This window comes from Apus apus, chromosome 1 (assembly GCF_020740795.1).
Source record: "Apus apus isolate bApuApu2 chromosome 1, bApuApu2.pri.cur, whole genome shotgun sequence".
Taxonomy (NCBI): Eukaryota; Metazoa; Chordata; class Aves; order Apodiformes; family Apodidae; genus Apus; species Apus apus.
The window spans coordinates 170,724,078-171,004,907 of record NC_067282.1 but is presented as its reverse complement, the minus strand read 5'-3'; the positions used below and the strand labels follow the sequence as shown (position 1 = coordinate 171,004,907).

At 41.6% G+C, this 280,830-nt stretch overlaps 3 protein-coding genes across 7 annotated transcripts; 2 read left to right on the top strand and 1 right to left on the bottom strand.

Annotated features, from left to right (window-relative positions):
- Positions 1–43,496: 43,496 nt before the first annotated feature.
- Positions 43,497–85,708, bottom strand: WIF1 (WNT inhibitory factor 1). The gene is made up of 10 exons (XM_051624111.1): positions 85,525–85,708; positions 85,277–85,416; positions 61,418–61,526; positions 57,222–57,362; positions 53,220–53,315; positions 51,484–51,579; positions 50,442–50,537; positions 47,278–47,373; positions 46,592–46,687; positions 43,497–44,330 (listed from the first exon to the last, which is right to left on the bottom strand). The coding sequence occupies exons 1-10, from the start codon at positions 85,655–85,657 to the stop codon at positions 44,209–44,211; spliced, it is 1,125 nt and encodes a 374-aa protein (XP_051480071.1). The 5' UTR covers positions 85,658–85,708; the 3' UTR covers positions 43,497–44,208.
- Positions 85,709–104,935: 19,227 nt separating this feature from the next.
- LEMD3 (LEM domain containing 3) lies at positions 104,936–157,015 on the top strand. 2 transcript variants are annotated; one of them, XM_051617114.1, is made up of 13 exons: positions 104,936–106,520; positions 125,323–125,357; positions 128,236–128,302; positions 135,942–136,009; positions 137,909–137,988; positions 138,069–138,217; positions 139,539–139,640; positions 140,608–140,710; positions 140,935–141,113; positions 148,918–148,999; positions 154,661–154,766; positions 154,855–154,933; positions 155,185–157,015. In XM_051617114.1, the coding sequence occupies exons 1-13, from the start codon at positions 104,978–104,980 to the stop codon at positions 155,346–155,348; spliced, it is 2,757 nt and encodes a 918-aa protein (XP_051473074.1). In that variant the 5' UTR covers positions 104,936–104,977; the 3' UTR covers positions 155,349–157,015. The 2 variants fall into 2 exon arrangements, 1 of the variants encoding a protein (XP_051473074.1); XR_007889268.1 differs by lacking the exons at positions 154,661–154,766; positions 154,855–154,933; positions 155,185–157,015 and adding an exon at positions 146,243–146,366 and having other exon boundaries at positions 148,918–148,984.
- Positions 157,016–157,729: 714 nt separating this feature from the next.
- Positions 157,730–237,959, top strand: MSRB3 (methionine sulfoxide reductase B3). Of its 4 annotated transcripts, none has more exons than XM_051639595.1 (7): positions 157,730–157,770; positions 176,403–176,529; positions 190,746–190,854; positions 192,645–192,722; positions 203,265–203,293; positions 230,038–230,135; positions 235,194–237,959. In XM_051639595.1, the coding sequence occupies exons 2-7, from the start codon at positions 176,454–176,456 to the stop codon at positions 235,356–235,358; spliced, it is 555 nt and encodes a 184-aa protein (XP_051495555.1). In that variant the 5' UTR covers positions 157,730–157,770; positions 176,403–176,453; the 3' UTR covers positions 235,359–237,959. The 4 variants fall into 4 exon arrangements, with proteins under 4 accessions (XP_051495555.1, XP_051495535.1, XP_051495566.1 ...); XM_051639575.1 differs by lacking the exon at positions 157,730–157,770 and adding an exon at positions 157,855–158,040; XM_051639606.1 differs by lacking the exon at positions 157,730–157,770 and adding an exon at positions 160,042–160,062 and having other exon boundaries at positions 176,403–176,436.
- The last annotated feature ends 42,871 nt before the right edge of the window (positions 237,960–280,830 follow it).

Below are 280,830 nucleotides of genomic sequence, written 5' to 3'. Positions count from 1 at the left end.
CATGTTCATCTGGGCAGCTGTACACACAGCTGGGACCACAAACAGTGGGTCAGTAGCAAAATTTCCTCCTTCACACAAAGAGAAGAATAATACTGGAGACGTGGCCAGGGATTAAAAGAATAATAAACACCAGAAAGCACATGAGCCTGAAACAGCAGCTGTTGCTGTGGTTCCTGCTGTGTGCCCGTTTGCCTCTATGGGTTCCACTTGCCGTCTGAGCCGTGGGGCTGTTCCTCCCCTCCAGGCTCATGGGCTTCACTTACCTTGCTGGGGAGATGCCACACAGCTGGCCTGGAGGGAGCCTGCATGGGGCAGGAGGTGGGAGTGGGCAGGAAAGCCTCACAGGGCCTAGGAGAGCCAGATGTGGCTGAGAACCTGGCTTCCAGGGCAGCCCTTCACACAGCCCATGCAGTGATGAAGGATATGCAGAGCGGTTTTTCAGCCCTATTTGGACACACTCAGTGGTGTTTCTCTACCCCTGCTTCTTGCTGCCCATAAAGGCTCCTCTGCTGTGTGCATACACCTTGCTGTCCCTTCCTCACAGCTCCAGTGCCTTCTCCAAATGACACAAGGATATGAACACCAGCCCAGAGTCTGGGGAAGAAACAGTTGGTGCAGATACACTGCAAGGACACCCATGTGAGGAAAGGGTTTGGCTCTCAAGAAGTAAGAAAGTTTCTTCTTAGGAACAGTAAGTGAGGTCTCCAGTGGCTATCCAGCATAGGTCACAGTCAAATTTTGAAAGGCCAGTGATCTACAGCTCACCTGCTACCAGGCATGTGGGCTCAGGGAGAGGGGAGCTGAGCAAAGCCATACAAGATGTGAACTTGTTCCAGGCACCAAAGGCAGTGTCAGAAATCTTGTACTTGTTTCACAGCTGGGATTTCTAACTGCAGTTTTCCTTACTCTCCTAACGACATACAGTGGCATTAGGCATCATACACTTTTGAACTCCAGATTACTGCGTATGATAATTTTTTATACTGTGTCCCCCGCTCTAATAAACTTTTCATCCAGTTGCAACAATACTGCTTGCTGCCTGCCCCCAGCACTCTTGGAGAAGATGCTTTTCTCCAGAGGGAACAGAAGGGCTATTGTCCACTTGGCAGAGCAACAGATGACTCAGTGTGGCTGGACACGTTCTCCATCCAGCACTGACTCACTGGTTTCCATCCCCACTGCAAAGTGTTTGTTCCACTCGTGCCGAAGAGCTGCTTCTGCTGTTGTCATGTGAGAAGCAGTGTGTCCCACGCTGCTGCTGAACCTCCAAATTGGTGTGATGGTCAGAAGGCTGGCAGGGGATTTTGCTGTTGCAGTTTGCAAGCCTCGATAACATCATCTCGAGAAGTGCTAGAATATCTGACCGTGAAGATGCTGTGTTGCTAGCTGCCAGAGGTTAGACCAGGCTTGCAGCCATAACCAGACCACCCTGTAGCCCCTGGCCTCGGTCTGCACCGTGTCTTTCTGTATTCATGTAAACTCGAGGTGATCTTCTAGGTGCGGACACTAGATGCCACTGGTGCTCCACACAAACACCAGTTTGCTGCAACCCAACCGCAGTTCTTTGGAAAGGAAGTAGCTCAGAGTTTCCAGGTTTTTTTCCCCATCTTTGATCAGGCGTGGAGCAGTTTCCAGGCGATCCACCTTTGGTTTCTTATTGCAGCTTCTCTCCTGTATTTGACTCCTCTTAGTAAGCTTGCTAACTTGGAGCAGTGATCCCAAAGTACAGAGACAGCCTAACAGTGTGTCTTTGGAAACAGTGCCTATAGTGATACAGTAAAACACTCTAAAAGCTCTTTCTTAGTAGTGTAATAAATTTCCTCTCTGGACGATGAGCTGGCAAACACACCCCAGGTGGCAGGCAGGTGAAGGAAGCTTCCTAGATTCACCAGGTGGCTTGTAGAGACTGATTTTTTTCTTACAAGTGGCTCAGCAGTGACAACCAGATACTGCCAGGCATTAATCAGGTGTGGTCCCACCTCTGAGATATCTATTAAAAATATTGGAGTCGAGCTGTTCCAACCTGAAAGTTAAAAGAAAAAAGGATCTATTTTTTAAACTTCTGTAAAGACAAACATACCTGACTAACGACTACCACTTCTCAGGTACTTGCTGGCTTGCTTGCTCTGCCCTGGAGACCTCACTATTGAGCCCAACAGTGTTTCTGAAGCTTCTGGACTTTGAAGAAAAAAAGGGTTCAGGTCTTTGCCACATGGATCCTGTGTCTTGAAGAATTACCTGCCTCTGGCTGAGAGCTGGCATTTGCAGTTTACCTGCCAGTCCTCAGCAATCAGTACTGACCTCTCAGGTTCATGTGTGCCCCAGGCACAGCCAGTGCCAGCATCCCAGCAAAATGAGAAGAGCCTTAGATTTACAGATCAATTTTTCAGGAGTGTGTTCTTCAAATCTTCATAACCAGACACGTGCAGGGACACGCGGGTTTGACATGGCCTGACTGGATGTGCACCAGCTGGCTCACTGCCAGGAGGAAAGCACCAGCTAAGTGCAGGTCCCTTGAAAAAAACAACACCCTAGATCCATTTAAGGACTTAGGCTCTTAAAACAGAACCAAGATGTCATTAAGATACTTAAAAAGAAACACTATCCTTGCCCAGTAAATGCACAGCAGCAAAGGCCCTCATGCTCTGTAACTTTTCCTGGTTTGGCTTCAGCATTCCCAGAGCATCTAAAGCTCTGCCTTTGCTTATGGCATCTCTGTGTCCCTTGGCAAACCCATGTCAGCAAAAATGTAGACAAATCAAGCTGAAAAACTAACTCTGGGATTTGGCTGGCACACCTAGAACTGCTACTGGCCATTTGATAATGAATTTAAACCAAGAGCAATATTGATGTGCTTGGGCAGAGCCAGAAATGGACTGATTTTGATCTTTAAATCAGGATGTGCCTGAAGCAAGTGTGGTCATTTGTAGTTCTAAACAAGTGTGATTAGTCCAACAATGTCTGGGAAAATCAGCAATTGGTTGCTTTTAATCTCCCTTTTGAAATGCTTCAAGGAAAGGCTTAATGTCTAACATTACTTTTATCCTCAGAATCTGTTTTTATCTTGTGCAGCCGGTGGTTTCCATGACCGGCACCTTCAAACCCAAGCAGTTCCAACCAACAGTTCTCCTCCTGATGAACAAGTTTCTTAACTTGTTGTCTGTTTTAGGGTACATGGGGGCAATTTCTGTGCCTCCTGTTGAGGTGGTGACAACGCAGATGCAAAGTCAAATTCTGGGATAGAGGAACATGGCTCTGTGCCACCTACACAGGATGGGTGGGTTTCATCCTGTGGGCTGTGGCTTCATGAGGATGAAAGCGAGGAAGGTGTTGACATCTTCTAAAGTTACAGGCTATAGTCTTGTTTAAAGAATAGCTATAAGTGGATCTGTTCAACCACTGGAAAGGCTGCAAATCATGAAGAGTGAAAAAGCTCTGTCCTAGAGATCTGGCCACTCATAGGGATGAGGGAGACCTGGACCCCAGCACCTGCATGTGGTTTGATTTTACATTATGTAGTAATTATATAAACTGAGGATGAAGCCCTGTGCAGGGAATAATCTCAACCTAGAGCTTATTTTTTTAGATCAAAGAAAAAAAGTTGAAAGGTACTAATGACATAATTTAAATACACATTCTATATTAAGGATAACCTATAATAAATCTCCCGTGTAATTTCCCAGCTTCCTTCTCTATTTGCCAAGGAGCACAGAAATGAGACCTGGGCACCTTTAGCTAAAGGACAGAGTAACTGTAGGAGGCTATTTTTATCTATATTTTGAATATACATACTTTTGAATAACTTTTTCCTTCAGGAAACACAGTGCATCGGGCTCTTAACTATTATATTTATTACCTTACAGGTATTACTATTCCCTATGGTTAGCCTTGACTACTACTTGAATTTAACTAATAAGAAGCCTGCTCTCACCCTTCCCCTCACAGTGTATGAAGTGATGATGCCTCCAGCAGCAGCCCACAGAGGTGGTCTCTGAAGCCATGTGCAGCCCTCAATCACATGTTACAGGGCTCAGAGCACTACAAACACATGCAAGGCTGGTATTTGCTGAAGTTCAGCATCAGGAAAAAAGTGAATTGTAAACATCCTTACTATAACGAAGTTGTATGTACATAGTTAACATGAGCAGGTGGTTTGTTGTTTTTTTAACCATGCTCACCTGCTAGCGGCTTACCATGCAGTGTGGCTGGTGCTAATAGTGATTTTTGATTCTATAAGCTGCTTTGGTCTCCAGGAAAGGAGTTACCTCATAAACAAATGTTCTGGGTTTGATTTGTGCCCTCATACTGTGTCTTCATGGCAAACAGGTTGCTGCCACCTCTGTTAAAGCTGGCAGGCTGAAAATTTTCTATTCCTTCTGTTTGTCTTTCCTTCCTCTTCTCTTGTATACTTTCCTTTTTCTCTCCTTTTTTCATCCCCAAATAGATCAAGAGCTGGTAAAAAACCTGTACAGTGGTACCTGACCTGGGTGAGATGTTTAATTTACCCAGCTTTCCGTTTAATTTTTGTTTCTTTTCACTCTTGCACAAGACCTGTGGTGTGTCTCTAGGCTTCCAGGGGGATTTATGGAAAGAGCTGAAAAATTTATCTGTGTTCCAGTACAGTGGAGGGATCTGAGGGCACCATCTGGTGATCAACAAGGCCATGTTAGACAGACACCTTTACTCCTGTTATGAACCAGCCACAACTTTTCTTTTTTTTCTTCATGTCTGTTTTTCTCCTAATCAAAATTTTTGGGGTCAATGGGGAATTTCTTTGATCTGGTTTTTGGAGGCTTAGTGGCTAATATCAGGCTGTAAAAAAACAACCAAACAACAAACAAAACCAAAACCTGAACCCTTCTCTCAGTTTTCTTTACCCAACTAAAAGGAGAACACTGTGTTTTTAGCTCTTTTCCATTTGAGAAGGTTTTTGCCAAAAGTTTGGACATCAGAAAGGAAAAGGTTCTTCTCAAGGAAAAGGTTCTTCCCTGTTTTGAATGTGATGCCTTTGAATGCTTGATGAGTGATTTCTTAGCATTTTGACATGAAAAACAGTGCTGTCCTTGGAAACAGAGAAACTCATGCTTATTCAAATTCAGAGGAGCAAATAAAGGACCTGCCTCATGAAGACAACTTTTCTCAGAGTATGATGGCCCAGAAACTGCAGAAGGAATATGGGATCAAGGCTCCAGCTGGGGGAGGCCTGGGTGGATGTGGCTTTTCCCTTCCTGTACAACACCCTGTGCCCTGCCCCTCTATCCTAGAAACCAGGGAAAATCCATCTCTGAAACTACGTTATGGCACTCACTGGAATCACTGTGGTAAAATAAAGTAATATGTGGGAATTGCTACAGCCTGGCTGCAGAACTAGTTTCAGGTTAAACTTGCTCACACTCAGTGTATTTCACAGCTGCTCAGAGAAGATGGGGGCATGGGACTTTGCTGCAGTCAGAACTGACTGTGTGAATAGTGAGTGAGCGAAATACAGTTACTTTTCTTTCCGAGGTGTGTTCTGCTCTGATGTCCTGTTGGAGGGTGTGGAAACCTTTGATGAAGGTACTTTGAAGATGATTAAAAGAGCCATCCCATATGTGCAGTAATAAAAAGGAACTTCTTTTATCTTCTCATTTACTTGCACAATGGACAGACTAATTGGAAATAGGATTGCTAAACTGCATCTTGATTATTCACCAACTTTAAAACTCCATCCAGGATCACAGAACAGAGAGAAAATTCTGCTTGCTTTTCTGTCAGGCGGAACATGTGCCCACATGATTTCCAAGCTCTGCCATTCACATATGCAGATGGTTACAGATGAAATGTATTTTCCGTGTTGTTTTGCTCACTACTCCCATGCAGAGATGGAGTGGGGTGGAGAATGCCTCATATACTGTAACCCTGAAGTTATTACTCTCAGAATAAGTGTTGCAATATGAGTATGTTGTCTGGGATGTATTGCCAGGCTCTCTTTCCGGCTTTTGAAATTGTGTTCGACGTTGCTGAAATGCAGAATTTTTGTTTGCTTGCACCACAGGGTCTTGTTTGAGGTTAAGGCCACTTCAGGATGGGAAGAAGATGTCAGCTTAGGTTCTTAGCTGCCTTCAAATAGTGGTCTCAGATGAGGAAGGGTGGACTCCTTCCCCTTGTGCTTGGAAGATCCTTGGGCCCGGTGAAGGGAGCTGAGCAAGATGCCCCTTGCCTGTCCTTGCTGGGCCAGCGTACATCTAAATCAGGCCAAGTTTCCAGCTTGTGCTGCAGGTTCTGCCCAGCTCTTCAGCTGTGACAGCTGGTCTGTGGGTGCCTCCATCTCCACCATTGCTGCTTTCTTTGGAGAAGACTGGGAGCTGCTCTTGAGGCTGGGAATGATGCACCTCTTTTCTTGCATTTTCTCTGTGTTCTCACCAGAGGTTATGATCTTAAGGCTGAAGTACAAGAAATCTGCCCCCTTGGCTTTATCCTCACAACATCCTTTAGTGGCTTAGTCCTGTGATCCAGACAGTAACATGGCTGAACTGGGAGGCTGAACTGGACAAGAGGGGGAAGGAGGAGGATTTGTGGGAAAGGGACATCCCATTGACATCCAGCCAGCCAGAAACTCCCACCATCAATAACAGCATGTGGGGAGTGGGTGTCCCAAAACCGGCCGCCAGTGGCAGCTGCTGTCGGGCCACCCTGATTTACCAAACCAGGTTTCAGTCCGTGACCAGAGTGCTAAAAAGCAGAAAGTTTAGCAGAAGTTGAACTATTGTTTGCTGCTGTTGAGAGCTAAATGGAAAAATATTACCAAACTGATGAGCAAAATCCCTCTATCTGGCAGACTCAGAGCTCTGTGCAGGAAAGCTGAAGAGCTGCACAGGGGATGGTCTCTGCAGGGCTTCACAGAGCTCTAATACTTGTAAAAAATAAAGAGGGAGCTGGCAGTATGATTTTGAGCAGCACCTACTGATACATTAATCACTAACAGATTACAAGTGTATGATACATCTATAGCCCCGAATGAAACAAGGCCTATTTGGTCCCAAGGAGCAGGTATAGAGCTGACAGGAAAAGTGGACTAATATTTTATAAGGAAGGGGGTTGAAAGTGAAATAAAGGGGAAAAAAACATAGCAGTGTTGACAACACCTCACACTCATGTTTTTAATGAAACATTGTGATTTTCAGTTTCTATTTTTACAGTATTTACATTATGTGATCTAACGCAAATCATATGTCCTCAGTTCACTTGGAACACCCCAATCTTCTGGCATTTTACTTTTGAAAGAAGCGTGGGGTGTTTTGCTCCCCCAGCTCGACTTGCTAGAGAAGAGGAGGAGTTTGCCTTCCCTCCATTTGGCACACATTATATGAGGGCCTTTCTGTCAGGAGCAGCTTCATCTGAAGCACTAAGCTTCCCACAGGGTGGGTTCCTGGCTTTTACTAACTGGAGGCTGAGGGCTCAATGCAGCAAAAACTTGAGCAGCCCACAGAATAGCTACTTGGGTTCACCTGAAACCTAAGGCAAATCTTGGGCCTTCTTAGAAAATACTCTTCCTTTTCTGGTATTTTTTGCTTCTAACAAAGACAGAATTGAATGGGTCTTCCAAGTTAGGATGCTCAGAAATGTGAAAGATGAGATGCAACAGGCAAGACTACAGTACACAGATTAAGTAAATAAGGAAGTTAAGGGACAGAGAATCCCCGAAGGAAATCAGTGGCTTTTAGTTTGAGGAAGAATAAGTATATAAGCTCTCATTTTGCATTAAATTTTACCCTTCCTTTCTGCAATAAGCCATTAGTAAGTCAACTGTTTGCTGTGGCTTCACCATAAAACAATCTCTCCCTTTTTGTGTTTGTTTTTTTTTGTTGTTGTTGCTCACAGGCATCTTGGGTTCAACAGAAAGCTTTCTGACTTGGATCCAACTCTTTGCTCAGCTTAGCAGAAGTTTTTGATGTTATTCAGTATTTCACAAGGGCAGTGACAGGAAATTTATCAGCACAGGGATTCTACTTAATTAACAAGCTGCCAGGAACACCCCTGAAGCAGGAGTGGAGAAAGGCCATTGCAAGGCACAGCTGGGATTTGAGTGGGGCAGATGAGGAAAGACTATGCAAGGGGAGGAAGTGTCCAGAAACATGGTAGTAGAAGAAATAGAAAGAAAATAAATCTGAAGAATAATAGAAAAAAAGCAAAAACAAATCAAAATGATTCAGTTTTTCTATGTATTCCTGTTTTCCTTGCCTGTTGAGCCCTGTCAGGCACCTTGACTCAGAGCTGGCTAAACCAGACTGTCTTTATTGTCTAAATGTGTCTTCCTGGGTTCTTTTTGCTTGAGGTTCTCTGGAGGGGACATATATCTGTGGATGCTCAGAAGACAAGTATCTCCTGTGACAATTTTCGGGGCAGCTGTAACTCTCTGTGGCATGGAGGCTTGGGATGTCTACAAAGATTCTCTCTCTCCCCTCTCTAGGAATGGGTGCCTTGCTCTTAAGCAGCCCAAAACAACAAATGATGAAACTTACTCCAGAAAGCAGACTTAGATCCCCATTTGTTTCAGATAATATGTTCTGGGAAATGAACTGCAAAGAGCCTCTGGAAGGAGCTAGACCAGAAGTTCCCACCCTGTGGTCCAAGAAAAGCTGGCAGATACCACAGTGAGCAGCAAGGCTTATCTTGTGCTGCTTTGAGCTGCGTCCAAAAGAGCCTTTGCATTGCATCACATCACATATATCTTCAAGTGTCAAGCCACAGCTGGAAGAGAAATGAGCACAGCTCTCCTTTCCATTCTTCTCTTTCCGAGCACTAGTCCACAGAAATTTGAAATTCCTTGGATTTTCTTTAAGTAACTTCTGCCGTGTAGCTGCAATAACCTGGTCACACAGGACAAAAAGGGATGGGATTTTTGGAGGGATTTATAGATGGTGTCCTATTTCCTAGAAAGGCATTATGCTTTTTGAAGTTCACTTGCAACTGTGCCAAAACTGCGAGCAGAAAGACAGTAGGACAAAGCATTAAGGCAGTGGGTTTTATTAGCTACATTTCCTTAGGACTTTTATTATCACTGTGGGATTTGCACTGGACTCTTTTGAGTATCAGGAAGGATTTCTACATCTCTAAGGAGAGAAGGATCAACACTCTAACCAATTAGCATAATATTAATATGTTTGCTCTTAGATTAATCTCCTAAGACACCAAAGACTCCCTTAACTTTACCTCCAAGGGGCTCATGTTTCATACAGTGAAGAAAACGATACAGAGCAGTGGATTTAGCAGTCGATTTTTCGAGGTCGTCAGGAAAGAGGTTCCTCATGTGTTCTGCCTGCTGCACCTGGGAGCCATGCAGGGTGGATAGATGCAACAAGCTTGTAAGCTCAGGAAGAATCCTCTGGGTATCAGCTTTAAAGAAATTTGATCTAGTTACAAGAGCGGGAAAATACTGTTCTGGCCAGAAAATGTCCTGCTCAATTCAGCGTTGCACGTTCTCATAGCACCTTCTGATTTCAGGTGGTCTCTTTGCTATCACTTGTTCAGAGTGCCTACCTCGATAATGTTTGATCCTGAAAGACACCTCTACTGCTCTCTCCCTCAGAGAGAGTGTCTTGGAGTTACTAAAGCACCTACATGAACGCAGAGAGGTGGAGAAGCATTTTGTTTCCTGTGTGGTTCTGTAAAGAAGTGGTTGTGCTGGGCACTGTGGAAGTGCCCCACCGACCCCACGTTTATAGAGTAGTCTTGGTGTTTACCATACTCCAAAGTCACACTGGCACCAACCAGGATAAGAGAAGTGGAAAATAAGAAACAGAAGCACCAAATACAAACAATGCAGAGAGAAAACCATGCATGTTTGATTACTGATTGGATTAGATACAGACGTGTTTTCCACTCTGCATGATGTACCTAACTGATAGGTATTCACACCTCTTGTAGAGACAGATAGTCCTAGAGGGTTATCTGCTCAAAAGGTTGTTTCAGGTCTTTTTAATCACCAGCAGGCATCCCTGAGTGAGTTACTCATGGTTATTAGTGCTATCTCAGTGACACTACAGGTCAGAAAAAGCTGCACAGCTGAAGCACGTGTGGATCTCTAAATACCAAGATCACTACCCTAATTTGTTATTGCTCCAGCTATAATATACTATGGCATCAAGAAGGATGAATACAATTAGCATTTCATTATGGCAAGCCTGATACTGATAGCAAATGACAACGAAAGAATTTGCAGTTCAGACTGAAAATTGCAGAGCTGGAAGTTACTGATGTTCTATCATCTGAGAGACATGGGCACACTGAAGTTTGTTGACTTGCTCAGCACAGCACAGTAAACCAAAGCCAGCAAGAAGCTGAACTCAATCACCATCATCTCCAGGCTCACATGCAACCATAAGAGTTGGTTTTTGCTTCAAAAACAACCAATTCAAAACAAAAAAGATTCCTCTTGGGTACAAGCTGGTAACCTCCAGTGTCTGAAAGTGGCACCGACTTCTACAATTTTGTAATAACTGTGGGATTTTGTTCCTTCCAGTGCTTGATTAATTATACATTTTGTTGATTGGGTACTAAAGCTGGAGCTATCAATTTTGTATATGTTTATTTACTTTTGAAAAGCACATAATTTAGTTTATGGTAAAATGTGGCCTGTCTCTGAGATTTCTACATTCAGTCATGCTTCTGGCATGTTAGTTATAATCTTCTGCCATTTCACAGTATTTGGATGGTCCTGTATCTTATGTGAATACACTTACTTCTCCTGACCATATCTCAGCACAAATCTGTTGTTCTAATCTCTGCCTTTTGACATGTGAGTTATGTGCAATTTTCTAAAAATGGAATGTTTCTTGTTTATTTCTTTTCTAGCTTTAACTCATTTCCCTCAGTGCAGACAGTTTCTCATCCCTGCAATGCTGTATTGTAAGACATTTCAATTTTTTCTTTAAAATTCAGTTAGAGCTTCTTTATTGGAACAAAAGAAGATCTTTTATTGTCATAAACCTGTTGGAGGCATAGGAAGACTGGGGATACCTGAGGACTTAAGGGCAAAATAGTCTCTACTGAATTATCCATCAGAGGATACAGATTTTTGCTTGAGATTTCACGTATGCCTTTTACAAGGCAGATATTCCCTGTTGATTTCAAGAAAAGGAGAGCACTTGAATAGTGATCATCATATTAAATTAACAAGAGAATTTTGCTTCCTGCTTTTAATGTCCTTCAGACTACAGAAATGATCCCAAAGGCATAAAATAACTATTCTTCACTCTCTGCTAAACCTTATTGAGCACTGTGGCTGTTACGTAGTCATGACATTTTCACATTAGTAAGTCCATCTGCAACTGAAAGGGGAGAAGTCAGACTTAGTTATGTGGCTTATTGACTGACTTCTGTTTCATTCCATCCCTAAGGTTTTAAAAAACAGCCAAATTTTGCATTCTTGAGGAGAGAGAACTTCTGCTGCAGGAAGGGGTTATGAAGGGGCCAGAAGTGTAGGATGCCATTAAAAATTCCCCACACACACACCAAAAAAAAGCCAGTGACTGTCAGCCCAAGAAGCCCCTTTTCAGAGAAAGGTCTTTGTTGGGTCTCTGCAATGTGTCAGCAGAGTTTCTGTGTCCTTGTATTTCTGGGGTGGTGTTTACCATTTTCTGAGATTTTGCTATTCTGTTCATAGCACGGCTGATTTGGGTTTTGTCTGTGGACTGTGGTTTTGTGAGTTTAAAGCAGATTGTTTTCTGTATTTGATGCAGACTAACTGCTTTGAACCCCCTTTGCTGTTGTCAAAGTATAAACCATTTGCTTGTCTTGATAGTTCCCCTTTCTTCCTTCCCTTCCAGAAAGCAGAAATGCTTCCTTTATATTTTTTTTTTTAATTTGCATATCCACCTAAGAGAACTGAAAAGGAGACAGACAACAATGTTGTTTACCTTTCTTGGCACCCTGAGCCTTCTGCTAGGTCATCTATTGAAAATGTTCAATATTCCTGGCAAAGCTCTACTCAGTTTTCTGTTCAGTTTTGTCCAAGTTCAAGGATACTTTTTCTTTTACCTGCTCTTTTCAAAATGAAAAGCTTTAAGAAACAAACAAACAAACAAAAAGATGAAGGACATTTTTCTTGGAAGAGCAAATAGGGAGGCCAGAGAGAGACTGGAAGGGAGATGGGCTGAGGAAGGTGAGAATATTTCTGAGTGTGAACTGTTTAGGAGCCTGTGAATGTACAAATCTACAAAATGTTAGAAAAAAAATATGTAAAGAGTTACTTCAGTGAGAGGTAACATAAGGTGCATTATTGGTTATTCTGCACAGTATATGATAAGACAAGAACAGCCCATGGTGACAATATTGTCTGATTCCTCACCTAAAATAGTCATAAGGCCTCTCCCTTTGAGCTCCAGCAGACCACAGAGGGAAATCCAGCCATCCCTGTTTTTCTGCAGAGCCTTATTTCCAGGGATGGACAATCCCTTCAGGCAATAGCAGTTGTGCTAATAGGATGGTGGTCCTTATTTTCTGAATTTATTTAAACGGAAATTCTTTAACATCATCTCCGAGGAGAAGAACCTTTCAGTAGGTGACATACCTATGCAGGTGTGTTCCTATGATTTCAACTTTTCCTGCCTTAATTCAGCTGCAGACAGTTTTACAGTCTTCAGTTATTCTCACAGTTTATCTCTGAATCTCCCTACTCTCAGTCCGGGCCAAGCAAATGCATAATTGATTTAAGTATATAGAAAGTGTTTCAACAGGAGAGGCTGAGAGAAACCCACTCCAGAGCTGCCAATGCCCCAGCTGCAGGGCATAATATTACAAGGTGCCAGGAACTGGGTCTGAACTGTGCTCACTGCTGAGAGAGCATGAGAAGGTCTGCAGCTGGGCTCCCTGTGAGCTCCAGCTGTGTCCTGGGGAGGTCTTGTCCCATCAGCTGGACAGGCTTATTTTTTTTCCTCATCTGCCCTGTGAATTGTGCTCTGCCATGGAAATATGGATCTTGGGGTATAGAATATTTGCAAACCTGCATTCCTACAGGACCTTATGGGCAGGAACAGTACCCACAACACCAGATGGCAGAGGAGATGGGATAGTGACTGTCCTAGGGACACAGGTAATGCCTCTTGGTGTCTCTCTGTCTTCCACTTTCTTTCTTTCAGGCATTGCCAGAAAAAAAGGGAACTGGAGCAGGGTTTGAGTACAGGACCTTGTAGTGCTGGGGAGTCATTTGAGAATGATTCTTCCACCCTCATTGACACTTAGTTTGTTCAGTTTCTCATTCACTTATACACTGCCATATTCCTTTGGCACTGTTACACCACCTTAACCAGTCATTAGAAATATAAAGCAACATAGTGGCCTTGCAGCCTTGAGGTCTATTACATCAGTGTTTCTTTTCTCATCCAAACTATTAATCTCATTTAAAACTGCAGCAGGAGCTGTTTTTGACTAGCCTGTGTGGACCAGTATTAATTACAGTACCTTCTTCAAAAGGGGATATACATCCCCAACAGTCAGGGGAAGGAAAAGCCGATCTGAGGAGCTCAAGTGGCTCTCCTGGCATTGCTTGAAGCTGGGCAAGAAATGGTGTCATCAAAACACTTGCCAGGGCTTTGCTTTCTTTCAAAAGAGTGCTGTCTGAGTTCAGCCAAGTCTTCAAGTGCAGGAAAGTTATAGGAAGTCTGCATGAGGAAGGAAAGGAGTTAGCCTTGTGTTTTGCTTTCTTGCAGGCGACCCATGACGTGAGACTGAGGTAGAAAGTGGAAAAGAACTGAGCACGACTGTTTAAGTGTAGAAAAGGGAAAGCAGAGACAAGAAAATGTGCAGGAAGATTAAAGTTTAGTTATGGGAGGATTTAAGTCTTCAAGGTCAAATGTGTTTGTAAAGGGGTTGGGAAACAGTTGCTCTTCATGGGCTCTCTTCTCAAATGCAGAATAAATCTCTATCCTCTACAGCAGCAATGCTACCACTTCTCTTCAGTAATAACCTAGCACCTTGGTTAGGCTGCTTCTCTGCTTTGGTCAATTAAGGAAAGTCCCTTTTTATTGTCAGACATGCCAGCCATCAAATTCTACCTGTTTTTCTCCTATTGGCTTCTTACAGTTCATAGTTACTCATCTGTATTTAGTGTTATAAATTCATCCTTCCATTAATTTATTCTTTTTTTAAAAAATGCTTTTAGGTTATTTTGCTTTCCTTCTAAGTCAAGTTATTTGGTAACCAGCCCAGCCTTCTTTCCCAATTGTGGTATTGTGGCTTTCTTAGCATTCAGTGAAATATTCTTAAATATCTCCTAATTAACATTTTTCTTTTTAGAGTCATCTCCCAGCTGACTTCAGTCAATTGTTTTCAGCTTGGTAGAAAGTTGGCCTTTGTCAAGCCCCAAGGATGTATATAGTTTACTGGTTTGGACTCTGTTCTAGTTACACAGAACAAAGGTAATCAAATCATGATCACTGGCTCCTAAGCTACCACTACCTCCTACTTCTGTGAATGGCCTTTCTGTCAACAGGAGAGCTAAATATAAATCCTTCCCATGTTGGGTATAATATTTGAACACAGATGTTGTCTATGATTCTCAAAAATGAAGTAAATCTCATATTTGCAGCTTGAGATCCTTGAAACACTTACTATGTCCTTCCTGAATATTGCAGATCGGTCCTGTAGGAGTCAATCATCACTCAAACCTCTGACCTCATCAAAACCTGAGCCATTTTTCCATGGAAATATTAGCAATTAGACAGAATATAAAATATTTTCCAATCATCTCCACCTCATGAAAATGAGACATGAAGTTTTTCAGCAGCCAGGAAAGCCTGATATACAAAGGAAGGGAAGAGGGAAGGGACTCAGCAATGTATATAATTACCTGAAGGGAAGGCGCAAAGAGAATGGAGCCAGGCTCTTTCCAGTGGTGCCAGTGACAGGACAAGAGGCAACGAGCACAAACTGAAACATAGGAAGCTTCATCTGAACATCAGGAAACACTTTTTTTGCTGTGAGGTTGACTGAACCCTGGCACAGGTTGCTTGGGGAAGTTGTGGAATATTTGTCCTTGGAGATATTCAAAAGTTATCTGGACATGATCCTTGGCAGCCAGCTGAAGGTGACCCTCCTAGAGGATGGGGGTTGGACCAGATGACCTCCAGAGGTCTCTTCCAGCCTTAAGCATTCAGTGATTCTGTGAGCCTGTCTCATTCTTTTCTTGTCTGTTTACCCCTCTTTAACACCCACCATGGAACCTGACAGACACATCTGTGAATTTTAACAGCTTGTTAACCCATCAAACACACTAGTTTTTGCTGCTTTAGTAAGTGAACTAAGATCACAGATCACTGCAAGGAGCACCGAACCCCGTGAGAATTAGGACATGCAGCATCTGCCTGAGGACAGCTGAAGAGGGGGGAGGGGGAAACAGGGAAGAGCTGCTTCTTCTTCTGAAACTGAGCTGTTTGGCTGCGGGCCCATGGGGTGAGGAGAGCCAGTCTGAGGGATCCTTGGCAGAGTGTCTGGGTTAATCTTCTCTCTTGGGTTTTCAGAAACCAAGTTTTCTATATAACCACTTCAGAAAAGTATTGGGAATTGGTTGCTCATCCAGGGTGAAACCTGCTGTGCCCAAGGTTGCAGTGTCAAAACAATCACAAAATAACCTGCTGTCTCCCTTGAGCTGCCATCCTACTTTGCTGGCTTTTCTGTAGGGTGTTTCCCATAGAGTCCATGCCCCCTAAAGATCCTAAGAGCACTTTTCAGTCAGGTGGGATCTTAAGAATACCTAGTGCTTCTAAGGCTTGTCTCCTCTTATTTCCCTGACCTCATTGTTTCATTCCCTTCCTGCCCACCTCACACAGGATGAAGGCCGAGTCTCTTACGTAGCGGTGTAGTCTGAGCTGCAACCAAAGGACCTTGTCCTCTCAGGGCAAGAAGCAGAGTACAAAAATGATAACCTTCATAACATCAAATGTTATGAAATTACGAAATGTTCATAAAGTCCTAGGAAAGAAAGGAATGTGATGTCTCAGTGAGCAAGAGAGCACTGAAGAGTTGATACATCACTGACACCAGTGTTGGGGTGCAACTGCAGCATCTAGCCTTGGCCTTGCTTAAATGTATTTTACCTGTTATGGTTTCCACCCAGCTATAGCTAAGCGCTCCTCCTGCAGGCACTCCACTGCTTCGTGGGCTCCTTGTTTATTAACCCATATATTGTTTGTTTCCCCCTTTAATTCTGAATTTTAACTTTTTTATCTTTTATGGAACATCAGAGAATTGGCTTTCTAGCTAGTTCTTTGTATTCAGCAAGACAGTTTCTGAGCTGGCAGCTGAATTCCACTAGTACATATAGCTTTTCTATTTTAACCAGAAAAGAATCCTGCAGAATAGGAGGCATTTTAAAGCAGCAAGGTTTTTAAAATTCAGGCTGCTGCTCAAGGATATGTTTGTGTACTCCAGTGAAAGTCTATCTGCATTTATAACAGGTATTCTGAAGAGGAAGGTATCTGTTTTCTAGGAATGTGTGGGGTTGATACACTCTTCCTGAGTTTCTAAAACTGAAATTATTACTTCCTAGGCTATGAAACACTGCTTGGCACACACAGGTTATTGTGGACTTCAGTTATGATAGAAATGTGTGTACTTCAGTCTCTACTGGATACATGAAAGGGTTTTTTTACTTTGATTTTCTTTATGGGCTCTTCCAAAATGTGGTCTCCACATCAGAGACACGGGCATAATTAAATATTTTCTAATATCCCACATAAATATCAGCCTTTATATACTGAGGCCAAAATAAATACAGACTAAAGACTACATTTACACTCTCCTCAAGAGCAGGCTGGATGCCTGTATCTTGGGACCCTGTTCTGCGTGCCCACCCTGTTGTGATGCCTCTGTTCTGTGTTGCCTTTTGGAGCAGAGTTGGGTTCAGTCTTAGCCACCTACCACCATCACCAAGCACTGTGGTAGGTCTGGTAGGCACTGGCTGAACAGATGTAGACCCATCTATGCCTCTCCTATCCATAGTGCAGGGATATACCAGCTTGGGTTACACATTTCTCTCCTGGAGGGTGGAGGGGGAGTGTCTCAGTTCCAGGCAGCATGAAAGGGGGTTTAATTTTAGGGTAAACACAGGCCTACTCAAATACAGTTCAAATTCAGCATAGGTGTACCTAAGAAGTTTTATCTTTAGATCTTGGGTGTCTCAGCAGCTGGATAAAAAGACAAATGCACCTGACAACCCACTCGCCATCCTTCAGCACTCCACCACAAAGAACCAGCTCTTTCTTCTACCCAAGACTTCTGCAGACTGTCCTCCTCCTTCCCCAATACCAGAAATGCCCCTGTGGAATGCATCCCCAGTAGCTTCTGTAATGAGTGTCCCTGTTTTCCAGGAGCATGTCTTGCTGAATGCAGTGTTTGAGATAAGGAGTTGACCAAAGGATAGAGCTGAACCCATTTTTTAATGTCTTAAATGTACTCCACCAAGCATCTCTTTGCCAACCTTGTTTTGAAAGAGAGAAGAGGACCACAGTGTTCCTTCCCGATATGTAAATGTTGTTGGATTTTTGTTTGAAGTACTTGGTTCCCTGTAATTGCAGTTCAGACTGTAGAACTAAAGATGCATATTTGTTTACTTTAGATTTCAAATCCTGTTCACTCTGTCATGGAATTGTACACATTATTCCAATTATAGCATGGCAGTCCATGGCTTCTTTACTTACCATGTAGACAGAACAGTTTCTCTGAAATCAAAGGCTTGGGGCTTATTTTGCCTCCTTACTTGGTTTATTTTCCTTCTTTTAAATAAAGATACTTTCCAAACAAAAAGCCAAACAAATTTTCCTGTGGCCTCCCTAGATTTTTTCTGCTTTAGTTACAGAAAGATGTAGGACAAGTATGTTGAAGAACAACGGAAAAAAGGAGTAATTCAGTGTGTTGTTTTTGTTTGTTTGGTTGGTTGGTTTTGTTTGTTTGGGTTTTTTTCTCCTGTGTTGAAGAGCTCCCTAAACAAAAGCAGCAACCTTTCAGGGTCTAAATCTGGGCATCTTTGGAATCTTTGCTGACCTCATCTCCAAGCAACAAACCTCCTCACAAAGAAAGTGCCAACTGTCAGCCCAGTGTTCATTTGAACTTCCTCCAGCTCCAGAAGAAAGGGAAGCAAGCAATTCCACTTTAGATGCCAGTGGGTCCCCTTCATGTGACTGGCAGCTTTGAGGGATTCCAGATGGCTTAAGCCCTTCTTTTGAACGTGTCTTTTGATCCCATTTAAATTTCCTTCTGATTTCACCTGCTCTGTGTTTACTGACTGGAGAACATGCAGGTGGACGTATTAACTTCACCATGGGGTACAAATGGATTAAAGGGAATTTATGTGCAGAAGGAAGTTTGTGTGGTACAGCTAATACAGCTCCAGCTCCACTCCATGATTTATGATTCAGAAACCACAGTATAATTTTGACAGAACAAACAAATGGAAAACCTTCTCCATCCCCAGCGTGTGTTTTTTAAATGTTACAACATGTACTCTTCAATCTGGTGGTCACCTAGAAAGTCAAGCAAGAGCAAGAAACTTTTTTAGAACAAACTTCTGTGATCACATATTTTATCCCACTCTTTGTTTACATATTTACAGTTCTCTGTATTCACAAACAAATAATTCTTCAAACTTTCAAGCTTTGTTTAGCTATCAGACTTTTTCCATAACAAGTAGCAACAAATAGCTTGTGCTAATGACAGTAGTCTTATTGCATTAGCATCATAGCTGAACCCTGCATGTTGTGGAAGGAGGAAGAGCAGTCAGGACCATGCAGCAGTACAGCACTGATGGAAGAAGACATCAGAATGCAGCAGAAAAATTAGACTGATGAGCTGGGTCCTCATGAAGAAGGATGTGAAATGCGTCAATCAGCAGAGACAAGGACTGGTTGGGTTGTTGGTTGGCTTAGTGAGTACCTTCATCTGAGAAGGGATTTTCTTGCTCCATTTAAATGGATGAATGCAGATTTTAGTTTAGTGTGACTCTACAGTGTTAATGGGGTTCCAGGTAGTTGCCTCTGAAGTTTTAGGGGATAAATATACCCAGATTTTTAAAAAAGTTGATTGTCTTCATCTGCTATAAACTGCAGAGAGGATTGTGAGGGCTTCATCAACCTCTATAACTGAGCTGCTGTTTTGTGGCTGTCTACAAATAGCAAGGATCAAGTGTTTTTAACCTGCTGGAAACCTGCTGTGTTTTTATTCTGGAGGATGTCTGGCTGAAAAGTTATGCTTGAAAGAACAGAGGATTCTCTGCAGAATGAGATGAAAACTCCTTCTGGAGTTTTCCTAAGTTCCACCTTTGGATGACAGATTCCAGTGCCATGACTCCTTTGAAAAAAAAAAAAATAAAAACATCTCCTTAACTTGGCATTTAACTTCTTGACTTCGATATTGTCACAGCTCTGGGCAAACAAGTTAGTGTCAGATTATTCCATCTAGCAGATTGGCAAGATATTGCCCTAAAAAAGGGATGTAATTCCTGTGGGGCCAGATTTTTGAAGATGCTATGAGGCTCAGTATGCAGGTAGGCAGTGGAAAATAAATGCTTAGGTAGATTTGCAAGATGTTCCTTCCTGCATCCTGAAAATTCACACCTTCGAAAGACCAGAGCTTTTGTTATCTGACCAGGTGAAAGCATAACAGGACACCTGCAGGATGCAGCCCTTGTGTAATCCTTGTCCCAAATGTGAGAGGAGAAACCCTCCCAGCTATGGGGCTTCCAGGAATGGTGGCACCACAGCTTCCATGGGCAGCTGGTTCCAATGATTGACCACTCCTTCAGTAAAGATTTTTTTCTCCTAATGTTTCCTAATATCCAAGCTAAACCTAGCGCAACTTGAGCCCCTTCCCTCTTGCCCTATCACTAGTTATTTGGGAGAAGAGACCGATCTCCACCTTTTAGGTAGTTGTAGAGAACAATAAGGTCTCCCCTCAGTCTCTTCTGCAAAATAACAATCCACGTTGCTGCAGCCACTCTTCTTAAAACTGCTCCAGGGCCCATCCAAGAGTACCCTGCCTCCTCAGCTAGCATGCACACCAGCAGCTCCTAGGCCTGTCCTTCCATCAATCCCTTTGCCTTAATTTACACCTCCTACACTACTTGTACCATTCAGTGTGTCCATTAGAAAATAGGACTGACAGTGTTAATGACATGGTACACACCACTGATGATGCAGACCAGAGAATAAGTATTGCTTAATGACACTTTGGTTATTTGTTTTTCAGCAAAACCCAAAACATGTTGTTTCCCAGAAGTATTTGAGTCCTCCACAGCCACATGATTCATACCTGCTGGAAAGATATGGTTAGGTTCCTGGCCAAGTCACCCAAAAGCTCTGAGCATGCCCTTCCTGACTGCTTGAGAAGGATCTCATCTGCCCAGTGTATGTTTGTAGCTGAGTCTTCTAGATGCCATCTCTAATTAAAGGAGAGACATAGACACTTCCACAGCGTGATTCTCCCCATCCTAACAAAACAAACAGAGCAGTTGTTCCAGCAATGGGCTCCACTGACGAGACAGGGAACATGTGGCAGTCAGTATAAATTTAACTCACTGCTTAACATCAAGCAAGATGAGACCTACCACCTTGTGATGGCAGTCACACTTGTTCCTTGTCCTCCCCCTCAGGGACAAGTGAGTAGGGGTGCCACTATTTTCTTATTTTCAGTGTGGAGACCAAATAGACTTGGCATGGGGCACCAAGCGGCAGAGAGCCCTGCCTGCAGCCATTCCTGTGGTTGGTGGCTGGAAGGGCCTCCCTTGGCCACAGCATCTACTCATTCATTCACATCACTGTTGAGTAACACGAGGCACCTCTTCCTTCTCCTTCTCCCTTGAGAACTAAACATGTTGCTTTTCCTGCGCTCCCAGCTCCCACAGCTGCTGAAGAGCTGCTGCTCTTCTCTTCTGAACAGCACAGTATCTTAATTCTAATGCAGCCTGAATACATCCCACTGAAATCAGGAATGGTTGGTAAAGGGGTTGAGTAATATTCCCAGAGGGTGATTTCCCCGCAGTTTGTTTGTGTTTTGTATGTTTGTTTGTTTGTTTTTAATTTAAAGCTGTGCTGACGCAACAATTTCAACTGCCAGAGAGCTCCAGGTTCTCTCAATTTAATTACAGGAACAAAAATCCCTGTCTGGGCTTTACTCCATTTTCCAGGTTTCAGTGGGGCTTGTCAGATTAGAAGGTGACAAGAGCATTTGCTAATATGGATGTTTAAAACTTTGGTCTTCAGATATGCAACCCAGTGACAAGGTCCTTCCTGCACACATTTTGGCTGGAGACATCTGCCTGCAGCCAATGTGTGCTGTTGATTTTCAGCCTTCGAGAGTCAGGTCTGGAAGCAAATGTTTCTCATCTTTTTTCCATCATAGACAATATTCCAAAGGTTACAGACAACTTGGCGTGGTTTAAAGAATTGCCTTTTGAAGAATAGACATGAAAATGCAGCTCTGTTTACCTACGCTGTGTGGCAGATGTATCTCTCAGCTCTGGGGTACATTGTTGGTAGTAAAACCACATGAACTTTCATGCAATGTCCCTGGAAAAGACTCACACTTCGACTTCATGTGCATGGAGATTGAACATGGCACGGAGATGCTTTTGTTACACAGTATTCAAAACTTTTTGTTAGAAGAAAAATGGGAAAATAAATGTCTGAGGGGAATAAGCAGATGTTTGCTGTTAAAGATCAGCATGTTATACAATCAAGTTTACAATAACTGCTTTTAAATATAAACTAACATCCACCAGTGTTTTCCAATGTACTGTGAAATCTGCATGTCCTTCCTTTTGTCATTTACAAGTAAACACCCACTGGAATGTTTTGTAGGTTGTAAAATATGAAAAGGGCTTTGTTCATGAGAGACTCCTTTGATTTACTGTAAGATGAAAACCTATGTGCCAGAAGCTATATTATTCTCTTAATCAGAACTGAGCAAACTTCTCTTCAGCTTGACCACTCTGATCTCATTGCCTAAACACACTAGCAAATAGCTAACAATTGTGGTAGCTTTTTTTGCTTCCTTTAACATAGCTTTCCTTTCCTCTGGAGAGGGCAGATGTTGGAGACTGCCCTCAGCAGCCCGGAAAGGCCTCTTTATCTCCTGACAGGCCTGCAGTACTTGAACCCACAAAAAAAACCAGCAATGAGGAAGCTTTCAAAATAAACAGACCAAGTGGGTGCATCTTCTTGTTCCCAGCAACTTCGTGCCAGACACTTATGCTTGGCTGCTGTGCCAAGTCAGCAGCTGTGGCTGTAAAAAGTAACATTAGGTTTGCAAAGGTGGAAAAAACCCAACAAACATACCCCTCAAAATCGTTGACAAAAAGGTAGAGCTGCCACACCTTCAAAATGTGTTCATTATTTGTACAAGAAGTGCTGCTCCTACTATTAGATGTTTCAACCTCATTATAACCCCTGGCAAGGAACATGTTGTCTCTCTGATGCATGCTAGGAACCAGACCCTTTGCCACAGGTCAAGAAAGTCCCTTCTCCTTTTCTTCTCCTTCTCCCTTCTCTTTCTCCTTTTCCCTTCTTCTCTCTCTCAATTTTTTTTTTCGTTTTTTTTTTCTTTTTTCTTTTTTTTTTTTTAGAAAAAAATAATTAAAAGTATCAGGGATGATTTGAACATGAACCAAGGGCCTGCAATGGCTGGTTTCTCAAAATATTTCCTGCCTAGTCCTGAAGCTGGTTTGAATCCCCCACAAACAGCCACTTCCCTGACTCCCACTGCATGGCCATTCACGTAGCGTTGCTTTGCTACCCTTGCAAACACTCTCCTTCTTAGCTGTGTTAGCCCTCTTTCTCTGATGTCTTAACCACAAAGTCAAAGAAGGGGTTGTTGCATTTGCTTTGAAGTTTGAAAGATTTTTACAGAATTGTTTCCTCTCACAAAGAAAAAAAATATTTTAAAACTCTAGTATCTATTGTTATGTTCTCCACTGAGAATGGAAGTAGTTTGGTTGTAGCTCATTATTAGAAGAAAAAAATATCTTGCCTACTGTATGTGACCTAATGTCGTGGTACTACAGGAATGTCCTCTTCCTCTCCTCCCAGGCATGGCCACCTGGAGACCTTTAATTTCTTCTGCTGCTTGCCAGTTCAGAGACATTCCCTACCTCAGCTGATGCCACTGACTCAAAATGGTCACAGGGAGCCAACATTAAGTCTTTTATCCCAAACCCATGCAGGCAGTGGAGGGCAGAATCTGCTTTACAACTTTTGAGCCTAAGGGATTACTCATGGATTTTTGAATGGCCTCAGTCTAAAACACTCTTGTTGTAGAAGAGGAGGCAACAGCCAGCCCCGGGTGCTGCTGGGTGTCTTGCAGAGCACAACAGTCATGAATGAGTCTCATCAAGCTGCTGTAACTCTTTAGGTTGGTTATTAGTTGCTAGATTGGCCACAGCTGGACCAGGTGGCCCTTTGCAAGGCAGTTGTCGGAAAACAGCTGACAGGACCTGGATCAAGGGGAAAGCAAGAGCAACCGAGTAAAAGTCTTGGTATTTTCTGGGACTGAATAATTGGTATAGATTGGAAGGGTATCTCAAAATAATTTTCTCTGTATCCCGTAACATTCTAAAAATACAGTGTTTGAAGTTACTGGCATTGAGAGATAAAATGGCAAATTGCAAGTGCCATAGGAAGGATCTTACAGCACTGTAATAATTTTAATATAAGAAGATAATTCCCTGCTGCTTCTGCATGTTTCAGCTTACTCCATAAGTTTCCCAGGGTGTAGGGATTCTGGATTTGTTGTGACTGTAATTTATGGTGAAGAATAAGATTTAAACTTCAGCTTTTCTATAGGAAGACAGAATTATTCCCTTTGGTAATAAATCCTTGGCACAGTACTTTGCATGGTTGCATCTAGATAGATCAGGTTATTTTACAGACTGATTTGAAATTTCAGATTCCAGTTAAAACCATGTGAAAATTACATGCACTAAGAACATGCAACCTGGTCTAGTGAACGGTGTCCCTGCTCATGGCAGGGAGGCTGGAACTAGATGATCTGAAAGGTCCCTTTCAACCCCAGCCATGTTATGCTATAATTCTATAAGGGTGAGGAAGAAGATGGAAGAAAACAGCTACGTGCAAAGCTTTCTTCGCTGGAGAGAAAAACTCTTTCCACCAACTATATATATATATATATGTTTTTTGGTTTGGTTTGGTTTTTTGGGTTTGTTGTTGTTTTTTTGCAAAGCTATGCTTCTCTCAATGTCCCACTGGAATTGAGTTTTAAAGGAGAGGTAAAAATAAACTTTATGTTCTGTGTAAAGATCACTGAAAAAGTGATTGAAGACGAAAGAAAGCTAAGCCCTTTTCCCTAGCCATCCATATGTTTATCATATGCACATATGAGCAGAAAGGGACTTCTAACCCTAGAAGAAGAACTAAATTACAGAAGTTCCCAGGGCCTTGAGAAAATTCTGATCTTCTGTTCTTTCTTTTCTAGAAGCATAATTCCCAGGAGTCCCCAAATAGACACAAAAAAGGGTGGCAAAAGATGAATTATGTGTTGGAACAATAGCTGGGTTTTAAAAGTAGTTGATGCAAGGCTCAGTGGGGCTTTGCATCAGATCATTCCCTGAGAACCTGCTGGGACTTTCAGCCCAGAACCAGGCAGTTTTGGGTGTATGACTACATCCATGAACAAAGCTAAGCTTTGATCTAAACATCTAAAATGTCCAGGACCCTCAAAAGAAGAGCTACAGAAGCTAGCCTGCTGGCCAGGAAGCTAAATGCAGCATAAACTTCCTCATCACTTAAGAGAGGTAGTTTTGAGAGGTAGTTTCATTCATATAGGTGAGAAGACATTACTTTCAGTTGAGGTGCCAGAACTACTTAAAACCATGGTTTAAAAAAAATAATAAAAATACTTGCTTCTGTCCCTCCTCATTGTTACAAAATGTGGTGGTTAAAGTGCTCACCTGAAAGGTTAGAGATGTATGCATGAAGCCAGATCATGACACAACAGGGAATGATGATGTAGGAAATGTGTGTGTGGACTGGTGACCTGGGCCTTTACTGGGAGGAGACAGCTGCAGGGTTTGCTTACCTTTCCTGACCCGGGTCTTGTATTTTATGTGGAACATTGACTGAGCAGGAGTCCTTCGAAAAGGCACTGGTGTCTGTGTTAGCCACAGAGCTGGAGACCAGCTCCTCCCCAGAAGCCATGAACTGCTGCAGCCTGCTGAACTTTGCAGCCTGGGTGGCTGCAAGACTCAGAACTGGATGCTTGCAGGCAAAACCCATAAAAACAATCCCAGTCCTTTTTCAAGCACTTAGGATTTACCTGGGGCTCAGTAAAGCATCTCCCCTTATCTTCCTGACGTCCTGAGCTACTCTGAGCTTTAAGCTCAGGAGGGATTTGTAGAGCTCCATAGATCCTGCTCAGTTAGTAAGCGGCTTGACTCTTGGGTGCCAAGAGTTATATTCAGTTCATAGATCCCATCCTAAATCTGTTATGCATCAAGCCTTTAACACTAAATTTGGGTGCTCAGTTAACTCCTTCCTCAGGAGCTGAAACTAAGTGTTTTGTCATGTAATCTCTTGCTCCATGGCTGTTTGTGTGGCACTGAGCACCCACCAGCACCCGTTCCATGTGGTCTGGCACCCTGCACAGCCTGAGTACCCACCACTGCTCCCCTGATCCTTCTAGACTTTCTGGCTGGATCTGGGATCTCTGTGCAGCTGTGGAGCTGCATCTGATGACAATACCTTGGCTGCTTTGCCAGTGCTAACAAGAGGGAATCTAAATTCAGGAGATTTACAGCTGTAGGAATAAAGTGGCTCACCAACCTGAAGCTGACAATGGTTCTTACAGGACTCTGTTTATGCAGTCCCTTGAAAAATCTACCCAAATGATTTGAGAGCTAAAAATGAATGTTTCTGAGCACTTTCATAGCCGCAGAACAATTTTAGTATTTTTTAATTGCATATTTTGCAGGAACATTTGCTTTTGGCTCAGGAAAAACCACAGAATGCAGTGTTTGTTATTGACGCTGTAGTCCTGTTGTCCTGGGTGCCTTGCTTCAGAGGGAGATGCTTCTCAAAACAGTTTTCTGCCCAATTCTGACCTTCCAGCTAGCTGGTGTCTTCAAGACTGCCCACACATAGCATTTCATAGGCTTTGAAGATCTGTTCATTCAAGGCCTGAATGGACAAACCGGTGTGAGAGTCAATTATTATCCTCATTTTACAGATGGACATTTACTAAGGTCCTTGCCCAAGCTTACTACCCAAGTTTTGCATGAGAGCAGAGAGCCGAACCCAAAGCTCTTCATTTCAGAGTCACCATCACAGTTATTTAGATTTTATTAAAAATTCAATGTGTGGTAAAGTCAGCACACACAGCACGACGTTGCTTGATTTTGCTATGCTGGTCTCAGCATTTAGTACATTACATCCTACGGTGGTTCTTCCCTCATTCTGGAGAAAAAATGAGCTAAAAGCCTGCGCTGATATTTTAGCAAGGTTTTTTAGAACAGCAAGAGAAGGGGGGATTTTATTATTTTATTTTAAAAAAATAAATCATATAGGTGAGACCCATCTGGCAAAGTCTGACATACACACTTGTTTTCTGCTTGTGAGGAAGGCCTTAATACAAGTACATCCTTGCTGAGCCTGGACCCACAGTTGTAAAGGGCGACTTCTAAGATTATAGCTTGAAGGTATAAGGTTTCTTTGATCTTGTAAATTCTACTTTAGGTTATGGAAGGAAACCTTTGACTTCAGGAATTCTGTTATTAAGGTATTCAAACTATTTCCTGTTTGTAATTTAGGTGGGTTTTGTATGTTTGGGTTTGTTTTCTGTTGGGTTTTTTTGGTTGTGGTTTTTTTTGTTTTGTTTTGTTGGTTTGTTTGGGTTTTATGTTCTGAGTGGGGATTTAAATAGATAGAAACCCTACTTACTGCTCCAAAGCACTGAGAGAGGTCAGGTTATTGTGCAGTCAGACCTAATCTGTGAGCTTGGCTTCACTGATTTAACTTGAAAACAATAATGCATGCAAATAAGAACCCGAACTCCTTCCCCTAGGGTTTCCTGTCCTCATCTTTTGCTTGAAGAGACAATTCACATTTTTCATCTCTCTTAAAACAAATTAGGCCCACATGCCAGAATGACTTAGTGATTATGTAGTAATTACCTTGAATATTTATGCAGGATTTCAGTAGACAAGCTTAGGGTGAGTCATCAGAAAGATTTTATGCTCATCCAAAGTTTAGTCCTTAACTCCTGCTTGAAAACGTCATTTGATTGCTACTGAAATGGATTCTGCTCAGCTTGAATTTCACCAAGACTTTTGTGCTACCTGAATTATTTTTCTTACTGCAAATGACAATTTAATGTGCCTTTAAATCAATGTTTGAGTAATTCTTCTACTTGCATGGGTTAGTGCTGTGTTTTGTTTGAGAGACACAGACTTTATCTTGGTGTTTACATGTGCCTGTTGAATCATAGAAATAAGACTTTAATTAAAAGAAAGAGTAAACCAAATTAAAAAAAGATGCTGGCTTTCTTTCTGACAGAATTGCTCTTGGTTTTTTGTGTTTTGTTTTGTTTTGTTTTCTTAAAAAGATGCAAGACCACATTTGTTGTTTTTGTGTTTTTTGGTGTTTGTTTTTTTTTTTTTTGGGGGGGAGGGGTTGTTGGTTTTTATTTTCCTCAGTGTATAACTGCTACATACCTGTTAATCAAATGCGTCTGCCTGTTGTGCAGCTCTCTAGTGCTGCCACAGCATTCTGATAAAATACCAACCCTGCATTTCTTTTTTCCTGAACAAAGTCCTTTTCCAGTCAGGTTTTTTGTGGCAGTGCTTGCACAGAAAGTATCTAGGACTATGTGCCACGTGGCAAGTGGTTTCTCTTCTGGCTGAGCTGAGGAGAGCTCTGCTCTTGAGCTCATGCCTGTAGCTGTTTAATATGAGAAATGGGGATTTCACGTGCTTGGTTACAGCAGCAGAAGCCTGAACTGGCTCCTTCCAAAAGCTGAAAGGACATGGTCCAGCTCTTGCCTTAGTGAGCTAGACTGTGGCAAGTGTTCAAGGGAACTATCTTTGGCTAGTACTTATGTTTTATTTTTTGACCTGTCTACTCTGTTTTCTTGCTCAGTTTCCTTCATTTTCTCACATCTGTTTTTCTCTTTTCCATGCTTGCTTTCTGTGTCCTTATATTCCTTTAACCTGTCTTATCTTCTTTTTTCCTTGTCCCTTTCAACTGTATCCGCTCTCCTTTTTTCTCCTCTCTCTTTCCTTCCTGTTGTTCCTTGCCATTCCCCAAACCTATCTTATTCTGTTGTTGTTTTTTTTTTTAACCCCACACCTACTCCCTCCATCCTACTCTGCTGCTGTAGTTGGCAGTTGACTCTGTCAAGGAGCCCAGCCAAAATTGCAGCTAAAGACGGACTTTGTTGAATTTTATTTTTTTTTAAAACCAGCTGGACTAGTAATAATAGTAGTTTGTCACACATTTGGGAAACGTTTTGTGAGTAAATCTCAGTCAATCATAACCTGGCATTGGAATAAGCACCTTGTTTAGTCTAGGAGTACTAAATAAATTGGCCTTACATCTTTGCTTTCAAGTTGTATTTGAGCCCTGTTCTGTAATTGCCATTTGCATGCCAGAGGGATTGCATAGGGGTGCTACTCGGATCAAAGTTGCATTCGTCCAGGCTTGGGTGTATTAGTTGTAATTAGAAACGTAATCTTAGGAGACAATGCCACATTTGTAGGATGAACTGAAACTACAGCAGCACTTTAGCAGAAAAGCAATGTTGATGCAGCCTGTTCCTCTCCAAGTAGCAGGGACTAATTGCAGTGGGAAGTATTTATATTATACACACAAAAACCCCTGATGTATTTCCAAACTAGCATGAAATACTAACTCAAACTTAGGTATTTTGGCATTGTGGCTCTCACCAGGTGGAAAGAAAGCACTGCAAGGAGAGGTTATTTTCTTAGTGTGCTGTGTGGGGAAATGAGGACTAAGGGGTCACCAGTCAGAGGAAAAGGCAGGAGGGTCTGGGGTGCTGTATGAGGTCCTGTCTGTCTGCTCACTAATTTGTTGCTTCTCTTCCCCTTCCAAGGACTGACATGCTCGGACATTTCTTTTGATGCTGAGTGGAACAATATGCCAGGCCAGCAACGCTTGTTTTCACTACTTGTCCTTTTTTAAAACAAATTTTAACTGTCACTCGTTTTGGTAGGCAATTCTTTTTTCTCTACTATGTTATCTTAGTGTTGTCTCTATCCGCTTCCATTCTTCTACTTCTGCTCAGTATCCAGCAGGGAAGCTGGCAACAGACTCTGAGGAAACTGCAGTTGCAAGGATTGCAGCTTTTGCCAGGTATGGCCATGTCTGAAGCAGCTCATTAATGACAGGTCAGATGATGACTATCGCAGAGTATGGCGAATTATGGTCAAATTGTGCCCTAAACTTACAGTGCTGTTTATAAATGCAAAGGTATCCAATAAAGGATGTCTGTCAGACGTGCACATCTGAGGTGCTAAATTGCTTTAAAATTCTAAATATTTCAAGGTAGGTATATGAAAAAAACAAAGGGTTGGTTTGAGCACTGTAGGTCATGCTTGTGCATCACGAGAACTAAACTGACCTGTGATGTATCTCTAAAAAAACAAAGCAGATCTGAGGGAATCTCTCCTGTCAGACTTGTCTGACACGGGTAGTTTTATCTCTTGTCTCAAACCTATCTCCACATGATGTCTGGAACCAGCACATAGGCAGTAGGTACAGTGCATACCTGTCTGTGATCTTATTACAGATCCCAGACATACCTGTCTGTGTCCCTTCATTAAGGGTCATTATAGAATCATAGGGTAATTCAGGTTGGGAGGCACCTCAGGAGATCACCTGGTCCAAACCCCTGGTCAGAGCAGGGCTGGTGGGAGCTGCATCAGGCTGCACAGGGCTGTGTCTGGGCACGTATCAACACTCCTAAGTATGGAGATTCCATACCTTCCCTGAACATCTCGTCCATCACCAGGATAAATCCTTTTTTTCTCCTTTTACTGATCTGGAATATCCTTTACTGCAGCTTACATCTGCTGCTTCCTTTTGGGTCACTGTGCACCTCCTGGAAGAGTCTGGCTTCACCTTCTTTACACCTTCCCTTTAGGTGCACCCATTGGAATGGCAGTAATGAAGGAAGAACAAAAGCAACAAAGGGAACAATGCTGTGTTTCTTAAACCTGGTCACAGTGCTAAAGCAGGGGCAGTACTGTGACAGTACAATGATTGTGAAAAGCCCTACAGAAGGGTCTAGATCACCATGGATGGCTCCTGTTCTTGTAAAAAACCAGCATGGCAAGGCAGTGGAAATGTTCAGTTTGAAGAGATGTAACTGGGATTATATAGGAAGAGTGAAGGGAAAGTTGCCCTGGTTTAATGCACAAACTGGTTTTTAAAATGGGTATATTTAGTTAGTGCAAATGTGCTTGTGGATTGGGCTTTTGCTCTCTCTTGAATGCATTAAACATAACATAAAGATGAAAATATATTGGACTGATGTTCTTCCCTAAGCCTGGAATAAAGTATGGAAAAAAGAAAAGGAACTTTGTTACTAAAAATCAGCTTTTTAAAGTATAAATGTTTCAGTTTATTGCCTTTTGTACATAGATGCATTTCTGTACCAATGTGAAATGAATTTAATTACAGTGCTGTTTTAATAGACCTATTGTTTTGGAATTTTTATTTCCATTTGTAGGTTTTCAATTCAAAAGCCAGACACTTGGCTTTTAAAAAATGTATTGTATCTCATGATTGGCACTTACTAAGGTTTACTACTCAATTATAAACATTTCCCTTCTGCAAAGGCTCACTGGTGGCAGAGGTATTTATGTAAGCCAGGCAATTTGGAACTTGCTCAGGGTCTGCAGTAAAATGCTCAGCCAAATTGTTTTGACAGTAAAAGGAACCTTTTTTTACAAAAATAAAAAATAAAAAAAATAAAAGAGCCCCTAAAAATTAAATGGGTAGATCACAATGGTGGCTGAGAAGTCTTTGTTGTTCCCTTCTCTCCCATCAGCCACACTCATATCCAGGCTGAATAAATCCTTCGACGGCATTCTTTGCTCGTGGCTGTTTGATGTGGTTCCAGCAGCTTCAAACACAAGAGACATCCAAACTGCTGGGAGCTGAAAAGGCTGAAACTCCACTGTCACGGGAGCCCAAACGGCAGCGGGGCAGCCGAGCAGTGCCTTGCAGGACCAGAGATACACACACAAAGTCCTTCTGCTCTCCTGCTCTGCAACGTGGTGGCATCTTTCCTAGGGTTTAGGACTGCTGGGACCCTGGCAGGGTGGCGGCAGGGTGCTGCGGGCAGGGTGCTGGAGCTGTCACCTGGTGAGCACTGGGAGTTACTGGCTGTCCATTGGGTGGTGCCTGCTGGGAGGAATGACAGCAATATGCATGCCCTGGCTCGGGTGAGAAGATGGGTAATGTCCAATCCGAGGCCTCTGCTTACCACACCGCACTGATGGGTTCAGCTGCAAGAAGCAGGTGGAGAAGGTTAAGCTGATGGTGGAGACTCAGAGCCCCCAGAGCAGGGGCATGTTGGCTTGTGAGACTCTCACCACAGATGGTGTCTTGGGGATGTACGGTTTTCTGGGTTTTGTTGTAGTTTGGAACTTGACTCCTCATGTTACTAAACCCAGAGGTTCAGTAACCTGGTGACTGTGAACGGGCTCAGTCCACTTGGAAGCCATGGCCAAGAAATGGATGGGTGGCTGGAGAAGGCAAGGCCAGCAAAGCAGGTAGGCAGCTTGGTGGCCATTAACATCTTTCCTGGACAGGAGGTGACATTTCCATGCAGTGCTGGCCGTTTGCAAGTGAAGTATCTCCTCCTGAGTCAGGAGATCCTGGAGAGTCCACCTTGGTGGGTGAGCAGGGAACAGGATGCTCAAGCATCAATGGTGCTGCCTCTTTCCAAGCTCTAGGCAGGCCACAGCACACCAATGTCCCAACAAACTAGGGTTTTCTTTCTGATGGCTGGGCAAGCAAAAAGCTGGGCTGAACTGGGATACAAAGATATTAGTGACCATAACAAATAATTGGAAGTTCAGTGCCAGGTTTAATCAGTAAGTGCCTGTGGTCACCCTGCCAGCAGCAACATCTGCTTGCAGCTCCTAGGATGGACCCAGAAGGTCTTTAACAGCTGTCTTCTTCCTGCCCAGGGCTTGCTTGCCTTCAGCCTTTGTCTTTGTCTTGGTCCTCTTTGACTTCAGAATATAGCTTGTATATTTAGGTTTATACTAAGCTGAAGTGACTGGATGCTGGATGGGTGTATCTTCTGAATAGAGTGGCTTAGGAATTTTGCATGAAATGGCTCTTATAGAAGATGCTCATTTGTCAAAATCAGATTTTTTTTTTCCCCCATAAGGATCTATTTTTATTTTTTAATAACAGTGTCAAAATGAAGCATTTCTTGAAACCCAGAATAAAAAAAAGCTGACCCTTCCAAGATGTAGAGAAATCAAAACTGAATGTGAAAAGTGTAAACACTTTTTGATGTTGATCTCAGATTATCTTTCTTCATCATTCGTTCCTGCACGGTAGGAGTGGGGGAAGTGTGTGAGGTTTGCTACTGCCCCTGCTGAACAGTGGTGCGGGCAGACTTCATCCTCCTTAGCTGGCATCGTGTCACCTTCCAAGAGAATAAAATTCATTTTAACAACAAAAGTCCCAAGTAAGAAACCTCAAATAATTAGAGGAAACCACCACAGAGGTATACAATATCCAGTTGAAGACCTTGCTGAAAACTGAACAGATTATGCTTGTTATATGTGGTTAAACTGGACCATTAATGTTAAAACTGTTTAAAACACAAAATAAATTCTGATTTGCTTCTGTCAGAGTTTGTGGTTCGGTGTTCACACATTCTAGGCTCCAGTTAAATATTTTACTGTACAATTTAATGCCTTTCAGCTGTCACTTGCACAAGAACATCCCTTGAACAATCTGCCAGCCAATGAAGGCAACACTTGTCCAGGGTGGAGTTTGGCCAGGACTGGAAAACCCAAGGTGCCAAGACATGCAGGAGGAATCACGTAACCCACTGTGACCCACACTTGGTCCCCAGGAAAGTGACAGCCACACAGCTGTGACTGTATCTTCAAAACACTTTGTTTAAAATATACTGAGACATTCATTCTGCTGTGGGGTTTTTGCAAGTAATGGCCTCTACAAGGGCTCTTACCACAGGCATGCTGCTACTCTGTCTTTCTTTTGAAATTTCTCTAATTCCAATCTGTAAATAGTGTGAATTTCTTCAAAATAGATTTTTAAAATCCCAATTCTCACATACCAACAGTGAAGAGAAATGTTTGCTGTGGGACAGTGAAAAAATGTACTTCAGTAGCAAGGAAGGAAATAAAGAAGCCACAGCTCTTTAGTAATTTAACATTTTAGGATCTGACACGGCCTGAAGGTCTTCTCTTTGTCACTAGCTGAAATTGTGATGTGCCTCTTATGGACCAAATATTGGTGTGTGACCAGCACTCAGCTCTGAGTTCAGTCACTAATAAGTTTTATCCATCTCTGAAGAGAAACTCTGGAGAGACATTCAGTATGTAAAGAACCAGAACCTCATCTGGTAATTTCTACATCAAGCCTGTAACTTCATTTTTAATTAATAGTGTATCTCTTAGAAGATCCTGCTTTTAAGACTCAGGTGATGATCAATCTGCCACAGTCTCAGGTGAAGCCTAACAATTACTTAATTCACTGTTAAAAACCTGTACCCTGGATCCAATCTGAAATTTAGATTCAATCTTTCAGCCCCAGCAGGTATTTTTGTAAAGGAGAATTGGTCCCACGAGTAGCTGAGTAGGTTGAGAAACCTTTTGAAGATCTCCTCCCTTCTGATGATCTGATGGAGAGCTAGTTGAGCTCACTTACCCAGCAGAAAACTGCTTTTATTTCTGGTGAGGATGGTGCCTGGGGTGAAGGAAAGACCCCATTTCAAGCAGCAGAGAGCAATTTGGGCAGCTCAGCCAGTTCTCTTGAATCGTGTTCAAAGTCTCTCGCTCTTCAACACACGTTTCCACAATTCTGAATAGCTTTTGCTGTTTTCTTCTCCATTCTCATAAATTTTTCAAGATCTCTTTTGAAATATGGATACTGGAAGTGGACTCTTTATTTTATTTTATTTCATTTTTTTCTGGAACTAGTACTACACCTCTTTAATAACAACATCTGATTAAGATCTTTAATTCTGTCTGTCATACAGAATTACATCAATATCACTGCAAGGTCCTCTCTTGCCCTTTCATGTGAGCAACGATTCAATACTGTCTGAAAGAGAAAGGAGCCACTGTCAGCTCCTCATTGCTGCTCCCCTCTGTACTTTGATGGGTAACTCAGCTAGGAGAGCTCTGTTCAACTGGGAAAAGCGGGCAGGATCAAACAGCTAAAGATGCCCCTGAGTCTGGGACAACAGCCAGGGCTTGGCTAATGCAGCTGACCCAGAATAGCCGGAAAGTCAAGCAAACCTTCATACATTCAGCAGAAGTTACTTCTAGGCTCCAAGTATGTCCCATAAACGAGCCAAGTTAAGCTTGTGCCACGCAGCTCGTTTTCGGATCCAAAGCAGTGGGGCAGCAGCTTTGTATTTGCATTCCAGTTTTGCAGCAGAAGTGTTTGCCTCTAATAACAACTTCAGAGATAAGAAACAACACTGCTGCATCACTGTCTGTTCTTAAGAGGAGGAATCTTGAGTGGAGTGTTACACAATGGAGAAGAAAGTGGCATTAACAGGTGGATTAGGTTGTAATTACTGTAAATCACTTGCAAGGTTTTGAAAGTTTCTCTGCACCCCCTTCTATTTCAAAGGCACATTCATTGGCTTGTCTTTTAGGGACCTCACTTGTTGTGCTGCATATGATAGACAAAGCATACCTCCCAATTAGCCACTTTTTTCCTTGTAATTAGTCCCTCTCTATTTTCTGGGATGCTGAAGGGGACACATACAAAGGGAATAGTTTTTGCTAGGAGAGGAAGCAGAGTTAAAAAAAATGTGGGATTTTGCATTCCTCATCCCATCAAGATGTTATGTCCAGCAGATCTTTTTCTTTTATCTTAAACTCCTCCAGAACAACCTTTGCAATGGATATGAGAGGACTGCAGTGTAGTTAGAGCAGTTGCATGAGGACATGTCAAATCCACTTAAAAAATGAGCAGGAATCTAAATATTTAGCTACCCTCATGGCTCTTTTCAGGTACTTTCTGTACTTAATAGCTCATCCGTTTTACTTTGGTATTTGTGTTACTCATTTGCTTCAGAGAAGACTGTTCTCTCTCAAGCAGAACAGACTCATCTGAGTGATCAAAACCTATTTCAGTCAAAACACTAACCAACAAACTATTTTCTCATTGTCCTCTAAATCCCCAAGGAAACATCACATCCAAGGCATTTTGCTGGCCACATGGTTGCTGCTCCTCTTGCTTGTGGGTGGTCCACAAGGTGTTTAAAAACATTGAAGTACTATTGCACAGCCAGGGACAATGTAGAGATAAACATGTTGTTACTGCAGCATTGAATGGCTACTCCAAATAGTCCAGAAGTCAGGAATTCTGAACAAATGCAGTTCTTCTGGATTTTCAATTTATTTGGGGTCTATTTGACTTGGGTATTTTGTTTATTTTAAATGTTTGAGTTTTCACTCAACCCAAAAAAGGGAAAAATCTAAATCAAATGCTTGACTAAAGGCTGAGAGCGCTGGGATTGCTCAGCCTGGAGGAGAGAAGGCTCCAAGGAGACCTTATTGTGGCCTTTCAAAGTATAAAGGGGCCTTATAAGAAAGACAAAGAGAACTTTTTACTAGGATGTGTAGTGACAGGACAAGGGGCAACGGCTTTAAACTGAAAGAGTGTAGGTTTAGATTGGACACAAAAAAAGGAATTTGTTACAATGAGGGTGGTGGGACACTGGAATGGGTTGCACAGACAAGTGGTGGGTGCCCACTCCTTGGGAGTGTTCAAGGCCAGGTTGGATGGGACTTTGAGCAACCTGGTCTAGTGGATCCAGTGATCTCAAAGGTACATAGAAATGAATAAAAATCCTGAGTGCACCTCTCTCTAGCAGATCATCATACCTGATTGTTAAGTGGATCAGTGTAACTTGTGGCATCTGGAATACTCAGGAGCTCTGGTGATTTTTGGGGTTGGGAGAAAATGTCAAACTAGGGCATAATTTCAGCTGCACGTCAAACACATTTGATTCTTTTTAAGAATAAGCCCTGGAGGTAGAACTCTTGCTACTGAGTCTCTGTCATACATGATAAATAAAGTGAAGCAGTAGAGTCAATACCAACTTTCTGGTTCAGAAAATACCCTCTTTACTGTGGCTGTACCTGTAAAAGAGAAGAAATCTTTACTCTTTTACATAACAGAGTGTTTTAAAAAAATTACTTGAATTGGGCTGAGCATTCACTTAGCTTTTTTAATACTGGCACAATCTGGAAGATCACTCTCCAAATTGTCCAGGGGACAGGTGGTACCCACAAGGATCACCCTCTTGTTGAAAGGTGGAATACTGCATGCTGAAAATAGGCAGGACTTCCACTTAATACTGACTTTCAGCTGATTAGCCTAATTTGAAGCAAGCCAGAATCCAGCAAAGGAGGAGTTCACAAGGTAGCCAGGTTTCTCCAACAAAGCCTGGAAATCAGTAGTATGAGGACTGGGGAAAATGCCAGGCCAGGGTCATGGCAGATTCTGTTTGGGCAAGGGTCTGGTGTGATGGGTAACACAGAAGATGCTGAAATGTGATGCACAAGATTCAAACAGTGTGGGGTGGCCTTTCCAGATAGTACCTGCTGAAGAATTAAAGCAGTCCTCCTGGTCCTCACTTTTGTGTGAAGCTCAGTGGTGTTGCTGGGCAGGCAGGAAGCAGCACAATGGGAACACACTGATCAAGGAATGTGTGTCAGGCCCTCAGATAGCAGGGACACCACTGGGGTATATACCTGTCCTCTGGGGGGAGCTGCACAGGGTTCACAGAGCCAGCTGGCTCTGGCTGCTCTGAGTGTCTGACTTTAAAAGGCAAACTACGTTCTTTCAGTCCAAGGTTTTAAGCATTATAGAAATGAGGATATGCATAAACGTGTACACAGTTGTAACCAGGGCATAGGATAGGCAGGATGATTAAACACAGGTAGAAGTACCTTTCCTGCAAATCAAAGTTGACACTCCAAAACTGGGAGTTCTTCACATGTAGAATGGACATGGCTAGAAGGAGCCTGGGGAGGAGTGGTGCCTGCAGACAGGGAGTCTAGATCTGTGTCTTTAATCCTGCAGATGTGATGAGTGGGGCTGTGTTAGGGAACAGTCACTCAGGGACTGTGCTGCAGATGCTGCAGGGTTTGCTTCTGGAAGCACAGGCTGGTGTGAAATGACCCTGGGCAGAGCAGGAGCAAGTAAGGACTGGGGTGTGACAGATCAAAGGCATTATTTGTAAAACCCAGTGGTACAAGAAACACGGAACTGCAGTTTGGTTTTGCAACCATTTAGCTCTCCAGCACAAGTGGTCAGTGTGCTATTCCCCCATCAGACCCACTACATGCAGGATCTGCATAAGCAGGCACCCAGGAGGGAGGTAACTGAAACTCCATCACTGTGCTAAGTGGGTTTACGAGCTGGTGCTCTCACTGGAGCTGCTGCTTGGATGACATACTCCTTTCATGTTCTGCTTCTCAGGCACAGTGGAGCATGTTGAGCCAACAGGCAGTGTGAATGGTGTCACCACAAGTTAAAGCTGACACCTCGTTCACCCAATAAAATCTGCTTGGACTTCAAGTATCCAAAACATGGTTTGGAAGCACTGCTGGTCTTGAGCGCAGAAATTTTTCCATCTCCTGGAACATTTGGACTTCTGATTTAGACACTCTGACAAATATTTAAATGGTTCTGAAGAAAAGCAAGCTTTCAAAGAGGTGCTTCTCTTTGGTTTCTCTTTTTGGGCACTGCAGGGCCCCATCTGCTGCTGGCTGCAGGCTGCCTCACCTCCTCTGCTGCCCAGGCTGTCTTCAGGTAACACCATCAAGACCAGATACTAAAGCTAGCACCAAATTTCACATCTTCTCTGTCATTCTGGGGCACGTGCCCAGAAGCAGCTGGTCACTAAATGTGCCTTGCACTTGAGCTTATCCCTCTAAACCAGGTGGGAGCAGAGAGGTCTCTTCTGCAAAGTTGTCCTTAAAGAACATGCTGGCCTCTCCTTTCCCCCCCATCCATAGGTCCTGCAAGCATACACCAGGAAATAAAGTGTTAGAAAGGACTTGTGCTGATGTCTCTCATAAGCATCTGAACAGCTTAAGAGCTACAGCTTGGTCAGACAGGGTACGTGTACTAAATCCTCTGAAATATTCACATTTCCATGGAAAGATTTGTGCAACAAGGCAGTTCTGTCCTCTGATGGGTTATGTGGAAAGAGATTAAAATGCAATTTCTGTAACTAGTATAAATAACAGAATATGATGTTCTAAGCCAAAAATATGGAGTGCATTTTTTCCTAACTTCAAATTGAGATGGTTCATTTAAAATAAGATTTTTTGAATGTTGTGAACTTTAGAAAGACACAGAGGTAAGCAAGAAATCCATTCTGCTCTACATGTATGTATTTTCCAAACCCTGCCATCCTCCAGACCCATTAGTTTTGTGCCCAGTTCTGCTTTGCATTGTTTTGGAACACCAGTGAACTTGCATGGCTGGGCTGGGCAGCTGCCTCCAGCCAGGTCCCCAGAAGTGTGCCCTGAGCTGTGCTGCAGCGGGAGCTGGCTGCTGGAGCCATGCACAAATGACTGGCCTGGAGCTCAGTACCCACCTGGCCAGAGAGCTGCAAGAAGATACAAACAACAACAACTGGGTCTCATTTCAACTCAGAATTTTTAACTAAACTCTTTATTTAAAAAAAAAAAAAAATAAAATCATAATCTGAGCAAATCTTGCTGGCACTGTTTAGAACTGGAGAGGGTGTCACTGGTCTAGCTATTATCTCAACATCTGGGTACTGCCTGGCTAATCATAGTACCTCATCACCTCACAGACCATGAACTCATATTCACACTGCAAAACCTGTGGGATTGAGCAGGATTTAATCCCTGTTATGGATGGGAGCACTTTTGGCTGATGCAGTTTCTCAAGGCTTGAGCTGAAATGACTGCAAGACCCAGAGCTGCAGTGAAACTGTAGGTCCAAGCGATGCCCCAGCACCCCCTGATGCAGTACAATGGGCAGGAACCAGAGAAATCCTGGTGACATTTCAGACAGCTCCCACTCTGCTGCTGCCAGATCTCCCCTTAGTATCTGCAAACAGGAATTTTTTCTGTAGTGGGTAAACTCAATAGACCAGGTGATGCAGAGAAGGGAGAGGGAGGGGAAGGTAACAAATCTCTCCAGCAGAAACAAAGCTGCATTGTTTGAACTAATAGCACTAAGTCTGGCCAAAGCTTTGAGCCTGGCTTTTGCAGTCTGAATCTTACAGGCAGCAACTCATCTGGAACAGCTTTACATTTTTTCTTTATCATTTTTTACCTTAATAATCCTTGAAAAGCAGCTGAAGCTGGAAGGAGAACTGGACCATGCATTCACACCACGTGGGGAAGTGTGCTGGGTCCCAGCAACCAGCACTGCCAGAGAAACCCCCTGAGCATCACCTGGGGTGCATGGTAGTGCTGGCCCCCTGGTACCCCAGCAGCAGGGCTGCACAGCTTGCTTTGCTGCCAGTAGTGGAGCTATGCTGCTAATTGATGCATGGCACAGACAAGAAAAGGCTCAAATTCTCTCCGGTAACCAAAGAGTCATCATAGAATCACAGAATTACAGAATCACCGAATGGTAGGGGTTGGGAGGGACCTGAAAGAGTATCAAGTCCAACCCTCCTGCCATGGCAGGGACACCTCTCACTAGACCAGGTTGCTCCAAGCCCCATCCTGCCTGGCCTTGAACACTTCCAGGGATGGGGCATCCACAGCTTTCCTGAGCAACCTGTTCCAGTGTCTCACCACCCTCACAGTGAAGAATTTCTTTCAAATACGCAGTCTAAACCTTTTCTCTTTCATTTTGAAACTGTTACCCCTCATCCTATTGAGTCCAGCAAAGAGGCATTAAACGTGATACATGTAAATCACGCAGCATAGCTGGAGTTAAGGGACTACCAACCTAAGGCATAGATTACTCCCCCAAAAGAGCATGTACATCAGTCCACTAATGGCCATGGTCCAAAGAAGGCAGTTTGTCCTCAGGGCTTCTGCCTCTGCTTCTTTCTGTGCCTTATGTATTTGTCCTTTGAACTGTTGTGCACACCTCAACTTATCAGGATGCTAATATTAGATATCCAAATCATTGAGCACTATTGAAAGACCTTTATAAAGTTAAAATTTTGTCAATTGTTTAAATTGGGATTTCTGGGAATAGAGCTAAAGTGATTACACATTTGATATTCTCTTACCAGTTTAGATCACTGCATAGCTGCTGCTCACAAGTACAATTTTTAGCATCTCTGTCTAACAGCAAACTTAAAATGTTGTTAAAGAGGCAGTTTCTGTCTCACCTATTGTAACAGATTGGTATTTTGACTTTTCTTGTTATTTTTCTTTAACTGCTTTTCATCTATGGCACGTGCATATGCTTTTCCCATACATATACCTTGTCTAGTGAGAGGATGTGTGATAAATCCTGTAGTTTATTTTTTAATGGCAAAATTGCTTCCAACTTTCTACTGCACTTTGTCTGAGGGATTGATGTATTTTTTTAGCATTGTCAGATATCACAGACTTTGATTTAAAACTTCTCTGACGTGTATGACTGTGCCTACACAGGAAACTTAGTGCTCATGCTGGCACTAAAGACAAAGGGATGGAAAAGTTGGTTGTAGAAAGTTGATGTTACTTAAGAAAAGGAGTTGTGTTACAGTGTGCACTTAGAGGAACACTTTTTCCTTTTGTAAACTTTCTGACTATATACTGCTCATGATTAATGATTTTTCCCAAAGTCAGTGGGGAAACTCAGAAAACAAAACAGCAGCATTTAGTGTCTTTGGAAAAAGTAGTAAAATAAATTACTCCATATAAAAGAACACACTTGCTATTTTTAGGAAGCACTTTCTAAGAAAATGACAGGAGCAGAAAAAGTTCAGCCAAAATATCTGTGGAATTTTAAGAAATTTCTGTGATTTTTACTGTGGCATGTGACCAATGGCTTCAACCACTCTTTGCTTCAGAAAGAGCAAAAAGCTAGCAAATGTCACATCCATGTTTATAAGCAGCTCCTAGGGCATTCCTGGAGATACACATTTAACCTCAGCCTAATATTCATCTCCTGCTTTCATCGCTTTTAAGGAAAACCTCAAAATATGTTTCAGTCCTCAACACCTCCCCAGGATTTTAATCATCCAAGTGTCTTTGCCTGTGCCTCAGGCTCCTAGTTTTCCATCCTCTTTTGGCTTGAAGAGGGCAGAGGCTGAGCTTCTGTCATAGAATCATCGAATGATTTGGGTTGGAAGGGACCTTAAATAACATCTGGTTCCACTCCCTCCTCTCCCCTTTATGGGCAGGGACACCTCCCACTAGATCACGTTGCTCAAAGCCCCATCCAACCTGGCCTTGAACACTTCCAGGAAGGGAGCAACCACAGCTTCCCTGGGCAGCCTGTGCCAGTGTCTCACCACCCTCACAGTGATAAATTTCTTCTTAATGTCTAATGTAAATCTACCCTCTTCCAGTTTAAAGCCATTACCCCATATCCTATCACTACACACCCCTGTAAAAAGTCCCTCCCCAGCTTTCCTGTAGCCCCTTCAGGTACTGGAAGGCTGCAATGAGGTCTATCTGGAGCCTTCTCTTCTCCAGGCTGAGCAACCACAACTCTGTCAGCCTGTCTTAGTAAGAGAGTTGCTCCAGCCCTCTGACCATTTCATGCCCTCCTCTGGACTTGATCCAACAGCTCTGTGTCCTTCTTATGTTTGGGGCTCCAGAACTGGACACAGTACTCCAGGTAGGGTCTCTGTCCTGCCCCATTGGCTCTGTTGCTGGCCTCAGTGAGGGGAAAAGCCCAGCTCACACCAGCAGCTGGTGTTTAGCCTTCTTGCCTGCAGATACAGCAGATTATCCTTTTTAAAGGAAAGGTGGTTTCACCACAACCAACAGCAGCCTTAGTTGGGAGGGAGATGCACAGGTTGCCAGGACATAGCTACGAGTGTGGGGGCTGCTCTAGGGACTGAGGTTTCCTCTTCAGCACAGCAGTGCAGCCGCAGAGGGACAAGCTGCCTGTGGGCCACATCCCACCCTGTGCTGCCACATGAAGGCCCGTGCCCCAAGTCTCCCCCCAGATGCCCAGGAGGTCAGGAGGTGTGAGGGGCCCCACGGGAGGTGCGAGTCTCAGGTCTGGGGGACCACCACTTTGGAGCCCACCATCCAGAGCGGTGGGCTCCACACATCCACGCTAAGAAAGCTCTTTCTGCAGCAAACCTGAGATGTTTTAGTGCCATCCCAGGTAAGGGTATCAGGCAAGCAGCCAAACCACCTTGTTCAGGCTGTTTCTTCTTATCGTCCCAGGTGTAATGGGGGGCTGGCCTGGCCCTGCCCCTCCTTCCCCAATCATGCTTCTCCCTGCACCAGATCTGGAGGGCTGCAGCCACGCGTGGCCATGGGGGTTGGTGTCCTGTTGATCAGGCTTGCTGGGTAGCATCTAGACTCCCACTGCATGAAGTACAACATAAAAACAGATCCTGAGAGAGCTGTCCTCCCTCTCCATAGGTCCATGGACTAAATATGACCAGCAAGCTCAGGCTAATAAACTCAACTTTTTCCTTTGTTACTCAAAACCTGTCAATCCTTAAGGTTGATTTTATGCCCCAAATTATGTGGTTTGTTTTGGTGTTTGTTTTTTTTTTTCATTTATCTCCAGATAACAAGGTACCCAGAACTGAAGTATAGCAAGGATCAGCAATAATTTGTTGAACTCAATATTGCTCTTCAGTGCAGACAGAAACCATTTTCCTTGCTTCCCAACCACAGCACATTACAAACTGTGTGGCCTTTGACTGTTGGAGGAGGCAGCACCCGAACCTTCTACCATCTGAACACATGACATGAGAGCATCACCCTTGAACAGGGAACATTGCCAGGGCTGGACTATTACGTGCTTGGACAAAAGCTCTGAGGAGAATGTCCCAGGTACTGGAGGTGTCACGAACAGGGTGCACCAGCTTCTCATGGCAAGCTGGCAGTGCAGGGGGGAAGGGAGTCTGTGGTGGTGGGCAAATACAGGGGGAGAAACTGGCCCTTTGGGGCTATCCCTTCCTTTGCAAAGGCACAAGAAGTTGCTCTTCTCAAATACTTTTAAGAGCTGTGGGGCTAGAAGCAGAGACAGGGAAACCATTACAGCTCTGCCACTGTTTTAGGTGCTCTAGCGGGTGCTCTAGAGAAGCCATTGTCCTAACCCAGAGCTGGTGAGTCTGGAGCAGGCCACACAGAGCAGTACTCAAAAAACTAAAGCAACATCTTTATTTTATACATAACCTCAGTATAAAAAGTTTATTACATAAGAGCTGTTTTGTTTACAATATATTATATTGCTTCAAGCTGATGCGGAAAGATCATACATTACAGTTCTACGTTTGTTTACAATATATTACGTTGCTTAAATGGCACCACCGTAGTGTATTTTTAATACACAGTAGTTTTCAAAATTGTAAGGCCAAAAGTAACATTTAGTTGGGTTATTTATTTCTTAAATTAGGTAAATTATTTATTTTATTTATTTTTCATAAGGGAAAGTCTAACTACACAATAGCAAAAATGTAAAAGACACCTTTCTTTTGTCTTAGGCAAGTTAAATCTGTAGTCATTGAAATTATTCAGGTTAGCATCTACAAGGTTTTCTGTTGAATATTGTTACTTAATTTTTGGAAAATATCTGCAGCTATATAAACAAAAAAGGAAATTTAAACATAACTGAAGTAGAGTACAAAACACCATCCAAAGCACTGAAAGAAGCTTATATAACCATGCTATAGGAGTATTTATAAAACTTAAAAGGAACAGTAAATATCAGCTCAGTGGTTTATAATGAAGCTAATAAAATTCCAGCTGGTGATCTCAACTGTAACGAACAGCGTTTTAACATTCAATCCATGAGAGGTTAATGAAGGCTATGAACTCTGTGTAACACGAACCGTTTCAGATGTTGGAGCTCACCAGATATAATTCGATTCGGGTGGAACAGGCCTCTCCTCGGCCTTCTTCGGCGAAGGCGTGTGCTGCCTCTGCTTGCTGCCTGCTGGCCTCAGGGCACTCAGACCACTGGCTCCGTACCCTGGAAAAGTATCCAGTTCAAGAGAAAAGAAACCACAGAAGTGGGCTTGTCATCCTTTGCTAATATTTCAACTGGAAACAGTCCCCCCTCATTGGAACAGAGGGTTTTGCTACACCTCATGCAAACGCTCGCCCCTCTCTGTGCCCCCTGGGATGGATGAGGTGCTGCCAGATGGGCTTAATCACAGAAAGATGCTCTCTCCTCGCCTGGGACCATCAGCACACCCAGGCCGTGAGTCAGCCCCAGGCTCACATGTGCACAGCCCATGTTGGTGGGTGAGAATCATGCTGATCTGCAGCAACGGGCTCTAAAGAGCGGGGTGAGCATCCCCCCAGGGAGAAGCTGCACAAGCTACCTGAGCTTGGCTTCTGTTTATGGCTGAATGCAAAGAGAAAGAACAGCAGGGACAATAAACACCTTGGGGGGGGGGAAGCAGCAGCTAAAACAGGTTTAGCAGAGCTGCTTTGTTGTGGAGAATGAAAATGAACAATAAAAATGGAATTCAAAGTATTATGTTGTAATTATTTATAGTTTCATTTACCCATCTCATTACCTGAAGCTCATGGAAATTACTTTGAAAACCTGAGCCCCATGTTCATCTTTTTAACCACTTCTTTTTAAGAAAAGAGCTTTACTGAAGAACCATTAATTTGATGGAGTATGCAGCAAGTCTCTCAAATCAACTATAAATCTCTCAAGTCAGGAGATGTTTGGTCGTAGTTTAAATGAGTAAATTGCAACGCGTACCGACCTGCACGTGCAATTTATGCCCTATGTAGGCACTTAAAATGGGGGAGAATTTTACCCAGATGGCCTATTCTCAGTTTCTGTGCTAAACACAAAGAGACTTTTGCAGTGTTAAACACAGCAGGACTGTACTCAGACTTGAAGTGATTAAGAATGGAAAACCTCAGAGCCGACAATAAAGCATGGCTGTTGACTCCTCCTAACATGATAGTTATGAGTTTTGGTTTTGCCATACAAGTAACTAATTCTTCAGGGATGTTCATCCATGGTACATATGCTTTTTCACTCGCTATCTCAGTTCTTTTCTATAAAAGTATTACAAGAAGAAAGAGCCTATATTGAGCTTATGAATTGAAGTTCATATTGTTTTCAATTTTTTCTAACCGTAAGTTATATTAATGGTATTTCTCCTTCAGAGAATTACAGAAATACTTGAATACAGGTTCAGTAGCTAACAGCAGAAAAGTGGATTCCCCAAACCTAATTTTGACAGCATAATCCATTTTAGTTAGAAAATGCTAATTTTATAATGAAACAACTATATTAATTCTAATGAATTTTAATACGATAGAAATCACAGGCATCAACAGCATTTAATAAAAATGATAATTCAGTTGATCCTGGAATGTAAGATTCATATTTCTTGCAGCTAATCAGTGGGCTTTACAGCTGCAAATGTTTTTCAACTTTTAAAAAACATTATTGACACTTAAAACATTGAATGTGAATCAATAGCTAACAGTTTTGAAGATGAACATTAATACCTCATGGGAGAATGTACAGAATGTCTCCTGAAGACCTGCTATTGTACATGAAGTATAAAATTAGATCCAAAGTTCTTAGTGGATATTGCCTTTCAAATAATCTTATAGTGCTATTTTAAATCCAATGAAATTATCAGTTGCCTCACTGAGTGCCAAATGGGTCTACAAGCACAACAGAAGTTCATTTTAAGGACTTAAACTTTGCTTTGGGACAGTATCTTTTATGGTCTGTGGAGAATGGATGGGGAAGAGGAGGATAAAACTCTGAATTTGGTAAGCATAGATGGTACATAACTCTTCAAGTTTTCCCCAAAGTTTCTAAAGGACGTTTCACTTTTTCTAGGTTTTAATCAGCATTAAAACCTGACAGTTTTATTTCTAAAAATGCCGACCCAACAGTTCAAAACCAGCTGGTATTACTGGGGAGTACTGAAGGACTTTAGATCCCTTTCATAACATGGATAGAAGACACATGAGGTCATCTAGAAATATGGTTGATAATAGATTCTGGAAATTCTATCACAAGGGTGATCTTGGTAAAACACTTTTAAACAATTCTGAAGGTTTTTTAAGTAGTTAAAGTTACGGAGTATTGAAAATCTTAATTTTATTGTTTAGATTAAAGATGAGGAAAAATGGAGTGCAGTATCACTAATGGTGCTGGAAAGGCTCCTGACACAGTCATTTCAGTATGGGATTGGACATGTAAGACTCCCAGTACAGACCCTCAGGGCTTTTTTTTTCACTTACTTTTGTTGCAGTGTCTCCCATGCCAGCCTTCTTTGCACTGGCATTTGTTGGGCTCAGCACAGGTGCCATAGAGGCCACAGCCAGGTTCACAGACAGCTGTAAGAAAGTGAGCGCATACACCTGACCTCTTGGCACCTCAACCAGAGGCAGAGTTGCATATTTGCTGTCCCTGCTTTTCCTCAAGACGGGTTGGTCCTGGCCTGGAGCTCTCATAGCTAATCTGTGACTTTGCACCGAGTGTGCACAGAGCTCCAAAACATTTCAGCCCCCCATTTCCCTGCAAGACCTGGCCCAGTCTCTCACAGAGAGAAGCAGATGGAACAACAGAGCTGAGTGTGCACCAGAACCAGTGGGAGAAGGGCAGCCCCCAGCATCCCTCTCACTAAGTGCTTCTGTTTGATTTTAACATGGCAATGTATTGTTGTTTTATTAAGCATTTCTTTACTGAGCTGACACGTTGTTTTATACAAACTCAGAGTACAGAAGACACTGTGTGGAGGTTTTTGTAGAAAAATATTTCTGTTTTCATAATTCCCTGAAGTCTGGTGCATGCTTTATGTCCAGGAAGCAAATTGAGCTGAAATACTTTTACAACAAGCAAATAGTGCTGACATTGTGTAAAAGATACTGTGCAGCCAGCTTGATGCTCCCACAACAAGGACTGACAGAGTGGCTTTGGTACTTACGCTTTGAACACAGGTCTCCCTGGTAGCCTTTGGAGCACTTGCATTTATTCTTACCAGTACATTTGCCTCCATTTCGACAGGGCTGATGGCATTTACCTAGAGGTTGAAAATATTTTTTAAATGGTCTTAGTTCCCAGCACCTACTGGAGTCAAGCATCTAAGAAGCCTGGCTTGTGCCCAAAAAACTCATTGGATGCTGGTGTAAGAGTGTGCACTATGGATTAATCAGGAAGACTCTGCTGCAAGTCTGTGCTTCCAATTAAAATGTATTCTTCTGCTTTGAAAATGTGATAATAATTTGGCATGGCCAAAGCCCATGCCAGCTAAGACCTGCACATAATAATTTAAGCATCAACACTGGCTTGTTGTGCTGAAAACCTCAGTAAATGCCCTCATTTCTTGATCACAGCCAGCCCTCTTGCAAGCTCAATACCCCAGGTAGTGCCTGCTCAGCTCTCATCCCCAGAAGATCTCTGCAATACATTTGTTCCTAATGTGCATAATTATTTTAATAGCCCTGAAACAAACTTCATAACCAGCCAACCAAACAAACCATGCCAAGGAGAGTTTCTGCAAAAGCATGATTTCCCCACAGGAGCTTCTGGAGAGGGAATCTTTAGGTATTTGAATTTGCAAGCATTTAGATCTCAACTAGTTAATGACCCAAAGGAACAATGCTATGGAAATCCAGGAATTTTCCTAGTTCTTGAAGTAAATCTGGAGGAAATAGGTCAAGGTGTGTGAAACCAGCTTCCATAGAGTTGCATTAGGCAAGCATTTGGCTCAGCACAGCTCAGTTCACTTTGGACTAGATATTTTCACAGAATGAAGAAAAGAGTAATAACTCCCCTTGTTACTGTGTGAGAAACAGAAAAAGCAACAAAACAGTTGGTGACAAGTGGGGGAGGAATCCAAAACAAAATCAAACTCACTGGACTCAAACTAAATCACTAATTAGAGACAATGCACAACTATAGCTACAAAAAATCTGAAAGACTGTGAATGCTTGTTAGTAATGTAGACTGGGTCCAGTACATTTCCCAGGAGCCTTAGAGAGTGATTGAACTGCTATGCAAGCACTCAAAATCTTTAAACAACATGAAAAACAAACAAACAAACAAAAGCAACACCCACCAAAACAAACAAAAAAAAAACCCCAAACCAAACACACCAAAAAAACAACAAAACACTCTGCAGTTTTCAGAAGATGGCTTCTTGCCTGTTGAAAGGTTTTCTCCCTTTGTTATTTCAAGGCCCCACGACTGAATGTAGTTGGCCCTGGATCTAAGAAAAGTGAATGAGTTGTGTTTCTTCTCTGGTGTTTCTAAGCCTTGCCTAGCATTTTATTGCAGACTTCCACTGTTGCGCTGCCACTGCTGCAGTGCTCAGAGGTGGCAGCAGCCACTAATCAGGGTCTAACAATTGCCATCCTAGCTTTATAAAAGCCAAGGCAGGTGCATAGCTTTCCTTGCTGCCATCTATATGATCCCCGTTTAGCTCTTAGCATACTGTGATTCTGCATTTATTTTTCTTTCTTTTGCACAGAAACTAGCTACTGCCTTTATTTTATTTAATTCCATTTGAGTTGAAGAGGTAAGCCTTTCCAAGAAGCCAAGGTCAGTTGTACCTCTCCCAAGTAGTAGTAAACAACGAGCTTAAGACACCCTGGGATAGACTGGTTAAGTGGACCACCCTTAATTATACCTGCTGTAATATCAGTTCTAAGAATTGTCCTCCAAAAACCACCACTGACATGAAATACATGCTTCTCAAACTTTGAAACAAACCTTATTCATCATATGAGAAGCATCGACAAATTTGATTTCTTGAGGACAGAAGAAAAAAAATTATGTTCTGTCAGTGTCAAATTTGAACTTGATGTAAGTAAAAGTAAATTCAGCAGAAACCCACACTGTTCTTGCTTACATCTTATCTGAATTTATATTGAAGAGCAATCTTTATTAATTTTATAACAATAAATACTTACTGCTTTTGTTTGGCTCAAGTTTTGATTAGGTAAAAAGGAGTTGCAAAATGCTTTGCAATACATAGATATATCATGAAACATTTACATACATCTACTGTTCATTTACATGTAAACACTCTGCAAAATGTAGGTCTACAGTATCTATGTTCTTTCTTTGCACAGTAATTAATTTATTGTCCCATATTAGCATTAAAGTTTATTTCCATGTGTTCCAAGTATTTTATGATACAATTTCATAACTGTGAGAAGAGCCTGGCCCAGCTGATGCACATTAAGAAATCAGCTCTTACACATCCCAGGCTAAATGCTGCTCTCTGTGCTCCTGTGAAGGCACTGGGGAACATCGGTGAGATTATTTACAGCAGGGGAAGCTCCTCATGCAACATCCTGTTAGAGGGTTTAAGCTCAGAAGGAATGACCTGGGTGTATGTTCTCAAAACTGAAATGCTCATATTCTGTTCAAGTGTGGGGAACTATAGAATTAATCCAGTCTAACAGAGCTGTGAGAAAACTCTTCTTTTAGTGAGATCAAATACTTGACAGCTGACCTCCCAGGTCTGTTCCAGCCTGGTCATATCTCCACCCCCAGCTTTACACAGCACACTTAGATCAACCATGAGCTAGAATATTTTGAACTTCTTTGATGCTAAACTTCTGAAAATCGCAAGTCTTTTGATGTTTGTGACATGGATTTTCAAGATGCCTTGTGAATGCAACTTAATACGTTATGTGAAAGTTCTCAGCCCTTAGGGTTCACTCCTCTCTTTACCCCAAATCCTTCCATTCCCAGCTTATAGTCACCCTTTCAGAGGGGCAGGCTTAAAGTTCCCGAGTGTGAATTGCTTTACTTTTGAAAATAGCTGCTCCACACAGGCTCACACAGCAGCACATCTGCCTGCCACAGAGTATTGCTCCCACACTTTTGGCTTGGGGGTTGTCACCAGGCCCAGTTACTCGTACAAACACAGCAAGGTAGTGATGAGATGGTCTACTCATGAGTCAGACTTACCAGTAAGAAACACATTGGGACTCATGTGGCATCTGACTGAGTGCCCCAACCTGCCATGTGAGACCCTCACTGACAGCCCAGCAGAGGCAGGTGGCATGTCATCGCTCAGACACCAACACTAGAAGAAGATCATGTAAGCAAAACCAAACACACCAAGATGCTACTCACTAATTTCACACTGGTCTCCTTCATAGCCCGAAGGACAAATGCATTTTCCCAGATAGAAACATGTTCCTCCATTGAAACAGGTTGTTGTACAGTTTGCTGAAACAAAACAGGAATGAACTAAATAATGAATATAAACTCAGTCTGACTTGGCCTTAATGTTTTCTGCTGCTCATCATAAATAAACATGGAGTAGCTTTTAAAAAGTTGCACCAACATCTTTTCATCTGGTATACACAGAAAGACCTAAATGCATTTTTCTCTCCATAAGGTTTTACATGGACACACACACACAGAGTCAATACAGAAAAAGACAAGTGAGCAATATAGCAATGAGATCCCCAAAGACAGATTGTATTACATCTTTATCAATCTTCACAACAGTTAGTGCAAGCATACCTAAAGGCCTAGGAAGGTTCCCATTATTTTGCTGGGAAGTCCACAAGCACCTTTTGCATTTAGTCTATTTCATATAGTCCTGCAAGAATAAACGCAACCTGATGTTCTATAACTGTCTCTTCCATGAGCAGGTCAGTTATATTTCCGTAGGAAGTGACTTGTTTTTTATTATGTGGCATTTTGGACTGTTCCAAATTACTGTTCTGAACAACTGGCTTTTCCTTTTTATCCTTCCTGAGCCCCAGTACAGCAACAAAAATGAACAGACCACTTATTTTTTCATGTGTCCAGATGCAGCATATTAGTGTGCTAACTATTTAATAAAACTAATTTTACTCCAGGAAAATTACTAGAGTTCAGAGTGAGGGGTTTTTTTTTTTTTTTCCCTAGACCAGAAATAGAAGTGAAAGAGATTATCTAAACTATCCTTCACTGAGCTAGTTTATCTGGATGCCTGCAAATCCGTCTGTGAAAGCACTTCCAGCAGCATCCAGATTGGGCTGTAGCATCTATTTGAAGAATCACGAAATGACAGCTTTTCAAACTTACTTCATAATTTGCCTGATTTTCCAAAATCCAGTCCTAGAGGGAAACTAACAGAAGGGAATAAAGAGAGGCTGCTGGACAGGGAGCCTGGGGGGGTTACCTTTGTCGCAGTTGATGCCGTAGAAGCCCGGGGGGCAGATGCAGAGTCCAGGTGTAATGCAGAGCCCACCATTCATGCAGCGAGGAGCACACAGTGCTGAAGAGCAGGAAGAAAAGAAAAAAACATGGCTGGTGTGACAGCGACTGGCTATTGGAATGCACAGCACTTTGTCTCCTTAAGCTACCTTTCCTTTTGCTGAATGTAACCATTCACCTTTGCAAAGTATCTTTGTGAGTTAAGCTGATCAGATCTCTAGTTTGCATCTGGCAAATTGTATAGAGTGTAACTTAAAAAGACTAAATTCAGTTGAAACCTGGTTCCATATGTAAGCAGAAATTACTTCTTATACATTTTAATTCCAAAGTGGGGACAGCAAAGTGCCCACCTACACCCCCTGGATATTTGAATTTTCCCGCAGATGAGTCCTCTCTATAAGAGGACTTTGGTGTTGCAGCTCATGCCTCTGCTCTGTAGACAGGTCTTTAGGCCTTGTGCTCAAAGGTGTCAGTAATTCAGGGGCATTCCCAGGCAGGCTTTACAATGAACTCTCCCTTCTCTCTTTGCATATCTGAGCATAAGCATCAATACCTATTTTAGGCTAGGGAAGCTTGCCACATATCCTGGTTTGGTAGCCAAGCTGTCCCCTGAACTTTCTACAGAGTTTCTCCCAAGACTTTTCTGCAGTTGTGGCCACCCCACACAAGGCTCTTCAAGGGAGGCATGTCAGGGAGCAACGTTTCATTTCGTGGTTGCCCACAAGTGATACATGCAGCGAGGCTGGGTCCATACTAGTGAGTTAAACAGCACCTGGGCACGGGGCCAAGTGTGGGCATTGCATCATCCATCTCGTGAAATTGTTAGTGCTGTTCCTGGCACAGCTTTGCTCCTGGCTGACTGGCAGACCCTCTCAGGCACAGCCTTGGGGAAGAGCAGCAACCACGGGCTCCTCCCAGCAGAGAGTTTGAAGGGTGGTTTTTTTTCGAGGGTAAGAGAGTTTAATAAACATATGAATGCAAACTGCACCATGCCAGTTGGCCTTCAGGCTGCAGAACAGTCCCTGATCCTTTGTACTTAATATTTTGGATGTAGCCAGAGTGTCTGGGGGCTCAGCGAAGGATGGCTTTGGAATAGAATGTCCATGGTGATGGTTTGCTCCACCTCAAGTCATGTCAGGGAGGGTCTGCCACTGGGGTAGATGAAGGAAGAGGTAGGAGGAAGAGCTAGTTCCCTCAACAAGTCACTCAATTTTTTGGTAACAATGCTGTTTGGTGCTATTAGTCACTTATGGAAAGTAAAAGGACACTCCTGTCTTCATCTTCCCATCTTCACTGTCAGCCTGCCTCCCAATTAGATCTTCTCTCCAAATTAGATACTCTCTCCAAGTAAACAAACACAGAACAACATGAGTCCTGTGTTTTGTTTTTCAGCTAGTCCTCATTAGCAGAATAATTTTATTTAATCTTTTTGCCAGATGGGTTCCCTGTGATTAAGGATCACTTAGGTATTGTGTTAGTTTTTGTTAAAAGCAATCTCTTAGAGTGAAAACATCTTTTTTGTAGCGTTTCCCTTTGACCATGGATGATGATAGTAATAATATTGTTACATGTGTGGACTCAAAATATATGAAAACTTCAGAACAGGCCATTCTTATTTTTAGGAGAGGCTACAGTGCAGTAACTACAGATTTGTTGACACTATGGTAAAGAAGACAGTTGTGAAGATTTCATTTAAATTACCTTTCTCACAGTGAGGCCCATAAAATCCATCTGGACATTCACAGATACGTCTTTCGTTGCAAAACCCTCCATTTCTGCACCCTCCTGGACACTCCGCTTAATAAAATATAACAACAATCTTAAGTGGGTATTACATACTTCAAGCTCTGTCAAGCTCTCGGTAGGATCAACTTATTCCTTTGACACAACAGCAAAAATATTTGCTGACAGACAGGCAAATGCTGGCAGAAACAGAAGTTCAGATAAGACAGCCTAAAGAGAAATTAGTTTCCTTTTTGTTAGTCTACAAAGAGAGGTTTCAGACAAATGCACGATCTGCTTGTTGACAGACAGAGCATTTCCACTCCTCTGGGCTTCTGCAAGTGCACGAGCAACCTGGATGCTCTGCCCAATCCAGCACTTTCTCCTCTGGGGGGAAACGACCAGGCAGCCAAAGCAGGACTTGCGTCGCTGGTTAAACCTGCCCTTAGTACACAGGACCAACTTCAACTTCTGCAGCCTTAATTAGACTGTGCTGCAATTTGTATTGCCTTAATTACTACATCTGTTACAACTGAGGTGACAAAGGGATGAAATCTGTAGTCAAATGAAAAGTCAGCTTCAAGGCTAGATGGTCAGAAAGGAAGATGAAAGCACTCTTACACAGTGGTCCTCTATCATCATCCAAATCATTTACATCTCAACTATCGATCAAATACTGGTTAATGCATTTGCCAACACTGGCTGGGTTATGCAAGGATGAGATATACCTCTGGATACCACCACCATCCTCAAAACACCAGACTGTTGAACAAAAAGCAAAACAAATTGAACCCTACAGAACCCCACGGAACCCTGTGAAAACAGGACTGCTGAGTAGAAAAGAAAATGCTTAAAAATACCTTCCTAAATGTCTCACAGCAAAGAAAGCAGGCAGGAGAGGCTGCCTACTCCATTAGAAAAAGTGAACATCACTTGTGATCAGGGCTACAGAGCAGCTTTAGCAGAGTAGGCATAACTTTCTTATCTTAATGCTATGCTGGAAGACACTCCAAGTGACAAGGTTCAAAAACTCTGAGGTAGACCAATACGTCTCAACCCAAGTTCAAAGGCCATCTATTATACAGCAATTGGCTGCAATGTTGGCATCAGTTCCTTTGTTTTTTCATTTAGTGTAACAGTACTGTAAACATAGTGACTGACACCACATGGCAATAGCATCCTTTCCTCTTCTCCATTGTCTCAGCAGGAAGTGCTAGCACTTACCATCCCTAGGCTGTAAAGATGTACCATGGATTCACAACAGTTCCTAACTGAACAATGCCTGAGTTCAAACCAAAGCAGCTATAGCCTTTAAGGTTCTCTTGTTTAAAGTGGCAAGGAGTAGCAGTATGGATGTCTCTACATTCAGGAGGGTCAGGTTGCCTGAGATACTTTTGCAGCTCACAGAGGTTCTTTGGACTGTTACTCCTATTGATACAGAGGAAAACATAATCCTGGACTTAAAAAAATTAAATTATTCTCCCTATTTCTAGTATTTGAGTCAGGTGACATATCTGTTAGTTAGACTCATGGGCAAATATACTTTTGTTTTTGAAAATGTATCTAAAAGCTGATTAGAGTCACAGGAAATTATTTCTGCTAGAACTATGAGCAGTATTCTCTGCACTCATGTAATAGCTCTCTATTCAGTGGGCTCCAAAGGGTAACTCCAAGACTAAACAAAAGGAAAGAAAATCTGATGTACCAGCCAGGTAGCTGGATGTTGTGTACAACTGCAAAACAAACAGGAAAGAGAAAAGAGGGAATATGTAATTTTAAAATGTTCTTCTATCCAAGGCCACAGATAAATGAAAAAAAAAAAAAAAAGTGTTGCTTTGGAATAAAAGCTTTTTGCAGCAGTAGTGATAAAGGTAAAAGCTTTTTGATCTTATTGTGTTTCAACACTGCACTCTGGGTCTCTCTGGAAAAGTTTCTTTCTTTGTAACTGAATGCAGAGCTGCTACTCACAACAGAAAATTCATGCTTAAATACATACCATTTCAAACAGAAAAATAGGAAAACATAATCTTTTCTGTGGCTACCTCTTAGCCGCAAGAAAGCCTCTCCTCTCCTACAAAATTGTTCCCTCAGTCCCCTCTCTTCCTCTGGCAGGGACCCCTCTGGATAGCCAAAAATGACTGGAAACAGTGACCAGGGCCCCAGCAGGAGGGATGGGAGCTACTCACCCCAAACAACATCTTTCAGAGGCAGGAAACTCACCCCTACTCTAACACCAACCAGTAAGAACATTCCCTCCTCAGCATTTGTCCCAAAACACTGCAGTGTCCCTCTCAGCAGAGAGAGTGTAGGAGTGGGAGTTACACCAGTACAGGCTGGGAGAGATGAGGTGAGAAAACTGCTCCTCTGCCCACATCCAGAGTGTGGGAAATCATCCCTGCCTCTCTCAGCTGGCTTTGGGAACAAAGAACCAGGACAACAATCACCCCCAGCTTTCCTAAGAGGCCATATGATGCAATACTGCTAAATTGTTAAATATTACACCTCGTATCAAAATAGTAACAACACTAATAGCACAGAAATGATAACTTGGATGAGTACTACTACAAAATTGAGTTTGGAGCTCTCTCTGGTTAAGCCCTATTTTTCCACAATACAGACCTGTAACTCTGCTTTCTTTATTAGATTACCCCAACTCTATCTCCAGAGTTTATTAGGTTCAATATATTGGAACGGAAGTGAAAATGAAAACATAGCAAAGGTTTTGTGTTGTATTTACAGCAGACAACCAACTTCATACACAATATCTGGTTCATTGTGCTTCCATTAAGACCCCATTTTCCTTCCTGTTTCTCTGCCCACTTCTTCCCCTGCTCCACGTTCCTTGGGCCAATTTGCAGCAGCAAGGCTTCAGAGGAGACAAGCAGCTTTGCTATTTAGGTGTAGTGAGGTCTCGAAGACTAAACAACTCCTGCCCCTGCTGCTTGCTCTTTGAAGCCATGTTACAGCAAATAAGCTCAGAAAAAAAGAATACAGAGAAGAAAGTGTGGACTGGGAATGAAGATTTAATAGGAGAAGAATAAAAAACTCAGTCTTTGTACATCAGCCCTGTCATGGCTTAATTTGATACAATTGCATATGACATGGGTTACCTGTCTTATCTTAGTGATTTTTCTGTTTCCACAGCCTCAGTATACAGGGATAGTTATAGCTGTTTGTAGCATATCAAATTAATCCACTTATAGTGGATTCACATATAGTGTTTATGGTTCATAGAGTGGTTGATTAAACAAGTTCCCCCCTTTTCAAGTACACTCTGCAATAACTTCATGCTGCCCGTCTTTACCAGTGCGTCCTGTGTGTGTTTACTGCTTGATGACTGCAAGCATTGAGGACCAGCTTCCACCACCTTACCTGTATCCAGAACCAAGAGGTTGCCATCGGAGCTCCACAGAAGGTAAAGTCAACTTTTATAGAAATTTTCTCATTTGGGATTTTTGCATCTGGTTTGGATGTGCAAGTTGAGACTTAAGGAACTGTTGAACTGATGCACCAAACACTATTAACCGGTCAGTGTCCTCACTACTGATCCCAGAAGTTCAATTCTCAAAATTATGTGCCATTTCTGGAAATGTTAGCTTCAGCTTGTACTCATCCAAGGGCTGAGCTCTCCTCCAAGCTAGCTCTCCTCTCCTCCAAGCACCTCACATCATTTGCTAAGAGGTGCTTCTCATATGATACATGTCTATCAATGCCCTTGACGTGATGAACAGTGACCAGGAGCAGAAATACCTCCAACCCAGTTTGGTAAAGGAGATGGAGCTGACAGTAAGAAAAGGTTAGTAAACAGGTAGTAAATGAACAGCAAACTGACAGAGCGAGAACAGCCCGGCATTCCCCACCATTGCTACACATTGTGTGACCATTTTATTTCCACCTTTTCTAGACCTTATCCTGAATGAAACATAAGACAGTCAGGAGACCTGGTCTAACAGTATTCTGATATTTTCTCTGTATTGTTACCTTGCTGACAGGTTTTAAAGAAGATGGCATTCTGAGGGGTCTGGAGAATAATATTGCCTTCTGAATTCATTATGATCACATTCACTTCAAATGCAGCCACCCCATCTTGTTTTCCAAGGCAAGGAAATCCAACCTGAACAACTAGAAGGAGAATAATAACAATAATAGTTATATTAACACGCATATATAGCTATTACATAAAAAAGCATACATTGAAATACAAAAAAAAATATAGCTAATATTTATATTTAAGTTTAAAGTAATGCCATTGATGAAAACCTGTAACACAGAGATACTCAGATCAACTTATTCATAGGCAGTTCCAGGACTGGAAGTACAGCAGCATGGGACATGAGCCTGTGCTCATTTCCAGCTAAAATCCCAACAGTCTGCAGCACGGACAGTGATCTTAACACATACTTTCACTCATAGTCGATGCAGTCATTCCTGTGGAGGTAAAGGATAAACCAAAACAAGCTGGAAGTGTACAATGAATTTTCTAACCTGAGTCTAAATTTTGCTGGCTCTCATACAACTTCTGCAAAAAATCTTACACATTTTGGAAAAAGAAGTTGCTTTAGGTATGCTTTGCTGGTTTCAATATTGCAATTAATACTTAAATAAGATATTGATTTAATAAAAATTTACTCCATAAAGTGCTGGCAAGATGGTACACTTGATAAATCAGAACATGGGTGCAAATATTTAAAAAGAAGACCAGGACACATCACTCCAACAGAACTTGTGAAGTGTAGTGATATTTGGAGATTGCCTTTCCAGCAAAAGTATTCCAATACTTTTGAACTACAAAGTCTTTAAGTAAATAAATAAGGCCAGTAGATCTGGAGTATTTTAGTGAGAAAGTAAACCTGATACCTCAGAGCTATGGAATGCTCCTCTGTGATTGTCGCAAGTAATCTTAGATAATCTTCAAATGAAATTATTTTATCTCTCTTCTTAAAAACTGGCTTTTCATAGCTGCTTTGTAAGTTAAAACCAGCTAAAACAAATTGTTTATTCACTTCTTTTGAAGCTGGCCTGATATTTCAGAACCAAATATTGAGCTAAGAGCCCTACAATTGGTTTGTTTTAAATTGCTTGTTATAAAAACTTTTGCAAATCATAATTGGGCCATTTTTTCTTATTTGTTGCCTTGGTATTATATAGAATACTTTATTGCTGAAATACATTCATCTTCTGGTAAGTCCTACAGACTGGAAGTACGATGTACTTTTCTTTTCAAAACAATTTAATTGCTGAAGCACTTTTACACCGATGCTTTAAAAGACCATTACAAAAACCATGTAACCATGTGGTAAGAAGGAAACCTTCAGTGGATTAAGTACAGTTTAAATCCAGTGAACTTCTTAAACTGCAGTAACTTTCTTACAGTGCAAGTGCAGGAAATCACTGCTTGTACTAGGATGTGTGTGACTTTGTTGAGCAAATTGCTAAGGGGAGGAAGATATGGCAGATGTAATAGTGACACTATAGTCATATTTAGACTCACTGAATTGGTAGCAAACCCCTCATTTCCCCTCAGATCTGGCTGTGGGTTTGAATGTCTAGAGCAAAACCAGGGATGCATCTGTTAGGGCTACAATCTGAGGGGACAGGGCAGAAACCCCTTATTCCAGCACTTTCCAACCTGGAAGCATCCATAGTTTTGAACTTCCCAAATCTCCAGACTCCTAAGCACGCAGAAATGCAGTGAAGGACCCTCCTACGTACAATAAGGATCTGTATCTTGGCTGAGCTCTTTGGTGTTTCAGAGTTGAAATAAAGTCCCTAAATGCTGCTCAAATTCCTGCTTTTTTATGCCTGTTTGAACAATGCTAAGCACGCTGGGACAGCAAAACAATTAAAACAAAGCACAGAGCAAAAGTCCTTTGCAACCAGAACAACGGCCGTGAGCTCCCGTGGCCTACAGAAGCACTGAGCAGAGCTGTGGAAGGGCAAACCTCAGGTCTTGTCCCTGCTTCCCAAATTCAGGAAGCAATTTACATTTGCCCATTGGTGGTTAAAAACAAGGAGAGAGAATCACAGGTCAGGGCTTTACACTGCTAGCCATCATCCCATCAGCCACAGAACTGTCTCTCTTGCACACTTATACTTCTTCACCCAGGGCTGCAGAGCAGAGCCCTCTAGCCAGAGTGAGGACAATGTAACTAATGGCTCACTGTTAAATAGTGTACATGCTTCAAATACTGTACATGTACTGCTTAATAATCACTCTTAAACACCAGAGTCTCTATAATGCCAAGCAGGACTTAAATACAGTTTATATAAAGTAAGTGCAGTGGTTTGCTGCACATGATCCATGTAAGAAAACACCACGGACATGACCATATTAGTCCTAGAACAGAGGTACCAGTGCTGCAAACACGGTAAGTGCTTTTGGGCTTTAATCACACCCCTCATCATGATGGTTAACAGACCTTCTGCTGGAACGATAAGATCTCGTCTCCAGCCTCCTGCACTTGTAGATTATGTTTTCCTAAACACAATCAGAAGGGGGTCATTTTGGTCTAGCCTTTCTAGATAGTTAAAAATTAAAGGAGAAACTAGCTTATATTAGAGGATGCTAAATGCAGAGCTTCCCACATATCTCACCTGGAGATGAAAAGAATATTTAACAAGAACTTTGCCTTTGTGAGAGATCTGTGGCTGTTTAGTTTATAGAAGAGAAGACTGAGAGGGGACCTTGTTGATGTATATAGATATAAAAGGGTGAGTGTCAAGAAGGAGGGGCAAATCGCTTTTCAGTCGTGCCCTGTGATAGGACAAAAGGCAATGAATGCAAACTGGAGCACAGGAAGTTCCACCTCAACATTAGGGAAAACTTCTTTGCTATGAGGGTTACAGAGCACAGGAACAGGCTGTCCAGAGAGGTTGTGGAGTCTCCTTCTCTGGAGACTTTCAGGACCTGTCTAGATGTGTTTCTGTGTGACCTGCCCTAGATTCTGTGATGGTCCTGCTCTGGCAGGGGGGTTGGACTCGATGATCTTCAGAGGTCCCTTCCAAATCCTACCATTCTCTGATTCTGTGATTCTGTGACTTTTCAATTACTTTTAAATGCTTTACTTGCCAATTTATCAGGCTTGCAACCAATTAAATTCCAGCAATTATGGTACAAATATTAGAGCACTCTTCACCCAAAACCATTTTCAATATCACTCATTTGATTCACACTGAATGGAGAAACCAATCATTAATGCTAAATTCCAGGTGCCACGGCAAAAAGCTGTGCAGCAACTAATTTCAGTGCCATTCTACTACAAGTTGAAAATGGAGGATATAAAATTCAAACATTCAGAATTTATGCACTGAAAAAGGGAAGAGAAGAAGACTGGTCAAAGATGTAAACCTGTATATCAGTGCACCAATTACAGTCCCATCCTCCTGTTCCATTTTTCCCATTTAATCCCATATGGCTTTAGGGTGGCTAAGGCTGATCATGAAACCATGATCACTAAGACACACTCCTGTCACCCAGATGGACATTTCTGCCTTTCTGCCAGACACTACTATGTATTAACCCTGGAACAGATCATGTAGACTGTTATTAATCATTAATCCAAAGCAAAATGAATTCTACAACCTCTCAAGGAAAGTTTTTTTACTCCACACAGGTCACGATGCACTGTGATGCTTTTGGGGCACTTGCATCAGCTTGGGCTCAGCTTCTGAAGTGGAGATGTAAGCTCCAGTGAGGCACTAAGAATGCACAACTAAGGGAAAAGTGGTAAATGATAATATCCTAAAGTAGAACTTGTGTGTTTGAGCTGAATGCCTAACGCCAACAGCTGACCCCAATTGAAAGTAAAATGTCCACAAACTGCAGCCTCTGAGAAACAGAATAGTTGGGTACCAATTCGTTACAGTGATCAAAGATTTTGTTTTCCAAAAGTTGCACAACTTAAGTAATAATATTTATGCATATGGATTTCATGCTACAATTTTGCACAATTTTCCACTGATTTATCTACACATAAAAGCTTCATGTAACTTGGTTCAGACAAAATATGCTGTTGTAGCCAGGCAAGGCACTCAGAAACTGTTCAGTATCAAGCACAGTGGCAAGCATTTCTTTAGCAATAAACTTCAGAACTGCTATTCTTCACAAAATATTTAGACTTTACTGGCTGTGGAATACTTTTCACAGGAACACAAAACAGAATATCAACAGCACAAACCTGATGCTTTATGAGGAACTGTTCCAAGCAGAGGGATATTTATAGTTGGATCAGCCATTATGCCTTTATCCAAAGAGCGCAAAGACAGGAACTCATAGAAGTACTCAGCCTATGATAAAATAAATGAAAAATCTATGTGTATTTTAATTGCATTAACAGAAGCAAACTATTTAGCATATAAAGTACAGCAGAAATACTACACTTTTCATTATGTCATTCACTGGATTTGTTTCTGTGATTTTCCTGTGTGCTTCTTTGTCTAAACATAATTTTCAGATAATTTCCTCTTATTTCAGAGACTGCAAATGACCATGAAGTCATCAGCATGTCACATAACAGCAAGGAAAATGACATGCATACAGTGAACAAAAGACATTTTTTACAACCCACACCTTTTATCTGACAGACCACAAAAATGTATGAACAGTAAGCTAATTCTTAGAGCTGTTTTTTTGGGCAGACTCCACCTGGAACTGATTGGTGAGCCTGGATGACCTGCCTGCATCATGAGTGCAGCACTCACATGGATGATACCAACTGTGGCATGAGAATATCTGAGTTTGCTCTTGGTTGATCTGCACAGCACGGCTCATTGCCTTGGGGAAGCAGTGCTGGGCAACAAACAGCCACATTACTGGGATGCCATGCTGGGACACATATCCTGCTTACTGCTCTGACACTGCCTTGTTCAACCTCAGTTCATTAAGCTGTTCCAAGGGTGGAGCTGAGAGCTTTCCTACAGAGTTGGCTTCATGTCACTCATTATTAACTGCAAGATAAATGATTTATTTTGGCAAACCCCAAAAGGTGTTGGCATGATTTAAAGACTACTTTCCACCACCTTCACCCTACGCCTGATATGAAACCTGCCTTGTGGCATAGATTGTAGGCTTTGGTACCCTCTTTCAGGGGATGCTGGCCTCTCTGTTGAGCTGTCCAATGTTTCTTCATACTTGAAGCAAAGTGATGCCATGCATCTGCAGTGTAGCTGTACACACCATGTACACCATCTTAGCAAGTCACTGGAGACGTCCACTACTGTTAATGGCATGACTGCAGGTGTTCAGAGCAAGTGGAAATGAACCTTTTCCCTAAATTAATTTATCCTGAAACATATGAGGGATCACAGGTAATTGTACCTGCTGCTCTCAGAAAAGAACCTAAGACCTTAGCATAGGCACTACCAAAAATGTGTCTTCGTCCAGCAACTCATTCATGGTAGACAGTATTGTAATATTTGTTTTTTAACAAAGAGAGATTAAAGCCAACATTTTATGAAAACTTTGGATTGATAAATGGTAGTTACATTATGCCTACAACATGGCAGTCAATGTCCTTAGCCAGAAGACTGTCCATCTCCACCTGTAGTACCCTGGCTCCCTAGCGCAAGGAAACCATGGACTTACTGGATTGAGACCAGTGAAGGACCACAAAGATGGTCAAGGGACTAGAGCATCTGAGATTCAGGGAGGGGCTGAGAGAGCTGGGACCATTCAGTCTGGTGAAGTCTGAGGGGCAATTTAATCAATGTGTATAAATAGCAGACAGAGGATGTAAAGAAGATGAAGCCAGGCTCTGCTCAGCAGTGTCCAGTGACAGGTCAGGAGGCAATGGGAACAATACAGAAAACTCCATCTGAAACTGCAAAAACACCTTTTTACTGAGTGGGTGACTGAGCACTGGAACAGGTTGCCCAGAGAGGCTGTGGAGCTTCCATTTGTGATGATATTCAAAACCCAACTCAACACAGCTGGTGACCCAGCTTGAGGAGAGAGGTGGGACTAAATCATCTGGAGATCAGACTACTTGGTCTCAAATCTGCCTTAGCTTTTCTGTGATGCTGTGTTGTGCTAACTTGGGCCAAACATCAGCATATGAGAGACCATCTCCCTTTAGCTCCTGGTGATACCAGCAAAGCACTCACAAGCTTTGGTGGGTAGAAAGGTCGTGAAATTCCTAATCAGCCCTGACAACACATCCACTTGCTGTAGGGGGACAGAAAGGAGACCCCAAACCACACACAGGGTCTACACTCTGCACAGATGGTCTTCACAGGGTGTTGTGTAGGCATAGAGACCTCAGAGGAAGACTCGCAAAACAATGGAGAAGGAAGTGATGAAAGTTTTAAAGGGTGGGTAAACACATGGAGTGTATGTGGGAGGGAGAGGGGACATGGAGAGAAGTAGTAAAACAGGAGATCAAAATTAAAGTCTGGGGTAATGTTCAAAAGGCTGCTTTTAATTAAAGACATTTTTTTCCAATACAATATACCATGCCAAAATATGAAAACAAGCCATAAAGTCAGATTGTGAACATTTTTGTTTTCAAATAAAACTTTGGTTCAGAAAAATAATTATATGTCCCCACACATCTATAGAATAGTACAGTGAGTGAGCCAATGCTGCACTGTCTGTTTCTCATTGGTTAGCTTTGATGTTTGGTTATATCTAAACCAGGTCATAATGGGTTGGGATATTAAAACATTATGTTCTTACTATTCTAGTAAACAACAACTGGTAACTAGACCAAACAGCTCCACTCCCATATTTCCATTCCAGCCACACTGTTGTAGCAGATCAGCTTAGAAGCCAGAGCTCTGATTTGTAGGGAAGGAACTGGAATCCCATTTTCTACAGTTAAAATGATGCCTAAGGACAAAGACCCAAAAAAAAAAAAAAAAAAAAAGTTTGCTGTGGGAAAGGGGACTGATTGCTGCATAAGCCACAACACTCACTGCCTTTCAAGGAAGGAATTCCTCTAACCAAAGCAGAGGCATAGCAGGGATTAGTGCCTGAGGCAGGAGTACGTTTTGCTCACACATTAAAAAAATGGGAAGAGACATTGCACAAGTAACAGGCTGCTCAGGAGGAAAACCACCACACATTGCACTGGGAGCAGACAGCTGCTCTCACAGTTTCTGTACCAAGGTTTGCACATCTGCTGAGCTGACAAAAACTGAATGTCTTGAAATAATAGTATCTAAGAAGACCTGAAACACCTCAGGTAGATACGCCTAGCATGACTTCACAATTATGAGCCTATGTACTGCAGAGTATGTTTGCAAATAAAAAAATTATATACAAAAATCACAGTCTAGAGAGGCTGCACAGTGGAGCAGAGCAGTTTAACTGAAACAAGATTTGGCTGTCATAAATCCTATCTATTTGGAAAAAACCTGTCTTGACACAATCCCTACATCCAGTTTCCATTACTGTCCTGCTGTAATTTGACTTGATTGCTAATTAACTTGCATTAATCATCATGACCGAAAAGCAAACAAGACACTCTCAGCAAATATTTACCCTGCTCCAACCTAGCATGAAATTTAGTCATGATGGCTAATTGAAGAGATAGGTCTGTGCAATTAAAATATTGTCTAGTGACTACCACAATTTGTGCTGTAAATTGGCATTGTGAGTGACCTGATAATGAGAATAAAATTTCCTGTTGTTGAGAGATGAAGGGGAAAACCTCATAATCTATAATCCCTTTTCCATTAGAAAAACATTATTGTGACCTTTTGGGTTTTTTTAAGCCAGTTTATGAACTGTGTGGGATGTGAGGGGCCAGGTACTGAAGCTAAATCTTAGAGGGATGGTTGTTATCAGAGGTGATGCAGGAAACAAGGTTTGGGATAGATTGTTGATCTTTAACATACACACATTCTGCATGCCACAGAAGACTTTTTTATTTTGGCTAAATTTCAGAAAGCACCAAAGAAGAAAATGCTTTAATTTTCTGTAAAGACTTTGTTTGAGATCCTCAGAAACTGAGGCAAGGGCCCCTGCAGACCTTGTGTGAAGAGTCTGGGGACTGGATGCCTTCAGGCAGCAGGTAGCCCTGTGCAGCTGCCCTTTAACCAGTCCACATATGGGCAAAGCCCTCAGCAAAGGGAAGAAATTTCGTTTTAGGCTAATAATTTCATGGTTGGGATTAACTTTTATGGACTTTTAATGGCCATTTTCTATAAATCAGAGGAATTTAAAAGGTTATAAAAATAACTAAGCCCACTAACAAGTATTGTAGCAAACATCTGTCGGCAGTTTAGTTTTAAATGATACACACTTAAAATTCCTACAGGACTCCACTCCTACTGCATTAGGGTTTTCTTATCATTCAGATGCCATGTTGTACCTACCTTGGTTTTGTCTCATATTTAATCAAAGCATTGACAGGAATGTGCTTTATGTTCTCTTCATTTTACATTAAAAATGTAGGATTACAAGTAATGGTAGTACCTGAAAGTGAAGCAGAGTAACTTACACTGTTGTATGTCAGAGCTCAGTAACCTAAGGAAATCTGCAGCCTTTCTAACCAAGAAAAGAGAATGTGTGTTAGCTTTGCAAGTAGATGTAAGAAATTACCTAAATTATCGTCTCATTATTTTAAAGATACCAGTACTGAATGTTCTATTCTGCTATAAATTAAAAGACAAATATACCCTAATGCAAATTTTCTACATTTAAAGCAATAAACTAATCAAAAATTTCCTTTTTATCCTAAATCTGTGGATCTTTCTGGCTATTCAGATGCTAGAAGATTCTAGCATAGGAGATGCTCACAGGTGCATATGACATAAATAAAATCACAAAGTAAGGCAATGTATATTTGTTAGGTGTTTACAGCATGGACCATTGCTTCTCCAAGATATGAACTCTATTAGGTCAGATAAGTTGTTCCATCTATGTTTGAAGATGAAGCATGAAGCAAAATGAGATGAATTTCAACCAAGAGGGGAGGCTGTACCCATATTGTGTGTACTGGACTATTGAAGGAGTCTGGCCAGACTACGAGTGTTATGTTAGCAGCACATTTTGTTACTGTGGTGCAGTCTAGACACTGCTGTAATGAAGAACATGATGCCTCCTTAGACACACAGATAATAAACTGCCTACCTTGCTTTATTGAGAAACAAAACAAGAAGCAAGAGAGAACACCTCCCAATATTTATGTTTTCTTGTTTAACAGGTTTTCTGCATTGTATTTTATTCCTGCTTTTCTAGAGGTACTTTTGGGAAAATTAAGCTAAAAGGAGGCAATATTATTAGAGTTTTGATAAATATGCACAATTACATTGTGAAAATCTCTAGAAAGGATTGCTATTTCTCAGCATGAATGAGGCTGGAATGTATATGTGGTGCACAAGATTCCTTTAAATTGTTTTCTCCTACGTCTTACAGATGCATTCTGCCTCAGGGAAGGGGAGAGAATCAAGCAGTACACCAAAAAGAGAAACAGCATTAACAGTTCAGATTTTTAAAAAGTAAGAGATACACCTGCCTTCATGATCTTCAAATATTTAATGAAACCTTGTTCTGGTATCCTGAGAATTGGTAAAAACTCTTCTGCTGAAAAGCTATTTATTTTCCTAGCACAGAAAGGGCTAATTCATTCTTTTGTCACACAGCAAAAGATCAGTGCCCTCAGTGGAGATTTCATGATCAAGGATGTAGAAAATGCGTTTCTTAAGGCTAATAAAAAAGGGATAAATTGTCACTCCTCTTCAGAGAAAAAACCCTAAAATACTGTCTAACCAGGTTAGTTCCAACAAAACAAAGCTGTACACGTCTGTTCCTGGCACCTGCAACACATCTATGCAGTTCTACCTACACTGAAAATGATCTGTGAGGTTATTTTCCTCCCTCACAGCTTGAAAAATAAGTGAAAACCTGGGCTGTCTGGTCCTGGGAGTGCATCTTTGTATAGATTGCAGACTGTTTGCAGTTTCAGGTTCTGGATAGATTTATTTATAATTAAGAAATAAGCCTGAAAATTATTTTCAGAGAATGTAAAGTAATTTCAATAAAACTTTTACAATTAGGGAAATGATAGCACTAACAAGTATTTAGACTAAGTATGATGGAGATCTGAGCAGACACTACATTTAGTAAAACAGTATTTTTAAAAGCACAAATGTAAATCTTAGAGATGGTGTCTCATTTGACGTGTCAAGAGAAAGTTCACAGCTGAAGCATAAGCTAATCCACTTCTTGCATGGTGGTAAACATGGATAATGCACACAGATTCATTTGTCCATGCTTCAAACTTCCAACTCTTTGTTCTTAAGCCTCACAGGACAGCTTTGAAGTTGAGGATAAAGCTCCTCTAGCACACCATTACCAAAGAACAACCTTCCGATTATGATCTCATGAAAGTGTAATCAATAACTCACACAAGTTAAAAGCGTGGCAAACAGCAAAGGTCACGTAATTGGGCCTTTATTGAGTCCATGTGTTTCACTCTTGGCTTTAACTGGCACTCCTGTGTAATAAATATCTCTCCCCAAACTGTAAGCAATGAACTTTCTCAAAAGTTATGAAATCTCACAGCAGCTTCTGTCAGTCTGGAGTCCTTCTAGGGGCTCAAAGGAGGGTGCTTCCACTTTAGTATACTCAAGTGACAGAACATTTGCAGCACCTCTGAGGGTGAGTTTATTTACTGCTCAGCAGACAATGGTCTTCAGCCTTGTATTCCAAGCAAACAATTGTTTAAAAGTTATGGTGAAAAGGCTTTGAAAAAAAAAAATCAGCCGTTTTCTGACTAGTTGCTAGGAACACTTCCTTAACACTGCTCTCTCCTAATCTCTGCTGCATGGATTTTTCAAATGTCTTTTTTTGTAAGTATCCAGAATGATTTTGTTCCTGTTTTGTGACAGCCCATCGATCAAAGCAAATTCTAGATACTACCATGAGTGAATAACTAAATTCAGTATTTAAACAGTCTGTTTGACCAGTGTATCCGAAAAGGAACTTGTGTGTTTGCTCTGGAACCTGAAATCCGACCGATTTGTCTACTGAGACGAGATCTCAGTATGTGGACATATATTACTTTAATTTTTCAATGTACCACACCAGCCTTCATACACTTCTGTCCTCTGTTACTATACTTCGAAATTTTCAAAGCAAAATGGACTTATCTTCATAGTAAAGCAGGGAAGTATTACCTTATCCCATTTCTGATAAGAAACTGAACAATTTCTACAAACTACTCTTCTGTCTTTCAGGCTGTTTCCATAGGCAGGGTCTGTCCAGCTTCATCTCTGGTTACAGTGTAAGTCTCACAGCATCCAATCTTTTGAGTGAAGGTACAAAATGTTCCAATCTATTTCCCAGCATTTAAAGGAAGCATCTTCTCTGAAGCCAGCTCATCCTTAATTTCCTCTACACTCAGAGGAGAGAGACCAGCCCTTGCAGAAGAAAATTCAGCCCAGCCAGAGCCTGATTTACCTGCTGTCTTGAACTGCCTTTCTTTCTCTCCCTGGGTGCAGATGGAGTCTATTTGCACTGTAGGCATCTTCTTCACCTGGCCTCACCTAGCACTTTCTCTGCACCAGTTTGCTAGCAAAGTCATATCCCAGAAAGGCAGCCAGTCCTGAACTTCACTGCAGCACATGGGCTGCACTGCCAAGCACAGGCAGGTCCCTGCACTTGGTATGATTTTACTGAGCTTTAACAACAGCTATTTGGAGAATTCCTCTCATCAAAAATGGCTTTTTTCTACCTCTAGCCACTGCTAGGATATGAATCCCTTCCTGCTCTTCAAGGCCTGTCCTTCTTGCCTTCCCCTTCTTCTTGTCACAATCTTTTCTTAGAGAGGATTTAGAAGATGAACATGGCAAAGAGCCACTTAGGTTCTCCTATTTTCTCCTTCTGCTCTGATCCTTTTCTTCAATAGGATTAAGCACTTTCTTGGCTAAAGATTTTGTGCAGATGAACTCGGTGAAAGACAAAAGTAGTTTTCTGATACAGGCAGTGCTGGCATGATCAGGGCATTCCTTCATTTGAGAAAGAAAAAAGAATTTAGGAAGAGTTATGACAGTCTGAGTCAAGTTAATCTTCCAGATGAATGCTTTGCACACACTAGCAGGAATGAGTCCTACTTAGTAAGGTATGAAGTTTATTTTGGGAAAGCTACATCCTTCTGTGATTTGGTTTGGGATTTTTGCTTTGTTTTGTTGGTGGTTTTTTTTGTTTATTTGTTGGGTTTTTTTGTCTGTTTGGTTGATTATTTTTTTAACTCTGGATAAGGTGACCTATCATCTGTCAGTACAAATCCTGACAGGTAGGGCCAGCAGCTGAAAGTTCCCCAGAAGAATGCTTTGTAGAGATGCTAACCTTATTTTTATAAAAGAAAATGCCAGTGGGACAGTTCAGCTTCAGACAAGAATATGTGGACCTCCCCCAGCCCTGTTTTACCTCTGATGAGAAAATGCTGGGTGTCTAATGACAGCAGAAATCTACACAATGCTTTGAGATAACTGCCCCATTTGGGATCAAAGGGGTTTGCCAAGATCAGAGATGTAATTTATTCCTTGATGCACCTTGATGGTAAATCTGGTCTGAACTTGCAGACTGAGGGAAAATTGTCCATTTTGCCAGTCAAAACATCCCAAATGTGCTGACAATCCTTAACTTCTGCTGGAGTCAAAGACTGCTGGAAGTTCTCCAAAATCCCAAACCAGCCTTTAGTGACTGAATCAAGTGGGTGACTCTGGGCTGAGCGTAGTCCATGGTCCATGCAGTACTTTCAGGAAGAAAGACACCCTGGAGCAGAACGATGTCCTGCACCTTGTCAGGTCTGCCCTCTGCATCACCACAGAGAATGACACAGAAACACAGTGCTCCTCAAACTCTCCCTGTCACCTTCAGTGGGACTCACTGTGATACCACTCACCTGAGTGACTTTTGTTTGGTTCTGCTTCAATTTCTACCAGTTAGAAGAGGCTTGGGGCCTGGGAGTGGTTACTTCATTTTTGTTTGATTTGCCACATTTTCTGGAGCTGGCAGCATTGGGCCTACCCAGGCAGCTCAGGGCAGCCTAAGATGGGGCCATCACCGTCCTACCCTCTTCAGACACAGCCATGTGATGTGCTAACCAAGATGGCAGATCAAGTTAAAAATTAATCACTTCTTTCTGTAGGGCTGTAGTTTTCAGCCAGAGCAACTCCCTGACCCACACAGCACTGGAACAAGAAAGAGAATGGAAATGTGTGACCAGGGATGGGAAAGAAGACAGGACGGTGTCAGCTGCTAGCCTGGCTGGCACTGTTGTGGAATGGCACTGGAAGTGAGGCAAATTGTTCCTGTGCCGCTGGCAGACGTCATCTTTTCTCACCGCACCTCAAATTTCATTGCCCTGGAGTGAGGAAGAAACTAAGCTGAGAATCACCACATGGTTCCTCCAATGCACTGCTGAAGCCAACAGAACCTGCATCCAAACAGGGCATGCGCATTTCTGACGGCACTGCCAGAGCCGTCGTGTGGACTCAAGGCTTTTTATCTCTGAGAAAAATGAAAAATCCAAACACATGACTCCACCCTCAGAAATACGATCTTGCAATTGTTCATTAAGGTTATACATCAGGAATAATTTGTTGACTCATGTTTGTCATGCTTTTAAGCTTGAGGCAGCTTGTATTAACAAGAGCTCTTTGGAGCAACACCAGATAACAAACACATTTCTGAAATGTGACCAGTTCCATACTCTTTAAATGGAATATGACACATCTCTCAGGAAAGTGAGACTCATGCCAGGTGCCACCTTTCTGACTGTGGTACACCACTTAGGTGTCCTGTGCAGCCGAACTAGGGGTAGGTTGCATATCTGTTTTCAAGTGGCCATCCTGACACACCTTAGGAAAACACTCAACAGTGTTAGGCAAGAGAGTGGACAAGGATACAGCACCAGGAAGATTTAGTAATCATACCAATTGTATGTATAGTAGGTTGCCATTGAGGAAAGCCACTGGTCAGGGTCTGGCCTGTCTCAACTAAGCATGATGCTGTTCTCGTGTAAAGGTGGGGGATGCTCTGCTGCTTTTTTGCCTGAGGTGCTCAGGCAAACCAGACAGGAACATGTGCACTCCTGAATGAAGACAGCCTGATGCTCCTTGAACAGCTTTTGCCACTACGGTGGTGCACACAGCATATGGGCTCCCTCCTGTGGATCTCCTCAGATGTACCAGGGAAGGACTATGTAAGTAGAACTTGGGAGTGCTTTGGCTGAAGAAGACACCAAAGAACCTGCTCTCTTCAGCTCTGCAGGAAGAAGAACTCTCCCACACCCTGCCCAGAGCCCAGGGAAGGAGGTCCCATCTCTGCTCTGCTCGGAATGAAAAGACTCACTGCTGTCAACACCATGGGGTTAGGTTTATGAAACATGTTAAGTATTTTCAAACTTTTAAATCTCTGAGGAACAATGTGGGATTTTTTTCCTAATATTTTCTACTCTCCGATCTATTTTATTTTAATGTATTTTTTCATAAGGAAAAAGAGGATGTGCTATACAAACCCCACTTCTGTTAATAGGAAAAAAGTTTCAAGAAGACATGATATAAAGACATTGTGGATGCCTCCCTGGAAGTGTTCAAGGCCAGGTTTAATGGAGCTTTGGGCAACCTGGTCTAGTGGGAGGTCTCCCTGCCCATAGCAGGGGGGTTGGCACAAGGTTATCACCATTCTGTGATTCTGTGATCCAGTTAAACAGTGAAAAGTCAGGAAGTAGCAGTGAATAATGCTGTCTGTACAGACTTAACTCTGACTCCTTCTTTTTACAGGACAGTAAAACCTCATAAAGTGCATGAACCCATGCTAACTCTCATCTATGGGACGTAACATCATTCAGCTTCTTCTACAACTGTGAATCTCTTACAGGCAAAAGGCAAAAGATCTGGTGCTGAAGTCCTGCAGGTTTTCCCAGAGTGAAAGGCTGTTACAAAATGCTGAGTAACCTTTCAAAATCTGGCCCATAAAGTCAATGGACACATTAATACACAGATACACAGTAAACCACACAGCTGTGTGGTACAAGATGTGCAGAGGTCTAGGGAAAATATGCTTGCACATAAAGGCCAACTACTACCTTAATTTAAGATTTTGTTTGTGTAACCTTTCAATTGTATTTAACAAACTGAGATGCATATAAATTAGGGGTGGAAGAAAGTGGAATGCCACGACTTGCTGACCGCGGAATTAATTAGATATGTTTTTTTGGGGAAAATGTGTAAGGAAAAAAACTCTCAAGCCTAAACCATGCTGGTCATATGCAATTATCCACATATGTTTTCAAATGTAGATTTTTAAAGTAGCAGAAATCTATTTTCAGAAAAATATTATTTATTTGTAGGCTATTAATATATACCTGAAGAACAACGGGTGAACAACGCAGCTCAGTTTGAAGGTCCATTTTCCATTACATACTGAAAGATATGTTTAGTTAATGGTTGAGTTTTCAACATGCAGATTGTATACATTTTAATCCAAGGCTTTTTGCTTTTTCAAAGAAATGTTTTAAAACACTTTCTATGCATTGAGAGTGGTCAGTAGCTCATCTTGTGCTTGCCAGAAATATAACTTAGACTTTACCACAGGAACTAATTTAGGAATACCATTACTAAATCAGGCTTATCTGGAAGTCTATAATCAGAGATTAAAAAGCAAGCTTCACCTAAACATCTCTTTGCTACTTGATTATTGTCAGAGTAGATGCTTATACATTTAAAGTAAGCTGTCCTGTTAATGTGGCTAGGGTAGCTCAACCAGATTTTTTGTCAAGGCATAATAATAATGTGTGAAACAGTGCTGCAAACTTTCATAACTGAATATGAGTTCAAGAAATACTGCTCAGGAAAGGTCTCTATGTCTCACCAAGGCTAGGGAAGCCCTGCCAGACTGGCTGCTTCCTCTGCCTTCCTCTCTCCTGGCTGGAATAACCAAACACAGCCTGAGCAGGAGACTGGCACACCCCTCTCATCAGACAAGAGAGGGTTAGTTTGGGGATTCTCTTCTGTTTTGATGGGCAGTGGTTATAAAGGAACCAGAGAGGGAAGAATCTCGTAACACCATTTTCACAGAAGGGCAATGGCCATCCCTTTCTTTCTGTCTCTCACAAAACTGGCTTTCTGCTTCCCATTCTTCACGAGACCTCTGACTGGGGATGGGAAGAAATGCTGAAGGACCTGGATATGGTCCAACACCTGCTCTAAAACAAGAAAGGCTGACAGACCTTACTGCAGTTACCTCAATCTTTGCAGATAGGGACAAGAAAAATGTATAAACCTGGAGACAGAAGTTTCTGGTAGAGTTGATGGGGGTTGGGTAGAGGTAGAATGACAGAGATTTTACAAGAGCTCCCAGAGGCTGAGCGCTCTGCACCTCCGGGTAACCAGCAAACTGTAAGATTCTGCATCCCTTTAAACATTTCCTCATTAATTTAACTGAATGCACTTGATTGTATTTTACAGGATGAGAAAAACTTTTGGATTGATAAAGGTCTTGTATAAATAAGTTAAATACTTAGAAATGTTTTAAGTCTTTCAATTTTACTGTTAGGTTTCAATTAATTGCTGTATAAACAAATAGAGTAAATAGTGGCATCATGGCACCAACTATATAACTTATGAAGTTTATTTGACTGTAAATGTTTGGCAGGACAATTAAAAAGGACCCATTAACTAAACAGCAAATTCACACTGATACAACTCAAATGTGAACTCGACTAGTGGGCAGGTTAAGGCACAGACTTTGTCCCACCAAAGGATAGTTACTGTTTTATCAAGAAGAAATGTGAAGCCCAAGTGGTCCTTGATGAAATTTCTCTCTGGGAGGGACAGTGTAAGCTTCTTCACCCTGTACCTCATACCAACATGTCACAGCTCTGACAGGAGGGGAACAACATGTTGGGTCACAAGCTTTCAGCTCTGCACCTTTAACAATATGGAAATCTGATCATGCCTATGCAACCTGAGTAGATGATCTTGTGCAAAACTGGAAGGAAGGAGATTAAAAACACAACAGCACAAACCAAACAACCAAGGTAATGGACAACATGCCCTGCTAGCAAATTATTTCCCAGCTCTTAATATGGCTATGCATTTCATCTATTGCTTGTGATTACAGACCTGGGTAACTGTATTTTGCCTCTTCTTCCTCTCTGGCAGATGCTGCTGTGTTTCGCTGTGCAACCTGCCTGCTCTCCCTGAAGGTTCCCATGTGGAATACTGAAGGCATGTTGCTGCTCAGAGCTATTTGATATATCTGTGGCTTCACAAGGAAAAAATAAATTTCTTTTGACCTGGTCACTCAACTGGACTCTGTTTCAACAGTTCAATTTATTTCCCAGAATTTCTGCAAGAAAGAGAATTGGCTGAAGCTCAAACTTGGAAAAATGAAAGCAGTGTTTACAGCAGTTTAAAAGGAACAGGATGAAGGTGGTTCTTGTGCTCTTTACTGAAGGTGTTCAGTGGACTTGATTATTTGCCTATGTGGTTTTCGGTCTCAGATTCCCATTGACAATATCAATACTCACACATTTGTAAGTTGAGAACATGTAGAAAATGTTGGAGGCAGAGTCTATCTTCTCCTCCTCAATAAGTTGTGACCTCTCCATGTCTTCCTCATGTTCTCAGAAAATAATAGGTTCGTAATCTCAGTATTGGAAGGTCAGAACTTGTTCTCTGTTCTGAGGTGCAAGAGCCTGCCCTCTCCTCCTCTGGCCAGCCACTGTTGCGAAGGCTGGCTCTGCTGTTCTTGCTACTGGTTTCTGCGTTTCAGTGCTCAGAGTGGGTGACAGGTCTTCTCATTGGGCTGCTGTTTGGGGAGTTTGTTTTCCCTGGTGATGGGCCAAAGCCTGAGGCTGGGAGCTTGACAGGTTTGATGTCAGGCATATTTATTTCCTTTTGGATCGGTTTGGTTTAGCTAGTTGTTTATGCAGGATAAGGGGTAACTTCAGAGGATTGTGGGACCAGCTCTGAAGGTGGTGTTTGATTCTCTTACATTATTTATTAAAGTATTTGTGATGGCAGTGATGGCAGCAAGTGCTGAAGCAGCTGGAAGATAGTTGCCCACTTTTCCTTGTATGAACAAAGAAGCTGGACTCCAACAGTTGGTTGCAAAATAAAGCAAACTTTCATACATAGATCAAAAAAATCCAGGGATTTTATTGTTGATTTATTGAAACAAATCCACCCCAAATCTTTGTAAGCCTTTACTAAGGCATTTCTGTCCTGCACATGCCTCTTTTCCATGTCAGGCAGACTTGTTGGGTAACTCCTCCTCAACATTTTGTGCAGCTAAGTGGTCTTCTATGAATGGACTGTGAATCCACGTATGAATCCATATGGTGGTTATAAGGCATCATAGCCAGATAAAGCCTTCTTAGTACCCCTGTACAACATTGTCACTGTTTCTGCTTTATTTCTGTTACATTTTCTGAGGCAGATTCCATTTTCCAACTTTGCCGTGACTGTCCAAGCCAGTCTCAGTTTTGTGTTCCTGCCTGGCCCATCTTGTGTTAATGGTTGGCTTGGGGGATGAGAGGAGGTCAGTGGATTTTGTTTGCCTTGTCTATAGTGAGGCTTTCAACGCTGTCTCACACGACACTGCCACAGAAGAAGTGAGTAAGTAGAATTTATATGTGAGGTGGACTACTGCACTGCCAGGCTCAGTCAGCAGCAGCACAAAGTCCACCTGAAGGCCAGTCACTAGTGCTGTACCTCAGGGTTTGATACCAGGTCTCACACTGTTTAAAATCTTCATTAATGACCTGGACATTGTGACAGAGTGTACCTTCAGCAAGTTTGCAGATGATACAAGACTGGGAGCAGTCACTGACACACCAGAAGGTCGTGCTGCCATCCAGAGGTACCTCAATAGGCTGGAGAAATGGGCTGACAGGAACTCCGTGACGTTCATCACGGTAAGTGCAAAGTCCTGCACCTGGGGAGGAACAACCCCACGCACCAGTACATGCTGGGAGACAGCCAGCTACAAAACAGCTTTGCAGAGAAGGCCCTGGGGGTCCTGGTGGACACCAAGTTGACCATGAGGCAGCAATGTGCCCTTGTGGCAAAGAAGGCCAACAGCCTCCTGGGCTGCATCAGGCAGAGCATTCCCAGCAAGTGAAGGGATGTGATCCTTCCCCTCTGCTCAGCCCTGGTGAGACACAGCAGGTCACACCAGGTGATGGGTCCAGTCCTGGGCTACCCAAGAGAGACATGGACATACTGGAGTGAGTCTGGAGAAGGGGCATGAAGGGATAGGAACATATCTCACAGAAGTTTGAGGGCACGTCTGATTTTCCCTAATTAGCTTTCTTCTATGAAGTAAGTGTAAGGAAAGAGACAAATCTTCTGCAGGCTCTTCTACAGGCAGACAGGTCTCATTAGATCCAGTGGCACAGGCAGAGGCCCTGCAGGACTGTCAGCTCACACACATCATCTGCCAGGGAGCATCCAAGGGGAAAATGCACCTGATCTCAATGCCTGTGTTCTCATTGAGCAGGACTTCAGTTACTATATACAATTGGCTCAGCTGAAAGAGTCACAGATAGCCCAGGTGCTTTTTGTACGTGGATCTCAAGTTTAATTTGGATAAGAAGAGCCAGTTTTTCATTACATTAGTACATACATTATTACATTTAGAGTTTATTACAACTAATGTTTCAGAATGTCAGTCTCCACAAATCAAAAAGAAGGGGAAATGTGATTGATTTTGTGTTTCTTCCATTTCAAATTTTCAAAAAAGCCATTTACATAGCAGAAAATAACAATAAAGCTATCTTCTACTGTTACTGAAACATACACCTAAAGCAACAGACACCTACTGCATTTTAGACATATAATTCACTGCAAAGAACACTGTGTGCTTTGTTATGGAAAGATTAGGTGTTGCAATGCAACTGTCCATTCTTTGCTGTGCATTTCAGGTGACTGCACCTTTCACCATGTCTGGGCTACGGTTTGATGTAGTGGAGAGTCTGGCCACAAACAAACAATTAAAAAGCAAACAATCACAGAAAAACAAAAAATCCGACATGGTTGAACAGTAGAATAAAAGAAACTAATAGAAGCAAAGTAGCATCTTTCAAAAGGTGAATTTGTACACAAAAATGAATGTAAAAGAATGAGGTCTGGCAAGCCCAGTTTAAAGCCACAGGAAGGCAAAACAAAAAGGTATTGAGATACATTTTCTTGAAAGCTTTAAAATCACTAGTTAGGAACGCATTGCTCTGAGCAAAGGCAGACAATACTTAAAATCCTCTTCAACATGATGCAATTACCTGCTACATATCACTGTTTTGAAAGCTCTGGGTCACACCATATTCCTTACATATGTGCATGCTCTCAGAAGAGCGGGGTTTCTTGAATTTGTTTTATATGTATGCAATTCACTGGGCTAGAAGCAAATAATTCACACTTGTAGCTACCCAAAAAAACCTCTTTGGAAAGCGTGATACCAACAGAGGAAGTTAAATGCACTAAAAATTCTTCCTGTTAGTTTTCATTATGGCCAGTTCTTATTTTTTACTCCATGACATTAGTTTTGATGGCATTAACTTTAGGACACTAACACCACACTTAGGAAACTGTCAGTAAAAAAGACGTGATGCGGACAGAAAACATTTTCATTTCCACAAAGAAGATGAGAGCAACACAGCCTGGATTTTATATCTCAAAAATACTGTTTGCAACGTGGGGAGAGAAATCTGTATGTTTTCACAAAATGTAGTCTTGAAGCTTGGCATGTCCTGCTAGTTGCAGTGCTTTTCAACAGCTGTTGTACAATGCAGCTACTACTGTAAAAGTAGTGAAAATATTTTATTGCTTCAACTTTTTTTTGTTGTTAAAAATGTATTAGAATATTTATAGAATATAAAAACAATAAAAATCTTGAGGAACAGCTTATTTAACACAGCTTTACACCGCTGTGTAGAAAGAATAATTGTGTAGTTTACTCATATACCATGTAAATTACTATGGAAACCAGATGTAGCTTACACTACAAGGTGCCTTGTAACTCATCTCTGCTGAGCAATAAATTTCCCCTTTTCTTCTTGGGAAAACTTTGAGAGACTTTACTGCTGTTTTCTATCAGCAGATGCAACAGATGGCTGGCACATGCCTGCTTTACTAAGAAAGTGGGATCTCTACAGCACTACTTTGATCCCTGGTGGCATGTCTACAACACTGAGACGCAAAATACCACAGCTGAGCAGAATCTAAATATTAAAGGTTTGGAGCTGGACTCTTGATATGAGAACCCCCTGTCTCAAAATCATGCTCACAGTAGGTAAACATCTTCACATTCCACATGGAATTTTGGTGCAGAGGTCAGAAAACAAAGTATTTCCTCTGTTTGGTGACACGAAACCACAGTAAGGTACTACTGTAAATCCCAAGAGCACGAGTTTATGCAATTGCCTTGACCAAACTTCTAGAACAGCTGTACTGTTACTGGAAAAAAAACCTGAATTATGCATATAAGACATTTTTAAGCTGAAAAGCATCACTGTAATCACTGAGTATGAATAAGATACTTACAAAAAGTTCAGCAGCTTCCTTGAAGAAAAGTTTCCTTTGAGGAAATACGTTTTGAAATTCACTGGGAGTCTTCTTCGGGAAATCATGCTTGACTAATCTGATAGCCTTCTATGATGTTGTGACTGAATGGATAGATGCAGGGAGACCAGTGGATGTAGTCTACCTTGACCTTAGCAAGGCTTTTGATACAGTCTCCCATAACATCCCTGTGAGCAAGCTCAGAATACATGGGATAAATGAATGGACAGTGAGATGGATTAAGAACTGGCTACACAATAGAGCCCAAAGAGTGGTGGTCAATGGTGCAGAGTCTGGCTGGAGACCTGTAACTAGTGGAGTCCCTCAGGGATCAGTGCTGGGTCCAGTCCTGTCCAGTCCAGTCAATTCATCAATGATCTGGATGAGGGGACAGAGTGTGTCCTCACAAGTTGCTGATGACACAAAACTGGCAGGATTGTCTGATTCACCTGAAAGCTGTGCAGCCATTCAGCGAGATTTGGACAGGCTGGAGACCTGGGCAAAGAGGAACCTAATGAGATTCAACAAGAGCAAGTGCAGAGTCCTGCGCCTGGGAAGGAAAAACAAAATGCACCAGTACAGGCTAGGAGGTGATCTGCTAGAGAGCAACTCTGGAGAAGGACCTTGGAGTCCTGGTAGACAACAAGTTATGCATGGGACAACAATGTGCCCTTGTGGCCAAGAGGGCCAATGGTATCTCGGGGGTGCACTAAGAGCAGTGTCTCCAGCAGATTCAGGGAGGTTCTCCTCCCCCTCTACTCGGCCCTGGTGAGACCTCACTTAGAGTATTGTGTCCAGTTCTGGGCTTGCCAATTCAAGAGGTACAGGGATCTACTTGACAGAGTCCAACAGACACTACGAGGATGATGAAGGGACTGGAACACCTGCCTTATGAGGAAAGGCTGAGAGACCTGGGGCTTTTCAGTCTAGAGAGAAGACTGAGGGGGGATCTAATTAATGTCTATAAATACATGAGGGTGGGGCATCAAGAAGGCAAGGACAAGCTCTTTTCACTTGTGCCCTGTGATAGGACAAGGGACAATGGACTCAAACTCGAGGACAGGAAGTTCCACCTTAACATGAGGAAAAACTTCTTTTCTGTGAGGGTAACAGAGCACTGGAATGGGCTGCCCGGAGAGATTGTGGAGTCTCCTTCTCTGGAGACTTTCAAGACCTGTCTGGATGCCTTTCTGAGTGATCTGCCCTAGCTGTGTGTGGTTTTTTGGTCCTGCTCCGGTGGGGGGGTTGGACTCGATGATCTTCGGAGGTCCCTTCCAACCCCTAATATTCTGTGATTCTGCGATTCTGTGATTCAGTTTATCAAGGAAATGCTAATGTTTTAATGGAGCAACCTATTGCAGCAATAATAGCTTAAAATGAGGACTCTCTTAGCTTTCCTCTGGACTTCTCCTGGCATAACTGGATATTCCATTTTATCTTCATGGTCAGGCTACATCTCAGCAATGTAAAATAACTCCAGAGAAAGCAACCAAGCTGTTCAGGATGGATGCTTACATTGGTGAAATCAGAACTAGCCTCCAGGAGCAGTAATTATATTCCATTCTTAAGCTCCACTTTTCAATACAGATATGATGCTAGAAGATGTACTGATTACATATATCCCATCTTCCTAAAAGGTGGGTATCTTTTGTGATAACTCATGGTTATCAATACCTCTTTGATCAGAAGTAACCCAGCTTTCCATCAAGAAGAGGTTCAATTAACTCTTTTAAGGACCCCAAGGACTACTTGCTGGGATGCCTCCAGACACTTGTGCTTCTGTGGCCAAAAGCTCTCCGTAACTAAAGGTCTTTTTTCCTCCAGCACTTGATCCCCTAGAGCACACATGCATATCTCCCGTCACGGGGCAGGACCACTGCTGTCATATCACAAAAAGGCATGCATCCAGCAGCACGGGGTTAGATATAGATTTAGCATGTAATATACATGTGATATGTGTGCACCATGAGAGATGCACATGCATCCTCCAGTCACAGGGGCCAAATCCCATTCATTCACCAGCACAGAACTGAGTATTCAGATGTCCCATCATTGCGCAATAGGAGAGGAGCCCTGGGGTACTCATGACAGCTGGGAGGGGGCAACTAGCTGCTACATTAATCCATTTGACCCCAAATACTTCTCCCATATCTGTAAGGAAGAAAGCAGCCTGGACAGATTGTGGCCCATACAAATTGTTTTTGTGGATCAAACCAGGGACTGCTACACAACAAGAATTCCAACTTGCTTTTCGGTTTCTTTTTTCAGCTCCCATCTATTGTATCAACCCAACTGCTGCTCTGTCACTGAGCACTTGCTTCCTCTGCACTGATCAACCTTTCTTTCTGATAAGGTTCTGTCCCACCAATCCTCACTTGCCTGTGAACTTAACTTCATTGCCATCAGAAGTCCTGCTGAAAATTAAGCATACATACTGTTGTTTGTGGGTTTGAAGCTTAAATCCCAGCCATAAGTTCCAATGCTGTAGAGATGATGTTACCACTGCAATCTCTGGTACCTTCTACAGGTGGACATAGTGAAACATGCTGCTATTCCCTTGTCATTGGGAAGCCTTTGAATGTAATCTTCCTCAGAGGACAAGACCCTCAAAAGTAATTATTCTTCCTTTTTCAAAAAAACATACAGATAATTGTTTTGCAAAAACAGTAAGATCAAGAAGCATACCAGTGAGCTCTAGTGGTTACACAGATGCCTATTGTACATTACATATTACCACTGAAAGGGAACATAACATCTGTAATTTTACATTTAAATTCACAGGTAAATACATAAGGTGCATAAAAAAATAACAATCCCTTTCTGCAGTAATGTAGCCTTCTCATAATCCCTGGCTCATCCTGACTTCACCAGAAAAAGCAGTTATTCAGCACCTGCAGACCCTTACATTTTGAGTGTCCCCTTATTATTTCCTAATAACTGATTAGAATGGACTAAGGACTGAAAGCAACTAGTGTGTCTCTTTAGTTAATATTTTCTAGTAAAAATGGCTTTAATTGTTTGTTTACCATACAAAATCTTTTTCAATAAAAATTATCCAAGGCACAAAGGCCACTGTATTAGAAATGTTACATCTAGATGTAGTTTACCACTCCAGTTTACACAGAATACAAGTACAACCGAGCTCTTAAGATGTTCCTTTCAATAGACATTTTTGGACTAGAACATGGACATACACAGCAGGGCAGGAGTGAGGAGTACTGGCACTACCCCGGTTGTATTATTTACTCACCTACAACTTGGATCATTGTTTATCTCAGGAGCAAGTAGATGGAATCTACCCACAGGATATTTGTAGCCACTTTGCAGAGGTGTAAACAGGGATGCATGACAGGAGAGACTTAACACTACCCTGTTGGAGATGCCAAGGTGGGCTGACCTTGGCTGGCTGCCAGGCACCCACCCAGCTGCTCTCTCATTCCTGTCTTGTTGGTATCAGGGCTAGGAACCATGTAATGACATAGGTAGGATCTCCAGTATCTGTGCAGGAGAAGTCTTAACAGCTATAGACCCAAAAGAGATCTAGCTACCTCTAGAGGCTATGGCATATACTACTGACAGACCCCAAAACCTTTGAGCCCTAGACAAACATTAGATCTCAGGTGGGATACAAGAGTAAGAGGTCTGTCTGCAAGACACAAGCTACAAGACTCACAGAGGAAATCTCTGTTTTACCAAACAGGAGACAACTGTATGCTAGTTAAAAGTTGTTTCATGGAAAGCAGTCTAGTACTTCAATATCTTGAATGCCTTTCTTCTTTCAAAAAGTATATGTATTTTTAATTTTTTCTACTTCCTTTCTTCTCCCCTCTCCTCTTGTCACCTCTTGTCTTCCCTTTCCTCTCCTCTGCTTTCCTTCTTCTCTCCCTTCCCACTTCCCCTTCCCTGACTCAGGAAAATCCTACACAAAAGCATTCTGCCAGAATAAAGGTAGCAGGTATTTAGTACTTTCCTGGACTTGTCAGTGGAAAATTCTAAGAACCTGTATAATTAAAAACAAAACACCAAAAGCCCTTAAAATTTACTAATTTCTTCCCCTCGTAAAATATTGGAAATCCTGTGAAAAGGCATCTGTGTTCTTTTGCCCCAAGTAACTTTTATCCTACTCTGTTTGCAACACTACTTTAGGCATTGTTCAATTAAAAAAGGTATGCCAATGATGTTGCTGTCCTATGGGCTACAGGAGAAATACTGATGTTTTTTCCTGTTCCTTCTGATCAAGAAAAGGGTTGGGTGGCAGAGGGTTTCCACACAGAATGACAAGAACTGTGGGTAACAGGCAGCTGCACACAAACACCTCTAAGGGTCTAACAGTCAACAGGACTGTTCATGCTACCAAAAACTGGACATCTTCTCTAGGATGTTAAGTATGTCCATTTTTTCCCCATACTCCTAAAACACCAGAAGGCTGAAATCCTTCCTTTAGCTCAGGTTGCTGCTAGAAATCCTGCTCTTCATCTGCAGATCTGCATAAGTATTTAAATACCCACAGCCGTAAGACTTGGATGCCAATGTTTATATTAACTGTTCACACAGACGAACTTGTAAGGAGTAGCTAGATGGGATTATCAGATCTCCAACTGCAGTCTCTCAGTTTTTAACACTTGCTTGACCCATAAGTATCTGAACACTAACACACTGCTCTAGGAACTGAGTAGTGCAATGATGTTACTTTAACCATTTAGATATTTCACTTACTAATTATGTTTTGTCTAACAGGAATCAATAATTTAGCTTGGGTTAAACAGCTGCTCCTCAGAAGGGATTTTGTCCTGGAAGCTGCATCAAGGGGAACACTTGCCTATGCTCTCTTTAGGTCTGTGACTCTTCTCACTGAAATCAGGGCTCCAATCATCTTTTCCTAGTGAGCTACCTGTAAGCAGCAAAGGAGGGAGAGGAGAGTGCAAGAAAGAAGGACAAGAGAAGAAGGACAGGGTTAAGTCTAACATCTCAATCTTTCTTTCCTAAAAATGGTAGTTTTATCATGGACAACAACTGAAGCTGACAGAAAAATGGAGCAGGAAATATAGTCCCAAAACACACCAATTATTTCTAGTTATTTAAATGCCAAGTTGTGGCATACAAAGTTATTTTCTCTGTAAAGCTGGACTGGAAAAACAAAGTCCTTAAGCAAGCCACTTAGTCTTTGTGAGCAAGTTTTGTCTCTCCACATTCCTCTCCCTCTCCAAAAGAGGAGGTAAAGCAATTCCTAAACTCAAAGACTTTGTGAGGACAGCAAAAATTACAAGGGCCTCAGACAACACCTCAAAGCCAAACAAGTCCTGTAGTTACAAAGAGTATTTTAAAACAACCAAAACCACAACCGAATTTGTGAAGCTGCAATTAGCTGAATTATACAACCAATTTTCATTGAATATTTGAAAGCAAATACTGTTTCATCTTTACCAAGTTATTTATTGTATAAAGTCCACATTCAGCATTGTAAAAATGAATTTATTTTATCCAGAATTCATAAGTAACAATGGGTTTTTTTCTGTATCCATGATAATGTATGCAAAACGTGCTTCAGTTTTATGCAAATTTAACATGTGTTGTCAGTGTGTCAACTAGTGCATATGTTCCTTCAAAACTATGTCACGCATTCATATCTTTTCAACAAAAGAAGCCAAAGAGATTCAATACACTGTAGTTTTAGGTGGTTTTTCAATTAAACTTGGTAATATTACATCTACAGAAGATAATGATTTTCTGCTAGAACTACACAGCTAGGTGTGCACATTTAGCAAACAAGATCAATGAATAACCAATAGTATATGTCCATGATCTAAACAAAGTTAAAAGAAACTTGCATCCACATTAAGTACTGTCAGGTAAAGTTTTATTGAAGATAAAGGCAACCGGTGTCTCCCTGGGGAGCTCCATCTAGCTTGCTCACCTCACCAGCCTGCCGGGTTCTCCAGCGCCCGAGACACCCGGCTCTCCCATGCACTCCACAACCCCACTTCCAGACACATTTTCCCAGCGATCTGTCCGGGGTTACGGCGGCTCCCCGAGTCCTCCCCGCCGACCTCCGCCTCCCCACTGCCCGCGCTGCCCGCACTGCCGGCACTGCCTGCGCTGCCGGCACTGCCTGCGCTGCCCGGCACTGCTCGCACTACCCGCACTGCCCCCGCTGCCCGCTGCCCGCACTGCCCACACTGCCCGCGCTGCCCGCGCTGCCCGGCACTGCCCGCGCTGCCCGCGCTGCCCGCGCTGCCCGGCACTGCCCAGCGCTGCCCGGCACTGCCCCGCGCTGCCCGGCACTGCCCCCGCTGCCCGCACTGCCCGGCAGTGCCCGCGCTGCCCGCACTTCCTGCACTTCCTGCACTGCCCGCCCTCCGAGCCCCGGGGGGCGCGGGGGCTCCAGGCGCTGCCCACGGGTGTCAGGCGAGGGGCACGCCGGCAGCCGAGGCACAACCGGCACGGCTCGGGGAGGGTTTCCTCAGGTCTTTCAAAGTCGCACAACCTGCCCGGGTTCCAAGCGGCGCCCCCATCTCTGCACCTACCCGTCCCGTCGCCTGCCAGGTGAAGTTCATGGCGTGGATGCTGACGGGGATGGCGGGCATCCTCTGCTGGGCTTTCCTGAAGTCATGGGTGAACGGGGCCATCTTTCCCTCGGACACGATCAGAATGTCCTCCTCGAAGCCTGCGGAAGGCAAAGGGGCGCGATGGGCGACGGCAGCCCCGCCGTGCCCGCCGGGCTGGGCTCCGCTCCGCTCCCCGGGCCGCCGCTCGGGGAGGCGGTCCCGCTTACCGATGAGGACCCGCGCTTGCTGGGCGTCGATCCACATATAGAGCGTGTCGGGCTGCCGCGGCGCGGCCCGCAGGCTGCAGAGGCTGAGGGCACCGCAGAGCAGCGCTGCGCACACCCGCCCTGCCCGGGCCATGCTCCGCGCTTCCCGCCGACACCGGGCCCGCCGCTCCCGCCGCCGCTCCCGCCGCGCCTCCCTCTGCCGCGCAGCGCCCACGGCTGCAGGGCGGCCCCGGCGGCGGGGCGGGGCGGGAGCGGGGCGGGGGCGGCGGGGCAGCCGCGACCGGCCTCCCGCGGGCGGCGGGAGCCGGGCGCTTGCGGGGTTCTCAGGCGTGCGGCGGTGCGGCCGGGCAGCCTGCCCGCCCTCCGCCCCCCGGGCTCCCGCAGATGCGGTGTGTGACCCACCCCTCCTCTGACACCGGAGACCTGCCACCCGGTTGTGGTGCCTGGCACATGCTGCGAACAAGGTGTCAAGTGCCAGGACACGATGTGTGACCCTCACCTCTTCTTCCACGGGAGATGTTCCACAGGGTCATTATGCCCGCACATGCCACGCACGAGGTGCGAGTAGTGGGACATGGTGTACAACCCACGCCTCCTCCATCACAGGAAACTTGCTGTAGGGTGGTCACACTCAGCACAGGCGTGAGGTGCCAAATGTCAGGTCACTGACACCTCCGCCCTTCCGGGAAACCTCCCACGAGGTGCAGAGTGCGGGGACAGGGTGCACACCTGCCACCTCTGTCACGGGAGATGCACCACAGGGTCGCTGTGCCCAGCAGATGCTGTGCACGGGGTGCTGCCTTGTCTGCCCCTCTCCCGGTGTTCACCCCGCAGGGCACCGCTGGCACCCTGGCCATCAAGACGGCACCACCAGACACAAAAGCATCGTTGAAGAAACTCGTGCCCAGTTGAAGAACTAAGTTTGTGCATAGCAGTCACCTGGTGCACTCAGTGTTGGAGTCGGGGTTGGGGAAGCGTTACCAAAACGGCACATGGATGCAGCTGGAATCCCAGTTGGATCCAGCAAAGCTGGGCAAGGCGCCTGCCCGCACTGGCAGGTCAGGCTGCAGAGCGAGACACCGTCTGGAAGGTGCAGCAGCGACAGCTCTTCCCACCTCCAGGGAACTGCGCTGAGAATGTGACAATGTGCTTCAGAGAGAGATGGCTTTCACCTTGATTTTGTCTGAAGGTCTCAAGAACAGCGGAAACCCTGAAAAGCACTAAAATGTTGCCATTTACATGAAAATCAGAACTGACTCAATATAGAAACTTAGTAAAGCTGGAATAATTTTGTACTCAAAACGTTATTTAAACTGAATCATGCCTTTTAAAGGAAGAAAGAAAGAAGTTTCTCAATCTGCTCGTTTCTTTCATAAGGAAAAAAACAAGCCATTAAAAAAAACAAAACAAAACACAAAAAACCCCCAAAAACCCACCAACAAAAAAAACAAACAACTAAGCAGGATAGATAAAACTTGAGTAAAATTCCTACGTTTCTGTCTGTAATGTTCTGGAAGTAGCTGGAAGGTATTTTCTACCTCTGAATGCTTCCTTGGGAAGCCACAGTGCTCCATCCCATCCTGTTAGCGTGACTGCAAAAGTTACCTCTGCTTGAAATAGAATTCTTCAGGTCATGGAAAACAACATGAAGTTGGTCATGCTTCTTTGGAGAGTTCTATTTGAGCAGGGTCTGCTACATGAGCTTGCACACCTGGAAAAGATACCGAGCTATATAGTTATTTCATGCATGAAGACCATAGCCCAACCGGTAACAGCGGTTTATTCCTTTTTTTTAAGCAAAGGGCTTATGATCAACATATGAAGTATCCTCACCCTCACGCTGACATTTTGTACTGGGATTTTTCCTGCATCTCCTGAGAAATCTGCTGCTGCCACCAGCAGATCACTTCTCTAACCCCACATGGCTGCTACTGCCCTGGAGTAGATACCTCATTTCTGTCACTCTGTCTGCTCCAGATTTTGTTGCCAAATTTCCCAGGATAGGACATATGCAGAAAACATGCACACGTATTTATATATTGTGTGTATATATACATACAAACGCATTCATGAACAACCTGTAGGGTTGCTTCTCTGTTGCCCAGAGAGGTGGTAGAAGCCCCATCCCTGGAAAGATTCAAGGTCAGGTTGGACAAGGCTTTGAGCAACCTTTTCTAATTGAAGATGTCCCTGCTTACTGCGGGGAGGCTGGACTAGATGACCTTTAGAAGTCCCTTTCAATCCAATCTATTCTATGATTCTATGCGTTATGAAGCAGAACATTGAAACAACGTATTTAATGTTTTTGTGCACAGGTACATGTGAGATACCTTGTGCACCTTCCAACCCTTTCTAACACTTTTCCTCCCAGCTTCACTGCCTTTCACAGGTGGGGAGCTGGGACACGGGGAGGGAGTGACATGCACAGATTTACCCGAGGAGCACATTTGTGGGCGATACAGGCTGAAATGTGTACAGTTCTCCTAAACCCTCGGCTGGCTCATTACTATCTTGCCCAGCTGGAAAACCTTAGGGTCCAAAAGCTGGAGGCAGCGTATGTCCTCGACAACAGAAATGCCCGTATGTACATACATATATATATATACCTATTGGATAAGAGTGGTTATTTGCTGGTTTTTGTTATTGATTGGGTCGTGTCCTGCCCGCTCCGGGGGCAGCGGGAGGGGAGGGGGGAAGGACCCCGGGCGCCTGCGGTGCGGGGTCGCCCTCTGCCGGCCACAGCCGGCACTGCAGCGCGGGGCTGCGGGGGTGTCTCGGGGCGGGGGGGGGGCGGGGGCTGCAGCAGCTCCCTCTGCCTCCCCCGTGGAGAGACCCCCTCTTCCCGTGGCACCCCCTGTCCCGGCAGCGTGATGGGGCGGGGAGCGGGTCGTATCCCGCAGGCTGGACTGTCAGGGACCTTCGTGAATAATCTGACAGGTAAGGGAGATTAACTTTTAATAGATGTTTGTAAAGATGCCCATGACAAATCGGGTTATATTGGCGTATGTGTAAGAGAGTAGCTACTCATTATTTTGGAAATGTAATACTAGTGGATTTCATTTTAGAAAGCAGAAAAATATTTTTATTTTATTAATTAAACATGATATTTTTTTTTCCCTTCAAAATATACAAGCGATTTTAAGTTTGTGACTAAAGAAAAACTTAGTGGGGAAAAATAATAGCTGAGTCATAAAGCTTTTAGAAAGAAGTTAAAATGGAACCTTAATATAGATAAGAATTTTCTGTATTGTAATACAATTATTTACATTGTTATTTATCACTTAAAGAGGCTTTTTTAAGATCTAGCAAAGGCAAGGTGTTTAGTTGCCAAGTAATAACCTTGGAGTATAGAATCATGGAATCACAGAATGGTTTGGGTTGGAAGGGACCTTAAGGATCATCTGGTTCCACCCTGGCTGCCACTGGCAGGGCCACCTCCCACAAGGTCTGCTCCAAGCCCCATCTCACCTGGCCTTGGACACTTCCAGGGAGAGGGCATCCACAGCTTCCCTGGGCAACCTGTTCCTGTGTCTCACCACCCTCCAAATAATTTCTGAAACTGTGGTGCTACAATATCAACACTCCCTAGTAAAAAATGCAGTAGTGATCAGCTTGCTTTCTGCAGAAGTACGTAGTAAGTAGTGACTGAAACACTGTTCAGTGGGGATGTATTTGCACCTACGGACCACCCTAGCCCACACACATCTCTGTAACTGTTTGCATGCCGTGTGTCTCTTCTCCAGCTACATCTGCCCAGGTTAGGTGAGCCCTGTCTTAGTGCTGAGGGCATGGGTTGCAAAGCTTGCAGTCATACTTACTCCTTGTATTCAACAGGAAGATCTGGGCAAAAGCTTGTTATATAGTTCTTCACAATCCCTAATGTAAATGTCTCTTTCTCCTGACTTACATGACATATTTCAGGGAATAACAGTAACTTTTTAAAGTGAGTTGAGAGCATGATGGAGAGAGGATTGGGATATACTTGAAAAAGCAAGCATTTTGTGGTTCTTTGTTTAATGAAATGGAAAACATGTGAAAACAGGACTATATTGTGAATGTGGCTTCAAGATCCACTAACTTTCATTAGGGATGCATATATAGTGCATTTGTGGCCTGCTCTGACATTCATTGCAGCTGACAGCATCCCCCTGATGACAGCCTTGGAATGAATTAATGAATGGATGGTTTGAATGATGGTGTATCTAGGGAGGGATATGGAAACCAGTGCCTGATGCCCGTTGATAATCAGTTATGAGTAATATAAAAAGATGGAGAAAAAGCCATGAATAATAACAGTAATGGTCATAAGTATGGTCTGTGGTGGTAGTTATCATCCCACAGGTTATACATGCTGCTTCACCTCAGGTGTACAGAAATAGCAAATATATGTTTTATTTATTTGTTTCTTTGTGGTGAACATTGGTAGGTAATAACTTATATCTGCACAATTTGAGTAAGGAAGAAGATGTTGAATTGCAGCAGGATTTTCACAAGTGCTCAGCCTTCACTGTGTTATTCACTGAAGTGAATCACAAAATTCATGCCAGTTTCAGCAGAAACAAAGCTTATTTGCTGGGAGTTATATCCCCTTAAATTCTTTCTAGTTAGGTCAAAACAACTGATATTAACAGCTTGCAGGGAAAAAAAATAGTCATAAAACAATTTTTATTAGAAAAATCAGTTTTGCTGGAATTGAAATACATTAAACTTTCTGAAATTCAAAATGGGAAATCAGTTATTCTGAATATAACATTACAGTTATTTATTTTAGAACATAGTCTATATTGTAGTATTAAGAATGATGTTAAGCAACACTCTGAAGGTAACATCACATGCTCTAGGGGCAGGAGAGGTCACATATTTTGTATCACTTGTGATACGGTTCATTACTTGTCTTTTTCAACAACATTCCTGGCTCATCCATGGGAGAGCATGAAATTAATCTGGTTTTTAACCAGATTACTGGGTACTGAAGAAGACAGTTACTTTTAGAGCCGTTGCCCCATTTGTTGCAGAAGTTGAAAGCGTACAGCAAATGAGACAGGTGTTTGCAGAAGTAAAAATGAACAGATTGCTAAGGAAGTTGGAGAGAAACATCCTTGTCAGAAATGTTCCTGTCACATTCCTGTGTGGTAATAGGCAAGTCACTTCATTATTTTTCCCAGGTGGTCGCCATTTTTTGTTCTCCATCTCATGGTGACTGACATCAGATCTTCAGTCTTGTCTGCAGAGTCCCAGAATCCAGATAGGTTATCCTAGAAGTGGTGCAAAGCTGCCTAGTTCTGCCTTTAAAAAGGATAGCATAGCAGAGAATATCAAAGCCAGATGATTAAGAGTTTGAAGGAAGTGAAATATCAAGTAAACATTATTTGTTTTTTGCAACTGTTTTTTTAGCTACCACCTTATGATGCATGACCATGTGTTCCATGCACACACTTCATTCTGGGAGGTTCAGAAGTTTTTGAATCATTGGATTTGCAGTGTTTTGAAAGTAGATCTAACTTTTCTTTTTTTTTTTTTCTTTTTTTTTTTTTTTATGTGCAGTAGCAAATTGCACTGCTTTAATGTAATTGATTTTAGTTTTAATTTTCATTCTGTTTAGCAGGATGGATTTCTGGGGTGACAGAAAGGGCAGCTCTTTGCCGTGCCTGTCATGGGAACAAAGCTCATCCCAGGGATGTTCCAGCTGAGGCTTGGAGCTCAGCACCTTTTGCAGCCAGGAGGCAAGAGATGGAGAGCCAGGACACCAGCCGAGAGTACGGACCCAGGCAACTGCAGGGTCCCAGCTTCTAGAGTGCTTGGAGGCTGCCAGAAGGCTGCCAGGCTGCTTAGGGCCCTGGTTTTAGCTGTTCTCAAGACACAATGAAATCCAGAGCCTAACTGGCCATTCTAGGGGGGAAGAGGAAAACTCCCAGTTTTGAATTGCCTTATTTTCCATGAGCATTCCCTTGTATTGCTGATTAAGGAAACCCTTAGCCTTCTGCTGGCCACTGTTTAGTACTTTAAATATTATCATGACTTAAGCTGCTTGCCTCTTCCCTATAGTGCACATCCCTTCTTTCTGTCTGTATCAGATCTTTTCCATGTTCTTGGTCATTCTTTTTCCCGTTCTCTAGTTACCTGCTACCTCTGCAATACTCTTTTTAGAGATACATTGGTAAGTGCTGTTGGCAGGATTCCAGCCAAGGCCACACCACTGAGAATGTTATTTTTTAGCATGGTTTCCTCTGGAAACAACATCTATACAATTACAAGGTCTGTGAACTTATTCATTTATTTCTACCAAATCTATTAGATAAATATTGGTTTCAAAGCATATTTAATATCTTATTGCAAGTAGTTAGCAGTAGAAAGGTAAAAAAGAGACCATCCTCTACGTGTCCTGTTCCTGACAGAAATGCGATCTGTCCTAATGCATTATTGCATCTAATTGAGTAACATGCAAAAGAGACCTATTCTCCAGATGTCTCCAAATGCAGGGAAAACTTTAGTTCAAGGTTGCATCTCATCAGAGAGAAACTCAATCAGTCACAAGATGCAAACTGCAGTAATCCAGTCTACGTTAGACTCAGGACCTCTAAGATTGCCAGTATTGTTCATTATCCCATTTCAGCATAAACTAACTCTCTTTTAGGTCTTTTTCAGCAGTCTCAGTTGGTTACATCTGTTGCAACAAGTCTCCTTTGACTTTATCAGGAGGTACTGGGATTTATTTTTTCCACTCCGGTGGACATTGTTTTACACTAAGCAACACTGATTTCAGTGGTTTTAAAGAGAAAGTTAGAGCATCTTAGTAAGTGAAAAAGGGAAGGAGAGAAGAGTGGATGCAATTAAGTTTCTACCTTAGAAATGACAGAGAACATGAACAACAGCTGACATGAATCCTTTACACTATTATTCTGGTACTATACCAAAGGAAGTAATCTCTTTTATGAAAGTCACTTACCTGAAACATCAGCTTCAGAGAGTTTAACACTGACAACTATTGGAGGAGGCAGTGGGCAGATTTGACAAATATTGCTCACTGAAAAGGAATTAAATGTATGAGAGCTGTATGATTTGTTGCTGAATATGGCTGCCCACAAAGCCTTTGATGCAGATATCATACACTGGAGATTAAAAGCTCAAATTCTGTGACTATGGGATCATGCAAGCTTCTCTGATAGCTGATCAAGTGGTCTGTGATTTGCCTAACAAGAAAGCTTAAAGCACTAGCAGAATCAAAGTTAAAACTAAATATATCATTATAATTTCTCAATAATCAAAAAGCACATCAGAATCTTTTACGAACATTCTTGGAAAACCATAGTGAATGTCTGAAAAGACCATCAGAGTGACAGTGCCTTAGAAGTGGGAAGATAAAATGTGTATTGTCTGTCCTGTGGTAGGGAAGAAGAGACATGGGAGGGATTATAGATGCCATAGCATGAAAGAATGCCTCACATATGGAAAAGAATATGAGAATTGTAAAGTGGGAAAAAATCACTTTGGGCCATATGTTTCCCTCTGGCATCAAACTGCACAGGAGAACAAAATAATCCAAAAATCATGTGATTTTTGAAGCACAGCCATCTGAATGCATTCTCTTGCTGCCTTTGTACACTATGCAGAGCTGGATCCAGACATGCCATATGAGAAGCTACACAATACTGTGAAAAGTGCTAAAGAAAGGGGAGCATGGCCCCATTCATCTCCCAGATCAACCCCTCCCTGGAACTGGCAAGGAGACAGAAGAACAAGGATGGGCAGGGCAGGGATCCTGATACTCAGTGCAATGTTTTGGTACAATATGAGTCAGGCACATGGGATGCCACCCTAACCTAAATTAAGGCAGTGGTAAATCTGCCATTGTCCTGACAGGGACAGAATTTCTGTCTCATTACGTACCATTGATGCCACCATCTTCCTGGAAGGGCTGCAGAGCTGCTGCTGAGGCACTGACCTGGGTCCCCGCACTGCCACACCACACAGCTCTCCCAACAGCATCAGGAGACACAACAGAACATCACGCGGTTCATGTTGGGACCGGGACTGCCTGGACCCTGCATTTTAGGTGTTGACAGGAGTATGATATTGTGGGGAGCCAAACCCCCTTGGATTCCTTAGTTTTGCTGCCATAAAGAAGGGAGCTTACACCTGGGAAAGCCAGCAGAAGTGCTTTTTAGGAGTCCCATTCAAAATTCACGTGTTAGAAGAAGGTAGGACCTATATCAGTTCTGCTTACGTGGCAAGCAGGCAAAGGTGTACCAACACGTGTCCACACAAGGGACACTGTGTAACATAACATCTTTTAGAAACAGATGAAGTATACTGAGCTACAGATAAAGCCAGGTGAAAAAAAGAGATGAACACACTGAGATGATTTGAAACAACAGAGAACTATACCATGAAAATAATGAACTTATAATTAGGGCCTCTTACATTCTCTAATTGTGGAATATTTCTTCCCCAGCAAATTATTTTCTGCCATGGAAGTTTTAATTTCTCTGTTCACTGGGCCATTCATGTGCCACTTTTTTTTTTTTTTTTTTTTTTTTTCCCCCTCTTCCCTAAAGGATAATGCTTATTACACTTGCTAAGCTTAATTCCTTGCACATGAGGGAATAAAATCTTTGTGGACTTTCTGCTGCATCAGCATGGAGCAGATTAAGAGGTGGGTTTTGTGTGGGAGTGGGTACAGAGAATCAAAACCTCTGGACTAAGGGCAAAGGTTTTTCAGTTTCTTTGGTAATGAAGGGTAAAGTAGCAACGGAACTGAATGCCAAGGGTTGTAATCCTTGACATGCAGGGAAGAAAGCAGAGAGAAGAAATGCAGTAACAAATGTAGAAGGACGAGTGTTGGCAAATTCAAAAACTACGAGAGGATCCAATCAGCAAGAGAATATGACATGCCTGTCATTAAACACAGTAATTGCAAATCTTTCTGATTTCATCAAAGTTCTTCCATGTTTACATCATGACACATCTGAAAATTACCTAATTAAAATAGAGTATTCTCAGAAAATGAGAGAATTCTGAATCTCTGCAGAAGGCTGGTGCTGCTTTTTTACTGAGAGCAGTAGGCATTTCAGAGGACTTTTAGGTTTGTGTCTACAGCAGGCAGTGACAGTGGGTGTTTGCACGAGAGAAAAAAGGACTATGCTGCTTAGAGAGCTTAACACTGGGATTCCTCTTTGTCATATTAATTCCTGGAGATGGAGTTTTGCTCAACAGCCAGGACCCAGCAATATTTTTAAACACACGGTAGATTGTAGAGAATGGTTCCAAACTACACAGGCACCTGAAGGGGAATGAGAACAGCAACCTTGTAGTATGTTTGTTAACAGGTTGATATTTGCCTTTACACAAAGCACATGCATGAGCTGCACAGTTCATGTAGACTGAGTACCCCACAGTGAGTACCCAACAAGCCAAATAGAGTGGGTATGCTAAGAAAAATAAATCCAGCAGAAACCCATTGAAGGAAGAGATTCAGAGAAGGGAGTGATGGAGTATCTGGAATTTGTATGTATCCTTAGCAATCCATTCATTACATAAGTTACAGCACTGCAGCATTACCCCATGTCAAAAGGAAAAGAAATAATGTGATATTATGGAAAAGTTGAAAGTTCTGAGAGCAACAGATGGATAGTGCAAGCACTAAAATGTATACATTATCTATAACATGCATTTAGAGACTTTCATCTGGCATGAGATCTTCGGAAAATCCTAATGACAACTGCAGATAGATTTAAAAGGGCCCAGACTTCCATAGTTAGCAGAATGAATGAGATAACTTCTACAGCCAACACAATGTCAATATGAGTGATGTAAAATTCTATTTAAAATGCTCAACTACGCATAGTAAAATGCTTCCTAGGGGAAGGAACAAGGAGCAAGAAGTCCTAAAGCATGGCTTCAGTCAATGATAATTTAAATAGGAAATCCTCCAGAGAGTCAATAAAAAAGCCACGGAAAGCAACGATATGCTATAGAAGAAAGTTAAACCAAATGACAAGGCAGTGATATAAAATAAATGTCATGGGATCATGCAAAATATATAGAAGGAATAGAAACAACACTGTTTTCATGAAACAATTCAACATCATACATATATTTATATTCTTTCAGATCACCAAAATATGTCCAGATGTGTTGAAGAATGGGCATGGAGTTGTTGTTGAGCTTAGGATAAAGGAGCAAGAAAAACTGCCTGGGTAACAGCAAAAATAAAATTATGTTTAAGACTTATTGGATATTGTTTTTGCTGAGATTAAACAATATTCTCAATGCCAAAGGGTTTAAAACACTTTATAAATAAAACTGAAACATCATTTCTAGATTATGTATGCTCAGTTGCATATGTAAAATGTAGATTTAAGCACTAATTGCAAGGTACCATCTTGGTCAATACAAGATACAGCTGGCTAATTTGCTGTAGATTTTCATATGGTTATAACAAATAGCAGGTGTACACTAGGCTGCAATTGTGCATGTGTGATATTGAAAACTTCCATTCAAGTAATTAATAATAACTATTATAGATCTTAGTTGGAAAAGTTTTCATCCTATATCTTACTTGACAGTTTTCCAATTAATGTCATTTAGATTTGTGGATGATTAGCAGTTCTAAAAACTGGCCATATCCTGAACACTTATGAATACAATAAAAGGCTCATTTGAAAACTTTAGTTTGTCTATCTTCCCCATTTTACTTCTTGAAGCTTGTAGCAGAGTTAATTCATTTTCCCTGGGTACCAACCCACAAAGTAAGGCCTGTACCCCTTTTTGTCCTTTTATAGTGCCTCACCTCAACTGCTATATGTCTTCTTGTTTCTGCTGTGAGCTAGGTTGTTCGTGTTAAAATGATAATCTTCCTTCTATGACCTAGCATGTCCTCATTCAGTTCTGTGTGTGTTTCAGCACACCTCTAAGGGTCTAATAGTACATGCCCACCTTGTTTCTGTTTATATTATGATGAATTTTTAAATTACTTAGTCACAAGCTGGACAACTCAGTGGATAAGTAATTGGCTGGATGGCTGCACCCAGAGAGTTGTGGTCAGTGGTTCAGTGTCCAAGTGGAATCAAGTGATGAGTGGTGCTCCTCAGGTGTCAATACTGGGACCAGTGCTGTTTAACTTCTTTGTTGGAGACATGGGCAGTGGGATTGAGTGTATCCTCAGCAGGTTTTCTGACAATACCAAGCTGTGTGGTGTGGTTGACACCCAAGAGGGAAGGGAGGCCATCCAGAGGGACCTTGACAGGCTTGAGAGGTGGGACAATGCCAGCCTCATGAAGTTCAACAAGGCCAAGTGAAAGGCCCTGCACCTGGGTCAGTGCAATCTCAGGCTGGGGGGAGAATGGATAGAGAACAGCCCTGAGGAGAAGAACCTGGGGATGGCAGCAGACTAATAGAAGTCTTCTGGCATCTAATTCATTAACATGCTTTTGCTATATAATTTACAGCTTTATTATCTCTTACAAAATACCATTCATAGTAACAAAGATATTCTGAAAAAAATCCAGCAAGAAGTGGAGGAAGGATGGGCTGGAGAGACCACTGGAATGGATTTCCTACTTCACTCTTCTATAACATTTTCCATCATCATTCTTAAAGGATTTTTACAAACATGAATCATTATTTCTATTTGCCTGTGGGAGACACTGAGTCACCTGAAGAGGAAGTGATTTGCCACACAGCAAGTCAGTGGTAGAGCCAAGAGCAAAGATCTTAATTTCCTATTTGATTGCTGTCATGACATTAACTCAGTTTACAGCTCTGCCACAGTCTTCTTTATGACCTCAGGTGAGTCATTTGGGTTCTTTATTCTGCTAACACTGCAGAGCATGTTTGATTTAAGATTTTTTTAAAGATCACAACTGGATGAAAACCCTCGACTAGTACATTAGCCACATATTTGGATGCTTTTTTTCGCACAGGTTCTTTGCAGGGGAGGATGTTTTGTTCAGCACACTGTTATATTAGGTAATATTTTATTTTTCCTGCCGTGTTTATTTTCTCCCAGAAAGTTTTCATGAGTACTAAGTTTAGCCAGGTGAGACTTGTGTCAGTAGATGACAGAAAGTGGCAAGTTAGAGAAGCCTCAATTCTGTTGCTCAGAGGACACATTACCCATGTGCTACAGGCCTCCCATTGTTCAGCTTTGCAAATACTCTTTTCCTTTTCCATAGACTTCTAGAGCACAACTGCATGCACTCCAGATGATGTCACAGTGAGGATGAGAGGAAAGTTCACTCCTCCACCTATTCCTCCCTATGGAGTGTGGATGAATAGCAGAAAAACACCTTCTTTGCCCTTCTCTACCTCATCCCATATGCACAAAGAGCTCCTCCAAACATTTCCTCTGGGATGCATCACAAGAACAGCTCTGAAGCCTCATGTGGTACAAAGCAATCATTTAGGTATTTGGCTTTGAATTTGTTCTGTACTTTGCTATTTCTACTTTATGTTGTTCTCTCTGCTTTTTTCTATTCCTTTTACCTTTCTTATTTTTTATACTCTTTTTCCTATTTCTACTGTGTCTCCCTGATTCATTTCTATGTGGGGGTTTTTTCACCTTTTTATGTTTCTTTTCCACAAGAAAAGGGAGGTGCTCTACTCTAGCCTAACTCACCAGAGAGGCATGGAGAGATGAGCTGGGGAGCTGGCAGAAAGCATTGCTTTTGTCTGGCTATGCAGGGAGAGGACTGGGGTGTTGCTGCTGTGAAGATTTCCCAGAAGTATTGGAGCTGGTCCAACAATTTACTGTAAAGGGACTGCAGTTATAATGCACATTCAGCAAGGTGAAGGCTGTATTTTTCAGGCCAGATACAGTAACCAAGAGTGGCTTGTCAGATGAGTCCCTGGTCTGAGAAAATAAATAACATCTTTGGACAGGATATTTCATGGTACAACCCAGATATGAAGGATCTGGCCTTCATATTAAGTCTGATAGAAGAGGAGAGGCAGATCTCTGGCCTGTAATGATCATGCAGAGTTAACAACAAAAGGTCTTGTAGCTGGAGGACATTATAATCAGTTTCTTGGCATCCCTATTTCCATTCTCCAAGATGCTCAGCAGTGTCAACAAAGCAACCCGGCTCTGAAGAACAGCTTCCTTTGCTTACATTTGGGTCAACCAAAGAGGAGTAGCAGGGGGAGAATGTGAACTGGGGTTCTAGCTACCTTTTCCTGAGCAGCAGGCAGACATCTTACACACCTTTCAAAATGGGGAAATCTGCTCACTTCTGCCACGCACCATCCATGCTCCCTGTTGGGTGACCAGACATACTGAGTCCAGCATTTTTGAAGGAAGACTGTAGTACACTGTTGGGCTTGCTGTCAGAGTAGAAGTTGAAGCAATGGGGCAGAAGCCATTAGCAGCACAGTTTGGGGAGGACAGCTAAGCAGTGAGGAAGGAAAACTTTCAAGGCATCATTCTTGCAGAGGGGAACTGAGTACAATGGTAACATCTACATGTGTTAAGACAGCCAGAATGTGTGTTGCATGTTAGGGACTCCCATGATGTGTGACACAGAAGCTTTGGTTCAGGTAGGACCAAGATGCTTTTGGATGGAAATGAGGATAACATCTCCATGGATAGGCCAAAAAATGCTTGTTGTTAACACTCTCTAAATGTACTTGATTTTACAAGAGGAAACAAAGTTGTAGAAATGCAACATGTACTTTGAGTAGGAAAATGGTAGCCCATAAGGCCAGTGGGACTTTGTTGCCATTGCCTGTGAGTGGTTCTTAGAGAATTTCTTCCTTCCTCTGTGGAAGAAATTTTCTATGTGAGTGGAGGCATTGACAGCGGAAATTACACAGCTTAAGGAGATCTTTTAAATATACCAGGTCCACACCACTGGGCACTAGTAACAGGAGAATCGATTCAATACTCAGTTAAGAAACTAAGAGACAGATGCTGTGGCAGTCTTTGCTGCTGAGATGTCCAAGTGCTTTCCATAGGAACATGGAATTTTCTAAGGGCTGTTGGCTTCCTATTTATGTATTTTTGCCTGTAGTTCAGGTGGGAGGTAACGGAAGCAAGTCTGTACTCAAGAGACAGGGAATATCTCCTCTTGTGTTTGCACAGTGCCAGGTACCAGAGAAACCATGAAACTGGGTCAGGTCTCCAAGTGCTAGAAAAGTACAGACAATAATACCAATCATTGTTTGTAACACACTGAATTTAGTGCTTTGCTGAAGCCAAATTACATGGATGGAAAGCAGGATGCTGAGCATATTCTGAACTTCTTTGATTTGATTATTTTGTTGTATGTATTTATACTCTGCTTATTCATTGAATAAACTGAACTTAGAGCTTTGTGGCAAAAGAAATGCATTACACAATTAGCCTTAAATGAAAATGTAAACTTCTTTTTTCAGTTCCATGAACGACATCTCTTCTTTTAAGCACTACTCGATGAATGAAATTAAGATAAGTTTTCAAGACATTAGCCTTGGATGAAAGTCAGAGATGCAATTGTAAAGAGTGAGCTCTTTGTGGCTGTGTCTGCACTGCTCTTCACACTGCTGCCAAACGCTACCAAGGTCCTAGGCTAGTGTGCCACATCTACACCCATATTAAAGGCTGTTTAGAACATCACACAAAAAAATCTAATCAAGTTTATTCACCATATCTACACTCTGCATGGTGCTCACAGGTATTTCCTTAAGTAAGAAAGGTACAGGAATGCAGGAAAAGAGGAATCTCCACATTTTCAGAGTTTGTGGATTTCAGACATATGGGATCCCTTCCCAGTATTCTCCTGCAATTAAGGATGCATCTCTGTTTTTTATCATTCTTCAGACCTAGAGAAGACTCCAGAAGTAATCTACTACAATACTTTAGAGAATAAATACCACCACTGATTTGTCACCCACTTAGAACTATCAGAGTAGTATTCTAGCAACAATTACTCTGAGACAGAACAGAGGAAGAAGGTTTTAAGGTCCAACAGCTGAGTGACATTTTGATACTGTCCTACTTATGAGATTTATCCACTCTGTGTGAATACCTTCAGGATGGGGCCTCTCAACCATTCATCTCCATTCATGATTTCTTACATCTGCCTCTCTGTAACTACAATGTTTCTGCTAGCTTCCCAAGAGGCTGGAAAGTAAAAATGGACTACCGTAATAAACAACAGCTTTGAGCCACTATTAGTTCTTAGTTTTGTTCCTAAAGCCCTTATATCTATCATTGGGTTTTTTTTTTCCTATTAGTTTTTTTTCTTATTATTTATTTGTCACACTTTGTCATGAAATCTCTTGTCTTTTGATAGCTGGCATTCTTCTTCAAGCTCAGCTCCTGGGGAGTTGGACAGCTTGGGTTCAGGTTTTAAAATAAATATACCAAGTAATTCTGGTTTCTGAGAAAAGAACTGAACACATAAGGCAAATTTTAGTGAAAGACTCATAGGTAAACAAACTGTCCTTTTAAAATAAATATTATTTTTTTTTAAGCCAGTCTTAAGCATCAGGAGTTCTGCTTTGTGGCTATATTTTCAACACACAGAGTCAGCAGTAACGCCTCCAACAGTCCCATTAAAATCCCCAGTGCTCAAGAATACAGACATAATAAAATGAGCTAGGAATTACATGACCTGACCAGTGATGAACACCCAACTGAGAACCTGATATTCTATGGATCAATATAGGTTACATAAAAGGCAAAGTATTAACTGCAGGAAAGGATTCTGTTGTCCTGTGAAGTCTCTGATTTATGAGCTAAGAGGGTTCACTTTTAGTGACAAGAACTACACAGTCATAGCCGGTCATCACACACTTTTTGGGAGTGGAACTACTTTGGCAAGAACTGCAGCATGTAAGGGTATCCAGCATGCTGTGCTCACACCGCTGCAATATGCAAACAGTCTAAGACCACATGGGAAGTGTGAGAATGAGATGCTTTGTGGGCACCCACATCTTACCCACAAATAAGCAGCAATGCAAAGCCATAAGAGATGCCATAAGAGATGGCCTTTTGAACACTAATAGGAGGTCCTCGGGAAAGAAAAGGGTATCAGCAAAACACACAGGCTCACATGCAGAATGGCATGATCAGTGGTACGTATAAACAAATGGTACATATTAGTATCGTTACACCACTGTTAACTTTAATAAAGATGGATTCACTCATTACAAAAACTTGCATGGAAGCTGTAAGGAGGAGAAATAAGAACTTAAAAGAGGGAAGTGCAAGTGAGTCAGTTCACAAATAACTATCATGATGGCAGCAACTGTAACATTTAAAAATTAGTTTTCCTAGTAAAAAGTCCAGTGCAGTTTTATAAGCAAAAAGTTATTTCATGTTCATCACATAGTATTTGAAACAACTGGATAAACCAGAGTAAATATGTTTAAAAATAGATCATTATGGTTTGTTTTCCTAGTGAACAGTGATTTCTTCCTATAGACACTGTCTTAAGAGTAACTACTAGTTCCTGGAACTCTGTGATTGTGTGAGAATCTCCACTTTCATTAAAGAGAAAAGGAAAAATACATTCCTACTGTTCACTAACTGATTCACATGCATTAACATCACATGTCTCAGAGAATGTGAATGTGATTAGAGCATACTTTAAGTCTCAATAATTAAAAGGTAAATAGAAAGACACCAGCATTTACAATGTTGCAAGTTTTACAAGAAGGTCGCATTTCTTTTAGATGTGACTCATTATTTCTAAATGCTTCAGGTATGCAACAGTGAGTTGTACAGAGACCGGGTTGCAATAGCTGCTAGAGGAAGTTGCAGTAAGAGATGTGTGAACCCTGGAAAGGCAACTGCCATTCATAGCTTTTAAGAACCTACAAAAATGCTACACAAACTTGGAATCAGGACATCAAGGTAAAAGAAGTATTATGATAGAACTTCAAATCCCAGCCCAATGAGCTCAACAGAAATGTGATTGCTAAATTTCAGAAGACCACCTTTTCAACCAGTGGGAGAACTGCCAGCTTCCTGAGGACACCAGTCCCTTAAGGATGAGAGGGAAAATATAAACCAAAATGTGTTACACAGAAAAAACAACAGCCAGTTTTTTCCTGATGAACAGTCTCCACAATCTCTGCACTCAGCATTTATCTTTAAAATTACCTTAAAATTTACCATCTACCATTAAGTAGATACTTTCAGTATCTACTCAAAATTTACAACATGGAGTTATTGATACTAACGAGGTGTTGATATTATTGATACTAATGTATACTATTAAAGAAATGTGGTGATTTTGGATTGGTGAAAGTATCCCAACTTCAGTATCAATCAGATGATGTATTTTTGAAACATTTCATAATATTTTGGCACACAGATTTTAAAGCATGACTTGGAATATGCAGACTTTTCAGTCAGCTGTTCTGTGTATTTTCATGCAGTAGTTTTGCAGGAGATGATTCAATTGTTAACAATGTATAGTATTTACTGCCCTCCTGCTGCTATGTAAACAGCTCTATAAACTAACTCATGTCCTATTTGTAATAACCAGACAGAACATATGAATTGCACTGGTAAGATGACAGGATCTTCACCTCTTGTAGGACAGCATGCATTCTTCTCATACAAGGAAGGTGTCTGAGTGGGTGTTAGCCAGAAGGGTGCTTTTCAGAACGGGATCTAGTCTGGAACTGACTGCTCTTGGTTTGGCCAGCGACACAGGCAGCTGGAGGTTAACACTGAACACAGGGAGGCATATTCAAACATGTATCCCAAAGGGCTGGTGGAAGGTGTGGGTTGCTTCTCACCGAGGAGGAGTGGAATGTCGGAAGCATTTCTCTTGGCACTTGGGATATCAGTTAGCTGCTACAGATTGGGAGACAGGTCAGAGCAGGTGCATTTACATTAGTGGTTTAATGCATAACAGAGTTCATGTTGAGTGTAATCTTTACAGCTGGAGTTCTGTGCATTACTCCAACGCACAGTACTGCTGCATGTGAAGTTGTTCCTCTGCCAGAGGAACAAGGAGGAGGCTGGGCACAGTGGATCCATGTATAGCTCACCAGTCACACAGACCCTTGAACCTTCTCAGCCCCAGAAGAGTGGTGTTAAAGGAGGCTAGATGAACTAGGTGAGTTCTGTGTTCCTAGGTGTGGTCAGTCAGAAATGGAGGGTGGGGTATTGGAATTAATCACCACCATGCATCATCACCATCCTCATCATCATGAAAGACAGCTTCAAGTCACCCTTGCAGCCCTCTAAACTGAGCTTGATCTTCAGCATGTAGCTGCCTCGCATCTACTTTAGCTCCAGCTCTGCAAATGTTCCTCAATAACAAGATTAGCAGCCTCAGCTCAGGCATTAGCAGGGAGCATCCACACGATCCTCATGGCAGCAGACTTTTGAGGGAGAAATGTACAACTGTTCCTGAAGTTGGATCTTGTTTCTGGACCACTTCTGCACATGGTGTGACAAGGCCAGTCGGAGTCAGGTCAAAATGGAACATCCTCCTGCATTTTATGATGGGATAAGCAGTAGGTAATCTTAGGGTTTTGTCTTTTGGAATGAAGAGATAAAAGGAAATTTTAAAGCCTACACAAGGTTCTGCGGCCAACACACACACTCTGAGAAGTGCCAGTATGACACGTCTTCATATTGGCACAATGATTCGACAGGCACACGTTTCCGTACAGCGTCAGGCAGGCAGTTTCAGCTGGCACGTATTTGAAAGACTGCATTTTCCCAACGGAAAGAGCAATATACCCAGGCAGCTGCAAACGCAACGAAGGTGGTGCTGAGCCGCTGAGAGTGAGGAGGCAGCTTCCGAGAGCGTTCATTCATTCGTTCATTCATTCACCCCGCCGCGTTCATCTGTCTCCTCACGGAAGTCCCGGAGCTCGGGAGGGCAGCTCCCGCCGCGCAGGGCGGGAAGGGGCGCTCAGGGGCTCCCGGGGCGCCTGCAGCCGTCCTCGGGGGACACCGATAACCTGCAAGGGGCGGAAAAGGCCGCTTGGTGTTCGGGCCGACACCTCTCGGGCAGGGCAGTTCACCCCCTCAGCACCACCAGCCGTGCAGCCAACAACCCGCGTCACCGCCTGCTCGCAGCGCGCGGCTCCGGCTGCAGCTCCAGAGGCGGCGGCCGCGGCCCCGCCGCCCCGCGCGCCCGCACCTGCCGCTCCGGCCTCCGCGCCCGGCGGGGGGGGGCGGGGATCCGCCCCCGGCCACAGCAGCGCTCCCGCCGCCCGGGGGTCCGGCCCGGGGCCGCTCCCGCCGCCCCGGGGTCCGCCCCGGGGCCGCTCCCGCCTCGCGCCGGCCGCCCCCCCCCGCCTCGCGCCGGCCGCTCCCGCGCGGCAGGGTGGGGGAGGGGCTGCCGGCGCCGCTCCCCCCGCCCCGCCCCGCCCCCCCCCCGCGAGGCCCCGGCGCGCGGGCGGCGCGCGGGCGGGCCCGGGCCGCAGCCGAGTGCGCACGCGTCAGTTCCGGCGGGGAGCGCGGCGCGGCGCGTGGGTCGGAAGCGCCGCGGCGGCGGGGCGGAAAATGGCGGCGGCCGCGCAGCTGACGGACGAGGAGCTGTTCTCGGAGCTGAGGCGCTTCGGCTTCTCCCCCGGGCCGGTGACCGAGAGCACCCGGCCCGTCTACCTGAAGAAGCTGAAGAAGCTGCGCGAGGAGGAGCGGGCTGGGGCCCGCGGCGGCGCCAACAAGACCCGGAACAGCAACAACAACAACACGGCGGCCGGCGCGGCGCCGGGCGGAGGCGGCGGCGGCCCCGGGCGGGCGGTCCCCGGCGTGGGCGCGCGGCTGGCCGGCGCCGAGCACCCCTGCCTTCCCGGGGCCGGCGGCGGGAGCGGCCGGGGCCGCGCAGCACCCTCTGCCGGGGGCGGCAAAGTGCTGCTGGGCTTCAGCTCGGATGAGTCGGATGTGGAAGCCAGTCCCCGGAGCCAGGCCGGCGCCGGCGGCCGGCGGGAGCGGGCTTCGCCCCTCTTCCGCGGTCTGAGGGCCGCCGCCCCCCACGGCGCCGGCGGCGTGAGCAGCAGCTCCCCCCCGGAGGAGGCGGCCCGGAGGAAGCCCAGCGCCTGGTGGGGGGCGGCGGCGGCCCGGAGACCGGCGGCGGCTCCGCAGGGTGTGCGGGAGCCCGAGGACGGCGACGAGGAGGGCGGGGAGGAGGAGGACGAAGAGGAGGAGGAGGAGGAGAGCGAGCAGCAGCGGTGGAAGAACCGGACGGTGAACGGGAACCGGCTTCTCTCCTACGGGGGCGGTAGGGACGAGTACTCTGACTCGGAGGAGGAGGAGGCGGCGACGGGGGCTCGGGCCAAGCAGCAGGTACCGAAGGAGGAGTCTGCTGCTCGCCGGCCCAGACGGAGCCTCAGCAAGTCTCCTGCTCCATTCATAACGACCAAATGCGCTGCAGCCGGCGCTGGCGTGATGGAGCCGGGCCAAGAGAGGGCTGGCGGAGGCTGCGGTGCGGGTGTAGTCGTAACGAATGACAGGGCGGCGGAGGCGGCTGCTGCCGGGAGTCTAGACAGGGGCAGAAGTCTGGAGGAGGAGGCGGCGGCGGCGGGGGGAGGAGGAGGAGGATGTGAAAACCTGGACTCCGGTCCCCCCAGCCCCAGGTACCGCATTGGCCTACCTAAGAAACCCCCTGCCGTGTTGTTGCTGCCGCCGCCGCTCACGGACGTGGACAGCAGTAAAATCACTGACCCCCCGGGCACCATTAGGAAAGCGACCAATAATCATGTTTTCAGCGGTGCTGCTGGTAGCTATAATGTTGAATCCAGGATCTATTCAGCTACCAATAGCCTTCCCCCGGGTGGAACCACCTCCTCCCTTAGGCTCAACCACTCCAATCATACGGGTTCAAATCATACCTACCTGAAAAACACCTACAAGAAGAATCTCTCAGAGCCCGAGGAGGAGCTTCTCCAACAGTTCAAAAGAGAGGAGGTATCCACCACTGGAGGCTTCAGTGCACATTACCTGTCCATGTTCCTATTAACTGCTGCATGCTTGTTCTTTCTGATACTGGGATTCACATACCTGAGAATGAGAGGTTCTGGAGTAGCTGAGGATGTGGGAGCCAACAGTAAGTATTAGGTGAAGGGTAAGAGCAGTTTCTTTCTGCAACTAGATACAAAACTGTTATTTTACATCTGTGTTCCCAGACATCTTTTGCTGAGCAGTTCTGGATTCCACCTTTGTATATAATCTTTCTGTATAGGATGGAGCTCAGAGAAAAGTATATGCCTTGCAAGCTTCTGTAAGCTGCTTTCAAGACATGTGAGGATCAGCTCAAATCCTGGCTTTAATACGTTGTTGCCTTGTTTCCTGGCATGTTTTCTTCACAAAGCAATAATGTGTTTTGTTCAGTATAGCAGATGCATGGTCAATAGAGAATTGACCATGGTCAATTAGGCTGGTCTCATAGAAGTTAATAATGCCCCTTTAGATACCTGGGATTCCTGCAGGCTAAAATTTGACTGTAGTTGTTCAATAGTAAAGCAGGTTGTGTTCATTTATGAGTACTGAGGTTTGAAAAGGATGCTGGGTTGAGGTGGTGTTGCACACTGCAACAAACTTTGTGCAGTGAATGCTGGACCTATTGTTTATTGTTCTCTAATAATTACTTCTTTCTAAATTTAATTGAGAGTATATGTGAAATGCTGTTGAGCTTTAGTTAGAATTTCAGAGCTTTTTTTAAATTATTTAATCTTGAGTTACTTGGGAACTTCTTTCATATGTAAAAAGTAACTTCTTGGAATTGAGTTAGAAACTACCATTTTCTCTTTACAAAGCATACAGAAATGGAAGTGTACCACCTAAGGGTGGTGATCCATGCTAATTCAATTCCTGGCTGCTCTGAAATGGGCAATGGAGATTCTAACATCAAAGAGAAAGATTGTGCCATTGCTGTTTTAATTTCTCCTCAGGAGCAAAGAAAAATTGTGCAAAAAGCTAGTTTTGGAGTTTTGGGATGTGAGAACATCAGGAGGCCCTTGGGGACTTGCATGTTCTTGAAATGATGGGGAGGATGCATGGGGTGTATGCGTGTGCATATATTTCTTTGTATAGATAGTAAAGGATTTATGTACATGTGGGCATGTCTACAGTGCCTTGTAAGGAGTGATCCCACTGTTAGATCAGGATTTGCTAGATGTTACAGGACAGAAATAGCAGTGTGGGATGGCTTGGTTGTTTTTCCCTCCCTCTGGAACGTTATTCCTGACATGGTAGCAGAATAGTTCTTAATTTTGCTTTGCGCTCTTAGCGGGGAGGGGTGTAAAGAATTCAGAGTTCCATAGCAGCAAGGACTTAAGCATTTGTGGTGGTTTCATTGCTGTCCACGTGGCTCTTAACTACTGTTCAGTCTTGGTTTTTTGGGATGTCGGTGGACATACTCAGGTGGGCTAAAATTAGATACAGTGTAGTGTGACTCTTGGGGACTATTCATACTCGTATTCTGTGCTTAGCTGCTGGCCATAACTGCTACAGACATATAGAAGAAGCTTTCTTATGTACTGATTAACTGTGTAATTCTACTAACATGTATTAGATTTTTTTTTTCTAGTCTTGAAATCTGACGATTTTTAATAGAGGAAAAGGTCTGTCAACCTACTGAGATAAATGTTCTGAGTGGGAAATAAAGCAGCTGAGTTAAAACTCACCTGCCATGCTGATAGATAAAGCTGAATGTCTCACCTATGCAAACAGGAATAATACTGTGAAAATAAATCCACTCTGAACTTTTTGTCTTGGAAGAAAACTTCATTCTGAATGTGTGAACTTTCCTGTAGAGCATGTGGGATCACTGTGTTGGATATACTGCTGTTAAAAAGTTAACCCAGCTGGAACTGATAGAGAATAGTTCTCTCCTGCCCGTTTGCTTAGGTTAGACTGCCAAGCCAAAGATCTGGTAGCCCAGTGTCTCTTGTTAGTTCAATTAAGCCAATTCTTGGCTGGTTCCTATTTGTTTTCTTTTCAGTGGATCCCTGAAAGTGGATTTCCTGAAGAATTGTTCTGGCACTCGAATTTCATATGTCCTCCTTCCTCACAGCCCCAGGCTTTGCAAAATAACAAAATGGGAACAGGGCCCCTTGAAGGAAGTGAACATCAGGTTTTGTGGCTAGCTCCTTTGATAGGAAGGCGAGTAGTCTGCTTCTTTTAAGTAATGTGGGAATGAGCAAGGAATTACCTTGACCATGTGCTCAGCACGTGCTCAATAAATTTTTACTTCTCAGAAGGGCATCTGCAGTAAAAATATGGTAGGTCTGTAGAACAGGCAAGAACAGACAAGACAGGCTAATAAAGACTGGCTGCTATTGGGAAGAGAAAGAAACCTGTTGTCTGTTAGATCTTCTCTAAGCTTCGGCGTCATCTGAGTGAGTCCTTTGGCTCTTAAGCTTGTGTGGGCGTGTTCTCTTTTCTTTATAGAAGCAGAACTGATTAATTTTTATTAAAAATAGTGCATCTCAAGAAACATCTTGATTGGATACTAAGTTTTTTCCGTCTCTTAGATGGCTGTAGGTAAGATTCTCTTGGCTGAGTGATTTGATTGTGAAAAACTCAGTTATTGTAAACTTCAAACTGTTATCATAAAAAGTATTAGGATGCAGTGGATTGCACTATACCATCTTCATAATCATAGTTACTGTAAGAAAACAGAAAAGGCAGTTGTTTATGTATTTGGGTGCCTTTTTATTTTAACTTTGATGTGAATGATGTACTGTGAGCTTAATGTTGTTTGTCTTAACTGTTCATTACCTAAAATGAATTTCAATCAAAATTAAGTTGTTTGACATTGAAGAATATTTATTGGCAAGTGCTTGCCAAATATCAGTGCTTGCAGTATTTGTCAGGCTGTAATTTGAGAACAGAGGAGGTGTGTATAATGGAGGAGTCTTAAAACTAGGTGTTTGAGTTCAATTTAGGCCAGGTAAAAAAATATAGATGAGAAGTGGTAAGCAGAAAAAGTCAGAAGAGGCTTATCACTTATATCATGCATAGTTTTCAAATGGCTTCTTCCTCAGAGCTCTAAAATTGCCTTGGAGTGCTTTAGTTTTTTCACACGTGTGGCATAAAATATTCAGATAAATCAGAATTGGGGAAATTCTTCTGTGTCTAACCTACACATGGTCAGTTGAGGTAAGACTTTATGCATTTAGCCGTCTAAAATTCAGGTACGTATCTATGGGGCTTTTCCTAAAGCATGTTAAACCATTGCAATGAAACTAAGCTAATGCATAAGTGCATATTGTGCTTGTTTTCTGACAGTGTTGTACGTGAAAAGAAGGATCAGTTGCGCCGGGTGCTGGAAACTTCATGTGGCTTTTGCTGTAAATTGTGTTTTGTTTGCACCTACCTTCGAAATACCTTGGAATTGTATCAACTTGTTGTCAAGCCAACCTAGTAGTTTGTTAGGAAAATTATAGAATTGACTTTTGTCTACTTGCTAGGGTTCTTCAAATCCTGAAGAGCTGGGTAGACCTTCTAACTTCGGGTTTGTTGTGTGATGTTACTTTAAGCATGTCAAGTAGTTGCTCTGGGGTGTTAGTTCTGAAGTTATTGTTCATGTAAAGATAAAGATAACAGCAGATTTTGCTTTCAGGTCTGCTTTACTTTCTGAAAGATGAAGGCCCTGTTACCGGTGCTGTTTAAGGTTATCTGAAATAGGTTGCATTTAAGTTAGTGTCACTGTTTCTGCTCCTGTACTTTGCCTGGGGAGTGATTGATGTAGCAAAAAAAAGTAGTCTTGAAACTTTCAGGTAGGTCTTGTTTAATTTGTTACATTCTCTTGAGGAGAGGCTTTTGAAAGTAACATCTCTTGCTAGTAATTTTAGTCTTTTTATGATACTTGTTACAAAACAACTGCTAGGTGGATATTCCTTACTGCATTTGCTACAACTTGTGTTTTTGAAATGTTAATTCAGGGAGACTTAGCAGCTCTGTATATTGCAAGTGGAAGCTTATGCAAATCACAATTCTAAGAGCTTAATTCTATTCCATTGACTCCTTTGTTCTCGACTTCTAAATGTCTAAGGCTTTAAAACTTGTCTGGAATTTTATGCAGTGAATTTAATTGTTAAGAAGTTAGGCTTGCTGCATAAAACAGGAGGAGACAACTGTTATACTTACAGGCTAGCAAATTACTATTAAAGTGCTGTGGTATTTCACAGGTAAGTATTACAAATCAACTTGCCTTCTAAGATCACCTTGTCAGAACAGTCTTGTCTTCTCGACAATGTTGGCTTCAATCGAAGAAAATGAATTTTGGATAAGAAATACTTCTAGAAGGTAGTAAAGAGAGGAAGCAAAATCAGAAGATTTTGAGAGTTTCTGTGTTGTGTGGCTAGTAATGTTGCTTGTGCTTTACAAGTGATATTCTGACTTCTATGCCCATGTAGCAATTTATGGCTTGATTAAACCTTTAAAGGTCTTGTGGGTATTTGTGTTCTCTGTTAAAATTAGTTGTCTGTTGTGACCTGTGGTAGGTTGAGGAGAGTAAGTTTGACTGGCTAAGGGACTGTAAAATCAAGGTATATTTGAAGAATCAAGGTATATAGAAGAAAGTGATTTTTCAGGGGACTTGCATGGTTGCTAAGAACCTCAGTAGTAGTATCTTTGTCCTCACACTTCCTTTTTTAGGTCCTACTGTTACTGGTAGGTCTAGAGTGGGAGGAGTGGCAATGCCTTTGTTGTGATTATAATAAAAGGGGACATGGTGTAACTGCCACCAGTCAAAGTAACCTGATGGCTTCTGTCCACTGAAGAGTTCTGATTTAGAAACACTAGGAAAAGGGGTAGTGTTAATGATTGAAAGAAGCATACTGATGGATGCAAGGATAGATCAAAGAACCATTGCATAACTTAAAGCTGATCTCATATAGGTTCCTTCTGTGTAGAAGTTTTGCTTCAGTTTATAATGTCTGATGATGAGTCATACTGGAAATATATAAAAAACCCCATTGACTAGAATGAAACTGGTAAGACAGAGGCTTTGCAGTTAATGACAGTGTGCTGTCCCTGGAAAATTTGGAGCAGCAAAACCAACTCTATGCTTTGACATCATGCAGGTGTGGCCTCTTGGTACAGCTGACTGTTCAGGTAAGGCACTGCTTTGATGTTGTATCAGTACTTCTAGATTTTTTTGATCAGATGTATCAAGGCTTTGGGTTCATGCATCTCTAGTTGGAGATATTGCTAGCATTCTCCCCTAGAAACTTTAAGTGTCTACAGAAGTCTGTTCATTCAGTAACCTCCTCAGCCCAGCTGGAGATATTTAAGACAAACGTAGGTAATGGAGATGAAAGACTGAATGACATATATTTAGGTTGCTTGAGCATACTATGGCATGAATAAGAAATCTGTCTTCACCAAGAGGTACTGTTTGTAATTAGGAAAAATATTATGGGCCCAAACTGCTGTACTTTGGATTTGGTGGCTCCTTTTCTCCAGTACCCTTATCATTGTCACCTTTTCCCTGCTCCTGTGCTGTACTTCCCACAATGCTATTCAGTCCTGCTTCTCTATTCAGCTGTGTGTTTACAGTCTCCTCTGGAAGGTGAGAGGGTGGGGAGCAAGTAAGCATGAATGCCTGCTAAATGTGAAACAGGCAAACATGGTGTGCCTGTTGGGCTGTGTGGTGGAGGAGGTATGTTGTTATGTGTGGTGTTTTGCAGAGATAAATTATTTTTGCAGAGGAAAGGCTCACATTATCTGCTTACTGAGGGTTGTATTGTAACACAGGTATCTTGAATAAAGCTGCCTTTTTCAAGTCTTAAATTTCTTTAACTGCTTTAAGTGAACTCTTGTGTCAGACTTAATTGATGTAGGAGGCTGTTTAATGTGGGCAGAAGAAGATGCAGGGGCTAAAGAAGAGAGGTCTAACATTGAATTAAATGGCATTACAACTTACTAAGTAGTCTACAAGATGCATTGAATTGTAATGATGCTATGCTAGATAAGTAAGAAATAGATCTGTTAATAAATGAGGGATTGTAGACTTAATTCCTAGGACATTTTCTTAATGAAAAGTTGGAGGATACCTTGTTAGAAAGTACTTGTTTTATGCACATACTAAGACTGGCTTCGTACTGCCTTTACTTAAGTCTTAATGCAGGGTTTATATTCAGGTCACATCCCCTTAACCTTTTCTTTATTAAAAAAAAAAGAACAAAAAAGTTTTATACTTGGAGTCATGGCATCTTGGATAACGTGACATCAGCCTGTCCTTGCTAGGCAGTCAGCTGAACAAAACTCTAGCATGAAACGACTGTTGGGATGAGTTGGATAAATGTAGTGTTTTTCCAGACTAGATTTTAAGGCTACAACTAGTTCTTAATTTTCCTTTTCTCCACAAAAAAATATTTCTTTGAAGGTCAGTTACATCTCATTGCTTATTGAAGAAGCCTTTGACTGTCTGACTTTCTTATATTGCTTAGCTTTTGGCAATTCTTAATTGGCTGTGTGTCAAAGCTACTCAAGTTAATTATCTGTCCCTTCAATACCATCTTGCTATGTATTCACAATCAAACCAAATTATTGGGGAAGGGCCATTCTGGCAGTCTTGCTTGTGCTGTTTCTCATTCTTGCAAATTCCTTGGGAATACTTTCCTGTTTCATTGTAAATAAGATACAATGATTTATGAAATTCCGTGGTGGCATCTTGAGAGAAGAGGTGTGTATGATGTCTAGTTTATCCTAGTCCATTTCTGAATTGGTTTGCTGCTGATGTATGATCCAAGGAAGTTTCTGGAGGTGAGAGGCATAGTGTATTACAAGGAAAAAGCTGAAAAGGTGCCAGTTTTTTTGAGTGGTGTTTTTTGGCTTGTTTTGTTGGGTCTTTTTGTGTGGTGGGATTTGTGTGGTGTTTTCTTTTTGTTTGCTTGTGTTTTGGTGGTTTTGGTTTGTTTGTTGTTGTCATATGCTGCCCTGGGGAGATTTTGCTTAGCTGAGAAAATGAGATTAGAGATGCAGGTTTCCCTTTGGAGAAGGAACTAGTCTCACTACTTATTTTTGAATTTTGTTTCTCCTATCTGTAAGCATGTGTAATACTGCTTATGCAAAAGCAGCCTTGGATAAAAGTGTTCGTAAATCACTGTGGGAAGTGGGAAATCTGAGCTATATCTAAAGGATGTATTTGTTTTGTTACTTTATGTTTTATATAAAATAGTGAGCACATGCATTTTGACAAACTCAGAAAAAAATTGAGAGTTGAAAACATCTGAGAGCCAGACTGCTGTACTGTATGTACAATGTCCTTTGAGCTAGTAGTTTTTCATTTCTCGATGAAAACCAGAAATACCAGACACTTTAGTGCTCCTGAGAGCACATTCAGAATAGGTAGGTGCATATGCACAGTCTGACTTGGTGATCCAGGTGTATTATGACCAGTGTCTGTTAGATTTGACTTGAGTCAAAGGTGGTACTCTCTGCAGAAATGCTGTAGACTTTTTGTTTTTAGCTTGTTTGCGTTGAGCACTAATGTCTCTGTGGACTTTTAGAGCGGAACAATGCAGTGTCTGTTGCATTTTTATTTATTTATAACTTTAAATACTGTGGATTTTTTCTCTTGACCTTCAGCTAAAGGTGATGCTTATGAACTAATAACAAAAATGTTCAGATTGAGTACAGTGAAGTAGGGGGGAAAAAACAAAGGAATGTGAAATCCAGATTTGTTCTATTCTGCTAGGATGCAGGCTATTGAAGTAATTTCTTTGGAGGGAGAGCAAACTGTGGAGGGAAACTACCTGATGGTAGCAGCCCTAGGGAGAAGTTGTCCTGGAGATTTGAGGGTCAAAGGGTCTGCATGTCCCTTCTCTAAGGGAAGGGATACCTGAATTAATATGTAATGTTCTTTGCTATTGGGAGATGGGAATGTACTGAGCTTCTTACAGATACTTTGGTATCAGATTGCTATATATATATATATGTTCACCTCTGCTTCCTTAATTATGAGATAAATGGTTTGAGGAAGGAGAGTTAAGGTCTTGTTTTGTAAACATCGTTTTATCGTTTTAAGCACCTAGCTTTGTACTATTATGTAGTGATTTACATACTAGAGTTTTGTATTAAGAAGTAGCCGATAGTGTAGTAAGATCTTGTCCCCAGGGTTTGAGATCTCAGTAAGAATAACTTGTTATTTCTTTCCAGCGTCTTTTTTTATGCTGTTCCTGTATAGCAGATGAGTTTCTTGCCACGATAGGTTTTCTCTCTTCTCTAGATCCACCTGGCTCAGAAGTACACACAGCACTTCTAGAAGATTCATCAGCTTAATCCATAAGCTGATGGTGTAACTCTTTAATACGTGTAATCTGTTTTAATTAAGAAACAGTTATGATAACAATATTAGAAGTCTTAGTTTAAGCAAATTCTTCAGATGGTTAAAGGAGCCAATGGCAAGGCATATGTAGAAGGATAATGGTGATGTGTGGCTCTGGTAGTCCAGTTGTTGCCTTCAGATAAGTTTTACTTGAACTTCCAAGTTTATGCTATCAAACTGGTATGGTAGATGAAATGGGAGGTTAGCCAACACTTAAGTTTTAGTCCAGCCGAGTGAAAATGGAGATACTGAATATTGCCTAGTTTTATTAATTTCCAGTCAAGTGGTGTTATGTCTTGCATTGGTTTTGAGGTCTGCAAACTTCTATACTAGGTACACAGTTTTCCTTCTTTTTAGCTAATATGAATACTTTTGGTAAGTTGGCTCATGTTTCCTCTCTGAAAGTTCATCTTTGTTGTGGCAAGAGATGTGCTAGCAGCTACCTCTGTATGTCCTGCATGGAGTGAGCTCTTTTTTCTCCCTAGGAATACCCTAGGGCACCTATTTTCAGAGTTTTACTGCTGTGTTCAGGTTTTGTATAGATCATTGTTCAGCAGTTCTGCTCTTGGTGCAGTAAGCAGTGATAGACCAATGTGTGCTGAATGGTTGAAAGGACAGAGGCACAGCAGAACCTTAGTTCTAAATATGAAAAATCCCTGTGTGATCTTTATCTTTGTTAATGTCTTTGGTCTCATTATTGAGTCTATTAAGACTTCTGTCAGTGCGCTGTGTTTGAATGTTACTCGTGGATGCTGTAAATTGCTCATGCTATTATAGTATATTATTAATGCTTTGTAACTGAAGCCTGTGTGGAAGAAGTTACAATCAGGTATTTTTATATTGGAAGCTCTTCAATGAAGACAGAGGTACCCTTCCTGCTTGTACAAGATCACAGGAGTTTTTCTATCCAGACTGGGCCCCTTGGCAGAGTGATGGCAGATTTAATATTTAATCGCAGATTCCCATTTTTAAACTTTGTGTTTTAATAACACTTAGGAGTTTGCTTTCCATCTTCAACTTTAGAGTTTGAGGGAAGCAGATTGCTTCCTAGTTTAATGTTGAGCTGCTTGTGCTGCCATGTTTTCAAGGTTGAGTTCGCCCTGCTTCTGAGTATCATTAGGTTTTTTTTCCAATTGTGTTAATTTATTAAAATTGTGGGGGGTTTTTGACCTTACAAAACATAAGGAGCTAAAATATTTGAGAGGGAGCACAGAAGAACGAACAAGGGTTATTACAGAAGCCTATTCTGATTCCCTTGCAAGTCAATGTATTCTCTATCCAATGCTGGTAGGTTTGTGAAATCTAAAGTTTCTCCTGGTGATGTTTTGCAACTGCTGATGAAAGCAGTCTTGGTGTGTTGAGGTTGTTTTCTTTTTCCTGCTTATAAACACTAGCCTATAATGGAGACTGTGCAGGGAATGTAGTATTACCTAATTTTTACAATGCATTCTTCTGAGACATTTTTTCCTAATGGAACACAGACAGCTGTTTCTTCATTGAAATATAATATGCTTTGTAATATAATGTAAAAGAGTGTGTGTGCAACTTCTGTTGCTATAAAACATTTCCTTACACTGATAGAAAAAACCTGGAACAGAGGGTACTTTATTGTAATAATTGTTTTAGCTTTCCACAAATAAAGATAATGAAAAGTGATTTTGTAAGCAACCTAGCAGCTTAATGTGCTCTTGCTTAAGTTTGCTCTTGTACTGAGTATGCTCCATTTAGACTAATGTAGGAGGTAGAATTTGGGGGTGAAGACCAGTTCCTGGGTGGGTGTAGCAGTTGGAATTATTGTCTGGAGTTTTTGGTGACTGGTACTTGGTACTTCTGATGGCACACCCCCACTCCACCCCCAGTTAGGGGTATGAAACACCACCCAGGTCTTTTCTGCCCAAATTTCTTGTCTGTCTGTGGAACTGGGGACATAAAATGAAGTATTATTTTCTTGCTGATAGTGGTGGTCTAAATTTTATTCTGTTTCTTGGTGTGGCTGCATCACTTCTCATTTGGGCTCATTTACTTGTTCCTTCATCTGTTCCATACAGTTATTTTCAGAGTCTTCCTAGGAGTAAAGGTGAACTTTTATTCTTTCTTCATACACACAGGCATGCAGCACATTCTTTGTTTTGAAACAAGCTGTGTTTGTAGGTTGTTTCTTACCTGAGTCTTGCTCTAGTTGATGGTGATATTTAGGAAACAGGAGACCAGCAAGAAAGGCAGTTTCTCTTAATATTTGCAGGTGTTTGTCTGAGGTATCAGCTCTGAAATGAGCAATTCAGTAAAGTAGATTGTAGCCAGCAGCAGTATTCATAGATTGAATGTGGCAATAATATAGTGAAAACTTCCTTTAAAGTCAGCTCTCATGTCTTGGCAACTGTTCCCATTCTGGATTTGTTTTAAAATACTTTTTACTGAAAAAAGCTTTTCTTAAGAACTGACAGCCAACTATTCTGTTTCAGTTTTGCACTACTGCTTAATCTACAGGCACTGCAGAGATTAAAATACTTTAATCTGTTGAGCAGAAAACTTATGATTTCTACGTTTTTGATCATTAATACAAAATGTATTTTTACTAGTATTTTTATTCTAGTGAAACCAAGTACTATGGTAAGCTCTCCTTAAACACTAAATATGGACTGAGTTGGCATGACTCTCTTAAGAGGATCTATCAATATTCAGGTTTATTTTAACATGTATTTTAAGTAGCAGGAGTAGATTTGAGTGTTTCTAGAAAGGGTAAAATATGGAGAGATACTTTTTTTTTTTTTTAGAAGCAGTGAGAACTCCAAACAAATTCTGGCATTTACCACCCTTTTACCTAAAATAATGAGGACTGCTGTTTTCAGGGATGATGGAAGATGTGTCTGAACTAAAATGTCTGTCACAAATATATGACAGTTCTGATTCTTTTAGAGGAGAGTTTTGTGAAAAAAAACACACTGCTTTTATATAATTGTCCCTTACATTGTCTGTTCACACACAAAGTATTCAACTTAGATTGGCAAAAAATTGTCAGTAAAAGCTCTCTAAACTGAGGCAGTTAAGAAACTGACTTGATGTTAAGGAAAGATTCAGCTGTGTTTAGTAGTCTCTAGTCCTTGTGGCAAATTGTGCTGCTATTAAAAGTTGGCATTGCCAAGGACTGTTCAAACTTTAATGGTGTACTGATTTCAAACTATGAAGACTTTTTCCAAAGCACACAGTGATGATCTGTAGTGAAGGAATTACTCAACTTGACATATAGCTTTGTCCTGATATCAAAGCACAGAGCCTATTGAGTCAAAGTGGTTTCTACCTGAATTAGCGCAATCAGGAGATGCAGGTCATGCATTTGTTTTGATGATTGAGTAATTCAGTGAGGAGGATGAAGGCAGGATTATTTTATTTAAGCTGTTTGAAAGATGGAACTCTTAAGTAACGTATTTCCTGTTTTTTATTGTTTGGTTTTTTTTCTGGCATTTTAAGGTTTGGGAGCTTTAAAAGACAATGTTTTAGAATTGTCTGTGACATATACACAGTATGTCACTAGGTGCAATCAGTACTTGACCCTAAATTTAGTGAAAGAAGTTATAGATGTTACTTGATGTTGAAAGTACTTGGATTGTAACATTACTGAGAACTTTTTTCTGAGGTCATGTACAAAAAGGCTGGGCTCAAGGCCCATTTTGGATAGCAGTGCTTCCAGTATTGTTGATTCTTCTATTAACAGTACATTATCCAGCTAATGTGTTGGGGGGGGGTTAATTTTTTTTTTTATGAAGAAAAAATTCTACTGGAAGTACTAGGTTATGCACTTCCTGAACACATCTTTGCAGGACAAATTTTGGGAAAAATTCCGGTTCTGTTTTGGGATTAGTCTGCTTGTGACACAGTAGGTGGGGAGGAGAGGAGTGCTTTCCTATTTGCCAGGAGGAACATTCTTGCTTCTGCAGAAGCTGCTAGCTTGGAAGTGTGCGTTGCAGTTTACAGTCTCTTGAGACCTTGTGGAGATGGTATTTTGCACTTTTGGTATAATAACATTGAGAAATTAAGTGCTTACAGGTTAAATAGGGATCATTCTTGTTTCTGCAGCTATGGCTTTAGAACTACTGGAAGTTGCATTGGGAAGTCACTTTTTTATATATAAAATGAAATTATCTTTACTTCAGAAACAGATTATGGCATTACAATGATTCTTTTAAGTGTTAGCGTAATATTCAGTAGTGATGAAGAAGAAAACACAACGGTAGGATTTTCTGCTTTTTAGGAAGGGAATTGAGAACAAATTATATTTGAGAATACCAGTATGGCACTAATAATCCATGGTGCTCCTTTATTTTGAATAGTGTCCAACTCCGGTCCCCAGCCTCAGAAAGGACATTGCAGAGCTGCAGAAAGGTTCAGGGAGTAGTATGATCAAAAAGCATAGTATGGCTTTCATAGCAAGGAGGAATAGGACTCTCCCTTCTGAAAGAGTGAGGACTGAGGAATGATGTAAAGGCATGATTATTATAGAGAAGATTAATAGGTTCTGATTACTCTTCTGTCTACCGTAATGCAAGGAAGAGTTTCTCAGGTTAGCAAGTGGCAAGTTGGTAGTAAGCAGAGACACTGGTATTTTACACATATGCATTTAATCTGTGGAACTCTGTAACCGTATGTTGCTGAAGTTAAAAGCTTGCTTGAGGTTAATATAAGACTGGCATATTACTAGGGAAAAATCCACTGGAGTTGATAATCTAGAAGAAAAAAAAAAGAAAAAAAAGCCAGCCACTTCTTTCTGTCTTAGGAAGCTTCTATGGTGCAAAGTTTTTTATGACTGGGAAAGTACTGTGTTGAAGTATCAGCATATAATTTATATTCTTCTGCTCTGATACTCATTTTTGCCACTGTTCTGTTGATTTTACCCCATCCAGTTAGGGACAGGTGTCTCTGAAAAGATGAAAAGCATCTTGTTACTGGTGTGGGCAGGATTCTGGATTAGTTGAATCCAGGTTTGTCCCAGTGTGACTGTTACTTCATACTTCAGTTTAGATGTTACCTGTTGAAGTGTGTTGAATACTGATACTGCAAGAATGGTAACACTGTTCAGGGCAAGGTACCACAACATCTAGGAGATAGCTGTAGTGGAAGGAATAGCTACTTTGTGGCATCCTAATTTAGTGGCCAGAAGGTAACTGAATCCCTTATTTTGGTGCCGTGTTAATTATATGGTTCTAACGTGTTCTAAGCAAAGATGTCTTTCATTTTTGCATGTCTTCTTTTAAAGTATGTCTACCTGTTTCGCTGTGTTCATCTTTGGAACTTGTACTATTAAAACTCTACAAAATCAAACTCGTGTTTGTAAATGTTGCCAATTGGGCTGCAACTTCATGTCTGTTAAACCATGCTTTGAAAAAGAGAAGAAATCCCACTTTGTGCTCCCTGTTTGTCCTGCTGAAGAAAACCAAACCCTTGTAAATACTGTCTTTGTCTGCAATTGTTACTAATGCATTAGGAAGATGGATGGTGGTGAGTGCTTTTATTGTTACTTTAAAGATGAAAGCTTCTGTATTCTAAAGAAAATTAACCTTGCATGTTGACACTGATTCCACTTGTATTCCTAATATTGAGCATCTCTGTGAGATGGCTTGGTATGTACATTTGTGTTGACAGCTTTGGCTGGAATGCTTTGGAGGTGTGCTGTGACCCTTAGCTTTGTATTGGTGACTTTTTGTCATTTTGAGGAATTCTAGTAATCTGTAAGTCATGATTTACAGCTTGTTCCAGCAGTAATATGTGTAAATTTGTTACTTCTAAGGGTCATTAGTAGTCTCTTCAGTTAACTAGAACAATATTTGTGTGCTGCTTTGATTTCTTTTGCAGGCTTTTTGTAATCTTATTGTCTTGTTATTGAATCACTAGCATTTAAGTAAGATCAGTTCTTCAAAATGGAATTTAAATAGCATATCCCTTCCTGTTCTGATAAGTTTCATATGAAGATGTTGTCCTTAGTGTGTTTACCTTTCACTTCCTTCCATGTCTGGCCGAAGAATTCTATTATCTTTACACCTTGTCAGGAATAAAGCTCTTTTCCCAATTTGTCAGACTTTCAAGAGTAATGTTTTGTTATTGCAGTGTTTTCTGGGGAGTTGGTGTGGTTCTCTTTGTCAAGTTTTGGAGGCTTTTCTTCCATGAAAATACTCTTGTGTTTTTATCCTGCTGCTGGTATTGACATGTGGCCAGGTAAAATTGCCCTGCTTCTCCCAGTTTTGGTACTGTCTTGGGCAGTTCTGATGGATTATGAGATTGCCATGTCTAGGTAGTTTGTCGCAACCCTCCTATTTTGAGAGTAAGTGGATGTGGTTGTCAGTTGGTTGGCTAACCTGGAGAGGAGACCCCTTGGGACAACAGTCAGGATATTGCTGTCTTACAAAAATGGTAGTTTTTATCTTTGTAATGAAAGTAGATGAGAATTTGTTTTTTGAATCTCAAAACTATGAGGTTGATAGACTATGTTCAAGGCTGGTGATTGTTGCTGTATGGTAGAGGTCTTCAACCCTTTTTGAGGATGAGCCTGTCAAGTATGATATGTTCATATAAGAAACTCTTAGTAATCAGTTATTCAATTAGTGCTTAGTTTGGGAGAACAAAAACTTGTTGCTCTTAAAACCACACCTGCACATTTTAAGAACTGTCAAGAAATCTGTTGAAGCAGTAATGTTGGTGTAATGTATTGAAATGCCTTAGAGATGCTGGCGTAGATGAAAACTTGACATCCGTGGCTGGAGCAAGTGGGAGGATTTTGTAAGAGTTTAGATATTGGACAAAAGAAAGAAGGGTGGATTCACAACAGAGGAATTTCTGAAACAGTTAAGGAATGGCCTAATTAACTCAAATTAATCCAGGTTATGTAGTAAAGAGAAGCAGATTGATTAGCAGTTGTTAATTGCATATGCAGTTGATAAATTGCTGTAGTTGCATTTAGCATTCTTGCCTCTTAAGGTATCAGGCATCCTAAACTATATTAACATCATATGTAAAATGTATCTCACTTACTGGTTAACTTGCCATAAAATCAGTAGCTTCAGAGGGATTTTGTGGAGGTCCTAAAGTGTGAGTTAAAATAATGAATTACAAGTATTGTTAAATTTTTGTAATATATTATTCTGAAGAATCTTTTTTGTCACTTTAACCACTGTGTGTTTGTGAAGGAGAGGCAAATATTGACATCTCATCTGGAGTGCTTCCTAAGTCGACTAGATATGAGCCAGCAGTGTGTGCAGGTGGCTAAGAAGGCCAATGCCACCCGGCTTGTATTAGGAACACTGTGGCCAGCAGGAATAGGGAGGTGATCATCCCCCTGTATTCAGTGCTGGTGAGGCCACACCTTGAATATTGTGTTCATTTCTGGGCTCCTCACTATAAGAAAGTCATAGAAGTGCTGGAGTGTGTCCAGAAAAGGGCAACGAGGCTTGTGAAGGGCCTGGAGTGGAAGGCCTCTGAGAAGCAGCTGAGGGAGCTGGGGTTGTTTAGTCTGGAGAAGAGGAGGCTGAGGGGAGACCTCATTGCTCTTTACAACTACCTGAAAGGAGGCTGGAAGGATGAGGGGGACAGCCTCTTCTCCCTGGTGAGCTGTGATAGAACCAGAGGGAGTGGATGCAAGCTGCACTAGGGAAGGTTTAGGTTAGATAATTAGGAAGCCTTTCTTCACTGAAAGGGTTGTCAGGCACTGGAATAGATTGCCCAGGGAAGTGGTGGAGTCACCATCTCTGGATGCATTTAAACAGCATGTGGACCTGGTGCTTAGGGACATGGTCTAGTGGTGAGCTTGCAGTGTTAAGTCTAGGGCTGGACTGGATGATCTTGGAGGTCTCTTCCAGCCAGGGACATTCTGTGATAAACTCCATGTTTTAATTTATCCAAATATGAAATTGCTCACATGTGAGACTGACTTTACACTGGGACTGTGATGCTGGAAAAATGGATACAACTCAACACCACCATTACCTTCACTTAATTACTCACACTGTCCTAGTGTGTGTAGAATTGTAGCTGACAGTTCTCAGTTTGTATCCTTGCAAGGACTATGAACTATTCATTTGTGTTTGTTTCATGGTTGTCATCAGTGCTAAATTGTATGTTTGTTAGGTATACTGAAATTTACACACTGCTGTGTCTCATGGCCCCGCCCCTTCCCTGCCCCCTCCAATCTAAAACCTGGTAATCAAGATTTCATGTATGCTCAATATGACTGACCTTGGGAAGAGACCATAATTACATAATTATCCTGTCTGGATAACTAGTGATCAAACTGGGAGATTGGCAGTCATCTAGAGCCTTGGCTATGTTTCTCTAATCTTATTTTAGGCTATTTAGTATAAAAGTTTAGTGTACTAGAAATATTCAGCTGAGTTAATGAATGAAATACACGGAAGTGTGGGACAGTTTGTAGTTTGATAATCTAGTAGGCAGTGTCTGAGACTTTGCATCTGTAGAATGAAATAATGAAGTGGTATAGGGCTTGGTTTACAGAATGCTTGAACATCTTCTGCTTCTACAAGTTTTAGTTAATCTGGTATCTGAATCAAATATTCAGATGTCTGTGAAAACCAGTCTCTATGTTTGAATGGGTTTGGTTTTTTGTTGTTTTTTTTTTGGTTGTTTTTTTTTCCCATTTGAAGCCAAAGCCTTCATTGCTTTTGGGTAGGTAGCACACAGTTTTTTTCTGAGCGCAGCCACATGGACAAACTGTTGTTTGCAGAATTTCAGAGTCAAACTTTCTTCTTCACTCAAAGCATTTTAATTGCCCTGCTGTTTCATACAGCATTTGTTGGTTGTAATTGTAGAAACATGTTCCTTACCGTTTCTACATGTAGGAGCAATAAGATGTTAAATTGTTCCCAATTCAAACTTGCCTTTCAAAAATAAGGTGAAGTGGGTCAGCATCTGACTGTTGCCAACAGTGCTATAGGAGTTTGTGCCAGTAATAAAAATTACATTCTTTTACAAAAAATTCATTTTATGTTAAAAAAAATCTCATGTGATTACTTATCCAGGTGCAATTACACTTGGCAAAGGTTAGGGGACCCCTGGTTTATAAGTTGGTCCTTAGTTTATTTTGTATCCTCCATTTCTCCTAAATGAGAAATCTTGCCATGAATTTGATCTAGTGTGTCCACCTTGTTTCTCTTCTTTTCTCACTTTTAACTAAATTAACTGATCACCTTAATAATCATGGTTATGGTTCGGGAGTCAAGGGGTTTGTCAATCAGCTGACTGTTGGGGAGGCGACTCCTGATGTTTTCTGAACGTCTTAATGCAGGGGAGTGTCTTGCAGGAAGTCCAATTGGTTGGTGCTATCAGAAGCTCTTGCAGAGTTATGTTCAGATGCAAGCAGGAATGCTGTGTAAACAGCTGCAATATCTGGGGTGGGTGTAATTACACCATGTAAATGGAATTACATATTTTGGATGCTATTTAAGAGCTCACTTACCTTTTACTGTGTCTTGGTATAGAAAGTTGAACTGCAGAATTTCAGAATGCACATAAGTCTTCCCGGACTGAGATCTCCTTCACGTTCTCTATGCAAATGTGTCAGACCTAGAAGTAGTGGAAAGTACCCTTCTTCTTTTGGAAGTTCTCTACCTTTTTTACAGCTGTATATGAAGCAGTGTGCCCGTTGTTCTTGGTGTATGTTCAACTTCAGTATGTTGACGTTTACAACGTAGACCTTTAATTTTGTGTCAGGTTTCCCAGGAAACTTTTTTTTCCCTTTTGTTTTTGTGCTTTGTGAACTATGGTCTATGGAAGCTTCATCTTGTATTTGAACAGCATGTAGAACTGCTAATTTTTGTATAAATTCAAACTGTGGGTGAAATGAGTTTGTGGCTTAGAAAAGCAAGATAATATGCTTGCATGGTGATTGCTTCCTGCCTTGGTAACTTTTTACTTACCTTAAAGTCTTAAGTGGAAGCATAGCATAAATGTCTTGTCTAATTTCAACTTCTTTTCCTTGAATAATGTGTTTTTGTAACTGAGAGGAATATAATAGATAAACTCATACTTACAGGAGCTGTGTAAACTGTTTTATTTAGAAAGGAAGCAATAGTCATTTAGTCACACTGTGCTTTTCACCTGAACTCTAAGTGTGTCATTTCTTACTTTTGTCAAAACAGAAAATGCTCATGAGTTTTACAGTTTTGTTGTATGGATTATTGCTTAGTAAAATTAAAAAAAAAAAAAGTAGTTTTGCTTTTTTAAACCAGATGCTAAAAACGTAAAACCTTCAAATTGCTATTTCAGTGCAATTGAGCCATTAAAGCAAGAGTTTGCCAAGTGGAAAGCATGGTTTGGTAACACTGAAATACCTGTAAAATGTGCAGATATATAACATTCTGTTTTAACATAAATCCTGGTATAGTGCATTACCAAATGCAGAGTTAAATCAGAGGTTAATAGCTGTCTAATTGTTGTTTGTCTCATTATGGGCTGGTGTTTGGTTTTTTTTTAATTTAAATATTACAGTGTTGTCATAAAGCCATAAAGTTTGTATACCTTTTAAGATTTTTCGGACTCTTACAATGAATTTTTTCTTTTTTCTTGACAGTGAAGAATCCCTTCAGTGAAGAACTGAAAATAAAAGTAAGTAAAACCATTTCAGTCTTATCAAATGATTGTATAAAGACAATACAGATCTGTTGAGAAGGATGCAGCTTCAGGATATTTTGCATGAGACGAATGCCCTTTTCACAACTATTTTAGGGTTTTTTTTCATCTCAGGCAATATAACTAGGATTACAAGATTTGGTTGTGGTATGCTGGTTGCTATAAATGCTAAAAAAAATTACATAATTTTTGTTGTAGAGCTATGAGGGAAAATTGTGTTGTAAGTTTTGAGATTAAGTTTATCAGTTTGTCTCTTAATGTTACCATTTGGCTTCTCAACCTTGAAAGGACAGCTGGTAAGAAATGATAGACTTGAGACTCCAGGATCTTACTTAGTGCCATAGAAGAGCAAGGATTAGCCTCTTTCAGAAAATGGATTAAAAAGATTGTCTTTTTAACTTCTATACTGTTACTTGTTTCTATATTCACCCTTTCAATGGGAATATCGGGATAACCATTTTTGAGATGTCACAATTAAAGGTATCTGTGTTATTCTTAGTTCTGCAGCATGTGTTTTGGTGGTTCTCTCTTCTAGCCTTCAGTCTTTCTGCCTGGACTGCAAACATATTGACCTGCTTTTGCTAGTCATATATAAGCAAGTATTGCAAGATAATTGGATGGATTTTTTGGTTTGTTGGTGTTTGTGTTTTGTTGGTTTGGTTTTTTTTGGGGGGCGGAGGGAGTTTCTTGGGTTGTTTGTTTGGTTTTTTTTTTATTGTCTAGGGTTGAACTCTCCAAAAGTGAATAATAGCATGTTTTAAGTATGTAGCCTTGGCTAGTTTCTTGTTTAGAAAATATTTCTGAATCTTTTGAACAAATGTAATTTTGCGGGGTAAATTTTGAGGATTATTTCGGAATTATTTTAGTAGTGCAGAGGGAATGTATCTTATGTGCTAGACTTGAAAGCCTGAGAACCTGTTTTGTATGTTACTTTTCCTTTCTTGTGTACTGTTCCATAGTAATCCTAATCTGTGCTTGATTGTTCATTAGCTATGAAGATTATACTGTTCAGTTCTTTCCTTTATGTGGTCCAACCACTAATTTACAAAGAATTTGGTCACAAAAATGTTTGACGTGTCTGTCTCAGTGTAGCTATTAGTGAATCATGGATGTAGCTTCTGGCAAAAAAATAGAACTTGGAGTACTGGTGGTGGTGTGTGTGTGTGTGGCAGAGGACTGATTTTCCTCTTCTGCCATGCCCAGTATTTTCCTGCTGGGAAATGAGTTAATAAGGTTGATTAGTTTCCCAGGGAGTATCAGCTATATCCATTTAGTTTCAAGAATGGTTTTGTAGGACCACAATCAGGAGTGGTGATGATGATAATTGTTGATCTTGTTATCAGTTGTTTGATCAATGAAAGAAGTATTCTGCTTTTTTAGTTGCAGTTTTCTTATGGAAAAAGAATTGGAGCATTCAGATTTTAAAATCACGTCAGACAGTGCTTGTGCATCAGGGAATTAGTATGTTTAGGTTTTTTCAATGTGAGTGCAATCAGCAAATGCACAAACTGGGAAATTGCTTTCCTTGCATGTTTTCTGAATCAAGGCTCTTGTCTTGTTAGCTGGTAGACTCTTCTGAAACCAACTTTGAAAAAAAAACCCAGTGTTTCAGAATGGCCTTTAGTACTCAGTGTATGTGATTGCATGCTCCTCATCTTCATGTTTTGAATGATTCCTTCTAATATAAAATGTTTCCAGATATATTTCAATGAAATTGCTCAATATCTTTAACTTCCCTGTAAGTAACAATTATGACATCGCATATTCATGCTTGTTTTGGGAATTAGGCCTTTTTATACTAGTGGCACATTTAGGAAGTATCAAGAAGATTGTAGAGTTCACATATTTCTGTGTGTTTTTTGTTGTCGGTGGGTTTTTTATGGTATTGGTGTTGTTTTGTTTTTCTTTAAGGAATAAACAAGTCAGAGATACTCAGCAGATGATGTTTGATTTAGGAGAGGAAGAAAAGAACTGACTAGACACTGAACTGAAGATGTGTGTCTCATTCTATTAGAGTTGGAACCTCTTTATACCTAAGTTGTAATTCTGCAGCTACAAAGCATTCATTACAAAAATCTATAAACAAAGCATATTTAACATTGACTGAACAATTTTCCTGTCACGGTTCAACTATATTTGAGTGTAACCTTTTATAGAACTCGAGAGAAGATGTAATGAAATTATCTTTCAGTTTAAAAGAAGAAAACCTTTGTTTCTCCAAATAGTAACTTTTGAGTTCAAGAAATTTAGTCATGAGCCCTCCGTAGGGGAAGAGTACAAAGATTTCCAACTATATGGATTAAAAATCCCCAGGAAACACATGAGAGAGAAGTCTTTTTCATTCCACTCAGCTTCAGTCAAATTCTCCTTTAGCTTCAGGTGTGGAGCAAAAATTTTACTTTGCCTAGGAATTTTTTGCAGGAATACTACCAGATGGTACTTTAGTGGAGTTTGTATGAAGTGTCACTGCACATTTATTAAGAATAAAACTTTTATTTTTACATAGTAGCTATAAAAATAAAAAAAAAGGCCAGACTTCTTTTGGTTATTGCAGTGCTCTCTCAATATTAATAAAATAACTTCTTGAGCTCTCAGTTTTAACTGGCAGATTCCTCAGACTCCAGGCTGCAACCTAGTTTAGTTTCAGTGAAAATCTGAAAAAATCAATATTGTGATTACTTTGATTCAAAACCTATTGCTTGCATCATTGTTGATGTGTGAAACACTACAGCTTCTTACCTATGTATGTAAAACCATTTTTTTCCTCATGGTATATAAAGACTTTTGGGGTAAATGAAAGAAAATACAGCTCTACTAATGTTTGTTTTAACATTAATGCATTTTTCTATTCTAGGAAGATGAATTAAGTCTCATGATGAACAGCTTATACGCCCTTCATGATAAATTGGCACAAGTAGCAGGTAACATTAAAAATATTATGACTAAGAGTGTTATGGCAACAGCTACAAAGAAGTCTATGCTCAGATGGTGATTTGCAACAACTGGTATATGCTGGGGCCCTCATAGCCAGAGAATTCCATTTGTGAAAACTGGAAATCCTATTTCTAGTTAACACACTGCATTTTTCACTTGTGTAGTGCCTTCTGTTAAAACCTTATTTTACTTAATGGGTTAGGCTTTTGAATATTGTGATCCTGTGTTTTTTGATCCAATGTCTTAAAGTGTTATTAATCTATTTTAATTAAAAGTTTTAAATATGCTATAAGTGGAGAAGAATACACATTTCTTTTAAATGTAGTTGTTTCACTATGGTGGAAAAATGTCTGAAAAACAAAATATTTCATGACAATCAGAAAATAGTTACTAATATAATGAACAGTAGTGGTTGAGCAAGATTGCCTTGTTGCAAAAAAATAGTCCAATTTAACCATACTGATTATATAGTAATGAAAAGTGCTATATATAGTAATGGTAGATGGTACTTAGGATTAGTATTAATTATTTAATATTCATAGTAAAAAAATAACGTGCTTTTGCCTGGACTCATAAGTAACACAGGTTCAAACTGCATAGATACTTAAACATCACAATCAGGAAATTATAAAGACTGTGTTTATAACTTTGGCATCTGGTGAGTGTGAGTTACAGCAAAATCTATTTAGTGACTTTTGAGCTATTTATTTATCATCCTTGCTTATTTAATCCATAAGGTGGTTGGGAGGTACTGGTTTGGGTTTTTTCTTTTTTTAAGCCTAAGTGTTCTTCGTGCCAACTATTTGTTTTGCAACAGCAAATTTCACCTTATCAGGTGCTACAGACATTTCTCAAACATGGAAAAAATGTGGAAACAACTCTTGTCAGATACGAGGCTGACAATTTAATGTACGGGCTGTATAGGAAATCTGTAATACCTTTAAATTGCAAGAGAGTAATCTTTCTGTAGAAGCTCTTTGTTCACTTAACATAATATTTGCAATGAATAAAAGAGATGGTTGGACAAAACTCACAAATTTCTTCTTGTTTACATTAGTCTTTAAACCAAAATAGTGAAAAAATCAGGTTTGACCTGAATGCATGCACAGTAATAGTTACTGTAGTCTTCGTTTTTTTGCTTTCTGGCAGTGAATGCAGTGTTGATCTTTCACAGGTCTATTACATCCTGATACAGTTTTATCTGTTGAAAACTTTCATACTAGATAGATGTACTAGATAGATAGACATAATAGATGGTAATAGATAATTCTGTGCTATAAATCAAAGGGGCCTAAAAATTTTCTTTTTCCATGCAGAGTAACCAACCTGTGATGTGTTGGAATGTCTTATGAGACCCAACACTTTGTCCAGTTACAGCACTGACTTGTGTGAAGTGGGAGGATGCATATCACAGAATGGTTTGGGTTGGAAGGGACCTTAAAGGTCACCTAGTTCCAGCCCCCTGCCATGGTTATTGACACCTCCCACTAGACCAGGTTGCTCAAAACCCTATCCAACCTGGCCTTGAGCACTTCCAAAGAGAGGGCAGCCACAGCTTCTCTGAGCAACCTGATCTGGTGTCTCACCACTCTCACAGTAAATTTCCTCCTAATTTCTATTCTAAATCTCCCCGTTCTCTTTGAAACCATTACCCCTTGTCCTATCACTACGTGCCTGTGTAAAAAGCCCTCCTCAGCTTTCCTGTAGGCACCTTGAGGTACTGGAAGGCTGCTGTATAGTCTCCCCAGAGCCTTCTCTTCTCCAGGCTGGACAACCCCAACTCTCTCAGCCTGTCTCCATAGGAGATGTGCTCCAGCCCTCTGACGGTTGTAAAGGCCCTCCTTTGGACTTGCTCCAACAGCTCCATGTCCTCCTTATGTTGGGGGACCCATAGCTGAGTGCAGTACTCCAGGTGGGGCCTCACAAGAACAGAGTAGATGCTACTTCTTCTGAAAAGAAAATATAACTTGCTCTTCCCTCAGTATGTCATCTGGCCCTCTGGTGGTCATACATCAAACAATGTACTTGCCTGAATAAGATGGTTTGGCACCTCATTTTTACATCTGTGAGAGAAGGGGAGTTCTTATTATATGATGGTTACTTCCATGCACATACACTTACAAAAATGTTAACCTGCCTGCCTTATGAGAGGAATTTCCATGCTCCTTTCTTCCCCAGGTCTCAAATGTGCATTAATCTTTATTAGTCTATTTCTGGCCAGGAGAATCTTCAGTACTTACTTTAAAAAAATACAGCTATACATTCTGGTTAAATGAGCCCCCAGACTGAAGCTGTATTGCAAGATTACCTGGTTGCTCAGCAGAGTAGCTTTCATACAGTCTGAAGAATGACCTAATTCATCTGTACTTAGACAGAAGTTATGCTCAATGCCAAATTTTTTAAGGTATGAGAGGAAGAAATTTGCCATCCATTTTTGAATACCGTATTAATGTAGACTTGGCACAATGTTTGGAAGCTGTTTAAAAGTCATAGCACTGAGAAAGCTGCTAGAGAGATGCAGGGCTTAAAAGTGTTTATCTTACACACAGTGCACCACTTCAAAAGAGGCAAGTAAAGGAATATAGTTTGACTAAAAGTGGTGCTTTTCAGGTCTCTCTGTCACATACTTGGAAAAGCTTCTCTCATTTCATACTTGGCTATGAATCATTTGTTCATGTTATAACTATTAATATTAAAAAGGCAGGCTGGAAACTTGTAGTAGTCTGTTCTGGACTACCATGAAAATGGTCACTTCAGAATTTGGTTTCTAGCCCTCTTTGTTTGATTAGACTTACATTTTTACTGAGTGAGTTTCTTGCCTTGTCAACTTCAACTAGAGAGCAAGCAATGGGGCTTTTTTTTTTTTTAGAAGGGAAAACACAAAGTTGTTTGAAAGAAGAAAAAGTTGGTAATAGTCTGTTAATTTTTTTACTGAATATAGTCTGTTCCAACTGTAGATACCTATTGTGCACTGTGATGCCCTGATAAGAAATAAAATTGGTTAAGTATTCTATATAAAAATAGATTGCTTTTAATGCATCACTGTTCTCAGAATTGCTAGCCTGCCAAACCTATGGTAGCACCTTCCTCACAAGAAGCTAGAGGGAGAAGCAGTATCTACTCATCCAGTTCTGAGTTGAAGTTTGTGTTCCTGTGTTCTTGTTTAATGGTTCAGCTTTTCTTCAAAGCAGTGTCTTTTTGTGGACAGTATATATTTCAGTTCCTAACACTTTCGCCTAAAATAAAACATGCACTTTATTTAAATTAGACTTTCATGCATATGTTAATTACTGGATGTCTTGGTCTTCCTTGGAGAGACTTCAATAGATCACATCCATTTTTGCAAGCCATTTTCAGTGAGGCTTGCAAAAGGAATAAACCTAACCACTATAACCACAAGAAGCAGCCAGCTATCCATGGCTATGGCCCTACTTCTTGTGTATAAGTATTTGTTTTTGTTGTTTGAAGTTTCTTTCTCTTGGTGTTCTCCACAGTGTTATGATCTATCAGATTTAGACAATTTCCTTCTGTGCTAATGGACAGCACAGGTGCTCGAGATGCAGGGGTGAATTAGACTTCCATATGTAATAAGGCTTACTGATAAATTCAGGGCTGGAAGAAAATACTGGCAAACCAGTAGGTAATACTTAATATTTTAAAGTGTCAGCTACTGTATCTGATTGCCTCCACAGGCTCTCTCTTCTGTCGCTCTCCTTAATCTTTAGTTTTCCAGGTAATTGCTACTGTGCTGTTTCCTGCCAGTGATTTAAAGACTATTTACCAAGTTTTGGTTTTCCACAGTGTTACTGAACTGTTGAATTTGTCATTGGGAAATAATGCATTCTTACTTGCTCTCACAACACTTGTTCTGCTCCTGCTTTTCCCACTTAAGTGTCCTGCCTCGTGTAACCTCTAAGCATGAGACCTGCTAAAAGAACGTTTTATACTTTATTCGTTTTTTGTATTGCTTGCCTGAGTCACATAAAGCTTTAAGCTGGAGATCTGTGCTAAATCCACATGTTCCTTAAAGTATTAGATTTCCACTGGGTTTTTGGTTCTGATATTTTAAGTGAATTATTTACATTGTAAAGCAAGTATTTAAAAATTCAGAGTATTTCTATTAACTGTATATGCTGCAGCTCATAAATTAAGCTAAATGCCCAAATGAAAGTCAGTTTCAAATTTTCTAGGCTGCACAGAAAAACAGATAACTTATTTTCTGTATTGAAAGCAATTGTGAGAACAGACTTTAATGTTTCTTTAGTACTGAGACTTTAATTGCTTTTTGTTAGTATTTCTAGAAGAACTCAGATTCTTGTGTGGCTTGCCCAAGTACACTGATGTAAAAAGGTAATTTTGTGATCCTTGCTGGGGTGTGTTACTTCTTGCCTTCCTGTGGAGGCAAGTAGAATGTTTGTTACTCTGATTGTACTTGAAATTAAGGTGATCTGTGCCGAAGAAGTTTAAACATAAAGACCCATGCTTTCTCTCAGCTCTCAATAAACATTTGAACAGAGGGGCAGTTTTTATGAAGAGCTCAGATCTATCTTGCAGCAGACCTGTGTAAAGACACTTTTTTTTTTTTTTTTTTTTGCCTCTGCTTCTATTTTATTGCTGGATATAGGGCCTCAAATGGAACAGTTGGGAAACATTTTTGGCTCAGACTATGGAAAGTGGGTTTCCAAGCCAAGTGGTTAATGATTGCACCAAAGTTATTCAAAGTAAGCCTTCATTTGCAGAACTATTAGCTAAAGCGGTGACTGAAATGGCATATAGGAATATCCTGCTGTTTGCAGTAAAACAGAAGGTTGTCTGACTTGTGAATTGCCTAACTTTCTGCAGACTTTCAAATTCATGAGTTTCTCAGAAGAAAGCTGTTAAATGGTTCTCAGCAATAGATGGTTTGGAATGAGAAACTGCATCTCCAACAGCTTTTTGTACAGGACTGAAACTCTGTAAGTCTGAGTAGCTTGCTTACTTGAAGAGTGGGAGGCAAGATGAAAGTGATTTTTATTTTCCCTAGTCCCAGCATTGCATGAGGGTGATTTGAAACTGAAGGGCCTTAGACATTGTCAGAGACTAGGTAACAAAAGTTTTTTTAACTGTTTAACTTGTTCAGAGGGAGTATAGTCTGAAAAAAAAAAAAATTCAGAAGCAGGACTGCAGGGAAAGAAGCTGTGAGATCAGTGTATTGGCTGCATACTGCATAAATGTAATTCCTGGAAGAAGGCAAATAAGATTAGAATGTAAAACTACTAAAGTAATCCAGTAGTTGCCCATCTAAGGGAGCTTTTGTCCTTCTGTAAGAGGTAATACTGTGTTCTTGTAAGATTGAAGATCCAAAAGCAATCCTGAAACTTGTTTTTAAGAATTAATTTTTCATATTCTGGTCTCCTGCTTGTCTGTGTTGTTTTTCTTTTCTGTGTATTAACCTCACCCTTTCTATTCTTTCTCATTTATTTAATAAATGGACTATCCTGCTTATCTAGATAATTAAAAACAAAACAAACCAACAAAGCCAAACAAAAGCTCCTAAGCAGAACTGTCTCATCCGCCCTGCTCTCACAAGCTGTTTTGTTCAGTCAGATTATGATTGACATGCTTTTTTTTGTAAAGGAAAGACCCCAGGAAGACTTCAGGTCTTAGCGAACAACATAAAAAGCTTATAATGGGTTAATACCTATCAGACTTGCTCATGTCATACAACTTAATACAATCTCTGATTGAGATTGTACATATGGCTTCTACAGAGATACATTTTGGTTTTGTTGTAGTTATTCAATCAGTTATAGACTTAAAACAATGTTTACACTAGAGACCCTATGAGCATGATACAGTTATCCCAAGTCTGCTAATCTTGAAACATTGAATCACTGATGATCACATGTGTAAATTTACAGGTTGTAGAGCTTGTGCTGCAAAAAAACCTGTCTTCCTAAATTACACACAAAAATAGTCTTTAACTACAATTCTGCTGCTAACTTCTACATTGAGAGTGTTTTTTGGCCAAGGTGGTCTTGGTTTGCCTGAGCAATCTCTGTAGTTTTACTATTATGGTAGGCTTAGGCACTGTGGAAGACTTAAGACATTGCATGGTAATTATCAAGTGAAACAACTTTTAAAGTAGTGCATTTTCTGCTCAGTGCTTGATTGAAAATACACGCATGCACACAGGCTCTGTTCCAGCAGCACTTCTTGGCCAGATAGCATATGAGCACTCTTAAAAACAGTGTTCCTAATTCTCTATAACCCAACAGTAAGAGAAGAGCATTCCTTTTCTGCTGATTCTTGCATAGGCCAAATTCTCTTATATCTGTTAAAGTGTACTGAACAAAACCTTGCTTTAGCTGTTCGAGAGGGACTTTTGCTTCTTAAAAACACTTATTTCGTTGAAACTCCCTATTGTGAATGAGACATGAAGACACTTCTCCATAACTTGCTATTGTTTCCTAATTTTTGCTCAGATTGCCTTGAATGTTCTTATTTGTGTAGGGAATTAATACTTGAAGTTGCTCCATTTAAAGCGTATTCCAATGTGGAGTGATTCCAACTTTGAATACTTTGCAAGAGTATAAGCAAAGCTTTATATTTCGCATTTGCAGGAGTATGTTAAACTTTCCTAGCCTTGCTATGGCTTTGGGAATACTATGGCTTGGAATAGATTCGGGAAGGTAAGGGAGGTGTAACCCTGAGCCAGTGAAAGACTGGATCTGTTGTTTTCTGTTTTAGTGTGTTGACACAGTAAAACCATAGTGTTAGATGCTAAGATGTAATTTTTTTTTTTTTTTTTGAAGGATTGGGGATAAAGTGATTTGCTACTCCCTGGCAGATCTCTACAAATGATGGCCTAAGGATAGTCAAAACTGGTGTTAGATTTTTTTCTTTTACTAAGTTTTACTTTTTGTTGGTATGACTGTCACTACATACTTTTTGCATGAATCAGGTACTTCAAGTTTAGCAAAGAAAATCAGGTAGATGGTGCCACACAGCTGTATGGACTGACTGCGTTTAATACCTTATTTACTGACTAGTTCTGTGTACTTTTCAAAAGAATTAAGAGGATGGTAAAACCACTGGTTTCAGGCCATACTGTTGTTTTGGGTTTTTTTTAGCATGCTCGGGAAGATGATGAGCTATTGTGATAACTTGAACCAATCCAAAGTAGTAACTTTGTAGTGCCTGAAATACTATTATGGATATGTTGCAATTGGAACTAACTTGGTCTGGAGAAAAGATAATTAATGTTTCAGAGTAAATGGAAATTATTTGGACAAAGTTTAGTCAGGCTACAGCAGCTGTTTTATGGTACTGTCCTTTTGATAGTTCTTCATACTATCTTTTGTTCTATTTTAAGTATGGAAATACACTTTCTGAGCAGTACATGAAGTCGTATTGATGTGACATGTATGTATTATTAGCTGTGACAATCTTCAGGGCTTTTTAACTTTTTCTGAAGGATAAATTTGTCCAGAGATTTTTCTGTATGTTTTTCTGGAACTTGTGAGAACTAGTGATTTACTGTTGCTTGTGTAGATTGTGTTAACTCTAAGCTTGAGTTTAAGTGATTTTGTTTTATATCATACAGTAATAAGTAAATCAAAATAAGCAAACATTTTATTTTACCAGGGGAGCATGAATGTGGCAGCTCTATTCAAAGAAATCTTACCGTCCAGGAGGCAGCTGCATATTTAAAAGTAAGCAAACGAGATATTTTTCATTGGTTGTGTATTAGACTTGTATAATTTCTGATTTCTAAGGCCTGGTTTCATATCTAATGTAAAATTTGAGGTAGTGTCGAATATTATTTGGAATTGTTTGGCATTAAAGTCTTTAACACATGCTACTTACAATTATTATATGGGGGTGTAGCAAGGTTTTGAGGGAGTGGAATGTGAAAAAAAACTTCCTTAATTGCAACAAAAGTGTGGATAGTAGTGCTTCAATGGCATGCAGGTTTTTTCCCTTTAGTTGAAACACCAGGGCATAATTTCAGTTGATGGAGGTAGCTGACCAACATGAAAACCATATATTTATGAAATTGAAATTCTAGAAGCTTTTCCAGAAATCAGTATATTGTGTTTTGAGACTTAGTAGAAAAGGATAATGTCTTCTTTCTTTTGGGAGGAGAGGTCTATGTGTGGATCTGTGCAGCAGGCCTAACAGGCTGCAACCATATGGAGACACTCTTCATTGATGCTTTAAATAGAAATGGTCAAAAAAGACTTTTTTGCTAATTTGATAGATGTGCAGTACTACGACATTGCACTCGCTGCTGTCATTCCCCTGCCTCACTCCCCAAATAAAAGATGACTCTTGCCTTGTGTTGGCAGCTGTAGGGTTTATTTTAGCTACATTGGTGTGCTCTTCAGTGGAAAACTACTTGAAGCTTTTAAAAGGCTGAGAGTGTAAGATTTCTTTGACTGAATGAGGGGGAGTTACGCTGGTGTGACTTTCAGTATACAAATGTATAGAAATTTTACATTTTGGCAAATGTTTGCATAGTAGACAAAGGGTCGATGTCAAGAGCATCCTGAAGAAGCTGCTAACACTGGTTTAGGGTTTGGAAATGATACTCTGTATTTTTTAAAACCAATGCATTGTGGGAGTACATTGAAAAAAGTTAGGTTGATGCCAGATAATTGTTGGTCTTACCTATCCATTGTGCTGAAGGAATGACAGTTGATATCATAACTGTTTTAGTTCTGATAATAAGCTCAATTTTCATATGAAAATGTGTCACTTTGTACAAAGTCTCATTTAACCCTGCAGTTTCTCACTTTGGGAGGATAAATGTAACTCATTTGAAGAATTTTACTCTCAAAGTGAAAATAAAATAGTTATTAATTTTTCTGAAGTGCTTATCCTTTCATTGTAGGCCAGTTACATTATGTGAGGTTCAAAGGAAAGATTGATATAAATCTTTTTGGAGAGTATAATTTCAAATACAATAACTTCAGTTTTTGCATTTCTTTTTCTGCAAAAGACCATGCAAGGTGAACTATGGAGATGGCCTTAGCTTAGCTATCAGTGGATGTTTTTCTATGATAGTTGGTACCAGCTGATTTTTTTTAAAAAGAAGTAAATTTCTATATAGTAATATCCGTTCTTGAGCTACAAAGACTGGATTGTTTGCAAAATATCAGTTAAGATTGATTTTCCTTAAGCTACTTTAAAAAAAAACAACAGTACAAATAAAACACTGAACAAACAATACACCAAAAAAAGACCTAAGTTGCTTTTTATAGGACCCATTTCCAGCTGGGTTTATAGAATCTGAGTTTTAGTCTTAAAAATATTTTCAGTGAGCACCGCCTAGTGGCTGAATTCTTCTTGCTGTAGGTTGGAATTGTTAATGAAACAGTGAATGTAGCTTCACTTTTCAAACAGTCCTTAATTTGAGGAATGCTAGTAAGTCTGCTAGCTGCTAATATAGTATGCATAGATTGACTTTGTGTAGTGAACACTCAAGGCAAATCTGAAGAGTCGAGAACAAAAGTTTTGGCTACTAATATGTGTAGTATCTGAATTTTATTGTGGCATGATAACTTTCTGGCTATTGATGAAATTAATCACTAATATTTGCCTTTTGACAGAATTTAGATCCAGAATATGAAAGTGTACTTAACAAAGCATTACAGTGGATCTTGAATAGTGGGGAAGATGTTGGTATAAAGTAAGTAGTCTTGGATTTCTTACATTCTGTTAAAAGAAATGAAGTTATCCTTTTTAATAAATGCTGTATATTTTCAATAGGTGTCTCAGCAATGACCCTAATGAGATGGATGTCACTAATGTCACAGATGTGAAGTATCTGGAATCCACTAGCCCAAAGATGTCTTTCAGGTGTCGTTTTCGCCGTGCGTTCGTTAACGTAACTCATAGATTGTCAATATTGCTTTTGGGTAAGTTAGTTTAAAAACAAAACTTTTTTATTATGACTTGCATTTGTTTAGGTGCACAGGAAAAAGTAAAAAACATGTTTAGAGAAAGTTCTTATTCAACCATAAACTTTAATTTAGTCTTTGATAGTTCTTTTAAATTTTGAAGTCTTTCAAGTTTATTTAACTCTTAACTGTAATTACTGAAAACTACACAGCATAAAAATATGGTACAGCTGAGTGCAGACACTTCTCTCTTTTCCATGTGGCTGGTTGGAAATCCTGAAGATGCAGACTTCACCTTGTGCATCTATTGAAAGTTTAATAAATTGTTTATCCCAGGATCTTGACAATCCCATGCTTATGAGCAGAAGGCTTGAGACCTCCTTCACTAGCCTTTTGGTGAACCAAAAGAATCAAAGGCAAACTCACCCGGTTTGACATATTTGTTATAATAGTGGATATGAGGGTTGAACTGGGATGCACAGAGGAAATTCAGTATCCAAGTCAACCACTGGTCTCATCAATCATGCTGAGCAAATTGCTCTGTGTTACAACTTTATAATTTATTAATAAAGGTTAATATGAAGCACATTTTAAAAAATAAACTTGTATAAATGCTGGATGTATTGTCATTAACTAGCACCTGTTTTGGCTTAAAACAGCATCTCTCAGTGTCTTTAATATATCAGCTAACATTAGCCCTGTGATTTACTGTTATACAAAACAAGCTATGTAACTAATTTGTGTATGTGTGGGTTTTATTGGTATTTTTAATGTTAAGAGGTCCCAGGTGTAGTGCTGCCCTCAGCCTGAAAATAGGAGAAGGAATAAGATTTTAATTTTCAGTGTATGCTTATTGCTGCTGGCCTTTCTGACTAGATAGCATGCAGTACTTTGCAAGAAATACAAATCTGCAGCTGAACCAAAGCAGTTCAAGTTACTTAGTTTTGACTGGTATATCTAAAGCATGTGACTTGTCTATGAATTAGTGAATATTGTGTATTTTTACATCTTAACATGTTCTGAATTGTTGATTTCTGGGACTTCTGATAGAACTTTCTTCACAAATGAGTAAAATTTCATATTGCAGTCACAGGTTACCAGGCTATTGTTAAAACAGTGAAATGTTTTTCTAAAGGTAACTGCTTTTCAAAGTTTAAGAGTTTGTGCTGTTGTCTTAGTAAAATACACTGTACTCACTTTCAGTATTTTATATTTTACTAGCTTTGAAATTTAAAGTACTTCAGAATGTCATCTAGTTCAGCTCCTGAAATATATGCTGTAAATTTTAAGTGACCAAAGTTCAAATACTGTTTAAAAAGTATTAAACATCTTAATGCAGGTATAGCAGTGGTTTGGGGAGTCTTGCACTACATGAAATACCGTTGGGCAAAGGAGGAAGAAGAAACAAGGCAGATGTATGATATGGTGGTAAAAATAATAGGTATGGCTTCTTCAGTCACATCTGATGTATCTGTATCATTTCTGTATAAGCTTTCAGAGTACTGGCACTAAATCAGTTATGTTTTCTACCTGTTCAATTGTCAGTCATCTTGCTGCTAAGGTGGTTCTTTGTCAAATATGTGGTTAGCTTTTGGTATAAAGATTGTAATTTATTACATCAATATGGCTATAATAAATTCCTATTGACTTGGTGGTATTTTATATTACTATGGGGGAAACAAATGTAAATGTGATGTTACTTGGCTAGAAGTATGGTGACATGTTGCTTTCTGTATCTGGTTTTTCAGCTACCTTTGGTTAAAATATCCACTCCTAAAATAAGTTAGCTTTCAATTCCATACTTAATGGCTCTTCATAGAAAACAGTTTTTTAGTTAGTCACTTTGAACAGAAGTTGTTACTCAAATAGCAATGCATGACTGAGTTCTGAAATTTTGCTTTTGTACTTGAAACCACAGTGTTTACAGTAGTTTGTGCTCATAGTTTTTTAAGCTCTGTTTTGGGCTGCATTTTTGCTTAAATTGTCTTAATACTTTCACCTATGGCAGTTATCATAAATGCAGAGATGGTAGACAAATTGGAGCTGCTTTCCTATTCTTACCATTTTCCTACCTTTTTTGTTTGCAGATCAAGTTATGTTGGGGTGGGATGAAAGCACTATACTTTCAAAGGTGGCTTTCTCTGCTAACAGTTAAAATCAACAGTAACTAACTGCAAGAACTTTTCATTTCAAAGTTATTTGGGATACTTGGGGACCTGTCTGTGGTTAGTTTTCTTGATTTGCCTTCAGCACAGTTAGGAGGAAAAAAATGCTTCAAAATGGCACAATCACCTTAACTATTGAAACTGGGAGAGGTCTTTAGAGAAGTTCTTAATTGCCAGAATTTATATTTTTCTTAATGTTTGCATGAGCTATGTAGTTATCAGTTTTTCTTATGGTGTCCTCAGATGTTCTAAGAAGTCACAGCGAGGCATGTTCTGAAAATAAAGACTTGCAGCCTTACATGCCCATTTTACATGTGCGTGATTCTCTAATACCACCTCAGGACAGGTATGTTCTCACCAGAAGTACTGAGTTTCTGTGTAAGTAAGAAAAAAAAAAGTAAAAATAAATTGCTTAGTTAACTAAGGTAATAGGTTGCATAGTGTAATATTTTGGAAGTTCTTATTGACACAGACTGGGGGGAAGACCCATGGGATTTCTCTTACATGCTGGATGGCAGCTATGCATGTTGTTACAATGCTAACTTTGTAATTCTTGCTTCAATTTTTAAGGAGGAAAATGAGGAAAGTCTGGAATAGAGCAGTTGACTTTCTTGCAGCAAATGAATCTAGAGTTCGCACAGAGACCCGAAGAATAGGTGGTGTTGAATTCTTGGTTTGGAAATGGATGCAACCTTCTGCAGTATGTGACAAAATTTTAGTTATACCATCGAAAGTGTGGCAAGGCCAAGGTATTGAAGTTCAGTTATATTTTGCAAATATACTTGTTTTGATTTCTGCATCTAAAGTCTAGATTATATTTTGTTGCTTAAACATGAAAGACGTGTTATCTCTCATCTTTAAGTATTTAATGAACTGTTAGTGCTGTTTCTGTATTATCTTGTTCTTGTCTTGTTCTTCATAGAATTCATTTTTCTGTGCATTTAGCGTCTGCCTTGTTTTCAAGCAAAATGAGCTTTTCTGTTATAGCTACTGCAGAGGGCAAGTAACCAGAATGTAGCTTGTTCCTTTTCATAAACAAAAAAACCCCAACAACTAACAAACTCTTTAGTTGGTCAAATTCTGATAAGCCTTATCCTTACTGGAAGTAATGTGATTGGTTGTATCTGACAACAGGTAAATTGGAGCTTGTAGACTTGAGTTTCCTGCTGATACCAGTTGGGTACCTAAAGACCTAAAGAGTTTGGAGGAAGAGATGTTTATTTTGAAAGGGAAACTGCTGGGCCAAAAGGCTCTTCAATCAGCAGAACATGGGTTTTGAGCATCTCCTAGTAGTGCTTCCTTTCTGTTATAAATGATTTTCCTACACTGTACGTTTGTATTCCGTGGTACAGCTTTAATAGAGGAGGCTGTTGTCATCAATTGATTTTGCAGTTGTCTGTCACTTTTCAGCTTTATCATGGAGCCAAGTTGTCTGTCTATAGTGGTCTTTTCCTAGTTCTTTTTCTTTCTGCCTTTCTTCATGTTAAACTTCAGTGCTTGGGATGGGGATTTTTTTATTTTTTTTTTTTTTTTGTCAATGAAAAATTCAAGCTTATAAGACTTGAATTCTGGGTGGCAGTAAGACAAAATACTTATTTCTACCAATGACTGTGAAGGGCAATGTTTAAAGTGAAATCTTATGACTCTTAAAAAGAGTCTGTCTTGCTTTATGTTCTTCTGTAATGCTATATTCTCTCTCAAGTGGGACTGAAATAAAAATAAATGCTGTGCAGAGTCCTAGCTGATCAACACTTTTTTATTTTGATTTCTTTTTGTTTTGAGGGTGATTGAGGAGGGAGTGGTTGCTTCTCCATTTTTAAGTTCAACTTCTTAAATCAGATGTTGTCAGCATTGAACTAGGTGCTTAAAAAAAGCCTACTTAAAAACCAAGAGACTTTCTGCTCTTCCCAGTTCCATTTAAACAAAACTAAAATTCCCACTGGCAGGCAACTGCACTCTCATCTATATTCTTCTGGAGTATGCTAATTTTTGTCTTAGTTCTAATTCAGGTAGCAATAGGCTACCTTATTTTGCTTTTTACAGAAATACATTTTTATTTGCAAGAAACAATGTTTTATTGTTTCCTATATAAGAGAGTGCAGTTTAAAGTAGCTCCTTCCAATGTGATGATGAAAGAGCTTCTTTGTGGCCTGGAAAATTTGCAAGCTTGATCACCCAAGTAAAAGTACTGCTAACATTCTGGTTTTGTCCAGGCCACTTGCATGTTTGCATAAGTTCTAAGTATGCTTTCAGCCCTGGGTCTTACATTTTGCTTTTCTGTAAGTTCAAAGCAAAAACGAACAATTCCTTCTGTCAACTTGGAAAGCCAAATATTTTGAGACATTTGTGCATACTTGGCGTGTTATCTGATGAGAATCTTAGTCTTGGGGCCCATTTCTTGCTTGGATATGCAAAATGTTATGTCGGGATATCATTATATACTTCTCAAAGTTATGCTACTGGTTTTAGCATTATGTTTCTTGTTTTAAATTATTCATTGGAAAGAAGGGCTTCTTTTTTAAAAAAGTGTTGAATACTACTGCAGGCTTTTGAGGTTCTGCAGTCATTGTCTTACAGTAGTAGTAACATAGCTTTCTGCTGTGACTGTATTGCATCATTTCAGTTTCTCAAACTGTTATTAACATGTGAATAGTAACTTTATTATGGGAGTTGTAGAGCCTTTTCTTTCCAGGGCATTGTGTATCAGGGATATGCAAGTGCTTTAGGTGCAGTGCAGAAATGGTGGTTTTCCCCAGCAGCTGTCACTGTTCCACCTCTAATACTGTCATGATGGATTTTGGAGCACTTAAATTGAATGTAGCTTCTGCAAGCTATGCATATTATAAAGCTCAGTCTTCTGTGTAGTTTGTTGTTCAGTGCAAGCTGGGAAACATGACACCCTGGTTCTGGAATTTCTCATTTACTATTCATTTGCTCTCCGTTTTTCTTGTTCTGTTTGACTGCAATATAAATCACTCCATAACATTGTCCTGCATTAGAAATTTGGCTGAATTTTCCTTCATCTGGAAGACTTCTCAGTGTGTGATAGCTCAGGTGCTGCTTTGCTACATGGAGTATCCATTCAAGACTCTGAAGAGAACAGTAGTTTCCAAAACTTCCTAGAAAGACAGCTACTGTAGTAGCTACTGTTAAGTACCACGTGAATTTGAGCTTTTGGTACCTGCTTTAGCATATTGTGAATGTGGACAGAAAAGCTCTTGACTGTGACATTTAGCTGTATGTATGTACTTAAAACTCTGCTTTGTTGAATAGGATAAGTTAAGATCTATTCTGCTTCCCTTCTTTTAATAACAATTTTCCTAGCTTTCTTATGTTTGTAGTTTAGCAAAGATTTCTGAAGAACTGAAATTGCATACTTTGGCTCTAACAGAAGGGCATGGAAGTGTAGCAGTGGCTGAAATGACATAGGTTGTTTTGGCTCTTTATCTTGGTAGTCAGCAAGCAAAGGCAATTACGTACTCTTTCTGTTTTGCATTAATTGTTTACATATGACTGTTCCATTACATAAGTTAGACATTTTTTGTACAGCTGTTTCTTTCCTGATGTTAGGAGTTCTGTATGTATGTGTCGCTTTCTTCATTTTTGGAAGCATAAATCAAATTGAATTAAATTAATCCTCCAGTTTTGATGTTTGAATATAGAATTTCATAAATCTAAATACTCTTCAAGACTGCTAGGTCCTGAACAAACTTAGTACATATAAAATCAAAATAAATTCTTGGGTTTGATTCTTGTGAATAAATTTCAAGGTCACAATTTTTTTAACCTTCTGACATCTGGTACAGAGCACAATACCTCGAGTATGTGCATTTGAAGAAGAAGGAGTCTTCAACATCATTGTTCTATCATGCCTTTGATAACTGGGGCTTTAAAGAAAAATAGGGAGAGCTCCAGTGTAGCTAACATAACAGCAATAGCAGAAGTTCCTTGACAGCTCTGGAGATGAGATAAAGAGGATCTCTGAAGCACCACATATAGGATGATATTTCATCCCGCAGTATGGCAGATAACCTGTTACCTTGTGTGAGTGACACCCCCTCTTCCCTGGCTTGTGAGAATATATCTATTTCTCTATGTTAAGAAAAAGAAAAAGGGAAAAAAAGTGCTCTATTCTTAACTATTGCAAGAAAACTGTTGACTTTATGCCTGTTGTAAAATGCTGTATCCATCACATGCTGGTCTTCTGTAGCTAAACTTAATTGTATTAAACCCCAAGTCAACCACATTCTCCTCTCTTAATAATATTTAGTAGTATATTGATTTCAGTATCTTTTCTGTTTGCTGAAGACCTTTGGGTTGTGTGAAAGTACATAATCTCAACTAAATATTTTTTTGTTCTCACTTTGATTAAAGAAGAGTTAGTACTTAATAAATTAGTGATCTGTCTCTTAACATGAATAAATCTGTTCTTCAGAAACATGGTTACCTATACCTGATGTCTTCAACCTTATCAGGTGCATCAAATCCACACCTAAAGACCTGTTGGGCTGTCCTATAACCCATGGTGGTGATACTGGAGAATCCTGTTAGCCATAATACAGTAGTAATTCAAGAGGTATAGAAATCTGTAGTGCAATTTCTTAGATGTTCATTTTGAAGTCTGTACAAGAGCCACTTCTTCCATCATATTCTAGTCACATTGATAAGGAGGGTTGAGGTTGTTGAAAGCACACACTCTTACTTGCTGCTGTTCTGTGAATCCAGAGTGATACAGTCATACCCAGTTTAAGGTAATAAACCAAAGCACATTATGATTTAAATACAACGTGTCTTCCTTTTCTTGAAGGTGATTTAGTCCCCAAGTGGAATTTATAAAAGTCCTAAAAACTTTCTTGTCAGTGACCTATTGCACAAAGTTGTGCTTCTGCTTTTCTATTTAATGTCTGCCTTTTTAACCTCATCTTGTAAGTCTGCCTGTTGAGACCTATTTAGGAAAAGAAATGGCATGTGAGGCACTTAATTATGGTGTAGGGTAGCTTGTTGTCCCACAAAAATGTCTGCATATGCCCTCATTGTGAAGATACTTTGTATGCTCCACACCAGTGTAAATTTTCAAGTAATCATTACTGTGATCTGAATAAGTGTCACTTAAACTTGCTCTTCTGGAGAGAGGGGGAGAATTAGTTGTTACAGTTGTGTAATGAAGTTTGAGACATCTGTTAAGTATGCTATTTTGAATTTTGCAGTACAGCATTATGTTTAACTTTTCTGTGTCTTCCCTAGCTTCCCCTTTTGGTTCAATACCTGGTACACATTTTAATGCTTATTACTGTTCTAGCATTAATTTTGTACCTCACTGATTTTTGTGGCCTTTTTTTCCCTTGTACATAAAAAGCTCCATCTCAGCTGCAAAACTTTCTCTTAATTTACCATTACTTTGAAACACGTTTGACAAAAAGCAGAATTCATCTTTATTTTCATATGCTGTACTTCTCTGGCCATGCTTGCTCTCCAAGTGTGTTGTTACCTTAAGCTGGTAGCAAATTAGTTTTGTGCTGGTGGTGTGTTCTGGCTGAAGTCATCTCTGCAAGCACCCTAGATTTTCCAATCAAAAGGACCTCAAGATTATTAGAAATTGGAGGAGGCAAAGCTTATTTTTTGTAGGTATCTACGCTAAAGTCTGAACTCCCCATTTAGTTACTCTTGCATAGCTCCATCGTGTAGCTGCTGCCTTAAACAGTAGAATGTTTAGGGGTTTTTTTGAGCTCATAAACGGCTTGCAGAAATGTTGATCCTCTGGGCCTAGGGTCTCTGCAAATAACCTCACCATTCTCTATCCTTGGATTAAAACCATGTGCTGAATAAACATAGCTTTTAACAATCAGCACATAATTTCCTCCACCCCACACCTTTTCAGGTCCAGGTCCATGACTAGGCCACCCCAGATCACCTTCTCCAGTCTGGTGTGGTGCCCCAGTGTACAATATGCTGGTGACATTTCACTCCACCTTGATCTGCTGGAGTCAACCTACACGAGTAAGGTAAGTCCATTTATTTTTCAATGTTGCTTAGTTCTGTAAAGTTTTTGTTGTATACCCTATGTAAAATTTTTAATCAAGGGCAAAAAACTTTACAAAACCATGTGCTATTGAAAAAGGACTTGTCCTTAAACTATAGGCAGCTCAGAGATAGGTGCAGTGTCACCAGCATATTTAGAAGTCCATTTCCAAGAAAAATCAAGTAGTTGTTAGATGTGTTGGTGACTTGGACTGTTGTGTATGTATATATTCTAATGAGAACTGTCTGGATTTAAGCCCAGCAGGCAACTAAGCACCACACAGCTGCTCAGTCACTCCCTCCCCCTCCCTGATGGGATGGGGAGGAGAAAATATGATTAAAAGCTCATAGGTCAAGACAGTTACGGTCATGGGCAAAACAGACTCTACTTGGGGAAAGTTCCATGTAATCTGTTGCTGATCAAATCAGAACAGGATCAAGAGGCATAAAAGCAGACCTTAAAACATTTTCCCCCTCCTCCTCCTTTCTTTCCAGGCTTAACTTTATTCCCAGTTTCTCTGCCTTCAGGGAATGAGGGTTTTGGTCAGTTCATCACACCCTCTCTGTTGCTTCCTCCTCAGGTGGAAGGACTCCTCACACTTCTCTCCAGCTCCAGTGTGGGGTCTGTCCCATGTGCTGCAGTTTATCATTAACTGCTCGAGCATGGGTCTCTCCCATGGGAGACAGTCCTCCATTAACTCCTCTGACATGAGTCCCTTCCACAACGTGCAGTCCTTCAGGAACACGCTGCACCAGCATGGGCCTCCCATGGAATTACAGCCTTCTTTGGGTGCAGCCAGCTGTACCAGTGTGGTGTCCTCGATTGGCTGCAGATCCATATATTCTCCACTGTGCTCCTCCATGGACTGCAGGGGAAAAGCCTGCTGTCTCACCATGGGCTGCAGAGGAACCTCTGCTCCAGTGCACCTTCTCCCCCATCTTCCTCACCTCACTGACCTTGGTGTCTGCAGAGTTGTTTCTCTCACTTCTCACTCCTCTCTCCGCTGCAGGTCCTCTAGCAGTTTCCTTTTATCCCTTCTTAAATATGTTAACTGTGGAGGTGCATCCACCTTGGCTGATGGTCTCAACCTTGGCCAGAGGTGGGTCCAGCGTGGAGCCAGGGCAACTTCTCACAGCTTTTCATAGAAGCCATTCTCCCTGTAGCCCCTGCCTGCTACCGAAGTCCCCGGCACAGACACAAGACAGAACATTTTTAGTTATCTGGGGAATTTACAATAGGCTTCATCTTCAAACTGGAGGCCACCTCTTCTAATTTTTAGTTGGTAATTGTAATTTTTTTTGCCTCAGAAATTTACATAAGGAGCAAGTTTGTCTGTGCCATATCTGTAGGTAGTGAATTTTCTCTTGGTTAGTGCTTATCTTTCACATGCAGCATATTTCACATGACTGAATTTATTCTACAGTTTTTGTTTTGGTGGCATACAGAAGAGCAGCAGTGTTTCTGTATTTTGGATATACTTGCAAGATTTTATTTGAAAAGGCCAGCAGTAAGAAGCACATACCTGTAGTGTCATCAGTCCAAAACTGAGACTTCTAACACTTGGAATGTAATGTCTTCAATCTGTCAGACTTTTCCAAAGTAGGGATTGCAAAGGAGAAGCATTAGACTCAGTTTGGAACATAATTTTTTTTTTGTCTTGTTGAGATTTTAAATATTTTTTTTAACTCTTGAATCTGTTCATTTTAGGTCTTCAAAGTAAAACTTTCTTCAAGTCTTGGAAGTTGTTTTACCAGGTTATCCCTTTCCATTTCTGTTGCTGCTTTGTTAGCTCAAGGCATGACACTACTTTATTTGAAGGCTTCTTTATTCCTTTTCTCATGGTGCAGAGTTCTGTTGTCAATGCCACAAGTAGAACTTGTGAACTTCAGATAAGTTAATATTTATTTTAGAATATATTTTGTAGGATTGTTCAGCTACTCTGATATTTTAAATGGATTTCTTCTTACATCTGTTTTATCCTCTGATGTGTTTCATTTCAGATTTTTGCAAGCTTCTGATCATGTGTGCAGAGCATTTAGGGTTATAAAAGCTCCATCCTTGTAGAGTGGTTGTTGACAATTGTTCCTGCAATACAGATGCAATTCAACATGCCTCTAAGTATCTCCCTGTTTCCTGATCAGATGGGCTGTAAATTGCCCCAAAAGTGGAAGAAATGAAAATTCACCAGGCAGTTTAAAACTGAATAGTTAATGTGCAGCTCCAAAAAACTTGCTCCAGCTGTTAAGAATTAACTCTCTTTTCTCAGAGGTGTAATGCAAGTACTTTTTCTTGAACTATATGCTATTTATGTAAGTAGCCTGGATGTACTGTAGCCTTGGAGATAAGGTAGTTAATTATCTTCTTAAGCGTAGAAGTTGTAAATCTAAACTACATTTGCTTGAAGCGTTATCATATATGAAGGAAAGTATTATTTTTAGTACAATGAGAAAGGTATTAGTGTATGAAGTTGACACTTGTTAACTAGATATGGTATTATTCTTCTCAATAAATACTATTAATTTTTTTCTTTGTAGCATTTCATCTAGATAGAAGAAATTCACCACCAAACAGCTTGACACCATGTCTAAAGATTCGCAATATGTTTGATCCAGTTATGTAAGTAAAACCAGTTATCTGTCTGTATTTCTCTCTTCTTTTGGAAAGGTCCATTTTTTTCCTTTGAGAAGGGTTTGGAAGAAGTGAGTAAACACTAATACTTTAAAATAAAAACAAATGGGTTGTAAAAGAAGTAAAATCTTCCTCCTGGCATCTATGAGAAGACAAAAATAATCTGTCTTCTGTTTTTCATTGTCTTGCTTTGTGTCTTTGGGTCACTTCTTGAAAAGTGTGGCATCTAGTCAAAGTACTTGGTGCATTGACTAATCTTTCTCCATTAATTAATTCTGTAAATGTTCAATTATATCAGCTGACAGGGGAGACTCAAGTGATCTAACGACAGAGTATAAGCTTCTGAAGTATTAAGTATTCTGGAGTATTTAGATGGTTACAGAGCTTGCACAGTTTGCATTTAAATCATTCATTACTTTATGGCAGTGAGACTGCCTAGTTTTGAAGCAAATGGCTTTTTGTAGTTTTGTTTTTAAACAATTAGTGCAGAGTACTGGCTTCTAATGCTCAGACGTAATTCTAAAGTATGTACTGTGTATGAAGAAGTAACAAGTCTTGTTTCATGTGCCAAGAGTTAAGAGATAAAAATAATTTTTTGAAGTCTTTTAAATCTTCATCCGCTATCCTGTGGGCTGTAGGCTAGATCATGTTGGGAGCTGGAGACTTAACACACAAGTTATGCCAGCTGATCCTTTCTAATCTTTGAAGTGTGGTTTGTCCAGTGCAAAGAGATACAAGGCCTTCAGTAGCTCCTCTGAAATAATTTATTCCCTGATGTGATTACATAAGGAAAAAATGAAGAGGTTCTACTGTTTTACAGAGTAAAAGTGAGGTGCTAAGTATTTTCTTGGAGTATGAACACAAGTGATTGTGAAGTTTAGATATATTAAGCTCTGTTTTGCTTCTGTTTCTAGCCACACTTAATTACTTTAGCTCATTGCTGTATTAATTGGAAAGGTGTTAGCTAATTGAACTGAGGACAGTGTTATGCCTAGCATAGAGAAGTACTATAAAAACTATTTTTCTCAGTTGCTTTAAGACTTAATGACTGTTATGGGCAGAGACCCCAGCTGTGGCTTCTTTCATCTCTTTCAAGCTGCAGTAGGGTGAGCAAGACTGACATTTTAGGCATTGTTCTTGAGACAAACTGATCTTCCTGTAGGAGGATGAAATAAAATGAGATTTGCTAAGAATTTGTGGTGAAATCAATATCCTTATTATCCTTACTTATAAAGGAGACTTCATTACTTATATTGGTTAGTCTGAGTAGTACTGAAATAAATCCATTCCTGAAACTTCACTGTAATAGTTGTTGGTATGTTGTATTGGTTACTTTGTTGTTTCAAAATGTTTGCTGTTCAAAATGCATACAGCTGAGATGTTACACTGGTCAGAACAATCTCCCTTTATAGGCTCTATCTTTTCTGTAGATGTCAGTATTTTCAGTACTGACCCAGTCTATGCTTTGTAATTGCATTAAATAACTCCACATTTATAGACTAAGAGCTGTTCTCTTTTGACACTTCTGTTGATTGTCTGTGTCTAGTCAGCTAATTTGAGCAGTGCAACCTATAATACATTTACTTTTTGTAGACCTTTTCTTTTGGAAGTTGGCCTAGCTCTGTTACTGGAGTCCTGGATTATAGTTGTAGTGGGATACTATATCCAATTCCATACACCCCAGTGTGTTCCTCTTTCAAGAGCTGTCTTGCAGTGGATTGCTGCCTAAGGAAGTACCTTTTATCACACCCTTGCAGTATTCTGAAGAAAATAACCAACAACATCCTTAGTGAAAGACAAACTAGTTTATTCAAAAGAGGAAGGTTTATGTTCTTGTCTGAAAGGGATGAATGCCTTCACTGACCACCTGAAACACAGAATGTATGTGATTAGATTGGCAAGTACCATTTTGACATTTGCCATGTGTGCAAAGTACGTTTAATGAAATGAGTTTTTAGCTGCTCTTCAAGTCAAGCTATTGTAAACTAATAATAAATAAGTACTTTTCAGCAATATGTCAGTAGCTGGTAAAAGCAGTCAGCCATAATAGAGGTCTTTTCTCTTGACCTGAGAATCATCTGGGGGAATGTAACAGTTAATTTGTATTTATCAATGCTAACAGACGAAATCATCTTTCTCCTGCCAAAAGACAAAAAGCTTACATGGACATTTTGAACCCTCAGCCCACAGCAGCAGACTTAGATTTATGTTGTAGGCTTTTACCATGCATGCCAGACACAAACTTGTTTTTTAAACTTGTCAGTCTAAGCATAATTTGGATAAGCCCATATTAGTGTTTCTGAATCTGCCACTAAGTAAAAAGAATGGTTCATAAAATATGGGTAGCATTCCTGCAAGACGCCTCTTGACTAATGGAACATCCATGTGCAGGATCAGGGAGTCATAGAATCATCAAGGTTGGAAAAGACCTTTAAGATCATCAAGTTCAGCCATCCATCCTACAATCCCTAGCCACTAAACCATCTTAAGAAGCACCATGTCTCCCTGTTTTTTGTACATCTCCAGGGATGGTACCTCTGCCACCTCCCTGGGCAGCCTGTTCCAATGCCTCACCACTCTTTCTGTGAATAGTTTGTTTGTTTGTTTTCTAATATCCAGCCTGAATCTCCCCTGGCACAGCTTGACCCCATTTTCTCTTGTCCTATCGCTGGTCACCAGGAACAAGAGGCCAACACCCGCCTCACTACAACCTCCTTTTGGGTAGTTGTAGAGAGCAATGAGGTCTCCCCTCAGCATTCTCTTCTCCAGGCTGAACAGCCCAAGCTCCCTCAGCCTCTCCTCATAAGACTTGTTATCCAGACCCCTAATCAGCCTAGTTGCCCTTCTCTGCATCCTCTCCAGCACCTCCATCTCCTTACTATCCTATGGTGCCCAAAACTGCACACAGTGCTTGAGGTGTGGCCTCACCAAGGCTGAGTAGAGGGGCAGGATCACCTCCCTAGTGCTGCTGGTCACACCATTCCTGATGCAGGCCAAGATGATATTTGCCTTCTTGGCCACCTGGGCACACTGCTGGCTCATGTTCACATGGCTTTCAATCAACACCCTCAGGTCCCTTTCTGCTGAGCAGCTCTCCAGCCACTCCTCCCAAGCCTGTAGTGCTGTGGGGAATTGTTGTGGCCGAAGTGCAGGACCCAACATTTGGCCTTCTTGAAACTCGTACAGTTGGCCTTGGTCCATTGATCAAGCCTTTCCAGATCCCTCTGCAGAGCCTCCCTGCCCTCAAGGAGATCAACACTCCCACCCAACTTAGTGTCATCTGCAAGCTTAATGAGGGTGCATACTATCCCCTCATCCAAGTCATCAATAAAGATGTTAAACAGGAGCAGCTCCTGAGTCCTGGGGAGCACCACTTGTGACCAGCCACCAACTGGATTTAACTCCATTGGACACAACTCTTTGGACCTGGCTGTCCAGCCAGTTTTGTATCCATCAAAGCATGTGCACATCCAAGCCATGAGCAGCCAGCTTCTCTAGGAGAACGATGTGGGTCACCTTGCCAAAGGCCTTGCTAAAGTCAAAGTAGACAACATCCACAGGCCTTCCCTCATCCAATAAGCAGGTCACTTTCATAGAAGGAGATGAGGTTAGTCAGACAGGACCTGCCCTTCATGAACCCATGCTTACTGAGCCTGATCACCTGGTTGTTCTGCATGCACTGCATAATGGTACTCAGGATGATCTGCTCCATCAGCTTCCCTGGTACTGAAATCAGACCAACAGGCCTGTAATTTCCTGGATCATCCTTCCGTCCTTTCTTATATATGGGGATAACATGGGCTGATTACCAATCTGCTGGTACCTGTCCAGTCAGCCAAGACTGCTGGTAAATGAAGGGAAGGGCAAGACACTCCTGTTGGGAGCCTATTTCATGATGGGAAATGCAAGTTAGTTGGTAAGTCATGGTGTTTCATGTCCCAGGTCTGCAAAACACAAGGAGCAGTCTAGACTGAGAATGCATTTTGATTGATTTGCAAACAGGAAATGAGCACCTGGGAGTAGTGCAGTGACTTCAGTATTTGGGAAGGAATTATTGCCTGCTCTTTAACAATCTGCTCTCCTTAAGGTGGCTGGCTTTCTGCTCACGACAGCATGCTTCTCAAGAAAATCTGGACATGAGTCCTGGGCTGGAAGGGAATGCACTGAAGTCAAGATTTCATAGAATCACAGAATAGTTTGGGTTGGAGGGGACCTTTAAAGGTCCTGGAATTTAAAATTTGGAATTACTTTATTTCCCTAACATCCTGAGCATGGCATGTTATTTTAAAAATGTGGTAGTTTATACTGCTAAAGAAGAGACTTGTAAATTCTCTTCATTTTGAGCTATCTAGTAAAAAGAAAGCATCGTTTTTTCTTCAAACCTTGGTTGGGTGCATCTCCTAACTTTTGCAGGGTTTTGTACTGTAGGTGTTCTCCACAGGCTAGTCTTTTTCCCAGTAGGACCTTAATTTGGATCTTCTTGGCATCCTTGTGGCCTTCTCCCACTTTTGTTTTGTTCTTTATCTATGATCTGCCTGTGTAAGGGGCATCAACTGTAAAGTCTGATCCTCTAACCAGTCGAGGTCAAATGACAGAAACAAATCTGACATTCCATGTTGCCAGAGTCCCTCAAATGTTGTGTTAGTGTGCTGCTCAACAGACTAAAATAACTTCCCTGACCAATTATCTTTCCAAGTGCATTACATTCCCTCCACACCTTTTTTCTTTCGTGATAAGGAAGAAGATAGATATTTCAACAATTTTTGCCTTGTGTAGAGAAAATTCTGTAAAAAAGCTACCCAAAACTTTTGATACTATTATTGAAAAAGTTCCTTGTTTTTTGTGTAAAAACTATTCATGCTGGCTTAAAGGTGTATTAAGGCTGTTGAAATAGTTTTCCCTCTGCTGAGATTGATTTTATTAGTACCATATAGTTCCTGCAGTATCATCACAAAAAAATACATAGACTTCTGTCTTCTCTAATGTTGTATCAAAAGATTGGTTAGTCTTGACAGTAAAATGTTTTTCATGAAAAGCCCCCAAAATGGGAGTCTCATTCTAATGACTCCTATGTCTATATCTAGATTGGTGTGTTCTATCAGTATCCCATAGAGATTCGATGCTTTGTTTGGGATAGTTAATAGCTATTACAGTGATGAACAGTGAATAGCTGAAAAGCTCCTTCAGCCTGCTGAAGCCTGACGTGTAAGGTTGCTTGTGTGACTGCTGGTAGAGGTGATACAGTCCAGGGGCAAAGGGCTTGTTGCTGTTGTCTTTCCCAGCTCTTCTTCCACAGCCTAGGAGTGGCCTTCTCCTTGGAACAGAGACCAGCCCATCCAAGCCAATCTGGAGAGAATGAGTTTGCTTGCAGTTTTAGACAGGAAGGTGATGGCAGGCTGCTGGAAGGGGAGAACAAAGCCCCCCAGATACAGATTATTCTTTTTGATTCTGAGAGTTGAATTTGCAAAAGTGGACCATAGGACCTAATTTGCTGAAAAATCAATAGCTGAAGTACTAAATCTCTCCCAAAGGCATTTAACGGAAAATGATGTCAACTTACAGAGAAACCAGACTCAGTGAGGAAGGATGCAATTGTTGTGAATGTTTAAAAAATGGTGTGCTTAATTAAATCTTCCATTGTTTGCATAGGGAAATAGGTGATCACTGGCATCTAGCAATTCAAGAAGCAATCTTGGAGAAATGCAGTGATAATGATGGAATTGTTCATATAGCTGTTGACAAAAATTCACGTGAGGTGAGTCTTTCCAGTAACAATTTCATACTTGGTTTATCCTTGTCTGTTGGACTTCAAAAAACCAAAAAACCTCTCTTTCTTAATGCAGGGTTGTGTATATGTCAAGTGTCTCTCTCCAGAATATGCTGGAAAGGCTTTCAAGGCATTACATGGCTCCTGGTTTGATGGTAAGAAACGGGGGTTTATAAGAAAACATGGGTCGAAATGACAAAAGATGGGTGCTGTTTGCTTTCTTTTAAATGGTGAAATGTTTTATATCTGAAGTATAGAACTGTAACAAAAACTGGATTGTTCTAGTAGTTATCACCTGGTAAACTAATTTCAGTGCGGGGACGTGGTAGTGGGTGTTACTTGCTGAAGCGAAATGCAGTAGTTCTGAACTAGAAGGTTTCTCTTTGCCTGTTTTTTTGCCTCATAGGAAAGCTGGTAACAGTAAAATACCTGCGACTAGATCGGTATCATCATCGTTTTCCCCAGGCTCTTACCTGCAACACTCCACTGAAGCCATCAAACAAACACATGAACTCTATGTCACATCTGCGTCTTCGCACAGGCACAGCTAATTCTCAGGGAAGTTCCTGAGAAGACTTTCTACAACTGCTAGGACTGTTACTTGCAACAGGAATTTTCCTGTTTGTCTGCCGTCTTCCTTTTTTAGTGCTTTTTGTATGTAATACTTTAATGAATTAAATAAAAGTTTGAACGTTCCAGAAATCTTGTTTCCAAAGGGACTTAGCAATGAGGCAGTAATACTGAGCTGACAAAAAAAAATTGCTTCAGGAAGTTTTCCGGGGCTATAGTAAACCAATGTATTTAAGTTTTGCATGAGGAATACCAAATTCATTATACATTTGCAGATGTGGTGACTGTATTTTTGCACCAAGAAGTGTTTTTGATAATACAAAAGCATGGAGAAAAGAAGACTTCCTGTATTTCCATAGTTTCCTGTGAAATAATCTTGTGGGTATTTTGTAACAACCAACCTACAGTTCCTGATGGTGAATAAGTTTAAAAAAAATTATTTTTCAGTCAATATTAGTTTTTTGTTGCTGTATAACAATCTTTTTTTTTTCTGCAGGTAGGGTATGGGGAAAGTTAATCTGGCATTAGTGGCTGCATATAAGTGTGAGGGAAAATGAACTGAATGCAGATGTGTTAGGTTTTGTATATAAATGTAAACGCTGGTGGTGGCAAAAATGGTTGTGTTTCTGTGAGGATGTCTGCATTGAAGCAGTGCATAAGCTTCCTATTTTATTCAAAACCTAATGTTTTATATGGTTTTGGCTGTATCATGGTAAAAAGCCAAATACCTTTAAAGTGTTAGATCCAGGTTAAATATCTTTTATAGGTTTTATATTAAAATACCTGACTGATTTTGTGTGAAAGGTCTGATACCAATTGTAATTAATTCAAATTTGTGAGCAATAAAGAAGCAATTGGCAGATACTGGAAAAATATTTTGTGAAAAGCTGTATTTATTATTACAATTACCAGGGCTGTGACAAAATACCATTGGGATTAAGTGACTTTCCCAGTACACTGTAGCTGGTTTTAATGAACCAGTTAACGTGTCAACATTTTTTAAAGGTACATACTTCCTTGCAACAATTTTGGCTGATGGGAACTAGGAGTACAGCTGACAGTTAAACCTTGTCATTTCGAGCTTGTAAATTTACTAACACTTACCTAGAAGTACAAAATTGTTGCTGAGAAGCTTAGTTGCAAATCTAAGGTTATTGGCTTTACTAATCCCCACTCCTACAAGAATTTTATCAACCCTCCAGTGGAACAGTCAGTAGGAGGTGAGGCTGGAAGGACACCAGTCCCACAGATTTTACTGAAACTCACTTTACTTTGTAGATACAATGGATTTGCAGCATGAACTTGCACAAATAATGCACGTTTTTCTTATGGTTAAGTAAACATGATGCACACTATTCTGCAACAGAAAATCCTATTGTGCCTTACCTTTGTGCTTTTGTGGGCACCATGTTTATTATTGGAGAGTTTGTTAACCGAAAAATTTTAAATCCTCAGTTTTATGTCTCAGATGCTAATGAATGAGTATATATAATATATAATCAGCCATGCAGAATTCTACTTACCAAGGACAAGTACATATTTTTGACGGGTAAGTGGATTGTGCCAGGTCTGGTAGATTTTGATGAGTTTTACTATATACATATATGTATATGTATAATATATATGTATATGTATTATATATATGTATATAAACTAATTTTGTTGTATTTGATGTGCATCATAGTGATTTGTTAACCTGACCTTAGTGACCCCATCTTGTGACCTGTTGCAAGAGTGAATGTAAAAATAGTTGTGGCATTTTAAAAGGTCGCCTCGATGCAAATGCATCTATCTTGCTTCTAAAATATATTTCTTGTAAACACTGTACATTTTATTATTGTAATATGTACTATTATGCAGCTTATTTTACCTTAAACTGTTAAGTTGACCAATATCCCTTCCTGCCAGACAGATGGGAATGTGTATAGTATCTGAACATTTGAGAAAAATCAGATGTTTGCTGTAATTTGTCACCCTGTCCTGTAAAAACAAACAAACAAACAAAACCAAAACAACTTCCAATTAAAGGTTTACTAGGGGTTTTTATATGTGTCTCACCTTCTAGATATTTGAATGTCTCTTTGCCTCAAATACTTCTTCCACCTGGGGGCCGAGGGGGCGATGAATTCACAGCCCCTCAGCTGTTAATGTGTGTTAGGATTTGTTACTGTGAGTGTTGCCCAGCTCGCTTTGAGTTCTTCCTCGGGGCCGGGGAAGCGGAGGAGGGAGAACGTGGCTGCACTCCTGTTCCGTCCCGCAGCCCGCGGACCCCGCCGGGCCCAGCGGGCGCTGCTCGGGTGGCTCCGGGCCCGGCGCGCCCGCCCCGCCCCCTTCGGAACGGCAGGAAAACCACTTGGGAAGGGGAAGAAGGGAGCAGCCGCCCGGCCGGCCGTGCCGCAGCGCAGCCGGCACCCGCAGGCCGGTGAGCGGCGGGCGCCCTGCGCGGCGGGCCGGGGCGGGGGCCGGGCCGGGCGGGTGTCTCCGCCGCTCCATGCTCATATTTGGCGTTGGCCGCCGGTGCCCAGGAATTTCCCGTCATGCTCCCCGGGCGGCGGGCCCGTCCCTGCCATCCCGGGGGGGCCGCTCGCTCGCTCCCTCCCGCGGGCCCCGCTCCTGATGCGCGCTGCGCCGCCGCCGGCCCCGCTCCTCTCCGCGCTCTGCCTGGCGCTGGCGGCCGCCGCGGGAGCCGCAGGTATGAGCAGCCTGGGAACGAGCTGCCGGCCCTCCGCCGCCCCGCCGGCTCCCTGCCGCCGCGCCGGGGGCTGCGGTGCGGGCCGGGGGAGGAGCGGCCCCGGCGGCGCGGGGGGCCGGGCCGCACCTGCCGGGGCTGCGGCGGGGGCGGGCGGGGAGCGGGGCCCCGCTGAGGGGAACCCCCCCGCCCTGCGGCGGGGAGCGGGGGGCTGGGGTTGAGCCTCCTGCCACGGAGCGGGGCCCTGACAGGGTTTGCCCTCCCTCCATCCCGTCCCTGCGGGCGCCGCAGCGCCCGAGCCCGCGGGCAGGGCGCGCAGAGCCCGCGCACCCGGTGTGCCCGGTTGTAGCTGCTGCTTCTGACTCAGGGAGGAGGTAAATAGTTTCTGGGATGTACAGCAAAGTCGTTGGCTCGGTGGAACTGCGATCGAGCGAGTGCGTGATCAGTTCGGCTCTGCTGCTGTTGCCTGCTCGGTGAATTGTGCTTTGTTGGTCAAAAAAGTAGCTTAAACTTCACATGTGCTTTCAGAATGTTCTAAGGGAGCTCAGTGCGCTCGCTTGCCGGGTTTGTTTTGTGTTACACTGCTGACAAACTTAGTCAATGCAGAGAAGAGTGTGTAATTCATTTCTTACTGTTCCCTTTCCAAGTTAATGTAACTGTACTTGGTGCGTCTTATTGAAAATAGGAATGAGACTCAATCCAGCTTCCTGTAATACTTGACAAATTTGCTATAAATGCCGGCTTTGGTGCTTGAGCTGAAATTCCAGTCGTTGTCCCTTAGCATAAAGACTCAGGAGGTGCAGTGATCTTAAATAGGGCTAACCATATATTAAAATCTAACGATGCATCTCTAGAGATGAGGCCAGATGCCTGCTGTTCTGTAGTGATAAACATCAGGTCTCTGCAAGAGCACAGCCCTTAAACACAGCTGTTAGGAAAGTATAGAGCCTTACATCATAGGTGTGCTTTTAGTTTTTTCTCTTTTAAGCTTCCTGTTGTTACTATGAAAATGGTTCTGAAACATCCCTCTCGAAAGACGGATGTCAGAATGAGATTGTCTGCCGTAGGCAGATACTTTGCCTTACCCATATGGCTTGTTTGTGGCCACTGGTCTGTAAATGGAAGAGTCAGCTCCACTCCCACTGTGGCACTGTGCCATTCCTCTGAGTCCAGTATTTAATGTTTAGAATTTGTCCTGTTTATGCTCTTATCCTCACTGAACTGACCCGAGTGCTTGCCATTTGCCATTTGCTTACGATTCCCAACTTTTTATTGTACTGCTGCATGCTTTTGCAGTTCGTCACGATTCCTTGTCTGCCAAATTTGGTTGGTAACTGTGCCCTTTAAGTCTGATTCTGGAAGTAGTTTCCATGTGGCTTGTCGTCTTAATCAGACATTTGCTCATAGTTTCTAAAAGAAACGCCTGCCTTGTGTAGAAGTGGCTTATTATAGAATAGTGTTTCTTAATTGTCTTCTAAAATTTATGTGGGGAATTAAATATGGTAAATAGTTCAACCAGAGTTACTAAATAATCCTGGAATTCTGAGATGAAAATAACTTTTTTTTTTTTAAATAATGTCCTGCATTGATTTCTCAAAACCACTAAAGTTAGTGGAGTTAAGCCATATATAGTTCAGTCCAGAATGTGGTTGCTTGGTCCTTTTCCTGTCTGACATTCCTTGGATCTTTATAATCCACACTTGAAAAGATCTTTTAGGAGGGAAAAATAATTCTATTTTCCCCCCCAAAACACAGCCTTTAAAAATAGTGCCTTTGTATATGGGGTAATGTTTCTATCTTCGGTAGCAAAGCCATATAAAGCAGTTGATCCTAGACAAAAATAAAATCTTTGACTGAATGACCTTGCTTATTTTTCCAAGTGGAGGTGGTTATTTGCTTTCATGGGGATTTGGCTAATATAAATTTTTATGTTTGTATGTATCATAAGAATTTCTTACAGCTGTTGAGCAAGGGGAACTTGCACATGAGGAAGATATTTGGTCCTTTGCCCTGATATTTATGAAGGTATGGGAGGATCTTGTTTACCTACTCCGGTTTTGTAAGCTTTGTAAGGTAATACTTGTTTCTATTATCTTTAGAGGTTCAGCATATTTACTACATTAGAAACTCTAGGAAATTAAATTTCCCTGTTAGTTGGATTCTTAAAGGCTCCTTTGTTATTTATTTTAAAAGACAGGGGAATAGAAGGGAGAACGGGGAGAGAAGAGATGGCTCTGTTAAGGATTTAATCTTCTCAGCCAGAAGGTTAAGAAGTCTGCCTGTCTTCGTCTGACTGGCATCAGTACAAGCCAGCGATGCAGTAAAGCCATCCAATTTTGAGACAGTTCTGTTGAGCTGCATAATTCAAGTCACTGTGTCCTCATTACACAGCAATACTTAAGCTACATGAAACATCGTGACAATCATAGGTAGGGAATATGAACCTCTTTTCTCCTTTCTTCCTCTTTTTTTTTCCTCTCATTAAAAGCTGCCGTTTCAGCAGCACTGAAGCTATGAACTTAAGCTGTGGAGGTTTTAGCTGATGGGAAAGTGGGATAAACTATCAGCCTAATTATAGCTTGATCTGGTCTTGATTTGTTCAAAGGTTCCTTTAGTCAAAAGCCCCCCTGAAAAAAGGACTCTTCAATTTTTGGTGTATTTATGATTATGTGTTTAGAAATTAATGTAGAATAAACTTAGGTATGGATTTTAGCTTTTCCTGAGTAACTCTGAAGTTGGTGTGCTTATTTTGGAACAGACTCCAAGGTTAGATGGAATTAGGGTGTTTCTTGCTCTGGAATAAATGTGTCCATACATGGAGTTATTTAGAAGCTACTTTTCTACACGAGCTGGAGGTCTTCAAAATGTAACAAAAAAACCTGCCAGCTTTTGGGACTTTTTTTTTGTGTTTTTTTTTTTTGTGTGTGTGTGGGTTTTTTTGTATTTCATAGGGTAAGAAGTGGCTGCAGATTAACTTTCCATCCCCTCACTCTTTTCGGTTCTGTAGGATTGTATTATATTTTTGGCTACTTCATTTGCCTCAGAAGGATCTTAGGTTCTCAGTAAACTATTAGTATGTACTAGCTACAAGAAAAAGCACAACACTAAAGATTTAGGTCCTCCTGTGTGGAAATTTGTGAATGTATAACCAACTAGCAGTGTTTTAATAGTGATTTCTAACCAGCCACCTAATAAAAGGAAAGGAGCATATATTGCATCATTAACTCCTGCCAGAGGATGAAGAATATCATTCTGGGTTTTAAGGAGGGTTGTTGTGATCTTAATCTGTGAAGATGCTGATCCTTATGTTTTGTCTGAAAATAGGGTGGAAGAATTCTTTGGGAACCCCATTTATGGTGAGGTAATGGGAAATTTTAATTTATCTACTTATCTCCATCCTTCTGATTCTCATTTTGCAACCTCAGTTCCAATAGCATTATCTGAAAACCACACAATCTAGCCACTGGTACTGGAAGTAAAGAGGCTTTTCTCAGTAAGGACCTTAAGATCTGAGGAATTGAACAACACTAGCCCAAAACAGGCAAAAACAGTGCTTAAACTTATAAGGTGCTAACACGATTTATCTGTCTTCAGAGACTTAAATTATAGTTTAGCATTGTTTTATAATATGATTAATATAATAAGTACTTCTTTATTTAGGGCAAGCAGCGGAAATGATCTTTCAAATAAGTCTTGCATTTAAACATGGTTCAGCTTTTGAGTGTTGCACAAAATCTAAGGACAGGTATTCTGCAGAGCTCCCTCCCCAGTTTGCCCTTTCCTTTCAGTAGCATCTGAACATCGTGATTAATGTTTTCTTTGAAATGTGGGCAGCAGCTTAGCAAAACATACATAGTGTGCTAACGCATTGTTTTATTGGGAAGTGTTACCACATCCAAGAAATCTTAAGAGTAATGTTGTGTGTGGCATTTCAAAGTGTTTCCCTGGAGGCCTCTCTAACTTTATGTTCTTACAAACAGGGACAACGCCTTTGCATTTCACCTGACGGGAAACAAATCCCTGCTATCAGGGAATAACAATAACGCTGATGGAAAGTAGCTGCCAAATGCCACTGCTTTCACTCTGGTCACACAATGAAAATGAAAAAAAAAAAAAACAACTCAACACAAGGAACCTTAGCAGCTTCCTGGGGAAGTGATCTGTGCCTGTTGTCGCCAAAAGCAAACCGCCCAGGCAGCGTTCAGTCTGGCTGAGGGGATGCCCTGTTCTTGCTCCAGCCTGTTCCCCGCTGCGTGGTTCCCGGGGGAGCCCTGAGACGAGGCCGTGCCTCTGGCTGCACGCACAGAGCGCAGGTGGTTTTCACCGCTTCGAGGAGCCGTGCGGTGGGTTGGCTGGGGTGAGAGCCGCGTGGGTGTCCCGTCCCTTTCAGTTCGTGCAGCAAGTGTTTGACAGCACAGTGAGCCTGGCCTTGGGTTTCCTGCGTCTGTTTCAAGGGCAGGCGTTGGTTTGATAGAACCCTACTGTACTTGTTCAAATTGGCTAAGAAAAATAGTTAGCTTTCTGCGAGCAGGCTTTGGCACCTGGATCAGATTGTCACCATCCTGCTGCTGGGAGGAAGCTTGATATTAAGCGTAAAGCTAATGCAGATCCCTCCTTATGTGTCCTGATGATGAGCAGTCACTGCTTACACCCTGTACAGGTCAGAATTGTACTAGTGAGTGATCCCACTGATGCAGTCTTAATGATGCTGAAACGAAGGCTTGCAGATGAGATTGGTGAGGTGTCTCCTCCTTCACACCAATGGCACTGTCAGTAGTCATCACATGCGTTTGAGGGAGACCAGGGAATAAGACTGGAACAGATGCACAGGCTGCCAGCTCAGGAAGCAGTGAGGTTGAGGTGGATCAGCCAACTTTGTGAAGTTAGAGCCCTGAGATGCAAATTCAGAAACTCCACAAACAAAATGATTTGGGGTTTATGTGGCTTTATCATCTCTGCTTTCAAATGGCTTCAAAAGAAAGAAATCAGCCCAGCTGGTCAAAGCCTTACTATTTAGTTGCTTGCTGTGGGAGCTGTACTTTTAGACTCTATCTTCATGTTTTGGTTTTTTTTCCAGTATTAAAATCAGGGTTTTATTATGTCTTTTGTATGTACAGTGGAAAAATACTCTGTGCAGACAGCACACTTTTAAACATCTCTTTCCATAAGAGAAACCAAATTGTTTGTGTACATACTTCTTATGTGTGCTTGATCTTTTACTTAAAAAGCAAATACGTGTAAGGGACAGGATCCCCTCTGACTTGTGTAGCAAATTAGTGGCTCCCTCGGGAAGGGACCCACCAGATGCTGCTGGTTTCTAATCTTCTGCGGAACCTGGCATCCCTCATCCAGAACCACAAGGCAGCTTTACTTCTTGCATCTGAACTTGAGAGAGGTGCAGGATTGCACAAAAGTATTTTAGAGCTTGTTGAACCATGCTGGGAAGGAGTACAGTAGATACTTAGCCAGACCCTAAGGCTCTGCCTGTGATGGCCTTTCAAATGTGAAATACAGTAGCTGACTGGGGGAAAACAAGCTGGGTCTGTGGCTTTGTTACATGTTAAGTACATAGTAGTACATTTTTATCGGATGACAGTTAAGTAACAACATTGACATTAATATAGACAGTGCAATAGCTGAGTGATGTAATGCTATTTAAGACATGATGCAGGTTTTCAGAGAATTATCCCATCTCCACAGTCACTCTGGTAGACTAAACAAACCAAGTTCTTAACATTTTTTGGTGTGGATTTGGTTTTCTGAGCCACTCAAAAATGTTACTAATTTTTTACCATTTCTCCGATTCGTTATGGCTATCTTGAGTTCTGCTCAGCCCTTTTAGAATGCTTCATACTCCTTGCTGGCGGGTGTCTGCAGTTTTAGAAAGAATATTTGCTCAGGTTTTACCCTAGTCAATAAGAGAAGTACTGAATTAATGTATTTTTTCAAGAAGCTCTGCACCCACGTTATGGAACTTTGATCCCAATTTGCTCCCTCAAGAAGTATTTTATATTTGAGATCTGTTGGATTTACTGTTTTCCTTCCTGTCTGTAGAACAGAAGGAAAGAAGGAAAAGTACATTGGTTGATGGGATTCGATTTTGGCAGGTGTGTCTTGGGGGCTTATTGCTTTCTAGTTTTCAGTTGCCTATTTATGGATTATTTATAAATTTGTTTCAAAAGCTTTTAGGGTGTTGAAAGTAAGCTTATGGCCTTGTAGTTCACCAGTCGCTTTTTAATCTTTTTGTAAAAATGGACATTGCTGTCTTACTCCTGAGCTTTGGGAAAGACAAAAGCCTTTCAAGAATCTTTCAAGGTTCTTACTTTTTTCTGAACAATCACCCCAGTTTGTTTCTCAGACACCATAGGGAAAATTTCCTAAGCTGTCAGAAGAGGAAGAGCAACCTCAGGCAAAGGTTGCAGACAAGATAGGTCCGTCATCCAGAAATACAGTGATTCAACATTAGTGTGCCTGATTTATGGTAGTCAGTCTCATATTTATCTGGCTAAAGCACAGATTTTTTATAAAGCTGTCTCCCAAGCAACAACAACAAAAAAGCGGCTTCATTTACAAGATGGTTCATTACAGATACAAGTGAGTGTCACGCTCCACCAACAATTTGTGTGCAGAGGAAGGTCTGTGCAACAGATTTCAATGGCTTGAAATTAGTCACTGCAACTACTTCAGATACCTCTGTTTCTTAAAAAAAATCCCTCAAATGTACTGTCGTGGAAAGTCATCTGGGCAGGCAACCTATTTCCAACCAGATAATCTGTTATGTGTGTTGCTTTCTTTGTCCTGGGTTACAAATAGCAAAATTTGCAGATGGGCTAAACAGAGTGCAACTTCTGGTTTATTAATTTTCTTACTTGTTTTGCCTAGCAACTACATAAAACTTCCAAACATACAGAGAAGTTCTACCTGTGAATACCTGTTTAGGTACAAATATAAATGTGAATGAGAGTCTTTCTGTACATATATACTCATGCTATGAAAATAACATACAGAACAAATGTATCAGAATGCTAACAATTATTCAAAAAACCTTAAGGTGGACATAGAGCTGTTATGTCCTTTGTCATTTTAGTGTGATAAGGGGTGCTGGAGTCTTGCACTCTCAGCACCAAGATGTGCAGAAGTGAACCATGGGAGGAGAATGGTCCTGTGCTGGGGACCATGGATGCCGTCAGGGCATGGCTGGGGAACTGCTGGGGAATTTCTGATGTGTCAGTGAGAGTGGTGTAAGATGTTAGGACCAAGAGGTGAAAGGGGGACTCCTGATGTTTTAATTGTAGCATTTCATTTTTTGGAGTGCAAACCCAAGTAGGACAGAGACAAACTGCATTTTGGGGCAAGGCTTGATGAGGTTCCTGACAGCAGGAGGGGGCTGCCTGTGAGTGCTTTGCTGCTGGCTCTGCAGAAGGAAGTGGAACAGATGTCACTTTAAAGAACAAATTATGCAAATAAAACATCCAAATTTATCTTGGAATGGGAGCTGAACTACAAAGCCTTGAGACTAGCAAAAGGCTGATGGAAGAGGAGAATGAACTTGGTGGTTGCATAGTTCCCTCCATGACCCTCCAGACTAGAAGAGCTGAACTAAGAGGTGTCCCAGTCCTGTGAGCCAGGATGGTGGGCATGGGTAGCCCTGGGGTGTGGGGCTTGGGAGGCTCTGTGTGGGGCTGGAAGCTGCTATTGGCCTTGGGGTGTGTGGCTGGGGGAGCTCCATTTGGGGCTGGGACTGCTGCCGGCCCTGCAGTGTGTGGCTGGGTGGGCTCCATGCAGTGCATCTGTCAGTCCTGGGGTGTGAGGCTGGGGGGTTCCATGCAGGGCATCTGTCAGTCCTGGGTGTGTGAGGCTGGGAGGTTCCATGCAGGGCATCCATCTGTCAGTCCTGGGGTGTGAGGCTGAGGGGGCTTCATGCAGGGCTGGGGGCTGCTGCTGGCTCTGGCATCAGCAGGTGGGCAGCAATGCCCCTGCCTGTAGGTGGGTCAGAGGCCAGGCTGGAGGGTCTGACCCTGGAGATAACTCCAGTACTAACCCTGCTATATGCTTATTCTAACAGAGCAGGAGAAACTGTTTCTGTTTTTTCTCAAAGGTAAGTACTTTCTGCTGTGCAGAAAGGTTTTGCGTGGTTACTGTTGGCTGCAAGTCTGGCTGGCAGGTACAGGGTGAGTATTTTCTGTATTTCAAATGCATTTAGGGTTGGGAAATGTGGACTGAAAAAACTGTAAGATTTAATAAGTATTTCCAGTCAAATAAAAGAGGTGGAAGAGACACCTTCAAATTCTGGACCCTTGAGAAAGAATTGGAGAAGGAAAATAATGAAAGCAGGCTTTAAAGGAATATATTTCACTAGAATTAATACTACTTCTGTTCTTGCATTTAAAACTAGCTTTAGGATGCCTAGAAGTGCAGATGCTTGTACCACACATCCAGTGTAATTATATTTCACTAAAAAAAAGGATAAAGTGTTGTGTTTGTGTGTTTTTAAACCACACCAGAATGAAAATTGGAATTCAGCTCACACAGATTCCAAGTAAAATTTTTTTATTGGAAAAAAAGTTTGTCTTTGGATGTTTTCTTTTGTAAGAAGGAAAAAAATTCCTGAATAAATCCCTGTAGCTACATAAACACCAGTAGATGTACATATAATCCTAGTTATTTAATAGTGGTAGAAAATTTTGTGTAAAGTTATATATTTTCTTCTAATCAACGTATTTAATGATAGCCTCACCAAGTGGAGATTTGCTTCAAGAAAGTATCATTACAGAAATTTTAACTAAAAGTATTTGTTAAATTAATCTAGGGCAGTGGTTTAAAATCAAGTAGTATTTATATTTGAATCAAATGTATTGCTGTTAGGACAGTGTTCTTTGCTCTTTCACTTTTCAGTTGTTGACATTCAGTATTAACTCATCTGATTGTACTGTAAGTTCAAAGAAGATTTAAAGTATAAAGATAAATACTCTTTCCTTACCTGCTGTATTTTCTTCTCACTGCTGTTAATAAGTACATCTGTGACTTAGGGAAGACTTAGGAGTTTCTCTTTTACTTGATGGAATTTTATTTTGTTATGGATTAGATTGAATTATTTTTTTCAACTGTTTAAAGGTTCTTTGTTTTTTGGATGGTTGATGTTACTATTACAGTGTGTGAGCCATTCTTTTATGTTTGTGGGTTTTTTTTTTTCTGCAGTATTAGAATTTCTTCATGCTTCATTTTTTAAAAAGCTATTTTTGGATAAAAGGCTGAGGTTTTCTTGTATATTAATAAGGCTGCTCTACATACTATCATGACACAATCTATGTGATCAAAGGTACGTTTTAAAAGAGTGCTTTTATTCTGTTGACATACGCAGAGACTTCTGTGTGCTGTTGATGTTATTTGAAGGATGAGGCTGTCTAATATCTCATTTTATGAAAGGGAGATGGCTCCTCTCTGTGGTGGTGAGTGGTATTGGGTTTTAGAGAAAGCCACATAGAAAATTTCCATGTAAGGGAGACTGCTGGGGAGAGATTGGTAGCTGTGATGTCTTTAACTTGAAGTGTTTTCTAGTAGATGGGATGATAAAACAAAAGAAACAACCAACTTGGATTGGTGTGAAATGCAGTTAAGCTAGCAAACAGAGAGACCATAATTAAATTTTATAAATCCCATGCTTTACTCATAAGTTTTTTTACAAAACATGAGATGATACTCAAGTCTGGTTCACAGTCTGATCTAAAAATTCTGTTTTCTTGTGTAGTAAATTATAAAAGTACAGGAAGATAATTCAGCTTTCAAGTTATTTGTGCTGTAGAACTGAATACTGAATGAAATTACACAGGATGATTACTGGGTAGAATGTGGGACTGTGTGTCCTTTGCAGTAGAAGTTGATTTTTCTAGTAGGGTGCATGGTGGTTATAGGCCACATTATTGTGCATATACATGTAGATACTAGCACCAGCTATGTTTTCAATTAAAAGAGTTTTAAGTATCTTACAAATCTGCTGACTGTAGACTTACTGGTTATTTGCTGGTGATTTCCTATTATGTGCTGTAATAACCCCATGAAATCTGATCCTACACTGAGGATGCTGTAATTTGCTGCCGTGGCAGGCAGCATTGTTTCTTTGGGGTTCTTTATTCCCAGATAAAGATTTTGCTTTGAGAGCTCCTTAAATTGGAGGCCAAAACCATTGCTGAAATGACAACTGCTTTTCGCTCTGTTGTGTTCAGGAACCTTGTATCCTTCCGTGGAATAGTAAGTGTCATTTCTGCTTTTCCTTCCAGTCCCTCATAAAACATGATCACCAAATTAAACTCACCTGCCGTGTTTCAGCATCCAGCCTCTCTGTGAGGCAGGAGTGGCAGCTTCCTTCACACCTTCCACACCACAGCCCAGCCCCAGCCCTTCAGGGCAGGGCCACACACTCAGCAAACTGCTGCAGGGCAGGTTTCCACAGGTCTCTTGTCAGGAACGAGTGAGGCAGTGCTCTTTTCAGAAGACTGTGCCTTTTTGATGTTTAAGGTTGGAAGTCCTGTTCAGTCACACCGATTCTCAGCTGGAGGCTTTATTTTATGAGATTCAACCTAAGAGAGATGGCTCGTATCATGTATCTATTGTGTATGTTACCCAGGCAAATAAGCCTTCTAAGCTGAGGAAGAGTTTTGCTGAGTTATAGAGCACTGTGTAGCAAAGTTTAAAAGAATGTTTAAATGAATTAAAAATAGAAAATAGAAAGCTTGTTAGCTCTGCTGTTTTAGTAAGCTTAACGAGGCGAACGCTGGTGGAGAGGCAGAGCGTACCTACTCAAATTGACCTGACAGTAAAAATAAGTATCGTGTCTTCAGCGGTGGAGTACCCCTTGGGTAGCTCTGCCCGCAGCAGTAACCCAGAAGTTTTTAAACTTTGTTTTTTCTTTTAGTACTGAAAATGAATTCTTTATTGGTGAGCAATGCAAAAAGCTTTTGGGCTTGCCAATAGGAATTGTTAAATTAAAAGGTTATTTCCAGAACACTTGTATGTCATCATCTGAGCAACAGAAGCAATTAAATCTGTACCACTGTGCTGGAGAGAACTGCCTGGAATGAAAAAGATCAGATATTTTTCAAGATGTTGAAAGGATTGTGATTCTCAGAAAACACCCGTTTAAGAATAGTTTATGACCACTGCAGTTATAAACTTGCTGCCATAAAAGGAACGGGCTGTATGTTGGCAGGCTACCAAGTCAGGGAAAATGAAAGTACAGCTCTGTGCTATTTTAGTGCATCAGATCTGGGAGGAGCAGGAATGGACAGGGGGAAAATCCCAATTGACCTATGTTTACTCTTGTTTGAGAAGTATTGCCAGGCATATCTACTGGGAAACAATCTGCAAATGACAGACGTGTGAGTGCTTGCAAGGCTCAGAAACTTGCTGGTTTCTGCCCTTAGCCAGGGATCCTCTTTTGTCCCAGGCTTGGGGAATCCTGACTTGACTAGTCTCTTCCTGTCCCTAGGATCTCCCTGCTTTTCCTTGTCGCTTTAAAATTCCACTTTTCCCTTCCCATTTTTTCCATTGGGCACAAGGCTTGCAGTGCCTTGTCTCTGCACTAAGGAAATATCCTTCCACTTTACGCCCCTCCGAAAAGGCCAAGCCAGAGTCTCTTGAGCAAAGACCCTTTTAACTTCTGTGTTATCTGAAGGACAATTAATTAACTCCCTCCTCCCTTTGTACTCTGTGTATCCTCCTGGGCAGAAAGGACCAGTACCACTGCTCTGTGCAAATGTTAACTAGTAAAATAAGGAGAATTCAACCTTGTGGTTCTCTCCTCCGTGGGAGGAACGGTTGTAGAACAGGGAGGCTTTAGTTCACCTTTTCCCTTCTCACTTTTCAGCCTTTGAAAAACCCCTTTGTTTTGGTTATCATTTCGGGACCTAGGCCTTTTTAATCTGGCTCCCTGACACACCTCTGGGCTTTTGTTACACCAGCACACCAAACTCTTTGTTGCCAAGCTGTTTTTTCAGTAGCTGGAGAGGGGAACAATGCAGTGGCCAGATCAGCATACAAAAATGAATATTCCTGTAAGGGCATGTGAGCTTCCCGTCTTTGGCAGCTGATGCTAGAGAGAATGTCAGCTGAATTCAGTAATTAAATGAAAACTAAATATGGTTCTTTGTTTTCTGCTCAGATGTAGTCTTTTTCTTTTGTAAGTAAAATCACTTTTCTATTCTGGATAACCATTGTAATATAAATTCAAACTCGCTGACATAAAGAGCCCTACCTCCTTACTTGGCATATTTTTTCTCAGTAATTGTTTTCAGTGAAATGACCCTGAATTGTGTGCAAAGGTTTCACAATCTGGTTTATTTTCCAAGATTTTAATGGTTATTTTATTGGAAAGCTAATAATTTTGGCACAATATCTGCACAATATCTAAAATCTATTGTGAGCCTCTCATATCTCTTAGATGGAGGAGCAAAGTCTGGATAATAAAGCTTGGACTAAAGGCTGCACTCCCAAAATGATGTCTCATTCACCTCAGTGAGAGACTTAAACGTGACTTAGGGATGGAGTGTGGAGGGTAGTTAGTCCCTGAGGCTTTGCTTGTCATTGTGCATCACAGAGTGGGACTTGGGGTGAGCAGATGAGAATGTATGTTCCCTCTATGTGGGGAGCAGTGCTTCCATGCTGTCTGATCCTTCCTCATCTTCTTTTCCTGCTTTCTTCTATTTCTTTGATCTCAACCTCAAGACTTTTGCAATGGGTACGAGCAGGAACACACAAAATTCCATTTAAATATGATAAAAAACTTCTTTACTGTGAGGGTAACGAATCACTGGAACAGGCTGCCCAGGGAGGTTGTGGAGCCCCCTTCTCTGGAGACATACAAAACCTGCCTGGATGCAGCCCTGAGCACTGTGCTCTAGGCCATCCTGCTTTAGTGGGGGAGTTGGACTAGATGATCTCTAGAGGTCCCTTCCAACTCTGACAATTCTGGGATTCTGTGAGCAGACTGTGCCATATTACCCCATTTCACATGATAAATAGGGCTGGCCTGGAGCATCTCCCATACCTCTCCAGCTTGAGCAGCCACAGCAGGTGCTGTGCTTGGTGTGCCCACCTCCAGCCGTGTTTGTTCTGCAAGTGCAGGAACAACCACCATAGTTCATGTTAGGAGACATTGAATATACTTTTCTGTTAAGCACTTTTCTTTTTCCTCCACAAATGATCATTCCTGTAAGGGCCATAAAAACATCTGTAGCTGAACCTGTCAGTATCCTAGAGTGTGTGACATTCAAGATGCTACTTAACAATCTCTTGTGAGTTAAAGGTGTATATTCTATGTTTGAATTTCTATGATAAATACACTCAGTTGCTATGGGAAGGGTTTAAAAACAAAATCCAGTGCAGGATTGTGTGTAAAATTCAAGAAAGAAAAAAGGTTTTGAACTTAGTTTTTTAGTCTCCTTTCTTAAAGCAGTACTAATGTCAAATTTAAAGCTTGATGTTTCCTGGTTTTCCACTTCAATATTATGAGGTCTGGCAGTAATTCCCTCTTTTATCAGGGCACAGTGTAAACTTCCTAAAAGTAGACTGGATTACCATTCAGTTTGCACATTCCAGCACAAACAGCTATGGAGAACATTCTTTAATTGAGAATGTTAAAAGTGAAGTGGGAATTCAGGTCTAATAATTCTGACTTCTGTGGCTGTAACCGAGAAGCCAGTATTATATGAGGAGGAAAAAAGTATATGCAGACAAGCATGCAAATTAAATGCTGCAGTATTTTTGTAGATCTGTAAAGCTAACACAACTAGTATCTTAAAATCTTTTATACCTCTGCTAAATAAGCCTTTGAGAAGCTTCTATTTATAATTATCTTTATAAAGTTTTGCTGCATGTTGTTAGCTGTTCATGATTGAAGTATTTTATCAGAACGTGAGCTTTTGCAAGGTATTTTGATAGCAAATTATGAACTTGTGAAGACACCTTGTTTGCATTATCAATGGATGTGATGTACAAGCACGTGAAAATCCAGAGGCTGAAATCTCTAAAGGTGTGTTTCCCAAGGTTTTGTCAGTTACCTTTACAATTTTTTGCTGAATGCTTCAAATACAGTACAATGCATCAAAGCATGCAGTTGTCTAAAAATACACGTATAAAAAGCCCAAATGCACATTCATAGGGTGTGTGGGTTTTTGAGGCAGCCGCCTCATTGTTCTAGAAGGCTGTTGGGAGGCCAGGACAGAATGGATGTTAGCCCAGATAGTGAGGTGTATGTGTGCAAGGCGAATACTTTGTGCGTAGCAAAGGGTGCTAGTTTCAGGATCTGAGACCTTTTTTAATAGAAAGGGGGAAATGGAACTCTTCCCTTCTCCTTTCTCCAATAACTGGCAGTCGCCATCCCCCTGCTGAAGAGTGTTCCTGTGCTCCGGTCTCCTGCCACAGCTGGCTGCTTGGTGATGGTTATTGGATCAGACCCCATCAAACACCTTATAAGCTATTAAATATTGCCTTTATCTCCTCTCCCCCATCTTAGCACACACCATGACAAACCTAAGATGTTTACTGCAATCAGTTATGTCCCTAAAATCTACCAAGTGCAGCGCAGGGAGCAGAAGAGACCAAGGGCTTCAGTGTTGACAGAGAATGTGTTAAGGAGAAATAACTGTAAATAACTGTTTAGGCACATAAATCCCTGATATACTGAAATACTTCCTCACGTGTTTCCCTCTAGGCTGCACTTACTGTTCCTGTGGTGGCTGTGCTGTTTTGTCTGCTGAGTCGGACTGGCAGCAGCTTTAGGTGAGCAAAAGCCAAATAAAAAATCCAAATGCTAAGGCTGAAATAAGTGTGCACATTAAATACTCCACTACGCTTTGTCAGTGAAACATTTGGTTATAGTTTGGTCAATATAAAGACATATATAGAACCATTGCAAAACAACTGTTTGAACTTACTGCTGGACTGGAGAAACTTAACAAAACAAATAGCGATTAAAATTAAACTGTTAATGTAACACTTGAGTATAGAAGACTCACGGGCCTTTATGTCTTCTAACTTCTGGTTGTTTGGGTTTCTCCAGTGTGGCAATATTTTTGCTCCTTTGCCTTTTCCAGTGACATAGAATTTCCTGACATAAGAGCCTGGCTCTCTGGGTAGTGTGTACCTATCTCTAATTGTTTCCTGCCCTCAAAATGGGGCCAGAGACTTGGGGGAGGGAAATTGGAAAAAAGTAGAAGCCTTGCACTATTAAGGTCTCATTATTGAGGCAAGAAAAAAATTATTGTTCCCTGAAGAATTTGTGTTATTTTAAAATTTACTGGTAAAAGGCTAAAGCTTCACATTTTCCTTTTGAGAAGTGGGATTCCCATGCATTTTTAGGAATTCTGGACCTGAGTATGTATAAAGTTCTTAATTTCTGAAGGACATCTTTGACAGACTCTCTGTGTTACAATTTAATAAATTATGTTTATTTTGGGATTGAACTTGTGATTTCTGAATGTTTGCAGTTGACAATACAGAAGCTCATGAAAGCTGTCACTGCTTTAACATCTGTCAACAGCAGGGTACCAACACCCTAAAAGGCAGGCTTTCCTGGAGTTACAATGTGTGTCATCTTAGCAAAAGGCTTCAGAAGCCCACCTACTGACATATTTACTGCTGTATTTTCTATGATCTATAAGTTTACAAGCTATCTCTGAGCATACTGTCCATCGTACGAGAGCCAGACAGATGGAAGGTCCACCTTGGCCTGTGTTGTGCTTGGTTTAAGAGTGAAGTGCAGTGAAGGGGCTCCAAGAGGTCTGGTGATACTGAGGGACAACTGTGAAGGAGCCAGTGGTGTCCTGGGTGTTGTGGGCAGTGCAGCGACCAGCACGTGTTAAAAAAAAAATCTTAGGCAACACACCATGCAGCAGCAACAAGAAGTGGTATATAAAAACAGTGTCCCCCTTCCTGGATTGTGAGTTTTGCTCTGACCTCTTTCACAGAGCATCTGTCCTGCCAGAATAGTGTCGGGAGGTGGCAGGAAGAGTGCTGTGCTGCCGTGGCTGCATTCCCTCAGCGCTGGGGAAGGTGCCTTCAGCCCCAGCCTGGGGTCTTGGCTTAGCCTGGAAAGGTCTGGGTGTGTGCAGCACAGGAGTTCCTACCACCTGCAGTCCTATTTCCAGGATGCTGTTTTCTCCCTGTTGTTCTGTCAGTGCTGTAACTGTTCCTGTTCAATAAATCTGAGACACAAACCCAGTTCCTGAACCTGTTAAGGGAGGTGGCCAAGCTTGCATCTGCTGCAGAAAGACCAGAGGGAAGATTTTTAACCCCTCACGGTAATGTTCCCGTCATTCTCTCTCAGCCTGTTCTCTGTACCCTTGGAATTGGCAGGCAGGGTGAAGCACCTCCAAACCAAATATGTTAGTTGTAATGAGTTTGACTTTGCTTTCTCTTTACTGCTTCTGTACAAGCGGTTCTTGCCGTGGTCTGCACGGTGTTGGTGTGCGTACAGTACCTGGCACCAGGAGGTCCCCTCCTCCAACATACAGGGTAAACAAAAATAGCCATCAAAACATCAGCAATAAAAGAGTAAGCTATGTTAACTGCAATAAATTACTTTCATGAACACGCAGTTACATGTTATTGGGCTTTCAGGACTTATATATCCTCCAAGTCTTTATGAATGCTTGAGACTAAATAGCAGCACTTCAGTGACATTTTCAAGAGGTCAGGATCTGTTTTATAATCCTTGGGGCTTTCAGATAGTTCCCTTTAAACTATTTACGCTTCAGGGAGCCTGGCTCCTGCCAGAGGAGAGCAGGGGAGAGTGCTGGTCCGGGAGGGCAGCCCAGAACCCTGGAGGAGCCCGTTTGCGGGGCTGGGGTGTGGCAGGAGGGGGAAGGTGATGTGGCGTGTCCCGCTGCCCTGAGCTCTGCTTGGTGCCCGCGTCTGGCTGTGCTGCGTGCTGTAATAGAGAGGTAGAAGGGATCGCACAGGCAGGGTCAGTAACGACGTTGCTGCGCAGGGATCAGTCTGTCCGTCCCCTGGGCGGGGCGGGGCCCAGGTGTGGTGGCGGCTGCGGGCGGGGCCGGGCGGGGCCCAGGTGTGGTGGCGGCTGCGGGCGGGGCGGGGCGGGGCCCAGGTGTGGTGGCGGCTGCGGGCGGGGCCGGCCCGCGCGCAGGGGGCGGTGCGGACCGCCCGCCGTGCGGGGGCGCCCGCGGCTGCTGCGGCCGCAGCGCGGCCGGTGCCGGGCGCGGCTGGCGCGGTGCCGGCCCGGCGGGAGTCAGTCTGCGGGGACGGGGGGTCGTTCTCCTTGTCGAGCATCGCCGCGGTCACTGGTGGCGGTGACGTTTTTCTCTGCGCCGTGGCTCTGCGGGGCGTGCTTGGGCTTCGCGGCCGGTTCCGTCCCGAGAAGGCGGGGTTGGGGCACGGCAGCGCCGGGAGGCTGTGTCCGGCGTGGCCCTGGCGGGGCACCGCGCTGCTGCGGCTCCCCAGCCCCGCGCCCGGCGGGCTCGCTCCGGGCTGGCTGGCGGCGGCCGCAGCCCCCGGTGCCGCAGCCCCCGGCGCCGCAGCCCGGGCGGCCCGGCAGTGCGGGCGTGGGGCTGGGGTGTCGGGCAGCCCCTTCCCCCTTCCCCTCGTGGGCAAACGGAGCTACCGCTGTGAACGCGTTCCGTCCTAAAAGAAAATCTTGCGGCTGCCGTCGCTCTGTTGGCTATATTTAAACTGGCCGGAAGGTTGTTTAAATATATCTTGCGGACGGTTTACAATGCGAATTATTTCCTGCCTTTAAAAAAAGTGAAGTCATGGTTTTAAGATATCTGGCAAGTTTATTGCAATGCGATGTCACGTTCTTCAAACAAGTCATCAAAAGAACAATTTTTAGCAGTGACTGCTTTCCAGCATTCACCATTCAGGAACATCACAGAGTGGGATTTTGTTTTAAATAAAGTCAATAGAAAAAGCCTGCACGTTTGCTCTGACCGGCGTTCCTGGGTGTTCAGAGCAGGATTCCTGCTGTCGAGCTGAGGTCCTGAGGTTTCTCCCTTCGTACCACATGGGCTGCTACCCTGAGTTGCTCTCGGTTGGATATCTGAAGTGGCACTTGTGAGTGCCCCCTCTAAAAATGTCCCCTATAAAAATGCCCCCTCCCTTCCCCTCGGCAGAAAGTTTTTTCACTGAATGCTATGTAATATATATCAAAATGTTAGCAGAGGTGTGTCAGAAATGGGCTAAATGTACTAAGAAAAGTGTGTTTAGAATCGTGCTCTCATGTGGCAAACTCATAAAATTGTAAGCATTGTTGTTTTTTTTTCTGTGAATGTATCTTAACATTTTCGATGTTTTAATTTGTTCTCATATTTTTTCTTTTTCTTTTTCTTTTTTTTTTTTTTTTCTTCCCTACTCAGCTCTTGCCCCTGTTCTTTGCCTCTGGTTTTGTTGGTGAGAATATCACAGTGATGTCTGCATTCAACCTGCTGCATTTGGTGACAAAGAGCCAGCCAGTGGCCCTGCGAGCCTGTGGGCTTCCCTCAGGTTGAATGGGTGCTGCTTGTTGTGTCATGCTTAATGAAGGCCCTTTTAGGAACGAGTGTCTCTGCTGCAGGAAACCATGTGCTATGGGTTGTTCTGGTTTGTCCAAATTTACTCTAAGCCAGAAGTTTGTTTGCCTTTTTTTTTTCTTTTTTTTTTTTCTTTTGTTAAAAGTCACTGGCTGGGTTGAGGGTTTTCATATCCTAGATTTTAGGATGCTTGGAAATGCTCTCCAACTGCCTTGTCCAACAGATTTTCTATCAAATTTTATATTATTGTCCTCATTCTTCACACAAACATTAGATTTACATTGAAAAGCAATTGTGTTCAGTGCCATTTGCAATTTTTAAAAAAGATGCACAAGAATTCAGCATATGGATTGCTGTTAAGTCATAGGACTCAAAAATATTTTCCAAAATCTTCAGCAGTGCACTGTAGTTAGAATCCACATGTCCCTCTTTACATTTTTGTTATAGATAAAACGTTGCACTGAAGATTATGTGTAAAGTTTGTGCCAAATTTATAATGTCATTCTTTCATTCCTCTGACAGCGTTTTCTGTAGTTACATGACACTTATCTGAAGAAATACATGGAAACGTGCAATTTAATGCCCAGATGCAGCTGCACTTTTCATGCAAGCTCCAGGTTCTGCTAGTAGGTCTGTGCTGTGCGTGCCATATAAGATCCTATCTCCATGAGTTGGTTGTATCAAAAACCTTGAACCTGAGTATTTTGTGTTTCACTTAACCAGCAACAGTATCCGTAATGTCTGCATAATAATGTCAGTCTACATGGTTAAGTGGGAGAAAATAAAAGCTGCACTGAGCTGATTTTGAATTATGACTAGGAATTTTCTTGACACCCAGGTAATAAAGATAGAATCCTGGCTAATTGATACTTGAAGCATCGGAAAAGAACCAGCTTGGGTGTTTGTACTACACTCACAGCTGGGTCATAAGAGTGCAAAATGCTATGAGCATTTTTTCCCGGAGCTGGACTTAACAAGCATGTGGAGGTGATGTTTTAAAGATTTTTTTCGGTGATACAGCATCAGTTTTCAAGCTGATGGATTTTTCTAAAGCTGATTACACTTTATTTGAACTAAATCTGAGTCCAATTTTTGCAGCATTTGTGTTCTGTTTCCCCCACATGTGCAGAAAACTCCCATTAACCTAGATAGAAGCTGCAAAAACACATATTGAGGAAGAGGGAGAATAGCCCACATTGTGTCAGGCTGACCTTGGTTTCCTGTTATATTTGCTGCTGAGCCAGATTTATAATCCTAAAAATACAGGGTAAGCAAATTTCCTTAGCCCTCATTATGCACCTTTTGATGCACATAGATGTCTGCTTAAAATGGGGGCACTCAGTCTTCTGGTTGTTTTGATCCTGCTCTGAAAAGGGGATCTCAAAGTTGGCCAGTGAGAAACACAGCCCATGGGAAGTTTTGCTACCTGTTTGCAAAGCATCACCTTAGCTGTCTTTTCAAATTGTTTTTCTGGGATAATAGAATAGTCACATTTTGGAATAAAAAGGACATAACATTACATTATTATTCCTGTTCCTTTGATCCTTAACTGTGCAAATTTTCATAGAATGAGTTCCACTGACTGGCTACTTTTAAATTTATTTATTTATAATAAACCCAAATTTATCTGCGAACAGTGGAATAATATACAATCACATATTTCACATATTTTAAGAGTAATTTAAATTCCCCAGATACTTACAAATGAACGTAGGCTCTCTTTGCCTTTGGCTTGTTTTTTTTTGTGTGGTGTGTTGAGGCGGTTACAAGTAAATGGTATACAGCATGTATCCCATTAAACACGGGAACATGATCTAGGGCCAAAATCTGCCTGATGCACTGTGACTTTTAACTTTTGAATATACAGAAAACACCACTAGTTCTCATGACAGTGTTTTTTGTAATACTTTGAGTTAGTACTTTTCCCACCATCCAGTTCTGTGTGAATTGCAGCCCTGGAACCGTACCACTGTGCTAGATATCCACCAAATCTGGAATGGTGTGGAGTTTAATCTTCTTCGGATTGAATAGCAAATTCCATACAGAAGGAGACTTTCTAACCTTCTGATACCCCTGCCCGTTCAGCATAAGGATGCAAAGTACTGGGCAGAGTTGTAAACTGAGCTTTCAAGCACAGTTTTAACCTCCATGCAGTTAAATATTTGCAGGACAAGGACTTGGATGAAGGTAGCATTTCAGTTTCTGTGCTTGGAATGCTACCTCTGTCCTTCTGTAAGGAACAAAGTAGTACAATGCAGTGTTTACTTTATATTTAATATAAAGTTATAGTTGTACATCAGAAAGAAATTATTTTATTTTATTTTTTTCTTAGAATGGGGCTGATCTTCTGCCTCTTCTTTGAAACACTATTTTGTAAGCGTGTAGAAGTTACACTGGATCTGTTGTGCCAGTAAAGCGTTTTTTCTATTTGTATATTAGCACCTGGAGTGCGGATCTATTCTTCCAAATTGTATTTTTAAAAGATTTTTTGTCTGAAGCTAGGACTAAACGTTTCAATGTGTGTAAACCCACTGCACGGTTTGCCTGTAATTTTTTTATAGCCGACATGGTGAAGTCCAAGCAGAAGCAGGCGCTCCCAGTAGATGGCACTAGGCATATACTCTATTGCACTCTATGGAAAGTTTCCCGTTTCGGAGTCATTCATACATAAACTACGCCCTGAGACCTTACGAACATCTACAAGTATTTTAAGAAAAGCATGAGCATTGGGAAAGATCGCATCAGTCTGTGCTTTTTACACAAACTGCATTCACACTGGCTCAAGGTTTTTTCATTTCCAGAGGTCCAGTGTGTCTGTCATGTGATAGAAAGGTGTTGCTCCTTGAGCCCATTTTATTAGAGTCAAATGCTCTAAATTTCTTTGGAAATGTAGGATACACTCAGCACCTGCCAAGATTTTGTTCACAGAAATGAAATATTTTTTAAAAAACAACCCCAAGCCACAGCAAACCCCCTCCCTCCCCAACTCCCCCAACTTTTAATGTAAAAATGACTTCAGCTGCTTTAGTGCATACCAGCAAGTAACTGATACAAGTAATGATTATGCAGATTCCATGTACATGTGTTTTCTGTAGCAGACCACCAAGCTGTAAAGTAAAAAGCTTATTTTGCTTTGCTGTGTATTGTAACTATTATGGATTCTCATTTCTTTAAAAAACCCTTGATTTCTTTAACACTTTGACTGTTGTCCTGCTTACATCACATTTTTTGCATGAGATAATTTGGCTTTTCCTCTCCTGTAGATCAAAGAAAATTATGGTGCTTGTAAAATTAAGTAAAGTAATGATGAAGGAGTTACAGTTGTAGACTTAGTATTTTTTTATGTACAAAAAAATAAAGTCCTAGATAATATTGAATTGTTGTGAAGTGTTTAATTACTAAAATAATTACTATTAGGAAACCATACTTTTCTAGGACTAGATTAAACTACAATACATCTGTATTAAGATGGTGCTGGGCATATGGTGTAAGTCTTTATTAAAGTAAATGTCTGTATTATAATTTCTTGTAACTTGTTTTATTAAATCTTTGTTAATTCAAAGTTTCAATATAATGTATTTCCCTAAAATGAAAATGAATAGTCAATGAACAAAAAATTATTGGGTCTCAAAATTGGATTTTTAGTAGTAATATGTTGATATAAAGGATTACTTTTAGGAGCAGATCTTGCAAACAGTTACATATATGAGTTATTTGTATGCATTTGTCCCTGTGAACTCTCAAACTTCTCATGTCAGAGAAATTATCTGCCAGATCTGGCTTTAACAAAAAGTCTAGAAAAGACCTTAGTCTCGTGTGTTCCAAGTGTGGTAGTTGCTATCAAACTTTATGTAACTTAAGTGTGTCTGAAAGTTTCATTTTGTATGTTTGTATATTCAGAAATGTAATTTCCATAATGTATGTCATAACTTTCCCATAGCTTTCCGTAATGTGTATCACCACAGATGTTCTATTACAGATGTCTCTTCACGTGGCCTGACAGAAAATAAAAGTAAGACTGATATATTATATAGCAAAACCCACCAGTATGGTTATGGTTAAACGCCTGTTGGTGTTTTCATTATAAATCCCTATTTTCTGGGGTTTATATTGTGAACGTAAAAATTTGCTCTGGGTTTAAATATGTCATACAAGGTCTCAGCTGGATGTACGTGTTCCTCAGAACTGGTTGGGAAGCAAAAATTGAAATTCATTTACCTGAAGCTAAATTAAGAAAAAAAAAAAGGCAATTATAAATTTGGAATAAAAATAGATTTTAAAACTTAAAATACAGCCTTACAAATTACCTAGTTTATTACCTCCCAGCAGTTATGAGGAATTTGATCTATGAAAGTAGCCCTATGTGAGCACAATAGCAAAATAGCATGTGTAGCTATTCATGTGTCATTGTTATATAAATGTCTGTGCATATGTCTGCCTCCTGGTCATATATGATAGTAGAAAGCTGCATTATCATAATAGAGCATAACATTATCATATTTTTTGAATGGCTTGAAAATGGGTTTTAAAAATCACCTTTGCATAGCTGTCTTAGTAGGAGTACATTTGATGCTGTGTTTGCTTAAAAATTCTCCTATATTGACAAATGTTTATTTTGTACAATAGTATTCAGTCTACAATATCTTATTTAATATAGTGTAGCATGAAATTTATTTGTAAATATCTCATTAGGAATAATACTGTTTTTGTGCCTGATGCTTGCAAAACTTGCGATTGTAAAGAAGACCAGAAACTGTTTGTTGATGTACCCTTTTTGTTTGCACCCTTGGGTTTGTATCCTGTTTTGTCACCCTTCTTAACTCTTCGTTCTGGCAGAGTTTTGCGTTCTTTCCCATCTGCTTGACAGAAGGTGCTGGTCCCTGCCTCAGCTGGGTGGAGGTTCCGCTGCGACTCCGTGGCACTGAGCAGCACAGGGATAATGAGAAGGTTCTGGTGCTCCCAGCACCGTGCACAGAGCCGGTTCCTTAATGTGCTCCCTGATGGATCTCTTAAGGTCATTTGCCTTCCTTTCTCCTCCCATAAAGGACCCACCACAAACCGTTTCTACCTTTCTTGCAGGAATGTTTTAATTCTGGGAGCTCATAAATTTCCTGCGTTCCATTCCTGTGCCCTCTGCAGTTCAGGTTTAACTGCTTTTTCTGCTGAAGCTGGGTATGGAAAAGATGAAGTTTCAGCACTAACTGTGTTTCTGTGTTTTAAAGGCTCCCATGAAAAGCTACTCTCTCAGTTATTAGATTCTTATTAGATCCTTATAACAGGAGGTTTGAGAAGTCCTTTAAGGACTGCCTTCACTTTTTTCCCTTCAGTTGAAAGCAACCCTTGGCTTTGTCCTTACTCTGAGGAATACATGGTGAAGGTTGCAGAGAAGAATGTAATATAAAGGAGAGATGGCACCACACAAAAAGGAAGGAGATTTTGGAAGGATATTGCTAAGCTGACAGAGGGCAAGAAATAAAGGGTGCAAGATGGAAATGTGAACCCTAAAGTCAGTGAGATTGTGTTTGGAAGTGATGGAGAAGATGATCCAGGGGGTCACTTAGGGGATGTGCAGCCTTGGAATCTGTGGTATGCTGAATGGGTCTAAGGAGTGTAGACTAGGACACAGGCTGCTACAGCACAGTAACGATTTGGAAGGAAACACAGAGCAGAGAGAAATTGTGTCCCAGAGATGGCTAGGCAGAAAGTGTTTGTTCATAGTTACAAGCTAAACATGTGTCTCATCTTTTGATTTCCTTCGAAAGAAGCTGAGTTGGGAAAGGACACCTGGCTGGGTTGTGAAGGTGCCCTCTGCTCCAACTAGAGGAGAGGTTCTCATGGGACAGTAGCTGCTGGCAGCCCAGGTTTGGCGCGGGCAGCTTTTTGCACCACAGGTAAGAACTCCCTGCTCAATGCTTTAGCCCAAGTTAGAGAGTCCCAAGTATAGCAGAGCAGGGGAGGGCTCAACTGAGTCCTCTTAAAGCCCTTTTATAGGGCTTGACCCCATTTTCCTGACCCGTAAAGTATGGCTGAGTTTTACAGAAACATAGGGGGAGAAGTTGGCAGTTACTAACCTTTCTGGCTTTTTCTCCACGTTTAGTCCTGAAAGAGGTTGAGAGGGGAGGGAGCTACAGTGTTTTCCATGCTGGCCATAGCAAAGCAACAGCTGGAGCACAGCATATTCCAGCTGTTCCTGTCCTCATGCTGGGTACGTCCCTCAGTACTTGGAGATACGGGATGAAAGGCCACAGAGCAGTCTGTGCCCTGCTTGTGCCTTTGCTAAAAGGGTTCCTGCACAATTGGAGACAGACCAAGTTTGGCAGAGATTAGATCTGGGCTGTTGTGGGGAGGTGGAGGAGAAACGAGACCTCCACGCACCCTGCTTCTTTCCTCCACCCCCATCACAAGTATAGATTGCGGCACCTTGATTCTTGAAACGCAGTGCTCATTTCACAGGCCACACATCACTATTGTGGAGGAAGCAGCAGGAGGATTTAGCAACAGCCTGAATGCCACAATAAGCTACACAGCACTGTGGTAACCACTGGCAAATGCTGACTTTTTAATTGTTTCCGCTGCAGGGTTAAACCTGTATTAAAGCCGTGCGAATAAACTTATTTTGATGGCTTGCTGAAATATTTTAAATGCATAAAGTAGCATAAAGCACTCTTATTAAATGCAGTTTGACTCTGCTGTTAATAAAATGCCTTTGCATGTGTTGTGCACCCTTTTATTGATTTTGACAGAAATCCACTGACCAGATACAGGGTGCTCAGTGTCTCTGCCTTTCTTATTTTTAATTTAAACAAATGTAGTGCCTGTGAAAGGTGCTAGGATCATATCAGCAAAACAAAAGTCTCTTTATCTGTTAAGGGAGAGAGGAAGAGAAAATCCATCATTATAAATGTTCCCTCCTCCAGTGCTGTACCAATAGATCTTGATCTTGTCTTGCCTGGTTTGCAGCCAAGAGTAAGGCAAATAGGTCAGCTGCCCCATGCACTCTGTCTTTGGCTGTATCAGCAGAAAGGCTAACAAAAGTGGCAGTTTATAATGTAATAAGCTTTTGCTCCACTTAACTGAAGGTGCTTCTATTCACCAGCCTCTGCTGAGCAGCTGCATCCTCCCATTGCTGTAGTACTGGTGAAGATAACAGCTTGAAAGGCAGCTGGGGGAAGCTGCCTTCATCTCCACTGGCCAGCGCAGGGTGGAGTTGACCTCCTCACTGGTTATAATTTGGAAAGATCATGGGACCAAGGTTGGGGCTGGTAATGACATTTATTTCATTAACATGAGATAAGAAAGTGGACATCCCTGGAGAGGACAAACGGAGCTGCTTTCACAACACACGTCAATGTTTTTGTTCAATGTTTTTTACACTGGCAGGACAGGGAGGCAGCTTCAGATTTCTTTTGCAGGGAATGTCTCTTCGGCTTGAGTGGCTACCTCGGCCACATAACCTGCTGCAAAGATTCTTGCAGACCTGAGGAAACAACAAGGCAGCTTCTGTTCCCTTAGATGCTGCCTGTACTGGGTCCACCAGGGTTCTGTTACCACTTTCTTCGGAAAGAAAATGAGTGCCCAGAGGAGATGCATTAGTTGGCAGTTTGGAGTTAGGTTTTTAATGCTTGAGAAATTTGTTGTCATACACGTGTGAGCACTGAGGTGACTCAAAATATATACATTTATATAAAACATGAGCCATGTAGATGAGCAGGTGGAAAAAATAAATGACAGATCTGTTACGTGATTGCACAGGAAGCTTGCAAATTTATTTAGAAGGAGCTTGCCCTTCCCTTGTGAACATGTAACCCTCCTGGGTGTTAAGTAAATAATTTATTTTAAAGACAGTTCATTTCTGGGTGGTGTTCTTTTAAGACAGAACCTGACATTTGACCCAAAAATTTAACTGTTGTCGTGGTACCTGGGTTTTGGATTTTCAATGCACAATATAGTGGAAATGGTCTCTGCCCCATTGCTCCTAATGCTTGCATGAAACTGCAAATGATATTTCAACAGCAGGTGGGAGTCAGCTACCTACAGCAAGAAAATGAAGGAGCCATCCCTCAGAGAAGAAACACAGATTGTTTTTCAATGTGTAAAGCATTTACAGGTGTTTTTTTTAATGATGGAGTTTGGTTTTTACTTAAACTTGACCTCCCAGAATTTTAGAGTTCGTTTGCAGCATCCATCCTAGTCAGTGACATGCTTAGGTAATTTAAAGTGGCCTGTGATGGGATTATAAAAGCATCTATGATGTCAAATATAGGCTTTGTGAAACAGTTTTCCAACTTAAATGCCAATAGAATTGCATCCTTTTGCAGTTTCAAGAATTATGTGTCTTTTTTTTTAAACTAGATGAGCGGTTCCTGGCATGTTTGCTGTTAAGAGGAAGGTGCAGCAGTCTCCCAAGGCTGCAGACCAGAGGCCACAGAGAACAGACTAAATGGAAGGGAAGCAGAGCCGTGCATTTACCATGTCCTAAGCAGAGAGAGAGGCAAAGCTGCAGACAAGAGGCATGAACTGTGTAAATGGAATTTGAAATAATAAAAGTGAGAGAATCCACTTTTAATAATACTGAGTTTCATGACAGCATATATAAGGATATTTATTTAGAGAAACATATGCAAATATTTTTAACCTTGCAGGATTCCTCTTAACACCAGTTTGAGATAATTTGCCGTCGATGACTAAGGTATGACCCACTCGTGAGGGGACAGGCTTTGGTAAACCAAGAGATGTACACTCAAGTCCAGATCCTGTAATCTGATGTACATGCATAGACCCTTATGTAGTTGTTGGAGCTATGCATATTTCCAAGGGTCTGCTCACACATATGTCATTGCAGGATTGGGGCTGGGGGTGTGTATGAATAATTAAAAGTGCTGGAAGGCCCCTAAAAACCTTAGTTATATTAAAAGAAGTAGTACTGAAAACTAGAAGGCCGATTTATTACATGGCTGTGCTCTGTTGGAACATTTAATCTTTCTGTATTGAATTCAGGAGGTCTTAATGGTGCATGCTCAGTGCATGACTGTCATGTCCATTAATGCTAGTGGAATATAAGCACATGTAGAAGGGGAGGAAATACATGCTGTGTCTTCCACACAGATGAAATGTTAATTTTGGTGATAGGAGGCAACAAAATAGAAGAGAAAATCATAATGGTTCAAAACATTACCTGAAGAAGGCAAGCCATCAGGCAAAACACTAACCATATTTCAGGGCATGTCAGACACGGGTCGCCACCCTCTGGCACACTGGAGTAGGTGAAGAGCTGAGTGATGAGAAGTAATGATCTGCTAACTTCTGAGACATATCTCATTGCTAGTTTTCTTGTGATTACTTATATGGAAGGAAATGGCACACGCCTGCATTATAAACCTCAGATTTGAAAAGGTCACTTGAAATTGGAATTTATATGTGAGGTGAGATGCTTGATGTCTCCATTATCAGGTCAACACCCAGAAAATACTTCTGTTCACTTCATTCATAGTCTGCAGATGAATAGTAAACAGCAGTGTGCATTGAACTGATTTTCAGAAGAGCCATTCCTAAGCACAGGAGTGCTGTGAGAGGCTCCAGAAGGGTTTCTGTTTATGTTTGTTTCACTCTCCTCAGCTTTTTTTTTTTTTTTTTTTTTTTTTTTTTATGTTTATGTATCAAGATTTGTGAGCCTGGCCTTTTCTTCACAAACCCTTCCATCCTGTTCCAAGGATCTTACAAGCTTTTAAGGACTGCTCTAACTGTTGGCAAAAGGGTGAAGCCAGGTGACCCCAAGTAGAAAGGCTGGTGTCTACTTGTGGAACAGTTGTCTGCACACTGCTCTTCTAATGAGCCCTGACCCCAGCAAAGGGACTGAGGTGTGCTGATTAGAGAGATTTAATTTGGCTTCCAATCCTGCAGTGGAATGTGAAGGGAATTTCGTCTGCCCTCGTTCACCTCTCCTAACAGTGGGATCTAACTGGACTTAGGAACATAGCTGTCCCTGGCTCTTCTAAAAGTCATTGCTGGTAGCTTCACCTCCAAAGAACAAGTAAGATCCAATCCAGAGTCTTAATACAGATCTAATAAATCCAGACTCTGCTATCCTTACAGTGTATTTAATTTAGTCTCACCTTTAATGTAATCACAGTGATGTCATGCTATTTGTAAAACTGATGACCACTTTTCTCTTCTGCCTTGAACTGTGTAATTTGCAAATGAACTGTGAGCCTGCTCTTATGCCTGAGTTGCTGAAGAAGTTTGTTGCCTGTTCAGGAACCCTTTCCACAGCCCATACCTGACCCCTTCTTTGGGGAACCAGACTGAGGAAGGTGGTCAGACTGCATCTTTATTCTCTGCTTTAATAATGAGTTTGAGAACAACTGCATTATTAGTGGCAGTTCCTCTCATACTGGGCATGTATTTGTGTAGTTTTATCTTGTCCCCTCCCAAGATACATAGTTGGCTTGGATGTAGCAGACACCTCATACATGTTGTACAGGAATAATTGAAAAACTAGAGGGAGCCACTCTTGTACTGTAAGTTAAGGACTTTTGTCCCTCTTGCATGTGATTTTCTTTCTCAACCAAAAGACTTTTTTCCTGGAGTCTCATCCGGTAATTTTTAAGATTCATTGCATTTTACTGAGGCTTGTAGGCTAGCCCTCTTTTAGATAACTTATCCTGGCATTCTCTGCCGTCAGGGGTTAGTGTTGCTTTACCTCCTTGGCTCTTTGGCAACATGGGCTTCAACAAGGCCAAGTGCAGGGTCCCACACTTGGGCCACAACAACCCCAGGCAACACTACAGGCTTGGGGAAGTGTGACTGGAAAGTGTCTGGCAGAAAAGGACCTGGGGGTTCTAATTGACAAGCAGCTGAATATGAGCCAGCAGTGTGCCCAGGTGGCCAAGAAAGCCAACAGCATCCTGGCTTATATTAGAAATAGTGTGACCAGCAGAAGCAGAGAGGTGATTGTCCCCCTGTGCTCAGCACTGGTGAGGCCACACCTGGAGTATTGTGTCCAGTTTTGGGCACCTCAGTTCAAGAGAGATGTCCAGGTGCTGGAGCGAGTGCAGAGGAGGGCAACAAAGCTGGTGAAGGGCCTAAAGAAGAAATCTTATGAAGAACACTTGAAAGAGCTGGGAATGTTTAGTTTGAGAAAGAGGAGGCTGAGGGGAGACCTGTTCAGTCTCTACAACTACCTGAAAGGTCATTGTAGAGAGGCTGGTGCTGGTCTCTTCCCACAGGTAATTAGCAACAGAACAAGAGGGAATGGCTTCAAGCTGCATCAGGGGAGGTTTAGACTGGACATTAGGAAAAAAAAAATTAACAGAAAGAGTGTTTAGACACTGGAATAGGCTGCCCAGGGAGGTGGTTGAGTCACCATCCCTGGATGTGTTTAAGGGTTGTTTGGATGTGATGTTGGTGGATATGGTTTAGGGGAGAACTTTGTAGAGTAGGGCTGATGGTTGGACTCAGTGATCCCAAGGGTCTTTTCCAACTGGAATAATTCTGTGATTCTGATTCTATGGAAATAATGCAATCAACTTACTGAGCTTTTTTTTTTTATTATTGTTGTTGCTAGCAGCTAAGTAATAAGTGCAATTAATTGAATAGTGCTGTTCTTGAATGCTGAGAGTTGGACCAAGAGATTTCCTTTAAGATTTGTATTGTAAGTATAGCTTTTTTGCTGATGTATACTCCATTAAGTTCCAAACCTGGAGAGTCCTTTGTTGGGGTAGGTTGCAGTTTATCCCAGTGTAGTTTGGCAGAATTCCCCTGTAGACATAAATACTTGTCTGTGTTGTAAAACACACATTTGTGAAAACAACAGGGAAAAAATATTTTATAATGTGCTTCCTACTTCTGATCTATGTTGTGGATCAAGTGATATGTAGAAATGTACTTCTGTGCATAGTGAGCCCATTGATTGAAGAACACTAGACTTCTAAAATAATTATTCAACAACAGTAAAGAGGGAATACTGAGCATTCTTTAAAATATTCAGTATTTTCTCTGACTTTTTCCAAAGTGAACTTACACTTAGCCTGCTTTTTTGCAACATGTAAACAGCAAATAGAATTTAAAATATAAAAATTGGAAGATATTTTTTTAAGTGATGAGGTGTTCGTTTGTAAGAGTCTTCACTGCTCTCTAGACTACTTTTTAATACTGAAATTTTAGATGAAAAACCATCTCTCAAAAAGTTGTGGGTTTTTTTCTGAGTTGCATAATGTAACGTAACAATTGCTGTTTATATCATGCATTTGCTTCCTTCCCTGTTAGCTATACTTTGAAAGACTTATTAGTCCTAGAGCCCTGCACATTCAGAGAATAAAAAACCTCCAAAGTTTGACATCTTTAAATAAGCAACCAAATGTTATAAAGAACAAACCTCACTTACAGTTAGGAAACAATATTTACATTTAAGGTTGAAAAGCCAGGATGTAGGAAAATTTTGCTAATTTGGAAGGTGACCTTTAAGTGCACCAAAACCAAATAATTTGTAAGCTATGGCACAGGGCACATTCCTGCAAAATTTGTGTGAATACTGCTTTAGTGGTTCTTGAAAGACAAACAAAGAGACCTGGAATGAAATCTTTATCCCTCTCCCAAATAAGATTGAAGCTAACAAAGGCATACAGCAGCGCTCTTTCAAAGCTTGCTGTTAAAACGAAGGCTCTGCAGCACAGCTAATGAGATGGCTCAGAGTGGAAAACAATCTGTTTTTAAGAATGTTTAGATCAAAAGTAATTTCTAATCTATGAAATAAAGTCGCTTTTCAATACCTTTCTTTCACTAGTAAAGCTTTTTATGTGTGCACTATTTACGTCAATCAGATGTTTTCAATTTTACTTTTTTCTTCCTGAAAATATTTCCTAAGGTTAGCCAGTAGTGACCAACAGGATTATTCTTTTTCTCTCTCCCCTACTCACCCACCCCCACACATTAAAAAAATGAGAAGAGGGGGGAGGAAGAAAGAAACATCTTTTCTTAAATTATTTGCAAGCATCTGTGCTTTAAGCTACTTTTTATGAACACTCCTTAGTAATGACTCAAGGTAAAAAAGCAGAAAAGCATCCAATGTTAGGAAATTGCAATCCAATACCATGTAATTTAAACCTGCCATTGCCTCTCCTGTACTAAATGACATACAGATGGGTAGCTCTTTTCCCTCTACTTTGGGAACACAATTGCTCTTTTTATGAGTGTATATACATTACTAGCAAAAAATATTTTTGTTGGGACTGTTTATTTCTAATTGTACCATATTTTAATTAGTGTCATAATTAGAGTGCTCTTTTCGTGCCATATTTTGTCAGCTAATTTTTGTAATCAATTTTCAAAGTTATTTGAATATTTGGCAGTATCTGTTACTACTTTGGGAGTTTTCATTCTCAAAAGCAACCTTGTTATTTTTTCTTTCCTGATGTGATGTGAATTTCTGCACAGTGCAATGTTTTTATTTATTTATTTATTTTTACAGTAATCCTTATATACTCCTTGGATTTTCTGTGTGAACTAAGGAAAACATGAGATTTTCAAAGGAGGATAATTTCAATAGCAACCCTAATTTTTACAAGTTAATTGTTGACCCTTGTACAATGAAGAAATTACTTGCTCCTCAGGGCTCCTATTTTAGTGCTTCAACAGTGAAAAAATGCAATGATTAATGTTATAAAGGAGGAGGATGCAACTAGAAGTTAAATCAATGAAATTCTAAAGATTTAAAATTGTTTTTCAGCTGCTAAAGGGTAATGAAATTGTTGGATGTTGTGGCTGAACATCATATGCCCATTACCATAAGTCACCAGTATAGATGTCTTGTAAATAACATTTCAGCTGAAGTTGTTTGTTTGTTTGTTTTTGTTTTTTTCTTTTTGCAGATTTTTTTTTTAAGGTTGAGAAACTGTTACTTTCTTGTGAATGGTTGTATGCACAAGAGTTTATTGTATAACACACCAGAGGGCTTTGGCTGTAGCACATTGTCACTGCTCCAGTGGAACCACCTGGCTCTCAAGCAAAATTCTTATTTAAACTTGGATTTGAAGAAACAATCAGCTGCAGTTCAGCTGAGCCATTCTTCATGCATTAGGGACCAGTCTGGTCATTGACAAGTGAATGCAGAAGCTATGCTGTGGCCGTCTGCCAAAGCAATTATTCAGGATTTAAGCTAAATGGCTCCTTCTCCCATATCCTCTCCCTTTTCAGGGTCATGTAGGGATAAAAAGGACTGTAAGGTGGTCTTTTCCCAGGAGGAGCTGAGGAAGCGGCTGACACCCTTGCAGTACCATGTCACTCAGGAGAAAGGAACTGAAAGGTAAGGCAGGACGAAGGAAATGCAGTCCTCGAAACACAGGCATCTTTCTTTTCTCCCCCTCCTCTTACTGATGTTTCCTCACCTTCCCCACCAAGCTTTGTTTTGGTTTGGTTTTTTCCTCAGAATTTCTGCACTTGTTTACTAACCCCTACAAATTAACACCACTGCAAAGACAAGCATCTGCAGCACAGGGGCTGAGGCCAGGGGTCTTGTGTGAGTTTTTCTTTTAATGAACACTGCATGTCTTATAAAGTCGATGGGCTCATGTTTAGAGTCTGTTTTTAGTTTACTACAAAATGTGTGGAAGTAATAGCAGTTTAGGTACACTTTTTTTGGAAGACATCGGAGGGAAATGGCCCCGTGCCAGGAGGCTGGAGTTTTGAAGGTGGCCATTGTAAGTATAGACGTTTTGGCTGCAGAAAGAAGGTAGCATAATTTAGTCTTTTCCACCCCACTCCAATTTCTTTTTGAAGCACATGTGGAGAAGGTATTTATTGGCTCATTTGTGGTTGGAATGTCAAAAATTTTCAATAACTGCCCTCACATGGCTTTAGTCGCTGGAAGCCAGCCCTGAATCCTGGAGGGAAAAAAAAAAAAAAAAGAGAAGGACTCACTTCCAAGATGTTTTTTAGTGAGTAAAGTCTCTCCCACAGCTGATTCCAGCATGAAGGTAACTTGCCAAGGCCTAGCCATTTTTTGTTGTCCCGTTTATACCACTGAGCTTGGCATAAGGCCCTGGCTTTACCTCTGCTCCAAACATACTAATGATGTCACTGCTTGTTTTCAGTCATGACCTGAAAGGGCTCTCCGCTGCACGTGGGGTCCCGGGTGAATTGGCAGCACTCCTCCTGACAGCACACACCAGTGGCTGAGTTTGCTGAGGGAGGACGGTCCCCCCTCTTTGCCCCAGCCCTCTTCATCGCCCCGCTGTCCCGGAGGGGCAGGGGGACACTGGCCTCTGCTGGGAGGGCTGCCTTCCCCCCTGGCCCTCCTCGTTCCTGTGTACGGGACCAACAACGTGATTTAATGCACACAAACAATCGGAGATTAGGTCATTCTTAAAAATCTTGTTTATAAAAAAAAAATTGGACCTCATAAAAAGGGTGAAAGGATAATAAAAACAAGCTGCTGAGCACATAGGCTTTTTGTTGGGCTAGTGCAGCTGATTCGTATTAGATGAATGACCTCCTAGCCTTTTAGATTGTTAACTTAGAAAAATATTCCCTTAAAGCTGTAATATTGCTTTTCAACTAAAAATATAAGGCACACACAGCTTGAAATCATGGACCAATTATTTCATTTTCAGCTACAGTGCCTCTGTGGCCCTGGCAGCCCACGGCAGCCTGACCCAGTGGCAGGCACCCATGTGCCCCGCTCCTCTGCCTGGGCAGCAGGGCCGCCGCTGCCGCCTTTCCTCTCGACTGGCCTTGGGAAGCGCCGTGGGTTGAGCTACATGTCACACAATCCATCTTCATAAAAAAATTCACTTAGCCAAACTGGGGAAGATTCCAGTTTTTCCCTTTTCGTTGTTGGTGTTGTTCTGTTCTTTGAACTGTGGGATGACTTGCTTCCGTTTCACTGAATATAACACCTGAGGCACACTAACATTCCCATTTTCCTGTGCCTACTTTATTTGCTGCCTTTAATAAAAAACAACTGCCAGCTTTTAAATTACGGCATGTTTTTTTTTTTTTTCTGTAACTTTTTTCTGAAGTCTTAGCTAATTAAAAATGTTTAAACACCCAAATTCCATTATTAATTTTTAAAATGTAGTGTTGTTGTTTTCCCAGTGCCTTTGAGGGGGAGTACACACATCATAAAGCTCAAGGAATATACAAATGTGTTGTTTGTGGGACTCCTTTATTCAAGTGAGTATGCTAAATAAAGTTTTCGGATTTCTGTCTCTTAGTTTATGTGTTGTGTAATCTTGTGTATATGCCAGAACTTACATAATCATATAAGATCATTTAAGTAGTTTAAATTGACAAGGGATACATGAGAAGCAATGTAAATAACAATAAGTAAGTAAGAAATATAGTAAGATAATATTCTGGTAAAATAAGTAATTGACTGTAAGAAGTAGTAATTGGTTTTTTTCCCCTCTTCTTGTACACTCAGGCCAAGTAATTGTAACACAGTCTTTCACTGCACTGATAGATAGGAGTTTGACTCTTATCATTACTCACAGGTAGCTTTAAGCTCTGGATCTCAGGCAGTGATGCTGCATCAGTGCTACAGCGTTGTGTCAGATAATGGAGAAAAAAAGTAGATGTTTTTTTTAGAATTCAAGCAGTTACAAAAACAAAGGCCAGGAAAATTGCATTACTTACTGAATTTTCATGCATCCCAATTAGCATTCATGGAGTGCTGAGCTAGGAACTGAGGCAAGGATTAAGAAAGAAATTACTATGGTGTCTTCCATGAAAATTACTTTCTAGAAGTACTGTGAGAATTCAGATCACAAATGTGCTAGAAGCAGTGCTGATAGAATTCTCTCAATGACTGCATTGTTCTGGATTAATTCAGTTGTTGTTTATATTTTTTATTTTTTTTTCTCGTTTCTGGCTGCTTGTGTTCATTCTGATGGAGAATGTCAGATTTTTGCTTGTTTTTTATCCCTCAGTTCACACTGACTCAGCCTTCTCACTTGAAGAGATACCTTTAGAGCAACACAAAGCGGGATGATAAGGATAGTACTAATGATAGAAAAAATGGGTCAATAATAGGTTAGAAAGGAATATAAAATTGATGTAGCTCCGTAATCACCAGATGTGGCAGTGATGGTTCTCAAGAGACTGTCTGTAAAGATGAAAGAAGTACTTAATCTCTGTTATGTTTGATTCTCCTTCCTTATATTAGGAAGATTACCTGTAGAAACTTCAGTAAAACTGTGAATCTTTTGAGTTGGAAAGCTGATTGTTATGAACTCAGCCAAGGCAATATTCTCATGTCATGTGTTACTGTGGTTCTTGGCTAGAGGGTACAAAGTGGGAGTCTGAAGTCTCCATTACCTGGATTTCTGCTCTGCAATGTAGACATTCCCCTGCTTGCTTTTGGTAAATCTTTATGGGGGAAATCTTGGCTCTGTTGAATTCAATTAAAATCTGGCCGTCTAATACAATGGAACCAAGATTTCACCTTCTGCCTTCAAGACTGGCTTCCTTTCTGTCGTCTGCTGGAGAAAGAGTAGGGGTTTTTTGTGGAGTGAGATTTGTACAGCAGTAGTTCCCATAAGTGAACGTGAACTAGTTTCCAGTTGCTTTCACAATCCATTTAATATAGGACAAAACTGCAATATGAAACTTACCTCTGATTATCTCAAGTGCACTTTATGCTTTGGCAAAGTCTTGACTAGTATGAGTTAATGAGCTGGGTTTCTCTATGTGAAATGAGCTATATGGAAATGTCCTCATTTTCAGATTCACTTTGAGACTCCCTGTGGATTTTATGGAGGAGAGAGAGGGAAAGGGGGAAGTTGCTTTTTATAATTCATAAATCCCAGGCCAGTGGCCAACTGAAAACTACATGTTGCTGATTGTGTCCCAAGGCTGGGCTGGCCTTAGCCCAGTCTCCCCAAAGTCTTTGTGTTGCTTTGCGAGTTCTTGCCACCTCTGGTCTACATCAGATTCAGCCAGTTGTTCTGAAGTGGCTGGCAAGGGTAGGAACAAATGAAGAGGCTGACAGGGGTCCATCTTATTTTGGTTACTGACCCCAAAATATCAGTAGATAATGTCTTACACAACTAAGAAAGATACATTCCTGTATCTGGGTGACAGCTTGAGAGGAAACATAAGAGAATGCAAAATATATGCTATTTACTAATTTTCCCCCACAGAATGTAAATCACCAAGGTATTTCCTTGGAAGTAAGGTGATAGTATGATACAAAGAAAGACAAGTTGGTTTTGTGGTGTTTTTTTGTTTTCTTTTAATTTCCAGATAGTAATCTGAAACTTACATTTCCATTTGTTTTTCATTGGGTGTCCATTAATTTTTTTTCTTTGTGTCATTCTAATCTGTAAATATATATATTTGGACTATGGACCTGTCAGTTTAAATGGGAAAGAGACTGGAGCTTCAGCAGTAATATTAACAAACTTCAACTTTTAACATTTCTGATTTACGTTGTTTCATTACCATGTGACACATGAGGTCAGGGAACACATGAATTTTGCACTCCAGATGAAAGACCTGGGTTTTGGTACGTCTTTAAAACAGAACTCTGGCTCTATCACAGGAAAGATAAAAGAAACAATTACAAATTTAACATCTCTTCATCTACCTACTTGTACTAGTGTTATGAGAAACCTCCCAAGCTTTATGGAGAACATGCTTTAACTTTTTCCACAATCAAAGGTGCCTCACACATAAAATCCATAATCATGTCATTGAATCTAATTATTCCATCCCTGAACTTTCACACCAGACAGTCTCCTACATCCCAGTGCAGCTGCCTAAAGAAAGCAATAAATGAGAGAGACAATAAACTGATCTCAAGGACCTTCTTTTCCTGCAAGCCAGCCCTTATGTGGTTTTGTGTTACACTTACTCCAATCTAGCTGCAGGTTTAAGCTAAAAGGAACAGCCCTGCTCCCCCCACCAGTCTCTAGGGTGCTTTTTCAAAGCTTCTCCTTCACTGGACCTCACCTGATGTGGCTGGAGCGTGTCTCGATGCAGCAGATTGATCTGATAGAAAGCTAATCAGCCAAAGAAAAACCTATCGTGCTTATCAACTATACCTGCTCGTGTTAGGTTTTTGTAAGCCGTGTTTAACATGGCTGGACAGCCTCTGTGGCAAGGTTTTCTGTTCCTGTATCAGCTCACAGCGTGCCACCTGCACCACTTGAATCCTTAGTGTGTGTTATAGGGGACAAGTGTATTTGCAAGGTTGCACCCGTGTTCAATTTTGAAGGCATTTTCTTGTATGCTATGCAGAAGTACCACTCTGTCCACAGCCATGGCAAGGGATGGTTAGAACAGACCGGAGTGAAATCCACAACTCACATTGGTGCCATAGCAGAGGAGCTATTCCATATATAACGAACCCCAGTCATGTACTTTACCATATGCAGAAATGTGTGAGAAAGGTGTGGTATAGATGGGAACTGGGGGGGCCTGGGAGAATTATTTTCTTTTAAAAAAAGAAATATCTTCTTGTGTCAGTTTTCAGTTGTTAGGGCCAAGGAATAAATGGTCAAGGCTTCATAAATCACCCACTGCTGCCTTTATTGCTTCCTTCAAGGAATTCTTGATCATGGCGTTGGCTCTTCTGAACATGCACTAGGAGACCCTTATTCATGTCATGTTTTCATTTGATTTTTGCTGAACACTGTCAGGTCTTCTCAACATCTCTCAGACATCCAAAAGAAAATAATGACAAAAGCAAAGTGTGGCTGGGCAATACTGCAGTGCCATTAGCATTATACCATTCTTGGCTTCACAGCAAGGGAGGATTTCAGTCACCAGGCTAGATCTATGCAAGGAATTTCCTTGCCCCAGTTCTGAGTGCTTAATTAATGATCTTTAGGCTTTCTTAATAGTCTTTATATCCTTTGAGCAGGCTGAACGACAATTCTACACTGGCTATCTCTCTAGGAGAGCCGTGTGAAGTAACTGCTGTAGCATCTAATGTAATCTAATAGCATCTAGTAGGGCTACCTAAGCAACTTCATCCACTCTGACTCTTAGTCTTCTTAGAGAACTTGTAATTTTGCATGTCAAAAACAACAGCTTCTATTTAATAAAATTTGTTTGGAGTATGGTAGCTCTTGTCAGTGCAGGAATCAGTCAGCAGGCAGTATTACCAAACAGTTCTCATCCAAACTCAGATTTTTAATAGATCTAGTGCAGCTCCAAGAAGCTTGAGAATCTTAAAACTTGCAAGTTTTTTGTCCCCTAGAAAAGGGTAGTGGAGTTAAAAATCAGTGAAGTTGTTATCATTGAGCATTGACATCCTTTTGCTTAATCAGTTTTTGACTGAAACCAGCATGTTTCAAGTCTGCTGTGTCACTCCTGGATGACAAATTGGTATGCATGCCTAATTACCTCACCAAAAATGAACACAGGAGAGTGCTCATATTCCTCAGAGCCATCTAGAATCTGGAGGTTTAATCCACCTCTGAGGATGACCATCAATATGGATGTCGTATTTACTGCAGTCCCTGCAGTAAAGTTGCTTTGTGAATACAGCCCATGGTGTCTTCCACATCTGAAAGTACCTGAATGCTGAATCCAGATCCAATCCTATATAATACCTGAGTGCTGAAAATGTGCTAAGCTATGTACACCTTTCCACAGCTGTAGCATGGGGCCATCACTGGAGCTTGACCTGGTGAATAGCGATTTCTGTGGTAATTTGTAACAGGACTATGTCCTCCTGGTTCTCAAGAGCCCCATGGAGAAAAGAGCAGCATAGTGCTGCCCTTGGGTGGAGCTGCCGGGCGGCTCCTGGGGGAAATCTCCTCTCACTGGATGTGAATCTGGCATAGAGGAACTGCAGTCAGTCATTATAGCAAATGATGCTGCACTCCTAATTGTCTCATGGGTGGGTTTTAATATCCTCTAAATGGCACCTTCTTGGCTGGTGCTGAACGTTCATTTCACTACCCTCATCTAAGCAATGAAGTCCGGAAAGATTTTTATGTTAAGGATTAGGAGAGTAAGAGCAAGTTTGAAAAACAAAAAACACTTCGTCTCATTTTTTCCCTTGATCCACAAGCCACCTGGTCTTGTTTTTTCAGTAGATCAGCTCTGTTGTACTGAGCTGCTTACTGCCCACAAAGTGAGGCACTGCCTGAATTACTGCAGGCCAGGGTCACTGGCTGCACAGGGAGGAGGTCAGATGAGACTGCCAGCTACAAGCCAGTACAAGCAGCAAACCTGAGATTTCCTTTTGCTTGTGTTCTCTGGATAATACCATCTCCAGCAGTGAAAACAAGTACAGGAATATGGAGGATCTCATAGTTTGCTAGACAGAGAACATTAGTACAAGTATCCTTTCCAAAAGGTAAATATTGATATAGATTTCCTAGGAGAAATGCATTAGGATGCAAAAATTAAGGAAAAGGGGACTTCAAATGTAACTTCTTAAGTATTTCAAGATGTCATTGAGACAAGCCTCTGCAATTGTTTTGATTTACTTATTGCTGAGCACGGCTGAACTGCAAATCCTTGTTGAAGGTACTTAGAAATAAGAGGAAGTAAATGCAAAGGTTCCCATAATCCTATAGATATGTATAGGTAACTGCCACTGATTTTACTAAGAATTTAATTGCTGTTTTCCCTGTAAAATTTCAATGGATTCTCTCTAAATTTTTAAGTCTGATACATAGTTTCCCCTTGTATGAAATCAGTCCTTTGTATTGACTGTTCATCAGTCACCCTGCTTGGAAGAACTAATTTTCAGCTAGTCTTAGCCTACTTTATTCTTTACTCTGTGTGTGTGTTTGTGTACCTGCAGTAAAATTCAGGTAGGGAGGATTGTTATGGATTATGACTGCAGAAGCCATAGATTTCTATATTTATCTGTTTATAGCTCTCATGTTAAAATAAACTCTGGACAGAACTTACCCAGAGACTGCTCATTGACTGACGTGATTTTAAAAGCTCTTTTTGAATTTGGCTTTTCATCAGTGTGCAGAACAGAAATTGTCACAGCATTCATCAACAGTGAATCAGTCTTTTTTCTGTAGTCTAGGAAAGTAAGATTAAAAATACATCTTTCACCAGGCTCCTTAAGGAAGTAAGGTTTAGAGCATCATACTGTTTGCATGTCAGTTCTTTCCTGATCAAACTGCATCATTTAATCTACTTGCCAATTTCAGCCAAATCTGGCAAGGGAGAAGTTGTTAAACTTCAAAGATATTAAGTTCTTAAAATGTTCATGGAATCAGGAAGAGGGATCACAGTCGAGCCCTCTCTGAGGGGAGGCATGAACAAGAGTTCAACTATACGATTAGGTTACACCAGATAATATTATTGTAAATAATATATATGTTATTGTATTATAACAGAGAATCCACATGAGGGTGAAAGAGAGAGAGGCATTATGAATACCCAGCTCTGGGAAGTATCTGCAAGTAGTTTTGCCACCTTAGGCACCACAGGTTCTGATCCCTGGCTACAGTGCAGCAGCAAGCCCAGCTTTTGCTCCTTCTGCTGCTCAAGAAACTACTTGATTCTTAATGCTTAGGGGCTTTCAAATGCATTGATGGTTCAGGTCTCATAAATTCCTAGATAGTTGTATCAGGTATTAATTTTTACATTGTAATAGTGCTGTATGTTTATTTCTGAAGTCTTGCCTTGGTATTTGGAGCTTGGGCTCGTGAGTAAGGTCAGTGTCCGCTTCCAAATAGTATTTTGCATTTTCAGAAGGGCTGTATCCATACTTGAAAATAAAGTGGACACGGACTTCTCTGGCCCTAAGGGTAAGTGCCTAGACATGCCTTTAATTTGTTAGCCTAAATTCCTCTTCTCTGAAACAGAGTGACCTGGTTCATCCTGCCTGTGGGGAATGGTCCCTGGCCTGAGCCTCCCCTGCAGCTTCCCCAGGCCTTGTCTAGGAGAGAGGGCGAGTTTGCATGGACATGACACAGGCCAACACAGCGTCCAGGGACATGCTCACAACTGAGCGTTTCTGCCCTGGCCTTTTCCAGCTTGCTAGCAGTATTGGAGCCAAGAATGCTGATACTCCAACTTGGTATTTTCTGTACTATTGGTGGCAAGTGGGAAAGAGAGGAATAGTTATATTCGGCTCAGTCACCTGATCCAGGACATTGGTTGTCTTGGGTTGCATCAGGAGCCTGCTAGATCCTTGTCTCTTCAGCAAATTGCCCGTGCCAATATGGAATTAAGTTCTTTGAAAATGAAGATGTACCAAAGCTGCACGTGTCATCTTTGCAACTGCAACAGATCTTTAGTCAATTGAAGTTCTTTTCAGGGGGAAGTAGTATTTTGAATGTCTGCCCCTACCAGTGTTGAGTTTAGCATCCTTGAAGCAAAACTTTGCAAAGGAACAAGCTGGTATAAAGTGCCAATACAAAGGTGTAAGAAGGCAAAAAGGAGTCAATGACTCCTTCAGTGTAAAAACAAAAGGATCAGAACTGCAAAGGCTTCATCAGGTGCTTTCTGAGAGAGCTGTGGAGCTTTCAAAGGTTGTTCCTAGTGTTGGGCTTCAGCAAAATCTGAATAAGCCTAATAAGGACTTCATAAAAAAGGGTTGTCTTTAGCTAAACCTTTCTAGTAGCTCACTGTTGCCTTGCATATTGTGCATAACATGTGTTAGTAGATTTGTATTGCCATTTGTATTGCCATGTGTTGTGTGTATTTGAGCCATATCACAGTTGGAAATGGGAAGCACTTTATATTTTTCCTCTTGCTCTCCTAATGCATATAGACTCCTTTCCATTTATGAATGATTCCTTGACTTTCAGAATACCCCTGTGGGGCAAAAGTAGAGAAAATATGCACAAAGCTATTCTCTGTTTTCTGAGGTTTTTTCCCCCCTTGGTGTGATACATGATAAAAGGCAGCTTGTGAAGTCAGTGCCTGTTTCTGTAAGGTGCATCTGGTTTGGTAGGATGCTTAGGTTGGGTATCAGAGTTTGTACAATGATAGCAAACAATGTACAGATAATTTTTTCCTTCTAGTTAAAGTAGTTTGGAAAGTATGAAGGAGTCAGAATTAATATTTTTTGTGTGCAGCAGAACATCCCTTTAGAACATACTTTCAGCATTTAATTTTATACTATTTACTGGCCATTTTTTATTTGCCTATTTTTAACACCTAGTGCAACCAGTTTCTGATACCTTTTTTAGCATACTGTCAAGGAAAAGGTATAAATGTTAGAAGATGTAGGGGGAAAGTGCTAGTTCCATTGAAATTAGTGGAAGCTTTATCATTCCTTGAAACAGTCAAGATGGCTTTATGTTCTTGCAGAGTGCTTGTCTCACATCTACTAGTTGTTGCTTTTTTGCAATGCCAAAGATACTTCATTATTTTCTTCCCTTTTTTCTGTGCCCTTCTAGGATCTCTAACAATTTCTGTAATACTGTGTCCTAAATTTTGCATTGTTTTCTCAAGGTGACATGGTGACCATAATGTAGGTGACCCTTCTCCACTCAATGACTTCTAGTACTACCTCCCATGCTGTGTTTTCTTTCATAGCTATTCTGCTGTTGCCAGACAAAGTTCTATTCATTGATTACCCTGTATCACTTTCCTGATTTGTTGTCCAGTAATTTATGGCTTTTTGGAGCTTTGGCACTCATTACAGTGCCCAGTGACCCTTGTGACCCTTCTCCCCACATACTCTCTGCCATCTTGTCCCCTGGGCCAGTTTGTTGATGCTGCAAGTTGCTGTGCTTATGTTCATGCCAAACCATGCAGGCTGAGAACCAGGGTCTTTGTTTGACAACTAGTGTCAAGTATCTAGAATATTAGCAGCAAGAAGTTGATTGTGCAGAAAAACAGATTCTGAGGGTAAGATTCGTACGTTGCCTCTGACTATGCAGGTAGTGAGGTGTTGCTGATGCAGTGATGAGCAGGAGAGCCTAGAACAGTCTAGACAGATATACTGCAACTTGAAGAGAATATAGGAAATAGAATACTGAGTAAGTGGCTTTACCTGGAACTCAGTGGAACTCCCCCAGTCACCAGCATGCACCTTTCACAGGTGCCTAGGGGGGACTTTATCCTGCTGGGCATTAATACCAGTTAAAATACACTGCCCAAGAGGAGAATGGGCTGGTGCCCTGTGCAGTTATTGGTGGTGGCATTGGTGAAGGCATGTTAGCAACGTACTTCCTTTGTTCAGTGCTTTTGGTGATACTTCATAAAAAACAATTAGGAAGATAAATTTCACCACCTGAGAGTTCTATTTAAGACATAAAAGATGGTGAGCACTGGGGGAAGGTGGAGAATGAACAGGAAGGGAGAAGGGAGTTGTTTCCTTTCTGATGGCTTTCACTGTAACTAACAGTGTGAACGTGTTCATTTTTTATATCATGAATTATTTGGTATTTGTTTGCTGTAGCACAGATCTTTGGAACAGGATTACAGTGCCAATTATATAAAATACATAGAGTACATGTAAACTCCATCTACACGTACCTGTACGTAGAAGCTTATAAAATAAAAGAAGTAAACAAATCTGCAATTAGTTCTGGAGCTTTAGTCTTTTATTTTTTAAAAAAGGAGGACTGTAACTTCCCAAAATACGTCCCCTTCCTGATGCAATGTAAAAAGGATCCAACATTGTACTTACTCCTTAGAATTTCTGGAGAAATGCATTTTGCTGCCAACGTAACATCCTTTAACAGGTCTCCTGCTGGTCAGACCTTGTGTCCTGCTGTGACAACCATGACCATGTGTACAACTGATTGTTAGTAGACAATATAAATCTGATTGGAACATGCCCGTTAATTGGTTTGAGAGCTCGATACAGACAATGCTGTCTTATAGCAGATTGTGTAGATAGGCCTAGTCATAGGGTTAATTCTGCTTGACAGCACATCGCAGCATCTTGAGAGTAATTACTCAAGTTTTCCCACAGTTGAACTCAGATCTTCAAAGGCTTCTACATTTACAAGTATTATTAACCTATATCTGAAACATGATGTTCCCACAAGGGCTAATTTTTTCTTCCATTTATTAAATATACAGGTTATAGGGTTCATTTGCTAAGTGCTAAGCCCTTAGAAGAAAACAGTACTGTTAGAAAAAGAAAAATCTGCAGTGCACGACCAAAGCTAATGGTGCATAATGCACACATCATTGTCTTTTTGCAAAGACTTTAAAACAAGTTAAAATTTAGGTCTGGCTCCCTTCCTCTCTCCCTTTCTCCCACCCCCTGCTTTCCACTTGAAAAAAAAAATCAAACCACTTATTTCTATGTGCAGAGTGAGTAAATTGAAGACACACACAACCAAAACCCTCCTAGGATGTTGTACAATTAAGTACAGATCATTGGATATAATACATATGACATGAATGAAACGGTATCTGCTTCAAAAATAGATTGGTAACATTCATGAATAAATTAAATACTCTTAATGACTTTTCAAAAATGAAAATGAATGAAAACAATATTTATTTCATAAGAACAACTATGTTCCAGGATTCACAGCATATTATTTATTCCTGGTTTAAATTTCTCTTCTATTTTCTGCATTAATTTTGTGATTTTTCTTTTAAAATACCTTTTCTGTGACTCTACATGTTAAAAAACCCCAAAATGTTAAAGAGAGTAATTGTTCTTTGGGTTCAAATGCCCTTAAATGCATTAAGTATTAATGTATGGAGGTAGACAGTCTTGTTAAAGACAACATTTGCTGGGGAATCAGTCTGACAAATGGCTTTTATGGCATAAAGCAGTTCTTGTAACTTATGATCTTTTTTTATTTTATTTTGCAGGTCAGAAACAAAGTTTGACTCCAATTCAGGTATGTTTAGATTTACAGTGTTTTGCTGAATGTATACTATTCAGGTTAATCTCAGAAGAGTAGTTTATCAGTTCAAGTTCATTTTGGTTTTAAACAAACTGGGGTAGGTCAGTCTTAAAAAGGATCTTCATTTCTCGCCTTCTGAAAACAGCATTATTGCTGTGAAACATTTGGCTTCATTCCTTTCATTAGCTCTTGTCTCTTTACATTTTCCCAAAAAATGATCCGAAAGATGTATCTTCTGACAGTCTTTAATTGATCCAGAAAAATTATAGTCCAAATAAATGATAATACACACTAAAACAAATGGAGGACTGAAGTGAAGTTTGAGAATGATCACTGCTTTAAAGGAGAATGTTTGTCTTCCTGGTGGACAAAGACATTTCATGAGAATTTGAAGTCAGCGCAGCCTATCTGTCAGGAAACAGATGATTTGTCATCAAATTTTCGTGACAGATGCATGTACACAACGCATGCCAGACCAGTCTGTAGAGCTCGCTTTAGGAGGTTTACCAAAAGGCAGTCTCTCTCAAGTTGTCTTTTTAAAGAATTTTAATGTGTTGTAGGGACTGGGAGGGAAGTGAAGGTCAGTATAGCAGGTTAATGTGTTTCTAACAAGACAAAAAACACAGGACAGCATACGGGAACAGTTGGGGAAAAAACAGAGATCCTAATAGCAGACTGTTATTTATTCAGTTAACTAATCCTGGGTGTTCCTTAAAGTTAAACAATAGTAAATTAAGAACGGGCTGTTGCCCTGGAACTAGCTGAAATGTCCATTGCCTGAAAAGGTCATTCAAAACCAATTGTGTTGCTAAGATGAAAAAAAACTAATTTAAACAGAAAACGTAATATTACTGTGGTAATTCTGTATTTAGGTCAATGTTTTCTTCTATATGGTTTGCTTAATGCAGTGATTGTAATTGCTTAAAGTGATACAGCTTTTACAATATATTAATCAGAAAATTTGTGAAATAGCATGTTTCCTTTTATTGCAGTTACAGAATGATTTGGTTTTGTAATGTGAGGTATTATGTTGCTTTTTCTTTCCACTTTAGATTTTATCTTTTGAACTGTCTAGAAGTGCAATCTACAGCAGGAAGCATTTATACAGCCAATTCCTACATCTTGTATATTTGAGTCATCTTGCTTCTATTATGATTTTAGTCTGTGAGTTAGAGGTTACTTGCTTTAAATATTGTTTGAATGAACTCTTGTGCTAAGATCATTTCTTGCATCTTGACAAACCAGTTTTATACGGAGGGATCATTTCACATGTTTTCTGACATCAGCCTCTTTCTTTTAATAAAGTCAGCAAAACTATGGTGTGGAGCAGTACGTCGAATGTCTCACTTTTCTCTTGAAGGGAAAATGCTCTCTGCAGAACTTCAGTTTGCAACTTTTGTTGCCTGCCACCCAAACGCAGACAATAAGCCCAGACCTCCTGCTGCCTCTGAGTGAACAGGAGGGTGTAGGAAGGGAGTGGAAGGATGCGTTGGTGATAGTAGAGAGGCATCCTCATAAAAAAATGAAATTCTGGTGTGAGGAGATGCAGTGCCCTGTGTAGCACAGTGTTCTGCCTAGCACAGCCCTTTGAAGTGTGTAAATGTAGCATTGGTTTTGAAAGGGCTGCTGCCATTTGAAACCAAAGACTCTATATTTATGCAACCTTGAGTTCCTTGGAGACACCTTAAGGTATTTTCATATCCCTCATTTTGTTATGAATTCCCCAGCCTGTGATCTCTGCGTAGACCAATGATCCTGCAAACTGGAACAAACATGCTTTGTTTGCATTTATCTTACATGACTCCAAACAGTTCAAGTACTGAACCTGAGAATGAAGTAATTTTATTTTAGGATGAGTATTTTCTCCCAGGGAGCTGTTCCACAGCCTGTCAAATGCTCTAAATTAACCCTAATGTGCATTCCAGTTAACTTGCACATCTAAATGTGCCCTTGTTAAGCATTTGTCAATGCTTATTGTACTTGTCTTTCCAGGAAATATTTGTGAAGCATTGAAGAATTAAAAGAAGTCTTTCTGAAGCAAGCACAAAGTCTGGAATACAGCTTTAAAAGTGCCCAGTAGGCTCACTGTAGATGTAACCCTGGAAATGTTGTTCAACACTGAAATATTAGGCAAACATTGTCAAAAGAAGATTAATTTCAACTTAAGCATTAACTTAAAAGTCGGCTGTAAAATTCCTATAGTGATGATCAGGATTTATCATATAAATAGCTATAACATCCGTAGGGGACACACATTCTTCATATCATGACTAACAGTTCCATCTGAGAAACTTCTTTTCCTCTGCTGATTCTTTTTAAGTCTATAGCTGGCAGAATTTCTGTCTCAGAGACCATGGGGTTAGCTTCATGCTGTTAGATCTTATGAAATGAAACAATTTTGCTTTCCTGTCATAATATGATGAATTTCACTGGTACTGAAAATAGTTTTTTTTTTCTAAAAAAGTACTTGAGAGTGAAAAAGGTTGTAGGAAAAATATTTTTTTCTCAAAAATTCTTAGGGAACAAAGTAAACCATGAAAACTACAGCTGAAACCATTTTGTTCTAATTATTAATATTTTGGTAGTGTCTAACATGCTTGTTGTGCTATGTATTTGGTTAGCAAATTTTAGAATTTAAGAATGCAATAATTATATTGGAATAATCAGTTAATGAAAGATTCTTTTAGTTTAGAAGAAAATAAGTCTTCTTGATGCTGTTCTATAACAGAAGAATTTGTAGGTCTCAAAAGCTGTCACTGAACACTGTTAATCCCACTTTAGTAACAGAAATATAAGCACAGAAAATGCAATCAGCTGTCTCAGCATGTCCACTGGTCTCCAGGGACTGGTACTGGTGAGTTTCCTACTGCTGACTGAGAGGGCTTTTTGAGGTACCTCCTGTGATATTTGGTATATCCTGCATGTCACTGTTGAAGCGAGCCGTGTGATATTCAGGTGATAGTGTTGGCAGTGAAATCATGAAGGGGAAGAAGGTTGTGGTTTATTCTGTGTTTTTAAAAAAGGACAAATGCCTTGACAATACACTTTCTCTGTAATGGAGTCTCTTTTGTTGTGTATGTCACTCAGGCAGTGGAATGGAGGAAATCAAAGAGCACAGGGTACAATAAAATGACAGTCATGGAAGCACCATGCTCTGGGAGTGCATCTTTGCACTGGCAGAAGAGAGAGGAGTGCCCAAGGGTGCACGGTGCCTTCAGCTCTGTTCTTCATCATTTGCTGTGCCAGCTTCCTGCTTCTCTCAAAAAAAGAGATGAATCTCCAAAAGCTGTTCTTCTGTCTCCCTGCTTCATCACAGTATGCCTCTGTACTGATTAAATGAAATGCAGAGATTGCCTGTGGAATTTTATGCCACTGGTTGTGTCAATACTTTGGAAACATTGCAGTTAGTACCAGGAAGTAAGCTGTAATAGCTTCCCATGCAGCTAGAGGCTGTCCTCAGGGACAGGTGCACACAAGCTTTTCTTGGGTCCCTGCTGCCCCAGCAGCCAAATATAACGCAAGCTGAGGAGCCCCTGACTCTGCAGGTCATTTCTCCTCTCTGCACATCTCTTTTTCCACCAGATGAGTGTATCCTTGAGTCTTCAGCACCACACAATGCTGCCACCACTCTATCCCCATCAAAGCTCCCATCCTTTCCTTTCTCACCTCTTGTATTTCCTACTATCATTCCCTTAATGTGGCCCCTACGATGTACCAGCTTGCAAGGCTACATGATTCAGCACAGGTGCTAGAGAACAGTTGAAGAGAATTATAAGGTTGGGGGTGGTCAGATGTTTTCCTCTCATAAATTCCCCTTGGCTACACTTCCAGATGTGCAGCAATTGACTTTCCAGGCTCTCACTATCAGCCCTGATTTCCCCTGTCCTGTCATCAGTCCCATTGTATGAAAGTCATCAGAACAACTACTAAGAGCACAAGGAGCTCTTCGCCTGAGTCAGAAAGAAATGAAAACCAAAAGGCATCTTGTAAGTGAGCATCTCTTGCTGACACTTGCTACTAGGGAAACCCAAAAGCAACTTGACTTGCCTGAAACCTTATGTCCCTGAAACTTCAGGGCACTTGGTACTATCAATTGATTGACTGGATCATAGATCTAAGTACAAATTAACAAATCAATTCCTAAATTTTACCTGTGACAACTTCTTCACTGAGTTTGTGATAGAGCAGTTCTTCATTTCTTCTTAGCAAGGCTGAATAGTTTCAGGAACAGGGAAGAAAAGAGACATTTATTGTTTGTAACAAAATCATATTGACAAGTTCACCGGTCACCCTAAAACCAGAGTATTTTATTAAAAAGTGTAAAAGGATTACTTGCAGAGTCTGTTACAGGGAAGAGTGGCAAAATTAACAGAGATACGGAAGAGCTTTCTGGGTGAGGCAAATGACCTCCTGTGGTTTAGGTCCAGCTGACAACACTTGCTCACTCCTCCCCCCCACTGTGAGGTAGAGAGGAGAAAATCCAGCTGAAAGCTTGTGGGCAGATGCAAGGACAGGAAGAGTCCAATCACCAGTTATGGTCATGGGCAAAACATACTTGACCCCTCCAACTTGAGTTCCCTCCACAAGGTGCAGTCCCCTCAGGAACAGACTGCTCCAGTGTGGGCTTCACACAGAGTCACAGCTTTCTTCAGGCACAGCCACCTCTCTGGCATCCTCCACGGGTGCAGGTCCACATATGCTCCACTGTGGTCCCTTATGGCCTGCAGGTCCAGAGGGCTGGAGCACCTCTCCTATAAAGACAGGCTGAGAATGTTGGTGTTGTTCAGCCTGGATAAGAGGAAGCTCCAGGAAACCTTACAGCAGCCTTCCAGTTCCTGAAGGGGGCCTACAGGAAAGCTGGGAAGGGCTTTTTATAAGGGCATGTAGTGATAGGGTGAAGGGTGCAATGTGTTTAAATCGGTCCTGTGATTAAAATAATTAGATTTACCTTTTCCATTTTAATATCATTAATGTAAGAAAATTCACCAGATTCCTTTATGAGAAATTTTTCTACCCTTCTTTCTAAGTACTAAAGACAACCTTTTCTATTTTGTATTTAATTGTAAATAACTAAAAAAGGCTGTCTTTAACAAGCAATTTGGCAAAAGTAGTCTGAGAAGACATGAGTATTATGTAAATCATGGTTGTATTACATGGAGTTGGAAACTGTGGTACACAGTTGAATTACAAACTGTAAACTGTTATTTGAAAAAAAAAAAGTTTCATGTCATTAGATTATACAAACTAGCCAAGTGGTAATTATCAATGACAGAAGGTTCAATAAACTTTAAAATAGTTCATGTTTTTCTTTTATTGAGATAATGCTGTAAATTTAGACCAGTAAGAAACCATACAGAAGATCTGTCAGCTTTTATTATTTCATATTGTAGTCTCTTATCAAACCTATCTCAGGTTTTGTAGTACTAAGAGTAAAGGGAAAAATGCAAGCTGCTTTTAATTAACTGGAATGTTCAGCAATTGCCATCAAAATCTTTACAGTGTTGATCTGAGTATGAAGCAAAGAACATTAATTTGTCTTTTGTTGACTCAATTTACTGGCAACCAGAGCATTTAAGATGTAATGGTAGACAAGTTAGTGTCATACTGCTACAACTGCTACATGTGAGCACCCATCTTCTTAGGATTAAGTCCTAAGTCAAAATGCCAGTGAGGTCTAATGCTGCCAGTTTAAGTCAGGCACAATTTGCACTAAGTTTTATTCAAATAGGGACAGCACAATCAGGTCTTAAGCTAGACAGTGAATTAAGTTACAAGAGCTGAAAGTATTTCTGCAAGGAAAGAATTGCATCCCTATGTGATCTGATCAGGAGTCTTAACCTTGTTTTCCAACAGGGGCTGAATTACCATTCTCTCTTGATGGGTGTACCACTGTCATGCCCACATATCCTTCCTTACAGAATAAGTGATCCCAGCCTTTTCGTCAGCCACAGTCCAGGTGTCTGAACAATCCTAGATTTGTATGTCCTCCTCCAAACACCATGCCTATCAAGATTACAAAATCCATCTTCTCAGTGTCAGTTCTAAATAAACCCTGGAGCATCTAATTTAGCACTAGTCTTTGCTCTTCTTTAGTATCTGTAGCAATGGAGGTGCTTTGATTATTTGCATAATATCCTTTTCAGGTTATTTCTCTGTCTGGCTTTCACACAATCTCTGTGTGTCTGTGGAGAAATGGTAGCATTTAATTCAGAGAGACACATGCTATTACCATATCAGAGGGAGTGGGATCATCTCGTCTAATTGTTCACCTTAACACAGCCTTCTGGGCTTCGTCTAGAGTCAGTTGGAAGAGAGAAACATCCTCAGAGGGGTTCATCCTTTCTGCTGGGGAAGTCTATCTGGGGGTGCAGTGAATCACCTTTTTGAGTGCCCGTGAACTTTAGGCATGTAGCTTTGATGGTTAAAGCTAGGAGAGATTATGTCCATGTGGAAGGGATGTGTAGAGAGCTGGGGATGAATGGGTGTGATCCCCAAGTCACTTTCACAGCTGCCGCTGTAGAAGTGTAGTAGAAAAAGTTCATAAATTTAAGAGGATGGCTACCAATTATTCTCAAGTTTTTCTGCTGGGTGTCAGTAAACCACCTGTACACAGAGCTTGGGTGCAGCATATTTATGGGAAGGATGAGTTTACCTGTTATTATTTTAGTTCCTTGTCTCCTTGTATGCCTTTTCTTCTCCCTTTTCTTTTCTTATATTTTTCCAAAAAACTCAAATGTACTTATATGTCTCCAGTTATCGTTACCCCAGAGAACTGTAGCAATTTTAATCTCTTTCTCTTGAATTATGAGTAAAAATTGTCAGATGTTAAAAAGCTGACAAAATGTATTTTGTAAATAGATCTCTCACCACTGTTCATTCATTCATGGGCAGGAAGAGAAATATTTAACTGAAAGACAGATGACCTAAGGATAACAAGAGTGAATCAAAAATGTTGTAAATGTATTAAATTTAGGTTCAGCCAGGGCCCAAATATTTAGCTGGTCTTTGGCATGTTTCAGAAAGCATAAGAAATTTTCCAAAAGCTTAGTAGGCGTAGGTTTTGCTGATTTTATGCTGCTATTCTTGAGCTTACAGAAAGTCAAAGTCTTTTAGTCTGCGTTAACCATTCTCACCAAGTTAAGGATACTTGACACAATAAATGCAGATTAAAAAATTGAAAGTTGTCTCTTTAAAACATAAAATATAGAAACAAATGTTCTATTTTTACCTCTTTTCAAGGAGGCATTCGTGAGAACAGGATTTCACTGTTCATATTCTCATTTTAAAAGGGCTTACCCGTGAGATCTTTGTGTACTTCCATACTATCACCTCCACTTGAGTCAATGATTTTTTTTTGCCCTGCCACACAGTCTATGTTTAAGCAATTTAAGCAGAGTCCCAGGAATACGGATTCACAGAGGGGTGATACTGTGGAACGTTGAAACCTATGCCTGCAGCTCCTTTTACTCATTTGGTTCAAATCATCACAGTATAGAACATATAAAAAGTATGTTGCACTCCTAAAAAAACAGAGAAATGTACATAGCAGAACTGTAATCCTAACTCCCTTACTCTAGTCTCTGTAAAAGTACTTTCTTCAATGATAGAGTAACAGAAGTTTTCATCTTCCCCTTTGTTTTCTCATACAAGGAAGATCTGTGCCCAAAGGACCTACTCCTGGCCAGGACATATAACAGATCAGGGAGACTCCCCAGTGGTTCATGCCCCCTCCTGGGCCCCTGTTTCTGTGGAGGTGGGTGTGAGTACCTGGCCACCATCCCACCTCCTGTGAAGACTATTCACAAGTCCAAGTTTGAGACCCACATCATCACTCATTTAGGATGCCTGCTAGTAGGGCACCCAGAATGAAAAGGCAACCTCACTGTGTCTGGGTGGGAGTGAGGACACAGACCTTCATCTAAATGCCCTTGGCCTTCAGGTGATCTGATCTTTCTTTATCAGATAAAGGCCTGAGACCATACAGAGACTGTCCATCCCTCCTCCCTCTGCCCTCCTTCCCACAGTGAAGAGGGTTATTGAGAGACTTCAGAAGCTGAAACTAATGAGATTTCTACTGACATTCTGCCTCTGAGAACGTTTCTACTTATCCACAAATGATCGAGCTTTAATGAGTTTCTCATAATTTGTACAAGCTGTAACAGTATATTTTTTTTTCCTCTGCCAGTTATTATTCCATCTTTTTTTAAATTTTCATAAACTGTATTGGCCAGTACCAGGCTTAAACTTTGCACAGATGGAGGCAGACAATAATATTAAAATACCTAAGTAATCAAATGTATTACAGCCTGCAGCTCTGCTTTAGCATTTGGATAGCAATGTCTTACTTCATATTTAAAAACATAAAGGTAGTCTGCTAAATAAGCTGAAAGAATAAGGTGGGGTATTTTTCAAATTCATAATGATTAACAAATGAAGGTCATTCAGTGTCATCTTCAGTGCAATATAAAGAATAAGATCATCTAAGTTATGCAGAAATTCTACCTTTAATTCAGGCTGTATTTGCAGGAACTTCCCACCCGTATCTCATTAGTTCAATGTTACGGTTTGTTTGTGCAAGTCTGTTTTAACACTAATGAATGATGGGGAATGAGAGAGTTACAGCAGTGATAGTAGGTATTTTAGAAACATTCCAAGCAAGAGTGAATAATGCTACACTCTCAGGAAACCAACTGATACTTCCTGAAGCCCATGCAGACATTTAAATGATCTTAAAAAGATCAGTGAAAAAAAAAACAAACAAGAAAAATGTTCTCATGGGATGGGCATAGGAAAGTAGATAGTTAAACATAGGGACAGAAAAAGATACAGTAGTGTAAAACTGCAAACAAAATATTACTGTTTGCCCTGCTCACCCAGTTTACATATTTGGATGGCCTTTCTACTGTAGAAAGAGGTACAGTGTTCAAATGCAGGTGGCCCACGTTAGTCCCAGAAGCTGGGGTAGCCACAGCTAGGACTGTGAGAACTACAGGGACCAAACCTGTATATGGAAACAAAGTTGGGGACTTGTGTGTCCAGGAAAGTTTACTGTTGACAAGCAGAAATAATAGATTTTGGTTTTTTTCAATCTATTGAACTGGGGCAGAGTGTATATCCCTCAGATTTTTTAACAGAAGTTGATATTGGAAAGGAAACATTTCAAACAAAGGCTTGAGTTATGTTCTTTCAAAATGAAGCCTGAAAAACAGTTGATCTATTTTAATTTTGTCCAAATTCTCCAATTTTTCCAGTCAGAATTGTTTACAAAATTTGAGAAATTTTCTAGACCCCTAAAAGCTGCGGCTTAAGTGATTTTTATTATATAGAAAGAAACCAAAACCAAATTCCCAAACCTGTCATCAACTCAAAACTCAGGCCTCATTTAATTGGATACTTAATTACTGGCACCCACAGGTTAGTTTCCTAGATTGCACAATCAGCCGGCTGTGACGGCCTTTGTTTTCCCTGCTGCCCTGGTACAATGCAGCTGAACCCCCTGGTGACCCCTGGGAATGCCAACAATAGAGATGATCAGTCACTGCACAGGAGCTCTCCAAAGGGTGATCACATTGTTTCTTTCTAGAAAGGGATTAAAAGGTCTTTCTAGAAAGGGATTCATAGTTTTACAGGTGTTTTAGACTTAACATTTCTTAGGGTGTCAATTTAAAAATGTGTTACTTGGAGTAACAGTGTGAAACAAATATTGCACCTAGTGATAGCAGTGCTGGACACTGTAGTACAGAGCTTGAACACTGAAAGCTTTGCTGCCGAGGCTGCTTTGAATACAACAGAGTAGGAATCCTTGCTCCTCCCCACTCCACCTCCCCCCTCAGAAATACACCAGATCAGTGGGATGGTGCTTTGTGCAAATGAAAGACCATCATGTTTCATGTCAAAACATACAACTGTTTTAGTCTGGCTCAAGGTGAGGCTCTGAAGCTTGTGTCAGATATGGCCTGTACTGAAAATCTGCAGGTCATTAAGCTGCCTGGGAGGGAACTTTGTTTTTAATGTCCATTTTGGAATGTTGGTCGGAGGTCCCCAGGCCATCTAGTTCTTGCTCTAAAGCCAGAAGCTGCAAAGCTTGTTTGGGTTTTCTGCAAGATACTTTATGGACTGCTGCTTGTGGCATAGGAACCAAGTAATTTTTCAGAAACTGATTGTGCTGTTGGCTCTGTTCTTTTCCTGTGGAGATTTGGACCATACTTTACCTCCTTGGTTGTTTTATAGGAATGCATCCTATTGAGAACACCTGGAGAGATACAGTTACAGCATGAGCATTTAAAACCATGGGGACGCCTCAGCTTCCTGGGGAACTGGGAAGAAGTCAGGGAGTGCACAAAGATTTTGTTGGGCTGACTGCAAACTGTTCAGGGTACTAGATGCCCTTTAAATTTCAGAGCAGGTTTGATCTTAGAACAGCCCCATTTAGGCAACTGAAATCAGACCTTTTCTGCTAAGGCTAAGAGCACTTCACAGCCAGATTGTGTGTTACTTTGTTTGCAAACGGATGAACACATGAAGGGTAAAGATGAATAACCCAGCAACCTCTGGCATTCCAGTCCTTCCCCATCCCTGCAACTTCCATTGTGGCAATGCTGCTAAATCCACTTTGCCTGCTCAGAACTTAAATAAACAGACATTGTACTTGTGTGGAGTTATGCAGCATTTAAAAAAAAAAAAAAAAAAAAAGGTCTGAGTTTGTTAAATAGAGTTGGATCAGTACTGGGGTGGTGTTAGATTTTGTTATATCCAGTATAGGGTTGGGGACTGACAAAATGTACCTTCTCTTGAGTGATCTGTTTCTTTAAGTGCTCACAGCATGCTTAGAGAATAGAAAGTACAGTATGTTTCAGTCCCTTTCCTGGAAAGTTCATCATCTGCTACCTGCTCTCTGAGTAAAGATTAAGCCCAGATAATAACCCAGGTAATTTAAGTTCTAAATTTGCATACCTTGCCTTTTGCAATGCTGAGACAGAGGAGTTCTTTGGAACGGAGGGATTACAGGCTTATTTGAATTATAAAGGCACTGACCTCAAGTAGCCTTTTAGTCAAATCCATTGCTTATGTGGTCAGTTTATAATCACTTTTCTGTGATATTAGTGCAAGGATATTAGTGCAAGGATTAGTGTCATTGTTGATCTCAGAGGTTTACCTTATTCTAACTGTAGAGTTTCTGTCAATCAGGGGCATCACAGTAATTCTTCACAGCAATACTTCCTTACACCCCTTGCACTGTATTCTCACCCTTTGCCTAGGGTTGACTCCAATAGTTGTTTAACCTCCCAGTTAAACTGCTTCAGCTTGCTAGCCCAGAAAAAAAGGTGGGTCATTTTCTGCTGGTTTAGTGAACTGAACTTTCCACAAATCAGTAAACAGCAGAGCTGGTGAATGGTGAGGAAGCAGCAGGACCAAAACAACCGAGATAGGGGGCAGGATGGATTGCTTCAGCTCTTATGACACCTTCCCCTACGTCTGCCTTGCTAAAGCTTCTCCACTTCGCATGCAAAATATTGGAAGTTGATTAGAACAGAAGCCTCCCATGCATCTCCCATGGGACCTCCTGACAAGCAGGGTACTTGCTGTTCTGGGTTGAGTGGATCTTTGTTGAAACAGAGACATCCCGTATGAAAACATTTGCTTCCATCAAGTAAGCATTTCATGTTACTTCTGTTTAAAAACCTGTTTTTATGGAAAATTTCCTTCTGAGCCCTTGTCAAGATTTTGTATTTTGCCTTCCCTGGTGAAAATCTTAGTAAGACTTTACTTTTAGAATGAACCACAAACTCATCTTTCAAACCTAAACAAAATCTCTGTAAAGCTCCTTCCAAAATCTAGTCTAATTGAGGCTACGGTTCCTTGACTTCACACTCCCAAGCACACACTGCCTGAGAGGAAGCTGCCTGTTTGAGTGAAAAAGAAATAAGTATAATGAAAAGAAGAAAGAAAGTGGAAGGGCCAAAAATGGGAAATTGGTCACACAGGGTGCAAAAAGCATTTAATCAAAATTGAATTAAAATCTCTACCTACAGCTACCTTTCAGTTTAACTGTTCTTGCTTACTGTAAGTTGGTACAGGCTAAGTTTCTGCTGACTAACTTCTCTTTTGTTAACAATTCATCCAGTCAAGCCTCACCTTCCTCTGTCTTCCCGCATGCTTCATCCCAGGGCTCTCCTGGCAGAAGTTTTGGCAGTAAGCAACCAAATAAGCAATTGTGTGTATGAGGTGTGAATCAACTTTGCTTCAATAAGTTCAGAATACCTTGCAAACTCATTCAGCACTATTATGCAAGGTTTCAGCAGAGTTCACTTTTGAAGTAAATATTAAAGTGAAATGAGGTTCACCGCTGTCTTTGAAAGCAGAGCATTATTTTACACCTCGTTAGGTCTATTTTTCCCACTAATACTCAGTGGCAATTGGACAAGTAAAAGACTGATGGGATGAACAAAAGCAGTGTTCCTTTCCTGAGCATGTCAAATCCATCCTGCAAATGTGGCATTGAGAAAAAAAAAGACCCCAAATCACATGGCAGAAGTCAGGCCTCCCAAGGAAAACCTGCACTACAGCAGTTTGCACAAGTCTTTATTTAATGTTTCAGACCCTCCTTTCAGCTGACATTAGAAAGATCTGCTATGAAGACAGTCGGAGAGAGTTCAGGCTGTTCAGTCTGGGAGAAGAGAAGGCTCTGGGGAGACCTTATAGCAGCCTTCCAGTACCTGAAGGGGCTACAGGAAAGATGGGGAGGGGCTTTTCACCAGTGAGGGTAGTGACAGGACAAGGGGTAATGGTTTTAAACTGAAAGAGGGTAGATTTAGGTTAGACATCAGGAAGAAATTGTTCACCATGAGGGTAATAAGATACTGGAATAGGTTGCCCAGGGAGGTTGTTGATGCCCCCTCCCTGGAGGTGTTCAAGGCCAGGTTGGATGAGGCTTTGTGCTGCCTGGTCTAGTGGGAGGTGTCTCTGCTTATAGCAGGGAGGATTGAACCTGATGATCTTCAGGGTCCCTTCCAACCTTAAGCATTCAGTGATTCTATGATCATTTGTCTGTATGCAGCTGATTTGCTGTTTTTCTCAGAAGATTTCCTCAAGGGAATATTTGAAAGAGTATCATTGTGGTTGGATTTTTTTTCTGCTTTTCAAAATTTGAAAACAACTTGATCCTGTTACTTAGCAATGCCTTTGTTTACCCCTCTTAAGTAACAAGTCTTACGCATGTTTTGAGCCCCGCTGTGGTCCCAGCACAGCCTTATACTGCAACAGTTATCAAGAGAGAAGTGTCCTGAGCATGTGTCTGAGATGCCCCTGTGAGAATAAATTGTGGAGGGGGAGAAACTTATCCTTACTCACAGCTCCATACAAGCCACTGACCTCTTGTCCAGAAGATTTAAGGGTATTACAGTAACTGATAGTATCAAGTGTCTTTTTTTAGGGGTATCATATAGCAAATAGTTCAAGTGAAATCTCCCATCACTACCTGCATTATATCTCTATACATTATATCCCTACTCACACATCAACTAAGTGTGAGTAAACGAGCTCAAGAAAGAAGCCAAGAAATGTGAGCTGTTCCACACAAAAATGTGCACAGCTTTCATAGATGCATCAATACTGTTGTAGGTGTAGTGATGCTCTATTTTCACCTAATAATGACAACACTATGGCTTTTTTTAATACTTTTTTTTTTCTTCCTGTATAAGGAGCTTTGCAGTGCTACCCGTTCATACCCTGTTTTTCTTGCCTGCAAGAGTAAGATTTAGCTGTTGATACAGAATTCTAAAAGGCTTGGGGGTAATGGAGTGAATGAAACATTCCTCTTCCAGCTGCTAATGTTCACAACACTTTTGACAGTTAAAATACATCACACATTCTCTTGTCTGTTTAATATAAACAATTAGTATTGCAAGTGGAGTCCATAATCAACCCCAAATAGGAGAATCCAGACAGGCAGTTCAGATAGGAAACTAAGCAGTGTCCTAAATTTATATAAAAGTAGTTTGCAGGCAGTTCAGCCTATACCTAACATACTGTCTGTAGCAACACATTAAACTGTGTAAGCTGAGAGACCAGTGGCCTGTCTTTTGGGGGTGAAGGTTTCATTTTTAATCTCAAAATTATTTTATCACAACTTTTTATCTGAATTTTTTAGTATGAAATATAAAATGAAAGGGAAAAAACAAAATTAGAATAAAATAAATAATAAACCATATATATATTTATTTATATATTTACATCAAGAATTGTCTTTCTCTGTATGCCCTTGCAATATTTAGTGGCTTGATTGCACTGGGGCCTGTACAATCTACAATAGAGCAAATAATAGATCATAAATAAATGACCTCCCAACTTTGTGAAGGGAAGCCAGACCATTACTTTCTTTTAAATTGAGACTTCATCCAAAATGAAATAGTCCCCTGAGACCCACATGGCAGCTTCTGCAGCTGTCAACTCATTTTGCACCTTTAAAGAAAAAAAGGAGCAGGGCACAGAGGGTAAAAATGAAAGGAGCTTCAGGTTGTTCTGTTTCCTGTTTGTTTAAATTTGTCCTTCCTGACATGCAGATTCATCACACTCCTTTCCTGGTGACTACTTCATTAGATTAGTTTAGTTAGGTATTCAGAGGGATTTTTATCTTCTGACTCATAAAATTCTTGTATCCCCCTAAGAATTTCCTGTGTCTGACTGGATTTTTATGTCTTTGTAGTTTTAGCTGGACTCCTTGAAGAAGCTGCTTTTTAAATGGCTCTGCTTTTGGGGTCTCCAAATAACTTCTGAGGAGCCAGGTCAGAGCCCGACTCCTGCTTTTCAAGAAAACTGATCTGTGCCAGCACTTCACCTCTTAAAATTTGAATCGGCCATTTCTAATAATCTTTTTAAACAATTCCTTCCCTGACAGCATTTCCCCATGCTGCCCATGCCCCTTCCAGGTGAATATTTTTCCAGAGTATTTTTGTCCAATTCCAAATATGCACTCCAGTGGCTCGAAGTGCAGGCTGCAAGCCTGTCCCATCAGGTTTTAATCACTCACTTGCTATAAAGCAGAGAGCTAAGGTTACGAGTATATTGGACCATTTAGCAGTTGATGAGAAATGCCTTTGTATATCCCTTCACTGTCTTTTTTGTAGTCCTTTCTGAGGAGGGTGAGAGCCAGGTTAGGCTGGAGCCCTGGTGTGTGCTTCTTTGAAGGGTTCAGTGAATTGAAGGTGATGCTTTTTGACATGTGAGCCCCAGAAATGTATGGAGTGATTGTAGTGCCAACTCGCCTGCTTACACAAGGGCGACGTCTGCCTCCGCTTCCCTCCCTGCGCGAAACGGCGGCGCTTAATGCCCTTGGTCATCAGAGCTCAGTGCTACCTTTGAATGTCTTTGAACAGTGGAAAACAGAGGGCAGAATGGCACTGTGCTTGTTTTCCTAAAGTCTAGGTGAAGAAGCAGAAAAAAACTGGTCACCCATTCCTTTTTTGGCATCTTTTTTCCTCTTCTGGGTTGTGTTGTTTGTCTGCAGCTGGAGATCCTTGTTAGGTGCCCCAAAACTCAGCTTTAAAATAACCGGCGTGTGCATTGATTTGTAAAGTTACTGTCCTAGTGTCTATTTGCTTATGAGATCAGCAGGTGGAGACAAGAACAAGGCGATGTGCTGCAGCTGCTCCTGCCCGCCCCGCTGGGCCCCCCTGCGCCCACCGCCCCAGGTGGTGGCTGGCACTGAGGAGCCGTGGGGCAGGCCTGGGGTGGCTGCCTCCTCACCCTCTGACCCAGGACAGGCTTTCCCTGTGGGCCGGGCAACTTCTGTGGCTGGTGCTCCTTTCCCTCCAGTGCCTTCCCTGACCCTTGGTGCAAACAGCCCTTCTGGAGGCAGCAGGGAAGGGGGAACATAGGGGTGTTACACATCCCTCTTACCCCTCAAACGTCACATCCTGTGGGCACTTCCTTTCTCTTCTTTCTCTCCTGCCTCCCTCGGAGGTTCCATCTGGGAGATACTCACTTTGATAACCAGGGTGTGCAGGGCATACTGAGCACAAGCACTGCACCATGGCCTGTGCTCCAGCAGTGGAACCGGGACATCTGCTCTGCCTGGGCAGTGGGACATCTGAATGGGCAAAGGGGAAAGCCCAGGGAAACACAAATATGAAGCAGCCCTCGGTATTATAGAAGAAAGTATCCAGTGTCCATAGCTGAGGGTGTGAATTGCAGCTACGACTAGCCTAGCGCTGTAAGACCCGCTGTGTAACTGTGACAAATCCCCATGGGTACACAGAGCTTTCCTTGAGATGCTTCAGTGCATCTGTTAGAGGACTGCATGCCCACTCCTAGCATATTGCCTCTCTCCAGTTTTCTCCTGCACATTGGCCTGTTTCCTTTTGCCAATTCTTTCTAAATTCTTATTTCTCCTCTTGCTTATTGCATCAGGTTTCTTTTCCAAGCCAATTACTCCTTTTACATGTTTCTTTACCTAGAATAGCGTAAAAGAAAACCAGACCCTGAAGTGAGTTGGATGTTTATAAACCAATATTATTTGTCTGCAAAAACATGTAGTGAGTATAATTCACTTCCACTGTGACCATTTGTACTGCGCCTAATTACAAATGCTCTTAGCTTAGGTTGAAAATTACTTCCATGTCTTGAGCAGTTTGTGTACGGTACATTTGTTTTGTTTAAATTACTTATTCAAGTAAAAAATGTAATAGAAGGCTAACTCAGAAGAAGAAATAAAAGATGCAGTCATGTGAGGAGTAGCACAGGCAGTGGAGCAGATAAGTGACCTGTGCTGAACTGATGTGCACAGCAGCCCATGTTAGCCCTGACTCAGTCTTCGGGCGATTCCACAGGCAAGCTGGGTTTCCCTCAGAACAGCTTTAAAAGAGCTCCTCATGACATCAATTTAGTTTGCTGTTTCTTTCCTTGGACTGTGTCCCTGGCTACATAGTATGGCTGTGAAAAGTTTTCCTTTGAAATCTCTTTTGAAGAAAAGGGTTTAGCAGAAAGGGCTCACTTTGCTTTAGAAACTGTAATGGAAAGCAAAACAGAAGGTGAACAGTATCATCTGAAATATGAACTTTTCCATTTCCATAGTTTCATTGTTCAGAAGTTTTCAAAGTACAGCTGAAATTTCCACAGACAAATTAAAGGAAAAGGAGTGTGTCGGAGTGTGTGTGCGCATGTATATTGTTTTTGTTAGGCTTTCCTATGAAGAAAGATCTTTATTTCCTAGTCAGCATTAGTACCTACCTCCTTTTGTTTGCATAAGAGGTTGTTAAAAAGATTTAAACCTGCTGCTTAAACCCATGCTAGCTCTAAACAATCTAACACTGCAAATAATTAAGTTTTTCTTCTTTTAGGCTTTTCTGCAGTGCCTATAATTCTTGCATCCTTTTGTGCATGACAGCATGGTGTTCAACTATGTGTTGTAGAGACAAGGACTTAGGCAGACGGCAAGGTAAAGTTTTCCTGGGTACCAGGTTCCAGGGTGGCAGAAGTACCTCAGAAGTCTTTGCATGAAGCTGCAGTGAGTAGCATCTGCCCTTACCAGGTGAAGGAGGGATTCATGGCAAAGCTCCTTGCAGGGCTTGACAAGCCTGTAGCTCATGATGAGATGTTCCTACACTGGGGTTAAAATCCTGCTCTGGAAATGTGTCTGCTTTAAGGACTAGCATAGTGGATAAGATGTAGTATTAAGCAAAGAGGATGGTTTTGCTCTTCACTGCTTCCTGGTGGCATCAGGAGGAGCCATACCCCACCTTCCTGCAGAGTCTTGCCCTGTGGCCAGATGGCTCTTACAGCAGACCTGGTGGTTTGCAGCTTTGTCTTCACCCTGCTGTTCAGTACTCTGTTCTGTTGGCAGACTTTGCCATGGCCAAGAAAATTATGTTCCTTTCCTAGTTATTTGTCACCAAGTTCCCTCACCAAGACATCTCATTCAGTATCTAAAGTAAATAGAAGAAAGGGGGCCTTTTGTCTTTTTGTTTGTTTTATTCAGTGTAATAACTCTTTCCCTTTTTTCAGAACTTTAGAATTGCAATGAGAGCCTGTTTGTCCAGCTGTAATGAGGAGGGTGCTTGTCTGGAAGAGCACTCAGTGCTGGATGCACTAGAAAGAGGCTCAGCAGAAGGAATATAATTGCAAAAGGAAGACAGTACAGGCTGATGTGCTTTTCTTTTTTGCCTTTTTTTTTTTTTTTTTTTTTTTTAATTCTGTCAGAATTCCACCTCTGTAGTTTCAGTGTTACTGTGTAACTGAGTTGTGGCTGTTCTTTACACACTTTGTTTCTTAGGCATTCATAACAACACTACAGGAAAATATTTCAACAACTAAATTGTGGATGTTCATTATTTGAAACACCCCATGACAAATTTTTCAAACATGTACTTCATCAGTAACTGCTGTCCATTTCAGTGCCAGAAGCTGATTATTACAGGATTTAATTTGCTGGGTTTTTTAACTCTCCCTGTGAACACACTGAATTAGGATTCAAATTTTGTCAAGTCACTTCCATCATAAAACCTGCCAGTTCTACTGCTATCCTAATTTACTCATCCTACATGAAAGCTTAAATTCTTTTAGTGAATTTCACAGATAACCCATATATGTATACCAATTGCAAGACATTTTGCAATATATGCATTTGTTTTACCAACAAAGGTTTTTGAAGGAAAGCAAAAACATTTATTTGAAGTTGAATTCTTTGGACTGAGGTTACTAGGTCACCAGTAAATTTTAAAAGCTATTTGAGACATTCTTGGTGGCATTTTAAAATTATAGCTTAAGGTTACACTGCTTCACACAATTCTGTTTGGTTCCTTTGATGCTGAAGATCTACAGTTGACTTATGTGTAAGATATATTTTTAAAAACATTAGCCATGATTTAAAGTAACAAGACACTGTTCAGATGAGAGCACAAACCTATCCTTTGGGAGGAAGTGAGTTAGGTTCAGTAGTTTTGTTGAACCTGAACCAAGAAAGAAACCATTAGTAACTCAATCTTTGTAAGAAGGCTTGAGGAAGATCTCAGCTCCTGCCTACCTGTTGATTTTAGCAGCAGCCCAGACATTGGAGATGTCAGGAGTGTTATAGAGGAAGGCTATAAAACAGCCAGCTTGTATATGGCACTATTTTAGAGCACAGTGAAAGGATTAAGGAAGCAGCTAGGGCAATAGTGGCATTATGATACAGTTATTAATTGCAAAAGAGAGCAGGGCCCATGCCTTCATTGCTCAAGAGACGTCAGAGGCACTCTTTTTCTGAAAAATTCACATACCAAATGAAATTGTAGATGTGAAGTTTCAGATGTCTCTTAACAATCGTTTTTAACAAATATAGCCTCTTCCCACTAACGAAGAAATACATCTAGATTGCATATGTAGTTTCATAGTAAGTTGTTTTGATGCTCAGAGGGCTGTAGTGGAAGAAAACAAATACTACCTTTATTTATGGCTTTCACTTTTTTATTTCCCAAGTGAGAAACATAAAGGAAAAAACAGATTACAATTGTCTCATAAAGGCTGCTTTCAAAAGTTCAATTGTTTTGTAAAATTCCCTTCCCACACTGTTCTGTCAGAGTGGTATTTGCCTGCTGCAGTAGCCCAGCTATGTGTTGGAGATAGGTCGTATGTTAGAGATAAAGCCCTCTCTTTTCCTTCCAAAATTTATCCTAATTTTGTCTTTGTCACCTCCTCCCTGACCTAGCTACCACTCTGATGCTCTGCATGTTCTGCTGAAAAACAGTACCAGATCATCCTTTTTATTATCTGGATGGTGCTGGAAAGGACTGTTTTCTTTCCAGTGGAATATGTACCTAGTTCAAAGTCACTTGCTGGTGAACAAGAATGTTTCTGTGAGATTCTGTTTCCATCTTCATCTGAGTAAATTAGATGAACCTCCACTGAAAGTAGTGTTACCTGATGGTAAAATATTTGTAAGAAAGAATATTTGCTGTGCATTCATCATCATGGAGATATTATGAAAAATAACCCAGGATGGTAGCCAAAAGAAGCCCTATATCTGCACAGGCATTCTACATAATAGCAGTATGTCACTTTGTAGTTCTACATTAAACTTCTTTGTGAGAAGTTACAGCTGTGGATGCCTTCATCTTTCAGATTCTGTTTCAATAAACCTGTGAGAAAGAAAAAAGTGAGGGCCCTTCAGCTTTACAGCAGTTTCAAAGCAGAAGCTTTATTACCTTTTTTTTTTTTTTAATCTTATACGCTTTACGTTTTTACACAGACACAGCTTCTCAGTGAAGATAAATGATAAATGATATCTACCTTAAAAAGCCTTTGGGTTTTCATTAATCCACATTAGGTTAAAAGGGAATCAGAATTCTAAAAATACAGCACATCAGAGAAACAAGGTATTTTTCAGGTCAAGGTCCTCTTTTCCATCTGGTGCTATTTGGTAGTTCTAACATCTTCCATCTCCCCCTACTTCTCCATCCGTAAATAACTCACAGAAGTAAATGCTTGGAATAATTACAGCAATGAATGATAAAATGCAGGTTCAACTTAATCTCTTCGGGATCTAAAATGAAAAACATAACTACAGACATCACAGTTATTGAAAAACTGTGGAGGTCTCCAGTCAGCAGGTGTATGAAATGGAAATAATGTCAGAGCATTAGATGTTTTGGGATTGCAATTGTGCCATTCAAAAATAATGTCAAAAGGAATATTAGTTCAGGAGAGGGGGGAAAATAGCCTATCAGGGCTGATTTTCAAAAGCAGCCTGCTGTTTTGCTTCTGCAAATAATTAAAGACTCAATGGTTAGATGTCCAAGTGCTTGCATCCATTTATTAGGAAGCTGGAGATACAACTACAACAAAATGTGTGCAAACTTGCAAAGCTGGAAGATGGTTTGAGATGATGCTTAAACCGATCAATTAATCAACCACTGGACTGATTTCCAAAAGTTTATGGAAACAAAATGTCTTTCTTTTTATGCATGAGATCAGCATTGCCTTACGAAAGAGTCCTGGAGTAGCCCACAAGATAAGGTGCTTTAGAAAACTCCCAGGGTTAGTGTGAAAGAAACAATCTACTCCTACTGGGGTTTCTGTCTCTACCAGGAATGCACAAAGAGGGCTGGGCTGTAGGCACACTGTTTACCGTCGTGGCCTTATTCAGTCATTACAACTACTTTGATATCTCAGTTTAAGAGGGAAGCAAACTGCTCAGTCTGTTAGCGGTCTGGGTCTGCCGTGTGCTGGCTGGCTGTGTTGTCATACCCACCTGTGCCTTAGGTGGCTTGTTAGTCATATGGATTTAACCAGGTATCTGGAACAGGAGGTCTGAAAGTGAGAAAGAAGATTCCTCTTTTGAATTATTTGAAAGCCTGTGCCCATGACTGCAAAAGCAGCATCCAGCATAGGTTACCAAAGCCAACATTTCTCTTCCTCCCTGTTCTTCACTGTTGCTGCCCGGGGCAGTACCAGGCTGTCTCTGTTCTAAACATCATTGTTTGATGAAGAGGCATGAATTGTTGTGTCCTCTTTGCCAAAATAAGGACCATTATGAAAAACAAAAGCTTTGGTTTTGGTGAGGGGGTGTGGGCTGAATTTTAGGAATGCTGTACTGCTTTTAAAAAATATTTGGGGGATGTCCCAGAATGAGGAAGAATGGGACATGACTCAGTTTGTGTGACACTCAGCAGCTTAAGATCTTTTCTATTGCTAATGCAGAATGGAGCAGAAAAGATCTGTCACTAATGTTCAGTTTACACATGGTTTTCACTTAAATACTTGACAGAAACAAGTTTCATTGCTTTATGTAGTGTATTTTAGGTCCAAGAAAGGGTACTTGCTATATATCTGAAAAACTATTAATCTCATTGGCTGGCTTATTAACATACCAGAAATTGGCCATAAGGACATTGTGGTTTTACTCTCACGTGAATTGTCATCAGAGTGAGCACAAACACAGCAGACTCTTATTTTAAAGCCCATTATATTGCCAATGTGATGCAAAGTGATTGTGAAAATAAGAATGAGCCCATTAAAAATATCTATAATGTGATAAAAATTGCTGACTGTGTCATACTCTCCAACAAACTGAAATTTACATTTGAGGATAAATGTATTCACAGATCTAGCTGCTGTTCACACACATCAAAAAAGTAATTTGAAGTTGTTCACTCAGCTGGGAGACTTCCCTACCCCCATCTTGTCTCCTGAGATTACCCTTTGCCCCTTTCCTGCAGCAGCTGTTTCTTCCTGGCTGTTCTTTTACTGTCCTTCAAAAGATAGAGGTCCTGCTCCTGCTGCCCATCAAATGAGGTGAGCTAGACCTGACAGAAAGCCATCACCTGGAGAGGCTTGAATCTTGGCACCAGAATTTGCAAAGGGTGTCCTCCAGTGCTCAGTCTCTGCAGTGCTAAAGAGTTACTGTTTCTCTCAGCTCAACAGGAGCAGAAGAGATCCAAAGTGGTCTTCTTCCCCCCCATTCCTGCAGAAGCGTGTCCTTTCCACATCACCAGATAGCTTTCAAAGGCAGGCTGAAACTTTAATGCACAGCTAACAGCAGTCTAAAATGTGGAGCAAGTCAGTCATTTTGCAGCCTCGCAGCAGGAAGGAGGCAGGTGCTCAGGAGGACAGGAGTGGAGGAGCAGGAGCCAGTGAGACAGCAAAAGGACCCTGGGGCTTAAAAAGTGGAGGGCACCCCTGGGTCGTTCACCACTTACAAAGACAGAAAGATCCACAGGAGTCTGGTTGGCTTTCTACATCACTGGCAGTGATGTGCAGGCCAGCAGGCTGCATCTACAGCTAGTTCCTGGCAGCTTTTGAAGTAAGGAAGATGGCCAGAGAAGGTTTAGAAAACTATCAAATGGGTTTTCCACTTCACCTTTGGAGAGAGGAGATGAGAAAGCAGAGGGCGATTGATTTTCCTGGTGAGTTTGGCTCATCAGCTCAATGAGCAGTTCACTTGTCTTCCTTTCAAGGTCAGCAGAGTGACAGTGTGTATTAATTCAGGACAGACAGTGTACCCTTTTCTGCTGCTGAGCTTGCTCAGTTTTCAGTCAACCCTCCTGAAGTTACTGGTTTGTCACAGTAGTGCTGGTTCCTGGCTCTCCATGTCACTCAAGAAGAGATGGCTTCACTGAGAGTTAAAAGTCCACATTGTGGAGGCACAGTCTATTTCCTGTTCCCTATCTTGGGGACCATATGTGGCAGTGGTGGAGGCTTTGGAACATGTGTCAAGTGTAGCATGAACTGACAGCTAAACGGAAGTTACTCCAGTTGGGTACAAAGGCTACTTTAGGAGGACCTTGCCTGTTTATATAGGTTTCAGATTACTTCATTTTTTAAAAGAGCATGGAGTGCATCCAAAGCAAATAATTTTCCTGTGGTGAATGGGAAGAACAATAGGAAAAGTCTGGAGAAAGAAGGATAGATGATCTTTCTTTAATGTCAAAGCTGACATAAACATGTCTCCTCCAAACCCTTCTCACAAGATAATTTTCTCAGCAAGGCACAGATTGCTTCAATCTCTGTGTAACTGAAGCTTCCCTCTTTCTGCTGTTATGGAGGAGGCAGGGTTGTCTTTGAGAATTTCTGCAGTACTGAAGTGTTCCTCCTCCAGAGGTTTTCACACGATCATGGTTGGTTGCTTCAAACAGCTCCCTCTTTGGAACTTCTCTACCATCACGTAAGGGCAAACTGATATATCTGTTTTGCAGAATTACTCAATTAAAAAAACTAAAAAGGCTTCATTAGACATACTCTGACCAGCTCTATGCAAGGCCTCAATTTTCATCAGAGGCCAAGCGAAGAAGACGACAAATGGTGTTAGGAAAAAGCCACCAATTAGGAGACATCAATTTTTCTGTCAACAGGGTAACCTCTTTTGCAAAACTTGTCATATGTTAATTCCTTTTTGTTTGTGAAGGTATTTGTTTGGCAGGGATATTTTCCACGAGGGGAAGAATTGATAAATTAGTTTTTTATGGTTGTCATTGCTACACTGTTTTGAGTTCCTGTCTTGTGGGATATTTTCCCTATGCAGAGATCATGATCCTCAGTCTGTCTGCTGTCTGTAACTCTTCCTTTTGCAATACTCTTTTTGGGAAAAGATCATGTACTTCTGCAGTGAGTTCTGGGGTGAAAATGCTTGCAATGGTAGAAGGCAACTTGGGAGCGTAGGACTTGGGACTTGCAATGTCTTCAGGTTGCAGGCTTAGGAATGCTATTAATGGATGTTCCCAAAACAAAGAAAAATGGATTTCTGAGCCTTTCTCTATTAAAAATGTGTGCCTGTTATGCTTGCATCCTAATATGCATTCTTTCTTATTTCATGGTTTAAGATATAACTGAAGACATGTGGATTCTTTTCCAGTTTACACACTTCATTTTACCCACTTTCAGAAAACTGAAAATCATAGAATCATGGAAGGTCTTGGGTTGGAAGGGACCTCTAAAGGTCATCTAGTCCAACCCCCCTACAACAAGCAGGGACATCTCACACTAGAACAGATTGCTCTGAGCAGCATCAGGCCTGACTTTGAATGTCTCCAGGGATGGGGCCTCCACCATCTCCCTGGGTAGCTTGTTCTAGTGATCCACCATCCTTATAGTAAAGAACTTTTTCCTAGTGTCTGACTTAAATCTACCCTCCCTAGCTTAAAATCATTACCCCTTGTCCTGTCATTACTGGATTTGACTCCATTGGACACAACTCTTTGGACCTGGCTGTCCAACCAGTTTTTTATCCAGCAAAGCATGTGCACATCCAAGCCACAAGCAGCCAGCTTGTCTAGGAGAATGCTGTGGGTAACCTTGCCAAAGGCCTTGCTAAAGTCAAGGTAGACAACATCCACAGGCCTTCCCTCATCCAATAAGCAGATCACTCTGACATAGAAGGAGATGAGGTTAGTCAGACAGGACCTGCCCTTCATGAACCCATGCTGACTGAGCCTGATCACCTGGTTGTTCTGCATGTACCACACAATGGGACTCAGGATGATCTGATCCATCAGCTTCCCTGGTAGTGAAATCAGACCAACAGGCCTGTCATTTCCCTGATTATCTTTCTGTCCCTTCTTATATATGGGGGTTACACTGCCTAATTTCCAGTCTGCTGGTACCACCAGCCAGCCAGGACTGCTGGTAAATGATGGAAAGTGGCTTGGTAAGCACCCCTGCCAGCACTTTCAGCACTCTTGGGTGCATCCCATCTGGCTACATAGATTTGTGCACGTCTGCATGGTGTAGCAGTTCACTGACCATCTCTTCCTGGATTGTGGGGGGATCGTTTTGCTCCTGATCCCTGTGGCCTAGCTTAGGGAGCTGGATTCCCTCAACACAACTGGTCCTGTTACTGAAGACTAAGGCAAAGAAGTAATTAAGCACCTCAGCCTTTTCCTCATAGTTCATCACCATATTTCCTCCTGTATCTAATAGGGGGTGGAGAGTCTTCTTGGTCTTTCTTTTGCTGTTAATATATTTTAATATAGAAGAAATCTTAATCACTTTTCTTATGGAAAGCTGTATACATCCTTTATTCATCTGCAGGCACAGCTGCTGCTGTGTTCTTAATAGCTTATTACAAGTAATTTTAAGAAACAATCAGTAATAAATACTTAACAGGTATTAGAAGAAATAAGGAAGTTTTGTATATATGGGCATCTCTGTAATACACAGAGAGCAAGAGCTGCCGGTACATGTTCTATTTGACAGGAGACTGAATGAGAAGGACATATAGCTGGTGGGATTTCAGATGGGTGCAGGTAGATGTCAGCATGACCTTAAGGCCTTTCAAGTTCTTACTTGGGGACCCAGCTTCAGGAAATGGAGCATATGATGACAGGTTTTTGAGGGGTGGCTGAAAAGTTACAGCTGTGTGATGGGCATCTGCTGGGACACTGACTAGACCTGCAGTGTTTCTTACCTGTGTTGTGGAGAGAGGGAGACTTGGCGTGGAACAGTTAAAGAATGGAAGATCATTATTTAGCTTGTAAATGGCCGCTACTGGTAGATCAGGTATACAGCACATCATCATCTGGTGTCAGGTCATGCTGCTCAGTGCTCAGCTAGCAGCTGTTTTCAAAATACATGTTAGTGAGTGCAAGTGTTTTGTCCTGGATGCAAACCATATGCAGACCATCTACTAGTGTCTGATAGAGGCATAATTATGAGTCCACCTGTCCATGGCTGATCTGAAGCACTCCTGACTGTTTTGAAATTAGACTCAGTAGTAGTCATATAACTACCATGAATGTGTGATGGGTCAGTGTCTGAGCACATACTTCAGGGTGTGACCATGCCTTGGTGAAGGCAAAGGTTAAGGCAGGTTTTGGGGCTCTAAATTGCAACTTACTCTTTTTAAAAGTACCTTTATACTGCAAAAACAACAACAAAAACTTGTGTTCCATAAAGTCTTTCTATTAATCTTCAGGCTGGAATTTGTGGGTTTTTAAACTGATGGTGAAGCTGAATCTGACTTACCTGAGCCACCACCTTTGTGCCTGAGCTTAACTGCTACCACTGCTTGCCACAGAGTACAGAAATCTCTGCTGAGAGAGAAGATGGGCAGCTAGTGGTAGCTTAGTCCTTGCTTTTATGCAAATTTGTATTTAGGGAGGAAATTTTGTGAAGTAGCTAAGTGATTTAGGATCCAAAATCCACATTTCAGTTATTTCCAGAATCTGGAGTGAAATAAACACTTTTCAAAGTGTGATTCTGTCTTGGTTTTTACAATGCCATCTGCCACAAAGATGCCCTCTTTTCTTACCTATCTTGTTCCTCTTTTCCAGGTTGGCCTTCTTTCTATGATGTGATCAGTCCTGATGCAATTGCTTTCAACGATGATTTCTCCTATGGGATGCATCGGATTGAAATATCCTGCAGTCAGGTTAGTTTATAGTGTATACAGAACATTCCAATGGCAAAAGCTGCAAAAATCATTTCAGTGTGCTGTACTTTCCCTAAGATATGCAAAACTTTCAGTTCCGTTAAATGGTAATTATTGTGAGAGATCACAATGGGTCATAGGTATAACAGCTGGGTGAAACAAGATAAAGGCACAAAGGGCTTGTTGGAATGCATCTTGTTGTCTTGTGTGAGATTTAATGGAGGAGATGTAAATGGTTGGATTTGGTGCTGAGTCTCTAATTGTCTTCTGAAGAGGGACCCTTCAAAGTTGCTCCCTGAGCCTGATTGACTGATGCCAACCGTGAGCAGTTGAGGGGGAAGTTGAAAGCAGTGGAGCAACTGTCTCTGTGCCGATTCCATCACTGTGCATTATTGTGCAGCCATGCTAACTCATTCCCAACAGTCATTCCAAGCACAGTCCTAAAGGCTGCCTCAAACAATGCCATGTGCCGTAATAATGAAGTCGGTAGTAATTCAAAACATGCCCAAATTTTCCGTTATCCGCCTTGTTCTACTTTCTCTGATCCTTTGTGCCGCCCTCCTCTCTGTGAAGTGAACAGCATAATCATTTCCTAGCAAAGGCAAAAGCTGCTGCATTGGCGTTCAACAGATGTACCCAGCAGCTTGTGGCCTTCCAGCTCCACATGCTCAAAATCTTTCTGAGAGAAGCAGCAGCTTCATTTGAACAATGCTAATTTCCTCTTCTCTTTCCAAGCAGTATTGGTGGAGGGATAACGGATTTAATCCCTGATGATTTGAGTCCTTACTAGTCAGTCAATCCTCATATATAAATGCTCAGAGTAAGTTAAAAAGCTTCTCAAAAAGAGGCAAGATTGTCTTCATGGAAAATCCATTAACTTCAGTCTGGATAGAGAGTTTGGCCCAGCATGTTATTGGCCAAATCAGTGTGTCTGCTGGTATGTCATGTGTACTACATAATTCTGTAGCTTTCACATTGATTATATGCTTCAAAAGATCCATTTAACACTTTTTGGGAGCATCCGTTTCCCTAAATTCCCTGGTGAGGCAGCAATGGGACTGCAAACTGGGAATCTCATGCTTCACCACTGATTATGGCATAATAAAAAATATAACCCACTCTCCTCAGCTCTGCTTACTAAGCCTGAATAGTGCTAAAATCAGCATACTGCCAACCTGCTGAGCCTGTATCTGCTGACACCCTTCAAGAGATGGCCAGAGCTCCTGGTTTCACCTGAGAGAAACCTAAGGCAGCCTGTGGTCAGACCAAGGAATCTGGGAATGCCATTTACCTCTTGCCAAGCAAAATAACTTTAGCAGACCTGAGACCAGCAATATTAGCAGCAGTCGCACACAGACACCATAAAATTAAAGGAAAACAAAAAACTGAATTTAAAGCATTTAAAAAAAAAATAAATTACCAAGGTTGCTATATAATCCATTCGTAACTTCCTACCAGCTACTTACTGTAACATCTTGGGGCAGTAACCCCGGAGATGATCAAATCACTCAGGAGAAGAGCTTGAGGAGTGGTAAGCATCTTCACAGCCACCCCTCAGCACAGTTAATACTGCCACATTGTGTATCCATAACAAAACCATTTCCTCCCCTCCTCAGAGCCCTAAGAATGTGAATCACACATGCAGCTGCAAAAAAAAAAATGCAGTTTTACTGCAGCCTGGAAAGCTGTGGGGTTGACATGACAGGCCTTGGTAGAACTGGAGGGAAATACCCTCTTGCACACCCAAAACCTTATTAATATTTTGCAGGTGAGAAAGTAGTTGATTTTTGTTTAAAAGTCCTTCCACCTGTCTGAGAGAATAGAAAACCTCTCTTTTCATGTTCTCCATTACAGAAAGCAAACACTGGGGAAAAAATGCTGTAATACTAACCAAAGACATCCATGGGGTTATCCTAGGAATAACTTCTATGGTTTTTTTGAAACACATCACCCTGGATGTATTTAAAAGGTCAATGATTGGTGACAGGTAGAAGTTAATTACAAATGCATTTGAGAAATACTGTCAAACTGGTTGAATCTCTCTTTTTTTTTTTTTTTTTTCTCTTTCCTGCTCAAGAGTCCTTTCCCCTGAGGTCTCCCTAGCTATTACTTGTACCTGTACAAATCAATACAGTTATGTTTTCACACAAGGACTGCTTAGACATTAATAGTTCCGACTGGGTTACAGCAGCTGATTGCAAGCTGCTTTCCATATCTCCCAGCAGCATGCTAGAACCAGGAAGCTTGGAAGATCCAAGCATTCTGACAGCAGTGACCCCCCCCTTTCCTGCTCCCCAACACATACTCCAAATGCTTTAACCATTTCACCATCCCAGTGCATTCTGCCCAGCATGTGCAAGGCTGCAACAGATGATTGTTCCTTCTGTGGAGGCTTTGCAGACATCTATATACATCCTAGAAAAATGGTCAGCACCTATCATGTGTGTGGAGGCCAGTAAAATCAATTCATCCTTTGTACTCTCAGCTGAGGGCCAGGTTTCTTATACTGTGCTAAAAAGGACTGAATTATGTTGCTTTTCAGGGCAGATGAGTTATAGAGTCCTCTACAGAGAGAATTGCCACATAAATTTTTGGTGTGGGGTAATCTCAAAAGGTAACAAATTTTGCAGTAATCCAATCCTGGTGTGATTCTGCCATCACAAGAAGGTGTAATGAGACTATGTGGGACTCTCACACAGCTTCTCAGATTCTGTGAGGAAAAGTTTTTTGATAGATTGTCATCTGTGTGTGAGTGTATTACTCCAGCAGACTGTTTCTCTCTGTGGTTTCTCTTGTTCTGTTTCTATCCAGTGGAGAGGGAATGATTTATATTTAGTCAAATGTTAATCTGGAAAAGATCTATTTAACACTTCTAGCCAGGAGGTTTTGAAGCATTCTTAGCTGAGAATAGATGATTTAATTAGGATGCTGAGCATTTAGAAAAATACTCTCTCTGGGACACTTCAAGTTTTTTGGATTTTTTTTTTTTTTTCTCGAGGCACGGAAAAGCTTTGTAATCAGGTGAAATGCCTTGTTGTGAGAGACCCCGCTCTGAGAAAAAGCTCCATTTTTCTGCCCAAACTGCCTAAAAAAGGCTTTTGATCTAAAGGAAAATGAAACAATAGAAGCAGCGGAGAATGGAGGAGAGGGTGGCAAGATGCAAACTGTCAGAAACAAGACTTGAAGCTTTGTCTTCTGTAGTTCCCATGAAACTTTCCTGTGCCTCTTCCTCATTTGCCATGTTTTGTCTTCCTTCCTTACAAAGCCAAGCAGCTTCTCCTTTACCTAAAGTCATCCATGCTTTTCCCCATTGCTTCCAGGAGCTTTTCCTGCTGATACCATAGGCTGGAAGCACCCTTGTTTGTTACCGAGTCCTTGCTGGACTGCAATGGCTGTTGCAGTGACACTTCTCCAGGAGCCGGGAGCCTGCCCTGGGGTTTGGCTACATGGGTGGGACAGCCAGGTGGGACCAGTGAGGCTTCACATGCCTACCTGGCATCCTCCTGAGTCACTGAGGGTTATTTTTTCTGCAAACAAGGAGAGTTTCTGTCACTCCTAGCTGGCATGAGAGCCTTCCCCAGCCTTTCAGTCTGTTGAGAGAGTTTAGCCTGAAGCCCAAGACATTACCTGCTTCTGCAAACACCCTTCCTAGTGCTTTGGTGGATTAAAAGCCGTAACAGCAGGAGAGCATTAGCAACACATTAACTGCAGGGTAGAGGTTTGCTGTCACTTAACTCATTCACAGTTAAGAATAATCAGTATTGCCTCTATGTATTTGGGATACAATGAATTAATTACATGTTAAGAATAATCTGCAGTCTTTAATTTTTGCTGTCTGACTGTGAGCCCAGGAGCAGCTCTGTGATCTCAGTTACATCATTCCGACTCTCACAGAGATCAGCTATTGACTTGAAAGGCCAAGGCTCTTTGGTAAAGCAGCATGACTTTCCTGTTCAAGATAAATATTTCTCCAGTGCAAGGTTTTATTTTTTTATTTCTCATGGCATGCTGTACAAATGAACTTGTGGAATTTAAGTCACTACTTATTATCCGGGTTAAGTTGCCAGCCACCATGTGCAGTGATAGTAATACTGATTTTTTAATAAGCATCAACTGGATCACCTGCTTCAAAATATATTCTGTAAAACACAGAACTTTTGCCTTTCTTACAGACAGGAGCAGGAGTAGTGTTCATCCTGAATACCAGTGTAAGCATGACTGAGGCTGTATGAGACTGACTCATACAGAACAAAAGCATTGAGACCATCTGTAGTTTCGTATTTCTTACAAAAAGCAAATTCAACATAATTCCTATTTATAATTACTCCCAGCTAAAGATTATTCATTCAGAAATATTTTACACATCTTCACTACAGGTCTTTTGCAGTCACCTGTCCCTATCTCCTATACACTACAGAAGGTAGTATGAGATGAGTAGTGGAAGAGCTCCATCCCCACCAGGGGAAAGGGGCAGAGGGGCACCCAGAAGGACCCTGGTGCTCAGAAGGGTGCCAGGCTGTGGAAAGAAAAGAAGATAGTATGAGAGCATACTCTAAAGAATATCTTCACTACTTTAAGTCGTTGCCAGCATCACCAAGGGGATAAGTGTTTTCTTACTGAGAGGTGTTGTAGGTGGGTGCAGGCTGAGGAGGACCCAGAGCTCAGGCTGCCTCTTTCTTACACAGCTATCCTTACAGTGGTAAGTGAAATGTGGGCAGTGCTGCCCTCACCACTGTGTTTTTAGCTGAGCTTCTGCCATGAGATCATTACAGAGACAAGACAACTTCTCAGAAACCATGGCCCAACCAAACTTACGCAGTAGCATGATGGGAAACATCCAGGAAATTTGGGCTTGAAGTCTTAGGCACCTGTGTTATCTCAGAAGATTATCTTTCTGGATCACTCTAGCAAATAAATTTAGGCTGTAAATCCCTTGAAAGGGCGTTGTAGGCACCAGTGTGCTTCCTTGGAAGTGGCTTAAGTCGTTGCTTAACACGGCGGGGATGCCATCAAGCTGCACAGAGAGACACAGTGATACTCTGTTGTGTTTTATTTCAGTGTGGTGCTCACCTGGGGCATATTTTTGATGATGGACCTCGTCCAACTGGCAAACGGTACTGCACAAACTCTGCTTCGTTATCTTTCAAGCCAGCAGACAAGAACAACATCGGAGAAGGCAGCGGTAGTGCTGGTCCTGCCCAAACAGGCAAAGCTGAGCTGTAGGATGAAGCAAAGCCTGCAGAAAACTGTGCTGATCCCACACAGCTTACAAGGAATGTTTTCTAAGTTGTCTGTTTTCTTATATCCTACGAATGTTTAAATGTATGAAAGCATTTTGCACCATCCTACTTCTTCCTCACCTTTATGGAACTCAGGCCTTGCCTGCCAGTGCATTTACTATATAATTGGATTGAAAAATGTGTTTACTGACTCCACATGTTTTCTTTTCCTTTCTTTTCTTTGAGATTGCTCTGGGGAATCCTTAACTTGAGAGGCTTTGCTATCATTAATTATTAGTTTCTTCTTAGTGCTGTCTTACTCTAGGTTTGAACACTACTCCTTTTTGTGTGGGAGATGGAACTTGTGTTTATCTCCAGTCTGTAGGAAAGTTCTGGGGATAAGAAAATCCTGAATTCCTAGCACATCTCTGCTTTGTTCTGACTTGCAAGGCATGCAACCTTTGGTCATACGTATTCAGCCACCTCCCAGCATTGGCCGCACCCTGCAAAAACTTGTAGTTATGGATGTTCCTTCCCAACTGAGAGAGATGGATGAGATGTAAAGCCCATCCTTTGGCTAATTTACTGCCAAAATTTCAAGGGTGTGGTTCAAAGGATGTAAACATTGTCTCAGCATCTATTTTTCTCCTTTGTTTGGTATTTAAATAAAGGTTTTAACTAGTAAGGCTCACTTTTGCAGGCTACTAATGAGGCCTGTTCAGCAACTGTAACTTAAATCTGAACTAAAGTTGAAATCTGCAGGGGGTAATTATATGGACAAGTGCAGAGATAAACTTAGGAAGTGAAGTAGATGAGGGATGACACTAGGCTCTTTATCTTGTCGGTTGCTACAAGGATTCAGAAACACGAGGGTTTCTGTTAAAAGGGAGTTTAGGAATGAATGCAGCGGAAAGAGGGAGACCCTCCTGAAGTATCCAATTTTAAAGATTAGCTGGTCTGAATGCATACTGTCTACAAGGCCACAACCTTTAATTTGTGCAATTGAGGTGTAGGACATGAGGGAGAAGGGTGGTTTAAGAAATTAATTTGAAAAAAGCCTGTCAAAACTGCAGAAATGTTCGTGTAGCAAAATTTTTCTGTCCTGTAAGATGTTTTTCATAGCTGCTTTTAGATTTTCTTGAATAAGAGTTTCTCTGGAATTGTGCATAATACTTTTAAGCTACACTATATAGTATTTGCTAACACCAGTTTGCCTTTAAGCGTCAAGACACTTAATGAATATAGTATTTACTTTTTCTTAGCAAACTTTGCAAATAATGTATTTGAATCCAGTTTTATTTCTAGTAAGAGCAAAGCAGCCACTGATTTTTATGGAAGCAGGATTGAAGGTTTTATGTCAGTGATAATAAACGTATTATCTAAAGTAGAAACATCTTTCAGCTAAAATATAGCTACTGTAAAAGCATTCAGAATGGTCAGAATTGCCTTTTTTTTTTTTTTTTTGCAACATAAGAAGACATGGAAGAAGCTCACTATACCTTAAGGTTGAGTGGATGCAAATAAGGATGATAAATATTTACAGCAAAAACACTTGGGCTCTGCTGCAAGTAGCAAGCACCTGCTCACATGAGTATTCCCCCAGATGTCATGTAAGGAATTGCTCATTAGCTGCAGGAAAGATTGTGCAGACTGACCTTTGGTGTTTTGGGGCAGTTGAGTTTCTGCTGGTCCCATTGGTTTTTCAGCAATTTTTTCTAGAACTGCTTTTATCCCTAGCTTTTATTTGAAGAAAAGTAGGTTTTCTCTGCCACATTTTCTGACATAAACATAAAAAGGCAGCATCTATAAAAATGTGGCACATAAATGTGGTTTAATTCCAGATTGCTGTTGGAAGTGTTATCAAATTTCAGTATATTCCTGCCTTATGTTAAAGAAATATATTACTTAAGCTTCAGGACGCAGGGATATATGCTGTCCTACAGGAGATTTATTTTTGCAGGATATGGAGTGCAATGAAATGAGTCAATATGGTGAGGTGTATGTGATCTCTGGGAGGTAGACCATTTAGCAGAGGAAATGCATTGTTCTCTCTTGTGTGCAAACTATGCCACAGCACAGTGCAAAGTAAGACAGACTGCCTTTTGTTGCTCTTAGAAGATGCTAGCAAGGGCTGGTATTGAACCCTCCAAATTTGATTCTGGTTATGATCATGACAGAGGAAACCTGGGAGCTGAGCACAACTTAGAGAATAATAGGATAATATTTCTGTATGATTAAATTTTGCACTGTCTAGATGCTTATAAAAACTGAATGCAAACTGTAGAAATAAGAAACTGTATTTTATAATATCTCTGTTGTTACTCAGATGTTTAAAAAGGATACCTTAAAATATCATGTAAGTCACACATGTTATTTATATATACTCTCTCTATATATATATAAAATTGCACATGTTTTATTTATATATATATATACACACATATATTATCCAAGTATAATTTTAGCCTTCGGTACCTTTTTAATAACCAAAACCTTTCCTTAAGAGGGTTCAATACTTTTAAGAAATCGAATATACATTTTTCAAATTAAATTTGTTTAATATATTTGTTGTACACAAATAGAAAATAAATTACTTTATAAATAATTCTGTTCTTCTTCCTTATTTATCTGGTTTTGTGTCAAGCTTTTGCACCCTTAGCTGCAGCATTTCTTAGGGACCTACTTTTACTTTGCTTTCTCTTAACTTACTGTGACTATTATATATCCAGCACTTTTATCTCCAGTAGGTTTCTGGCAGGGGTGCAGCACTAGTACTGCCCAGGTGTCAGTGGGCTTACCTGCTTTCCAGGGAGTATGGCAAGCACCCAGGCCCAATAGAGATGGGCAATGTTTAGAGAAAAGTTCAACTTTCACTCAGCAGATGTTTTGACCAATTCCAAAAGATGCTGTGTGGGATTTGGTGTGTCAGAGGCATGCCAGAGGAGCTCTGTGGTGCCCAGGCTCAGTCTGCAATGGAGGAGTTTGTCTAGAAAGTTTGTTTCTGTCAAAGTTTCATCTCCAGGGGCGGAGGTTGGGAATGCTCCATGGGCAGCAGGTTAATGCCACTTGGTAGGTCGGCTCTGCAGTGGAGTTTAGAAGACAGGAGCAAGGGAAGGGAGGAAGTTGCAGGCTGTTTTCAAACCAGCTTCCATGTTTCTGTTCACGGGAGCCAGGGAGTTACATCAAAATTAATTAACTTGCTAATTGTTCTCAAACATTGCAGTACCCTAGGACAAGTGACACACTGAAGACTTGTTTTAGAAGCTTAGTATAACCCCTGTGAGTCCAAAAATTAATCCCTCTGCCTCCCATCTATCCACTTTTGTTCCCTCTCTGAACTGTAATAGATTGATATTTCAGAAATGAGGGACTGACTGGTGCCCACTAAAATGAGGTGCACCTGGACACCTCGTGGTGGCTTTGCCCTGCACTCACAGCATAACCCGGCCAGTCCATCAGCACCCAGAGGTGCTATGCCACGGCAGATCTCTGGATGTGTGTGGTCCTTGTGGTGCTGCTGACCTGACAGCAGACATGAGGGATGGCCCTGCCTTCCAGTCCAGCTCAAGGCAGCCTGTGTTGTGCTGTGCAGAGCATGAAATTGTGCCTAAGACACATGTACACCCCACCACTCCAATACAGGGAGATTTCTAGTACAAGATGCTCTCCCTGCTGCTCCTGCTGTTTCCTGGGGTGCCCTGGTTGCAGGGTGGGAGAAGCAGTGGTGGCAAGATCAGTGATACGAGGCCAGTTAATGAAACAGAGGTTCTCTTACCATTGTAGCTATATACCTTCCATATATTAAAGGCAACTTAACTATAAGCCTTTTTCACAAGTTGTGTCAGCTGTCATGCTAGAAAAAATACAACATGTACATGAACTGGTTAAAACTGGAGCCTTACCAACATGTATTCCACACATGGATGGGGTAGGCTGGCATCTGCATTTGTGCAGCAAAGCCATCACTCAAAAAAGGGAGAGGGAGCTGGTGAAGTAATGCATTGGCCTCTTATTTGTACTCACAGGTAAGTGCTGTTTGAAGGCTCTGTCATCTCTGAGGATAAAAGGTAAGATAAAAGTGAAGCACACAGCCTGCCTCCAGTGGCCCAACACAAGATAGTGATAATAGTGACCCAGGGGATAGGACCTTCCCAATGTTACAGCATGAGGCATGAGACCTTTTTGCACTTTCAACACCTGACAAAAGTGGAGCTTTCTGTGGCACTAGCTAAGCTCCACTGTAATTCCTCTGCACCCCAAAAATGGCTCAGTTAAATGAGACAACATCATAAGTCAGCATTTTTGTTGGGGGTGACACTGAAGAACCCATGGTCACAAATGTGAATGTTGGTACTCTATTGATTATAGCAAAATGTCTCAGTTCACTTGGCATTGTTTTGCATTCCATTTACCCTACTGAACTTGGTAAGCCTTGAGGTTAGGCCTTCTGTAACAGAATATGTGATGTATATTAATTTTTCTTACTGTTCAGTATTTTACAAAATGTCTGTGGTTAATGTCAGGGCATAGCCAGCAGTTCTCTGCTCCTTAACCCGTGGTTTGGTAGGGGATGTGAAATAAATGATACAGGCTGCTTTACTGGTCCTAAATTGGTTTCAAAATCATGCCCTCTCTTGCCATCCTTGAAGGAATTTAAGGGTGAAACCAAAACAAATGTTCACACTTTCAGAATTAAGATCAGTGTGCTCTTGTTTACAGAACAAATAGCAGAGTATTTGGTGGTACTAGAAGCAGTTGCCTCAGCTTCCAAATTCAGTAGAGTTAAACAAAATGTTGCTTATTGGCAAACTGAACTAGTAGTTTTTGACTATTGGAATGAGGCCACCTACAGGTCCCACAATAAACCTGCAAAAATGTTTTAATCCTGTGTATTTGAAGAGCAGCATTCCAGTCTGGCTTGCTCTCACTGTGTTATAAAGAGAAGTGATACACCACAGGGCCTGACTGCTTTTCAGATCAAAGCCATGACAGCAGTCAGCAACTGCATTATTTTTACAGTCACTTTTTTTTTTTTTTTTTTTTTTAAATTGAGATAACACTTCCAAATGCACCCCAGGCAGTGAAATCACTGAAACAGCCAAACTCCAAGCAGTGTAGGCATGTGACGTTCTGAAATCCTTATGCAGGCCACTGTTGTAATATAAATACTCGAAGCAAAAAGTTCTCAGTTACGTCCACGTGTTTTTAGTATCAGGACCCAAATTAAGCAGGAATAGCTCACTCAGAAACCTTTCCCAGAGACCTCCTAAAACTTGTAGCCAGCCTTCTCAGACCTTTCGCTTAGCCAACATATAGGCCAGTAGAAAAGGAGAAGGGGTTCCAGAAAAGAGAAAAGGCTTCTAGTTTCAAACTTCTGTTTTATTCACCTCATTAGCTTGCAAACACTGAAGACATTTCACTCTACAGATGTCTTAGCCAGGGCATTCTCATTCTCTCTTTATAGTTTCAGTACAGAGGATACCTGTGATCTAACTTCTTTTAGCCAGGAAATTTTAATGCCTTAATGCATCAGGTATTTCCAGTTTCTGCAAGGATTTTCTTCTCTTTTAGTTTTTCAGCAGGTGGCACTTGAGACAATGGTAGTTTGTGTTGGTTTTGGTTTTTTTCATTTCATTATAGCCTAAAAACTGTCTGAGCTACAGCTTCACCTTGTCTCAGACCCCGTACTTCTCACTTCTCAGCTGCCTTCTCAGTGGAAGGAATATCTGTTCCCCAAAATACAAGCAGTTGCCTACTGGCAAATCATGTCTGACTACTTGCTGGGAGAAGTAGCAGTTCTTTGGAAAAGCAAATAAAATATGTCTTTATATTTCTGTTAAAGCAAACAAGGTGATTTTGTGTGTGGGCTAGTTAATTTTCATGTTTTTCCAGGTTGCCCTAAAGCCCTTCTTCTCGCAATCTGGGTATTGTCTCCTACAGTTTACAACTTTATTATTGTGTTCATACAAATACAAACATCTGGAGAACATCCTCAGGTATAACTGCTGGGTAGTATAGAAAATATCTGGCATGATCTGAAACAGGTTTTTCTTCCCATGGAAGTACACCCCTGGGACTGGGGAACTTAGAAGGTCTGAAATGGCGTAGAGATCCTCTCACCTCCAGAGCACCACATCACATTTGGCCTGGGCCTGGAACAGCCAGTGTCCCTGGTGATTTCTTAGCTGCTCACTGTTTTTTTGTGAAGTTAGTTGGTCCTGATGCTGGCTCACAGAAATCTCTGTGGCAGTATTCCTGAGAGGCTGCGTGATGCTGCAGGTGGTGAGGAGATTGAAGTCCTTGGTGTTTCTATCCAGAGAGCAGTCAAGAGATGGAAGGGTAGGTGGAGGGTGGGGAAGAGGAAGGAGGAATTCGCATTTTGCCCCTTCCCCTCCTGTTCACCTTAAATTACATGGATTTCCACCATGGCTTTGTAAGATCACCTTTAACTCTGGACAACTAAATTAACACAGGCTTGTGAAACCTTGTAAACATAGGTCCTGATTCTTAACTTAATTCCAGTGTCTGTCTGACACCACTGAGTGAAAAAACGCTCCTACAAACCTGAGGAAATGAAAAGGACTAAGATCTACTGAGAAAGATTCCTCAACATATTTGAGATACACCTTTTTCAAAGCTTGTTACATTTTTTTGGTAGGAATAGGATGCCTTTGGAAAATCCTGCTCCTCCAAATAACTACTACAGAGAATTCAAGCCTAAAACCCATGGTCAAATTCTGAAAAGAAAGATCTGTACCAGCTAGAGCACAGCACTGCTGAGCCCTCAGTGGGACAGTCCCCCCCCCTCTGCATGCATCATCACTGTTCCATTTTCACATCTTTCTTTACTTGCTACTTGCGCTCATAGTGTTTCCATATCTTTGCTGCTTCAGCCCTGTTGTACTGAATTTTAAGAAAGGGGATCATTTTATGTTGTTCCTAGTTTGTACAATTTCTAGGAAAAAAAATAATAAAAATCCAAACAAGTTTTCTTTCTGGAGCCAAGAAAATTCTAAGCAATCTCTAGAATTTTTTGTTTCCCAGTTGTCAGCTTCAGCTTTGTGGGCTACAGTAAGTCCCAGCAGTCACCAGTGACCATTAATTCAATATTCTCTGTTGATAAATTACAATTTTATCTTTGTTTGGCTAGGGCTTTTAGTAGCCTGCCAACTCAAAGCCATTGCCTAATATATCATTAGAGGGCAAATATGTTCCTGTGTGTGTCTGGGGCGTGTAAGCAGCTCCAACCAAAGCCTGGGCATTCCAGCATCCTGCTGAGGAAGGAAAGCAGTGCCCCAAATAATTTAGACTGCAGATTTGTCTTTTCAAATAAAATATTTTTTGTTTTTCAAGGTCAGACACTTGGGGCTGTTCAGGTCACAAGACGCCAGAGTCAGTTTACTTTGGAAAACAAGGACAGCCATGGTGGGAGGTGCTTTTAGCAACACCCAAATATAGTGTTTTGAACCAAACAGCATTTTGGCCCAAGGGCAGCTTCACTCATCCCTACTGACACCATGACACAGAAGGGCAGCGTCCAAGTGCTGACAGATGTACATGCAACAGGAATAATATTTGGTATTCTCACTTATGAACTCAAATACCTCAAAACATGTGGCTGATCCACAGCTGAGAGGAATAAATATTTTGCATTGGCTGCTATCAGTGTTTACAGTGGAAAGGGATTTCTTGAAAGGCTGAGACAGTGCCTAGTAGTGGGTTGCATCTGAAAGCGTTATGGTCACAGAGGAGCAGCACTTTTCCTACACCTAGAAGCCAAGTGGGGTGGCAGGTTTTCCTCTTCTCTTTGGATATTTTCATCTTTCAGCTGAGTTAACTATTCAGGCTATGTAGATTTCTCCAAGGCAGATTTCCTTTTAGGTCATTAGTGGAAAAAAAGGAATAAATGGATCTTTGAAACACTGATATACAGCGGCAAGAAAAAACAAACAAAAACCCAGTGTGGAAGATGTACTGTTAGTACAAATGGAGGCACTTTTATATACAGTTTTGATCCCCTTCTCAATGGCATTGCAGAGCTGAGGCTGATCAAGCAGGATGCAGAACTTTGCTCTCCTTGCTAACTGGCCAAGCGCACTGTTTCTAAGAGTACAGGACTTGTAATACTTGAAGCCAGCTTGGCTGCAAAGGCCTGGTCTCCTAGACCTTATTGAATCCACTGTGAAGAAACCATGTGTCTCCAGCCATTTCCACCCCTAGCTGGGTGGCCAGGCATGAGTTTATAACACTGTTTAAAAATGTATGACTTTCAATATGTGGATTTTTTTTTTAATCCTAGCTTTTTCACCACAAACCAAAATTGCCATAGATAACTACTTTCCCTCTGTGAAGACATTTGTTTCCTGTTGATGTTTAATTAGTAGATTCTTTCAGTGGGTCAAGGTAGAGTTCAAAAATAAAAGTCAATTTTAGATGATTCAGCCCATTCTTAACCATACAAATGGTGTTCAGAAATGTTAAACTGCAATAAAAATCCATTTCTATGTGGACTCACCTAGAGTTTCACAACAGCAGTGAGGATAGGGCACAGAGCTTCCTATTTCAAATGTCTTCAAAACATCCCTTCAAAGAATCTCTATTAGGTGTTAGGAGTATAGAGCCTGTGGCATCCAGTTACAAAGCTTTGACCATTTAACAGAGGTGAATAAAATAGGGTTGGTTTCAGAAGCGCACTGTGAATGGATCACTGTTTCAGCCGTGAAAATCCACATTTCTTCCAACAGTATAAAAGTGAGGGGAGCGTTTTTTGCCACCAGTGTAGGAAGCACACATCTCTTTTCTCCAGTGACTGAAATAGACTAATGAGAGCTATCAAAGTTACTAATGACTGAGAAAAAGCCTTTCAGTGCCTTGCACTGGTAAAGCTTTAAGTTTTCTGTAGCGTTACTTCCGATTGACACCAGTCTAAGAGGCAAATAGGATGCAGCATCAATGCAGCACAGTGCAGAAGTTCAGGTGCTCTTAATGGCAGTGAGTGAATTTGGAGAAGAAAGTCCAGCAACCCCAGCAGAGAACCACATAAACTGCCAAACATGTACTCTGCTACCTTGAGCCCTACCTTGCAGATACATTTCCAAATTAACTAGATTGTAAACAGGTGATGTACCAGAAAGGAGCATGAACTCCGCTGCTTTCTTTGAGGAAGAGAATAAGGGCAGAACAGCAGAACTGAGCTAGTGGTCCAGGGGACCATCCTCAAGCCATGCCAAATCAGCAGGCAGGCAGGAGGACAGACAGGGAAGCCATTTCAAAAGGCAGATCCCAAAGGTGAGTTGCCAGCTTCTGCTTTCTGAATGCATCTGCTGTCCTGGGCAATGGGCAATCTCAATGTGTTTGCCATTATGCAAAGAAAAGTCTGAACTCTATTCCACTCAATCAAACAGCTTGCCCTCATCAAGATCCGTGGGGCCAGGCAGTCAGCTGTAGGAGGCCTGCAAAAGAGTAAGCCTGGGATTGTTTACAAGATGATACTCAGAGATGCCTTCGAATCAGCTGAGACACCATTGCTTTTCAAAGACAGACTTCAGCTAAGAATATTTATATTTTGAGAGTAACAGGATAACTTGGGACAAAATGCTTACCTCCAGCTCACAAAACATTTTCATGCCCAAGGTTGTGCTACAGTTTAGAAAATTAAAGGCAAAGTCTCCAGGTTTGTTTGAAGACATGCATGAAGAATTATATGGTGAAACATTTCATTCTGACTGTGAAAAAAGTTAATTCAAAACAACTAAAACGTCAGCCATAAAGATGTACAACATTTTTCAGGAAGCCTTGTCCACCCTGAACAAATGTTTTCATAAAAAACAGCCTGCCTGTAATAATCACTGTTATTGAAAAGACATCCCAAGGTTGCTGCATGGAAATATGTTAAATACGTTCTGAAATTCAATCTAATATAATTTTAACATTAGAGCTCATTCATAATCCTGCATTAAAAGCCTATGCAATTTTCATGAAATATGTCTGTCTGTGTAATCATGAATGCTGAATATTGTTATGGCTTTCCAGGAATTTTCAGCCTCAATGCAGAGGAAAGAAAACTCTTCCAACTGGATTTTTACACCACTGGGAAGAAATAACAATAACAGCTCTAAACTTAAAATAAACATTTCTGGAAAAATACTATCTTTTAAAAGAGGCTGTAGTCTGAGTTTCAAGCTACTGGTAATACGACACAGAGACTTTGAATGTGCCTATGGTTACAGCCCCTTGCTTTGTGCAGTACTAGGGACAAATAGCCCCAGCAGGAAGGGATCTGTTTAGATGTAGAGGTCTAGATTTAGAAAGCAATGCCTTCACGTGGAGTTGGCCTAAACCCCAGAGGAATTTCTGGTTTGAACCCCCAGATTTAAAACTGCATATAGCTGTTTCTCTGGTTATCAAGTCAGGTTTTGACAATCCTTGCTAATTCTGTACCCAAGTGCACGCAGCATCACAGGGGTGGAAGTGTAAAGAGAAAATCTTCAGTGTCACCATGTATTGTGTTTGTCATTTTATAAAAGAATCAAAGCCTATAAAGTAGTACTTGCAGACACAAAAAGGTGAGGAGTGGGAAAATTCTGCTTCTCTCCCTAATGTTCTTCTTCACTGATGGCTCTTTGATATTTTTCCTTTTTATGAGCAACCTTTTTTTATTAGTGGAATATTGCTGGTTCCATGGCATGCCTTTAAAATGACAGGAAAAATTATACAACTGGGATCTCAACTATTCAGCACAGCCATTTTAATCCTTCATGTTATTTGATCCAGTACAAGGTAATATATGTCTTATTTCCAATTAGAATACAATTCTCACTATATTCATCATCTATTGATGTCTGCTTTTCCATTTGCCAGAGACATGAAAGTCTGTGATTCAAAGGGTGCCATTCAGACTACCCTACTTGTGGACAATTATATAGTGTCAGCAAGGCAGCCTGTAGGTTTGATGACTGTAGCTCAGAGCAGCTGGGAGCTGCTGTGCACTTTCTTTCCTCCAGAGTTTCTCACCACCTGACAGCGTATTTCAGAAGAGGTTCCTCTGTGCCTCCACAGCCCCATGCCATTTGTATGAAAATGTTGCAGAGCACGTCTGTTTGAGAATTTCAGTACCCTCTTTAAAAACTGTCCCCTTGCTAATCTCAATAAATAGTGAGCTCTAAGAGTCATGCTAACACTGGAAAAATATTAGTGTCTTCAGGCACCTTCTTGCAGGGGCTTTTACAAGTAGATCAAAAAGCAGATCTATATATTTCCACATAAATATTTGGAAAGCATTATGGTAAAAATACTCTTTTTTAACTCTAGTGATGGGGAAAAGGGCTTCAACAGCTGTAACATTACGTAGCATTGGCATCCTGTATGTGATGATTACAGGACAGAGAAACCCCAGACTTTGGCATCTTTAATTTGTTGTCCTTGCTTTAGTCCCCAGACATACATATCCATGCAGTGGAGACCCTCTGCTCCTGGCTCTGGGTGCTGGCCTTGCTTGCCCCCGACTCAAGATTGAGCAAGTAGGCACAGCCTGGGCTTAGAGGAAGAGGGAGGAGGGAAGTTGCGAGGGGCCATGTTGGGGTTTTTAAGGTGAGTACATCTATGGCAGGTAGTAGAAGCTACTGCAGGGTGGCTATTCCAGAGGGGACTATCAAACTGCTGTCATTGATAGGCTATGACTTAATAGCAGTAAAGGTTTTACTTCTTACCTGGCAGCCCCAAGGAGGCATTCAAGAGGTTGAAAAAGAGGAGTATCTTGATTGCTCCACGTGTGCCAAGCCTTTCCACCCCCTGGTTTGTGGCCTTTCCCTGCCAGGCAGGCATCCTCTCTGCCTGTCTGCTGTGTTTGTGCTCAGCTGTTGGCAGCGTGTTGGCTGGTTCAGGGTCACTGAGCCGCAGAGAAATGCGCCCTGTCAGGTCCTGAGCTGTGTTCTCTTTCATCACATGGATATGCGTCAACGTGTCACTTTAAAGTAGTTCAAGTAAGAGAGATGGGGAAACAGATGAGGAGGAGGGAGGCAGGAAACATGTCATAAATCCACTGTGAGAAGGATTCTGAAGTAAGAGAATTAAAGCCTGTGGAAAACGCATAAAAATCTCCCATAGAAAGGGCACCATCAATGCATCCTGTCAGTGCAGTTTGCTTTATATTTCCTAGTGTGCAATATGATATAAAAAAATTTCACCTTTACTAGATGATCCATGAAATCCCACATTTCACATGAGTTTTGCTATTCATATGAATAGACTTGACTTTTCCAGACACTGGTGGATGTCAGTCACCATCCTCTAAAATGAGGCCACCAGCACCTGTGGTCTCCCAGGGACTGTCTCTTCCAAGTGCAGTTCCTCACACCAGGGCCACATGGCTGTTCCTGCTTTTTGTGTACGTAGAGCTGAACTGAGGCAAGTAGAGTTGAATAAAAAATAAGGGAGAAAGATCAGATTGAATTAAACCCCCCCTCCAAAATCCCGTTTGTGCAATCATTAGATACATGAGGCTTTGCGCTTTCTCATGTTGCTGTTGTAAAAAGAGACAGAAAATTTGAATTCATTCAAGTATTACAGAGAGCCTCAAATACTACAGAGAGTTTCTGTAGACTTATTTCCCACTGCAGGGACCTGAAATTCCCTCAACACTCAGAATATTAAGTGAGCTGGGGCTTGTGCTTTTAGATAGAGATTTGAGAGATGAGAACATTCTGGCTTGCCTAAAAATGACTGGTGAAAGGAAAAATTGCCAGTGCAGCAACTGCCAACCTCTCTGACAGCCAGATGCATTCTTGCTCAGCAATCTCTGCCGCCTTCATGGGACTTAACATGTTCAACATGGGAAAAAGGCCTCCAGGCTCTCTCCAAGGGAATCAGTGGTGCTAGTGAACCATGAGGAAGAGGATTTACACTGTGCAGCCAGCTTTAAACATGATTAAGCAAAATTTCTCTACAAAAGTGTATGAGCTGGGACATCCCAGCCTGAGAAGGGGACTTTCTCCCGACAGCCAGTGTGCCCCTCATTGTGTCTCCTTTTCTTACTCCTGAGGCACACTGTGTAGTAGTGAGGATGCATATCAGTAATTTTGGTAGCAGTTGATTGCAAGGTGTTGACTGCATGGCTTTGATCCACTGCATCTGCAAGTGTTCTTATGGAACCGAGTGCTGTGCTGTGGGGATGAAAGGAAGGAAGAGCCCATTGCACTTGAGCTTCCCTGTGGGGACCCACCAGCCAGATAAAGCACACTGCTCCCCTCCCTCAGCCACCTGTCTTACCTTACTCTGCACCTCCTAGCGCAGCTTGAAAGGTATTGCTGCCAAGACTGCATTTTGCTTTCTTCGGTTTCCTTGCTAGTCTACGCGTAACGTATTAGTGGTGTGAAACGGAGAGGAAGGAAACAGAGGGGAAGCACAAGGAGCAAAGTAAACATCTTCAGGAAGGTAGAGACACACAGAGAAACACTCATTCACCCTTTTGAACCAGGAATTTAAGGTTCTTCTGCTTTGCATGGTAGTCCTGTGTGCAGCACTGCCCCTTTGGGCTGTGCCAGGAGCCCGGGAGGCTGCAGAGCCCTGGGGGTCAGGCTCCCAGGCACACATCCTTCATCGCACCCTGCGGCCTGGGACCTGCTTTCATCTCCAAGGCATTTGAAAAGCCCAGATGCATTTCCCTCCAGATGAGCAGACTGCTGTGTGCTGCGACTTCAGCTGCCCTTTCTGCAGTGATGGGATGCTAAGAGGAGCTGTTTTATGCATGCATTGGCTAGTCTCCTGCCAGGAGTCAGAGTAGATGGGAAAGCTTTGGCTTATGGCCTTCTTGGTACTGAAGTTATGTCCATCCTGTGAAATCCTAAAGAGCTGAGAGAGCAGGCAGGGTGTAACAGCCCCTGTAGTTTACATGCCAGACGAGCAGAGTCAGTGCCTGTGTGTGCAGAAGGGCCCATGGGGTCTCTGCCCACTGTTGCAGTGAAGGACAAGGTCCCAGCTGAAGTTTTGTCTGGGACAGCTGGCAACCCCACAAGCCCCCAGCCTGGCTGAGACAAGGTTAGCAGCTCCAGAGGATGCATGGCACAGCCACACTGCAGCCCTCATGGCCCTGCACCAGTGTCTTGCCTGGGAGGGCTGCCATGCAGCCAGCCTGTGGTCCTCTGTTTCTGCTGGGAGAGCTGCTGAGGTCGCAGTTCAAGAGTATGTGGTCAAGCTGAAAATGTTAAGAGAGTAGGGGTATCTAGTTCAGGTCTTTGAGGTCCTCCCAGCTTCCCCTCATTCCATCCACCCACTCCAGGTAGCATGAATCTTTCACGACCCTTGCACAAATGCAGTCATAGCTGGGAAATGGTAGCTGGATGTAAAAAAACTCACAGTGCTCCTCATTGCTGACCAGAAAAACAGTCTGACCACTTTCTGGGTTGGATGTGACCCTGGGTCTCCAAATGGGAAAGAGCTGTGAAGAGCCTGAGGTGACTTGGGGCTAAAGTGCCTGCAGGCTAAAGCCAGCTCTGCTCCTCCTGGGACTGGACCTGGATCTGCTATAGGAACCACAGGCCGTGGGGCTGCATGGCTGCTGCACAACAATTGATGGAGAAGAAAGAACCAACATGGTATTATTTATCTGCCTGTGAATCAGGGAGGTGAGTAGCTTCAGTGACCATCAGCAGAATAATCAGGTGCAATGTGGTTCACTGTTACAGAACTACAGATCCATGGTCTTACCCTCATTCATTCTGCCTTTCCTTCTCCTTGGTGTAATTTCCTTGGCTCCGCCCATAAAGCTGTGCTTGCAGGAAATGCCATAGCTTGCAAAGGTACAGAACGATCCCAGACACTCTTGGCAGAGGCTCAAAGCTGCTTATTCCTTTGACAGAACTAGAACTGTCCTAAAGGTGCTGCGCCAAACCCTCCTGCCTGCTGGCAACACCCCATTTGTGCTGCATCCTAGCTGGAGGCTGGAGAAGCAGCAGCAGCATTTCTAAAAGTCATCTTTGCCTTGAGCTGGAGGCATAGGCCATCAGCTGCCTATTTTCCAGTTCCTGTAACCTCTAATTTTGCAATGGCTACAGAAGTGCATTTTCTTTTTTCCTGAACAAGCTGTGCTCCCTCTATGGGAGAGAAGTGGGAGATCTATCTGGCATGCAGCCGGCCTCTTTCCAGTGTCTTAAAAGCTGGTTAGCTGATACTGTTTCTTCAGCTTCAGCAATCTAATTGTCAACGAAGCAGTAGGTTGCTGATACACCTGTGCTTTGGAGAGGAGCACCCATGAGGTTTATTGTATGGAGGCCATGGGGGCTATGGGCACAAGTAGAACCACCAGGAACTTGATCTGGACCAGCTCCTGCTTGGGGCAGCCTGGTGCTGCTGACTGTGGTCCAGGAAGGAACAAATCATCCCTGGACCATGAGCAGGCTGTGGGGCTGTGAGTGGGAAGGCAGAAGACAAATAGCTGGGGTGGAAAGCACAGCCTCTGCCGATGCACACAGATGAAGATGAAGATTTCTCTCTGAAGAAATGGCTGTGGGAGTCACACATGGAAAGAGAGGGTGTTCCGGTGCAGGGAATTAAGTTCAAAGCCTCTGTGGACATGGTGGCAGTGGCCACCCAGCTCAGTGGGCAGCCACTGGCTGTGGGGGTTGGTTGGACAAGAACCACTTGGAAAAAAAGGATTTTTCGGAAACAAGTGCAGCACTATGTGCCTCTGTTGCTGGCCTTGCCTCCTAATTGAGCCACCCCAGGGCACCATGTGTTTTTTTGGTTAAAATGTGCACTGAATGGCATATGCAGATGTCTTTACATATGTGGCTCCAGTGTGAGAGGGGCTGTGGGAAGAAAGGGAGGGGTTAAGCTGTGTGTAGCTCCAAGTCCTCTGTATCCTCAGGGGTGGATTGCCAGGGGGGCAGGAGGAGTGGGGGGCCTGTTCCCATGCGGGGCTGGAGCAGCTGTGGCCAAGGGTCCTATCGAAGGTCCCATGGGGCTGGGGGATTGTTTGTCAACTCCAGCCCCCAGCCCCTTGGCACACAGCCCAGTCCCAAGAAATATAAACCAAAGAAGCATAAACAGATGATCACATGAAAAATATATCATGATTAGCCAGATAGATCCCAAATGTTTGTTCTGTAAACTGCAGCAGGCAGCACAAGTGTTCGCTGCAGCTGTAGTTTCTCATCTTATTTGTGTAAGTGTGCCATTAAGCTTAGACATGGGCAAAATGATCTTTCCTTGATTCTCACTTAAGAGGCTGCTTTAAAGATATATTATATCAATGTTTGATTCATCCCTTTTGCGACTGGTATTATATTGTCAACTGATTCTCATTTAATAGAAAAATCTTTGTGCATTTTTTTTCTCCTGGATTACTTCCTTTTCCCTCTGAAGCCAGTAAAGCGGTTTGTTTTGTGAATGAAAGCTGGATGCCTTTAGCAAGATGGCATTAACACTGACCTCTGCTCATGCATTGAATTCCTGCCCAGCGGGAGGGGAGGTTAGAGGAAAGGGTTAGTTCATTGATGGTCAGAACCTGCTGAGCTGCAGGGCTGTTAACCTGCCTAGAAAGGGAACCACTCAGAGGGCTTTTCCCTTTCTTGGATTAGCCCAATGAAGCCATCCTTCTCTCCCTTTACTTTTAACCATCTGCTGGAAAGATGGCTCTGATTCGTCTCAGTTTTAAAAATCTCTTTTTTAATATACAAAATGGCAATAAATTGGGGGAAGGCAGGGGGGATACACACTTTAATTTTCCTTTTGCTACTGCCTATATCAGAGAAGACTCTCAACTTCACAGCATGAAACATTTAGCAAGGTCAATGCAAAAAAATCAAAACCAAACTCCAGCCGTTTCCGAAGAAATGCAGCATGTTTTCTGCTCTTTGGATCCTAAAATGCATTCTGCAAGGAGAATAATCTGGGAAAGAAAAATTTTGTGAAGCTGATTGCCAACAGCAGCTTCCGACAGCTAGTGCACAAGATCTGTTCTAAGGGAGATGGATTTGTAATTTGCAATGCTACTGGACTCTGAAAAGGTATTGTGTAAAAATAGCAGCTTTTCATGTGATAGTTTTATCTGTGGAATACGTTGATAAAACCTGTGGTCTGCTTTCTAAGAGCTGGAGAGAACCCAGAGTGCAAGGCAAAATACAGCACAGTTGGAAAACACTCTGTAGGTTTCTTTCATTTTTATCTTCTTAGTCCTTCAGAGCCAAGGCAGCAGTTGGAAAATCAGCTGCGCCTGCGCTCATTTTTACACCATCAACAAATGAATCAACTAATCCTCCTTCTCCTCCTCATTTTCCCCCTGCCACTTTGGCTACCAAGTTGCTTAAGCTGCAGGTGGAGGCACAGCCTTACTGAAAGCAGAGCAAGATGTCCATATTTGAATTTGAACTGTACCCATAGTGATTAGAAACACAGTATCTTATTTTAGCTCTCACATCAGTGTCAATCAAGAAGAAATCCATTAAAGTCAGTGGAATACCACCAGCACAAGGTTGGTTTCATTGAGATTAGGCTCTAACCTTAGTGTCTGTTTTATTTGTAAATTGAGCAGACAGAAGCCACTGGGAGATCATTAAATCGGAACTCAGCAATTTTCATTTCCACTTGTTTTTTTGAGTAAAACCATACTTTGTTATCCTTGTCAGAGTCTTCAAGGACTAGTTTGAACTCCTCTCACCAGCTAAGACAACACTTCTTCTCTATAAGGTGAGCACATTGAATAAAGCTCATCGATGTAGTTGTTTCTTTTTCTTTTAATTCACCTCCTGACCTTTTAAAATTACTTTACTCAACAGAGGACAATAGGGCCATTAAAGTCAGCGGGAGTCTTTTCATTTACTTCAGCTGAGGTTGGGCTGGGCCCAATAAGACTAACTTTAAGAGTAAAAAATAGCAACTCATATAGAGCTTTATCTTGCCCCCTGTGGCTTCATAAGTGACCTCCCATCATGTTCACTATGAGACAGGATCGAGCCCATAAAGCCAAGTAAAACTATTATGGGCCTAATCCTATAACCCAAAGCTTTAAAGTATTTGCATTTCCTCCTTTTAATCACACAGGAATATTTGAGAAGTATTTGTGACTTTATGAAAGGGGAAATGCTTCCAGCTGAACAGGTTGGATTAATCTTTGAGTTGCTTTGTGCCCCAGAGTTTCCCTTTTTAAAACTGGAAGATGATGGGGGTAAGGGGCTCAAAGATGAACTCCTGCACCGCCTTCACTCTTTGACCTTGCCAGGTCACTCCAGCTCCCATCCTCTGCACCATTTGCTCTCCTAGAAGAAAGTGCCACCAGTCTTCTCTATCTGTCTGTCCTAAAGTGAGCAGACAAGCAGCTGGAGGGCTTCAGCTGTGCAGGGTGGTGTTGTTGTTTTGTTTTTCTGTTGTTTTGGTGGGAAGAGGCAGACTGGATTTTGTTTTTTGTTACACTTTTGGCCTAAGGCATTAAACATTTGTTTTCTAAATAATGCTTAAAATATACCCAAACATGAGGAAAGTTCCACCAACTACACACACGCTCAGTCTGTTTATGATGCGGATTTTCCAGTGGCTCTGGATGTGACACAAAGATGATGTTTTTCTCTTTATTAGTTTTTCCTGATGCTCTTTTCCCCTTTCTTCCTAATTACAACAAATCTACATGGAAGATTCAGTATCTGGCACGCTGGATTATTTCACCACCAAGAGAAGAAAGGTCATGTGGCAGCTCTTTGAATTGCTGTTAAAATTACCACCTACTGTAGGTTCAGGTATGTTTAATTCTGGAGACCCTAGATCACAATTTTTCTTTAGGTTAAAAATAAATCCACTTGCTGGCATATGTGGAGAACATTTTCCGGTGTCAGAAAACTACCCTGGTGTCAGAATAATTTGTAGCAGCCACCCAGGGAAAGGTGGGCCTGACGCTGCGGCTGCGCTGCGAGACAGGATGTCGTGCCACTGCAGAGCAGCAGAAGCTGTTCTTCACTCTCCCTGGTGTCATGAACCCTTCTCCTTTTTCTGCAGAATCTAAATATACCCAGGCCCTTAAATATTGATATATAGTATACAAGAAAGAGCTCTCAGATATCCTTGGCATCTCCCTGCGTGAGGAGGAAGAGCCTCCCTGACTCCCAGCACCATCAGCCGTGGTATCCTCTGCGCTCGCCCAAATGCGCTGCAGCATCAACATCAGTCACTTCAAAGAGCTCTTTCATGTACCACATATTTTTTTATCCAGAAGGCCCAAGCGAAAGGCAGATCTGGCTGAAACTGGCTCACCACTTGTGTGGCCCCTTGGAAGGGTCTCAGAAGAGTGAACAAACTTTCCATGCACTTTCAGAGAGCAGGTGCAAGATATAAAGGCTTTTCTGTCACCTGTTGTTAGCAGCATAAGGTAATTAATGGCTTTGTGTTTCTCCAGAGTTTGTAGGTTCTACTGAGTGAAGAACTGCACTACAGAGAAGTTCTGCACCACACAGAAGTCCTGTTCCCTAGGTGGGACAGTGTGTGGACACGGGCAGTTGCCATTGCTCTCTGCTGAGGCTCCTGCTGGTGTCTCAGGAGAGACCCTGCCAATTGTACCAAAGCAGGTCACGCCATAGAGGGACAGGCAGCGCAGCTGGCTTCACAGCTGCCCCACTGCAGAAATGTGGGCTGCACCTCATGGTGCCCACCTCTTTGCAAGCATATGGGACCATGCCCAACTTCATCATTCTGTGGTATGGGGGATGCTCTAGGCAGCTGCTTCTGGAAGGGTCAGGTCTCCTGGGACGAACATTTTGATGAGGACAGCCTGGCCCCATTTCAGGAGCCTGCATGCAGGGAAGCCTGGGGTGATGCGCACAGCTGTCCCACCAGCTCACACTTCCCAGCCATGTGGGTTCTTGTTCAGTGAGCAATGTCACACTCCATCCCTCCCAAGCCCCTGTACAACAGCAAGAGGAGCCAGCCCAGTGCTGCCCCTTTTTGGGGAAACTGAGGCTGCATATCCCAGACAAAAGTGACGATGCAGGCTCACAGGAATGTGCATACTCCACACAGCAAAATCCTCTGTGCTCTCAGATCATTACTGCTGTCACACGGGCAATATTGTAGGTCTTTTCTGCCCAGTTCTTTCTAACTTCAGGCAACAAACACTTACTTCAGGATCTTAATCACTGTAGGCTCTCTCCTGAGCACAGAGGGAGCCCACCAGAAATTACATCTGATGTGAGGTAACTGAAGTCAGTTGGGATAAACCCAATCTACATCCTCAATAATCACTAATCAAGCCTTTCCCTAACTTTTTCATCTCCTGCAAACATGAGATCTGATAAAAATAATAGCTCACTTTTTCAGGGAATCTTCTGATTAATTAATAGAGCTGATGACACTGCTGAGCATTCCAGTACCACCTAAAGCAACAATTGATGCTAATGATTTATGTAGATGCAAATACTCTGGCAAATTCTCTGCCCTTGGATCTCTGCAGGGAAAGACAAGCCAGGTACTCCGCTCTGCTGTTAACCAGAAGCCAGAAGAGAAGGGAAGGCACATACCAGATTTACTGCATATACCTTCCTTGGCCAAACAAGGCAGGCAGCCAACAGCCTGTTCCATGCAGCAACCATGGCTTCATCTTGCTTTTGCAGCCAGATGAGACTGCTGGGGCATACGGCAGGAGGCTGTATTTTGCACTCTTGATTCCTATTACAAAGTTCAAAGTTTTTTTGTTTACGTGCTCAAAAGAACACAGGCCAAGTCTCTTCATGCTCATAATTACTTAGGTACAACTAGCAAGCAAGTTTGTTTTTCTCATCTAGAAAGCATTTTTCTGTAGCCAGTCACTTATAAAAGTGTTTTGTTTTTTTCCATTTCTCTGTTCTTTGACTATTACGTGGCAAGTAGAAACTGGTCCCCTAGAGGATAAAATGTTTTCTGCTGCCACAGACTGTCGCCTACTCACCAAAAACATTGATTTCCTTTGGACCCAAAGATACTACTATTTTTCTGATTGATTGAACGTGGCTGCATTTTTCCAAAATACACAAATGTGGGACAACCACAAATGTATAATTAATGAATTGTTCTGGCCATATTTACTACAGAAGTTACCTGAGCCTTGGCTGGAAAACATGTCGCCTCTGGTCTGGGCCATGTGCATGCCAACATGTAGTATATTTTCATTAAGTTACATGATATGAATGTTTTTAAGAATCACTTGTGTTCTTCCAGTCTGCCTGCCAGAACTGTTGCCCAAATCCGTTCCCTATTTAATCATGAAGGAATGCTGTTCAAAAGATGTGGGGTCAGAAGTGCTCAATAAATCAATCCAGATACACTCCTAATGAATGGCGAATTAAACAGCATTTGTTTTAAGATCAGAGGTCCTCTTGGGAGATTATTTTTTATTGCAAGCAGAATTGCTCACTTACAGGTACCAAGAAGCTGGAAGCTAAGGCCTGTTAGGAAGGTCCACAAAAGAATCTGAGTCTTTTGTACTGAAAGTATGTGATTATGTTCAGACAAGAATCATAAATAGGTGAGACTTATGTCCTCCACTGAAATACCCAGTTTCCTGAATTAGGGAGAAAGAAAAATTTTGTAGCTTCAGCTGGGATGAAGTTATTCTGCATTTATATCTCCAGGTTCTTATCTGTGCACACCACAATGCAGAGATTCAGAGCAAGGAGTGTGGAGAATACAGGTGAGGTGGAAAGGAGATGTTTGGGGTCCATGCTGGCCAGTGGGAATGGTAGCTCCCTGTGCTCAGAGCAGGACACTGGATCTCGGTGGATAAGGCTGAGCTCTGCAGGGCTAGGCTTCTTCCTCTCCTGGGGAAGGAAGGCAGGAGAAGCCAGGGCTTTTTGCTACCTGGGAGGACAGTGTGCAAAATTTCTGGCATAATACTTGAAATTGAAAGCTTTTTCCTTGCTTGTAATGTCTTACTGTTTCTAGCCTTCTATGGCTTTCAGAATTAGTGTTTTCTGAGCATTAGAAATTAATAATTCCATCTTTCTGGTCACTCTCTAACTTCCCATCAGGCCTCCTTCTCTGAGCAGGCCAGCAAGCTCCCTTGTGCATGAGGTAGCAAGTGGATATAAAATGTCCCCATGCAAACTAAGTAGCATCTTGTGGCTGCTTTACACAGGAGCAAGTGAGACCCTCTGAGCAAGGAGAGGATCAGGTCCCACACAGATAGCTAGGAAGCCACACTCCGTGGTAGGAGAAATTAAGAAACCCATGCATACAAAACACCTAACCATATATCATCTTTCTACATTATCAGGAAAAGTGTAGCCAACTCCCTCTGGTGTCCAGAGAAACAGAGAGTGTTTTTGTGTGCACAGCATTATGTTTTTGTCACACATTGCTCATTACAATTTCATATTATTCTAGTTTAAATGGGTAGGCTGACATTCCCTTTTTTTTTGTCAGAGTTCCACACTTGGGCAGAAATACCCCACAGCACATTAGTGTAACACACAGTCATGGGGTGGGAGGAGATGAGACACAGACGAGATGACTTCCAGGTGAAGGATGTGGGTACAGAAATTTGAAATGTCCTTTTAAGGAACAAGGGCTTTGAAGCACTGTTTCCACAGAATTTTTAGCAATCCAAGCTCTGTGACTGAACTATTAAATTTAAAAAAAGGTTTTAAAAAAATGTTCCTTAAGGCTAGTGTGGGTCAAAACTTGGCATTTTCTTTCTATGGAAAATCCTGACATTTCCAGACAGTTTTCGTTCTGGATTGGAGCAAAGCCTAAAAAAGTTCTACCTTTCCTGTGGAAATGAAATTCTGAGAGTATTTTATTCTGGGAAGTTCAAAACATTGTTTTTAACTTTTTCTGAAACCAAATGCAGCAGACATACGCTCACCAGTAGGGGAATTCTCTTCTCAGATGGCTGCCAAGTCTGAAGTGCAATGGTGTCAGAGGAATTCCCTGGACTTCTCCTGCCATGTGTGGTGCATAGAAACCTCTCAGTCCCTTCTTTCTTGAGCCTCCAGACATGCCACATGCCCCACTGTGTAGCAGAGCCTGGGAGCTGCTGCTCTTGACCCAGAGCTGTGTTGCCCATCAGGTGCTGCCATGGGATACCAAGCCTGCAAGGCTGCCAAGAAAGCTTCAGTCTGGGGACAGCAGAAGTTCCCAGAATCAAAAACATTTGCATGAACCATATTGGTTTTGACATACCACCATTAATCAATTGCTAATTCCTGACTAGTTAAAGAATCATGTTGGTTTGGTGGGCAGTGAGGCATGTTATGGGTCTTGGACACTTGTAATGGTTCTCATACCAGTCACCAGTGGGAGAAGGGGGATATATCAAAGAGACTAACCCGTGCAGGAAGTAAGAATGACCTTCAAAACTTCTCAGATGATCCTATGGATATATATGAGCCCAGGGAATGTCACTGATGAAAGTATGAATGTGTAGCTCATATGGGACAAGAGAAGGGCTGAAGATCTAAAATATGATCTGAGGCAACCACATCAGTGCATAGATTATTTGTGTTGGTTAAGCACCTACGTCTTTTCACTGTTCTAGACCTCGCCTTCTTTTGAAAATGATATTTGGATTCTTAAGTTACCTTGGCCCTTTTAATAGTTTTATCGAAAATTAATAACTCTTCCAGGAGTAACTTCAGTATTTGCACATTCCCTGTTTTACAGTGGATACTGTTTAACCCACATACATCAGTTCACAAGGACAGACCATTCAGAAAAAGACATGGGTTATTATATAGAAGTGATGGATGGTTTCTTTAAAGGAACCACTTGCATGGGAGAGAACAACTGCTGTGTATTAAATACATTCCCTGTACTGTGGTTAGAGTTCTTACCTGTCATTAAAGTGAAAATCCAAAAAGAGCAGGAAAGACCAAGCAAGTGCATGAAATGATATGAGATATCCACATAAATACCAAGGAATCCACCAGGATTTTTGTTATGATAATGAGCACCTATAGAAGTCATGATGATGTGATGCTTGAGAAACTTGGCAAATGGGTTGGTGTGCCCGGGAATTTCTGCTCTTCCCTCATGTGCCTGGGACTTCTTGTTCCTGTAGTGAAGAAGGTGGATGAAAATTCTGTGTATTGAGGAGTTAGTTACTCATAATGCATTAAATAGCTAGAGCAGTGCCAAATCATTATTGTTCTTTCTGGAAAGGGTAGTAGGCATTATTCAACAAGATAAGACTTTCCATGTGTCCATACCAGCTCAGTATTGGAAGATGAAACACATACCTAGGAGATTACAGGACCAGAAAACACCTTTTCCAGGAAAACGATCTGAGTGAATCACTTCAAACAAAAATGTGTTGAAATGCTAAACAAGTGCTCTCTTGATTTAATGTTCTTGTTAATTATTTAAAAAGTGTTATGAAAATGGAGACAAGTTAAGACTGATATTGTTTTATAGAACTAGTATTTTTAAGGGAAACAGTGAAACTGGGCACTTTTTTTTTTTTACCTCAAACTAATCTGAGAAAGGGATACCAAATTTATTAGGAAAACACTGGTCCTGTATTATGACTGAACAGTGAGAATTGTCATAGCCTCCTGCTTTCTGCTATGGGTGGGCTAACAAAGACACAGCTGAGTAGACTTCCAGCTGTGTTTTTAAAATTAGGGCCTGCCACGGTTTCTCTGAACCTCAGAGAGGGCACAGATTGGCCATGCCTTCCAAGTGAGTCTCATCCCAGTGTGGAGATCCCCCTGAGGCCCCCTGCAGCATGGGAGCCCTTCATTTACAACGCAACTGAGCTTGGACAATCACGCAGGCTCTGTGCAAAGTCTCTTGTTTAGTCTTTGGAAATTATTGTTAGAGTCCTTCATGTGATGATTCTCTTTCCTGAATTCAGTGAACCCACAAGGGGGGAGGGAATAGGAAGATTTTCTGTGTCCCTCCCTTCTCTCATGGGCTCCCTGCATGCATATATGTATATATATACGCAGATATTCATGGGGCTGGGAGCCTTAAAAGGGCAAGAACTCAGTTCCAGTGGCTGTTGACAGGACAGGTAGAAAGAATAGTGGAGCCAGAAGAGCTCCAGTACAGACTCCTGCCAGTGACCAGGAGTTTGATGTGCCTAACTGCACCAGCTGGAATTTCTTTGCCAGTTACAACCAAATCTGGGATTTAAATTCTATTATTATGATTAATTATGAATAATCAATTAGTAATTATTATATAAATATTATTAATAATGATTTTTGCATTTAAAAGTAGAGAGAAATAGAGTGCTTGTGTCCCAGATGCCCAGAGAAGCCCCAGGGCCAGCAGAGGTAGGAAAAAAAAGCAACATTTGGGCTTGGTGAGAGTGAGGAAAGGGGGAGAGTTTCTGGGAAGGAATGTCTGACTGCTCAGATATGCCACTAAGAGACACTGTCATGTTTTTGCTCCTTATTTAAAAGAGCTGGACTACTTTGGGACTTTTTTGGACAGTGAGAGGGTAGAGGAGCGGAAGTGCTGAAGAGGAAGACTGATGGCAGGAAGTATCTGGCAAGATACTGTTAGGCTGAATCTAATAAAAGTAGCAGCATAGATATCTCAGGCCTTTCTGCCAAGTCATAAGGGTGTGATTACTTTGCTTGGAATATGCTGTAATCTTCCCTGAATCCACACATATTTCAGGTGCAGGAGAGCAAATTTCTCCATAGTTTTCTCTGAGCCTGGGCAAATTCACCAGATTTTCCAAGCTTATGCTTTATTGTGTTTCCCTTCTCTGTTTCAGCTCTTCTTGTAAAGCTATTTTATTTAAGTCCTGCTAAACTCTAGTAAGTAGAGAAGTTAGTCCTTCCTGCTCCTGGACATAGGCATTTAGTTTCCCATGTCTCTGGACAGCAAGTATAAGTTGTTGTCACCTAATTTTGCCAGGAGAAAATCAAAACCAGCCATCAGATAGCCAGCAAATAATTCCCAAAGGACTGCATGAATATTCAAGTCTATATGGCACCTTTAGCATGTCCTTTAAGTCAACGCTACCACAGCTACACTACATAAATGAGTATGTTTTGGTCTACATATACTTGTAGGGTATGTAGAGGCATGTACTTAGAGAGAGACACAGATGGACAGGGAGAGAGCAAGAGTAAATTCATCTGTGGAAAGCCAAATAAGGGAAGAGAAGAGATGCAGGACGCGGTTACACAGGCTTGTGCTGGTTGGTGGCACAGCAATTACACCCCAGCTGAGGCTTCTGGGGGCTCACGGGTTGCTTCAGCAGTGGGACCGACCTGTTGACTTTCCATTAAAGGCCACCCGCCTAAAAAGTCACAGCCGTGTAATGAAGTCATTGCTTTCAGCAGAAACACCCTTCCCATGGCTGAGATACAGGGCACCCATGTGGCAAGGAGCCTTCCCAAATAGCCACGGATGGTGGCCTGCCCTTTCCAGCCCTCTTTCCCCTGGATCACCTCTCTTGAGGAACAACTCTGCTGCCTGCCACTCAGCTGCAGGCAAACTCAGGCAGCACAGACCTCAGCCACTTGCTTGGCCCCACATGGCTCTGATTTCCAATTCTGCACATGCAACAGCCACCAGCCCTGGAAGCCAATTAGAAAGTCTGTAAAATGCTGCTGGTTACAAGGCAGTTTTCTGCTGAGTGCATGGCCTGGTGCTGATCACCGTGGGCTCTAAGCCCAGGCTTTTCTTCTTTTGCTTCAATTACAGGGCCTTCAAAGCATCTTGTATTTTCAGTTGCAATTGTCATCACACTTCAATGCAGTATGTGCCATGGCACGTGCACCAGCACAGCTGGGTTTCTATACAAAACCAAAGATATTTGCTTTCCAGGCCTGCACACAGTCCCCATGATCTGCAAACAGCCAAATGTGTTGGGCTACCACTTCTAGTGGAGGATCGAAGACTATATTTGAATGCTTCTAATTCAACATTCCAGTAACTACAGTCAGTCACAGGCAAGGGGGGTGACAGGGGACTTGGCGAGAGGAAAAGGAGGTACTAAAAGAGCATGCTTGCTGGGGCTACATGTGCAAATTCAGCTGTCTGTGTGAGCCAGATGAGTGGGATGCACACTTTTAATGAGTAGGATGAATGTTTTTTGTGCATGGGACCAGAGCTGGGGTACTGTGCCCAGAAGGGTGCTCCCACCACCTGGGCTAGCCCACTCTGTGGTGGCAGCCCCTTCCTGCTCTGCGCAGGAGAGCCCATCCCACCTGGCTGGAGAGAAGCAAGGCTCCCAGGGAAGGGCTATACTGAGCACCCTATCTCACAGTCCACCTGTGGCACTCAGATGCATGCAAACATAACAGCCCTTCGTCACCTCCTCCTGCCTCAACACAGGAGAGAGCAGTTTTATCTATGCGGTGAATACCTGGCTTCCCATTCCTGCTTTGCCTGGAGCCTGAGGGCTGCTTTGGGCCTAAACAGTGAAAGAGGAGGGTTTTTCTGGTCATTTGGTGGGAATAACCTCTCCTCCTTGCTCCATGATTATTCTCCAGGCAATGAGAAAGGTTTGGCAGAGGCCAGGAAAACCCAAGTCACATGAGCAAGCAGACACTTGGGTGAAAGAGGCTGGAAGCTTTTGTTTACTCATCTTGCAGATTTTCCTTTTTGTGGCTTTGTGGCAACAGAGGGAAAATCTGCTTTCTGTGCAGTAGACAACAAAAAAAACACCTGAAAATGATGACGGAAGCCGATTTAAAAAAATTGTTACATGGAACAGCTTGGAAACCTCTCCATCTCCTCCCCTGCCTCAGAGAGAATGTCACACAGGGAGGTAATGATGCTGAAAATGACCTCTTCATTGCTTTCTTTCAATGTCATCCTTTCACTTCTATAAAAGAAAACCTGTGTAATGACTGTCACCTTGACTGACTTGATCTATTTTTTGTAATACAACAAATGGTGTATAAATATGAGTGCATACCATAGCAAGATCTACAGTATGTGTTTCCTGGTATTTATGAGTATAACCTATCTAAAAGCTGATAAAAAACTACTCAAACTCCACAAATTTTAGTGTATCAGAGCTGGGACCCCAGCTGAGATCCCAGCTCTGGCTGCAGGTGTGTTCTACATGAGGGGACTATGGTTCCGAAGTTATGGAGAAGTTTTGGTACAGGTGCTGAGCTGGCATCTTGGTGGCATGAAATCACTGCAGGTTGGGAGCCACCACCAAAGCCAGAGCAGGTGATATAGTGAGGGAACACCTGCAGCAGTGGCAGAGTAGGAGCTCTCTGAGCCATGCTTGGGGTTATCCTGGGTGGTTGCTATCAGCTTGTGACAGATATGGCTGCTTCCCAGCAGAGCTACACAGAGCAGCTCAGCTCTGATGTTCTTGAAAAGAAATAATATGCTATCCCTGGTTTAGCTGAGCACACAGTGCCTCACTTAACTGTGATTTTTCTTGGGTTTGCTGGGTTCATGCTGTGCCTGTGATGTTCTTTAAAAAGTCATTTTCTTTTTCGATGGATGTGTATAATAGCAATTTACCAGATCAAAAGGGATTTACTTTTTACTTTAATGTATTTTAAAAACAAAATGTATCTCTTTTCTTTTCCAGGGTTAACATAAGAGACCCGTTCTTGTAATAACCCTGTTTCCTGGTAATGATGCAGAACAATGGACAGTGGTATGGAATAATTCTTTCCATACAGGAGTTATAGGCTGATTTCCTTGCCTCTAGAAAATACAGGACTGTAGCAATTATCATAGCTTTAACCACTTCTCCACGGTTTGTGGATTTCCCTCTGATCCAGGATCCTGTGTACATAGCTGGGAGCTTGCAGCTCGCTACAGTACCTGTCGGTTTGAATTCCAGCAAACAAGTTGTACCAGATTTATGATGTCCTGGTAAATGGCTCCGTTCACAGAGTATCTGTGCTCAGAAAATAGGGTATAATATCAGTCAAAAGTATGAATTCATCCTATTTGGCCAGGGAATAGGACTTAATCCAGAAACTAGAAAGATAGTGAGAAGGCAGTCAGTCACCTAAAAAGATTGGAGCTTTCTCTCTTTAGCATGCCATCAAGTTTATGGGATATCTTTTCATGTACTGTTCATCCTGACTCACTAGAAATTTTGATTAAAGAATCAGAAATACATCAAATTGGCACCAAAGAGCTGGTGGCTACCTGCAAGTATCAGCAAGCAGCTGGCTGCTTTGAAAGCAGCGTATTTGTAATGGTGAAACACTCTCCTTTCTCTGGGCTGTAGGTACACCCAGAGTTCCCAGCCAAGCCTGCAGACCTGCACTGCCTGCACAGGCAAAGGTGATCCTGTCCCACAGAGCTGCAACACAGAAAACTGGGAGAATATCTTATAGCCAGGACAAGAGGAACCAAAACTCCTCTGGATAGTTGGCTGTTTCACTGCACTGAAGACAGTATACATTAAAATGCGACCAAAACATCTTTAGCAATTTGGGCTTGAGGATCTGGGCTCTTTCAGAAGTGGCTTTGTTCCTCTTCCTGGAGATGTCCAGGCTGTGTGGCAGCCTCTTTTCCCTGCTGCAGATGGACATTTGGTATCAGGAAAGCAGATTTAATAAAAATGGTACCAGGTAGTGCTCTGCTACACCCAAGGGTTCAAAGGGCCATTGGTGAAGGTGATGTTGCCCCAGGCTGGACCCAGGGCTTCTCCTTCTGCTTCTGTTTCCCCACTCATTGGCAATAGGCAACTGGTCAACAATCCCACGTGTTTTCCTGGTTTGTTTGTTGTGACTGGTAAAACAACAGTAAAAGCAGCTGTGGCTAAACCAAATTTTATCTTAGTGGTAGAGAGAGAGCAAGCTAAGTGACCGCACTTCATTAACAAAGTTTGATTGATTAGAATAAATTAATTAGTTTTCTCTGTCCTGCTTCACTGTCTCCTGAGATGCCAAAAAGAAGACTTGCAGGAAACAAAGGTCCTTCATTTCACTGTCAGGTTTTTCTCCTGGTGCTGTTGAAGAATGGCCTGATACTACACCAGGAAAAAGATGTGTGTGAGTGTGGTGAGCATGTGAGAAGTGTGAGTGAGATGCAAGTGTGCAAGACGTGTGTGAGGATGCAAGTTGTGTACACACAAGCATAAGAGATGCATTTGCCAGCACGACTCATGTGAGTGTGAGTGCAGCAGAGCAGTGGGGGTGGCTGGGGCAGGCGGCTGCAAACAGGGCCCATTTGCAGGGCTGGGCTCAGGGTCATGGGGCAGCTGAGTGACCCCTTGGTGTGGGAGAAGCATCTTCTAAGGCAGTGCTGCTGCTCAGGCCCTCTCTTCCACCTCCTGCAGCTGTTAGTTAACACAGGATATTTTAAAACAAATCCTTATTGGTTAATAACCAGATTTGGTTTGCTCCAGTTATTACCAATTGCTCAAATAGAAAAAAAAAAAGACAAAAAAAAACAACCCAAAAAACCCCACCAACAACTTTAAAGATATGAGTCATGAGAAGAGCTGGGATATATCAGTAACACATAGCTGACAATATTTCCTGCATCGGTTCACAAACCACCAGGATGTCCCTGGTGAACTGTACACAGTCCATTTGTCTCCTGTGGGGAATATGTGTGCTGTCAATCATTGGCAGCACAGAGAGGAAACCAACAGTGAAAAAAAAGCCTCGGTTCACCCGATGGAGGTTGTGGGATGCTAGAAGGCTCCATGAACAGCTGAAATGCTGCCACCAAGCAGATGATCCAGAAATTGAATAAGAATGGATGCAGAAGTCTGGCTTGTTTGTGTGAAATCCTGTGCTAACCCCTGGAAAGACCCCTTTTCCTATGGAAAGGGCACATTTGGTAAGAGAAGAAACTGGGAGAGAAAAATTGAGACCATTTATGCCATTTAAATGCATTGAACTGAAATGGATTTCTGGAGAGACAGACAGAGAGAGAGACAGAGAGTAAGGAGAAAGGTTGAATTATTTTAACAGAGTTACAATAACTTTGTAGCCAACAGCTCCTCTTCACTTTCTTTCAAAACACCACATGCAAAGGTAAGTTTTTTTCTGCTGCAGTGACACACAGTGAACATATGATGTTTCAGAGGTTAGCCACTGACTTGATAAAAGGTGGAAGTTATGTGACATTGTTTTAGGTTCTTTCAACAGAATGAAAATTGTGATCAGGAAAGTTTGACTTGACTTATGACATTTGTTAGTCCAGTAATATTAGCCTCTACATACCCCTGGTGCTTTGCAAGAGTTTTTGTCCCTTGGTCTCCAGAATTAAATGTGGCTGGTCATCTTCCAGGATGCCATTGGATCTCATGGCAATGAATGGCTGTGCTGCAGCACAGGAGCTAACCCCTCTGAGGAGACTAACTAGAAAGCAGATCCTTTTTTTTTATTATATTCTTTCTGTCTGGAAAAGAAGGATTGCATCTCCTTTGTAGCACAAAGAAATACATGAGGAAAGTGCTACCTTTTTTTCTCCAAGCAGATACAAAAAATGAAATTAATTAATAAGTTTTAAAAATATTCAGAAATGTTATCCCATGTGTTTCCTTCAAGTTCCCTCAGTACTGCACATTAACACTGATGCAGACCACATGTCTTATTTTCTCATTGGGAATATACTATGCAGTTCCTCTTTGAGGCTCTTGTCCTTCTCTTCAGTAAGGTACCAACATTTGTCTTTGCTGATGGAGGCTTAAAACATTTGATTCTCTATCCAAATAGATGCCAAGTCTTTAAAACCCAGGAAGTCTACACAGCCACATCAGCACCAACTGTGCCCCATGTGAAAGCTCACAATTGTCTGGCTCCATTGCAAACAAAATCTTATTCACAGGAGTGGTCATGAGGAAGTGAACAGGAAGGTTCACTCAGCTCCACCTTTTAAATGAAAACTGACAGCAGATATGAAAATGGCCTTTGTTTTCAATTTCATTCCATATGGTTATGGAGTGGCTGCAGGATCAAGCTATTTATATTCAAAAGGGAACATTCTTTCTGTAGATATGAAAAATCCAAGTATCTGCAAAACTTAAATTTTAAGAGAAGTTAATAATTCTGGGTTTACTACCTTTTTAGCTGCCCTGGATATATAGACCATCTTGCACTAATGAGTTCCATTTCAGGAGTCTTTTTTTTGTTTTGTTTTGAAAAGCAGATGCAGAAGTTCAACCTAGAGCCTTTCCAGATAAGAGACGGAAGTATGCTTTTGTGGACACAAATATAACATTCTGTCAATAATTTGCACGTGGACACTTTGCATGCGTAATTACATGCCCAGGTCATCACTGGTATAATTTTATGTTGGATATTCAATATTTAGTTACCACCCAAGTGTATTTATCTTTACTGTATCATTATTTTCAAGCTCATCCTAATTGGAATCCTATAAATATGATTGTTTAAAAATCTATTAAGCAAACTGCTGTACTCTAAAGGAAAATGCAGTTGGCTCTGAGATAAGAAGCTCAGCTCTGCAGAAGTGATGAAAAAAACCTTATCTAAATTCAACTGGATTAAGATAAAGATGTATCAGTTAGTTGAACACAACATCCGAGACCAGATCTCTGACAAGAAAATTTATGTAATTTTAAGAAGTTTGCCGTTTAATGGAGAGAAAAAGTTATTCACAATTTAGCTTGAAGAAGGAAGAGCCTTTACCTCAGAGTCACCCTCTGCCCAGACCTTGCTCCCAGCCTCCAGATTCTCCCACGACTTAACCTCCTCCCCCTCCCCTGCCGACCTTTTCTTCTTCCCCACTGCTTCTCCACCTGGGGGCCACAGGGAGCTTCCAAAGTCCCCACCTTCTTTGAAGGTTGAGCTCGAGGCTCAGTTCTGGGGACAGAGGAGAGAGAAGCATGGGTGGTGAGGGGTGGTGGGTAGCTGTCAATCATAGCCATTATGTTGAAGAACTTGGTCATCCAGGACTACAAGATGGCATGAAGCTGCTCCCTGTCTTTGGGGGACACATGGAGAGACTGCTCAGGGTGAAGCAGAAGAAGATCCTAGGGAAGACTGGGATGTTCTTAGGTTATCCCATGGATTGGTGCATCTCTTTCTGCACAGAGAGACAAGAAAGGAGTGAGGAATAAGTAAGATAATGACTGTCAGTGCAGACAACATGGTTGGGATGCATGCTAACGTGGCAAGACCAAGGACGAGCAGCCAGACCTGGAGCTCGTATTGGATAGTGACTTTCATGGCAGAAACTTTAGGTATTGGGAACTGGCTGCAAGACAACATCACACTGATGGAGCTGCTGGTGAGTAGTACAGAAGGGAAACTAAGGCAGTGCCAGAGGTCTGGCCAGCTCCAGAAGGACCTTTCTGTTCTCACCCTCTGTCAGTCAGGACTAACTACACCATGTGAAAATGTGGAAGAACAGTATCTGTTCATCCCTCACACTGCTGGGGTGCAGCCCAGCCAGACCCCTGGGTGGCTGCAGGCAGCAGGCTGGCAAGGGGCTGCCCTGTGGAAGGGGCAGTTGTCCCAGTCTCTGCACTTCCTAAGCCCAGACCCACGCAGGCCTCATTCTCCTGGCTAAGTTTGGACCTCTGAGGAGTTCTGTGTGGATTTCCCTGTAGAAGGTCTGTCGGCTGGTCCCAGGCTTCTGCTGGAGCAGATAACAGTGTCTGGAAAGACCATTGTTATCTCTGGTGCTGTCTGGAGGCTGGGGCTCCCTTCCTGTCTGGCCCTGCTCCTCCGAACCATCCACTCACAGCCACAGCTGCCCCCAGCGGGTTGGGGGCTCCTCTCCCGCCTTGCAAATCCCTCACTCAAAACTACCATCATGCCTGCTTTCTCCACTTCTTTTTTTTCCTGTTCTTTTAAAAAGCCAAGTGACATAAATCCACTCTGGTAATATACATCAAGTGAAGACCATCTGTGTTACAATGCACTCCCTTTACATGAGAGATGGAAATAGCTTTGTCATGAGGTAAGACGATACCCATGGGAGAGGGAGATCTGCATCTCCCTCCCAGCCTCCTGCTCTTCCCACAAAAACATTGGCAGGCTCCGGACCTGAGGGCTGGCCCAAGTGGATGCTGCACACTTGTGCCTTGAGGACAGCCAGAGGACATGTGTATGGGTGAGCAGGCACACGAGTGCAATGTCCAAAAATGGCTCCAGTCACCATGGTGCACACCACCCTGAGTGAAGAGTGTGGCAGCCCTGGCACTGCCTGTGTCTGGCTCTCCCTTCCAGTCAAGGCACAGGGCCCTTCTCCTCCCTCTTTGCTGACAAAAGCCTTTTGAGAAAGTATGTCGTGGAAGTGTTTTGCAGGACTGACATTAGCTGCACTTCAGGAACTTATTTTCAGGGCTTAGTTTCCCAAATATTTGGTTTTTCAGCCTTTTTTGCATTGCCTAAGGCAGGCTGTCCCAGGTCCAGGCGGGATGTGGGAAGACAGAGCTTCTCTTCTGAGGGATGCTGGAGCACAGCTCCCTTGACCAACTGCAGCCATGACACCTACACCAAGAGCCTCCAGCAAACAATCTGAGTGTCAAGGCCTCAGGGTATTTGTTTGGTATAACTGTAAAAAATAGTTGCCCAGCCAGCTCCAAGTTGCCCAAGCTCCCTATAAAAACACAGCCAAGAAAAAAAAAAACAACACCTTGAGAGATGGCCAGCAATCCTTAGACTAATTTTGCTGCCTCTCACCCAGGACCTCAACAATCTCCAGGCCACGATGAAATTCTCATAGCAACTGAAGTCAGTAGATTAGCCACGGGCTTCAGTGGGACCAGGAACCCAGGTGCCATCAAAGCAGTAGTTGTGGCTTCTCACGGCACACACTGCTCGCAGCGTACAGGAGGTGAGCATCAAAGAATATGCAGTTTTGAGTCGTGCATGCTGCTAAAATACTGCCCACTAAATACAAATGTCTGCTCAGAGAGTCTTGTTGTCTGCGCAGTTTGTTAATGCTCACAGCCACTGTCAGCACCCCTTCCTTCCCGTTCTTACTTGCTGTGTTACCTTATTCATGTAATGCTGCTTCGTATGGAAACCTCCCTCATCTGCTTCAGGTGGGCAACGGGTACCAGCACCCTCTCCCCTCACTCGGTTGTGCTAGTTCCTGACGATTACAAATGAGGGCCATCTGTAGTCCCTACTATTTGTGGAGATGAAAAGGAGCTTAACTTAATGTGCTTTGGCAGAGTAATAGGGAAACATCAATCATGAGGTGACATGTTAGTTCATATGCACCAATAGGCTCATGTTTGTTGCTGAACACATTAAGTCGATCTGTTTCTTTAAAGATGAGTCCATCACTTGCAGACAGGCATTCAGAGCTCCAGCATACAGGACACTTTTAAGAGATACTTGATAAAAAGCTTGAAAATGTGAGTAGTGACATGAAGCTAAACTCTGGCTCATTTTCTTCAGATTCCCTATTAATATAAGCCTCATAAAGTTGAAATTGGGGTCACTTGGACAGTTATTTTAGCTAAAACAGATGGAGTTGTTGTGGCTGCTCCTAAAGAAGCAACTTTTACCATAAGTTACCACACACTGTCACTGGGATAAATATATATTCCAGTACTACATAATTTGGGATTGTGTGGTAATTACTGGACCAAAGCTGATCTTTTAAATGGTAGCCATGCTAATAATTTCCATTAAAAACTACTCTGAGATAGCTCAGGGAAGTGAAGAAAAAGAAGTATTTTCCTCACAAATGCCAGAATCAAACAGTTTATTAATTTATTACAAGAACATAAAACTTGAGCATCCTCTGAATTACTGTTTTCCCTGTGTAACAAAATACTCTGCATGAAGAGGGATCCTTAGACCCCCTGAACTTCCCTTGTAAGTAGAGCACAGCTGTGCGAACAATTCACAATGTATAATTTATTGGATGAAGTTCAGCACTTTTTTGACTTGTGAACTCTTTAAGATCATTTCAGGATTACTTCCTTTTTATTAATTGTTATGCAAAAATTTTCCCAGATTTCTTTAGAAATTCCTTCTTCAAATAGTTCTTGAACAATTCATTTCCATTACTTAAATTCAAAATTCATTTTGCGTTACATCAGCAGCACAACTCAGGTGAGGTGGCTTCTGTTCCTTGAATTGACAATGCATAAAATTATAGATTCATTTCCATTTTCTGCTGTTGGAGGTGCAATTTCTAAAGAAGAAAAACACTTGACATGTAAGAAATAATTAGCTGAGGAGCAAAGCTGCTGCTTGTTGTCACTGTTTTTACTGACATTCATGAGCCTACTGAGCAGCCAGGACTGGGGCCCTCCTCCAGCAGATGCAAAGAGGAGGCAGTGGGAAGTCCGTTTCTCAAAGAGTTTATGGCTGCAACCAGGACCACAGGTGAGTAGGTGAGGAGGGAATGATAGCAGGAAACATCATGTTAGGCTATTACGGTTTTCAAAGATGGTAACATAAGAGGGGGATAAGTTATAAAGAGAGAAAAAAGAAGAGAAGAAAAGGTGTATCAGAGACGGAGGCACAGAGTAAAGGGACCAGATGTGGAGCGGAGCTAAGGTGAAGAGGTCACGATAGAAAGGGAAGGATGATTTCTCTTCCGACCTAAACACCAGACACTACTTGCCAAAATCAAGCATGCAATGGGAACTGCCTTTTAAAAAGCTGTTTTCATCTGGGGATTAGGAAAGGGAAAATCCAACAGCTTCCAGCACTGCCAGGAACAGCCCAGGCAGGTTCTGTGGGAAGTGCCCCACAACTGTGCTAATGCGTCTCAGGCATGATTCAAAAAAGCCCTGGCCTTCATTACTCTTGCAGTTCCTCAACTAAGACATGCTATTTGCACTGAATAATGCCAAGTTCTGCAATAAGAAGAAGATGTAGATTAGCCAGGAGAATTCATGCTCACTTTGGTTTAAAAGAGAAATGAAAGGAGCCACGTTTGTGATTGAAATCCAGTCAGCTCTTGAGCACCTGGGAGCAGCGCATCCGGGTTGCGAATTAGCTGTGCCCTGATAAAATTATTCCCAGCCATCTTTCCCCACCCCCTTGATGTTCATTTGTCATCATAACTTCATTTTTCAAAGCTAAATATACTAAATATGTTCTTACAGTCCAATTTACATATGTTCTGTATTAGTCTATTGAGAATAACATTGAGAGAGTTGACTGGACTTGGAAAAAATGCAGATGACTTCAGTGGACAGTACCAGTGACTTTTTCCTTGGTCCAAAGGGAGACAAAGGCTAAAGATAAACCCCAGCTGATTTCTTTAGTTGGCTGAAAAGCAGTGTGAGCACTTACTAGCCTCTGTATGCCCAACTGACAGCTAAGAAATCTCTTTTCATTGAGGCAGGCTCCCAGTGCTGTGACTTCTGAGCCCACTGTAGGAGGATGACTGGATGCACTTACAGTTAATTTCTCTATGGTTTTCTGCCAAAAGACCTTTTGCAATGCTCACATAGTACAAAGCAGGCAACAGGGAGGTGGTGTTGGTGCTCTTTGAAGCTACCAAAGGCAAATAACTGTGGGGGGAACCTTGCCAGCTGGGTGAGTGACAGGGATAGCAGTCATCACATTGCTCTCAACAGGATGCTGAGTCAAGACAAGGGACACAGTAGGAATCAAAAAGACATAACCAGGTCCTTGTCCTCACATCCACACCCATATGGAGCCCTGGTAAGGGCTAAGGGTGGGTGGCATGGGGTGGCCTACTGAGAGCCAGCCTAGCAGTCAGCATCAGAGAGCTAGCCAAAAAAAGCAGGCTATGAAAGGAATTGGAAAAAGAGGCACATCTTTAACAGAAGGCCTGTTTTCAAGGCAAACCCAAACTGTTTTAAATCAGCAGAATCAAATATTTAACAGGGAGTGAACGTGGATCTTAATAAGACACCAGATATGTAGAAAGGATATATTTTCCAGGTACAGTAATGTGAGGTCAGACAGAAATCTATCAAAAAATGTCAAACCAGATAAAAGGAGAAAGCTACTGTAGGTCTTGGTAACACAGGCAGATTATAAAAATTGCAGAAGTAGAATGTGTATTTTAATGGCTCATCAAAACACCAGCATTCCTGGTTGTTTAAAGTAATGTGTTATTTTTTCTGGAGAAGATCTGGAAGCCCTCTCTGAGTTGGGCTGAGATTTAACAATGGACTTAATGCTGGATGTTTGGGCTGTTACAAAGCTAAAATGTCAGCGATTAAGTGGGTCTGCTCATCTGTTGGGTTCCCTATGCTACACTAGGCATTCTTGGAGCACAGTGTGGCCACTGTGGTGGAAAGCTGCTGATTATAAAAGGAGAATGTTATCTGACTGCTGCATGAAATCAGGACTATGCATAATACACTTTCCAACTAATTTATAAGCTTTTTTTTTAAAAAAAAATTCTCCTGCTCAGTCCCATAACCAGTCTTTCAGGGCCGTCCATCATTAACATTGTAGGAATCAATAATAAGATTCATATGATCTGGCCTCCCAAGTAATGCTATGAAACTCAATCGCTGTTGCTCCTTCCCTCCTGTTCATCCTAGTGTGCTCAGCTCTCTGGCCAGGGCTGGGAAGGGATAATGCTGTGACCCATTGGCTGCCAGCTGCCATTCCCACTCCTCTGATTTTCCTGTCCTCTGACTGTGAGAGCAAGTGTTCAGTGTTGGGCTGACACCCTCACCCTTTTGTTACACCAGGCCTTGTATTGGCCCCAGGAGCTGTGTTATAACACAGGTAGGAATGTCTGCTACCTTTTTCAGTTCATTAATTTTGATCAGTTCTGCAATGAAGAAACTCAAAAAATGGAGGAAGATTTACAGAAGGTGGGATATCTGCTGTATTTTGTTCCAGAGCAGGTCTCAGGAACACAACTGCATGACCGTGCTTACTCTCCTCACAGATCACAAATATTAGTCTTAATCCCTTCTGCTGAGTTTGGAAGTGATATGATTTACCTGACATGTGCCACAAGCTAAGGTCAGTTACCTGCAGTTCAGCTGATATATCTGTGTCACATCCCGCCTGATGTATCAAAACTCTTAATTATGGAGTCTCTCAACCCAGTGGAACAGATTCAATGCCTGATATGGCAACATTTTTTCTAGACAATCTGTCATGAGGTAAATGAGATAAGACTTTGAGAAGGAGAGAGCAGAAACGAGAAAGGAAAGAGAATGGAAAAGGGTGAAAGATGGCATAAGATGGAAAGGAAACCTTTCAGGAAACAAGATGATATATTTAAGTAGAAGAGAAATTTTGGCATAAGGACAAATGGATATAAATGGGTCATGAAAAATGCAGTCTGGAAATCAGAAGAAAGAAAAGCAGAACAGCAGAGAGATGACGGCCTGAATAGTCTTTTGTAGGAATAACAGGAGCAAATAACTTTTTTTTTTCTTTTTTTTTTTTAAGAGGGAGTTTTTTATTAAGAGAGAGAGGGGTTTCAGAAGGAGTTATGAAAGGGATTACTTAGTACGATTGCATAGGATACTAGGAGACTAGACTAGTGAGCCAGGAGTCCCTTTTCAGGAGTCTCCTGCTTTATGAATGGTGCATAATAGCAAGAAGGAAACAAGAGGAGAAACACTCAGAAATAAATAGTGGATATTCTGTTATCAAACATAAAGAAACAACCTTTGGGCCTAATGAGGCCTGTCTTGTGTTTAAAACACAATGGCTAAAACTGTTAAGGACTGATTTCTGTTCTCTTTTCAAATGTCTATTTTTCTACCTGTGAAAGGTGTGCCTACCTTTTGGTCAGTAAATTATGTGTTCCCAGACCAGCCTTTGTTAACAATCTGGTTTAGAAATGAGAGGCATCCAGCAGTCATCTTTACTCTGGATAGAAACCCACAAATATTGGGATTTTTTTGTTCCTAATCCTAGCTCAATACAGTATCATTGCAGAGACAGTAATCCAAGGAATGCATAAAGCATAAAAGCTAAATTTGTTTCAAAATTTAAAGTATCACAGGATGAGCTTGTTGCCATGACCTGGAGTGGATCTCTTACTACACAAGAAGCAAAAACTTTTATGTTCTTTTTTCTCCATTTTCCAACTAATGACAGTGCTGAAACACAGTATTTTTTTTTTGTATTTTTTTTTTCTCAGATACAATTACGTGGGTTGGGCATTTTGCTGCTTCATGGGGCCAAGCACAACAGCCAGGTGCAAGGCTGTCCTACATGGCCATGCCTTTGTTGCCTTTTCCATGGCAGCTTTTCCAGTGCATGGAGGACATCTCTGTCCCTGGAGGACAGGGGAAATGAAGCTTGCCTCTGAAGAAAGGGGCAATTTATGGAGAGATTACAGTGAAACCCACCCACAAAAAAGGCCAAACCCAGACCTGAGAGTGGCAGGGTATGGTAAGTGCCCTGTGCCAGGATCCCTGGGCTGCCCTGGTGAGGCTGGGGCAGAGGAGGTCCTGAGGGGGGGGGTGCTGCCTCCCACCTGGCTGCAGCCTGGCTGCCCCACACTGCTGCTCCCAAGTGCACTCGGGGGTTACTGGCCATAGCCAGCAAATGTCCACCAAGAGCAAAAACTGATTGAAAGGAAAAAGAAGAGCAAGAGTCAGGCTTTGGCACTGTGTGGCAAATAAATGACACTGATGCAGATGCTCTCAGAGGCATGTGGGGAGAGGTTTGTGCCGTCGTGAAGCCAGTATCATGCACCACATGATTTGTGTGTGCAGGGGCACAGGCAGGCTGGCAGTGCTGATGCCAGCAGAGGGGCTAACCTCCCCCATCCTCCCTTCCCAATTTACTCATGCCTGAAGGGAAAGTCTAGCTTGGGGGCAGCCTGCAAAGCTTCATAAGTGCATAAACACACCGAAGACTTTAACATAAAGCACATCACATCCCAACAGATGTTCCCCAGCAAGGTCCGTGGGGAAATGCCGTAGGCTGGTATGTGTCCCGTTGCTGCTTGCCTGCAGGAGGAATTGAACAAGAGTTTAATCCATGCAAATCTCAGACTTCATCAGAAGTGCTTGTTATTATTTTGTTGCCAGCTTTCAAAATAGACAATTACACAAACTCGTAATCTGTAGCACTGTCTCTCTCCATTCTCACCCTCTTCTTCTTAGTATGTGTCCCCTATCTTGAAAGCAAAAGCTGTGCTTAAAAATCTAAGGCAATAAGTGTCTCTAGGTGGGAGGTGGCTGAAATTACTTGAAATATATTTCTCATATTTTTTTCTTAAGAGAAAAAAGAAGACAGCTTCCCCAAACACTGGGAAAAATCAGACTTGTCAGTTTGACTTCACTGAAGGGGAAAGACTCCGAAACTCCTTTAAGGTATCAAATAGGGAACACGTGGAAAAGCAGAGCTTGATTAAAGACAGCTAACATCAATTCAGGGAAAGGAGATCATGCCTAACTAATTTGTTGGAATTCTTTGAGGAAATTACTGCCCTGGTAAGGAAGGGGAAAGGATATTATAGACTCCGTTTTTCAGAAAGCATTTGACAACATTCTCCACTGTTGGTTAAAATGTCTAAGGTCTGAAGTCATGGAATGGGAGGACAATGAGCATATTGGACTGAAAACTGGCAAAATAGGAGGAAAGAAAGGGTAACTATGAATGGGAGCCTTTCATTTTGAAGAGGGGGATGTAAGAAGGATCAGGGAAGAAACCACATTTTGAGTTTGAAAACAAGATTTCCCAAGGTTACTGAAGACACTCCTGAACGTTGGGAAATACAATTAATAATGAGGAGCCACACAGACAGATGGAGAAAGGAATGGTTTGTGTTACCACAGTATCTTGGAGAGTAGATAGAAAGGGGAAGATTTTCTTTGCTGCTTTATTAAGACATATCTGCTACAGTTTGAGTGACTATATGTGTTAAATTCCACAGATGCAGGAAAAGACACAGAATTTCACACTGTAGAAACTAAAGGTGGCCCACCTTTCCCTTCTTCATGCTAATGATTACTCCAATGCACTTACGCCTTTTTTTTTTTTTTTTTTTTTTAAGAATGATCTTATCACATGCAATTGCACACAAATGTTATTCATTAAGGTCCTCTCATAAGGCAAGGGTTTCACTTCAAGTTAGTATTATCTCCTTAGATGCCATAGGAAAAACAGTTCTGCTTTAAGTCTTTGCTTTGGGGGAAAAAAAAACCCAAACAACAAACCTGCTGCTGCATCACACTAAGGGCTTGTCTCTAATCGTGTACACTGAAGCATGTGTTGAAACACATTTTAAGCAGTAGGTGTGATAACCCTGTTCCACTCAGTGTAAGCTAAATCCTAAAAGGCTGCTGTCATTCCTATACTGACCTTGAGGCACCGGACCAGGGAGCCTGGTGTGTTCACTTAGCTGCCTCTGTCATCAGCATCCACTAGCTGTGGGCATCCACACTGGTCAGGCTCAGGCTGCCCGCACACCCTTTGCCCTGGTAGCCAGCAAATGTGCCAGGGAATGTCCTGCAGCCTTGACAGTGCTACAAGAGGCTACCAAGTACGGAGTAGCCCTGCTTGGTGCACTGCAGCCCTGGCCCACAGCTAGCAGCCCTGCCCTTGGCTCTGTGCACTGGGAACCACTGAAGCTTGAAGAGCAGCCTCTTTCACTGGGAGTTTACTCTAGAGTGGGCACACAGTCCCTGCTGCAAGTATGGTCCTCTCCAGGGGAGAGGGAAGGCAGCAACACAAGGACCCCTATGTCTGAAGCCTCAGTGCAGTTCACCAGGGGATGCCTGCCAGGCCCCACCTTTCCAGGGTAGCTCAACCCAGAAGACGCTCTGCCCAAAGCAAAAGCAAGCTGATACTTGTGTTTAGCTGTCAGGTATTGTCCCTTGAAAATGTTCTCTATAGACCATTGAAAGACATTCTTTCACGTAACTCCACTGTTCCTGCTAGGATATTATGAGCATGAGCACTTCACTCTCCTGACTACACTGTGCTTGGAAAGGAAGCAATAATTTAAGTGGTGTGATTACCAGCCTGCTTCTGGTGGGCTTTAAGATACGCTGGAGAAGGTACCTACTTCTATCAGCAAGAGCATTAAGCTAGGAAGCTTCATCATGCATGGAGAATTTATTTCAGTAATACAGCACTACGAGCCTTCATTTTCCCATACAAGTTGATTTAAGGTCTGCCCTTGGAACCAGCATGTCTTTCTCTGTTTCCTCTCTTTCCACTTTGAAGTACAAAAGGCACTACTGGATTTTGCTTTGTTTTGTGTGTTTTTTACATACCTAATGGACCAGAAGGAAACAGGATATGCAGCAAGTCATATTATACTCGGAAAATGCATCATTTCATCAGCATGTCTTACTGTTTTCTCCTTGGGTAGGTCATCTTCTTCCTCTTGCCTGCTGCCTTTTCTTGACTGTGTCTGTCAGGGAACATTAATTTACCACTAGGATGCATCCAAAGAACCCAAACTTTGACACCCAAAGAAATATTTCCCTGCACTTCTCCTCCCTCCATGGCTGCATTTCTCACTTGCTTGAAGCACTGAACACCCTTGACTTCCAGTTCTCACGTTAGTCGCTGGTGGTCACTTCTATTACATTTGTACTTTTGGAATTCACTCCTTAACAGACATATTTCTCCACTTCTTCCCTCTGGTTTGAAGTACTGTTGATTTCCACAGCCTTCAGGCTGGCCCTTCTCTCCTGCACACCTCAACTGTTGTGGTTTTTTTTTTTTTGTTTGGTTTTTGTTTGTTTGTTTGTTTTCTTTTCCCCCAATAGAGTGGATCTCTCAATGTTAATTCCCTTATAAGCTAGAAAAGTAAGTAATGTAGGAAATAAATGACTACATGTGATTCAGTAGTATCTACAAGTAGAAATAGAAGAGATATTTTAACTCAGCACTATTTGCTGTTACAACAAAGGCTAGACTAGAGAAATTCTGGATATTAAGCCCATAACCCTTGGATTGCCATCTCATCTCAGCCTTTCCTCTCTATATTAATTTTCTTTCTATTCTTTCTTGGCAGCTTTTGCAGGATTTTCCCCTCAGATGATACTGCAACTCCAAGTATCTTACGGAGAGGGGTGAAACCTTTTCAAAGACAATTCTAATCTACTCTACGCAGATCTCCCTACACTATTCCTTAGTCATTTCTGCTTTGTCAAAAGGTCTCTTCTCCATGCCCTTGGGCTGATTATTAAGAGACACGATAAGAAATTTATAATCCCACTCATTATTTTTTCTTTTCAGGCAAGGGAAGGAGAGACAGTTGTGTATTTTTGAACATTAACTCTTGTCCCTCCTCTTATCAGGTTAATTGGGCTATGGTAATGTCTGACTGGATATCCTGCCCAGAGGTGATTTTAAAATTGCAAATGTCATGATTTTTTTTTACTTAATGCTGGAATGTCTGTCTTCTTGTATAAATTATGGTGGTTGCTCTTATCTCAGTGACATAGGCATTTCTTTAACATGTATTCTTGGATAAATACTTACACAGCTATCAAGAATAAGGACTACGTGATTTCACAACAACACAGAAAATAATCTTCTACCAGCCTTATCACTCTGGCCCTGCAAAAGCCCATTGATAGCTGGCCAGGTTTAAAGATGTCACCATCATGCTTGCTACTTCCACTTAGCTCTGCAGAGCTCTGCCTGGCACCTTTTCAAAACAAATCTTGGAAAGCACACAGAGAAATGCTTTCTTTCTTTCTGGAGCCCTCTAGGTCCTCCTAAATACATAGTGGCTGCCAATTGCAGCTAACACAGCTCTGGCTTTTTTTTTTTTTCTTTTTTTTTCTTAACCCCCACCTCATTTTAAATATTGTTGATCCCAGGCCAGAAGGGCCCTGCATCTGCCCATCCCAGCCCCAGCTGCGGGATGCACAGTGAGGAGGAGAGGACATTTCAGGGTGGGGGCTGGTGGGTGGTGGCAGCAAGTGTAGTTCCCACGGCTCGGGGCACTCTGTGAGGGTGAGCGCATGTTGTGTTGACAACCCATAAAACTCAAAGCCCTTGAGCTAAGCAAACTGATAAGCAGTGAACATGGCAAGACAGAACAAGAAAGAAGGAGTGATTAAAGAGGTGGAAAGGCCGATTTTTTAATGAGGGTGTCACAAGGAAGGAAAGAGGTTTTGGTCTGGGAGAGGTCATTCCTTGGCTCTCTGCAGGGCAGATAGTGAAAGGACAGTCTCTTCTTTCAGGGCAGCAGCTTTGGAATGGGTCCTGTACAGTGAGGACCTGACAGGCAGTGGGTAAGAGCTGGTACCTCCAGAGACATTTTGAGGCGATGGTTGGTTGAGCTCAGTGACACTGCAGCTCTGCTGACACATGTGTAGGGCAGGATCTGGCACTCACCATGTCTGGCAGCAGATGGACAGCTGACATTTAAACACTAATTGGGGTGAGCCACAGACTTAGTTTCTCCTATCAGAGGCCACTGTTGAGTTATTTGGCAGCTTTTAATTTCATAGCACCGAGAAGCATTTTGTACAATACTCAGTTCAGTATCTTTTGTGACACCTGAGTTTGTTTGCTGCTGTCAGGTTACCTCTTCTTTGGCAAAGGAGGTCCATGCTTCTAGTTTCAGGTTTTACTGTTTTTCTCTTTTTGTATCAGACAAGGTCAACCAGGAGTAAAATGTTGCAGGGACTTAACGGAGATCACATACGTAGATTTTGCTGGGATCAGAGGAGGCTGCATTGTTCTGGGTCAACCAGGATGGTTTGTCAGCACTGCCAGAGCACCTCATGGCATCTGAGCTCTCGTGGA

What these genes read in the sequence shown, in the direction of transcription:
- MSRB3 (XM_051639595.1), top strand. Translation starts at nt 176,454, where the DNA reads ATGTCTGCATTCAACCTGCTGCATTTGGTGACAAAGAGCCAGCCAGTG. An exon ending in AGCCTGTGGGCTTCCCTCAG is followed by an intron (nt 176,530 to 190,745) that starts GTTGAATGGGTG and finishes CTCCCTTTTCAG; the next exon opens with GGTCATGTAGGGATAAAAAG. An exon ending in TTGAAATATCCTGCAGTCAG is followed by an intron (nt 230,136 to 235,193) that starts GTTAGTTTATAG and finishes GTTTTATTTCAG; the next exon opens with TGTGGTGCTCACCTGGGGCA.
- WIF1 (XM_051624111.1), bottom strand. Translation starts at nt 85,657, where the DNA reads ATGGCCCGGGCAGGGCGGGTGTGCGCAGCGCTGCTCTGCGGTGCCCTC. An exon ending in CCTGGCAGGCGACGGGACGG is followed by an intron (nt 61,527 to 85,276) that starts GTAGGTGCAGAG and finishes ATTTTATCATAG; the next exon opens with GCTGAGTACTTCTATGAGTT. An exon ending in AGTTCCTCATAAAGCATCAG is followed by an intron (nt 57,363 to 61,417) that starts GTTTGTGCTGTT and finishes TTCTCCTTCTAG; the next exon opens with TTGTTCAGGTTGGATTTCCT.
- LEMD3 (XM_051617114.1), top strand. Translation starts at nt 104,978, where the DNA reads ATGGCGGCGGCCGCGCAGCTGACGGACGAGGAGCTGTTCTCGGAGCTG. An exon ending in TAAATTGGCACAAGTAGCAG is followed by an intron (nt 128,303 to 135,941) that starts GTAACATTAAAA and finishes TTATTTTACCAG; the next exon opens with GGGAGCATGAATGTGGCAGC. An exon ending in CTAATACCACCTCAGGACAG is followed by an intron (nt 140,711 to 140,934) that starts GTATGTTCTCAC and finishes TCAATTTTTAAG; the next exon opens with GAGGAAAATGAGGAAAGTCT.